At 43.7% G+C, this 232,572-nt stretch overlaps 1 protein-coding gene across 2 annotated transcripts; it reads right to left on the bottom strand.

Annotated features, from left to right (window-relative positions):
- Nucleotides 1-13,299: 13,299 nt before the first annotated feature.
- Nucleotides 13,300-212,343, bottom strand: qser1 (glutamine and serine rich 1). 2 transcript variants are annotated; one of them, XM_070899553.1, is made up of 14 exons: nucleotides 211,811-212,343; nucleotides 81,507-81,610; nucleotides 70,529-70,690; nucleotides 63,003-66,794; nucleotides 61,487-61,788; nucleotides 46,687-46,803; nucleotides 45,265-45,398; nucleotides 41,018-41,238; nucleotides 39,458-39,523; nucleotides 34,651-34,788; nucleotides 22,276-22,373; nucleotides 18,932-19,078; nucleotides 15,044-15,139; nucleotides 13,300-14,516 (listed from the first exon to the last, which is right to left on the bottom strand). In XM_070899553.1, exons 1-14 carry the CDS (start codon nucleotides 211,909-211,911, stop codon nucleotides 14,376-14,378), a joined length of 5,619 nt encoding a protein of 1,872 aa, XP_070755654.1. In that variant the 5' UTR covers nucleotides 211,912-212,343; the 3' UTR covers nucleotides 13,300-14,375. The 2 variants fall into 2 exon arrangements, with proteins under 2 accessions (XP_070755654.1, XP_070755655.1); XM_070899554.1 differs by lacking the exon at nucleotides 211,811-212,343 and adding an exon at nucleotides 163,701-163,767.
- Between the last annotated feature and the right edge of the window lie 20,229 nt (nucleotides 212,344-232,572).

Raw genomic sequence — 232,572 nt, 5'->3', positions numbered from 1 at the left:
ACATCAGGAACATTTTTTCCTGCACCTAACCTGTCCAAGCCCATCAGAATTGTATATGTTTCTATGAGATCCTCTCTCATTCTTCTAAATTCCACTGAATATAAGCCTAGTCGATCCAGTCTTTCTTATGTCATTCCTGCCATCTCAGGAATCAGTCTGGTGAACCTTCACTGCACTCCCTCAATAGCAAGAATGACCAAAACTGTACACAAGATTCAAGGTGTGGCCTCACAAAGGCCCTGTACAACTGCAACAAAACCTCCCTGGTCCTATACTCAAATCCTCTCGCTATGAAGGCCAACATGCCATTTGCCTTCTTCATTGCCTGCTGTACCTGCATGCCAACTTTCAATGACTGATGTACCAGGTCTCATTCCACCTCCCCTTTTCCTAATATGCCACCTTCCTGTTTTTGCCACCAAAGTGGATAACCTCACTTTATAAAGGGGAACAACAGCAACAATTTGTATTTATATAGCACCTTTAATGAAGCAAAACGCTCCAAGACGCTTCACAGACAAAAAATAACTAACACAGAGCCACTAAGGAGGAATTTGTGTAGGTGACTAAAAGCTTAGTCAAAGAGGTAGGTTTTAAGGAGCATCTTAAAAGGAGGAAAGAGAGAGAGGTATAGGCAGGGAATTCCAGAGCTTGGATATAGGCAACAGAAAGCACGGCCTTCAATGGTTGAGTGATTATAACCAGGGATACTCAAGGGGCAGAATTAAAGGAGCGCAGACATCTCAGGGGGTTGTGGGGCTGGATGAGATTACAAAGAAAGGGAGGAGCGAGGCCATGGAGGAATTTGAAAACAAAAATGAAAATTTGGAAATCGAGGCATTGGTTGTAACCTATCAAAATTCCCTGGATTCAGGGGAGGTCCCAGCGGATCGAAAAACCAACACGTAACACCCCTATTTAATAAAGGAAGCAGACAGAAAGCAGGAAACTATAGACTGGTTAGCCTAACATCTGTCGTTGGGAACATGCTGGAGTCCATTATTAAGGCAGCAGTAACAGAACATTTGGAAAAGCATATACCGTTTTGGATACAGTTGGGGGAGATGCCTTACCAGGGGAAGACACCAGCAGCCAGGTTCATGGCACCATGGGTGGCTCTGCTGCACAAAGGGGCAGGAAAAAGAGTGGGAGAGCTATAGTGATAGGGGACTCTATTGTAAGGGGAATAGATAGGAGTTTCTGCGACCGCAACCGAGACTCCAGAATGGTATGTTGCCTCCCTGGTGCAAGGGTCAAGGATGTCTCGGAGCCGCTGCAGAGCATTCTGGAGAGGGAGGGTGAACAGCCAGTTGTCATGGTACATATAGGTACCAACGATATAGGTAAGAAGCGGGAAGAGGTTCTGCAAGCTGAATTTAGGGAGCTAGGAGTTAAATTAAAAAGTAGGACCTCAAAAGGTAGTAATCTCTGGATTGCTACCAGTGCCACATGCTAATCAGAGTAGAGAGAGCAGGATAGTTAGAATAAATACGTGGCTTGAGCAGTGGTGCAAGAGGGAGGGATTCAAATTCCTGAGACATTGGAACCAGTTCTGGGGGAAGTGGGACCTGTACAAAACATAGAAAATAGGTGCAGGAGTAAGCCATTCGGCCCTTCAAGCCTGCACCGCCATTCAATGAGTTCATGGCTGAACATTAAACTTCAGTACCCCATTCGTGCTTTCTCGCTATACCCCTTGATCCCCCTAGTAGTAAGGACTACATTTAACTCCTTTTTGAATATATTTAGTGAAATGGCCTCAACAACTTTCAGTGGTCGAGAATTCCACAGGTTCACCACTCTCTGGGTGAAGAAGTTTCTCCTCATCTCGGTCCTAAATGGCTTACCCCTTATCCTTAGACTGTGACCCCTGGTTCTGGACTTCCCCAACATTGGGAACATTCTTCCTGCATCTAACCTGTCTAAACCCGTCAGAATTTTAAACGTTTCTATGAGATCCCCTCTCCTTCTTCTGAACTCCAGTGAATACAAGCCCAGTTGATCCAGTCTTTCTTGATATGTCAGTCCCGCCATCCCAGGAATCAGTCTGGTAAACCTTCACTGCACTTCCTCAATAGCAAGAATGTCCTTCCTCAAGTTAGGAGACCAAAACTGTACACAATACTCCAGGTGTGGCCTCACCAAGGCCCTGTACAACTATAGTAACACCTCCCTGCCCCTATACTCAAATCCCCTCTATGAAGGCCAACATATCATTTGCTTTCTTAACCGCCTGCTGTACCTGCATGCCAACCTTCAATGACTGATGTACCATGACACCCAGGTCTCGTTGCACCTCCCCTTTTCCTAATCTGTCACCATTCAGATAATAGTCTGTCTCTCTGTTTTTACCACCAAAGTGGATAACCTCACATTTATCCACATTATACTTCATCTGCCATGCATTTGTTCACTCACCTAGCCTATCCAAGTCACTCTGCAGCCTCATAGCATCCTCCTTGCAGCTCACACTGCCACCCAACTTAGTGTCATCCGCAAATTTGGAGATACGACATTTAATCCCCTCGTCTAAAAGGGACGGTCTGCACTTGTGCAGGACTGGAACTGATGTCCTAGGGGTAACATTTGCTAATGCAGTTTGGGAGTGTTTAAACTAATGTGGCAGGGGGATGGGAACTTATGCAATGAGACAGGGCAAAGTAATATGGAGTCAGAAACAGATGGTAGAAAGGTAAAAAGCAATAGTGGAAGGCCGAGTAAACAAAGGCAAGAAACAAAAAGGGCCACACTACATCATAATTCTAAAAGGACAAAGGGTGTTAAAAAAACAAGCCTGAAGGCTTTGTGTCTTAATGCAAGGAGTATCCGTAATAAGGTGGCTGAAATAGATGTTAACAGATATGATGTGATTGGGATTACAGAGACGTGGCTCCAGGATGATCAGGGCTGGGAACTCAACATCCAAGGGTATTCAACATTCAGGAAGGATAAACTAAAAGGAAAAAGAGGTGGGGTAGCATTGCTGGTTAAAGAGGAGATTAATGCAATAGTTAGGAAGGACATTAGCTTGGATGATGTGGAATTTATATGGGTAGAGCTGCAGAACACCAAAGGGCAAAAAACATTAGTGGGAGTTGTGTACAGACCTCCAAACAGTAGTAGTGATGTTGGGGAGGGCATCAAACAGGAAATTAGGGGTGCATGCAATAAAGATGCAGCAGTTATCATGGGTGATTTTAATATGCATATAGATTGGGCTAACCAAACTGGAAGCAATATGGTGGAGGATTTCCTGGAGCGCATAAGGGATGGTTTTCTAGACCAATACGTTGAGGAACCAACTAGGGAGGGAGGCCATCTTAGACTGGGTGTTGTGTAATGAGAGGGGATTAATTAGCAATCTTGTTGTGTGAGGCTCCTTGGGGAAGAGTGACCATAATATGGTGAAATTCTACATTAGGATGGAGAATGAAACAGTTAATTCAGAGACCATGGTCCAGAACTTAAAGAAGGGTAACTTTGAAGGTATGAGACATGAATTGGCTAGGATAGATTGGCGAATGATACTTAAGGGGTTGACAGTGGATGGGCAATGGCAGATATCTAGAGACCACATGGATGAACTACAACAATTGTACATCCCTGTCTGGCGTAAAAATAAAAAAGGGAAGGTGGCTCAACCGTGGCTATCAAGGGAAATCAGGGATAGTATTAAAGCCAAGGAAGTGGCATAAAAATTGGTCAGAAATAGCAGCGAACCCAGGGACTAGGAGAAATTTAGAACTCAGCAGAGGAGGACAAAGGGTTTGATTAGGGCAGGGAAAATGGAGTACGAGAGGAAGCTTACAGGGAACATTAAGACAGACTGCAAAAGCTTCTATAGATATGTAAAGAGAAAAAGGTTAGTAAAGACAAACATAGGTCCCCTGCAGTCAGACTCAGGGGAAGTCATAACAGGGAACAAAGAAATGGCAGACCAATTGAACAAGTACTTTGGTTCAGTATTGACTAAGGAGGACACAAACAACCTTCCGGTTATAAAAGGGGTCAGAGGGTCTAGTAAGGAGGAGGAACTGAGGGAAATTCTTATTAGTCGGGAAATTGTGTTGGGCACATTGATGGGACTGAAGGCCGATAAATCCCCAGGGCCTGATGGACTGCATCCCAGAGTACTTAAGGAGGTGGCCTTGGAAATAGCGGATGCATTGACAGTCATTTTCCAACATTCCATAGGCTCTGGATCAGTTCCTATGGAGTGGAGGGTAGCCAATGTAACCCCACTTTTTAAAAAAGGAGGGAAGAGAGAAAACAGAGAATTATAGACCGGTCAGCCTGACATCGGTAGTGGGTAAAATGATGGAATCAATAATTAAGGATGTCATAGCAGCGCATTTGAAAAGAGGTGACATGATAGGTCCAAGTCAGCATGGATTTGTGAAAGGGAAATCATGCTTGACAAATCTTCTGGAATTTTTTGAGGATGTTTCCAGTAGAGTGGACAAGGGAGAACCAGTTGATGTGGTGTATTTGGACTTTCAGAAGGCTTTCGACAAGGTCCCACACAAGAGATTAATGTGCAAAGTTAAAGCACATGGGATTGGGGGTAGTGTGCTGACGTGGATTGAGAACTGGTTGTCAGACAGGAAGCAAAGAGTAGGAGTAAATGGGTACTTTTCAGAATGGCAGGCAGTGACTAGTGGGGTACCGCAAGGTTCTGTGCTGGGGCCCCAGCTGTTTACATTGTACATTAATGATTTAGACGAGGGGATTAAATGTAGTATCTCCAAATTTGTGGATGACACTAAGTTGGGTGGCAGTGTGAGCTGCGAGGAGGATGCTATGAGTCTGCAGAGTGACTTGGATAGGTTAGGTGAGTGGGCAAATGCATGGCAGATGAAGTATAATGTGGATAAATGTGAGGTTATCCACTTTGGTGGTAAAAACAGAGAGACAGACTATTATCTGAATGGTGACAGATTAGGAAAAGGGGAGGTGCAACGAGACCTGGGTGTCATGGTACATCAGTCATTGAAGGTTGGCATGCAGGTACAGCAGGCGGTTAAGAAAGCAAATGGTACGTTGGCCTTCATAGCGAGGGGATTTGAGTACAGGGGCAGAAAGGTGTTACTACATATCAAGAAAGACTGGATCAACTGGGCTTGTATTCACTGGAGTTCAGAAGAATGAGAGGGGATCTCATAGAAACGTTTAAAATTCTGACGGATTTAGACAGGTTCGATGCAGGAAGAATGTTCCCAATGTTGAGGAAGTCCAGAACCAGGGGGTCACAGTCTAAGGATAAGCGGTAAGCCATTTAGGACCGAGATGAGGAGAAACTTCTTCACCCAGAGAGTGGTGAACCTGTGGAATTCTCTACCACAGAAAGTTGTTGAGGCGAAATCACTAAATATATTCAAAAAGGAGTTAGATGTAGTCCTTACTACTCGGGGGATCAAGGGGTATGGAGAGAAAGCAGGAATGGGGTACTGAAGTTGCATGTTCAGCCATGAACTCATTGAAGAAGGCTGACTCCTGCACCTATTTTCTATGTTTCTATAATTCAATCAAGCAGAGTCTGTATGGTTTTATGAAAGGAAAATCAAATTTGCAGCAGTTCTTTGAGGATGTAACGAGCATGGTGGATGAGGGAACCAGTGGATCTAGTGTATTTGGATTTTCAGAAGGCATTCGATAAGATACCACATAAAAGATTACTGCACAAAATTAAAGTTCATGGTGTTGGGGCTAATATATCATGGATTGAGGATTGGCTAACTAACAGAGTCGGGATAAATAAGTCATCTTCCGGTTGTTAGTAACAAGTGGGGTGCTGCAAGGATCGGTGTTGGGGTCTCAACTATTTACAATCTAGATCAATGACTTGGATGAAGGGACCGAGTGTAGTCAAGTTTGTTGCAAAGATGGGTGGGAAAGCAAATTGTGAGGACACAAAAAATCTGCAAAGGGATATTGACAGGCTAAGTGAGAAGGCAAAAATTTGGCAGATGGAATATAATGTAGGAGGTTATCCACTTTGGCTGAAAAAAAATTAGAAAAGATTAGAATTTAAATGGAGAAAAATTGCAAAGTGCTTCAGTACAGAGGGACCTAGGAGTCCTTGTGCATGAAACACAAAAAGTTAGTATCTGGGTACAGCAAATAATCAGGAAGGCAAATCGAATGTTGGCCTTTATTGCAAGGGGGAACAGTTTAAAGCAAAGAAGTCCTGCTACAATTGTACAGGGAGAGGCCACACCTGGAGTACTGCGTGTAGTTTTGCTCTCCGTATTTAAGGAAGGATATACTTGCATTGGAGGCTGTTCAGAGGTTTACTAGGTTGATTGCGGAGATGAGGGGGTTGACTTATGAAGATAGCTTGAGTAGGTTGGGCCTATACTCATTGGAGTTCAGAAGAATGAGGTGTTATCTTATCAAAACATCTAAGATAACGAGAGGGCTGGACAAGGATGCAGAGTATATTTCCACTCGGGAAACTAAAACTAGGTGGTATAGTCTCAGAATAAGGGGCTGCCCATTTAAAACCGAGATGAAGAGGAATTTCTTCTGAGGGTTGTAAATCTGTGGAATTCTCTGCCCCAGAGCTATGGAGGCTGGGTCATTGAGTTTTTCCCAGAGATAGATAGATTTTTGAACGATAAAGGAATAAAGGGTTATGGGGAGCAGGCAGGGAAGTGGAACTGAGTCCATGATCAGTTCAGCCATGATCTTATTAAATGGCAGAGCAGGCTCGAGAGATCAAATGGCCTACTACTGCTCCTATTTCTTGTAAGGCGTTGCTAAACCAGGAGCCAATGCAGGTCAGCGGGCACAGGGGTGATGGGTGAAATAAGGACTGTAACAACCAAAAATTAAAATGAAACTTAAATTAAAGTAAAATACTATTCCCCGAGGCGATGATAGACTCCAGTCCCTTTGATGCCCACCAGTCTTGGAAGGTCTCAAGTGTGCCGGAGGTCATCATTTGCTCCACCAGGGTCAGACAAGCCAATTTGCTCAGAGGAAGCTCCCACAAACTGCAATGCGATCATCAGATAATCTGGGGTTTTTTGAGTGATGTTGATTGAGGGATAAATATTGGTACCAGGACACCGGGGAGAGCTTCCCTACTCTTCCAAACAGTAGCAAAATTTAAAAAAGGAACAATTATAAATCGTGAAACCAATAGCACAGTTAAACTATTTCAGTCGTGGGGGAGAGAGAAACTGCTGTTATCACAGGATATTACCACATCACAAACCAAATTTTATTTTAACTTTGGTTGGTTTTAGAATGTGAATTACACTATAAATAGGGGTGTAGAATCAAGCACTTAGCACAAGCAAATATCTCGTGCTTTTCCCGTGGCAATAATCCAAGACTCATGTTGGTAACTCGGATCTATTTATCCTGAGAATGAGAGAAAACAAGGTATTTAATTTGTGTAATGGCAAATTGAGGGCAGCATTACAGATAATGCATTCTGTTTGAAAGTATTAACATTCGAGAAATGTAGGATAATACATTCTGCTTGAAAGTCTTAACAGGATTATCGATGATTGGAAGAACAGCTCAGGAGCGGGACATAGTTGCTAGATTGAGAACGATTTTGGAAAAACTTGTCAATCCGAATGTAACGATCAGCTTCCGCAAGCAAAATTAAAACCACAGGCTGTTAAAACCAGCCACTCCTGACAAACTTAGGTTACCGCTGTTTTAGATAGCAACCATCCATCTCAAAAGACGATGGTATAAATGCCAAAGCAGTTCAGTTAGTGCTATTCTACCATTTGGGAAAACTAAGCCAGTTGGATCTGATCTATATGATGAAATGAGGGTTTTAAAGACAGGAGACTGCAGGTGCTTATAATAAACTGAAAGGAAGTTTCAGAAAAAAATAACTGATAATCATATTGCATGATCACTTACATGAGAGAAACTTGGGTTCTGCATCCTTGAAATAATGTTAATAAGGAAATTTTTTTGAGAGATCGGTAACAACTTGCATTTATATAGTATCTTTAATGTACTAAAATGTCTCAAGGTTCCTCAGGAATGTAATCAGACAAAAATTGACACCATGCTAAAAGAGATATTTGGACAGGTGACCAAAAAATTGGCCAAAGAGGTAGGTTTTAAGGAGTGCCTTAGAAGGGAGGTAAAAGGATTTAGGGAGGAATTGGACAGCTTGGGGCCAGCTGTCAATGGTGGGTCTAAGGATGTTGGGGATTTACAACAGGTCAGAGTTGGAGGGAGGGATGTGGGGCTGGTGGCAGAGAGAGAAAGGAAGGGATAAGGCCATAGATGGATTTGAAAATGAGATGAGAATTTTAAAATTGAGGTGTTGCTGGATCAGGAACTCACATAGGTCAGCAAGCACATGGGTGAATGGGAATTGGTGAGAGTTGGGATAGAAGCAACAGCATTTTGGATGAACTCAAGTTTATGGAGGGTGGAAGATGGGAGACTGGCCAGGAAAGCATTGTAATAGTCAAGTCTGGTGATGACAAAAGAACAGATGAGGGTTTCAGCAGATGGGCTGAGGTACGGGCGGAGACAGACGATATTATGGAGATGGCAGTAGGCAACCTTTGTGATGGAGAGGCTATGGAGTCGGAAGCTCGGCTCGGGGTCAAATAGGACAGCAAGGGTGAAACCAGTTTGGTTCAGCCCAAGACAGTCACCAGGGGAAGGGTAGCTAGGGAAGTGTTTGTGCCGGGGGATGAAGACAATGTTTAATTGGGTCGTCCCAATGTTTAATCGGAGGCAATTTTGGCTGATCTAGGACTGGCTGTCAGACAAGCAATCTGACAAGACAGAAGCAGTGAGGTGAAGTCAGAGGAGATGATGGTGAAGTAGAGCTGGATGTCACCAACGTACACGTGGAACCAGACCTATTTTCGGATGATGCCGAAGGGCAGCATGTTGAGAAATAGGAGGGGCCATGGATAGGCCCTGGGGAGACTCCAGAAGTAATGTTGCAGGAACGGGAAGAGAAACCATTGCAGGAGATTGTCTGGCTAGGACTGAATAGGTTAGAGTGGAACCAGGCTAGTGCAGTCCCAATTATCTGAACAATGGAGAAGAGGCATTGTAGGAAGATAATGTGGTCAATCGTGTCAAAGGCTGCAAAAAAAAGTCAAGAAGGATGAGGAATGATAATGTCAGTCACATGGAATGGTATTTATGACTTTAAATAGGGCCATTTTAATGCCGTGACAGGGTCGAAATCTGATTGGGGAGGTTTAAACATTGGAGTTGTGGGAAAGATGAGCACGGATTTGGGAACCAACAGCACATTCAAGGACTTGAGAGGAAAGGGAGGTTGGAGATGGGGTGGTAGTTTGCAAGGACAGAGGGGTAAAGAGTGGTTTTTTTTGAGAAGATAGGCAACAATACAGAAAAGATAAACCCAAAACACAACTTCAATGGGAAAGGGAGCACAGAATCTCAGTGACATGTCAGTGTAGTACTGAAAGATGTTTGCCTTTCAATACCTCAGAGTGACCTGAAGCAGTTTACGGTCAATGAAGTACTTTTGAAGTGGAGTCACTATTGTAATGTAGGAATGTAATGTACTGAGAATGTGTTACCATGTCAGAAATGTATTCAAGTAAGGCATTGAACTAAGGTCCTGCTTTGTTTATATTATTCTTCAACCAACACCACCAAAAATTAATTGGCCAATAATCTAATTTGCAGGACTTTGCTTCATGTTTACCTACATAACAGTGATTGTGCTTCAAACTCCATTGTACATGAAGCAGTTTGGAAGTTTGAGAGGCATGGTAAGAAATGCAAGTTCTTTCTTTTAAATGGTGATAGTGGGATATGGTGTACAGGGTCAAACTGGTGAAAGGCAAAGTTGTGATTGATAAAGAAGTTCCTCATATTAAAAAGTGATCACAACATGGTTGTTTTCACAGTAGTGTAAGAATAAAAAGTTTGGGAATCATTTAATAGTTGGAGGGATTACTGTGTTTTCCCTCCCGGCTAATAAGCTGGAGTGGCTGAATAAATTCCTTGTCCATTTCAATCTTTCATGGTTACAATTTCTAGAGAGATCATCAATGATGTCAGTTTCTCTCAAAAATTCAGGCATTTATATATATTTTTATATCAAGTATCAAGGTCATTTTCTGCATTAAGCTTTGCACTGCCCAACTGGATATACATCTGCCAATTATCTATATGATCAACTAAATTATATATGACCTTAAAGTGTCAGTTACTAACACCACAATCAAAATGCGGTCCTATTACCATTAATGATGTTGCATTGACATCAGTAACACGACCCCAATTGATTGTGGTTTCAGTAGCTTGATACATTGAGGGGCAATGATTTGCTGCGTTTTAAAAACAAAGCACTCTTAGTCGGACCTTGAGTAATTTGGATGCTGCAATTCCTTACAACAGTGTCTACACTTCAAAAGGTACTTCATTGGCCGTGAAGCACTTTGGGAAATTATGAAAAGTGCTGGAAAAATGAAAAAAAATAGAAAATGTTTGAAATATTCAGTTCAGATCAGGCAGCATCTGTGGAGAGAGAAACAAAGTTGACGTTTCAAGTCGATGACCTTTCATCAGAATAAGTGAAAGTTCAGTTGTTTTATCTCTCTGCACACCACAGTCCCTCTACTCCATTTCAAATCTTATCACTTAAGGTGCATTTCTTTTCCCAAATGTATTACTTCACATTTTGACACTGAATTTGAAAATATCCTGTTTATACAAAAACATATATACCTCACTTAAGCAAAATGACACCCTTTGGCTTGTTGTCAATTTTTATCTGGTTACATACAAAAAAACACAAATTTGATTATTGTGCTACATGGATTATTTGCCACCAGACTGCTCACCTAGTGATAGCCTCTTGGGAGTTTTTCACGATCCCGGTACACCCAACCCCTCAATTTTAAATTCTCATCTTCGTATTCAAATCTCTCCATGGTCACGCCCCTTGACAGGGTAGATGAGGGAGGATGTATCCCCTGGCTGGGGAGACTAGAACCAGGGATGCAGTCTCAGAATAAGGACTCCATTTAGGACTGAGGTGAGGAGAAATTTCTTCACTCAGAGGGTGGTGAATCTTTTCAATTGTCTACTTCAAAAGGCTGTGGAGGCTCAGCCGTTGAGTATATTCAAGACAGAGATCGATAGATTTTTGGATATTAAGGGAATCAAGGGATATAGGGATAGTGCAGGCAAGTGGAAGATCAGCCATGATCTTACTGAATGGTGGAACAGACTAGAGGGGCCAAATTCCCTCCCTATACCTCTTTGCCTCTTTCTCTTCCTTTCTTACGCTCCTAAAAACCTATCTTTTAAATCACCTGTCCCAATATCTCAGTCTTTGGCTTGGTGTCAATTTTTGTCTGGTTACATTCTGGTGAAGAACCTTGGAACATTTTACCACGTTAACAGCATTATATAAATTCAAGTTGTTGTTGAAAAATAAAACGTGAAAAATTATGGAAGTAAAAAGTATATTCTGCTATCACCTAAATCTTTATTGCAAGGGGGTTGGAGTATAAAAGTAGGGAAGTTCTGCTACAACTGTACAGGGTTTTGGTGAGACCACATCTGGAGTACTCAATACAGTTTTGGTCTCCTTATTTTTAAGGAAGGATATACTTGCATTGGAGGCAGTTCAGAGAAGATTCACATGGTTGATTCCTGAGAAAAAGGGGTTGTCATATGAAGAAAGATTGATCAGGTTGAGCCTATACTCATTGGAGTTTAGAAGACAGAGCTGATCATATTGAAACGTGTAAGATTCTGAGGGGGCTCGACAAGATAGATGCAGAGAGGATGTTTCCCCTCGTGGGGGAATCTAGAACTAGAGGACATAGTTTCAGAATAAGGGGTCGCTCATTTAAAATGGAAATGAGGAAGAATTTCTTCTGAGGGTCGTGAATCTTTGGAATTCTTTACCCCAGAGAGCTGTGGAGGCTGGGTCAGTGAATATATTTAAGGTGGAGATTGACAGATTTTTGAAAGATAAGGGAATCAAGGGTTATGGGGAGAGGGCAGGAAAGTGGAGTTGAGGCCAAAATCAGATCAGCCATGAATGGCGGAGCAGGCTCGAGGGGCCAGATGGCCGACTCCTGCTCCTATTTCTTATGTTCAAATCCAAAGCTCATTCAGATGGCATTTCTGTCATATAAGTTTTTTCATCACTAGATGTCACTGTGGGATGTTGTAAACTTTAGTGCTAAAGGTCCATATGCCTCAGGAGGAAAGAGAGCCAAGTGACTGACATTGTATTAAACTAAAAAAAGAAAAACCAAGTCATGTCTAACACAAGAGTTCCAGTATCAACTGTCTCACCAATTATTTACAATAGTCTCTGTGCCCTAAGCAAAACTTTTAAAAAGATGGAGATCTCCAGTGATAATAAAAGAACAAAGATATTAAATACACTACTTACAACTTAAAAAACCTCAGTTACACTTGTTATACTGATGGGATTAATTGAAAACAGATTTTTAGACTGGGGTTCTTGGAAATACCATGCTTCAAACAGTGTATCAAGAATTCTACATTTTTGGGGCATATGTTGACTTAGTAGCACTTTACTGCTATTGCTATATATGCCAAAAATAAAAAAATTTCTACAAATAAAGCGCTAGTTTCCATTGAGTAACTGATTTTTGGGCAGTTCAAAATGAATTACATCTGCACACTATGATTCAAATATCCCCCACCCTCTAACTCCAGTTCACCTGACGACTACACTTAGTCTTGAATTCCTATATGCAAAGCCACAGATCAATTAGTATTAACAAAGTTTGGGAGCAAAATCTAGTGGTAGCAAATGATTGCACAGGTTATTAAAAATAAAAAAGCGGCAAAAACAAAATTGCAAAAGGATGACTTCCATTCAGGTAACTGGGTAGTTCCGGGGGAAAAAACATAATTTGCCTCTTAATGGCTGTTTTGTAGAAAAGTGTTCCATTCTCAGCATGGACTTAATAAAACGGCACTAAAATATTTTACAGGAAATAGTTTGGCAACATTGCTTCTGAAATTTACGGAATGTATAGCAGTAATGATTTACAACCACAACTGAAGAAATGAGCAATATGGGAAGAGGAATTTAAAAAAAAATCAGTTTAAGAGTTAGTTCGGTAGAGTAAAACATTTTCGTTCACAGAATGGAAAGCAACAACTAGAGCAGAAGATAAACTACCATGGTGACAGTATTCTAGAAAACATTATCCATAGTAACAGTCAAATTAGTGGAATTAAACTACTTTTACAAATGTACTGTATATATTGTTAAACATCTATCATGGTACAATATAAAGATGGATCTTTTTGGCATTAGGTTTAGTAGGAAATTTATTTTCATGTATCAGAAAATAATTGCAATGTGTAACACAGCTACACTTAAAAGGCAAAACTAGTCCAATATGCATATCTGGTAAACACTGAAGCAAACTTGTATTAACAGGAAAACAGAAATAGTAGTTTACCTCAGTATATAAAGTATACAATGTGTGATCAACATATAAAGGAAAAGAATTTACTGGAAACAATGCAAAGTGTATTACAAAGATACATGAACATAATTCAAACCACAATATTTTCTCTGAAAAATACAACTATTGATGATAAAATGTACATTTAAAAAAAAAGAAATATGGGTATAAAGGCAAAATAATTTTTCTTCAAAACAGGGAAAATAGATGTGTTCATCACATTTTCATTATCAGAATTGACACAAATAGCCATAGGATTGCACCAACTCCACGTCCAGTTTCCTGAACTTTTTTTTTAGTAAAAGGAGTCTGAAAAGCAACAAAAATTATATATTTTCTGATGGCAAATTTTCTGTAAAGAATGTCATGACACACCAACTTTCTTTACAATCTGTATGGAAATTTGGGAGGCAGACATTAGAAAGATACTGTTGGCCTCTGCCTTCCTCATCTTGTAGGTCAGTCGGAGGCATGTAAATCAAATGTAAAGCATTTCTTGTTGAACAAAACAAAACAGTTCCCTAAAGTGTTTAAACTACATTAATAAAGAAAATCATAATATACTTAGTGCATGCCTTGCCATTTTGATCGGTCACAAAAGGTTTAAAAAAAATGTTTTTTCTATTTTTTGGAAATAAATGTTACTCAATACCTCAAGTTCACAGAATACAAATAAATCAAAAACATTGGCCATCATAAAAATGTGGTTACAGACATAATTAATATACTCCCAACGCCAAAATGTGTTTTCTTGGCCACCACGACCACTTAGCTATGGGCCAAAATACAAGGTCCATCAGAGCCCATGAGTGCCACTATTACAAGCTTAGTCTAGCATCACTAGGGATGCTAAAGTTCATTTCAGTATGTCCCCATGATATTTTATTAGTGCCATAGACAAGACTGTTGAAAAATCTCATATGTACATTATAAACACTTCTGCTGTGCTTGTGTCAGAAGGTCACCAAATTTTTCAAAGAGGTCCTCCACCCATTTCTCATTTTCCATACATTGCTGGATTGTTTCAACTTGGCCTAGATCTTTATTCTGTTTTAGGATGGAAGCAGCCTGTCCAAAGAATAGTTGAAAAAAACATTGGAAGGTTTAAGGAATGTGTACAACAGATTGATTTTGCATCGATGAATACTTAAAAAAAAAAGTGCAAAAGTTTTGGTAAATCAACTTACTTCCATTCAATGTAACAATATCAAAATATTAGGTAGACAAAATATGGATGCACCCCGACGGTTACCATTTGTTGTTAGCAAATTATGTATACTAAATCTTTTTCAGATCAATTATATTTACAGCCACCACAAAAAAGGAGTCTCAGTGGGATTTCTACACTTTATTTAATTTACAGTACTAACTTGCAGCAAACATACATTATGAAAGAACTGTGCTGTGAAAGGATGGACCAAAATCTAAGAAAGAAAGGAAGAATACATCTTTGAACAAGTGCTGGATTGCACATGTGCTTCAAGTTTTAAATGCAGGATTTATAAAATTACCCCAGGATCTACTTTAGCTTGTTGCAATTTAATAAAATATGAATCCAACCAAGTACTAAATGTTGCAGAATGTAAAATACTCACCTCTTTCTTGCATATCAGGTAGATGTGATATTTATAGTGATGAAGAGTGTGATATAAAGTACAGCACTGCAATTTCTCTTGATCTACAGTAAACTCCTAAGTTTAAAATACAGAACAAATTTAAAAAAATCAGTAGAAAGTATTAAACTGATTTTCTAAAATTGGATCAGATAGTATCAGCATTGGGATGGCAAACATTAGATGAGCTTTTATTCTTTATGTTATTACCTGAACAACTTAAGTGGGAAGTAATTGAAACTATAATATGAAATAGTTCAGGCTTCTTTGCCACATTTTCTGTTTACCCCATCTTCAGCATTACATGATCGAATAAAGCACCACGGATTCCCAGCTTCACAATCAATTATTTAAATAAACTCAATAGTTATCTAGCTATTCGAAAAATATGTACCTTGGAAGGCATATCCCATTGACTATTTCCCATATTCTCATCTGAAATAAGGACAGATTTTGGAGAATTGCTTAAACAGGGAGGATTTTTGGACAGAGAATTTCTGAGTCAGCTATGGTGGGGGAGGGAGGGGTGAGGAGTCCAGCAAAAAGAAAATGAAGTCAGCATCCGATGGCCAGTTCTCTTCCTAAGTACATAACCTAAAAAAGCAGACATCCTTTTAATCGATGCTGCTTGTATCATTCGCTCCAAAAGAAAATACACATGCACCTCAGGTTATGGGATCCTGCCCTGAACAACCATCAAGAGTGGCTGCAGTACTGACTCAGGGTTTACAGAAGCTTCAAAAAGGAGGGATGCCAATTGATAATTACTTCTCTTTCAAATTTATATGAAACAATTAAATAAAAATCATAGTTCTAGGCATTCCAAATTATCACAATGGAAAAAATATTCCTACATAAACCCAATTGCTACACTCAGACCTCCATATAATTACAGTTCTACCATTAAAGCTATTGGTAACAGTCAACACACAGGTGAATTCAGCTTATTGAAATAAACAGCAGAGGACAGAATAATACAGAATGACTTATAATAAAAGCAAAATAGTGCCCATCCCAGACTTTGTTTCAACTGTCTGGCTCATGGTAATAGTTGTGTGGAACCTGGCTAAGACTTGGTCTTTTGGATGAGAACAAAAAAAAAAGTTATTTATGCACTTTCTTCTGTAAATAAGAATAATTTGTTTTTTGCATTATTATAGTAGGTATAGGATCAATTTTAATTTTGATGATGCAGAAAACAAAGGCAATTTCAGGGGAAGAACAGGAGCGAAGTGCACAGAGAAAATAGATATACTTTGGTGGTGCAGTCTCAAATGGTAAGACAGATACATGTCTCAGTTTGTACTGTCAAGTAGTATTATGGAACGGCTTTTCACTTTTTCTCAGAACTGAAAAAACAATTACATTCCAAATGCAGGCCCAATCTTTAGTCAGGCTCATATTCTCCGATTCAGATCTGGAGTTGTTTTGTAGAAACCTCATGTAAAAACAAATCTTCTTTACTGTGGTAACAAAAATCTCTGCACAAGCAAGCATGCCCAAATTTACACTTTCCTCATATTCCTTTCCCACCCCAGTTTTGTATCATCAATAAACTTGGGCAGGTTGGTTTCTGGCCCCACTTCCAAATTGTTCATGGACAACATCAGCAATAATGGCTCGAGCACGCACATCTGAGGCACTCTGCTAATAAACTTCCTCCACTCTGGTGAAGAAGGCAAATGGCATGTTGGCCTTCATAGCGAGAGGATTTGAGTATAGGAGCAGTAAGGTCTTACTGCAGTTGTATAGGGCCTTGGTGAGGCCACACTTTGAATATTGTGTACAGTTTTGGTCCCCTAATCTGAGGAAGGACATTCTTGCTATTGAGGGAGTGCAGCGAAAGTTCACCAGACTGATTCCCGGGATGGCAGGACTGACATATGAAAAAAGACTGGATCGACTAGGCTTATATTCACTGGAATTTAGAAGAATGAGGGGGAATCTCATCGAAACATAAAATTCTGATGGGATTAGACAGGTTAGATGCAGGAAGAATGGTCCTGATGTTGGGGAAGTCCAGAACCAGGGGTCACGGTCTAAAGGATAAGGGTAAGCCATTTAGGACAGAGATGAGGAGAAACTTCTTCACTCAGAGTTGTGAACCTGTGGAATTCTCTACCACAGAAAGTTGTTGAGGCCAGTTCATTAGATATACTCAAAAGGGAGTTAGATGTGGCCCTTACGGCTAAAGGAATCAAGGAGTATGGAGAGAAAGCAGGAATGGGGTACTGAAGTTACATGATCAGCCATGATCATATTGAATGGTGGTGTAGGCTCGAATGACCGAATGGCCTACTCCTGCACCTATTTTCTATGTTTCTATGAAGCTCCACATGTAACTATTGTGTCCTCTGATTGAGCCAATTTCTGATCCACTCTAGAAGTTTACCCTCTTCTTCCATCCCTCTGAATTAGCAGACTAATCTCCTGTGCAGCACTGTAATGAAAGCTTTGCTTAAATCTAAATATATATCCACCGAGACCCCTTAACCACTAAATCAGTTATCTCTTCAAATAAGTCTAATAGATTTGGTAGTCTGGATCTATTTTCCATAAAACTACGTTGACTCTCTATTAGTCCATATTTCGCTCAGTGCTTCACTATTCTCCCCTTCAGGACGCTCTCTACATGTGTCAGATTAGCCAGTCGCTCATAGGATTTTATTGTGCTTCTTTTTATAAATTATTTTATAAATGAGTATTTCATTTATCCTTCAATCAACAACTTGCATTTAGATAGTGCCTCTTAACGTAGTAAAATGTCCCGAGGCACTTCACAGGAGCGTTATCAAACACAATTTGACACTGAGCCACATCAGAAGATATTAGGGCAGACTTGGTCAAAGAAGTAGATTTAAAGAATGTCTTACAGGAGGAGAGAGAGGTGGACAGATTTAGGGAGGGAATTCCAGAGCATTGGGCCTTAGGAGTTGAAGACACGGCCACCAATTAAAATCAGGGATGCTCAAGAGACTAGAATTAGGAGTGCTGATAGTTCAGAGGTTTGTAGGACTGGACAAGATTACAGCGATAGGGAGGGAAGAGGCCATGGAGTCCTCTGAAAAGGATCAGAATTAAAAAAAAAAAATCAAGGCGTTGCTTAGCCGGGAACCAATGTAGGTCAGCGAGCACGGGGGCTGACGGGTTAATGGAACTTGGTGTGAGTTAGGGGCATGGGCAGCAGAGATTTGGATGATCTCAAATTTATGTAGGGTAGAACCTGGAGGCTGGCCAGGGGTGAATTGGAATAGTCAAGTCTAGAGGTAACAAAGGCATGGATGAGGTTTCGGCAGCAGATGAGCTGAGGCAGGGTTGGAGTTGGGCAGTGTTAGTGTTGGCGCAGAATGTGGTCGGAAGCTCATCTCGGGGTCAAACATGACACCAAGGTTGTGAACAGTCAAGTTCACCCTCAGACAATCATGCTGGTCTGAAAGAATAGAAACACGACACACAAGTATTTTGCTTATGCAACATATTTGAAAGTATTTCAAAGAGACATCTTTTAAACTTCAATTTGATTGTTTTGAACAGAGCCATTTAATATATAAGCACATAAGAAAAAAGAGGAGTAGGTCATTCGGTTCTTCGAGCCTGCTCTGCCATTCAATAAGATCATGGCTGATCTTCTACCTATAAGTGCTAGGAGATTGTTTTAGGAGGTTAAGTGATGGAGCAGAAGATGGTAGAAAGCGAGTCTGAGATTGACAAACTAATAGGCAAATACTAATCCCGACATCTGAATAATTATGACTGCATTGGTGGTGGAAATTTGTGAAATATTTCAACAGTTCCCAGACCACACATGGTACAATATATAGAGGAAAAAGTACATCCCCTTTACTAAAGATAGTTCACAGAAGACCTTACCTTTTGGCCCTTAGAATTTTGTTTTACTGACTGGAGCGTTTTTTTGTTGTAATTTTTACCACTCATTTTAATTTTGGACATATTGGGATTGCCATTCTTTGCTCCTGAGGCACATGTCGTCAGTTCAGGAAAATTCTCCAGTGCAGTCTACAGAACAAAAAAAAAATTATGGCACTGTAAATGTTTTATTTTGCAGGTAGGGTTGCCTACTCCTGATTTTGCAGTACCTGTATTCCAACGAAATAGATAAATCTCAATTATATTAAACAGAAATAAAAATAGAAAATGCTGGAAATACTCAGCATCTGTAGAGAGAGAAATAGAGTTAACGTTTCAGGTCGATGACCCTTCGTCAGATCTACCTTCAAGTAGAAAATAAAAGAAGAATTTCCTGTCCCCTTTAATGCAGTAAACAACAGTTTTACCAATAATACATTAGGAAGTTAATGTGGAAACACAAAGGCACTCCAATTGATTGTGCCTCAAAATGGAACATGGGTTTTCATGTTACTTCATAGACCTTGTTATCTTGTCATGAATTTGTCATCAAGAGAAGATGCTGAATTTGGACCGGGACAGAGAATAAGGAACAAAAGAGTTGAAACAATCTCACCACTCTTAACACACACACAGCTTAAGAGGTATAAGCAACCATCTGTTCTCAAGTGGAGAGCATCCTGTGAACTTAAAGACCATAGAACATACGCAGAAAAAACATTAGGAATAAGGATCACATGAGGGAATATGAGGCTGGCGGAGGTGCAGAGACTAAGCGTAATGAGGCCAGACTGCGTAACAGGAGCGGTGGCCCTGGGCAGCGTACCGCGGCAAGGTACAGCGTGAACTGGTGCAGGAGGGCGATGGCAGCGAAGAGTGACGTCATCAAGGTCCCGGTCGGTGATTGGAGCATGGGCAGATACAGCAGGAGCGGCGAGAGACTGCAGAGTGACGTGATCGGGGCCCGGGAGAGACGATAGTTACAGGACCCAGGGGCAGCACGGGCCCAGCCCACACTGTGCGATATGTGGGCGCACTGGGTCCGTGCAGCAGAGCTGGTCTCCACTCGTCCTGGTTAACCCTTGCCACTGGACCAAGACCTGGCTCTGTCAAGCCCGTGTGGTGGCTGGTGTGCAATTTGAAGACAAGGGCAAGGATTTTGCATTTAATGTGTTGGGAGAATGGAAACCAATGTAGACTAGCAAGGATTGAGGTCATGGGCATGAGGGACAGGCTATGGGCAACAGCATTTTAGATCTGTTGGAGTTTACGAAGTGAAGGATGGGAGGTCAGCAAAGACGATATTAGAGAAATCAAGTGTAGAGATAACAAAAGCTTGGGCTAGGATTTCAGCAATGGGGACTTAGGCAAGGATGGAGAGGAGTAATGCTATAAAAATGGAAACAAGCAGTCTTAATAATGAATACAATGGTGAGTTTTAAGCTCTTCTTGAGGTGAAACAGAATGCCAGGGTTTTGCACATGTGGTTAAATTTGAGCGAGTGGCTGAAGAGCAGCAAGGGGTCAGTGGCAAAGGAGGATATTTGCGGCAGGGCCAAAAAATATGGCTTCAGTCTTTAGCTGAGGGAAAGTATAACCGATCAAAGACTGGATATCAGACAAGCAGTTTGACAGCATGGAGATGGTTGTGGGGCTGAGAAGTGGTGGCGAGGTAGTACTGGGTGTCATCGGCGTACACGTGGAAGCTGACCCGTGGATGATGTACCCGAGAGGCAGCATCTAAATGAGCAAGAGAAGGGGGCCTAAAATAAATCCTTAGGAAACTCCAGAGGTTACTGTGTGGGGACAGATTAAAGATGATGTGCAGGTAGACTATATCAATTGAGTAGAAGAATCTACTTGCAACCTCTGGATGATTAGGCAGTCAACTGTAAGGAGTTTTTCCATCCACAAAGCACCAGGTCTTAACTACAATTCAAAACTAAACAAAGGCCATCAATAATCAGAAAACTAAAGTTCTCAAAATATATTCAAGTTATTAAATATATATGCTGGGCCAACAATGTGGGGCAGAACAAGACAGACAATTTTACAGACTCTTGGGGATAGACGAGGAAGGGAGTCTCACAAGTCATGGTATCTCTGCAGTTGATTCATATAGAATTCACATGAAAACTAAAATCATTGTCTCACATCTTAATTTAACTTCCATCACCTACATTTAAAAAATGTAGTACACATTTTCCTTGTACTTTCAATCTCCATTTACAAGTTAATTTACGATTTATTGTTGATGGTCTGTACAGCAGGTTCCAATTTTTTTAGTAATATAATTACACCAGTGCCACTGAAAAGTGGCCTCAAAGATACCGATGCCTTCTGACCAACCCTCGCAATTTCCAGATCAAAGCATTAAAATAAACAATTTATAAATTAATCTGAGAATATGGAGACACAGAAACTTGCTGCTACACACTCAGTAAAAAGGAGGAAGGAAGCCATTTTACTGTGCCATCCAAGAGATTGCGCATCAGTGCACACAATTAAGAGGCACCAAAAATTGAAGACTGGTAATTGGCCGATCTTTTTATTTCCCGAGAAATCAGGAAAGTTTGATTTTCCATTAGAACAAGAGTAATCTTTTTTTTTTAATATGAACAAGTAAATGATGACCACTGGGACCAGATTCTCAGACTATAAAATAGTCCCAGGAGATATTCTTTAATAAACTGTTCAAACGTTGTTCTCATGGTTTGTCATCACATGAATTCCTGCAAAACACATTACAGCTTTGTATCTCCCTCCAAGTTTTCATTATTTTGTATCAACCTCCCCAAGAAAAAACTCAATTTATTTTTCTGTCCCAATTTCCCAAACTATACTATTTGTGCGTCAGTCTATTCAGCTCCATCTCTTCTGCAATAAACTGTGCAATGCGCAATATTTTGTGGTGTACAATTAAAACAGTGGTGATAATAAATTTCTCTCAAATATCTATGGTTACTTCTGCAGATTACTTACAACTGTGGAGATCATTTTGAATTATACAATTTATTATGCTTGATCTGCAACTTGAAAGCTTAAATATTTCAAACTGGACTTCAGTTATTGACAATCACAGAATGTCAAATTAATGTTGCATGATCACCTCAATGTAATGTGCAGAAACAAATCCTAAACAGATTTTCTTCCCCAGATTCCAATACACAAACCGTAGGACTATCAGTAACCACACTAGTGTTCTGTCTCTAAATACTGTCCGACCAGAAGTCACTAACTTACTTCTTTAAAGTCCTAGAAACCTACCCTTGTGTGAATGCAACAGCTATATTGCTGAAAGACATTATTTTCAGAGAATGGTAAATATGATTTTAAAAAGGTTCTCACCTTGAGCGCTGGCTCCAGTGGGAACTTGGAAATCATTCGCTTCTTGTTCTCATTCAGCATACTATCAATCTTCCTCATATGTGGCAAATACATCTCATCTGCAAGAGATTAAATTAAGCTTGTATTAAAGTGTTACTCAAATTCAAAGGCTACTTGCACCAACATTGAAGTGCTACAATGACACATCCTAAAATTATCGAATATAAACGGGAAGATCAGCAATGTTCTCTATAGTGAAGTGATCTGATAGCCATCCTTAGAGAGGCTACTCAACTCCTTATTTCATGTCCAATCTACACAACAATATATTCTAGCAGATGGCTTTGGGTGTAGTTTTAGTTTAAAAAAAAATCTAGATTAAAAGCGGGCATCAGTAAAAGTGGCCATGAAGCTGTCTAATTGTTGTAAAAATGCAAATGGTTCACTAATGTCCTTTAGGGAAGGAAACCCAACATCCTTACCCAGCCTGGCCTACTTGTGACTCCAATACCACACCAGCATGGTTGAATTTTAACTGCCCTCTGAAGTGGCCATGCAAGCAACTCAATTGCATCAAACAGAAGGAGGTCCATCACCACCTTCTCAGGGAAACATTGGATTGACGATAAATGCCAGCCTCATCCAGAGAATTAATAAAAAAATAAGAAAAATTACTGTGTTTAACACTACACAATTATTTTGCTTTGACAATAAATGGAGGATAATGTGAACCAAAATAAATGATACAAGGGTATCTGATTTTGTTGCAACAGGGTAACAAATGGTATTCAGTGTCTCCTTGTGGACCATTTACACTCATCATTGCGCCCACGGGCTGCCTATAAAGAACTATGTACTATGTACACCATGACTAATCCTGAATATTGACATTTGGAACCTGCTCAGGATGACCCAGGACCTTATCCTTTCACATTCATACAAAACTTGGGCACATTCCTCCCCTCTCCACTTTCCCCAAAACAAGATCAAGTAGTCCACCTGTTCAATGTAGCACTCTTCTTGCTCTTCTTCCATACTTAGGGCCCAAGTTACCACACGAAAAAAAACAGGCGCCCCTCTGAGCTGGGTGCCCGTTTTTCGCGCCTAAAACGGCGCCGGAAAAAAAACTCGCGATTCTGGAGAGCCCTGCAGCTCCTTGTCTGTTTGGCGCGGCGCCCAGGGGGGTGGAGCCTACACTCGCACCGATTTTGTAAGTGGGAGGGGGCGGGTACTATTTAAATTAGTTTTTTCCTGCCAGCAACGCTGCGCGTGCGCATTGAAGCATTCGCACACACGCAGTGTGAAGGAAACATTGGTACTTGGCAATTTTTGTAGTTCTTTGTAGCTGTTTAGTTTTTGAACATTTTTTAATAAAAGCACATTGCCATCAGCACAGAGAAGGCTGCAGGAAGCCTCAGAAAGTTGAGGCAGCCGTTTCCCGACGAACTCCCCCTTTTGCCGTCGGGAAATGGCTCCTCAATTTCTGAGGCTTCCTGCAGCCTTCTGTCTCCTTCCCTCCCTCCCGCCGTCTGGAACGGCTTCCTCGCCCCCCCCCGCGTTCGGTCGGTTGGGTCCCTCCCTGCCGTATGGAATGGCTTCCCTGCGTTTGGTCGGTCGGTTCCCTCCCGCCCGCTGTCTGGAACGGCTTCCTTCCCCCTTCCCCCTCCCCCCCCCCCCCCGCTGTCTGGAACGGCTTCCTTCCCCCTTCCCCTTCCCCCTCCTCCCCCCCCCCCCCCCCCCGCTGCGTTCGGTCGCTCACCCGCCGTCTGGAACGGCTTCCTTCCCCCTTCCCCCCCCCCCCCCCCGCTGTCTGGAACGGCTTCCTTCCCCCTTCCCCTTCCCCCTCCCCCCCCCCCCCCCCCGCTGCGTTCGGTCGCTCACCCGCCGTCTGGAACGGCTTCCTTCCCCCCCCCCCCTGCGTTCGGTCGGTTGGGTCCCTCCCCGCCGTCTGGAACGGCTTCCCTGCGTTCGGTCGGTCGGTTCCCTCCCTCCCGCCCGCCGTCTGGAACGGCTTCCTTCCGCCCCCTGCCCCCCCGGTAGCACTCTTTGCCCCTCTGCAACCCGAGCTGATGTCTACTCAACATTGTGGCTGGTATCTGCTTCCTGCTGGTTGTATTGCAAATAACTGAATGTCTCTCTGCACACAATGGGCAGGAATTCTTGATAGCTTGAGAATTTCTGTCCATAGTCTAGCTGTAATCAATCACTTAGAGGAGGTAGTCGGAACTGGCAGTGGCACTGAGGGGAGGAGTTTAGAGCCACACTGAGGGAACGGGGCAGAGTCAACAGCAGCGCCTTATGAATGAGGGCCAGAATGGTAAAGTTTGTGCCTGGATCCAGAACCCCTGAACACCACGCGGCATAGTATAATGCCTCTCTATAATCTCCGCACACATTTACATACATTTGAAAGTCTGCAGAATATGTCATGCACTGATGGCTATTAAGTGACATTTTTAATTTTAGTGTTGTTCTGAATTACATTTTCTTCCTTTTCAATGGAATCTTAACTCAGTGAGGTTGTGAAGACAATGCCATTACTTACCAGGCAATGTGTGATTATACTCATAAGAGACAAAATATTTAAAACAATTTGCAGTTACATAGTGTAGTAGAAACATAGCGTAGTCCAAAGGTGCTTTAAGGAAAAGAACACCAAGCCAAAGGAGATATGAGGAGTGACTGAAAGCATAGTTGAAGAGGCAGATTTTAAGGACCGTCTTAAAAGGAGAAGAGGAACATAGAGAGGCAGAGGAGTTTAGGAGGGAATTCCAGAACATGTGGCATAGGCAGCTGAAGGCACAGCCTTCAATAATGGAATGAAGGCCTGGGACAGAAGCGGCCGGCCGAAGGGACCCTGAGCCGGCCGCTTCTGTCCCAGGCCGAAGTGACTCCGTGCCGGCCGCTTCTGTCCCAGGCCGAAGCGACTCCGTGCCAGCCGCTTCTGTCCCAGGCCGAAGTGATTCCGTGCCAGCCGCTTCTGTCCCAGGCCGAAGTGACTCCGTGCCGGCCGCTTCTGTCCCAGGCCGAAGTGACTCCGTGCCAGCCGCTTCTGTCCCAGGCCGAAGTGACTCCGTGCCGGCCGCTTCTGTCCCAGGCCGAAGTGACTCCGTGCCGGCCGCTTCTGTCCCAGGCCGAAGTGATTCCGTGCCGGCCGCTTCTGTCCCAGGCCGAAGTGACTCCGTGCCGGCCGCTTCTGTCCCAGGCCGAAGTGACTCCGTGCCAGCCGCTTCTGTCCCAGGCCGAAGTGACTCCGTGCCGGCCGCTTCTGTCCCAGGCCGAAGTGACTCCGTGCCGGCCGCTTCTGTCCCAGGCCGAAGTGACTCCGTGCCGGCCGCTTCTGTCGTGGGCTGAAGGGACCCCGTGCCGGCCCGCTTCTATCCTGGACCGAAAGGACTCCACACCTGCCCATGCGTGTCACTGTGGTCGCACACCAGCTGTTCATTGTGCTGACAGATTGGGTGGGGGAGGGGGGGGGGAATGTCGAATCTGCCAAAGGACTCCGGGGGACCGAACCAGCCGAAGGGACTCCGAGGCCGGCGCTGAACTGGCCGAAGGGACCGAGGTGGTGGCGTTCAACCCAACGTCTTAAACTCCTAACCAACTTTTAATTAATTTTTAAACTTTTAAATTTTTTAAACAATTTGGGAGAACTTTTAAAACTTACATTTTAGACTCTTAATCGAAATACTTTTAAACATCTATTATCTACATCTTTGACTTTTTAACAACCTTTAGAAACTTTTTAAATTGGGGAAACTTTTATAACCTCTTATTGATTTGCATCTTAGACTTTTTAACAACTCTTAGAAACTTTTTAAACAAATTGGGAATTTTTTTTAATCAACTTTTAACTTTTAAAATAACTTTGGAAGTCACCTTCTTAATGCTTGCCGCCCAACCAAGCCACGGGCCATCTACCATCAATGGTGCTACGCGGCGCCGAGCTTCCAGCCAACACTTCTCTGTAGGCAATTAGGTGTATAGAGCTGTGCCTGGTCTCCAGTTGTCTTGGACCCCCTTGCCACTGGACCAAGACCTTGTTCAGCTAAGCCCGTGTGGTTGCCGGTGTGCAATGGCCACCCCACGTTAAAAGAACTCACGCACAGGCATCTTCCACTTCGTCAGTATGAAGTTCGGGACCTAGAATGGCAGGACCTTCATGGACAATCCCAACAGTAACAGGCCGGAATGCGCACCGCCATAGTTGCCCGGGAACTCAGACGTTTTGACATTGCCGCCCTAGGCAAGACCCGGCGGGCAGGGGAAGGCCAGTTGAAGGAACATGGTGAAGGTTACACCTTCTTCTGGAAAAGGAAACCAGAGGCAGAACGCCACCTTCGTGGAGTCGGCTTTGCCGTTAAGTATGAACTGGTCGACCGCCTCAAAGACTTCCCCTGTGGGGTTTACGAACGCCTCATGACTCTTCGTATTACCCTATCCCGGAACCAATGCGCCACAGTCATCAGTGCGTACGCCCCTACACTTGATGCAACGGATGAGGCCAGAGGGTTTTTATTCCAATCTCAAGACATCCTTGTCCCACGTCCCCAAGGGTGACAAATTGATCCTCCTGGGTGATTTTAATGCCAGGGTCAGCAAAGATACAGCCCTCTGAGGAGGTGTGATTGGCAGAGAGGGGGTAGGGAAAGCCAACTCCAGTGGTACCCTACTCCTGACAAAATGTCTAGAACATGAACTCCTCATTACCGCCAGAGGGACAAATACAAGGCATCGTGGCAACACCCTCGCTCCAAACACTGGCACCTGCTTGACTGTCATCGTCCGAGCCAGGGATCGCAAGGATGTGCGCATCACCCGCGCCATGACAGGAGCTGATGACTGCTGGATGGACCACCACCTAATCCGATCCATCATCAACATTAACATTGTCCCAAAGCAGAGGGAACAGCAGAAGCAGTTCTGCAAAAAAGTTAATGCCGGGGCACTTAGGAGAGACCCAGCTAAGAGAGCCCTACACAGCCAGCGCCTCACAGCCAATCCTATGTGCCTTGATGACCCTAAGATGCTGAATGCCCATAGCACTTGGTCTTCCCTCCAGGCCTCTATAAGCAGTGCCTGTGAAGAGACACTTGGTCACTCAACCAGAAAATATCAGGACTGGTTTGATGAAAATGATCAGGAGATCGAAGAACTAATAGATCGCAAGCGCAAAGCATTTCTGAGCCTCAAGCAACAACCCAACGCGGGAGCTGCAAAACAACATTACAGATGGCTCAAGGCTCAGATCAAACAAAAATTCCGGGACCTAAAGAACAGGTGGTGGATGGTGAAAGCACAGGAGATACAACAACTGGCCGACAGCCACGATATATGAGGATTCTTCACTGCAGTCAAGGCCACATACGGTCCAAACTCCCAAGGCCCCACCTCACTCCTGGCCAAGAATGGGGAAACACTCATCAAGGACACCGAGGCTGTCAGGGCTCAATGAAAGGAGCACTTTGAAGATCTCCTCAATCGAGACTCTGCCTTTGACTCGAGTGTTCTCGACTCCATCCCGCAGCATGCGACCCGCCACCAACTCAGTGAAACTCGAACATTACACGAGGTAGGCAAAGCCATAAAACAGCTGAAGAATAACAAGGCTACAGGTGCGGATGGAATCCCTGCCGAGGCACTAAAGTATGGCGGAGAGGTGCTGTTGGCATGGATACATGACCTCATCTCTCTCATCTCGATGGAGGAGAGCATGCCGGGAGATCGCAGAGATGCAGTGATTGTGACCATTTTTTAAAAAAGGGGACAAGTCCGACTGCAGCAACTACAGGGGAATCTCCCTGCTATCAGCCACTGGGAAAATTGTTGTTAGAGATCTCCTCAATCGTCTTCTCCCTGTGGCCGAGGAGCTCCTCCCGGAATCACAGTGCGTATTTCGTCCCCTACGGGGCACAACAGACATGATCTTTGCAGTGCGACAGTTGCAGGAAAAATGCAGGGAGCAGCGCCAGCCCTTATACATGGCCTTTTTCGATCTTACAAAGGCCTTTGACACTGTCAACTGTGAGGGACTATGGAGCGTCCTCCTCCGTTTCGGATGCCCCCAAAGGTTTGTCAACATCCTTCGTCTGCTTCACGATGACATGCAGGCCGTGATCCTTACCAACGGATCCATTACAGACCCAATTCACGTCCGGACTGGGGTCAAACAGGGCTGCGTCATCGCTCCAACCCTCTTCTCAATCTTCCTTGCCACCATGCTCCATCTCACAATCAACAAGCTCCCCTCTGGAGTGGACCTAAACTACAGAACCAGTGGGAAGCTGCTTAACCTATGCCGCCTCCAGGCCAGGTCCAAGATCACCCCAACCTCTGTCGTTAAGCTGCAGTATGCAGATGGCGTCTGCGCACATTCAGAGGCTGAACTCCTAGGATACAGTCAATGTATTCACTGAGGCATATGAAAGCATGCGCCATATGCTTAATATCCGTAAGACAACGGTCCTCCACCAGCCGGTCACTGCCGCACAGCACTGCCCTCCAATCATCAAGATTCATGGCGCGGCCCTCGACAAATTGGACCATTTCCCATATCTCAGGAGCCTCTTATCGACAAAGGCAGACAAGATTCAACATCGCCTCCGGTGCGTCAGTGCAGCCTTTGGCCGTCTGAGGAAAAGAGTGTTTGAAGACCAGGCCCTCAAATCTACCACCAAGCTCATGGTCTACAGAGCTGTAGTAATACCCGCCCTCCTGTATGGATCTGAGGCATGGACAATGTATAGAAGGCACCTCAAGTCGCTGGAGATATATCACCAATGATGTCTCCGCAAGATCCTGCAAATCCCCTGGAAGGACAGGCACACCAACATCAGTGTCCTCGACCAGGCTAACATCCCCAGTATTGAAGCACTGACCAGACCCGATCAGCTTCGCTGGGCAGGCCACATACAAGACTCCCGAAGCAAATGCTTTATACGGAGCTCCTTCATGGTAAACGAGCCAAAGGTGGGCAGCGGAAACGTTACAAGGACACTCTTAAAGCCTCCCTGGTAAAGTGCGACATCACCACTGACACCTGGGAGATCCTGGCCGAAGACCGCCCGAGGTGGAGAAAGTGCATCTGTTCAGCTCTTTGAGTCTCAACGCAAAGAGCGTGAAGAGGCCAAGCGCAGGCAGCAGAAAGAGCGCATGGCAATCCAGCCCCACCCACCCCTTCCCTCGACAAATGTCTCTACCACCTGTAACAGGGTCTGTGGCTCTCGTATCGGACTGTTCAGCCATTAAAGAACTCACTTTGGGAGTGGAAGCAAGTCTTCCTCGATTCCGAAGGACTGCCTATGATGATGATGATGGTGGAGTGAAAGAAAGAGGCATGCACAAGGAGCAAATAGTCCGAGGAATGGAGAGTTCTGGTGGAAACAGTAAGTCTGAATGAGATTATAGAGATAGAGAGGGGGCAAGACAATTAAGGGATTTAAACACAAGGACGGCAATTTGAAATTTGAGGACTGGGGACCAATGTAGATGAGCAAGATCGGGGTGACAGTAAATTGGTGTGAGATAGGACAAGCGCAGCAAAGTTTTGGATGAGATGAAGTTCATGGAGGGTGGAGGATGGTTGGCTGGTCACGAGAATATTGCAATAATCAAGGCTGGAGGTGACAAGACAGGGATGAAGATACCAGCAGCAGATGGGCTGAGGCATGGATGGAGGCAGGCAATATTACGGAGGTGGAAGTAGGTGTCTGTGTGATGGTGAAGGTATGGGGTCAGGAACACAGCTAGAATAGGACGTCTAGGTTGTGAACAGTCTGGTTCAGCCTTGAGAGGGGGACGGAATTGGTGGCAAGGGCACAAAGTTTCAAGTGGGGTCCGGAAATGATGGCTTGTGCCTTCCCAATGTTTAGCTGGAGGAAATTACTGCTCAATCAAGCCTGGATGTCAGACAAGCAGTCTGACCAGTGATGTTGATTGAGGGATAAATACTGACCAGGACACCGGGTCAACTCACCATCTCTTCTTTGAATAGTGCCATTGTATCTTGTACATCCAGCTGACAAGGCTAACGGGAACTTGGTTTAACGTCTCATCTGAAAAACGGTATCTCTAATAGTGCAGCACTCCAATACTGCACTGCAGATCAGTCTAGATTATGAGTGCATGACTCTGAAGTGGGGTTTGAATCCACAGCCTATGACTGATGGTACAACCACTGAACCAAGGCTGAAGCACAGTGTAGTAATGATCTTTTTCAAGGGGATTCAACCCAGGAGAGTAGAAAAGTAGAGCAGTAATGATGGACTGGGTTAGGGATTGGGGGAACCAAGTACCCAAAGAAGGGAAAAATGAAAGGTCGCATGACTGGGCGAGAGAAAGGGGACGAGACAGGTGAAAGTCCCAAATGGGGTCAAAAGAATTTTAAAAAAGAGATAGGATTAATGAGCTTGGGTTCAGAATGCCAACTGAAATGTGAATGGATACGGAAGGAAGTAAGGTTACATTGCCATGACAAGAGATTTAGAAAGAGACATGTCCTGGTTACAATCAAAGGTCTCCATACTCTGCTTTCTATCAGATGGATCAAAAATTGTTACATTTAGTACCTTCATGTCATAATAAAATATTACAATATCTAATTAACTAAATATTAAAACAAATGGAAAACTGTATTTCCAGTGAAATTGAAAGATGGAGATGGAAACAAAAAAAAAGATGCTTCATTTACTTATAGCATTTGCAGCCTGACTCAAGCAGACAGATTTATGTAATTACTGTCCATCACAAAGAATGGTTGAAGCCAAGATCAAGTCCTATAAGCCGCAGTTCACAATCTAATTCTGGTTCATCCCATTTTGTCATTCTATGTAATTTCTGTTTTATTAAATTTCAGTTCATGATCATTTTTTTTTTTTGCATGATTCGGTTCAATAATTTTTTTTATTTTGCCCCTCAATATTTTAGCTTCTTCCCTTGGCTTTCTTTCCTTTCTGTACTGTTTATTTAAAACTTATGTTTTCCATAGGGGTCATGTTAAGGCACATCAGGAAAATTAGTGGTAAAAAGGGATGTGCTATGCATGGACTGAAAGCCGATAAACTCCAATTAAGCTTGCGAAGCACAGGCAAGGAAAAAGATTATTGGCAATGGCAGTTTTATTTGCAAACTCCATTTTTAGTGTAAACACCATAATTATTTTTTTTCCAATGTCCTCACAACACACCAACAGAGCAAGCAGCTCACAGAAGGAGGCTATTCAACCCAACAAGCCTGTAACAGCTCTTTGTAAGAGCTATCCAATTTGTCCCACTCCTCTGCTTTTCCCCCCCATAGCTCTGCAAATTTTTCCTATCCAAGTATATATCCAATTCACTTTTGAAAGTTACTACTGAATCTACTTCCTACACCTTCCGAGCAGTGCATTCCAGATCATAACTCACTGCATAACAAAATGTCTCAACTGCCCCAATATCTTAACATGGTACATCAGTCATTGAAAGTTGGCATGCAGGTACAGCAGGCGGTGAAAGCGGCAAATGGTATGTTGGCCTTCATAGCTAGGGGATTTGAGTATAGGAGCAGGGAAGTCTTACTACAGTTGTACAGGGCCTTGGCGAGGCCTCCCCTGGAATATTGTGTTCAGTTTTGATTTCCTAATCTGAGGAAGGACGTTCTTGCTATTGAGGGAGTGCAGCGAAGGTTCACCAGACTGATTCCCGGGATGGCAGGACTGACATATGAGGAGAGACTGGATCAACTGGGCCTGTATTCACTGGAGTTTAGAAGAATGAGAGGGGATCTCATAGAAACATAAAATTCTGATGGGATTGGACAGATTAGAGGCAGGAAGAATAAGGTTAAGGGGTAAGCCATTTAGGACCGAGATGAGGAGAAACTTCTTCACTCAGAGAGTTGTTAACCTGTGGAATTCTCTATCGCAGAAAGTTGTTGAGGCTAGTTCGTTAGATATATTCAAGAGGGAGTTAGATATGGCCCTTATGGCTAAAGGGATCAAGGGGTATGGAGAGAAAGCAGGAAAGTGATACTGAGGTGACTGATCAACCATTATCTTATTGAATGGTGGTGAAGGCTCGAAGGGCCGAATGGCCTACTCCTGCACCTATTTTCTATGTTTCTATGTAACCTGGTTACTGACCCTCCTGCTAGTGGAAACAGTTTCTACATAGTTACTCTATTAAAACCCATCATCATTTTGAATACTTTTATATCTCCCCATAACCTACAGGGGTCTAAGGAAAACAATCCCAGCTTTTCTCGACTCTCCACATAACTAAAGTCCCTCATACTTGGCATCACTCCAGCAAATCTTCTCTGTACCCTCATCAAGGCCTTGACATCATTCCTAAAGTGTGGTGACCAGAAATGGTCACAATAGTTTAGCTGAGGCCTAACCATTATACACTATTGCTCTGTTAATAAAACCAAGGATCCTGTATGCTTTAAAAAAAAAGTTGGCCTGCCTCAAGGCCTCTGGCAACACTTGTCTGAACCAGCTACTAGAAAATCTATAGGATTGCCCCGGGGCATCTTTCCAACAGTTCCCCTTCTTTCCTGTGCAGTTTCCAACCTTTACCCTAAAAAATATGTCAATGATTAAGAACTGCTCTGGGATGGAATATATGAGAGAGATAATAAATTATTATTCTCACTGCTAGTGTGACACCACTACTAGATACTGCAACACGATAGCAGCAGAACATAAGAAATAAGAGCAGGAGTAGGCCATTCGGTCCTTCGAGCCTGATCCTCAACTCCACTTTCCTGCCTGATCCCCATATCCCTTGATTCCCTTAAGAGTCTAAAAGCAAGAATATCCTTCCTTAGGTACGGAGACCAAAACCGTACTCCAGGTTTGGTCTCACCAAAGCCCTGTACAATTGCAGCAAGACTTCCTTACTCTTTGCAATAAAGGCCAACATACCATTTGCTTTCTTAATGGCTTGCCATACCTGCATGTTAACTTTGTGTTTTGTGTACAAGGACACCCAAATACCTCTAAACACCAATATTTAATAGTTTCTCACCATTTAAAAATATTCTGCTTTTCTATTCTTCCTACCAAAGTGAATAACCTCACATTTCCCCACATTATATTCCGTCTGCTATCTTCTTACTCAATCACTTAACCTGTCTATATCCTTTGCAGACTTTGTCCTCCTCACAGCTTACTTTCCCACCTAGTTTTATATAGTCAACAAACATGGATACATTTACACTCGGTCCCTTCATCTAAGTCATTAATATAGATTGTAAATAGTGGCGGCCTCAGCACTGATCCGTGTGGCACTCCACTATTAACAGCCTGCCAACCTGAGAGCATTCCTACTGTTTTCTGTCTTTTAACCGATCCTCTATCCATGCTAATATCACCCCAACCCCACGAGTTCTTATCTTGTCGAACAATCTTTCGTGTGGCACCTTATTGAATGCCTTTTGAAAACCCAATTATACTACATCCACTGGTTTACTTTTATCTACCCTGCTAGTTTCATCCTCAAAAAAAGTAAATGCCTAATCAGATGATGATTTTAAAAGTGCCCTGTTACCATTTCCTTAATAAAGATGGATTCCAGCATTTCCCCGCCGACTGATGTCATGCTAACTGGCCTGTAGTTCCCCATTTTCTCTCCCTCCTTTCTTCAATAGCGGTGATCCATTTTCTACCTTCCAAGCCGCCAGGATCATTCCTGAATCTAAGGAACTTTGGAAGATCATAACCAATGCATCCACCATCTCTGCAACCAATTATTTTAGAATCCAATTATGCAGAGGAGAGATGCAGAAACCAGGAATATTCTTATGCTTGTGTATCTAACAGATTGCTTTCATACTGACATCACAAAATAGAAAACTGCTTTTGTCATTACAATAGAGCATCGTAGGCATTCAAAACCTAGCTGACTGAAATTGGACAATTTCATATTTGCAAAGTTCTTCATTGGAACACAAAATACTATAGAAGTATCACTTCTTTACTAACACGGTGCACTTGTTCACAAATGCACTACAACTCAGCACTAGCACTGGGAGATTCTTATGGTGAATTCCAAACCTTGGGTGTGAAATTGGGGTGGGCCAGCGTGCATGAGTTAAGTTCCCTTGAAATAAATCTAAATGAGAATCAACCCAGGCCACTCTCAAATATTGCCTAATATCTGGCTACAGATCAGATTTGGGAGTAACCTAGTCGTCCACCAAGAGCTGAAGACTAATAGAAAGTGCACCTGCAAGGGTGAGAGGCAGGCAAAGGAAATGTAGGCAGGAGAATAAAGCTACAAAAATGTCAGGAATTATTTGCTATGACTATTAAATGACCAAGACTAATTTCTCCTTATTCTATGCATTACAGTAGAGCATCTGTTGATGCTATGAAATAACTGAACACCACAATCACTTTTGAGCTTCAATATTTACCATTACTTTGTTCTGATGCCTCAATCATGTCAGGATCCAAGGCTGTACTCACAAGCAGCTCCACATAGTTCTTAAATGTTTCCTTCATTGTTCTGGTATTCAGGAAGCGAGCTACATATGGAGTTGTTACAGGCCGTTCTAAAATACACAATAAATATCGATAATGTATTAAATGACTACATTTTTAGACATGTATTTAAATACTCATTACTAAATTGGTGTTTGTTCAAATGTATTAGCATGGCATATAGAACATGGTATGCAAAACCATTGCATGTAAATCATTTTATATAAATGGACCAAAATCAAATTGTGCTTATTTAATGCACAAATATATGAAGGAACTATATGCCATAATGGAACCTGCCTTAAATCATGAAAATATTTCCTGAGCATTTTTCAGCAACCTACTGATTATTTTCCAATTTAAAAATGGTAACCCTTAATGAAAACAAATTTAGTATGTGATAATCTTGGTATCCTGATTATTATAAAATAATGAGGATGGTAATTTTAGGAAAACAGGTCAATGAAAATGATCGCTTTATAAAAGAACCACTAAATAAGTAAAACATTTTCTTTAACAACGTATATTAATAGCTCTACACCTCAAACCAGTACATTTTTATATTTACATATTTTGGTTACTTCTGAGTTTGAAGTGAGGGCTAAAGAATGGACTACTTTTTGGATGTCAGGTACTCTCTGGAAGGGTACAACATTACCAGATGCAGGAAATACTTCCTTTACTTGTTTCAACAAAGTGCCTTAACTCCAACTCGAATTTGACACCCCTGCTGCACGAAGATGAATTTTTCACTTCCACAGTAGATGGGCCATAATTTGCGACCCCGACGGGTGCCTATGTGCCCATAGGGGCCGTGCAAGTTCTAGATTTTCACGCGCAAAGCACATGCATGAAAACCCGGAACTTGCGATCTGTTAATAATCTTCTTGACAGATCCAACGCATCCCCGGGAAAAGGGCATCCGCGGGCAGAGAGTTGGGATATTTGCCCAACTTCTGCCCAGTGAATGCCCGTGAAATTCTTACGTCTGGTAAAAGCAGGCAAGTTTATTTTTAGTCCCGTTAAAACATGTAAATTTATTTTTCAAAAAATTAAATATGCGTTTTAAATATTTAATTAAATACCATTTTAAATGTGTAATGTTTTTTAAAATGTATTTGAATTGTAGATGTATATTTGAATTGTAGATGTATGTTTTTTAAAATGTATTTGAATTGTAGATGTATTTTTGGGGGTATCCCCATTCATACTTATGGGGTTTCCGGAATCCCCGGGGATTGCCTTCTTTTATTGGTTGGGCCGGCCCACGTGTGCCCGTGGGCCTCTATCCGCGGGTACCCAGAGGCGCCCAAGACCGCGAGTCTCCGTACCTCCCGGAACACCAGATTAGCGGGCATTTTATATATGGATTGGAGACATTTCCCCACGGGAAGCCTTTGACCGCAAATTCAGGGCCGATATGCTTACAGCCCGAGTGAAACTGCCAATTTGTTCAGTTATGCAGTCAACTCACATTAACCTTCAGATTTGAAATCATATCTTATCTGGGATCTATTAAATAGATTCCAGAGGTGGAAAGCCAGGCCCCTAATTAAATATTAGTCAGTGATAAAAATATTGTAGGAGTGAAGGCAAAAATGTGAAAATAGTTATAATGGAACCTAACAAAATTTGGATCTTGTGAACTGTTCAGACTGATATCCCAGAGGCTCAATATGCTTGATTAACGAAATAGAATCTAACAACCCCATTCTTATTACAATGAAAACCAATGCCTTCAAAGCAGAAAGCACTAAAGGAACAACTTTAATGTATAATTATGTAATCCAATTGATTTATAATAATTAAAAATGCAGATTTAAAAAAACAAATATTCCCATTTATTAGTTTCTTCCCTGGAACCCTGTGCACTGTCATTTCAGCTTTTAAATAATGGAGCAGGTAAACATATGCCGAAGAGATCCTTTTGCGAATCCATCCATTCATGAGAGCATGATCGTTAAAAGATTGATCACAGATACGGCTCAGGATCTGGTTCTTACAAATAATAAGCATGGTTTTCAGAATATGGTAGTACTAGGACCTCTGGGGAAAGGTGACCGCGTAATTACTAAATTTAAGATTATGGGGCAAACAGCACAGTAAGGATCAGGACAGAATACAACTAAATATAAAACAATGACGGTAAGCTAAAATAAATGAGATGCACTGCTAAGATATTTTGGTTGATAATTTTCTTTTTTAAATACACAAGACAAATACATAATCAAGAAAATAAATATACATTAAACTAATCCCCAAAAATGACTAAGTCCAGTAATTGAAACAGGATCAAAAATAATCCATTCAAAACCTACAAGGAGAAAGGAGGAAGCAACTACTTAAAAGGAAATCTATATTCTCTCAAAAAAAAATCAAGTTTCCTGACAGCATGGGGAATCCAGAATAAGGTGTGCCTCTTGGGTAGTGCCAATTAGGTCAATTATGGGAAGCTGCCAATGCAATTCGTAGCAGCTCCATTATAAACTGACCAAGAACAGCCCTAAAGCCACCTAAAATGTTAGGAAGTCTGCAATTTGCTGGGATCAGCTGGCCCTTGAAGTCCCTCCCCTCCATCACTGGTTGCAATCTAGGCAATCCAAGATAATCTATAACATCGCCTAAGTGGCCTACCAGGGAAGGAGACATTCATCAAGGCTCTCCATGTTGGAAACAAAACACATTTTCAAAAAAGTTTAATCGGTTTCCTTTATAAAAACCAATAATGCTAAGAAAGAAGTTAAAATGTTTCACATAAAATAAATTAATTTGAAGTGTCGGCAGATATGGCAGCTACTTTTGCATAGCAAGATCCGACAAACGAGTGGAATGACCAATTTATGTTTTTCTATATTAGCTCAGAGAAAAACACCAAAACTCCAAGAGAACTCAACTGTGCTCATCTTTGAACAGTACCATGCATTCTATGTCCTCCTAATCCACCAGAAATGGGCCTTGGTTGAATGTAATATTCAACATTGCAGTCCTTGGTACAGTGCTAGAATGTAATATGGGACTTCTTGGATGGTCATTCTCAATCTTCTGACACAAAAGCAAGATGTTACTAGCTGAGCCAAGTTGACACTCGCCAAGAGGACAAACGTACTCCCCATAAACTTTCCTTCTCTTTAAATAATTGTTTCTTAGAATTATTCACCAAGAAGGATGTGCTAGCCAACAGTTGGAGCACAATCAATATACTAGAGATTTTGAAATCGGTGTGGCAAGGTACTTAGTAGACTAAAGGAACTGAAGACTAACAAATCCGCTGGGCCAGATGGGGCATATCCGAGGGAGCTTGTTGAAAATTCAGATCTACCATAGATGTCTTCTCAGGTTCAGTGATGTCAGTTACTTCCATAAGCTGTCTCACACTGCCCAATTGCTATTTGCACAATATTACAAGCTAGACATATATTAGCAACTCCTTGCAATCCAAGCCAGATATTAGTGTGATTTGCTTGAATGCTTCTTCAATTTCTCCATAGGTGGATTGTGAAAACACTGGTAAGTTAAGTCCTGGTACATAATAAGCTATTTTATTTTACAGTTAAGGTGAATCATACAGAACGGTCGTAACGACCAGATTCACTTGGGTCAAACATAATAATAAAAAATAAAGAGCGTACCACATCTCCCCACATGGTCATAATTGACTGAAACACGATGGCTTCTAATTATCCTCCAGCATTTCTCACCTCTTCAATCTCAGCTATGGCTCTCAGTTTTCCCTTACCAAACCTGATTGGTCACAGCCGACAAGTTTCAAAAAGAGTCCATCTACTTATTTCCCTGTGCCTCTCTCTTTATCTCATGTCTGTACAGACAGGGATCAAACGGTTTTCCAGCACAATGTTTGTGAGGTGCTTTGATTAACCAGACAAGCTAATGAATTGTTTAGTCTCTGGGGAAACAACTTCCATCTGTCACAGAAAGCATCTTACACCCGTCGACAACAGACTTTTTTCCAAATTTCCTTTTCAGAGCCAAGTACAATAAATGTAGAAAATTAGCTGCAGCGGCCTCCACCAATAATAATGTGCAAAAGCCATTACTGGTTCGGCCACAAAACCAAAAAAGTCTAGCAGGAGAAACAAACAAAGTTGGGCATCAAACAAATTTTATTGAACTCCGTTAAGAAGAACATGCAATTTATATAGCACCTGTCATAACTTCAGGGCATCCCAAAGCTCTTTATAGCAACTTCAAAACCCACAAACAGAAATTTTAGTGATGTTGGGCAAGAGATAAAATATTGGCCAGGACACTGCAGAGAACTAACTCCCTGCTGCACTTCAAATGATGCTAGGTGATCTTTTACGTTCAACTGAGAGCAGATGGGGTCTCCATTTAACTTCTCATGCGGAAGACGGCACCTCAGACGATGCAGCACTGCACTAAAGTGTCAATTTAGATTATCTGCTCAAGTCTCTGAAGTGGGACTTGAACCCACAACCTTCGGACTCTGAGGCGAGAGTGCTATCACTGAGGCACATAATTGAGCCATAAGATCAGAAGTTCCTAGATTTAATTGCTGATCTTTACTGAGTTAGGATGGGGAAAAATTGGCTGATGTTCCCACTACTGACTGCTGTCAAATTACCCTGCTGGAAACTGCAGGGAAGTTTCTTCATTAAATTGGATTAGTATGTATATATTTTATTGGAATAAAATTATAAAAAGATAGTCCAGAGCAACAATACAACAATTCTGGAGCAAAAATGTACTTAATTCGCAAACCTGATTTTTGCTGAGGATTTTTGACCGTCCTTCCCTGTGTATTCACTTTCGAAGGGAATCCATTGTCTGAAGAAGAAGGCATGTGTGAAGTCTTGTTCAAGAACCATTTAATATTTTTATTTCCACCCCTCGCCCCCCACACCTCGCCTCCCCTTCCGTTCTGTCAGTTTCTTTCCTCCCTTCCTGAAGACATTGGCATTTTGCTGGAGTACAGTTCCATGAGCACTAGGCACCTCTTTTTTCAATTGAGTGACAAGAGGGATCTTGCTGAATAATTTTTAAGTTAAGGTGGCGTGTTAAGTCTTTATGGATAGTCTGTTTTAAACAAAATTTTAACCTTTAATTTCCAACACAGAGTTCCTGATCTCAATGTGGAGAAGCACACCCCTACCCCTACAAAGAGAATGAAGATTAAAAAAAAAAAGCAAATATCTGTACTAGTCTTGCACAAATCTTAATGGATTGAGAGATTGGAAAATGCTGCCTTTTTGAGAGTGCAGGATTTTCAAGGGCTGAAAATTTGATTACCAGCATATGAACAAGTACCTTTATAATTTGAAAAGTTCTCAGTTATGTCAAAATGTTGGCAGCCTTGGAAACTGGGTTTCAGTATTGGAAACTGCTCCGTTATCTCCAGGACCTGGGTTTAATTCCATTCCAGACTGTTTAGATGAAAGTGTGCCAGCTATACAGAGCTGAGAAGAGTTTGGTTCTCACGCTATATCTTAGTGGGCATGTAGAACTAATTGGCAATACTAGGGAAGGATCCCGGACATGAGAAATGGAAACATTTGTACTGGTACAGTAGTGCTTTTCTGAGCTTGGCAATAAGGAACTCTGTTGGAGCTTTATTCTGCAGCTGTCTGTGCTATAGTTGGCAGGGCTTAATACAGACACTGATTGGGGAAAGTTTTTCCACTCCCAACTCTGGCATCCTTCACCTCAAGTGAAAAAAGTCAATTTTTAAAAAATAAAATGTATTATCTTATTACTTATATTCAGTTATGAAAAAGGCAAATGAGAAATCAAAATTTATATAATAGTTCCCCTATGTTTCAGGAGTCAAACAAGACCTGAAATCAGCCAATTGCAATGTATATTCAATTATGCATGCTGGATTGGTGCTGTTTTGAACTTGTTTGAACATGTGCAGGCTATCTGCCAGTTCTTCATTTTGTCAAATGACAGCATAACCTGATGCAGATTTCTGATTGAATGGCCTCTCCCCATCCCCCTTTCCATTCTGAACCCATATATAGCACACTTCAATGTAACAAAAGACTGCATGGAATTAAGACTCCTTTGTGATTTCTACCTAGTAGTTCCTTGCAAAATACTAATTTAAGCATGGTTTTGAAGATAAAATTACGTTATAACAGCTATGGGGAAAGTTTTAGCAAATTAAACATTTTAATATAATAACCTAAATGATTAATACTGAAAAACGCAGAACCAATCTTGGTTCCTTTTCAGAGATGACACCATTTAGAAATGGACTACACTCACAGTAAAACCCATTAAAGAATCAAATAAAAATAAAGAATTGTAATAAGACCATACCATCTTCATCATCACTCTGAATTTCAAGAGAAGAGTCCGAGTGGGATGAATAGTCCTCCTTCAGCCATTTCTTCCGTTTTTTAGGTGGTGGTTCAGCCTTTACCTTTACTTGTTTAACTTGTTTAACTGGCCTAGCTTTGGATTTTGTTGATGAACCTTTAGGCGCTGCAGAGTTACTGACAGAGACTTTATGACTAGAACCCGTCCTTGATTGGCTATGCCTGAAGACAAAGATACAAGAACATAAGAAATAGGAGCAAGAGTAGGCCACACGGCCTCTCGAGCCTGCTCCGCCATTTAATACGACCATGGCTGATCCGATCATGAACTCAGGTCCACTTCCCTGCCCGCTCTCCATAACCCCTTATCGTTTAAGAAACTGTCTATTTCTGTCTTAAATTTATTCAATGTACTGGCTTCCACAGCTCTCTGAGGCAGTAAATTCCACAGATTTACAACCCTTTAAGAAGAAATTTCTCCTCATCTCAATTTTAAATGGGCGGCCCCTTATTCTAAGATTATGCCCTCTAGTTCCAGCCTTCCCCATCAGTGGAAACATCCTCTCTGCATCCACTTCGTCAAGCCCCCTCATAATCTTATATGTTTCGATAAGATCACCTCTCATTCTTCTGAATTCCAATGAGTAAGGGCACAACCTACTCAACCTTTCCTCATAAAAGTCAACCCACTCATCTCCGAAATCAACCTAGTGAACCTTCTCTGAAATGCCTCCAAAGCAAGTATATCCTTTCGTAAATATGAAAACCAAAACTGCACGCAGTATTCCAGCTGTGGCCTTACCAATAACCGATATAGCTGTAGCAAGACTTCCCTGCTTTTATACTGCATCCTCTTTGCAATAAAGGCCAAGATTCCATTGGCCTTCCTGATCACTTGCTGTACCTGCATACTATCCTTTTGTGTTTCATGCACAAGTACTCCCAGGACCTGCTGTACTGCAGCACTTTACAATCTTTCTTCATTTAAATAATAACTTTATCTTTGATTTTTTTTCCTACCAAAGTGCATGACCTCACACTTGCCAAATTTTTGCCCACTCACTTAGCCTGTCTATGTCCTTCTGCAGATTTTTTTTGTGTCCTCCTCACACATTGCTTTTCCTCCCATCTTTGTATCGTCAGCAAACTTGGCTATGTTACACTCAATCCCTTCTTCCAAGTCGTTAATATAGATTGTAAATAGTTGGGGTCCCAGCACTGATCCCTGCAGCACCCCACTAGTTACTGATTGCCAACCAGAGAATGAACCATTTATCCCAATTCTCTGTTTTCTGTTAGTTAGCCAGTCCTCTATCCATGCTAATATATTACCCCCAACCCCATGAACTTTTATCTTTGCAGTAACCTTTTATGTGGCACCTTGTCAAATGCCTTCTGGAAGTCCAAATACACATCCACTGGTTCCCCTTTATCCACCCTGTTCGTTACATCCTCAAAGAATTCCAGCAAATTTGTCAAACATGACTTCCCCTTCATAAATCCATGCTGACTCTGCCTGACCGAATTTTGCTTTTCCAAATGTCCTGCTACTGCTTCTTTAATAACGGACTCCTACATTTTCCCAACCACAGATGTCACACTAACTGGTCTATAGTTTCTTGCTTTTTGTCTGCCTCCTTTTTTAAATAGGGGCTTTACATTTGCAGTTTTCTAATCTGCTGGGACCTCCTCAGAATCCAGGGAATTTTGGTTAATTACAACCAATGCATCCACAATCCCTGCCGTTACTTCTCTTAAGACCCTAGGATGCAGGCCATCAGATCCAGGGGATTTATCTGCCTTCAGTCCCATTATCTTACGGAGTACCACCTCCTTAGTGATTGTGATTGTGTTAAGTTCCTCCCCCCGCTATAAGCCCCATGACTATCCACTGTTGGAATATTATTAATGTCCTCTACCGTAAAGACTGATACAAAATATTTGTTCAGAGTTTCTGCCATCTCCCATGTTCCCCATTACTAATTCTCCGGTCTCGTCCTCTAAGGGACGAACATTTACTTTAGCCACTCTTTTCCTTTTTATATAACTATAGAAACTCTTGCTATCTGTTTTTATTTTTCATGCTTGTTTACTTTCATAGTCTATCTTCCCTTTCTTGATCATTTTTTTAGTCTTCTTTGCTGGCTTTTAAAAGCTTCCCAATCTTCTATCCTCCCACTAGTTTTGACCACTTTGTATGCCCTTGTTTTTAATTGGATACCGTCCTTTATTTCTTTAGTTAGCCACGGATGGCTATCTTTTCTCTTACATCCTTTCCTCCTCACTGGAATATATTTTTCTTGAAAGTTGTGAAATATCTCCTTAAATGTACATCACTGTTCATCAACCATCCTACACTTTAATCTATTTTCCCAGTCCACTTTACCCAACTCTGCCCTCATACCTTCATAGTCTCCTTTATTTAAGATTAGTACGCTGGTTAGAGATCCAACTTTCTCACCCTCCATCTGAATTTGAAATTCAATCATGTTATGATCACTCATTCCAAGGGGATCCTTTACTAGGAGATTGTTTATTAATCCTGTCCTGTACACAGGACCAGATCTAAGATAGCCTGCCCCCTGGTTGGTTCCATTACATACTGCTCTCTATGAACTCTTCCTCAAGGCTACCCTGACCAATTTTATTTGTCCAACCAATATGGAAGTTAAAATCACCCATAATTATTGCTGTTCCCTTTTTACAAGCCCCCACTATTGCCTGGTTTATGTTCCGACCAACAGAGTACTGGTTGGAGAGTGAGATGGGCTCAGGGGACTCCTGTACTACCTGCCTAGTCCTCTTCTTCTGACCCTATCTGCCTGCACACTCTTAAGCTGTGCGGTGACCGCCTCTAGAAATGTGCTATCCACGTAGCTCTCAGTCTCGCAGATGCACTGCAGTGACTCCAGCCGCCGTTCAAGCTCCGAAATGCAGAGCTCGAGTTGGTGCAGCTGGAGACCCCTCCTGCACAGTGGTCGTTCCGGCTGCAAAGCATCCAGGATTTCCCACATGCCACAGGATGTGTAATCCATGGGACTGAGCTGCCCTGCCACCCCTCTAGTTACACTCGCAACTATCAAGTAGAACTAAACTCTAAACCTTAGCAAAACACACCCAGCCGCTATTCAGCAATGATGTGCAGTTCTAAATTCATTTTAAGTTCAACAAATATACAGCACTAATTGTTCAACTTATACAATGATGACATACAGACTTTCAATTGAACCTCAAAGTGCCAGGTAAAACTTTAGCCATTTAAAATTCTTCTTCCAGAATAATCACTTATCTTCAACAATTACCATTCCACAGCTGAACACACATTATTAACATAGTAAGTCAATAAGTCCGGTGACAGACACTTTAAAGGACAAGTATAAAAATAGTTGGATGTAGTTTGAAATATTTCAACATGGCACCATATTATAATCTATACCCGAGTTTTCTTTCAAAAGAACCTTGGATGACCTTCTAGATATGATCAGATAAAGACCCCACCGCCCCTTAGAATAAACCTATACCCTTAAATCAAGCAGTACTATTAGGAATCCAAAAATCCAACTGAAAGTTTGGATTTATTTTGGAGAAGGTCAGCTTAATCTATTTAGAGTAACAACTTGCATTTATTAAGTGCTTTTTAACAAAGAAAACATCCCACATTTCATACAGGAGAAATGAATGGCAAGCAGTAATAGTTTGTTACCTGAACCCCCAACTGGTTTGGAGAGATAATAGGTTATAATATATAGTGGATACAGAATCTTTGACATAGAATAAATGTTATTTTTTTTGATGGTAGAAAATTTATTAGACAGATATTGTTGTCTTTTCTATTGAAGATAAAGGTACTGCCACATGATACAGCACCGCAAAGATTTGTCAGCTTATTTTGTGTTTTGAATTGCAGAACAATTTACTACCGTGTTTATATTACAAGATATTCTATTTTGTACAGATCGAAAAAGTAAGGTTGGTGGGCACCATATATTCCTGATAGATTTAGTTGCCAATTAAGAACAGTCAGTGTAGTAAAATACCACATGTATTTTTCCTCACCATTGCTGCAGGAAAGTGCATTCAGCCAGTCTTGCAAGGTTAATGCTAATATTCAATTTGTACGAAAAGCTTACTGTCCCCGAAATAATTCCATGTGCTACCAATAAAACACTCAGAAATTATGTCTATTCAAGCCAGCTGAAAAGCAACACTCCAACATCGAAATGGACAAAATCAAAACCTTTTCCATACCTTAAAGTTTGCAACGGTCTGTTTCTTGGCTTTTTGGAACAAACTCGAACGTAATCCTTCTTGTTTACATTTTCAATAAACTTCACATACACCCGTTTGTATTTGGTTTTTGCATCTCCAAAGTATCCAAGATACTATAGATTAAGAAATTTGAAAAATATTTTTTAAAAGATCAGTGGTTCAGAGCAACTTCTTTATGTACATGAATCTGTCAGCCACTTACTTATCCAAAGTATTTTTAATAACTTGTCATTCCGTTACCTACGCAAGAACGACAATATTATTTCTATTCTTTACCATTTTCCTTCGCTCAATACTTTACAGAACAGTCTTCACACCTAGACAAATACAGGATATTGCTCTGTGTTTAATAACACATATGTCCTATAATTAACAAGCTCCTCAGGCACCCCATTATCTTCTGAAACTTAAACCCAGTAACTTGATATCAATAATAAGAAATGTTGCGAGCATCAGCGACTGAAGAGGAAAAGGTGAGGAATATTTGTAAAACTTTGATGTACAAAGTAAATTGGTGTCAGGAACCCACTGACCCTTGTCTGCTGCCCTATTATTTGCAGCTTGGTCTTGAGGAGTCACTGAAATGCTTGGCATGGTAATGGTGGTAAATTAAATCTTTCAAATGTATAACAAATTCTGTTCCTTTTATATTCATTGATGTAGAATATCTGAAAACAATGATATCCAAGGAATTTAATAATAGTGCCAGCACATACGATCAGCAGAGTTTTACTCTAATTCTCCAGCTGACATCGCACAATGCTGCTTTTAAGTGGGTCACATGTATAAATCAAAGCAGCAGAGGTATGCAATGTGGGAAATCATGAAGGCTGAGTTTGGTACAAAGATTTCAGTTGTAAGTAAACAAGTTACAAGCACAACCAAACACTTCCCTTTTTAAAAATTTCACAAAATGTTATGTGCAGACAAGGAAATGGACCTCTCCGTTGTATTACCCATTGCCAGCATCAAGCATTCCCAGAACAAGTAAATTACAATTTGGGAGACAGTTTACTCTGTCCCAGTAACAAGTCTAAAATGCATTAAAGAATAACCTGTATTTTAAGATAACCAACAAATCTTAAGTTTCATCAGACCATGTTTCAAAACAATAAACAAAAGATTAGAAAATGTACTAAGTACTGATCCGATCATGAACTCAGGTCCACTTCCCTGCCCGCTCTCCATAACCCCTTATCGTTTAAGAAACTGTCTATTTCTGTCTTAAATTTATTCAATGTCCCAGCTTCCACAGCTCTAAGGCAGCGAATTCCACAGATTTACAACCCAATAAAATGTGAGCAATTAAAAAAAATTCTAAGCAATAAACTGTTTATAATATTCCCCCATATCAAGGCATTGCACACACTTCTATATTGACAATGAAGAGATTTCACTCACGCTGTTCGTTGCAGAGAATTGTCTCCGTCCATCTTTTACTTCAGGCATAAATTTTTGTAACAAAGCTTTTTGTACCTTCCATATAGCAGGAGGTTCTCTACCTGTGTTTAAGGCCACCTACAAACAAGCAACTTAGCATTAGATAGGAAAAGTAATGCAGTTTCCTTTTCAGTCATTGATCTATACCAATGCTGCGCCGGTCTGGATAAGTTCAGAGATAGTTTGAGAATCAAACTGTGCACATTTAAAATATTCAAACTGCAACTAAATCAACTTGGATGGTATTGTACTGTAGATTCAGATTTTTGAATGCAGGAACTCAAAATCGAAGCTGATTGGGGGGTGCGGGAGCGTTGGGGGGGGGGGGGCGGACCTGCAACTTGAGAATCCAAAAGTCTAGCTAAAATTTAGATAGGGACTTGCATATAACTTGCCTCCAAATATTAATACATTTACAACTAATATTCAAGGGATATGCTGATTTTATATAAATGCTATTAACAATTAAGATTCTCTTAATTTTTCTCAGATGCTATTTCAGAGGCACTCAATAGCCCTGAGCATTATCTAAAATTAATCAAATTAATCGATCAATGCTCAGTATCTATTAACAAATTAAAGGCTTGCCGATCTAAATAATTTGCATTTATATTACGCCTTTAATATAAAACTATATCCAAGGTGCTTCAGCGAAGCGTAATCAGACAAAAATCAGCACAGAGCTGAAAAAGCAACTATTAAGAGGGGTGACTAAGAGCTTGATAAAAGATTTTGGTTTTAATGTTTTAAAGTAGGAAAGCTTTAACAAAAGTTACGATAAATTTAAGGTTACCTAGCACAGCAGCATTTGAGTGTACAGTCATTTTTGTAATAACAATTTAGGAGCTCTAGTGGTCAGACCTAATTTAAAAATTCCAGTAATTTAAAAAGTAATGGAAATTTATGGTCAACAGGCTCCATTACCAAACTGCTCCTGTAGAGTTTGACTTGGAAGGTGACCAAACATACTAAATAGCACAACGCACTTAAGTGAAAAAAGACACGGCTGCTACAGCTTACTCATCATTCTTAAACTCCTAAAATAACTTTCCAATGTAAAAAAAATCAAGTACGGCCAATCTCAATTTGGAATCCATTTTGTATCAGAATTATTTCCACTTTTAGGGCTGGATTTTCCACTGCATCTCCGCCCGGTATTGGGCGGAAAACCACCCGGTGGAAATTTCCAGAAAGAGTTCCGCTGACGGTTTCGAAATACCGCTGGGGAGCGGACTGTTGGCGTGCACCGTCCAAAAACCACTACCGTCCAAGTTTGGGCTCAGCGGTGACCCGTAGTAGAGTAGAAAAAAAATGCCCACGAAAAGCAGCCAAAGCTGGACAGTAGGTAAGTAGCTCAGCAAAAAAAGGTAAGTTAGAGTTTTTTATTATTTTTTAATTCTTTTACAGCGATTAAGTTGAAAAGGGTCCCAAGAATGTTCTCTGATTTTTTATTTTATGTTTTTTGGAAAAAATATTTTTTGCATTTTCCCCCCTCCTAGGCCCAACCCGCAGCCTCGGTCTAAATTTTAGTAATTGCTACATAGATGTGCCTTAGCTATCAATTCTGCCTCTCCCACCCTTTCAGACAGTGAATTCCAGACCTCTGGGTGAAATAAATTCTCAACTCTCCTCTAATCCTTCTACCAATTACTTTAAATCTATGCCCCGTAATTATTGACCTTTCTACTAAGTGAAATAAGTGCTTCCTATATAATCTATCTAGGCCCCTCATAATTTTATACACCTCAATTAAGTCGCCCCTCAGCCTCTTCTGTTCCAAAGAAAACAACCCCAGCCTATCCAATCTGTCCTCAAAGCTAAATTTCTCCAGTCCTGGCAACATCCTCATAAATCTCCTCTGTACCCTCGAGTGCAATCACATCTTTCGTGTAATATCGTGACCAGAACTGTACGCAGTATTCTAGCTGTGACCTAACCAGTGTTTTGCACAGTTCAAGCATAACCACCCTGCTCTTATATTCTATGCCTCGGCTAATAAAGGAAAGTATCCCGTATGTCTTCTTAACCACCTTATCTACCTGTCCTACTACCTTCAGGGATCTGTGGACATGCGTGGCTCAGTTGGTAGCACCCTCGTCTCAGAATCAATTTGAAGAAGATTGGGGTTCAAATCCCACTCCAAAGACTTATAAACAAAGAAACTTACAGCGCAGAAGGAGGCCATTTCGGCCCACCGTGTCTGCGCCGGCCAACAAAGAGCCGCACAGTCTTCGGTGTGAAGCCTTGAAGGTTACATATAAACCTATGAACACTGAACAATGATGGAAAGGCAAAGAGCACCCAGCCTAACCAGTCAGCCCCACACAACTGCGACAACTCTTACATTGAAACATTCTACACTCCACCCCAACTGGAGCCATATGATCGCCTGGGAGAGGTAAAAATCAGATAAAAACCCAGGCTAATTTAGGGAGAAGAAAATCTGGGAAAATTCTTCTCCGACCCATCCAGGCAATCAAAACTAGTCCAGATCACCCTGGTCGTATTCGATTCCCTGCAGTACTTACCATTATATCTGTGCCGGCCAACAAGAGGTTATCCAGTCTAATACCAATTACCAGCTCTAGGTCCGTAACCCTGCAGGTTACGGTACTAAGTGCCCATCCAACCATCTCTTAAAAAGTGGTGAGGGTTTCTGCATCCACCACTCTTCCAGGCAGAGAGTTCCAGATCCCCACAACCCTCTGCGTGAAGACGCCCCCCCCCCACCCCCGTCCCTCAAATCCCCTCTAAACCTTCCACTTACCACCTTAAAACTATGTCCCCTCGTAATAGACCCCTCCATCAATGGAAATAGGCCCTTACTATCCACTATGTCCAGGCCACTCAAAAATTTTGTACACCTCAATGAGGTCTCCTCTCAACCTCCTCTGTTCCAATGAGAACAAACCCAGCCTATCCAATCTGTCATCAAAGCTAAGATTCTCCATTCCAGGCAGCATCTAGTAAATCTTCTCAGTACCCTCTCTCGTGCAATCACATCCTTCCTATAACATGGCGACCAGAACTGCACGCAGTACTCCAGCTGTGGCCTAATCAAAGTATTATACAATTTAAGCATAACCTCCCTGCTCTTGTATTCTATGCCTCGGCCAATAAAGGCAAGCATTCTGTATACCTTCTTAACCACCTGGCCTGCTACTTTCATGGATCTGTGGACAAGCACTCCAAGGTCCCTTTGTTCATCTACACTATTAAGAGGCCTACCGCTTAATGTGTATACCCTTTCCTTATTAGCCCTCCCAAAGTGTATTACCTCACACTTCTGAATTAAATTCCATTTGCCACTGCTCTGCCCACCTGACCAGTAGATTGCTGTCCTCTTGCAGCCCATGACTTTCCTTTTCATTATCAACTACACAGCCAATTTTAGTGTCGTCTGCAACGTCTTAATCATACTCCTATATTCAAATGTCTCCACAAGATCCTACAAATCCCCTGGGAGGTCAGATGCACCAACATTAGCGTCCTCAATCAGGCCAATATCCCTAGCATTGAAGCACTGACCACACTTGATCAGCTCCGCTGGGCAGGCCACATAGTTTGCATGCCAGACACGAGACTCCCAAAGCAAGCGCTCGACTCGGAACTCCTTCACGGCAAACGAGCCAAGGGTGGGCAGCGGAAACTTTACAAGGACACCTTCAAAGCCTCCCTGATAAAGTGCAATGTCCCCACTGACACCTGGGAAGCCCTGGCCAAAGACCGCCCTAAGTGGAGGAAATGCATCCGGGAGGACGCTGAGCTCGAGTCACGTCGCTCAGAGCATGCAGAAATCAAGCGCAGGCAGCAGAAAGAGTGTGCGGCAAACCAGTCCCACCCACCCCTTCCTTCAGCGACTATTTGTTCCACCTGTGACAGAGACTGTGCTTCTTGTATTGGACTGAACAGCCACCTAAGAACTCATGTTAAGAGTGGGAGCAAGACTTCCTCAATTCCGAGGGACTGCCTATGATGACTCCCTATATTCAAATCTAAATCATTGATATATACCACAAAAAGCAAGGGACCCAGTACTGAGCCCTGCGGAACCCCACTGCAAACATCCTTCTAGTCACAAAAACATCAACCATTACCCTTTGCTTCCTACCTCCAAGCCAATTTTGGATCCAACATGCCACTTTGCCCTGGATCCCATGGGCTTTAACTTTTGTGACCAGTCTACTATGTGGGACCTTATCAAAAGCTTTGCGAAGTCCATATATACTACATTGTACACACTACGCTCATCGACCATCTTGGTTACCTCCTCAAAAAAAAAATCAGATTACTCAAACACGATCTTCCCTTAACAAATCCGTGCTGACTGACTTGTGTACAAAAATCTAGGCTGACAATCCAGCGCAGTACTGAGGGAGCACTGCACTGTTGGAGAGGCCATCTTTCAAATACAATGTTAAACTGAGGCCCTGTCTGCTCACTGAGGTGGACGTAAAAGACCCTATCGCACTATTTCGAAGAAGAGCAGGAGAGTTATCCCACGTGCCCTAGCCAATATTTATCCCTCAATCAACATCATTAAAATAAATTATCTGGTCATTATCACACTGCTGATTGAGGGAGTTTGCTGTGCGCAAATTGGCTACCGCATTTCCTACATTACAACAGTGACAACACTTCAAAAGTACCTCATTGAATGCAAAGCACTTTAGGACATCCGGTGGTCATGAAAGGTGTTATATAAATGCAAGTCTTTCTTTTCTGTCTTTTTCTTTTCCTGCACTCTAAAGTCACACCATTCCTTTATGCTTCTCAGTATCCTGTTAGCCCTCCTCAAATGCATGACCACACACTTCTCTGGATTGAATTCCATTTGCCACTTTTTTGCCCACCTGACCAGTCTACAGCTTTCTTCCTGACCATATGGCCGTTTTTGTATCATCTGCAAAACTCTTAATCATGCCCCTGCCACTGAATTCATTCAAAAGCCTCCACTTCTCTTAAAATGCTTTTAAAACTTCCACCATATTAATTATGCTACAAAAACAGATATTTGAGTTACCAGAGCCCTTGTCTTAACACAAAATTATGAGCTTCATTTTTTTTCCTCATTCTTCTAAACATTCCTTTAGACACAACCACTTTCTTAAAGCTTATACATACGTGGCTATATCATTTTGGCAATATTAACTTCATTACAAAGCTATGCCTTTCAGAAATCTTGAAGTTAAAAAGAATCTGAAATATATTTTTGATGTTAAATCATAATTTTTTGCGACAAGGTAAAATATTAGCCTTTTAATTTTAGTAAAACAGAACCTTACTTCACATAATTCTTACCATGATTTCATGAAAAATAAAAACGCTATGAAGGAAGAGAAACAGATTTGTAGAACACAAATTGGAGCAGCTGTGTTGTGGGAGAAATGAGAAAAAGGCAAACAGGCTACAAATTAACGTCTGTACATAATGTGATCAAGTGATTTGCATCATCTCATTAAGGAATACACTAGTACCAGCAATAACTTGCATTTATATAGCACCTTTAACATAGCAAAACGATCCAAAGTGCTTCACGTGAGCGTTAATCAAAATTTGACACTGAGCTACAGAAGGAGAGATCAGGAAAGATGATCAAAAAGCTTGGTCAAACATGTAGGTTGTAAGGAGCATCTTAAAAGGGGGAAGAGGTGTAGAGAGGGGGAGAAGTTTAAGGATGAAATTCCAGAGATTAGGGCCATGGCAGCAGAAAGCACAGCCGCCAATGGCGGAGAGACTAAAATCAGGGATGCACTTGGTGCCAGAATTGGAGAAGCATAGAGATCTCGAAGGCTTGCAGGGCTGGAGGAGATTAGAGAGACAGGACGAGGCCATGGAGGGAGTTAAAAACAAGGATGAGAATTTTTAAATTGAGGTGTTGCTGGACCAGGAGCCAAAGTAAGCAGCAAGCACAGGGGTGATGGGTTCACCTGGACTTAAAATATGGCAGCAGAGTTTTGGATAAGCTCAAGTTTACGTAGGGCATAAGATGGGAGGCTGGCCAGGGGAGCATTGGAATAGTCAATTCTGGAGATAACAAAGGCATGGATATGACCTCATTTCTCTCATCTGGAGGGAGGAGAGCATGCTGGGAGATCTTAGAAATGCAGTGATTGTGACCATCTTTAAAAAAGGGGACAAGTCCGACTGCGGCAACAACAGAGGAATCGCCCTGCTATCAACCACTGGGAAAGACATCGCTAGAGTCCTCCTCAATCGTCATCTCCCCGTGGCCGAGGAGCTCCTCCCGGAGTCGTAGTGCGGATTTCGTCCCCTCCGGGGCACAACGGACATGATTTTTGCAGCGCGACAACTGCAGGAAAAATGCCAGCCCTTGTACATGGCCTTCTTCGACCGTACAAAGGCCTTTGACACTGTCAACCGCGAGGGTCTATGGAGCGTCGTCCTCAGTTTCAGATGCCCCCAAAAGTATGTCACCATACTCGCCTGCTCCACGACGACATGCAAGCCGTGATCCTTACCAACGGATCCATCACAGACCCAATTCATGTCTGGACCGGGGTCAAGCAGGGCTGAGTCATCGCCCCAATCCTCTTCTCAATCTTCCTCGCTGCCATGCTTCACCTCACAGTTGATAAGCTGGAGTGGAGCTAAACTACAGAACCAGTGGGAAGCTGTTCAACCTTCGCCATCTCCAGGCCAGATCCAAGACCACTCCAACCTCTGTTGTACGCAGACGACGCCTGCGTCTGTGCACACACAGAAGCTGAACTCCAGGACATAGTCGACGTATTCACCAGCATGTCCTCACCGCACAGCACTGCCCCCCCCAAACATCATGATCCATGGCGTGGCCCTGGACAACGTGGACCACTTCCCCTATCTCGGGAGCCTCCTATCAACAAGGGCAGGCATTGATGATGAGATCCAACACCGCCTCCAGTGCGCCAGTGCAGCCTTCGGCCGCCTGAGGAAAAGAGTGTTTGAAGATCAGTCCCTCAAAACGGTCACCAAGCTCATGGTCTACAGGCCCTGAGTAATACCCACCCTCCTGTATGGCTCAGAGACGTGGACCATGTACAGTACACACCTTAAGTCACTGGAGAAATACCACCAGCGATGTCTCCGCAAGAATCCTGCAAATCCCCTGGGAGGACAGACGCACAAACATTAGCGTTCTCGTCCAGGCCAACATCCCCAGCATTGAAGCACTGACCACACTTCATCAGCTCCGCTGGGCAGGCCACATAGTTCGCATGCCAGACACGAGACTCCCAAAGCAAGCGCTCTACTCGGAACTCGTCCACGGCAAACAAGCCAAAGACGGGCAGAGGACACCCTCAAAGCCTCCCTGATAAAGTGCGACACCCCACCTGACACCTGGGCGACCTTGGCCATAGACCGCCCTAAGTGGAGGAAGTGCATTCAGGTGGGCGCTGAGCACCTCGAGTATCGTCGTCGAGAGCATGCAGAAATCAAGCGCAGGCAGTGGAAGGAGCGTGCGGCAAGCCAGGCTCCCTGCCCACCCTTTCCCTCCACGACTATCTGTCCCACCTGTGACAGAAACTGCGGTTCTCGTATTGGATTGTACAGCCACCTAAGAACTCATGCTAAGAGTGGAAGCAAGTCTCCCTCGATCCCAAGGGACTGCCTATGATGATGATGATGGATATGGGTTTCAGCAGCAGATGAAGTGAGGCGGGGTGGAGTGGTCGATGTTACAGAGGTGGAAGTAGTCAGTCTTGGTGATGGAGCGGATGTGTGGTTGGAAAGCCATCTTGGGGTCAAACGCAACACCAAGGTTGCGAACAGTCTGGTGCAGCTTCAGACAATTGCCAGGGAGAGGGGTGGAATTGGTGGCTGGGAAATGGAGTTTGTGGTGGGAAGCCAATGGCTTCAGCCTTGCCAATATTTAGTTGGAGGAAATTTCTGCTCATCTAATACTGGATGTCGGATAGCAGTGTGACAAATCAGAGACACTGGAGGGGTCAGGAAAGGTGGTAGTAAGATAGAGCCGAGTATGATCAGCAGACACGTGAAACCTGACATGCTATCCAATGATGTCACTGAGGGGCAGCATGTAGATCAGAAAAAGGGGGCCAAGAATAGATCCTTGGGGGACTCCAGAGGCAACAGTGTGAGAGTGGAAGAGAAGCCATTGAAGGTGGTTCTCTGGCTACGATTTGATAGACAAGAATGGAACCAGGCAAGGGCAGTCCCTCCCAGCTGGACGCGGAGCAAAGAGGATGGTGTGGTTAACCGTGTCAAAGGCGCTGCGGACACATCGTGAAGGATGAGGAGGGTCAATTTACCAGAGTCACAGACTGTCATTTGTGACTTTGATGAGGGCTGTTTCAGTACTGTGGCAGGGGCGGAAATCTGACTGGAGGGAATCAAACATGGAATTGGCGGAAAGAAGGGCTCGGATTTGGAAGGCGACAACGCGTTCATGGACTTGAGAGGAAAGAGGTTGGAGATGGGACGGTGTTTGCAAGGACAGAAGGGCCAAAGGAGGGAATTTTCTGGGGGGAGGGGTGATGACGGCAGATTTGAGGGGAGAGTGGGGGGGGGAAAACAGTACCTGAGGAGAGGGAGCCGTTGGCCCATTTCTACTTTAATTTAGACAGCCCAGCCGAGAACAGAAACTCGTACGTGGGAAATAACAGAGTAGAACTCACTATCTAATATTTGCTCTGGACTGGCCAACACATTTTTTTTTTTTAAAAAGAGGCAGTGTAGATATCTGGAATCTGAAAACCATTTATAAAGAAAATATTATATTTAATTTATAGGGAAAAAAATTGTAATCTGCTTTGCAGGGACTGGCAACATTAAAATATATTACCAGAAAAAATATAATCATTTTATTTTTTGGCCAGGGACTCTCATGCTGAAGTATTCTTGGTAGTTATGAATTCAAGTCGCAGTGCTTGGAGATGTTCAACAGAAGCTTGCAGTAAACTGACAAGAACTTGGAAAACAACGGCAAATTTCATAAATACGAAGAACTTATATTTATACAACATCGCATTACATCTCTCAGAAATGTCACAAAGATTATGTATAATGAATTAATTCAAAATGCAGCTACTTTTATAAGCAAATCTAAACCATTTTGCATACAAGATTCCACAGCAGCAATGAAATGAATGCTTTTTTTGGTGATAATGGCTGTGGAAAGAATATTGGCTTGGACTTAATTATCCTTTTCAAATAGTACAGTGGAACCTTTAATGCCCACCTGAATTAAAGATAGATAGATGGGTCTTGGTCTAACATTTCTCAACACCACACTGAAGGATCAGCCTGGAATATGTACTCAAATCCCAAGTGGTGGTTGAGACCAAAGTTTTTGGACTCAGAAGAGTTCTACCAAAAGAGCCAGGCTGGCACTACAGTGTCTGACAAATGGGCAGCAATACTAATGCAAGAAACGACAAGTATATATGTAGCGCATTTAACGTAGTAAAACCTCCCAAGGTGTTTCACAGCACAGGACACAAGACAAAAAATGACACCGAGGCACATAAGGAGAAATTAGGATAGATGACCAAAAACTGAAACATTCTACAATCAAAGAGGTAGGTTTTAAGGAGCATTTTAAAGGGGAAAGAGAGGTAGAGAGGCGGAGGAGTATAGCAAGGGAATTCCTGAGCTTAGGGCCGAGGCAACAGAAGACACGGCCACAAATGGTTGAGCGATTATAATCAGGGATGCTCAAGAATTAGAGGAGCACAGATATCTCAGGAGTTGTGGGGCTGGAGGATATTACAGAGATAGGGAAGGGCGAGGCCATGGAGGGATTGGAAAACAGGATGATAATTCTGAAAATGAGGATGAAAATTTTGAAATCGAGGCATTGCTTAACCAGGAGCCAATGTAGGTCAGCAAGCATAGGGGTGATGGGTGAATGGGACTTGGCGTGAGTTTTGGATGACCTCAAGTTTACATAGGGTAGTATGTGGGAGGCCAGCCAGGAGTGTATTGGAATAGTCAAGTCTAGAGGCAACAAAGGCATGGATGAGGGTTTCAGGAGTAGATGAGCCGAGGCAAGGGTAGAGACAGGCGGTGTTATGGAGGTGGAAATAGGCAGTCTTAGTTATGATGTGGATATGTGGTCGGAAGCTCATTTCAGGGGCAAATATGACACCAAGGTTGCGAAGTGAGATTCAGCCTCAGACAGATGTTAGGGAGAGGGATGGAGTCCGTGGCTGTGGAACAGAGTTTGTGGCAGGAACTGAAATCAACGGCTTCGGGCTTCCCAATGCTTAATTGGAGAAAATTTCTGCTTATCCAGAACTAGCTGTCAGGCAAGCAGTCTGACAATTTAGAGACCGTGGAGGGGTCGAGCGAAGTGGTAGCAAGACTGAGCTGGGTGTCGTCAGCGTACATGTAGAAACTGATGCTGTGTTTTCGGATAATGCCGCCAGCAGCAGCAGATGAGAAATATAAGAGGGCCAAAGATAGATCCTTGTGGGACAGCAGAGGTAACAGTGTGCGAGTGGAAAGAGAAGACATTGCCAGTGAGTCTCTGGCTATGATTAGATAGATAAGAATGGAACCAGGTGAGTGCAGTCCCACTCAGCTGGATGATGGTGGAGGCGTCGGAGATGGATAGAGTGGTCAACCGTATCAAAGGCTGCAGACAAGTCAAGGAGGATGAGACCTTTGTCACAGTCATAATAGGGTGCCCATTTGTGACTTTGATGAGAGCTGTTTTGGTACTGTGGCAGGTACGGAAATCTGATTGGAGGGTTTCAAACATGGAGTTGCGGGAAAGAAGGGCACAGATTTGGGACAACACGCTCAAGGACTCTGGAGAGGAGAGTGAGGTTGGAGATGGGGTGGTAGTTTGCAAGGATGGGGGGTTGGGGGTCAAGCAATGTTTTTTTGAGAGGAGGGGTGACGACTGAGGATTTAAGGGAGAGGGGGACAGGGTAACAATGTTAGCTAACATGGGAGCCAGAAAAGGAAGTTGGGTGGTCAACAGTTTGGTGGGAATAGGGTCGAGGGAGCAGGAAGTGGGTCTCATGGACAAAATGAGGACAGAGAGGTCATGAGGGCGATTGGAGAGGAACTGGGGAAAGATGCAAGTTTAGGGCAGATGGGGGGGGGGGAAGCTTTGAGGAGGTTTGGCCCTGTGGGCTAGGGGAATGAAGTAGCAGAGGCAGCTGACCGGATGGTCTCAATCCTAGAGACAAAAAAGTCCATGAGTTCTTCACACTTGTTTTCAGAGGTGAGGGCGGAGGGGAGAGGGGTTTAAAACAGTTAGCAACAGAGAAAAGTTGGGGTTTATCTTTGCATTTCAGAATGATTGTGGAATAGCGAGCAATTTTGGCAGAAGAGAGCAGGACCCGATAATGCTTTATGTGGTCCAGCCAGATCTGGTGGTGAATGGCTAAACCAGTTGTCCGCCATATCCGTTCAAGTCAAGTTGGTCTCAAGGGAGTGAAGATGAGGGCTGTACCAATGGGAACAGCCAGGGTGAGAGCGCGCAATTGTTTTAATAGTGTTGAGGGCATCAAAAGTGGTGGTGAGAGTGTGGTTGAGCAGATCGGTAGCTACAGAATGAAGGGCCAAAGGCTGGACAGTTGGGATTTCATAAGTGCAGCTTTAAGAGAGTTAGGAGTGTTATTTCCTGGGGCAGACACAGAAGGAAGTAGGGTTTTTTGGGGGGTGGGGGAAGAATGTGGGTGGAGAGCGATACGAGGAAGTGGTCAGAGATGGACTTATCTGCAATTGACAATAAAATATATTGGTTTTTAGTCTTGGACAAAATGATGAATGAATGAAAAACACAAAAAAAAATCAAAACTAGCACAAAGAATAAAAATACAACTAAACTATTTAAAATACAGAAATCAAAAGTAAAGGAAGGAGACGAAATAGGTTTTCTTCAAAAGTATTGACACACATTTGCACTTTTCAAACATCATAAACCGCAGTTTAAATCAGTGTTAACTTTCTAGGTTTTCAGCACTTCAGCTACACGAGGATTTGAAACCAACAGGCAATATAGTAGTACTGACGGTCAGTAAAGTTTGATCAATGCTCAGTGCTTACAATAGATTAATACAACAGACACCAGCAATATTTGGGGAAAAAAAACTTTTCTCCTCTCAAACGGAGGCTTCATTCTTGAAATGGAATTTAGCATTTTATTACAAGATATCATAAAAACCACTTTGTTTGTAACCATGCAATTTTATATTGCAAGTGAAACAAGAGGCCATATTTCACACATTAACACAGCATAATCTTCATGACATTTCTAATAACCAATGTTGTTAAAAAAAAACATATTTGCAAAATGTTCTTACTGACTTAATTTTAAGATAAACTTCCTTCATGTTAACTTTTTGCATTGGTTCCCAGGTCTGCCTATCTGTTCAACTTATTTAGAGTGGGAAAAGGCATTCAGGAACATCAAGCAAGCAGGGAAATACCTACACAGATTTGAATTATCCCTGTTAAATTGCAGCTCCTGTTAACCAGTCATGGAGTGACACTCTAGGGTAGCCTTTACACCAGGCTGTTTATTTGAGGGATGGAGGAGAAAGAGAAATAAAGTACTATGATGGTGATCAGTGGTATAGTTAAGGAGATATCAGGGTTTCAAATACGGGAAATTTGCTTGCTGTTAGCAAAATGCAAGTAATGTTCTAAAATGTATGGCATAGTTAGATCTTTTAGGAATGGATGCCCTCATTAGTTGTGAACTCTACAACATGCACTTTTATATTGTAATCATCAAAAAAAAAAGAAATGCATATATGGACTTTTCTTTAAAAAATGAGTTACATACAGAACATCTGCCATTCATAGAAATGCAACTCAAATGATAAAAATGAACCTGGCACTCTGCCACTTAACAGATCTGAAACTGAATCTCAAAACACATTTTATATAGTTCTGCAGCTCTGTATATATTTTATATGGGTAAGATATAAATGTGAATAACTCCTACTGCCACCAGAAAACATTTTAACAATATGCACTAATAGCAAAGAAAGATGGAATATGACAAAACTTTCCTTTTATTATTTTAAAATTGCACAAACATAACTGGCCTCCCTCAGTATATATTACAAATAAACACACTGCTAGAAAACATTGTAAATGGTTCCCTCTATTTAGGTACTGTTCCCTCCCTTTCAAAACTGCTGTTACCACCCCCGCCTCATAAAACCTACCCTCCACACCTCTGACTTCACAAACTACTGCCCATTTCCAACCTCCCTTTCTTCTCCATAGTTCTTGAACATGTTGTGGCATTCCAAATCAGTGCTCATGTTTAATGCAATGCCATGTTTGATTCTCTCCAATTTTAACGCCTGCCACAAAGAGATGGCCCCAATCAGTCACATCGACTGTGACCATGGTGCACACTCATATTCTTTTTGACATGGTTGACCACATCATCGTCCCAACAGTTCTTTTTCCATGTCCAGCTGAGTGGGACTTCCTCGCTTGGTTCTATTCTTATCAATCTAATCGCAGCAAGAGCATATCTAGCAATGATTTCTCTTCCCATCTCCATACCGTTACCACTGGAGTCCTGCAAGGATCTATCCTTGACCACCTTGGGTTAAGTCAATGGACAGAGAGATAGCGTAAACAATTCAAAACAAATAAGTGGAATTGTGATGAGGGTGGTTATTAGCGAGAATGTGGTGTACATTAAATAACATTCTTGAGGAAATAAAGTAGGAAAGCGATTGGGGGTTTTGGTGGATAGGTCATTAAATTTGTCAGTTCAATATTCACAAGTGGTCTAGAAAGCAAATAAGATGCTAGAGTATATATGTGACTTAAAATAAGTTGATGTTCAAGTTGTATTTGGCTTTGTTTTTCTTTCCATTTACAGAAAAGATATAGAATTATTGGAGGGAGCTCAGAAGAGGGATATGAAACTGATTTCTGAGAGCGGAGTTATCAGGAAACAATCTACAACGGAACTTTACTCTCTAGAGAAGAGGATAATGGGAAACCCAACAGAGGTCCAGAAGATTTTCAGAGATATGAAGAATTTGGATCCAGGATAGCTCTTCTGTTGGTACAGGATTTGAGGACAAGACGGCCAAATTTAAAACTTAAGGGTGTCAAAGGAAAAATACATTTCTTAACATATATTTTTACTAACGGCGATAGAACTGTGGAACAGACTTGATTGATCTCAGTCATAGTGCTGTTACTGCCACTCTAACTACCCTCAATGGCCCTGGGTTAGGGAAGATAATATTGTTCAGGGTTCATACTCTTGATCACAGTCCAGCAACTGCTGCTGTAAGCAGATGTATTTGGACATCAGGTGAAGACAGATACAGCTCAGCTGTGATGAACCTCAAATAATTATCCTGCCAACAACTTGGTCAAGGCTCAGAAATGATCACCACTTTGGTGAGGTAATGAAAAAGTGATTGGTGCTCATGTATCCTAGAAGTCATGTATCCTGGGTAGAGGCAGGAGAGAGAAGTGAGAAAATTAGCAAAAGGAAAAAGCTGCCACATTATACAGAGACAGTACCTCAATGGTTACATGAATACATTTTCAGGAAAGATGCAATGTGTGTTAACAGGTGCTGTTAGACCAGGATATGCACTTTACTTCAGCGACTAGTGGTCTTATTTAGTGAGTGAGGCATCCAGATCACTGTATAGAATGGTCACTTCCCAGGTAAATTTGACGTTTAAACCACCACTATTTAATACACAGAATGTGATCGACCTTAGCATTAAAAGTTTAACCTCTTCCATTCAAACCAAGTTGAAAATGTTGTGTTAAAAACATGTCACATTACCTTAAGAGCTTTAATGTCCTCTATCTTTACAACAAATTCATCTCGTTCCCTGTACATGCCCTCCCCTCCACTTTCTATATCCTCTTCATCTGTTGAACCTTCCAGAGCAAGTAATTCTTGCTTTGCAGCTCGCTCTGCAGGATTCAGGTCATCTTGTTCATTTTGTTCGGGAGGTTCTGGAGCTTCAGTTGGCTCCTGTACTTCCTCTTGTAAAGGAGGAGGAGAAGGATTTGCAACTTTTTCCTGCTGTATAACAGCAGAAACAGAAGAGTTGGAATCCTTTTCTCCATTAGTAGAGGACTCTAGTAAAGAAAAATACATACTGAATGCAGATAACAAATGTCAAACTGTAAATACATATACCTCATACATATCTACTAATTTCATGTAAACATTAATATTTTGATATTCTTCAAATTTAGTCATATAAATCTGAATAGAACAAATAAATATGGTGCTTTAATTTGGCATTTATACAGTGAATTTAAAACACATTCTTTAGATTTACCAGCAAGTTATCTTAGCAGGGTGAATGTAATTAGAGGATATTTATTATACAATATAGCAATTAAAATAGGTTTGGATTGGAAAATAAAACTTTTGCCATGACAGCATTACTATACAGCCTTATTTTTACTCCTGCCCTGTTAAAAAAAATACATGATCACTAACTTTTTGAAACTTTTAACTGACACTGATGAGTGCAAGTTGATGGGAAACTGGCAAAAAAAAAGCTCCTATTGTTTTCTCTTAAAAACAATAGGTTTTTAAAAGAGAAAGCTCTGTCTCATTGAATACTTTTGGTACTGTACTGAATCAATAATATATTCCGTTAGTATTAAATGGTATGGGGAAAGCAAAGTGAACCTGGACTAAAAGTTTAGAGAGCCAGTGCAGGTACTTGATGGACCAACTGTTCTTCCTCTGTGGTGTAAAATTCTATGATTCTACTCCAGTAGAGTAGAACAAAATTATCAAAGATGCATTAAATTGGCATTTGTAACACATTGGCACAGTGTGCTTTTAAATTCCTGACATGATGCACATCCCTGTTCCTGTGTCCTCTGGAAATATGGAACTAGATTTTAGGTCACAGCAACTAAGAGAATTAATGTCATCTTCATGTTCAAGTGCTGGTAGCATCTATTCATTAATAAAAAGGAATCTTGTCATATACAGCCCTTCAAAGTTTTGCTACAAATAGTCAAATATATTGCATCAGTCTGTCCAATATTTAGTAAACATAAAAATCTTTGTTTTAAAGGCATAAATAACTCAGAACATGCAACTTTCTACTGCTTTCCTCCATTTCTACAACTTCCTTTAGTGAGACAAAACATATATTCTATTCTGAAGGAACAGCAAGACTACCTACATGACCATGAAATAACTATGAATCACAATACCAAATTTTACATTTGACAGTGAGTAGATTCTTTCCTACAGCCATATGTTCACAAATATACATGGGGCCTATTATTTATTTTAAGTATGGCCATAATGTAATCGTCCTTACCCGTTCTGATCAATTTTTCTTTTTTATTAGAAGGATCATCCAAAACAGAAAGTGCTGAGGAAATACTCTTCTGAAGATCCTGGTTCTTCCCAACAGAATCTTCCTCGTCAGAGGAAAATGCAGGCAATGTTTCCAGGTTTTTCTTCAGGTCATCATCTAAATTTTTGCAAGGACTGGTAGATCCACTTTCAGTAGATATTAAGGCAGTTGGCACTGACTGATGTGTTGGAACTGGTGGAAGCAAAGGAGGATGAATGGTATTGGTAGATGGACGCCTATTGCGATGTGCCATGCGCACAGAAGGTGCTGGAAACTGCTGCTTAGGTCCTGATTTAAGAAAGTCTAAAAAGGATGCAATGAAACCACTTTTAACTTCTGGTTGCTTTTCCTCAACTTCTCTAATTTTTTGATTTATCCTTTCTTGCTGGTGGTAACTCTCATAGTAACTGTCATTGGATGTATGAGGTGGGTTTGCATCTTTGGAATTCGGGCGCTTACTCTGCCCACTTCGTTTTGCTTGTTTCTGGCTACAAATGTCATCCTCTGAAGTTTCTTTAGGTCGTACTTTTGTTCTTCGTTTCTTTTGATTGCCATCGAGCGACAGGTCTAAATTAACTTCTTCAGGCAAACCGTGAGACCACCCATCTGCCTGCACTCCCAGTTTTAATTTCGGCTTTACTGGTCTCTTTAATTTCCTTTTGTTACCAGATCCTGGTGTAATTTCATCACCCAGGCTGTAATCAATGTCAGACACAGCACTCTCATCAGTGTTACTTCTACCACTAGGAATGAAGTCTGGATCCTTTGCATTATTTATGGCACCATCATCAGGAATGTCATCATTATCCTCTTCTTCAGATTCTGGATTAGCACTTAACTGTTTAAGACCTTCAATACGTTGATCACTGGCATCTTGGATGGAGTTCAAATTTGGTGCGGTTAGCCCAGGCTGTATGTGCTGGTCTGACGTTCCAAGGGTTTGCTGATCAAGGCTTGAAGTTTTAGACTGAGCTGAATTATCTAATGGTACTGCCTCTAGATCCAAATTAATTTGACTATTGCTTAATGTCAGATTATGCATATTCTGTTGATCTGGTGGGACAGCTTGTGAGGTGTGAAAATTTGGTGAAACATGTCTTACAGCCACAGTTTGAAATGTGGATTTCGAACCATCTGTACATTCGACTGATTGAATGCTGGATTCGTTACAAGCAGATTTGGCAAACTCTTGTGGAGTAACTCCACACTCCTCATTGGCAGAAAACACATCTTCAACACCAGAGAAGAGATTTCTCTCAACACCAAGCAACATGGAGTCGGGAAAACAGACAGAACTAAGGCTAACAAACTGAGACTTTGAATCTTGCCTGTCTGATGGATCAAAATGATCTTTTGTTAACTGTAGTGGTTTTGAAGATTCAGTACCATCCAACTTCATTGCCCCAGAGTTTTGCTGCAGAAGCTGTTGTTGAGATTGTGCTGCAGTAGCTTGGGCGATGCGCCTCTCAAGTTGAAGAAAGTGTGACTGATGATGTGATGCCTGAGACTGAGCTTGTATTTGCTGCGACTGTGCTGATGTTTGGGATTGACCTAGGCCTGACTGTAGTAACTGGGTCTGCTGTGCTACTGACTGCTGTATTAAAGACAATGGCATTTCACGGGATGAATCCAGGAGTACCTGTGCACTAGGCAGCTGTAACCGTGGAGTCTGGCGTACACAGTGAGTCTGTAACTGTTGTGGCGTATTAATTACATGTGCCTGATGAGCTTGTGGTCTCGTCTCCTGTGTCTTATGTAAAAGAGAATGAGGCTGCTTCAATTCTTCAGCACCCATAATTATATGTGATGATTGTGATGGATTAACTACCTTTTTTATGTCATGTGTGTTCATATTGTTGTTACTGCCAACTGGCTGACCATGATGAGTCACCATTGCTTCTATGGACCGTGTCACATTAAATTGCTTTACATGTTCATGTTTTCTTTCATCTGTTTTCGATCCCTGAAGAGTAAGACCTACAACCTGGTCTTCTAGGCGAGAATTACTCCTGATAACACTCTGAGATAGATACCGGTCATCTGCTTTTGAGACAGTATAAACAGCACTTTCTTCCCCGATTCCACTTTCTGTTAAACCTGGAGTGGAATCGAGAGAAGACTGCTGCTGTAACAATTCTTGAATAGGAAAACCCTCGTTATCTTCCTTAGATGGAACAAACAAATCTGAATCAGACTTCCTTTTAATATAAGACTGCTTTCTGTCTGTGGACGATTGAGTGTTCTGCATGGTCTGTGAATGAGGTGGTGAAGTGAAAGTAGGTGAATGTACGCCTGACAAGAACTTCTGAGACTGGGGTGAAGGAACACTTTGTGACTGACTAGTTGGTGAAGAATGCATAGACATAAAATTCTGAGTAGGACTTGATGTAGACAAATTATGTGCACGAGTAGATGAAGAATATGGTAATGATTGGGTATGCGATGTCAAAGTGAGGGATTGTCCGGAAGCATAACTTTGTGAAAGACTAACAGTTGACAAGCCCTGTGTCTGTGCAGAATAGCTGTTTTGCGACTGACTCACAGCAGGCAAACCCTGAGAATGGCCAGAAGAATAGCTTTGTGTCTGGCTAATAGAGGACAGATTCTGTGGTTGACCAGAATAGTTATCAGTGTGACTAACTGAAGGCAATACTTGTGACTGGTCAGAAGAGTAACTGAGTGTTTGACTAACAGGCGTTAGGTTTTGTGACTGGCCAGTAAAAGCAGCTGGTGACTTGCTTAAAGTAGTGAGCTTCTCAGGCTGACTGGAAGAATACACCTCTGAGTGACTGACAGTTGACATGTTTTGAGACTGTGTTGAAACATAGTTCTGGGACTGACTAATTGACATTATTAGATTTGATGCCTGTCCCGAAGAGTACACTTGTGACTGGCTTGCTATTACTGAACATTGCTTTTGTGTAGGTGTGGAGTAACTCTGCGTTTGCACAGTAGCTGTTGCACTTTGGGATTTGGCAGTTTTTGTAGAACGCTGAGCTGATCTTGATGAACAATTCTTAGCTTTTGAAGAATAATCAGGAGACTGAACTGTGGATGAATAACTCTGTGACTGCTCAACTGTTACTGCAGAGTTCTTCTGTTGCGTTCCGCCATTGCTCACCTGAGACTGGTCTCCAAGTGGACTACATGACAAACCTGCATGCCTTGAGGTTTCCTGAAAATCGACTCCACTCCCACTGCTAAGATAGCCTTGCAAGGAATGGTGAGAACTTGGTAATTGCGTCTGCACTGAATGGGAGCTGGAAGGCCGCTGGTGATGCTTAATAACACTACATTCTCTTTGAAGTGCCCTTTCAATGGAGGCAGTTGAACTAGAAAAAACTGATGTGCCATATGCTTGAGAGGCTTGTTGAGCTGACCCAATTGATGAAGGCAACAAACTAAATTGTGGTTGCAAGTGATGAGGAGCAGATTCTTGAGCAGAACGATATGTTGAAGACTGGGGTATGCTTGTACTTAAAACAGTACTACCAATCCTGTCAAAAGTCAATGGAGAAGGAACAGCTGTTTGAGAAGACTTGATTTGAAGCAAAGGATCATGTGGAGAAAGAAGCCCATTTGTTGTCGCACTGAAAGCTGCATCCTGTAGCGTCAAAGACTGTGTACCAGTAAAACTACGACTACCAAAGGAAGAAGGATGCTGGTATGCTGCAAGAGCTGATGGCGGGAATGTTCCTGAAGCTTGCAGTGCTCCAGTGACAAACAGCTCTGTAGGTGTTGAAGAGTGCATACCTAGACAATTAAAAAACAATGATAAAGCATAGTTCAAACACACTATCAAATAGGCATCTGCTGACTTGCATAAACCACCCACAATTCTATTCACATAAAACACTGGCAACTTACATAAAAGTTAATTTTAGCTTGATTTTCAGCACACGTGCTGGTTCATATAATATTCCAAAATTTGAGCCTCAACCCCACTAACACTTTCACGCAAGTTTTTAGATTACAGATAGATCCTGAGAAATAATCATCTTTCAGAACTGTCTGGTTTTTAAGTGTCCAATTATTGTGAAATGAAATCAAACACCAAATAAAAGCTAATTAGATGTCAGCAATATACATCTTTATTATGGTATAAAGTTTTTTTCCTAACAAATTTAATTAAATCCATATCTTATTTCTCTTTTTTTTTTTTAAAGTGCATACTTTTAAACTTCAATTGCTTTTTCCTCACTTCAATGTTTTATTTCAGATGCAAAGAGGCTTTTCTTTATAAACTGGCTGGAAAAAAAGCAACTCCAAAGACTATGTTTTTCTTTGATTTTATGGAAGTCAGAGGATGCAACCATATTGTTCCATATCAAAACAAGATGGGCTGTTGAATGAGCACATCCAAAGCATGCTACGGGTTCATTCAAGGTTAAGACTCCAAGAGATTATGCATTTCACGGTAGGCAGAGGAAATAGAGGGGTAAAAATATTAAGAGGGTACTTGCAGATTATTAAAAGTCTACCTTGTGCAGAGTAAGAGTGATTCATTTAATATTTCATTAAATTATGCACTGGCTCTCGTGGTCTGAAAGTTTTCACAAGTCTTCCACTTCCCAATGGAAATGACAGCGAACTATGCCATACTTTACAAAAAGTACTTCCCATCCTACTTTTAGAATTGTCATGCAAACAAACTGAAAGTAACAGATACTGAAATGGTGTCAGTCCACAGAAAGATAATTCTGTAACCTGTTTTCTATTCCAATGACCAAATCAACTGGATAAAGATTAAACACATAATCACATATACTGCCAAAATTACTGAGGTTTGTATTTGCAGCCATTTTATAAAAACTAGATTCCCCAGCATATGGCTTTTGTACCTGTATGCATAGCAACAGCTCATCATCATCATAGGCAGTCCCTCGAAATCGAGGAAGACTTGTTTCCACTCTAAAAATGAGTTCTTAGGTGACTGAACAGTTCAATACAGGAATTACAGTCTCTGTCACAGGTGGGCCAGACAGCCGTTGAAGGAAAGGGTGGGTGGGACTGGTTTGCCGCATGCTCTTTCCGCTGCCTGTGCTTCATTTCTGCATGCTCTCGGCAATGAGACTCGAGGTGCTCAGCGCCCTCCCGGATGCACTTCCTCCACTTAGGGCGGTCTTTGGCCAGGGACTCCCAGGTGTCGGTGGGGATGTTTCATTTTATCAAGGAGGCTTTGAGGGTGTCCTTGAAACGTTTCTTCCGCCCACCTTGGGCTCACCTGCCATGTAGGAGTTCCGAGTAGAGCACTTGTTTTGGGAATCTATAATAAAACCTACCATTTACCCACATTAGTCATTCAAGTTGGAACTGTATGTGGAGAGGTAGTGTACATGACTAGTGGGCAACCACATCCTCTGAATGGTTATTGGAAAGAATCCTCACATTGCACCCGGTTATTGTTCTGTTGGCTCCAAGTAGCTGTTTGTGCACAAATTTCACACTCCAGTAGACCATTTCGGACAAAAGGTCATCGACCTGAACCATTAACTCTGTTTCGCTCTCCATAGATGCTGCCTGACCTGTTGAGTGTTTCTAGCATTTTGTTTTTACTACACCATCTTGATTAATAAGCTAAACCAAGTAGTTGTAACTGATGCCTGTAAGGGGACATAACCCACCCAATGGTTGGTACACAAAGATATCACTGATAGATCTAACTGAGAAAGTGGCCTCAACAAGCCCAACAGCAGTAGTGGCAATGGTGCATGGTGTTGTAGTGCACCAAACAGTGAACAGTTGTATCACCTGGGCAGTTGAAGCTTTACTCAACCAAGCAAAATGTGCTTTCTTGACAGCCATGGATAGCATATCAAATTCTGGCAGCCACTTTGACTGGTTGCTGGATTCAGGACGAGAGCATAAGTATGATTTGGCACAAATTACACTCACTGTAATCGTTGTTGTGCACAAGCTGGAAACAAGTCAGTAACAATAGCTCTATAACAATGGGGCAGTACAAAGCAATAGGCAAAATGCAGACCGCCGCAGCGACAGACTTCTACATAGAGGATCCAAAGCTTTGTCAAAGAGGTAGGTTTTAAGGAGCGTCTTAAAGGACAAGAACGAGGTAGAGGGGCGATGATGATTAGGGAGAGAATTTCAGCACTTAGGGCCGAGGCAGCTGAAGACACGGCAGTAATGGTGGAGCAATGTAGAGCTGGAGAAAGCTACAGACATAGGGAAGGGCAAGGCGATGGAGGGATTTGAAAAACAATGAGAATTTAAAAAAATCAAAGCGTTTCCGAACCGGAAGCCAACGTGCGTCAACGACCACAATGTTAATGGGTGAACAGGACTTGGTGCAAGTTAGGATATGGGCGGCAAAATTTTGGATGAGCTCAAATTTTGAAGGTTCAAAGTGGGCATTGAAATAGTCGAGTTTAGAGGTAACAGAGGCATGGATGATGGTTTCAAGGCAAAGTTTTCTTTTGAAAACACTATTTTCACAATGTTCTCACCACAATAAGTTTTGTTGCTCATGGAATGGCTTTGCTATGGTTTATGACTAGAACATTTAGCTTTACAGAAAATTACTAGGAGCCAAAGTATCAAGACATTTTTCATCTTTTACCGACATTTTACAAATAAGCATAATACTTTAGATAACAGGCAATATAGATTAATTCGGTATAGATAATGGCTTCATTGTATCAGGCTCGCTGAGTACCTCTTGGTACGAAAGTTTGAAAAAACAATTCTTAGAGATCATAAAGAGAGAATAAAGTGTAGAATTCTACTTTTCTCAATATTAATTTAGTTGTCAGTGAGACTCTCTAACGGAGAGCAACTTAAATCACATGGCTATGCACTCAAATAAGTGTTAACCCTTTGAGTTGTGAAAGCAGAACAGCTAGGACTCTATTCAATTACCCTCATAAAAACCAGTTCAAATTCTATAACTAAAAAATGGATAGCCTAATCACCATTGAACGAAGCAATAGTAATTTCTCCCGGCTTCCTTAATTCCCCTAGAGTGCTGGCTCATGCCACTTTCAGCTCAGAAATGGTGCATGCTTTGGGGAGAGGGGAGGGGAAGGAGAGGAAGAGGTGATAAAATAGCAGATTGGCTGATGGGTTTCTTCTAATACATGCAATAATCCATCAATGTACAGAACTGCAAGTTACTTTGTAAGCATGCTTTTTATTTTAGGTTTTGTTAAAAGGATTTTTTTTTTTACTATACTCCTCAATAAAAATATTGGAACAAAAAACAGATTTTCTTTTTTGGGAGGGAGCAGGGGGAGGTGAACAGAGAAAAATAGTTCTTTTGCATTTTCTTCTTATACTTCCACACATTTTAGGCTTCCACTAGTTTCACACTGTAAATAGTTGTTAGGAAGTGTGCCAGATTAGTCTACTGTCACTCATCCTCAAATTTCCTTCTACTCTGTGCTTGCCACACTCAAGATTGGAAAGTCCCCACGTGCAATACAAGTTCACAAAAGCAGTACAAGTCTCCCAGCTTCATACTATAGTCTTACCTGTCTGCCATGAAGGAGCTCTGAACTGGGGTAGCAGGGAGGCTGCAGCAGGTCCAGCTTGAGGGGTACGTGATTCAATAGCTGAAAGGAAGTTCATAACTGAGCTCTCAGATGCACCACTGCCAGAATGTTGCATGGTTGCATCAAACAAACTGGATAGCCCTGCACAAGCAGATAAAACAATTAATGTAGACAGGCTAGTCTTATGCAATGTCAAAGTACAATGCAATCGGTCATGTATAATCAGCCACTTTCATTATGATTTCACATTTAGTTGAAGGTCAGCCATAATTATCAACTGACATCTACTAGCCAAAACAGCAAGTAAGCCAGCGTCTCAATGCAGCAACACTATGAATGACTACTTGTGCCAGAACTGTTTGAAATCCTAAGCTCTGTAGAAACGCATCATATGAAGTTACACCTTTTCAGGAGGTACTTCAGACCAATAATCTGGTATGTGCTTGCCTTACTGCATTGTGAGGAAAGCCTATTCTAGCAACCAAAGGTGCCAAAATCCTAAACTGTATCTCTGCAAGCCCTTTTCAAACCTCACGTCAGTTTTGACACCTAATAGTTTAATTAAAGTAACATAAATTAATACAGGTTGAACCTCCCTTGTCCAGAACCTCCCCTCATCCAGAACCATTCCTGTCCACCGGGTGGCGCATGCACAGAACTCCGACATAAACAAATTGAAGTCCTTCCTTGCTGCTGACTCCCGCAATCCACCGCATCTACCCCACCACCTCCTCCCCCATGATCTTTCTGCCGCACTCCCAGCCCCAAGCCAGCCAGTCCTGATATCCCCTTGCTCAATGCCTGTACCATCCAATTTAACGTGACCACCTTTCATCCGGAAAAATCCCACATCCAGAACAGGCCAGGTCCCGAGGGTTCCGGATAAGGGAGATTCAACCTGTATTTTAATAAGGTTGTGTAGATGGCTTGGGAAAACTTGGATAGACGATCACAATAAATACAAGAAAATTCAGAGTGAGAAAAAGCCATTTGGCCTGTAAAGCCATTCCACCTAGAGTCCATTTGCTCTCCAGTTTAGGGAACACTAATTTCCACCACATGCCTTCTCTGCAAAATATTCAAGCAATGTATAACCATCAGACCCCTTTTTCAACAGATATTATCCAGCCACTTTTTAAGGTGGTGATTCACCTACCTTCTCTGGGAGCTTGTTCCACATATCCACTCATCATCAGCATAGACAGTCCCTCGAAGCGAGGATGACTTGCTTCCATGCCAAAAAAGGATAAGTTCACAGGTGTTTCAATGAAGGACCTACTATTCCAGATCTTGAACTACATGTCGAAGGGTGGAAGACGCCTGTGCATGGATTTTTTTAATGTGTGGTGGCTGGTGTGCAACGGCCACCACACGGGCTTGACAGAGCTAGGTCTTGATCCAATGGCAAGGGTTAACCAAGACAACTGGAGACCAGCTCTGCTGCACGGACCTAGTGCGAACACATATCGCAGTGCGGGCTGGCCTGTGCTGCCCCCGGGTCTTCGTCTCTCCTGGGCCCTGGGATTAATAGGGTAGTGGACTATGTTGATAGAGTGTAATGGTGAATATTTGTTTTTCAGACTGAAGGGAAGTATACAGTGGTGTCCCCCAGGTCCACAGCTCTTTTTGATATACATTAATGACCTGGACTAGGGTATACAGGGCATCATTTCAAAGTTTGCAGATGGCACAAAAAAAGATGGCACATATCCACTATCCTGTGATGAAATCGACTCACAATTGTAACAAAAGTTAACACTCAAATTGGTTGAAGTAAAAAGAAATGGTAATTTACATAGTGCCTTTCACGACCTCCAGACGTCCAAAGGACAGCCAATGAGGTACTTTTGAAGTACAGTCACTGTTGTAATGTAGAGAAACATGGCAGCCAATTTGCAAACAGACAACAATGAACAGGTAATCTGTTTTACTGATATTGGTTGAAGTATAAATATTGGCCAGGACCCCAGGAGAACACCGCTTCGAATAGTGCCATGGTATCTTTTACATCCACCTGAGGGGGCAGACAGGGCCTCAGTATAACGTCTCATCTGATACCACCAACAGTGCCCCACTGAAGTATCAGCCTAGAATTTGCACTCAAGTTTCTGGAGTAGGGCTTGAATGCACAAACATCTGACTCAAAGACAAGAGTACCACCTGAGTTAAGGCTGACACTACCCTTAATTTAGTCTATTCGTACAATGGGCCGAAATGGCCTCCTTCCGTTCATGCAAATTTCTATGGGCTAGAATTTCCAATGGCTTACCATCCGGTTTCTGGGCAGTATTGGCCATTGTGGGTGATAATCAGATGAGCGAAAAATTCCCTACCTGAAGTACCGCTGGGGAGCAGACCGCCGGCCGGCGTGCACCGTTCTACGATCGCCCTTGTTATATATGCAGACTATAGATATACTCTGTGTAGTCACTGTATAGTTGCATAAGATGGAGACTTGTTTACCTGATGTACTATCAATAAGGTTTACACTGTGTATATACTATGCTGACACCACTAGAGGGTGCAATTGGTGGAGACCGGGGTTTCCTGCCCTGGTGGCAGGGGCTGTATAAAAGGGTAGCCATGTGGCTACCTCACTCTGGAGTTACGGATAAAGGACCTAGGTCATTACAGTTTGAGTACAACACCTTGCCTCATGGAGTCATTTGTAAGTACATTACAGACATAACAACTAGCAACAAGAATACAGACTTTCTCGCGATTATGGCTACCTTTGGCATATTAAAAGACTTGGCAGAGGGTGATGATTGGGATGCCTTCACGGAAAGGCTCAAGCTATATTTCGTGGCAAACGACCTGGCAGGGTAGACGGACGCATCGGCGGAGAAGCGCAAGGGTATACTGCTGACCAGTTGTGGTCCTGAAGTCTACTGCTTCGTCAGGGACTTGCTGGCACCCACGAAGGCCAAGGATAAGACATACGATGAGCTGACTGAACTAATTCGCGACCAACTAAAACCAAAACAGAGCATCCTCACAGCCAGGCACAGATTCGACACTCACTGCAGACCCGAGGGCCAGGAGATTGCAAAATGTGCTGTCGACCTCAGAAGACTTGCGGCACTGTGTGATTTTGGCACGCACCTCAACGAAGCATTGAGAGACATCTCAATGGAATTGGCTACTAGGGCCTCCTTAGACATAGACATAGAAAATAGATGCAGGAGTAGGCCATTCGGCCCTTCGAGCCTGCAGCGCCATTCAATGAGTTCATGACTGAACATGCAACTTCAGTACCTCATTCCTGCTTTCTCGCCATACCCCTTGATCCCCCTAGTGGTAAGGACTACATCTAACTCCTTTTTGAATATATTTAGTGAATTGGCCTCAACAACTTTGTGGTAGAGAATTCCATAGGTTCACCACTCTCTGGGTGAAGAAGTTTCTCCTCATCTCGGTCCTAAATGGCTTACCCCTTATCCTTCGACTGTGACCCCTGGTTCTGGGCTTCCCCAACATTGGGAACATTCTTCCTGCATCTAACCTATCTAAACCCGTCAGAATTTTAAACGTTTCTATGAGATCCCCTCTCATTCTTCTGAACTCCAGTGAATACAAGCCCAGTTGATCCAGTCTTTCTTGATATGTCAGTCCCGCCATCCCAGGAATCAGTCTGGTGAACCTTCGTTGCACTCCCTCAATAGGAAGAATGTCCTTCCTCAAGTTAGGAGACCAAAACTGTACACAATACTCCAGGTGTGGCCTCACCAAGGCCCTGTACAAATGTAGTAACACCTCCCTGCCTCTGTACTCAAATTCTCTCGCTATGAAGGCCAACATACCATTTGCTTTCTTAACCGCCTGCTGTACCTGCATGCCAACCTTCAATGACTGACGTACCATGACACCCAGGTCTCGTTGCACCTCCTCTTTTCCTAATCTGTCACCAGCTATTATCTGCCGACACCACAGTCAACCTGCAGAAGGCTATCAGCATCAGTCAGGCGTTCATGACCTTGACCTGCAACACCAAGCAAATTATTCATCCTGTGGACTCAAGCCCGGCAAATACTCTACACAGAATGGTGCCTTTCACAGGCAAGACAGGTAGAATGTGGTCTGCCCAGGGCAGAGAGCACAGACCTCAGAGTCCACCAAGGGGTGCTAATCGAGTAGCACCATGCTGGCGTTGCGGAGGAAACCATAGGGCTCACCAGTGTCGGTTTGCTGAGTACGTATGCAAAGCCTGTAACAAGAAGGGCCATCTCCAGCGTATGTGTAAAAGAAATAAGGGTCACCGTCTAGCAGAGGAGTCGGCAGATGACTTTGAATCCAGCGAGGAGTATGATGATTTGGCCAGAGATGCAGCTCAGCACCAAGAAGAAGTGTATGGAGTGTATAACTGCACCACCGATTATCTCGACTTCCAACTTCACTGGAGTACAAACGGTGTTCCAATCTTCATGGAAGTGGACACGGGAGCGAGCCAGTCAGTGATGAGCCAGGATGCCTTTGAGAGGCCATGGAATGAAAAACGACCCGAGCTGGTTCCAGTACAGGAAAAATTGCGCACCTACACCAAGGAGCTGATCCAAGTCCTTGGTAGTGCGGAAGCAAGTGTAATCTATAATGGCATGGCATACAAGTTATCTCCGTGGATTGTTGCAGGTGATGGTCCAATGCTACTTGGAAGGAGGTGGATGGGGAAGATCCAGTGGAAATGGGAAGACCTCTTCACTCCAGCAATCGATGTCCCCCATGCTCAGAGGCAGAGCAAAACCTCACCTTCGCTTGGGCCAGACACCAGAGAACAAACCAGCGTGGCACCTGAGGCACAGACCATCCATCACGACCGCGTGGCAATGATCCGACCAGAACGACCTAAAAGTACCTTCCCAGCTCCAATGGCAGAATCCTGGGGAGGAAGATCGAATTCACAGGCATTCTTCCAGCTTTTGTGGCAGAATCGGGGGAGAGAAGGATCAAGGCAGTCGAACTCAAGGACAGAGGCAAGATGGCGTCCCTGCTGCAGCGAGGTGCAGCGTGGTTGAAAAAAAGATGGCCACAGCCAGACCACGAGGTGCAACGTTGAGGGACCAACACGTAGTGACTAACAAAGGATTTGATTGGGGTAAAGCCAGCAGGGTTCTCTTAAAGGAGACCTGCAACCAACTGAACTTAGGGACATTGTATGCATGGCAATCAATATAACGAACTGATTAAGATTGTGAACCAAATGTTGCTGCGAGATGTTGGTACCATTCCTAATGTGAAGAAGAAAATGTTGTTGCGAGATGCCGGGAATAGTGTGTCCCCAAAAGTAGCAAGCGAGCGAATTCTGGAGGGTAAAGGCGCTGCTCCTAATACCCTGCCCCAGGTCTATCCCACCCGATGGCACTATTCGCCACAGACCTGGAACGAAAACTGCGCCACCGTTGCCCACCACCCGGGTGGAGACAGCACAGCCCCCAGACCCAGTCGCTACCTTGGCCATGTCCGGGAGCGAAAGGTCAGAACCAATGAGACCCCCAAACGGGACCTGGAGCAGCCAGGTTCCCAACACAGTTAGAAAGCAGGCGGAAGATTCTGCAGCCCTCAAAGGAGGATAGGGAGGCCACATACATCTGTGGCTCTGCCCACCACTAGGCAACGGCAAAGGCCCGAGTCCTGACAAGGTGAGCGAACCAAGCCCATCCCGCTAGCAGGGGGCGCAGTGCCGCCATCAGATGACTAGGACCCCGTCCGGTTGCTCTGGAACCAGCGTCCTCGCATACCATACTGCTACCTCAGTACTGACCATGACTGAACCATGAATGCAATCTACCCAATCCTGGCGCACGATCGTAAAATGTAACGAATGTAAGTCACTGAACCAAGGTGTCATGATACAAACCATTTTTCCCCCCCCTTTCTTTGTACTTGCACAGTGTCTGATCCTGTATGTTAATGTAATGGCCCAGCTGCATGATCTCACTGTGTGGAGGGGGGGGGGGGGGGGGGTAATGGATGTCTGTAGCCATGGACACACACATGGATCATACTGGAACACTGGAACCTCCATTGCATCATCGAACCATCCAAACTGGTAACCACTACCCAACGCTGTGGCAAAAGGACTTGGGGGTTAACAGGGAGAGAGCCAAGCCAAAGCACAGTCAAGGTGCAAGGGCTATTGGCACTTAAGTCTGGGGAGAGCTAAGCCAGAGCAAAGGTAATTGGCACAAAGGGCTTGAGGGAGAGTGATGTTATATATGCAGACTATAAATATACTCTCTGTGTAGTTGCATAAGATGGAGACTTGTTTACCTGATGTACTGTCAATAAGGTTTACACTGTGTATATACTATGCTGGCATCACTAGAGGGTGCAACTGGTGGAGACTGGGGTTTCCTGCCCTGGTGGCAGGGGCTGTATAAAAGGGTAGCCACCATGCGGCTGCCTCACTCTGGAATTACGAATAAAGGACCACGGTCACTATAGTTTGAGTACAACACATTGCCTCGTGGAGTCATTCATAAGTACATTACAAACATAACAGCCCTGGCGCGATATTTGGCTCAGCAGTGACCGGTAGGCGAGTATGAAAAAAAACACCCACAAGGATCAGAGGAGCTGGTCGGTAGGTGAGTAGCTCTTCAAGAAAAGGGTTAGTAATTGTTTTTTTACTCATTATTTTAAAATTCTGTTGTGGTGATTTAGTTAAAAGGGTCTTGAGAATGTTTTTTTGATTTTTTGTGTGATGTTTTTTGAAAAATTATTTTGTGTTTTTCTGCTGTTAGGCCCAACTCGCAGCCTGGAGGTAAATTTTGTGTGATTTTTTTAATTTATCGCTAATTTTCTTTAGGATCTGCCCAATCGACCCTAAATTCCACTTTTTCGCCCAGATTGGGGATGCAACGCCCATGTTTTTCACCCGGCGGATTTTTTTATTTTTTGGGGGTGAAGTTTTCGCCGCCGATAATCTTGAGAATCTTAGCGATCTTTTGGGTGGCAATTGGTGCTGGCGGGCTATTAGGAAATTCCAGCCCTATGATTCTATGGAAATTGCAGGACTCCAGGCAAACTACTCCAAGTGCACATAGGCTTGGTAAATCTAAAGGTTATTTTCTGTAGAGAAACCTGTGAAAGGCCAAATGCAGACCCCACCACAGAGATTGAAAAAGCATTGGAGACAATTATCTGCAGTGGCTAGTGCAGCAGACTTTTTGTAGATTGCAGGAAGAAAAAAAAGAGCAAGACAAAGTGCGTTATAACTTTTCCACCCACCACTTTTATCCTGTTTACTGCCAGACTTCAGTTTCCATAAGCAGATGGCTCCTCTTAAATGAACAGCAAGCTGCATCTTTATTCTCTACCATACATGGATCTTGCTGTGTGGAGGGACTAATGTAGCTCGATTTAACAATTAACCCAGAATCAAGGTATGTAAATCTGTTATGTAAAGCCATTTATTTTCAAATAGATAAGCAGCCAAGAAGCTAATGCTTATTCCAACCTAGCAATCAAGATAAAAGGCTTACTAGAGAATACATGGAATGCCTGCCATATTTTTCCATTACTTCAGGAGGCAGAAAAATACTACACTGTTAGTCCACTGGATACAGGCAAACATGATTTGTCCAGATTAACGCATCAAAATATACATAAGCAGAAAGAATTGAACCAGTCCACAATAAGTTAATATGCCCTTCTTTTAGCAGCTACTACTTGTAGTCTCTGGCAAGCAACAGTTCCGTTATGGGATTGTCGCACTTAGCAAACTCAAGTTGCACATGCTCAAAAGGGGCCGGAAGGTTTTTTCTGGAACTAAAACCTAGCAATCAGAAGTGATTTTATCAATGGAACTTCTATTATGTAAAGCCATTTATTTTCAAACATTCAAGCGGCCAAGAAGCTAATGCTCATTCCAACCTGGCAATCAAAATGATGATAGCTTGTAATTGCTGGCTTCCTTTTCTTATTTTCCCCAGATTGAACTTCACACCAAATCATGGCGAGAAATGATAACTCAAGTTTGTCAAACTGTATACATTAACATTAAATTGCATGCATTAATATTTCAAATAAGCCACCCCAGCTATTAAAGTAACTTCATCTTCCAAATGCAAGGCTCGGTGTCACTACTAGCACACAGATCATCTCCTGCTCTTCCCATTCTGAAACCTGAGTGAAGAGAAAGCAGCTTGCTATTTTCAGAAGCCGTATGAAATAAAGACAGAAATTCCTGTGTTCAACACTGTTTTTAGGTTCCGATAAAGAATTAGAGTAGGTGGTGGTACAATGAGCCTTAATTTCAACATAGAGATGCTGGGGGAAGGTAAAGTGCATAGGACGGCCAATTTTTGATTTTAGAAGACGACAGGATAGTTCACAAGAGTACATGACTACAGCAGTGGTGAGAGAATGAGGAGAAAAGAGCTCACATACCCAGGTACAAGACTGATTGGAAGCTAAAGCAGAGAGAGATGGAAACCTATCCTATCAGGAGAGGTGACCGAAGAGCCTCTCTGATATGGGAACAGTAATTAAACCTTTGACAGACTTGGATTTTATATAAAGTTGAGAGTTGTTGAGGAGAAAAAGTGTTTGGCGCAAGAAGTTTAGCTTGCAGGAGGCAGCTTTGATAAGGAAGTGAATAGTTTATACGATACATAAGTTAGTTACTTGCACTCTTACCAAGACTCTTCCTCAAAATGTTTATTCTACATATTAAAGTGAATTTGAAGTTGGAATCATTTTTGGTTAAAATATCTCATGCTGAAGTTAGAAGCAACTTATTAATATCGAAACAGATGTCGTGCATTTCATGAGACAAATTTCAATGAACAAAGTTTTAAAGTTTTGGTTTAAACTAAAACACAAGATTGACCTTCACTACATACAATGCCACTAAAACGTGGTCAGTGGAATATCTGAAGCTATCTCAGCTACAATAAAACTATCAATTTCATTTAAAAAGAATATAAAGGATAAGCAATAAACAGCCAAAGCTAACTCACAAGTCTGATTACTGGTCAACAACAAAGTTACAAGGAAATTCTAACAAGGTCCACAAAAAAGATGCACATTATACCTACAGCTCCATATCATGCAATCAATTTGCATTGCACATTAGGCAAGCACTTGATATTAAATTAAAAAATGAATAATACTGGTGCATGGATTGCAGACTGGTTCTGGCAACGCAATGTGTGAATTTATTATCTGTTCTCCCATCATTTTCATTAGATACGAAAAATAGTTTGTGGACTTTACATCACCGCATCTGGAACAAATTACATCAGGAATCAACTTCACATGGATCATATCTGATCGTTTTAGACTGGACTGGGCTAAGACCTCATTGTGAACTATACTTCAAAAAAATACAAAAATTGAATCTTCAATAAGTACACCACTAAAACTCAATCTTCAAATGACGCAAAAACTTTGTAATTCTGTGGTATTGGGGACAAAACTTTTAATTCCTCCTTCCATTACCTTTAAAAAAAAAAGTTAGCCTTTGTTCTGCATTTACTCGAGCTTATCTAGTCAATTCATTTTTTTTTCTAAATCTTTTCCTGGTTTTATTTGTTCCTTTATCATCAAATCAATCTCTGGTCCTTCTAATGCTTGCTTACTGCCTTCTTTGTTCCTCGTTCCCATTTGATTTTTCTACTGTCTCCTCATCTGCTCTTCCCTACTTGCATTTTCATTGATCATTTAATGCATGGTGAGCACGGACATATGTACTAGAAAACGGGACCAGTCAGCAGAGAGAATAGAAACAGAGTGGAAGAAAGATTGCTGAACGGAGAACTTTTCAGGTTGCTAGGGTTTACAAAATTGACAATACCCTTGGACATAGCACCTGTTCAAGTTCAACAGTAAAGAGGTGGCAATGGAGAAGGAATATGTATAAATATACACATTTAGATAGAATACAGGGATCCACGGAGATCTCTGGGGTCTGTCAGGTCAGATTTCTATTCGGTAAGGCCAGCCATGGGCTAAAAAGTCTTGCATTTCATGACTTCAGGATGTCCCAAAGCACTTTACAGCTAATGAAGTACTTTTGAAGTGCAATCACTATTGTAATGTAGGAAACGTAGCAGCCAATTTGCACACAGCAAGGTTCCACAAACAGCAATGTGATAATGACTAGATAATCTTTTTTTTTTAAGTGGTATTGGTTGAAGGATAAATATTGGCCAGGACACCAGTAAGAACTTCCGCGCTCCTCTTCAAAGTAGTGCCATGGGATCTTTTAGGTCCACCCGAGGGGGCAGATGGGGCCTTGGTTTATCGTCTCATCCAAAAGATGCCACCTCCGACAGTGCAGCACTCCCTTAGTACTTCACTGGAGTGTCAGCCTAGATTGTGCACTCAAATCTTTGGTGTGGAATTTAAACCCACAACCTTCTGACTGAGACCACAAGAGTGCTACCAACTGAGCCACAACGGACTACTAGAACATGTGTAGTGTTCTGACATAGACTATTGCTCTGTATATATGTCTACAATACAACTATGAATAATGTAGACATGTATACTTTGAGGAAGAAAACTTTTTTTTTTTAAATAGTTGCCAGGTTAGTTGAGAGGAGAGAAGTACTTTTTGTTCAAGGTACTTCTCTAATGGGTTCATGGAAAGTATTCAAAGTTGAACTTAAAAAAAAAAAATTCCTACCAAAAAAAAATGAGTCCCGTCCTGTTGGCTCTTCTCTCTAGGAGAATGTGGTGAGATCATTGATGTGGAGGTGCTGCCTGCATTCTGAAGTGATGCAATTTATTTTAAAACAAGCCATAACTTTGGACTGGCTAGGGGAACCAATCCAGAGCCACCTGACTGGAAAACTCTTGTTGCCAGCAAAGTAACTTCCATTTTTATTTGTTGGTTAAAAATTATAAACTGATCCCAAAAATTGCTGCATGAAAATAGTTTTCAAAGAAATTTTCAAACAAAGCTCAAGGGGAACAATAGTTACTCAAAACCACAATAGAAATTATGTTGTACCTGTGGGATGATGTGCAGTGGTATAGCCAGGCAGCTGGTGAGATGCTGCATATGCCTGTCTATGAAGGAGGTCAGTTTCTGGATGTGATGCTCCATAGCTCAAACTGAAAAAAACAAGATTACAGATTTAGTCATTCAGATGCAACAAAAGTAGTTATTTTTAAAAAAAGGGGGGTGGTGGCGGGTGGGAGAAGAGCAAAGACAAAACTAAAATTTATAGATTAAAGATACATCCAAATTCAGTTGCAGAGATGTGTAACACTTAATTCTTAAAAAGTTAAATCAAAAGCATTTCTTGTAATTTTCAAAGTTTTAAAAGATAAATGAAATGAAGAGAGTCAAATACAAAAAGGGAGCAAAGACCAAGATGAAAATATCAACACATAGGAAGGGAAAACCATTGTAACCATAATCTTTTATAAAACTGGTACGCCTGGTTTACACCTGTACAATTATATATTTGATATGACAGCAATCTAAATAATGATGTTGTCATTAATCTTAGTCGTTGCAAACTCCTTCACTCGAGACTGCATATCTCAACTATTTGAATAAGGCACCCAGTTGTGGGCTGCAGCAACATTTTTGACATGGCCTTCAGGAACAAAGCTATAATCTTCCATTTACAAAATATATTATCTGCACAAATATTTTCCCATTCAGTAAAATGCAGCCAATGAATAATGGTCAACCACCACAAAAAGAACCAATCAACCCCGACACCCCCTCCCCCCCACCTCTTAAAGTTCTTTGAGCAGTCAAGTTGGGTCCCAGAATCTGGCTGCATTGTAAGGAGGTAGGGCGACATTCCCATCCCAATCAATTCCAGACCAGTTTACTCTGCTCCAGTCAATTTTCTGTGATTACATTTGGCAAATATAGTATATAGCACATAGTGAAAGCGAGCTTGGTGGTGGGCCAAACTGATAGCAGTTTCGGCATGAGTCCAATTGGCCAAGGATGGTTTGGGGCAGGTGAGCCTAATAGGCCAAGAATGGATCTGGGTGTGGATAAGCTAGAACTGGCATGGCAGTTTGGGGGGGGGTTGGGTCAGCTCAGGCTGAAAGGGACAATTTTTAAAGAAAATAACAAACATCCCACAAGAGTGCTCAGGATTATGCCAGCTGGCCAGAAAACACTAAACAAATTGTGACCTCAAAACCAAATTCACTGCCCCCCAAGGCTATGATCAAGGTTAGGCCTCAGAAGAAAAGCTCAATACATACATTTCCAACAGAAATGAAGTAGCTTTAAGATGGAGTTTAAATTTTCTTTCTTTTTTAAAAAAAAACTTACGTTATAATTTTTTTAAAATCTGTGAGTCGTCAGTTGGCTGAAGAAGAAAAACTATTTGGAGCAAGTTGATTAGCTCATCCCTTTCACTTATTGGCAGCTGGTGTCCCATTTAATTTGTAGTTATTTGAAACTTCAGGATTGCTGGTTCCTGCTTACTGATTGTCATGCTTGCATGGTACCCAACTGTTTGTCGCTATTCTATAAATATGAAATTTAAACAATTATCTGCCAGAAATTTGCATAGTGACTAAAGGTGCACTAATCTACAATTTTAATATATTCTATAGACACCTGCAGTTTCCCATGAGCAAAACCTTGGGTAGTGATGTTTAGCTACAAGCCTGGCCTGTTCGAGAGTCAAATCCAAGTAATTCCAGTCATTTATAACCGCAAACAACAGGGCAGCTGTAACTATTTGTAAATTTCAGGCTATAGGTCAATGCTTCTTTCTCTTAAGGTACAAGAAACTCTCGTTTATCTGGATCGCTTAGGGATTCGGCAATTCTGGGAAAACGAATTTTCCGTTAGGGCAAGTTTACATTTTAAAGTTAAAATTTTAATGAATAAGCTACAAACAGTAACAAGGCAGTTAAGTATACAAAAGATGGACATTATCCGCATGCATGTACTTCTGTCCGACTGTAATCGCAGAGGGACGAATGCTACACTGGGAGTGGCTGCAGGTGACCTTGAGGAGGAGATTGTCTAGCGCCGGAGTTCCGGAGCGCACTCTCCGAGCTGTGTTCTGTGCCTAGAACCCAGTGCTGGCACTGCCCCCATTTCCAACATTAGCGGCAGCCGCGAGAGACAGCGGCTGCAGCAGCGCACACACACACACACCAGCAAAGCAAGGGCAGAGGAGCGGTTTTGCCAGAGAAGGATTTACAACAGGTGATTTGCTCTTCCAGGTTACCGTTCAGGTGGCAAAGTAGAAAATTAAGCCTATTCATTGGCTAACACAAACTCCATGCTAATCAAAACAGCCGGTTGGAAGTGGCGACGCAATATTTTAAATTCTGTTACAGCAGGTTTTCCGTTAGATCCGTGTCCGGATAAACGAGAGTTACCTGTATTGTTTTGCACCTATAACAAGTGTGATACCTGGTGTGTGAATTCAGAAGGGCGACGGACATATACTAGAACACACACCACAGTAAACAGTCCTATTGAAGAAGTATTTATAAACATAAAATGACTTTTTACCCAGACTGCGCATATTCTAAATATGCAATTAAAATGCAGTCATGGAATAAAACATTCTTTTGCAGTCCTTCTCATTGAATTATTGTCTGATATTATGGCAAAGTTCATCTTTATTGGCAGTTAAATATAGACAAAATAGGTGAACAAAATGCCCTAATAATTGTATTCACACAAATTGTGTGCTGTAGATTTTTCCAATCCACTGGGCAAGATGGCACAAGGCCCATCACAAAAATTTGGCTGCAAAGCAATGGTTTGCATTGCAAACTACTTCATTGTGGTATGTTCTCAAATTTTCTGTTTCAACATGCTGTCTTTCTCTACAGACTCGTTTACACAGCAATCTCCAAAATCTCAACAGGATTTGATGCAGTAGCAAAAATAAAAATACACACAAGGCCCACTGTAAGGGAAGAGCTTTTCTTTAATAGTTACAGTACTCTTAGCTGAACATAAAACCAAAAAGACCTATGTGGAAAAACTATAAGAGTTCTTTGCAAAGTAAAAGGAGTTCAGTTACCAACTACAGCCATGATCAATGACAAAATTCCTCCCTCCCTTCCACTGACACACATACAATTGTTTGCATGCAAAAAGCAGTTTAAAATCTTGTAACAGGAAGCTACTAACACCTGCAAACAAACACCCCGGTTTAATTTTTTGTAACCTTTTCTTTGCCCTTTCTTTTATTGCTTGTGCACCATTTTTATTGGTCTTTCTAAACTAGCGATAAATGTTTGGGCATTTTATGATAGTGTGCAAATTTAGCACCTCGCACAAGCAGACTGTTTCCAACAGTTTATTTGAGGGAAAAAAGCAATTGCAGTACCTGATGAAAGTAAGTCATTAATAAATTTGGTTAATATCTAAAATGAAGTTACATAGGGGTGAAGTTTCGGGTTGCGCCTAGAACGGCGCAGCCCCGACCTGGACGCCCGTTTTTTGCGTCAGAAAAATACCTCCGGATTCTCTGGCTCCCTGGGAGCTCGACGCGGCGCGCACACAGCAGCGGGGGGCGGAGCCACAGAGTCGCGCCGATTCTACAAGTGGTGGGGGGTGGGGCTAATTTAAATGCGACAATGTCGTGCCGGCAGCCTTGCGCGTGCGCGCATGCGCAGTAGCCCATAAACACTGGCACTCAGCCATTTTTAAAGAGACTTAAAGAAAAGTGTTCATTTGTCTGTTGAACCCATGGAAAGGCTTGGGATTGAATTTTGGTGATTTTCTTTCGTGTCTGAAGGAGTGCTTTTAGCAGCACTGTTGAAGAAATCACCTGCTGAAATCAGTGAGTGCTGCTTTTCGCCTCTATCCCGTGGCCGAATGGCCTCAGCTTCCCTCACAGCTCGAAGGCTGCTTGCTTGCTGTGTCTTTGGCTGCCGTCGAGCGACTGACGCCGTCCCTGTCTCCTACATGGAAGGAAGGCCTGCCTGAAGCACCACAGTTCGAAGACTGCCTGCTGCCGTTGTTGGGCTGCCGTCGAGTCACTGACGCCGCCCGTCTCCTACATGGAAAGCCTGCCTGAAGCACCGCAGTTCGAAGGCTGCTGCTGCTTCACACAGATAGGAATATTCAATATTTTGTCTTTGCTTTGTTTATAATTTTTTTATTCAGGATGGCTCTTTATTTGTATAAGTAAGACTGTTGAATGCTTGTAGAATTTAATTACTTCCCTTTGCCCACCCGCCCCACCTCCCTCCCCCCCTCGTTCCCTATGCCTGATTTGTAACCTACGCCTGATTTGTAAAGTGTAGGCAAGGTTTTTCTGAGCGTACAAAAATCTGCACTTACTCCATTCTAAGTTAGTTTGAAGTAAGTTTTTACTGCCTAAACTTTCAAAACATACATAAGTGGCCGGACACGCCCCCTTTTGAAAAAGAAAATCTGTTCAAAACTGAAACTGTTCTAACTGACTAGAACTGGAGCAAACTAAATGCCAAGAATTGCAATTTCTAAGATATTCCATTCTAAACCAGTTGCTCCAAAAAAATAGGAGCAACTCAGGCCAAAACTTGGCCCCTTAGTCTTTATGGGAAATGAAATACATTATATGAATACTTATTAGTGAGCATTATGGTCACATACTGAATAGCCAAGAAATTGGAGAGAGATATATTTATAACAACATGGGAAATGCAAAATATAAAGCATTGCTGAAGTCTGACCAAATGATGAAAACAGTTAAATTGAACACTAACTTCATCAGCTCACACAATCATTTGGCTATTGGAGTCTTGGTCTTATACCATGTTAATCTTTGATCTCACAGAACAGTCGGAATTTTGGAGTCTCTATTTCATGCACGTTATGAAAAGTCACATAGGTTATTTTGCATGTGTATGCAGCTCCAGCGCTTTAATATGGATGGTTTCACTGAATAACTAAAACTCCTGTTCTAGTTTGATCTAATGTGGTAATAGTGGCTAGTGCCAGTCTAGTGGGCTGATTATTGCCTGGTTTTGTGGGATTAAAACTGGAGAATTCTTGTTTTCCTCGATAACCCCAGCCTATACGATGTAATTCTTTTTTAGAATTCAGTTCACCTTAATGAGGTATGAACTTAAGACGCTATAAGCGGCAACTTTGAAACTGATGTTAATGCAAAATGGTAATTGTTATTGATTTTTGACCCTTATAAGCGACTGCCTGGTTCAGAGATGAGACTTCTACCAACAACTTGCAGTTACAGTGCCTCTTGCATATTAAAAAATGTCTCAAGGCACTTTACAGATGTGTAATCAGACACAAATTGTCACTGAGGCAAAGGAGGAGGAACTAGGATGGGTGACAAAAAGCTTGGTCAGAATTAGGTTTCAAGCAGCATCTTAAAAAGATGACTGTGTAAAATGTTTCCGATCAAAGGTCTGATGCGAATATCCCTCGTCAAATTTTGGGTTTTTAAGACTAGTTACTTTTTGATGATAAAATAATGGCTTTTAAAGATTGGAGAGAAAATCTCCCTCCCCCCTCTAATCAAGACTATTTCCCCTGTGCCCAGCTCACAGTTTTTCATTTACCTGTACTATTTTGTGTTTCAACATTGGGTCTGTGCCACTATCATTGAATGAATTGTGCATTAACCAACTCTGTTATTGCTAGGATATTGATCTGCAATATATGCATTTTTATTAAGCCTATGGCTAGATGAGTGTATAAGAGAATGAGTAAGAGGTCAGAACAGAAGTACTTTCCAATTATTGCTAGACAGGTACTTTCCAATTATTGTTATTTCCCTTTGTCACCACTTTAAAAGATGCAAAACCCAGGAAGCGGGGAAGTGAATAGCTTCCCAGAGATAGAATGAAAGAACGTGTACTTATATAGCATCTTTCACAATCTAAGGATGTCTCGAAACATTTTACAGCCAATGAAGTACGTTCAAAGTGTAGTCATTGTTGTAACGTAGGGAAACATGGTAGACAATTTACACACAGCAAGGTTCCACAAACGGCAATGAGATAATGAGCAGATAATTTTGTTTTAGTGCTGTTGGTTGATGTTTAAGTATTGGTCAGGACACCAGGGAGAATAAATCTGCTGCTCTTTAGTGCCATGGAATCTTTTATATCTACCTAGGAAGGCAGACGAGACCTCAATTTAACGTCTCAACCAAAAGACGTTACATCCGACAGTGTAGCACTCCCTCAGTACCGTACTGAAGTGTCAGCCTCTATGTGCTCTAGTCTCTGGACATGAACCCACAACCTTCTGATTCAGAGCTGAGACTTGCAGTTATAGTGCCTTTAGCATAGTAAAATGTCTCAAGGCACTTTACAGGTGTGTAATAGGACAAAAATTGTCACTGAGGTAAAGGAGGAGGAACTAGGATGGGTGACTAAAAGCTTGGTCAAAGAGTTCGATTTTAAGCAGCATCTTAAAGATGAGGTGGAGATGTTTAGGGAGAGAATCTCTCCGCTTCGGGCCTAGATGGCTAAAGACACTGCCACAAATGGTGGGGTGAGGAAGTAGATGCACAAGAGGCCAGTGTTGGCTGAACGCAGAGTTTTCAGAGTGTTGTATGGTTGCGTTAGGTTAGAGAGATAGGTAGGTGCGATATTTCTTTTTAAAAAAAAAACACAAGGCATTAGGGGACTGGGAGCCAATGTAGGTCAGCGAGCACAGGGGTGATGAGTGAACTGGACTTGGTATGAGTCAGCGTACATGTGAAACGACGTCATGTCTTAGGACAATTTAACCAAGGGGCAGCATATAGATGAGAAATGGGAGGGGGGCAAGGATAGATCCTTGGGGGAACTCCAGAGGCAATGTTGCAGGGGCGGGAGGAGAAGCGATTGTATTAGGGCCATTTCAGTGCTGTGGCAGGGGCAGCAATCTGATTGGAGGTGTTCAAACATGGAGTTGGAGGAAAGATCGGCTTGGATTTGGGAGGTGACATGTTTAAGGACTTTTCAGATAAAAGGGAAGTTGGAGATGGACAGAATGGTCAAGGACAGATATTTTGGAGGAGGGAGAGGGTGATGAGGGCATATGAAAGGGAGGGGGACAGTACCCAAGAAAAGGGAATCACTTACAATATCAGCTAGCAAGGGGGCTAGGAATGGAAGATAGGTGGTCAGCAGTTCAGTGGAAATAGGGTTGAGAGAGCATGAGGTGGGTCTCATGGACAGGATGAGCTTGAAAGGAGAGAGAATCTAATGAAAAATGCATGTTCAGGGCTAGGGCAAGGGGGGGGAATCTTGGCTTGGTGAGGAAGGGAAAGGGAGGGATATGGCAGAGACAGCTGAATAAATAGTCTCAATCTTAGTGACAAAGAAATCCATGAGCTCTTTGAACTTGTTAGAGGTGTGGGTGGAGAGGGCAGGGGAGATAAAGGGTTATCTTTGCTTCCCAGGATGAAGCTGTAGTGATGATCAGTTTTGGCAAAGGGAAGCGGGGCCCAAATGGTGCTTGAGGTGGTCTAGCCAGATTTGGCAATGAAGAGATAAACCAGTTGTCTGCCATAAACATTGAAATCTGCTTCCCTGGGACTTAAGGGAGCAAAGATTAGGGCCATACCAGTGTGGAAAAGAGCAACAATTTTAGTGGGGACAATAGCATCAAAGGTGGAAGTATGGGTGTGATTGAGCTGCAGAAGAAGAATCGTGACGAATGAAGGGATAAAGGCTAGGCAGTTGGGAGTTTGAAAGTGCTGTTGTAAGTGACTTGAGGATTTTTTTTCCAGGGCCCGATGCAGAAAGAAAGGAAGTGGGGTTGGAAGGGGGGTGTGAGTGTTGAGAAACACAAGTAAGTGATTGGAGATGACCTCGTCTATAATTGAGTTGGAGAGGTCATGTTAGATGACAAGGTTGAGGGGTGGCCATGAATATGTGTAGCAGAGTTTATACACGAGTATAGAATAGAAATAGCAGAATTAGGCCATTTGGACCCTCGAGCCTGCTCCGCCATTCAATAAAATCATAGCTGATCTACCACAACTCCACTTTCCTGCACTATCCCCATATCACTAGATTCCCTTAATATCCCAAAATCTATCAATCTCTGTCTTGAATATACTCAACGACACAGCTCTCTGGGGTAAAGAATTCCAAAGATTCACCAACATCGGAGTGAATAAATTTTTCCTCATCTCAGTCTTAAATGGCTGATCCCTTATTCTGAGACTGTGACCCCTGGTTCTAGACACACCAGCCAGGGGGAACATCCTCCCTGCATCTACCTGGTCAAGTCCAAAAAGAATTTTGTATGTTTCAATGAGATCACCTCTCATTCATCTAAACTCTAGAGAATATAGGCCTAGCCTACTCAATCTCTCTTCTTAGGACAATCCCCCACTGCCTCCCCATATCCCATAAATCAGTCTGGTGAACTTTCGTTGCACTCCTATGGCAAGTATATCCTTCCTCAGGTAATGAGACCAAAACTGTACACAATACTGCAGGTGTGTTCTCACCAGAGCCGTATATAATTGCAGTAAGATGTCTACTCTTATACTCAAATCCTCCTGAAATAAAGGCCAATATACCATCTGCTTTCAGTTCACAAGTGAAAGGAGATTATAGAAAGAAATGCAGAGACGGGCAATGATTTGTTGATCTACTGGCAGTGTCCAAGGGGTCAGCTGTGGGAGTGGTGAATGGAACAGGAATAGGGTTGGCACGATTAGCCTCCAGTGAGCACACTGGATGGAAAGGTCATCGATAGAATAGGATGGGGTAATTGCGGTTGCTGCTTGTAAGGAGACAGCAACGGGTGCTTTGCTAGATCCTTTGAAAAATGCAAAGAGGGGCACAGAGGGAAGTGGTGGGCTTATCCAAGAGGGAGTCAAACCTGGGACGGCAGCGGGGGAGTAGGAACATAGAGGAATAATGAAGGGCAGAGTATCTGGGAAAATTGCTAGTGGTATTTCTGTGGAAAATGGAGAGCAAAGAAGGTGTGGCGAATTCATCATGAGCCAGCATAGGTTTATTCAAGAGTCCAGTGGAGGTCAGTAATGGCCTCAGTGATTAATATTGTACACCAAAAGATCTAGTATTCAGTAGAGAGTTGAATGGAGTCAGCAACAAGGGGAAGCAGGTGGGAAACGACAGAGCAAAGGTAATTTGGCAGCAATGGTACAGAATCCAGAGCAGGATAGGAACCAGGAGAAACAGATCAGAGCTAGCTCAGCGTAGTGAAAAAAACCCCAGCAGAGGAGCAGAAAACTGAGAAATAGACGACACATTAAGGGGGCAGATAAAAATGTTCAGCTTCATACGGGACTTGTGTACAATCCTTTTTTAGCAAAGGCCCAAGAAGCTCAGGAGCAAACTCAAGACTGGATGCCATTGATTCATGGTTTGGAGGTCATCAAGCATACCATCAGCCCTGAGAGGCAATTAACACCAGAAGGGCTGAACTCTTCTAATACACGTCACTCAAATTGGTCAGTAGATAAAGGATGTTTCTTTGGAAAGTAAGGATATAAAAATGCTTTTGACACCAGCCAGATACAGACAGACGTGCATCACTTCAATGTACACATTTCTGTGAGATCAAGGAAGGTGAGATTTAAGATAGCTGGTCCAGATGCAACCAATGCAGGTGGTGAATTTACCCAGCAGCAGAGGATAGCACCTCCACAGATGGTGGTTTATCATACCATCCTCTCGGCGCACTAGCTCTTAAGGACAAGGTTGCATAAGTTCTTAAAATACAAGCCTTAATTATAGACCTTGATCTATTCATTGGCTATCTACTATTGTTACCGTGTCAGCTATCCAAATTAATCTCACCAATCTCAGACATTGATCTCAACTGTAAATTTATCAAGCACTTACTGCTGAATTACTGTGACATAGCTCAACTGCTTTTGTAATCTGATACCTATTTTGTCAATTACCCCAACTAATTATTTGCATATATAAGCAAGTGCTGTTAACTATGATTCTACGGTCAATGAACAATTGTTACTTCATGATTTTGTAGTTTAACTTCTTTGATAATTGGCAAGGGATTAATTAATTCACTTCAGCAGCTTGTGCAGATCCTGAAGGGAGGTTGGTAGCATAAATGCTAATGTAATCCAAACTGGTTGATGGAAGACAGTTCAACGAGCCACATTTAGGGAGCATTAACTCCTAGGCATAAACTGGGTGGTAGATCACAGACAATTACTTGATGAGTTAAAGCGTTATGGATTCATCCAATATCCTGAAATGAATATTGTCAGGGTATTAATCCCAGTGTTCATATAAAATAGAAGTTAGCGCTTGCGTCAAAGATTCCATGTTATTTGCATGGCTGATTAATCCTACTCACGACTGCACAATATAAACTGGATCAGCAGCTACTCAAATCAACTAGATAATAACGTGTGAATGCAGATCTACATTTAGAGACTTTTCACTGTCTATGGTTCAGATAGATTTGGATAGGGAAAACTTAACATACTGAACTGAAAATCGCAGCAAAGCTCAAGTACAGGTATTATCACATTAATTTAGCAACTTAAGCAAAGATAAAAGTGAAACAGGTTTTACAGTAGCACTCAAATAAACATTACTATATTATGGGCTCAATTTTCCCCAATGGCGTTTTTTGCCATATTTGAAAAGTTAGGCCCATTTTTTGGGGGGCTCGATTACGCCAAAAAAAAACTGTAAAGTTTCCCCGTTCTAATTTTTCAAAATTGTGCCATGCAGCCTATCCTTTAGCTTTGGGGGGCGGAACCTAAGGTCTGCGCCGAAAAAGGTAGGCCCCACCCCCATCTTCTGTGTATGCGCAGGAAAAAATATGAAGTTTTCTACGTGACTGATATGGGCACGCATGCCCAGTACACCTCCCAGTCTGCATTCAGCCATTTTTAAAGAGCCAGTTGTGTGTGAGAATTTTTACTCTGAGTGGAAAAAAAAATCGAAGCTGCAATATGCAACGTGGCTCAAGGACCACGAATATCTCACAGGATGAAGTGGAGGCCCTGGTTACTGTAATTGAGGCCAGATGGCACAAGGTGGACACCATCAGAGGTCACATAAAATTTTCAGCAAAAGAAATGAAGAAATGCTGGAACCAACCACCCCAAGGTCCGGAGGCCAGTGCAAAAAGTGGCAGGACCTTGGTCAAGCAATTGGTGTAAGTAATATTTTCATTTATTCACTGGAATTGCAATTGTAAATGTGATCATCTGTATGTCCCACCCAGCAGAAAGACATCCTCTCTAAAAAGTTATATTTACATCTTTGCAGAGGAAGGTGGCACACAAGAGAGAACTCGAACAGGAGGAAGCCCGGCAAATCTGCACCCACTGACACTCTTGGAAGAGAAGGTCACTGCTTTGATGGGTCCTGCCTGGAGAAAAGCAACCGCCACTGCACAAGCTGGACCCACACTCGAGGGAGAGGGTAAGTCCTGCAAATTCTACAGTCTGGCTTTGCTAAACGTTAAGTACTGCATGGACTAGCCATGCTTAGGTTCATGGGGATGTCTCCTTCATCTACACTTCGGTTGATGCAATGTGCTATCATTCATCATGGTCCTTCAAATGAGCCTGCTGCCTGCGCTGTGAGAGTCTACTCATGCCACCCTGCCCCCTCCTCTGCTGCTAACCATTTGTCTACTGTTATATTTTTCAGGACTTGAGGCCAACCCTGACGAGGCTGAAGCCAAAGCAGAAGACTATTCAGATGCGGACGAGCCTGAATAGGAGAACATCTTCCAATCAGATCAAGAGCATAGGGGTGAGGGCGAGGGGGAGGATGAAGCTCCCACTCTTGTACTCACTCTGGAGGAGGTGCTGGTGCCGTACATTGAGGTACCAGCCCCCTTCCCGAGTGGTGAGAGTGTTGGGACATTTCCTGGTTTGATGTCGTCAGAGGTTGCGGTTTCCAGTGGGGCGCACCGAGCCACACCCAGGGCCCCACCGTCCGAGGCTGCAGGTCCTAGTGGGGCGCAGTGAACCACACCCAGGGCCACACCATCTGAGGCTGCAGGTCTTAGTGGGATGCAGCGAGCCACACCCAGGGTGAGAGAAGGAGAGTTCGACAGTGCTCTCCTGAGATGCAGGATGTGACAGATGTGGTTCAGATGATGGCAATAAGTGGGGAGAGCACTGACCTTACGCGATCGCCCCTGGACACTAATCGGTGGGGTGGGTGATGAGGTATCAGGACTTTCGGGAGAAGTAACAACAATCTCACGAGAAATGGGAACACTGTCCAGGCACATTAGGGATGCAATGGCACAGGTAGTGGAGACGCTGGCGGGGCACGAGGGAGGGAATGTCGGAGGTAGCTGCTGCAATAAGGGAACTCGCTCAGAACCCGCGGCCATTTTGACGGAATCGACTGCCACCCCCACTCCAATCCCCAGACCAACCTCTGAAGAGGCCCAAGCCGGGCCTTCCACATTTCCGCCTGCCCACACCCCACCACTTGTGCAGGCATTACCCAAGATGCTCGAAAGAATGAGCTTGGTACCAACCTGAGAAACGCTGCGCCACTGCCAGCGGGCATGGCTGGAGTCACCTAGACCAAGCGCAGCGAGCGGCCTTAGAATAAGGTGGAAGAGAGGTGGGTTCAGCCTTTCTTTGCTGATATTATTGTTACTGTTATAACTGTTCTCAAATTAAAAGTTTTTGTAAGTGATGTAAATTTACAAGTTTAAAAGTTTGTACGTGATCTTAATTATATAGTTTAAAGTTTGATACAAGAATATTTTTATTAAAGTTAAGATAAGTACAAAATATAAAAATTTTGAATAAAATATATTTTAAATTATAACTGAATCATTTTCATTATTTGTTCTATTAACAACACAACTTTTTGAACTAAAGAATAATCATTTACATTATTTGTTCCATTATTAACACCACACAACATCACAGAACAGGCCCAAACAGTAAACATGGCCCATTTTGAATAGTTGCCGTTGAGCCTTCAGGCAGCACAGCCCACCCTCTTCCGCCGTCGTGTTCCGCAGGTAGTTGCATGGTTCCTCATCCTCCTCATCATCATCAGCATCTTCCTCCTCATGATCAGCCACTCTCACCTCATGACGACTAAGTTGTGCAGCATGCAGCACACAACAGTGAACTGACTGACAATCTGAGCAGAGTATTGTAAGTGGTCTCCGGTGCAGGCATCGGAAACACTGCTTCAAGATTACAATGATCATTTCTATTATGCTGTGCGTCGCAATGGGAGACATGTTATATTCCCACTCGGCTTCCATCCAGGTTACGCGTAGGGGCGTCATGAGCCAGGTGGCGAGGCTGTATGCTTTGTCCCCGAGCAGCCAGCTCTGCCCTTCTGGCTGCTGCTGAAACATGGCAGGTATAGCGCTCTCGCGTAGGATGACAGCATCATAGGTACTCCCAGGGTATCTCGCATCAACTGCCATGATGCGATGCATGCAGTCACAGACAAGCTGCACGTTCATCGAGTGGAAGCCTTTTCTGTTCCTGTACATCTCAGAATCCTCCAAAGGTGCTCGCAAGGCGATGTGGATACAATCAATGTAGCCCTATACCTTGCGGAAGCCAGCAATCCTGGAGAAGCCCACAGCCCTGTCACGCGTTGCCTAGGCGGTCAAGGGGAACTTTATGTAGTCATTCCTCCGGGCATATAGTGCAGTGTGGGGGCGCAAGCCTGCATTTCTGAACTCTTTGCTTCTGGAGACCAAAAGGGTTAAAAGTTGGAAGATTGAAGTTTGGATTAAAAAACAGGAAGATCGAAAGAGGCTGCTAGCCGATCAGAGCCACCTAGCCATTCAAATGTGACGTTCTGATCACCTGTATGTTTACAGTACTTCATGGTGGGAGTTGATTTATGGCAGTGAGACTTGACCTTGGGATAATGAGTAGCTTGGTCATTGTCTTTATGTGAAGTATGAATGCAACTTGTTACTATGCAAATAATAATAGTAATTCATGTCTGTATGACTCTTCCGAGTCTCAACGCAAAGAGCAAGAAGAGATCAGGCGCAGGCAGCGGAAGGAGCACGCGGCAAACCAGCTCCACCAACCCCTTCCCTTGACGAATGTCTGTCCCACCTCTAACAGGGTCTATGGCTCTCGTATCGGACTGTTCGGCCATCAAATAACTCACTTTGGGAGTGGAAGCAAGTCCTCCTCGATTCTGAGGGACTGCCAATGATTTGAGTGTAACTTGTTACTAATGAGAATAATAGTAATTCATGACATTGTCTATATGAGTATACCTTGTTACTATTTGACGACATCATCTGCATGTTAAACGATTCAGAAAGTAGTTAGCCATGATTGTCTAAATGCAAAGAAATAAGAGTTCAAAGGCTTTTTAGGTATAAAGGATGGAACTGGCTTTTGTCGCACACACAGACGGACACCAGTGTCACTGAATCTCGAAAGGTGTGCCACTGCTTGGAGAGCTGCCTTTGCAAGCAGAGAGTTTGTTTAGTATGAATATCTAAATAAAAGACCCGATCCTGTCTTGACTACAACTGAGTGAGTGCGTAATTGGACGTTTAAAGCAACGAAGCGAAAAGAGCAAGACAGCCGGACACATGGGCTCGGCTCAACACCCCTCCCCAGGCTTCTTTTGAAGCCGAGCCCTGAGCCAGTGTCTGGGCAACAGAGCGATTCTGCCAGCCGATGCTCCAACCCTCAAGCTCGGTGAGGAGAGGTTCGGTGATGGGGTGGTACTTTGAAAAAAATCAAAAATTCAAGAATTGTATTACACTTCCAATTTCTCCTTTTTATGCATATTCTCTGCCTTCTTCACTCCCTCCAAAACTTCGGCTAAAAACAATGGCATCTTTTTGCATCGATTTTGTAATGTGCGCTGATTTTTGTTAAGTGCCCAGAAGGTTTTTTTGGAGTGGTCACATACGTTATCGTAGAAAAAATGTAAGTTGGTCATACTTGTTTAAATGTGAAAAATTGGCGCAGACATCAGGTTATGCCACTTATGACGCAAAAAAAATCGTAGCCTAAAAAAAAATCATACCCAAGTGAAATACACTGGCGCAGAAACTTTGGGGAAGCTGGAGATTTTAAATTTACTCCAAAAATACAATGCACGCCAAAAAAACAGCACATATAATTGGGGAAAATTGAGCCCAAAATACTGTGACAAATGTAGGTTTCTTTGGTTTTTGTTTACGATTTTAAAATAACTAGGATTAAAAAGGCCACTTTGGTTTGAGCTAGATACAAAATGGAAAACAAAGATACTCAGTCTGAGATACAGATATCTGGCAAAAAGATTTATTCTGCTGGTTGGACCAGCAGGTTTAAAAGTGTTAATGTATAAAGAGATATCTAACTTCTGTGTTGTTCCAATGACAGAACTACGGGATGTAACTGGTTCTGTATTCCATTACTGCTAACCTAATATAAATCAAGCGTAAAGTTTGTTTTTGAAATGGTATCATGGTTACAGGATAAAACACTGACTTGACACCATTTTGAAACCACATTTATGGTACCTAGTGCAATCAAACATGACAATTGATATAATCTTCAAGGAATGTACTTATTAACCTGTATGCAATTGTCTGGCAGTGCAGTATTTTCCATCTTGAGGTGACAGGAATTTGGTGGCTCCAAGAACTTGCCACTAAATGATTCAGTGCAATTTGGGAATAACTCAGACCTGGGCTATGCTAAGTCACACATGGCAGAGTACAAAGGTGCTGGTTTCAGTTCTTAAAAAGAGATTTGATCTGCTTATAGAAACTATCGTCAAGTCATAAACATGGGAATAGGTGGGAGGAAAAAGCCCAAACTAAATTGTATTAGTTAATTTTTCTAGAATTAATTATCAATATAATTTCATAATCAGATATGTTGCATCATAACACAGATATTTTTCAGTCATAGATCATGAAGCAGCTCGGGTATGTGAAAATATAACAAACTCCCAATAGATATGCACTGGACCCAATACCCCTTCTCAGTGAAAAAGCAGTAGTTACCCATCAAGGTCTGCTTGAGCTAAACCATCTGAGCAATCAGTTGTTTGACTCAAAGAGTTTCAGAAGTTGTTTGAACCTCCTTGATTGGATTACAGTAGTATTCAAATGACTTTGTAGTGAACTAAAACCACTGTGTAGTCATTAAACAGGAACTAAGCCACTGTGGTGGTCATTTATTTAATGATAGTTCTCATTTTCTGTTCCATTCTTAATGAGAGTGTAGGTCTTGTATTAAGTGAAGACCATAAAAACAATTATCTCTTGGTTCTTAGTGGGAACATGGAGAAATGGCTAAGAACTGGCTGTAACCACGAAGAGTATATAATGCCCCAAGAAACAGATACACACCTCAACATGCAGCCTCTGTCCCAAAAAGCCTGATACCCACCAGAAAAAATGCAGGCCATCGCCCTTGGTGGTTCCTTGCACTGTTCAAAAGGACAGAAGATCAATAGAGGGAGACACACACACACACAAATGACAAGAGACAAGGAGGGGAGGGGGAAGAAAGGGAAAAGGGCAGGAAGGTAGAGAAACATAAAAAAGTGAAGCGGGGGGGGGTAGAAGAGAGAAGGATCAACATGAAAACAAAAGAAGGCAAGATGGTGCATCCTAATCATTGTAAGCAACATCATAGATGATCCACTGGTACATAAAAGCTTAAGTAAGCTTGTATTTTATGTCTATCACATTTCAAATAACCGTCACACTTCAAACGCAAGGCACTGTCTATTGTAAATGTTTACATTACATTTACCAAATTTGGTCCACCTCAATTTAGATTTTTTTCAATTCAATTGACTGGTGCACAAACTTATTAATTTTGGGCCAAATGTATCAATTGTAATTTAGTTCCATGCAAATGTCTTATCAAGCACGGGCAAATAAATAAAATTACTCAAAACATCCAAGAAGATGTCCACCATTCCATCCAAGCCAAACTAAAGGCTTATAGTAGTTAAAAATTATAAAGAACCCAATAAATGCAACTGTAAAATGTGCATTTGGAGTACATAAATTAATGTTTTTACTTGATAGTCTCAGCATTTCTCAAAATCCTGGGCTTTGGATTGGGTATTTATCTCCTCCCAAATTCCAAACCATGACTTGGTCAGCTGAAGAGAGATATTGCAGTCTCAGTATGTACAGCATGCATCAATAGGATTTAGTCAACCTAACTGGAATGATGCTTCTCTTCAGCCTCAAACAATATGTATTCAGTTTGTTTTATTTGAAAAACCAGAGGATGAATTTCAAATGCTTTATTCAGGTAGAGCTAAGTTTTTTTCCTGAAATAACACACACAGAAAGAAGAAACTGGTGACACAAAAAGAAACCATTTGAAACTGTACTGACTGTACAGCAGAGTATGAATTTAATAAGATTTAAAGCTTAAGTTTCATATAAAAGCGGTTAACATTTTCTTCATTTGAAAGTGAGTCAAGCCGAGTAAAACAAAAGAAACACACATTGAGCACTTGTTCCATCTATTGTTTATAATTACTAACAGAATTTCGCTGATGGTTGAAAGCAAATAAGTGTCTATTAAAACTTTCATGCACTTATTTATTATTTGCAGAGGCAAAAGGGAAGGGAGAAGAGAGCGACACACCTAGTGGAATCTTTATATTTATTTATTCAGCTGTGGTATTTAAAGGAAAACCATATTTATTTATTTCTTTACTAATCAAAAAGCAACAAATTGAATGTCTCTGGATAAATCTTACAAATCAGTGCTGCCTGATCCCATGCCCTCCAAACCCTACTCCAGTGTTGATATGCCCCAAGAATCCCTCAGTAAACTAAGCCGGTATCTCACCTAACCCCTCATATTGCTGCCTTACCACCTAACACCTCATATTGCAAAACCTCAGAACACCTAGTCCAGTTTTAGGACTCCCACCAACTCCACAACCCTCCCTTTCCCCAACGTGCCATTGACCAATCTAGTACATCTTGCCTGCTATCTCACTGCGTATCCTGGGCATTAAAAAAGGTTCAGATATAAAAAAAATTTAAAAATAAAAGGAACAAAATCAAGGTTGCTTATTTGCAATTTTCAAAGTAAACTGGTCAGTCGTGGAATTTGATCCCCAAACCACTGTCAAAAATCCCAGAATACCACGAAACAAAAAATAAAGTTGACTTAAGTCACTGTAAATTGGTGGCCTCGATATATGATGTATTACGGTAACAATTCAGAACTACAGAAAGAATATTTTAAAAGGGTCAAAAAGGTTAAAGCCAGTAATTTCCCGATTAGAAATACACTGTAATGGGCGATTGGAAGATGGTCTTTTCATCTGTGGAACCTAAACTCTTAATCTAGTTCTGATCTGAAATCATCTTATAGCCACAGACAAATCTGTGAAGCGAAAATATTCCTAAGTTTTCCTTTGTTCTTTGAGTGATATGCACACACCAATGATATATAGTACAGCATGGGGGAAGAAGACTATGTATTTCACATGAAAATGTCACAGATGATCCTGCATATGGTGGTCTTCAATTTAATATCAATACTATGGGCCCAAGTTTTGCACCTGGACACCGGTTTTTCGCACCCAAAAGGGCGCCTAAAAAATAACTGCAGATCCTTTGCAGCTCGGCGCCACGCAGCACAAGCTGTGGGGGCGGAGCCAGGTCCCTGCGCTGAAATCAGTGCCGGGACCTCTGCACAGGCGGGCTACAGTGGGCGCGCATGTGCAGTAAGATCCAGGCGGCCTGAAACTGTATGGGAGGGGCCCCTAGCCCTGGCTGAATGGCCTCACTGGGGCTGCGAGAATCAGGCCGCTCCTCCCTGGTCCAGTTCCTGCTCTGGCTGCAGATGGCTCTCTCAACCCCCCCACCCTAGCTCCCGCTCCGCCCCCTCCCCCCCAGCTCCCACTCCGCTCCGCCTCCCCCCCAGCTCCCGCTCCGCCCCCTCCCCCCCAGCTCCCACTCCGCCCCCCCCACAGCTCCCATTCTCTCTCCTCCCTCCCCTCCGCCCCCATTCTCTCTCCTCCCTCCCCCCCCACCCCCATTCTCTCTCCTCCCTCCCCCCCGCCCCCATTCTCTCTCTCCTCCCTCCACCATTCTCTCTCGCCTCCCTCCACCCCCCCCCATTCTCTCTCTCCTCCCTCCACCCCCCCCATTCTCTCTCTCCTCCCTCCAACCCCCCCATTCTATCTCTCCTCCCTCCCCCCCCGCCCCCATTCTCTCTCTTTCCCCCCCCCCCCCCCCCCATTCTCTCTCTCCTCTCCGCTACCGCTCCGGCTTCCCCCTACCACCTACCTTTAACTCCTTCGGCGGGGCCTGCCCGCCCATCAGCCGGGCCCGTTCAGCCTCCATCCTCTCCCTCTCCTCTCTGTCAGAAACACATAAGACACTGACAGAGAGAGAGAGAGAGACACTGACACTGTCAGACAGGGAGTGAGAGAGAGACACACACAGACAGACAGAGAGTGAGAGAGAGACACACAGAGAGAGAGAGAGAGACAGAGAGAGAGAGAGAGAGAGACACAGAGAGAGAGAGACACAGAGAGAGAGAGAGAGACACAGAGAGAGAGAGAGAGAGAGAGAGAGAGAGAGAGAGAGAGAGAGAGACACACACAAACACACACACTGGGGAGGGGGGGCGTCCCAGCACGCTGTTGGAAGGCTCACGGTGCTGCAGTCAGTGAGTAGAAATTTTTTTATTTATTGATTTTTTAATTTTATTAATTTTTTTTGATTGATTTATTGATTGATTTATTGATGTATTTATCATTTATTATTGATGATAGCTTTTTATTTGTAAAACTGGTGTTTAATGTTTGTAAACTTCCCTTTAAACTTCCAGATAGCTACAATTTTAAGGGGTTGGGGCAGGCCTAGTAGCTCAAATCGGTAAAATCAGCATGTAATTGAGCACACAGAACAACATTTGTTGGCCAACTGATAATGAGTTAGCTGATCTAGGATGTGGTTACAGATGTGTTACAAATGTTTTCGCATCTTTCCTCACCTGGAAGAGGAAAATTAGTCAGTGCTCGTGTTCTCCTCTGGAAAGAGCACATGCAGACAGAAAGTAACTTGTATAGTTATGAGGTGACGACTGAAGTTACTGAAACAAGTTCTACGGGAACGAGGCCAAGAAAAATGTTCATTGTGTTTTTTTTAATTATGAAGGGAACGATGGGATAAATAGAAAAATACTATTTTCTCTGGTTGGGGAGTTGGCAACAAGGGGTGATCAATTAAAAATTGACATAATATGCAGAGACATTAGAAGAAATTATTTTAAGAGTGTTGTTGAAGCATGGAATCCACAGGGAGTGATTGAGGGAGAGCCCATTGACTATTTAAAGGAAGAGTAATCACCGAAGCAAAGGAGCTATGGGGAAAGAGCAGGGCAGGAAGTGAGTAGAGAACAGGGATTAGTTTTGCATTGCTTAGCAGAGATTCCTGTTAGGTGAATAGACTAGAGAAGCTGGAGGTTGCTCTCCTTAGTGCAGTGAAGGCCAAGAGGCGATTTGGTAGAGGTGGAGTGGAGCTAAACTACAGAACCAGTGGGAAGCTGTTCAACCTTCGCCGTCTCCAGGCCAGGTCCAAGACCATTCCAACCTCTGTCGTCAAGCTACAGTACGCGGACGATGCCTGCGTTTGTGCACGCACAGAGGCTGAACTCCAGGACATAGTCAACGTATTTACCGAGGCGTATGAAAGCACGGGCCTTACGCTAAACATTAGTAAGACAAAGGTCCTCCACCAGCCTGTCCTCGCCGCACAGCACTGCCCCCCCAAACATCAAGATCCACGGCGTGGCCCTGGACAACGTAGACCACTTCCCCTATCTCGGGAGCCTCCTATCAAGAGCAGGCATTGATGAGGTCCAACACTGCCTCCAGTGCGCCAGTGCAGCCTTTGGCCGCCTGAGGAAAAGTGTGTTTGAAGATCAGTTCCTCAAAACTGTCACCAAGCTCATGATCTACAAGGCCATAGTAATACCCGCCCTCCTGTATGGCTCAGAGACGTGGACCATGTACAGTACACCTCAAGTTGCTGGAGAAATACCACCAGCGATGTCTCCGCAAAATCCTGCAAATCCCGAGAGGACAGACGCACAAACATTAGCGTCATCGTCCAGGCCAACATCCCCAGCATTGAAGCATTGTCACCACACTTGATCAGCTCTGCTGGGCAGGCCACATGGAACTCCCAAAGCAAGCGCTCTACTCGGAACTCATCCATGACAATGAGTCAAAGGCGGGCAGAGGAAACATTACAAGGACACCCTCAAAGCCTCCCTGATAAAGTGCGACATCCCCACTGACACCTGGGAGTCCTTGGCCATAGACCGCCCTAAGTAGAGGAAGTGCATTCGGGAGGGCGCTGAGCTCCTCGAGTATCGTCGCCGAGAGCATGCAGAGATCAAGCGCAGGCAGCGGAAGGAGCATGCGGCAAACCAGGCTTCCTGCCCACCCTTTCCCTCCACGACTATCTGTCCCACCTGTGACAAAAACTGTGGTTCTTGTATTGGACTGTACAGCCATCTAAGAACTCATGCGAAGAGTGGAAGCAAATCTTCCTCGATTCCGAGGGACTGCCTATGATGATGATGATGATGATGTATGATGATGATTAAAATTATGAATGGTTTAGATAGAGTAAATAAAGAGAAACTGTTTCCAATGGCTGAAGGATCGATAACCAGAGGGCACAGATTTAATGTGATTGGCAAAAGAACCAGAGAACGAGGAAAAACGTTTTACACAACGAGTAGTTAGGATTTAGAATGCATCGCCCGATAGGGTGGTGGAAACAGATTCAATAGTAGCCTTCGAAAAACAAATTGGATAAATACTTGAAGAAAAAAACTGCAGTGTTATGGGGAAAAGAGCAGGGGAGTGGTACTAACTGGATTGCTCTTTGAAAGATGGGCTGACTGGCTGCCTCCTGTGCTGTACTATTCTGATTCTATAAATAGCTGGCACAGACATGATAGGCTGTATGGCATCTTTCTGTGCTGTAACCTTGAACATCAAGCAAGAACAGGAACAAACTAGGACACTCCCCACACACACGAGCAAATAACTCACCGACTGTCTAGACCTACACAAATAGCATTTCAGTATAATACTGAAGGGTATTCAACACTCGTAGAATTGTTCACTAGCAATAGATAACACTCTCAGATAGGAATAATGGAACAAACGGGAAATATTTGGCAAAATTAAATTAAAATGTAATTTTAAACTGGACCAACTATAATATGTAAAACAAGGAAAAGAAGCTTGTCTATAATAAAGTTTTTGAATGTTAATTTTTTTAAGTTTCCCTAGCACCATGTACATTCTTCCGTCGGGCTAGTAGCTACTCGTTGCCCACTATCAATCATAGATGTTTTATGTTGCCTAGCTGCTTCCCTCCTATTGAAAGGACAGTGCATCACCGTCACGTTGTGGAGCTCCGCTGCAAAATGTAGAGACTCAGTTGCTTTACTAGAGGAAATGCAGGGTTACTAGTTCCATGTTTTGACTGCGAAAAGTCTCCTTAATCAATGGCACAATTGTTGGCCCATATATTTCTACAGTGCTATTAGTTCCCTGAACATGGGGGTCTTTATACTATCGACTGCAGCCAGAAGATGATGATCTATGCACTTCATGTCAGCTGCATTCCTATCACATAAAAATGCCTAAAGCTATTTGACTGCCAGAACTTGCACAGGGGTAACCTAGGGTAACTGGGTCTCCAACAAACCACCTGGCCTCCACTTAACACGTAACAAAAACACAACAGTGGAGATCAAGAACTCAATTATGGAACGGTCGACACAATTCCATCTACATATTGTGTAGCTCTTCCAATCTACTGCAATTGTTACAGGTATAATCTAGATACAATAAAAGAACTAAGACTGTGGGGCTTAGACTTTGGCAGGCAATAAAATTAAAATAGTCCTTCTCCAATGGCTTAATTAGTTATGGCAATGAATAGCTGAGTCATAAAGACCAGGGGGTCCCGAAGTTCAATATCTGGTCGGTGCTAAATTAGCTGATCTTAATTGAGCTTGTGGTGTGGGTGTTGCATTTGACTTCAGCGTCCTGGGTTAGCAAAAAGGAGGAAAAAGTGAAAGAAATGTAAAGAACAGTCAGGATTCCTGCCCCTGATCATTATTCCTCCACTGAAAATCTGTGCATGCGTATGTATGGATGTCATGAGGAGGACAGTATCAGGTTTGGATATGATGCCCCCTGTGGTGAAATAGGTTGTCTACATTCTGTCTAGGATTACACAAGCACAACCACTTGGGCAGGCGATGGAAAAAGAGAAAGCAACCAATGCCCATGGAACTGTACCCCAGCAAAGAGTGAACCCCTCAGGAGAGCAGAGTAAATTGGCAGTAAAGGAGAAAGACAAAAATTGAAATAATTTCAGACTTGAGCAATAAATTCATTCAAATACGCAAAACTTAGATTGGCCAAGTCCAAGCAACAAGTTGAAACCTGCCCTGGGCTAAGTTAGTTTGATATTAATCCTGGACTCTTTAGGAAATATCTGCCACTGCTAACTTCCTTTCACCAACAAAACATATCAATTTAAATTGAAGCCACAAGAGTTTCAAAACACTTTAAAGAACAAAGCAAAGTTTAGGAAGGTGATGTAGAACACATTCTATAAGCTAATACTCTCAGAACAAGCATATTTAATAGTTTGCTTGTGAACATAAACAGGACCATTATGATCACTATACATAGTAGACCATAGTTCCCGTACATTAAGAAGAATCTAACCATTTTAACTTTAAGGCGTTTCAAATGGTAACAGTGCTGTAATGGCATCCAGTTCTCAAGTGTGACACAATTATTAGTTTTATTCACGCTGGGTTCTGTGGGTGACAACACAAAATAAATGTAATCTGTAATTACAGAATGCAGAGTTTGGATATATGAAATTGATCATGTGATATTAGCTCAATATGTTTCTGTGACAATAGGTTTTCTATTTTTAAAATGTTAAATGTTTTTAAAAAAAATTTGTTCCTGGGATGTGGGCGCTGCTTGCAAGGTCAGCATTTATTGCCCATCCCCAATTGCCCTCGAGAAGGTGGTGGTGAGCCGCCTTCTTGAACAGCTGCAGTCCTTGTGGCAAAGGTACTCTCAACTGTGCTGTTATGGAGGGAGTTCCAGGATTTTGACCCAATGACGATGAAGGCTCGGCGATATACTTCTAAGTCAGGATGGTGTGTGACTCGGAGGGGAACTGGAGGTGGTGGCGTGCCTGCTGCCCTTGTCCTTCTAGGTGGTAGAGGTCGCGGGTTTGGGAAGCGCTGCCTAAGAAGCCTTGATGAGTTGCTGCAGTGCATCTTGTAGATTGTACACACTACAGCTATGGAATGTCAGTGGAAGAGGAGGGAGTGAATGTTTAAAGTGATGGATGCCAATCAAGCGGGCTGCTTTGTCCTGGATGGTGTTGAGTTTTTTGAGTGTTGTTGGACCTGCATTCATCCAGGTAAGTGGAGAGTATTCCATCACACTCCTGACTTGTGCTTTGTAGATGGTGGAAAGGCTTTGGGGAGTCAGGAGGTGAGACACTCGCCACAGAATACCCAACCTCTGACCTGCTCTTGTTGCCACAGTATTTGTGTGGCTGGTCCAATTAAGTTCCTGGTCAATAGTGACCCCCAAGATGTTGATGTGCCGTTACGGCATTTTATTCATCACTAATTGCACAAGATTTTCCACAATTGTATGCAATATGTGAAATAATGAATAGTTCTGTAACATGCAGATGTATTTTGATTAAGAATACAAATATTTAATTTAATACATGAACAATGGTCAGGCTGAATAAATATTTAATAGGAAATTGGATTAGAATGTTCAACTAACCTGAAGACATTAAAATGTTAACAATCTTGCCCAAATATGGAATACATAGTGAGTGACTCCATGCTTAAAAGCATGCAAAACAAAAAGGGAACAAAGTTTGAAGTTTCAGTTAGATTCTTTTTAATGTAAGAGAACTGTGGTCTATGTTTAGTGCTATTAATGGTCCAATTTTTTAAAATAAGCATGCTATTAACTATGCTTGTTTCACTTCTAACCTCGCCTGCCTCTGCCCTATCTCCGTCTTCATTCATGTCTGTGTCACCTCCAGACTCAATTAGTCCAGTTCTCTCCTGGCCGGCCTCCCATCCTCCACCCTCTAAACCACGGCTCATCCAAAACTCTTTTGCTCATACCCTTTTCCAAACCATGTCTCATATCGCCCCTGTTCTTACGGGCCTACACTGCCACTTGATCCCTCAAATTTAAAATTCTCAATCTTGTGATCTCACCAAAGCCTGTAACTTCCTCCAGCCTAAATCTCTCCATTCCTCTGACTCCAGCCACTTGTACATCCTCTCAAACTTTCACCCCATCACTGGCAACCATGCCATCAACTGTCAAGGTCCCACGATATGTAATGCTCTCCTTAAATCCCTCAACTTCATTCTTAAGCCATTGGTCACCTAATATTTATTCTTCGGCTCGACATCCATTTATCCTTCTGTCTCTTTGAAGCAGAGATATAGGGCCCAAGTTTTGGCTTTCCCGCAGAACGGCGCACCTCCGAGAAGCACACCTATTTCCTAGAACATAAATTGAGCCTATTACCAACCTCCGTATTCTCCGATATTTTTCGGGCCCTTTCCAGATCGGCGCGGCGCAGCAGGAGCTGCTGGGGGTGGGGCCAAGGCGTTGCGCCGAAGAACTGCTGGCAGGGGGGGCGGGGCTAGGTCCCAGCATAATTTTTAGGGCCGGCAGCCTTGCACATGCACGCTGGAGCATGCACGCATGCGCAGTGGCACACAAACATTGGCACTCGGCCAATTTTAAAGGTACATGAACAGTGATTTTTGCTTTTGTGGAACTGTGCAAAGGCTTCTGAGTAATTTTTTGTGCCTGAAGGAGTGCTTTTAGCAGTACTGTGGAAGAAATCACCTGCGAAATCAGTGAGTGCTGTTTGTTGTTGCTAAACTTCCAGAACAAGTGCTGTATAGGTGCATGCAAAATAAAGACTGTTTTGAAAAATCGTGTCAATTCAATACAGCAATGGAACAACGTCCACCAAGAACAAAGAGTTTCTTGCATGAGGAAGTGGAGACATTAGTTAATGTCATTGAGCAGAGATGGCAGGAGCTGGATACCAGCAACAGAGATTGCACAAAAGTGCCCAAAGAAGAAACGCTGGAACCAAGTTGCAGAAGATTACTGCGCAGTGGTGCATACCAGGGGATCTGGAAGCCAGTGTAAAAAGAAATGGCATGACCTTGGTCAAGTAGTTAGTGTAAGTAATATTTTCATTTTTCAATGGAATCTTAATTGTAAATGTGACCAGCTGTATATGTCCCATCCTGCAGAAAGACGCACTCTAAAAAGTTATATTTTAATCTTTGCAGAAGAAATTGGCCCACAACAAAAGGGAAAGAACTCGAACAGGAGGAGGCGTGCCAAATCTGCATCCACTGACACCCTTGGAACAGAGGATCGCTGCTTTGATGAGCCGTACATGGAGAAAAGCAATCAGAACAGCACAAGCTGGGCCCACACGCGAAGGAGAGGGCAAGTGCTGAAAATGCATCGTGGCCCTTCAAATCAACCTGCTGCCTGGCCTGCTATGTGTGAGAGTACTCATGCCACCCATCCTGCTCCCTCCTGTGCTGCTAAACATTTGACTGTTCTGATATATTTTGCAGAAGATGATGCCAATCCTGAAGATCCAGAAGAAGAACCAGATGCGGACAATCCAGACCAAGGGTGGCTGCAGGCGTTGACTGAAATGTCTTCAGGGCAGACCCTAGAACTTAATATTTATGAGCCCACATCAACCCTTGCATAGGTTCTGGTTTCATATTCTATGGTTTCACAGATTCCGACGTTGCGGGTCCTAGTGGTGTTGCTGATGTAATGCAGCAGTTTACACCCAGGGCCCCACCATCCCAGCCCACAGCTCCCACTGGAGTGGTGCCGGATGCAAGACCCAGGGCCCCACCATCCCAGCCTACGCCTCCCGCTGGAGTAGTGCCGTGAGGCAGACCCAGGCAGAGGAGGAGATGGAGATTCGAAACATGCAGCGTGCAACAGATGTGGCTCAGGTTGTGGCACTGGATGTGGAGAGCAATGACCTTACCCAATCACTCATAGGCAGCGTCAGTGCAATGGGTTGGCAGCGTCAGTGCAGTGGGTGAAGAGGTAACGGTACTGACGGGAGAAATAGCAGTAATGACACGGGAAATGAGGGAGGGAATGTCAGAGGGAGTGCAAGTGACAGCACAGGCCATCAGGGAGGGCATGCAAGTGACGGCACATGCCAGCAGAGAGAGCCTGGGTGAGGTAGCTGCTGCAATAAGGGCACACAGCCCAGCCAATCAAATGACACCGCCATAAAGAAGTGAACATTCACCGAGATGTGGATGAGAGATGGTAACAGCCTTTCTTTGCTGCTTTTGTTCTTGTTCTTGTGATGTAACTGTAGTAACTTTTTTCAAAGTGAAATTGTTTTGTAAGTTTTGTAACTTTACAAGTTTAAAAGCGATCTTAAAGTTTTTAAGTGATCTTAAAGAGTCTTATTAAAAAGTAAAGTTTGATACAACAAATATTTTATTACACGAACATGAGCTTTTCAATAAAATATTTTTTCATGAAAACTGAATCATGTTCCATTAACAAAACACAACATAGGAACAACTCCAAAAAATAAACATGTCCATGCGCAACAGTTGTCATAGCCCTCAGACATCAGTAATTGAAGCGTTCACGGATGAGCTGTTGGCGCAGGGCTTGAGCAATCGTTAAAGGAGCACGATGGACCGCCCTCCTCCAACATCGTGCTCCGGCATCAGGCACTTGCATGCTTTCCTGATCGTCGTCATCATCTTCATCCTGCTCTTCCAAATTACTATCAGGCACTCTCCCCTCATGTGGATCTTCTGGTTCCACTACCAGCTCCTGCTGCCTCATGATGGCTAAGTTATGCAGCATGCAGCACACAACAGTGAACTGACCGACAATCTTAGGAGAGTATTGCAAGTGGCCTCCGGAATGGTCCAGGCATCGGAAACGCTGTTTCAAGATGCCAATGGTCCTCTCTATGATGCTGTGCATCGCAATGTGCGACATGTTGTATTGACGGTCAGCTTCCGTCCGTGTTACGAGTAGGGGTGTCGTGAGCCAGGTGGTGAGGCCGTACCCCATATCTCCCAGTAGCCAGCTCTGCCCTTCTGGCTGCTGCTAAAATATGTCAGATATAACGCTGGCGCTTAGGATGAACACATCATGGGTACTGCCAGGGTATCTTGCATCGACTGACATGATGCGCTGCTTGTCGTCACACACGAGCTGCACATTAATGGAGTGGAAACCTTTTCTATTCCTGTATTGCTCGGAATCCTCTACAGGTGCTAGCAAGGTGATGTGGGTACAATCAATGCAGCCCTGTACCTTTGGGAACCCAGCAATCCTGGAGAAGCCCACAGCCCTGTCATGCATTGCTTGGCTGGTCATTGGGAGCTTGATGAAGTCATTCCTCCACGTATACAGTGCAGCCGTGACCTGGTAAACGCAGGCATGTATGGCACATTGAGAGATGGCGCACACAACTCCAGTTGCTTGAAACGATCCCGAGGCATAGAAGGAAAGTGCAGCTGTAATCTTTACTTCAACAGACAAGGCAGTCGGCGTTCTGCTTCTCGGCTGTAAATCTGCTCTCAGCATATCACAGATCTCAACGACAACTTCTCTGCGGAAACGCAGCCTTTTGATGCAATCAGCCTCGCTCATGTCCAGGTGCAAACGCCTGGCTCGATATTGCCAACGTGGGTAAGGCCTCCTGCCCATCAGCCTACGGGCTATGACATTCCTGGTGCAGTGAGCTCTAATCAATTCTCTCTTATGCAGTGAAGTGATTGGCTGAGATGGATTGGCGAATGATACTTAAGGGGTTGACTGTGGATGGGCAATGGCAGACATTTAGAGACCGCATGGATGAACTACAACAATTGTACATTCCTGTCTGGCATAGAAATAAAAAAGGGAAGGTGGCTCAACCGTGGCTATCAAGGGAAATCAGGGATAGTATTAAAGCCAAGGAAGTGGCATACAAATTGGCCAGAAATAGCAGCGAACCTGGGGACTGGGAGAAATTTAGAACTCAGCAGAGGAGGACAAAGGGTTTGATTAGGGCAGGGAAAATGGAGTATGAGAAGAAGCTTGCAGGGAACATTAAGACGGATTGCAAAAGTTTCTATAGATATGTAAAGAGAAAAAGGTTAGTAAAGACAAATGTAGGTCCCCTGCAGTCAGAATCAGGGGAAGTCATAACGGGGAACAAAGAAATGGCAGACCAATTGAACAAGTACTTTGGTTCGGTATTCACGAAGGAGGACACGAACAACCTTCCGGTTATAAAAGGGGTCGGGGGGTCTAGTAAGGAGGAGGAACTGAGGGAAATCCTTATTAGCCGGGAAATTGTGTTGGGGAAATTGATGGGATTGAAGGCCGATAAATCCCCAGGGCCTGATGGACTGCATCCCAGAGTACTTAAGGAGGTGGCCTTGGAAATAGTGGATGCGTTGACAGTCATTTTCCAACATTCCATTGACTCTGGATCAGTTCCTATGGAGTGGAGGGTAGCCAATGTAACCCCACTTTTTAAAAAAGGAGGGAGAGAGAAAACAGGGAATTATAGACCGGTCAGCCTGACATCGGTAGTGGGTAAAATGATGGAATCAATTATTAAGGATGTCATAGCAGTGCATTTGGAAAGAGGTGACATGATAGGTCCAAGTCAGCATGGATTTGTGAAAGGGAAATCATGCTTGACAAATCTTCTGGAATTTTTTGAGGATGTTTCCAGTAGAGTGGATAAGGGAGAACCAGTTGATGTGGTATATTTGGACTTTCAGAAGGCGTTCGACAAGGTCCCACACAAGAGATTGATGTGCAAAGTTAGAGCACATGGGATTGGGGGTAGTGTACTGATATGGATTGAGAACTGGTTGTCAGACAGGAAGCAAAGAGTAGGAGTAAATGGGTACTTTTCAGAATGGCAGGCAGTGACTAGTGGGGTACCGCAAGGTTCTGTGCTGGGGCCCCAGCTGTTTACACTGTACATTAATGATTTAGATGAGGGGATTAAATGTAGTATCTCCAAATTTGCGGATGACACTAAGTTGGGTGGCAGTGTGAGCTGCGAGGAGGATGCTGTGAGGCTGCAGAGCGACTTGGATAGGTTAGGTGAGTGGGCAAATGCATGGCAGATGAAGTATAATGTGGATAAATGTGAGGTTATCCACTTTGGTGGTAAAAACAGAGAGACAGACTATTATCTGAATGGTGACAGATTAGGAAAAGGGGAGGTGCAAAGAGACCTGGGTGTCATGGTACATCAGTCATTGAAGGTTGGCATGCAGGTGCAGCAGGCGGTTAAGAAAGCAAATGGCATGTTGGCCTTCATAGCAAGGGGATTTGAGTACAGGGGCAGGGAGGTGTTGCTACAGTTGTACAGGGCATTGGTGAGGCCACACCTGGAGTATTGTGTACAGTTTTGGTCTCCTAACCTGAGGAAGGACATTCTTGCTATTGAGGGAGTGCAGCGAAGGTTCACCAGACTGATTCCCGGGATGGCGGGACTGACCTATCAAGAAAGACTGGATCAACTGGGCTTGTATTCACTGGAGTTCAGAAGAATGAGAGGGGACCTCATAGAAACATATAAAATTCTGACGGGGTTAGACAGGTTAGATGCAGGAAGAATGTTCCCAATGTTGGGGAAGTCCAGAACCAGGGGTCACAGTCTAAGGATAAGGGGTAAGCCATTTAGGACCGAGATGCGGAGGAACATCTTCACCCAGAGAGTGGTGAACCTGTGGAATTCTCTACCACAGAAAGTTGTTGAGGCCAATTCACTAAATATATTCAAAAAGGAGTTAGATGAGGTCCTTACTGCTAGGGGGATCAAGGGGTATGGCGAGAAAGCAGGAATGGGGTACTGAAGTTGAATGTTCAGCCATGAACTCATTGAATGGCGGTGCAGGCTAGAAGGGCCGAATGGCCTACTCCTGCACCTATTTTCTATGTTTCTATGTTTCTAAGAACCATTGCATAATCTGTGATGTTGATAACGTAGCACCCATACTTGAAGTACAAATTAAACGTCTAAACTTTCAAACTTGCTGGCTGGCTGGCTGTCTCTCGCTCCCTCCCGGTGCTTTGCATGCCTCCCCGATCCCCTGGCTGAACGGTCGAACTTCTCTCAGCAGCTCGGTGCCTGCTGCTACCGAGCTCTGCTAATGTCACTCTCGTCTCAAGCCGACCCTATCCCCTGGCCAAACTTCTCTCCGCAGCTCAGTGCCTGCTGCTGCCGGGCTCTGTTGGCGTCGCTCTCGCCTCACGCCGACCCTATCCCCTGACCAAACAGCCGAACTTCTCTCCGCAGCTCGGTGCCTGCTGCTGCCGGGCTCTGTGGAAGTCACTCTCCCTTGCCTCACGTCGCCCCTATCCCCTGGCCGAACGGTCGACATCTCACAGCTCGGTGCCTGCTGCTGCTTCAGGAAAATTTAATTTATTTTTTATTTGATTTATTTATCATTTATTATTGATGGTGGCTCTTTATTGGTAAAAGTGAAGTGTTTAATGCTTGTAAAATCCCCTAACTTCCCTCTAACTCTTCCCCCCCCCTCCCCTCCCCCCACCCCACCCCAGCTATCTCTCACTCCCTGTGCCTAATTTATAAAGTGTTGGCAAGGTTTTTCTGAGCGTACAAAAATCTACACTTACTCCATTCTAAGTTAGTTTGGAGTAAGTTTTCACTGCCTAAACTTGCAAAACAGGCGTAAGTGGCTGGACACGCCCCCTTTTGAAAAAAAACTGTTCTAAAACAAAGCTATTCTAACTCACTAGAATTGGAGCAAACTAAATGCCGAGAATTGCAATTTCTAAGATACTCCAAAAAAAATAGGAGCAACTCGAGCCAAAACTTGAAGTCTTTAAGGGCACTACATAAATGCCAGTTGTTTTGAGCTACATTCCTGGACTGGAGTACACAATCTAGGCTGATACATCAGTAGGATATGAAGGGAGTGCTGCATTCTCAGTGGTGCCATAATTCAGAAGAGATATTAAACCAAGATTCAGTCCACCTGTTATAATTATGCAGATGGATGTTAAAACTCCCACAGCATGATTTGAAGAGCAGGGATTTCTTCGTGTCTTGGAGCATTCCTTTCTGAACCATCAGAAACAGATCGACAGTATTTAACAGAAGAAATAATCTACTTTTGTAATTAACCATCTGTACAACAAAATTAGCCCCATTTATTTCATAGGTAAGGCAAGTTAATATCGGATATGTATTTGCATATGTACTAGGATCTGGTTTTCAGAGTAACATTCTATTGTAGTGTTACAAATATCCATTCCAATATCCCCCAACAGTTCTGCACAAATGCAATACATACAAGATTACGGAGTTTCAAAAACTTTATACGGGTTTGGTGCACAATTCCTATTCTTGGCTTGTTATAAAATAAAACAAAAAACACAAGCGAAAAATTGTTACAATAGACCACAAAGTTATAACTGAATTATTAAGGACAAATCAATTGTTCTTTTTACATTTGATATAAGCACAGGAAGCTGCTGCTCTGCTTCCAACAAGATCAGCAAATCTATGTGCATGGAAAAAGGAATTATTTAAAATATGATGTTAATATCAAGATTCTTTTGGAACCACAATTATCCTGATTAATGTACACACTTGGATACAAAATAATGTGTCCCGTCATACTAATATAGGTCATGAACATATATTGTCATGTTCACTATTATCTGTGTGCGCACTAAGCCTGTGCAGCAGAGCAGTCATCTTGGTTAATCCTTGCCACTGGACCAAGACTTAGCTCTGTCAAGCCCGTGTGATGGCTGGTGTGCAACGGCCACCGCACGTTAAAAAAAATCCACGCACGGGCATCTTCCACCCTTCAATATGTAGTTCAGGACCTAGAATATTAGGTCCTTCATTGAAACACCTGTGAACTCATCCCTTTTTGGCGTGGAAGCAAGTCATCCTTGTTTCAAGGGACTGCCTATGATGATGATCATCATCTGACAAACACAAAATATGCCTAGTTATAGTTTTGAAGCTGTTCTTTGATTTTGTGCTATTATAGTTTTCTATTATAGTAGAACCACTTGACTGCTAGTTCCATTAATGGAGGAGCAATTAATTTTACAGTTAGCAAAACCCCCATCTTCAAGTCTCACCCTTCTGCTCATCCATTTTGTTCATGTGCAACAGCATCAGCATATGGAACAGTCAGCATACAAGTTGTATTCAAATTTCCTGATGTCAATGAATGGGAAATTTGATATTAATCAACATACTGATTGTTCCACTACCATCATTGCATAGCATCAGAATCACAGATAGGACACTGGCAGCCCATGGCATAACGGGCAATGTTTCAGAGGTGATTTTGCTATCCTGACAATGGACTAGATGTGGAGTTTGAAATTCAAATCAGTATTACGTGGGATATCAAGGCTAAATGCACAAAATTTCATTAACCACTTTCAATAAAAGTTGGTGTGTGAGAATCCATGCATATTCCTAGCAAAAATGTGCTCACAAAAATAATTTAACATTGCTTGTAGTCATGTTTCAGCATTTTTTGTTTTTATAATGATGCAGTTTTTAAAAAAAAAATAAAGTTAAATGCAATTAAGCAAAATGCTTTCATACAGTTTAATATGTTTTTATCCATTGGAGAAGGCTGGTCTTTTTAAAATCACAAACTATAGGACTTTTGTAAAGCATAACATTTACTGCAAGCACAATCTGCCTTTTATTTGGAAGAAAATCAAGGATAATGGCCGATTATAATAAATTGTAATATATAGAAAATAAAGTACAGATAGCATTGAGAGTTCACGGAGAACCTCAATAATGGAAAGGCATTGCAGTAAGAAAAGCTGAAATATTTATATCAATTTTTTTTTTAAACTTAAATGCAGATTTTCTAGGCTTGATAAGTTATTCTCTTGCCCAAGGGCAGCTTCAGCCATTACTCAATAAAATAGCAGTCACTTAACACTTGGTTGTCTTTCACCTCCTACTCTCTTAATTAACAGGTTCTCTAAAAGATGGTTTTATATTGATAGGATGTCATTAATGACAGATACACATGCCAACAACACCACTAACATGAATAATTCTACTTCCAGTAACCCAAGAGATTTAAAGACCAACATTTTCATGAGTCTTGCAAGCTGCCACTGGATCGTCAGTTAAAACTAGCTGTACCTATGGGAATTACTGACATCTACCGTCAAGTTGGAATAGCAGCATTTGGAAGTATGGCACGAGGAGGTCAGGAGTCTGAGCACTACTCCTCTGGGACTATTTTACGTCATATTAGAAGTGCTGTACCTTCAAAATTTTCGATGCGATTAGAATTGTATAAGAAATAGGAGCAAGAGCAGGCCATATGGCCTCTTGAGTCTGCTCCGCCATTTAATAAGATCACGACTGATCCGATCACGGACTCGGGTCCATTTCCCTGCCCGCTCTCCATAACCACTTATTCCCTTATCGTTTGAATAAATTTAAGACAGAAATAGACATTTTCTTAATGTCCCAACTTCCACAGCTCTCTGAGGCAGCGAATTCCACAGGTCCACAACCCGCTGAGAGAAGAAATTTCTCCTCATCTCAGTTTTAAATGGGCGGCCCCTTATTCTAAGATTATGCCCTCTAGTTCTAGTCTCCCCCATCAGTGGAAACATCCTCTCTGCATCCACCTTGTCAAGCCCCCTCATAATCTTACACGTTTCGATAAGATCACCTCTCATTCTTCTGAATTCCAATGAGTAGAGGCCCAATCTACTCAACCTTTCCTTATAAGTCAACCCCCTCATCTCCAGAATCAACCTTGTGAACCTTCTTTGAACTGTCTCCAAAGCAAGTATATCCTTTCGGAAATATGGAAACCAAAACTGCACGCAGTATTCCAGGTGTGGCCTCACCAATACCCTGTACAACTGTAACAAGACTTCCCTGCTTTTATATTCCATCCCCTTTGCAATAAAGGCCAAGATTCCATTGGCCTTCCTGATCACTTGCTGTACCTGCATACTAACCTTTTGTGTTTCATGCACAAGTACCCCCAGGTCCCGCTGTACTCCTTTAGGCTGAAACGGCCACAAAGATAGGAAAGTATACCAAACAAGTGAAGGGGCACTTTTATCATGAGTGTCATTGGCAACAAAACCACTGCACACCCACCATTGGCAGCATTCATAAATATGTGACCAATTCCCATTCCTATCACAATACAGACCCATATTTTCACAGGTTGAGCAATCTGCAATTAGATTTTGTGCGGCATTAATTAAACATGCTTAGCCAGGTCTGAGAGTCTGGGTGATGGACATTGAAAATAACAAAACTGCACTCCAAAGAGTTGGAGGATGTGATTTAAAACTTTGCATTGAACTCTTTTGGGCTGTTTTACTTCAATGATATCTTTCAACGGGTCTGTTGAGAACAGCATGATGTGCAATTGCTTAATCACATGAAGATTCCCAGCAGCACTCCTGTCCTGAAATTAAGTGGCTTGAAACAGCACATCCTGACATCCATACAAGACGACTTGTTTATTGGAATGAGTCTCTGTATATTTCAGAAGTCTCCAAATGGTTCTAGACAGTAGCCCCAGGTGAATGAATACAAAATGAGGAACAGTGGCATATGGAATTAGTACCTTTAAATTACCTAGAATCAGGCAATTCTTATGCTGTCTCACCTTTTAGGAACAGAATGATGATGCTGAATGTACAATAATCAGCTGATTTAATATCCAATGTGCTTTAATTTTAAGTTCAAAATGTTTTACTAAAACCAAGCCAACCTCTTAACTTTGCGTTGAACACCAATAAATTTCACTGAACTGAATATTTAAAATGCCGATGGTGGGGAGAGGAGTACACACAGAGCTTTAATATCAACAATGTACAATTCACTCATTTATGTTACATCACTGCCTCTGATGTATTAGAAATGTAGCATATTTTAAAGTTGACCTTGATTCTGCTGAAAACATTCTGCAATAAAAATCTGATGTTTTCTACTCCTGTTCCTATTTCTTATGTTCATATGTGTAACTGACAGCCAGCACTGGAAAACTGCTTCAGCAACAGGCAATTTGCACATAGGTTGAACCTCTCAAACCTGGCAACCTCCCTGGTCCAGCATCATTCCTGGCGAGGGGCTGCGACCCGTGCTGTGTACTGCGGCCGGCCCTCGGCCCCAGTGACATCATTGCTGCCCCCTCCGATCACCACCCGCCCCGAGCTGCTGCTCACCTTTTTGATGTTGGACTTGGAAACTGAATGGAAATCGGATGGAAATCCTTTTTATATAAGAAATTGGTGAATGATCTCCCCATGTCGACGGGAACTGCTTCACAGCCGTCACGCCTGAAAATGGGGTCAGGATCAGGAGGAGCCGCAGGTTCCCACAGGGACGAAACAAGGCACGACAGAGCGGGCGGGTCAGAGAGGTGAGGGCTCAACCGGGTGTCACGTGAGGGGATTTAAACCGGGTATTTAAAACGAGCCAGCTGGGAGAAACCGCCGGATTCCTACATAACCCTGATTGTGATGGCTATCCAGAGCTCTCCCACCAAGCAGCTGACTCTCAGTGAGATCGACCAGTTCCTCCAGAGTCGCTTCCCCTTTTTCCAAGGCTCCTACCAAGGCTGGAAGACATTTTCCCAGCAACGTTGATGGGATGGGTTTACCAGAACATTCTGTCTTTCACCTTTCGGCAACAATGGTCACTATATGGGAAGCTGTACAGGATCTTTGGTCGGAGACTGCCCTAACCACGCCGACAGCTCACTGCCCGGCTCTCCCTTGCTGACCGGCGGTGGAGTGATGGAGTCGCACTCCATGTACACTACCTCGGCTTCAGCATGGGCTCCTTCGGCCTCTGCGCTGAACAACGGGGCTCCTTACATCAAACAGCAGCCCCCTCACTATGCAACCAATTGGTGAATCTCACGTCGAACCTGCAAGCACACTCCCTAGATCAGTCCTATTTACATCAAAATGGTGGTCAATATACAAGGTACGGAACCCATGGTACTACAGTTACAGATTAGCAAAAACAGCTTATGTAGGAATCAATTCTAAAACTTTGCTGACAGTAGAATTTTTTTTGTCTGGGGTCGGCGTGACAAAATTCTGTCTGGCACAGACCAGGTCCCGAGGGTGCTGAACTAAAGTAGTTCAACCTGTACCAACAAGTTCCTTCACAAATGGCAGTTAATCTGGTCTTGATAGTACTGGTTGAAGAATGTTGGACAGGACACCAGGAGAATTCCGTGATCTTCACATACTGCCGCGGGATTTTTAATGTCTCCCAGAACCACAGCAGGACTATGTGACTTTGGTGTAGGAACCAACGGCATAGGTAGAACTAGGAATGAGGTTCTGCTCAGAGTTTGAGGAGTTGGGGTCCAAATTAAAAAGCAGTTCAAAGTTAATGACTCCGGTGATAATCCCGAGATTATGTGCCAATTGGTATAGGGATAAGAAGATTAGAAAGTTAAATGTGTGGCTCATTGGGCCCAAGTTTCGGCCTCAGTTGCTCCTCATTTTTTGGAGCAACTGGTGTAGAACGAAGTATCTTAGAAATTCAAATTCTCGGCATTTAGTTTGCTCCAGTTCTAGTCAGTTAGAACAGTTTCACTTTGGAACAGAATTTTTTTTTCAAAAGGGGGCGTGTCCAGCCACTTACGCCTGTTTTCAAAGTTTCGTCAGTGAAAACTTACTCCAAACTAACTTAGAATGGAGTAAGTGAAGATTTTTGTACGCTCGAAAAAACCTTGTCTATGTGAATGTTTAAAAGGTGGCACTAGAAGCGTAGAGGTAGCAAAAAAAAAAAAGCACAGGGATTGTCAAAAATTAAAAGATGCATCACTTCTGTCAAGTTGGCAAATAAATGCTATTAAATTGGGACTCTCATTGACAGAGGGAACACGTTAAAACTGTAGACGTCTTTAAAAAAAAGAATGTGCGCACGAGAAACTTACTAAGAGATCCTCTGGGACCTCTGAGAAAGGTATTGACCGACTACGTAGTCAAATGGCTGGCTTTGTGTTAACCGAGGCTGATGATTAAATTGATGAGTGGTCACTGACTCAGCGCCCAACGGCGCCTCCCGCACCGCCTGGCCCCTTGCTCCAATCCTCTTCCCAACACCCCCCACCTTACACTCCGGCGAGAGGAGTTAAAAATAACCCCATACCACCAAAGCAACAAACCCAAACTGACTCCTCATCCTCTGATAGCGATTCGGATCCCCAGTTCACAAGCAATATAGCCGAAAGGACCAGATCTCACACTCGAAAGGGCAGAACTATATCTCGATATCACAGACAGTCCCGTAAATCTTCTCGTCAATCTACCAGTCCAAGTTGTGAAAGACATAGCAAACACCCCCGCCGATCGAGACGCAGAACTGTCAAGCAGTCAGACAGCTCCGAAACATCCTCCGACCTAGGAATGATTTCCAAGATCCCAAAATCCTGACACCAATTCCCTGTCAGACCAATGCCAAACCCTGATGCACAACAAGCTGCAGACCACCCCACTATAGATGTCTATGTGATCTTCGAACAACTATTTGATTGCTCACGCTATCCGGACAAATTGAAAGGGCAGTTAGATATTATTGGCAGGAAAAGAAAGGGGAGGGGGGAGGTGCGCCCCCAACCCGGGTCAAGACTGAATGTGACTAGAAAGGGAGAGCCATCTCGGGAGGAAGGATCAATAGAACCGCAGTGTTGCATACAGGATTGGATGGATAAGCAAGGATACGGTTATACTAAACAACCAAACAGCCCGAGCCCTGCTAATAAGCCTCCCTATTGTCCCCGGCATGGTATGGGAAGAGGCCGGGACTGGGTAAGAGGAATTGACTGTTTTAATTGTGGGCAGGAAGGACATTGGAATAAAAATTGCCCCTACCGTCAGCATGGAAAAGGAAGAGGAGGAAGAGGAGGGGGGCAAGGGGGGAGAGGAGGATCTTACACTAACTTCTCCCAGAACATCCCCTTTGGTCAATTGACCCCCGATTGACTACGCAGCTTGATTGTGCAGGGATCCTCCCCGGACGACGAACCAATGATATTGTTAAAAATTCTGAATGAGTGGCAACCCTTTTTGATAGATATGGGAGCCTTCATGTCTTCTGTACAATCAAAGCTTAAACTCCCTGCCTCTACTGAAACACAGGAACTTTCAGGATTCCTGGGACAAATCTCGACATTCCCGGTGTCAGAACCGGTTAAAATGGGTTACCAGGAAGAATCGGTGGAACATCGATTTGTTATCACAACCAATCTGGACTGTAACTTGATGGCTAGAGACCTCCTCTGCAAATTCCAGTTGCATTTGGAGTGCGGAGATGATGGGATTATTGTAAAACAGGGAACCCTTAAGCGGCAGTATTATACCACTAGAACCCCTCAGTGGTGGTCTCTGGACCTGCCGCAGGCACCCTATCACGTGACCCTAGCATACGATCCCAGTGGAAAGAATCAGGACCTGCAGAACTTTTATCAGGATCACGAAGGGGAAATGAAGGAAATTCTATTAAGGGCTAGAGTGACTGGACCGGAAGGGAAGGCAGATTTTGTGGAAATGGACAGCCCCCAACGGTGGCACCACATATTACTCGTGAAGTATTACCTCCCCACCACGCTAAAGATTTGGGAGTTATGGTGCGCCAGGCTATAGACGAGGCTGACCCTACCAGCCGGGATGTGCAAATTGTAAAACATGGCCGAACAGTCCAATTCCACGGGGACCCCGAGAATGTCTTAACGACTCTGCAGCATCATACTGGCTCTGACATACCTGACTATGTGGATCCTCATGTGTGGGCAGAGGACCCCTCCCAAGTGGGTTATCACAGGCAATACCGAGTATCCACCGAGCATTGGAGGCTAGCCGAGTCGAACCAATTTGCCAGTTTCCAGTCCCTAGCACGGCTAAACAAATGCGACAGTGTTTGGGGATGATCAATTACTGCAGATCCTGGATCCCTAATGTTGCCCTGATGACTAAGCACCTCACCCCGTATACAAATAAGTAAGGCAGCTTTGAAATAGAAACCGTAGACGTCCAAGCCTTTAAGGAACTAAAGACAGCCCTGCTGCAAGCTCCGGCTTTGGGCCGGCCCCTCTATGACCGGCCCTTTCAACTGTATTGTACAATTCTGAAAGACTGTGCTACCGTTGTCTTAAGACATCTCACTCCGTAGCTGCCCTCCTGGGCCAACTGCAGACTCAACACCTTACCATGGCCAGGCAAAGCAGTTATGAGATCTACTTACTAAACAATCCTAAGCTGACCATTCGGCACTGTACTGCAATTAATCCGGCCTGTTTTCTTACTGAGCCACCCCAAGATGAGGAAGAACCCAGTCATGATTGTTTATCTTTAATTTAAGAGGCCACATCAGTCAGGGAAGATTTTGTTGATATACCAATTGAAGATCCAGACTGTATTATGTACGCTGACGGAATTAATCCAGAAGGTACACGAATCTCAGGATACGCCATAGTAAACCAGGAGAATCAGGTCTTGGAATCTGCCGCTTTTGAAACTGCCAATTCTGCCCAACAAGCTGAACTATTCGCCCTCACCCGAGCCTGTATCTTGGCCAAAGATCTCAAGTCAATATCTATACCGACTCTAGGTATGCCTTTGGGGTGGCCCATGATTTCGGACAATTATGGAAAAATAGGGGATTCCTAACCTCACAGGGGAATGAGATATCCCATAAACAGCTAGTATCTGATTTGTTGCAAGCCCTCATGTTCCCCAAATGCATTGCCATTGTCAAATGTACTGCCCACACTACCGGAAATTCTCTGGCCGATATAGGGAATCGTTGTGCTGACCAAGAGGCCAAACAAGCCTCTCGTGACCAACAGATGGTAGTGCCCAAAATTATGAGTCAGACTAAAAATCCTGCGAAGGATATGTTAGCCTCGGAAAAACCAATGCCAACCATCCAAGATGTTATAAAAGCACAGGAGGACGCTCCTGAAAAAGATAAACTGTTGTGGAAATATTATGCATGTACTTATGACAATGTTTCTAAACTCTGGACCACTCCCGCGGAACAGACTTGCATGTCTGACGAGTTGGCTCTCTGTGGGTTATTGATTGTATGCATTTTGCTACTCATTGTGGAGCAAGAACCACGAGTGATATACTTTTGGCTACTTGGTGGCACCCAAGACTCCAGGCACTCGCCCAGAACATCAGTTGTCGTTGCCTGGTTTGCCAGCAACATAATCCAGGGAAGGGAGTCCCCTATGATTGGGGTAAAACGCCCCTACCCGAAGGTCCCTTTGAGACATTTCAGTTGGACTACATTGAGTTGCAAAAAGTTCAGTGTTACAAATATGTGTTAGTAATAGTAGATGTGTTTAGCAGATGGATTGAAGCCTACCCTACCCTGGACAATAAGGCTCAAACTGTTGTTAAGGTGTTAATGAGGGAAATTGATCCTAGATATGGTATCTCAGCTCGATTGATGACCACCTATGTTCTTTCTCTGACTCAGGCTCTGCGACTAGCTCACAACCAGGTTCAAGATGCTCACCTCGACCTCCCAGTTTTACCCGAATTGTCCCTCTTGGCACCAGGGAAGTATGGATTCGGAAGGGATTAGAGCCACAATGGGAGGGGCCTTTTCAGGTGTTACTCACTACCCCCACTGCAGCCAAGGTTGAGGGGAAAAGTGCCTGGGTTCACCTGCACCACTGCAAGCTCACCACCCTCTAACGAACCTATTTTACTGGTTATTCTAACTCCTGTTTCTGTTCCAGACTTCCTCTTCTCCATAGCTGAACAAAGCCGTTGGCATCCTAATTGGAACGTGGACCCGTTTGAACTTTTACCCGTAGTGATAGACAGCCAGCTACACCGACGGTGACCTGAGGAGAGAGACGGGAAAACTGAACTCTTTTAATCAGCAAAATAATTGGACTATTTATCTGAATCCTGAGCCATAAGATGAAACTGTCTGTATGCCACCGTCTGTATAATAGTGTTGATATATGACAGTTTCGGCGCATGGGAGGGGAGACAGAGACGAGAGCTACATGTCTTATGTTTATGCGCAAAATGGGAACTTTTCTAGATGTTGGGTGTGTTCACATTCCCTATACATTCCAAAGGGGGAGTTCCACTAACCCTAACTGAGACTGTCAGATGGATTCAGAGCCAAACTATCACGAGAGGAGGGGGGCCAATACAATACTGCTGAAGCCCTGGAGGGCATCACAGCTGAAATGGTAGCAATAAGGACCGTAGCATTACAAAACCGAATGGCCCTCAATTACCTGTTATCTGAGAAAGGGGGAACGTGTGCCCTGATAGGATCTGAATGTTGCACTTACATTCCTGATAGTTCAGAAAACATAACCAATCTCGCTGATCACATAAGAAGGAAGGTGAAGAAGTTATCCACACCAGCAGAAGGATCTAGCTGGTTTGATTGGCTTTCAGATGGATCTTGGAGATCCTATCTAATTGTTGGTTGCCTTAACCTTTGTTGTAAAGTAATGATGGCAAGGTTAGCAAACCCTCTTGTGGTCAAGGGCTCCCGAGTTATGATCCAACGGACTAAAGAACTACTCGACACTAACAACAATATGATTCAGGAAATAGAGTGTGAACGGATGAATGCGATACTCCTAGAATGATCCTAAGTGTTATCATGGAATGATAAAAGGGGGGAATGTGAATGTTTAAAAATGTATAAGAGACATTGAAGTTGAGAACGTGGGAATTGTATAGGGACAGTATAAGCTAACAAACAATTCATGGAGGAATAGCCATAACATCTCAGACTCAAGACTGCGAAATGTTACAACACTAACACATATTGAAACAAAACCCACAGCTTGCAGAAAAACCTCACGGTCTTTGTTTAAAATCGGACCATGCTTGGGTCGGCTTATGAGTGGACAAAGGGAAGGAGGGATCAAAAGAGATGGGCTGAGCTGGGATGTCACTCTGGCCCTATCTTGTTATCTTTTGCCGAAAATGTATAACCATCGTCCCTTTACAATGTAACGTCACTTATCCGTAGGGAGTGTGTACGCTCTATCGAGAGAGTATATCTTCTGTCTGATAAGTCTTGCCGGCCGGTAAAATAAAGAAGACTGCTTTGTTTAAAGCACAATAGGTATTCGACTCAGTAATTTTACTGAACCAGATTGAGAGAAAAGAATCTAAATCAACATCTACAATTTAGAAAATCAGGCGTAGGGAATGGGGGGGGGGGGGGTTTAAAGGGAAGTTTACAAACATTAAACATTTCAGTTTTACAAATAAAGAGCCATCATCAATAATAAATGATAAAAACATCAATAAATCAACCAATAAATCAATCAAAAAAATTAATAAGAAATATTTTTTTTTAAATCAATAAATAAACATTTTCTACTGACCAATTGCAGCACCGGGAGCCCTCCAACAGCGTGCTGGGATGCCCCCCCCTCCCAGTGTGTCTCTATCTCACTCTCTGTCTGTCTCTCAGTGGCTGTGTTTCTGACAGCGAGGGGAGGGGGAGGAGGGGGATAGAGGGAGAGAGGGGGGGGCAGGGAGGGAGGCAGAGGGGGACGGAAGGGGGAGAAGGGGAAGGGGGGGGGGAGGAGGAGAAGGGGAAGGGGGGGAGGAGGAGAAGGGGAAGGGGGGGGGAGGAGGAGAAGGGGAAGGGGGGGAGGAGGAGAAGGGGAAGGGGGGGAGGAGGAGGAGAAGGCGGGGGGGGCAGGAAAGGAGATGGGGGAGGGGGAAAGGAGAAGGGCGGGGGGAGGGGGAAAGGAGAAGGGCGGGGGGAGGGGGAAAGGAGAAGGGCGGGGGGAGGGGGAAAGGAGAAGGGCGGGGGGAGGGGGAAAGGAAGGAGAAGGGGGAGGGAGGCTGAACGGGCCGGGCCCAAGACTTCGGGCCCGTCCCCAGCACCAGATTTACAGGTAGGTGGTTTTGGGTCGGGTCCGGGGTGGGAGCGCGGGTCGGGTCGGGGGGGGGGGGGGGGGGGAGGGGCAGAGGGAGGTCGGGTCGGGTCGGTTCGTGACGGGGGAGGGAGGTCAGGTCCGGGGGGGGGGTTCGGGGATGCGGGTCGGGAGGGGAGATGGGAGGGAGGGCGGTTCGGTTCAGTTCGGGGGGTGGTCAGGTCGGGTGGGGGGAGCGCGGGTCGGGTCCGGTCCGGTCCGGGAGCGGGGCGGGGGGGAAGCGGGAGTCGAGTCGGGTCGGGAGGAAGCAGGAGCTGGGCGTGGGAGGCAGCCTTATGCACGTAGCCCCAGTGAGGCCATTCGGCCAGGGCTAAGGGCTGCGTGCTTCGGGCCCCTCCCATACAGTTTTGGGCGCCTGGAGCGACTGCACATGCGCGCCCACTGTAGCGCGCATGTGCAGAGGTCCCGGCACTGTTTTCAGTGCAGGGACCTGGCTCCGCCCCCTACAGCTCGTGCTGCGCCGCGCCCGGCTCCAGAGGACCAGCAGGGAGCCGGAGAATCTGTAAGTTTTTTTTAGGCGCACTTTGTGGTGCGAAAAACGGGCGCCCAGGTCAGGGCTGCGCCGTTCTAGGCGCGGCCCGAAAGTTGCGCCCAAAGAGTGGTGTGGGAGGCAGGGGATTTGCTTCACGGGGTACTGGCACCAGTACTGGGGAAAGAGGGAGCTGTTCCTTTGGGACGGGTTCCAGTTGAACCGGGCTGGAACCAGTGTCCTGGCGAATCGAATAACTGGGGCAGTAGACAGGGCTTTAAACCACAGGTGGGAGGATTCAAGAAAGAGTAAATTTAAAAGCTGCAAGAGAAATGTCAAGGCTCGAGAACAGAGCAGAATTTTGGTAAAACTAAGCAAAGTGGGTCAAGAAGGGACAGAGAGATTAACAATGGTAATAGGGCATCAGTGACTAAGGTGACATCAGAGAAAAATAGAAAAAAGTCAAAGTTAAAGGCACTATGTCTGAATGTGCGAAGTATCCGCAACAAAATAGATGAATTAACAGCGCAGATAGAAATTTATAGGTTTGATTCAATAGCCATTACGGAGTCGTGGTTGTAAAGTGACCGAGGTTGGGAACTAAATATTCCAGGATACTTAACTTTTAGAAGAGATAGGCAAAATGGAAAAGGAGGGAGGGGTAACCCTGATAATAAAGGATGGGATAAAGACCGTCGAGAAATAGGATCTTAGCTTGGAAAATCAAGACGAAGAATCAAGTTTGGGTGGAGCTAAGAAACAGCAAGGGGAAGAAAACATGATGCGAGTTGTTTATAGATCCCCAAACAGTACTGGTAATGTAGGGCACAATATAAATCAGGAAATTAGAGGTACATGTAACAAGGGTAATACAGTAATCATGGGGGATTTTCATCTACATATAGACTGGGCAAACAAAATTTGCTGTAATAGTGTGGAGGAGGAATGTATACAAGATGGTTTTCTAGATCAGCATGCTGAGGAACCAAAAATAGAACAGGCTATTTTAGATCTAGTATTGTGCAATAAGAAAGGGTTAATTAATAACCATGTAGTAAAGGGGCCTTTAGGGACGAGTGACCATAATATGATAGAATTTTATATTGAGTTTGAAAGTGATTTATTTAAATCAGCAACTAGGGTCTTAAATCTAAACAAAGCAAACTACCTAGGTATGAGGGGCAAGTTGGCCAAGGTAGATTCGGAAACTACATTAAAAGGAGCAATGGCTAGCATTTACATAATTTACAACAAACATAGATTCCTCTAAGGCACAAAAACCCCACAGGAAAAGTGGTCCAACCGTGGCTAACAAGATAGTATTAGATCAAAGGAAGAGGCTTATAATGTTGCCAAAAAGAGCAGTAAGCCTGAATATTGGGAGGATTTTAGAGTAGAACAAAGGAGGACCAAGAAATTGATAAAGAAAATAGAATGAGAGTAAACTAGTGAACAGACTGTAAAAGCTTTTATAGATATGTAAAAAGGAAAAGATTAGCGGAAATAAATGTGAGTCCCCTTACAGGCTGAGAGGGGAGAAATTATAAAGAGGAATAAGGAAATGGCAGCCAAATTAAACAATTTTGTGTGTCTGTCTTTACTTGTAAGGGGGTAGAGTATTGTAAGGGGATAAAGATGTCATCAAAAGTGGAAGTAGACAGATAGATGGTCACTAAAGTGCATAATGAAGGTAGTGAATTGATCTGACACAGAGTGGTCCAGGTTAAGGGGCTTATCAGTATTGGGAGGTTGTGAGGAGTCAGAAGTGTGGTATATCACCTACTGTATGGTTGTATGGGTTTTAGAGAGAAGAAAGGCTAAGAAGCAAAGCTTGATGTGTTGAACTTTGGTACAGAATGATAGAAAATGGCATGGAATCAGATTAAAGGGAATAGCTTTGCTTGTGTGTTTATCTTTAAAACCTGCAGACCAAGCTGGAAACGCCGGAACAAGGTTAAGACTGTGGAACAACACATTCCAACTAGGGCGGAGATGGAGAGGTTGCGAAACCACTCAGCAGCCAATCCTATAAGGGTTAACAAATCAATATAGCTTCATAAATCAGTTGTAGGTTTTGCAGGAGAGTCGCACACCTCGGAAACTGTATAACTGTGGGTGAAACCATTATTCTTTGAAGGGTTCATCGGAATTCTTCCCCTGCATATGCTTGAATAAAGATCAGTTGAACCGAGGTTTCGTCTGAGTGATTCCGTGGTTGCTATACGGTTGTGGGTGTCAATCCCTTATTTCAGGGGATCCACCTTGAAGTAGTAGTCTTCTTTTTACCCCAACAACTGAACACACAAAAAACCTCCTGGGAATAGTGAAGAACCAAGGGTCTAGCAAGAATGAGGAACTGAAAGAAATTAGTATTAGTAAAAAAAAAAATAGTACTGTAAAAATTAGTGGGACTGAAAGCCAATAAATCCCCTGGACCCGATGGCCTACATCTAGAGTTTGAGGTGGCTATAGAGATAGTGGATGCATTGGTTGTCATCTTCCAAAATTCCATAGATTCTAGAACAGTTCCCGCAGATTGGAAGATAGCTAATGTAACCCCGCTATTTAAGAAAGGAGAGAGAAAACGGGGAACTACAGACCAGTTTGCTAGACATCAGTAGTAGAGAAAATGCTAGAATCTATTATTAAGGATGTGGGAACAGGGCATTTAGAAAATAATAATAGGATTGGGCAGAGTCAATACAGATTTATGAAAGGGAAATCATGTTTAACACATCTGTGAGTTTTTTGAAGTTGTAACTAGCAGGATATGGGGCGGCGTGGGTAAGGAGGGAACCAGTGGATGTGGTGTATTTGGATTTTCAACAGGCTTTCGATAAGGTGCCACACAAGAGGTTATTGAACAAAATTAGGGCTCATGGGATTGGGGGTAATAAACTAGCATGTTTTGAGGATTGGTTAACGGACAGAAAACAGAGTAGATAAACGGGTCATTTTTGGGTTGGCTGGCTGTAACAAGTGGGTGCCACAAGGATCGGTGCTATTCACAATTTATATCAATGATTTGGATGAGGGGACCAAATGTAATATATCCCAAGTTTGCTGATGATACAAAGCTGGGTGGGAATGCAAGTTGTGAGGAGGATGCAAAGAGGCTTCAAGGAGATATATAGATATATATAAGACAGGCTAAGTGAGTGGGAAAGATAATGGCAAATGAAATACAACGTGGAGAAATGTGCAGTTGTCCACTTTGGTAGGAAAAATAGAAAAGCAGAGTATTTTTTAAATGGGGAGAGATTGGGAAATGTTGTTGTTCAGAGGTACCTCAGTGTCCTTGTACACGAATCACTGAAAGTTAACATGCAGGTACAGCAAGCAATTAAGAAAGCAAATGGTATGTTGAACTTTATTACGAGGATTTGAGTATAAGAGTAAAGACAACTTACTGCAATTATATAGGGCCCTGGTGAAACCGCACCTGGAGAATGGTGCACAGTTTTGGTCTCCTTACCCAAGGAAGAATATACTTGCCATAGAGGGAGTGCAACGAAGGATCACTAGACAGATTGCTGGGATTGGGGGGAGGGGGGGGGGGGGCAGGGAGGGGAGCGGGGATGGGAATTGTCCTGTGAGGAGAGATTGAGTGGACTAGGCCTATATTCTCGAGTTTAGAATGAGAGGTGATCTCATTGAAACATACAAAATTCTTACAGGGCTTGATAGGGTAGAGGCAGTGAGGATGTTTCCCCTGGCTGGAGTCTAGAACCAGGGGTCAGAGTCTCAGAATAAGGGGTTGGCCATTTAGGACTAAGATAAGGAGAAATGTCTTCACTCAGAGGCTGGTGAATCTTTGGAATTCTCTACCCCAGAGGGCTGAGGAGGCTCAGTCTTTTAGTATATTCAACAACAAATATTTATACAGCACCTTTAATGTAGGGAAACATCCCAAGACGCTTCACAGGAGTATTATGAGATTAAACAATATTCAAGACAGTGATCAATAGATTTTTGGATATTAAGGGAATCAAGGGATATGGGGATAGTGCAGGAAAGTGGACTTGAGGTAGAAGATCAGCCATGATCTTAATGAATGGCAAAGCTGGCTCGAGGGGCCGAATGGCCTACTCCTGCTCCTAATTCTTATGTTCGTAAATATTGCATACAACGGTTAGCAGGTCCAATATTGGCACTCCTTCAGTAGTTCACTGGTGTATCAACGTAGAATATGTGCTCTAGCCTCAACAAGAACATGCATTTATGTAGCGTCCTTAATGTAGTTAAACATCCTAAGGCACTTCACAGGAGCAATTATCAAACAAAATTTGACATGGAGCCACATAAGGATATTAGGACAGGTGACCAAAAGCTTGGTCAAAGAGGTAAGTTTTAAGGAGCATAAAGGAGAAAGTAGTACAGAGTATTGGGGAAGGAATTCCAGAGCTTAGGGTCTAGGCAGCTGAAGGCACGACTGCCATTGACTTGCTAACTCAGCAAGGAATAATAGCAACTGAACCAAGCTGACATCTCAGTGGTCTCTGTGTTTTATTAACACGAACGACATTTTCAGTCACATTAGCAACTGTTATGAAAATAGCATTTTAAAAGATTAAGGATACCACTTAGTCTTTAAAATTACTTTTACCATAACAAACTGCCAGTTCATTAACTAGATTCAATATGAAAATCCTGCACTAGTGATTAAATCAATTCTAGATCAGAATAGGATTATTATTATTAATGTATGCACAATCCTTTTTACTCTCTGTATCACTGACTATTTTGTACTTTTATTAAATTTAAAGTAAATTATTTCACAACTGTTTTTACTGGGAAAAGTTATACTGCCACGGTATTTTAGTGTGTGTTTATATACATTAAGAATGTAAGTTCTTCATAAGATTTAATTAGGTTCCTGGTCATATTCGTACCAAGTTCTACAAATAGTTTGGAATCTATTTAAACCAGTAATAATACAATGGGTAAATTTACATTTTTAAACTTGGATGCCTTTCCTCTCCCCCCACACCCTAAAGGATTGGTTATTAATTTGGGGGGATATTCCCCGTTCAATGTGTTTTTACTATGACAAAATTGTTGAAGCACTATTAGCTGCCTTTGTCTGTTAACTCAGCTTCATCATGCCACTGAGGTAGATGCACAACTCCTTTTAGAAAATTATTTCAGCACCATCATTTGATACTCTAAATGTTTTAATCTCTCCAATCAGGTTTTCACCCCACCCTTGAGATGGCACTGAAAAAGCCCTAATTAAAGTCACAAATTATATCCTCTGCAACCATGACTGTAGAGCACTATCCCTCCTCAACATTCTCTACCTCTCTGCAGCTGTTGACATGCCGACCGCACCATCTTTCTCCAATGCATCTCCTCCATTGTCCAGCTGCTTGGGACTGGCCTTGCTTGGTTCAACTTACTGATGCAGCCGTAACCAGAGCAACTCCAGCAATGGCTTCTCTTTCCACCCTCTCACCATTACCTCTGGTGTCCTCCAGGTATAATTCCTTGGCTCCCTCCTCTACATGCTGCCCCATGGCAATATCATCTGAAGACAATGAGATCAGGTTTCATATGCATGCTAACGATACTCATCTTACTTCTCCACCCCACTGCCTGTGTTGTTGGACTGCTTCTCCAACATCCAGTACGAATGAGCCACAATTTCCTCCAGTTAAACATTGGGAAAACTGAAGCAATCATCTTCAGCCCCTGCCACAAGCTCCATACCCTTACCACTGATTTCAGCTCCCACCCTGGCCACCATCTCAGGTTGAATCGGATTGTTCACAATCTCAGCGTCCTATTTTACACTGAGCTGAGTATCCAACCCACCACGAACACAAAGACTGGCTACTTCCACCGACTTAACATAACCCATCTCCACCCCTGTCTCAGCACATCAGGGGACATGCATATAAAGTTAATTAAGCATAGATCTAGGGGAGAGGTCACTAGATTTTTCTTTTTGCGGGGGGGGGGGGGGGGGGGGGGGTTATTGATGTTTGGAACAAATTGCTAGCTTGTGCTGAGTGCAGATGCTCCAAGATTTCAAAAGGAAGCCAAATGAGTTCCTGGCTGTGGCCAGTACACTACAAAAGTTAGATGCGCTAGTGGATGATGTTGCCTCCTGTGCTCTCTGTGCTCATTTTGATTACCTTCAAGGGTCAGAGGAATTTCCCACATTTCATGTCCCTCTGAATTGGCCGAAGGTATCTTCTCGCAGGAGATTAAGTGACTGCTGGTGAGTGAGGAACATTGAGGATCATGGTGTCCACTTGCACCATGACCGTATGGGACAGGCTTGATGAATCAGTCAGCCTTTTCTCTGTCATTTTCATACGTTTGTATCACATAATCATTTATATTTTTAAATGGCAATATGCTGATGAAAGGCTCCACTCGTTTTCCCCCTCCTCCCAGGAGAACAGGTGACCCGGTGGACTAATTTTGGCGGCATTTCACAAAAGTCTGCAGTTTTTGGAAAATAAAAGTTTTATCTTAGAATATGTAGCTGTACTTCAGTCAAGAAGCTTTAAAATATTTATCCCTTCTTCTCCAAAGAAAATGTAGGCGATTTGACACAAAACTACTTGATAAAGGCACACGAGAACCACAATGCACTGCACCATGGAATCGTAGGACACCAGGTTAGTATCTGTGACTGCTCATGTGTGTTGAGTTTCCATTCTCACTGAAACTGTGATGGCTGCACACAGTCCAAAACAAACTAAAAACTTTGTAGGTTCAAGATCATTTGGAGAAACCAAAAAAAAATGTACTACCTCACCCCAGCCCACCTCTGCTGCCTTCTCCAGCTTTGTAGCCTCCCATATCCTCTAGTCCTTTGACTCTGACCTTTTATGCATCCTGCCTCACTTTGTCCCACCATCTGTGCCAAAGCCTTCAACTGCCTCCCTAGTTTTTTCCCTTCTCGCTGAACTTTCTCAAAACTCTTAAAATAAAAACAGAGGTTTCAGTAACTGCTCCTACTTTCCCACCATAGCTTGTCATCCTTTCCTTTATCCCCTTTAGCTAGTTTGTGTATTTTTTCCCCTTTTCTCCCACTTCCCATCAAGTGCCTTGGAACATTTTCTGTTAAAAGCTCTATAGATAAATGCAAGTTGATATTACGTAGGAGTGTAATTTCCAGAAGCACCAATTTCTTAAGCCTGTTATTTTAGATCTCAGCCAGCATGGAAACTCTATAGCTGTACTTTTTTTTAAAACCGCTGCAATGTTACTGCCAGTTCCCACAATGCTACATCATCAGTCCCGCTCAAAAGGATCACTATCCTCTTCGAAAATGCAACATGCCAATGGAAGAAGCCAAACTAGGGGTATTTTAAAACCCTTCAAACCATAAATTGTATTTTATTTCCCACCAAAAAATAGTGCTGCTGCTTGCACTTGGGGAATGAAGCAGTCAGATGGAAAATGGAGCAGAATAGTCAAAGTGGGAAAAGCAACACGGAGCCAGAAAATATGGCAGTTGGGAAAAGCGGTGCAGAGAAGTGTGATCTGTTTTCTGTTATCTGGCAACTAGGAATGGAGTGGCAAAATGCAAGGGCTTCTGGCAGTCAAGGCCAGAAAGGAGGCTGGTGAGAGCGGCAAGGAAAGTTTTACGTAACAGTTAGCATGTCGTCATTATTAGATGTAGGCCATTTATCAGAACTATGTTTTCCTGCTATGCATTTCCAGCATTTTCTGTTTTTATTTCCACTTTTAGCATTTTGTTTTTAAGCCCTAGTGTGACAGTTACATAGAATTACATGAATTTTACAGCACAGAAACAGGCCATTTAGCCCAACTGGCTTCTATCAGTATTTATACTACACCCAAGCCTCCTCCCACCCTACTTCATTTCATCCCATCAGCATATCCTTCTATTTACTTCTCCCTCGTGTACATATCTAGCTTCCCCTTAAATGCATCTATGCTATTCACCTCAACTACTCGTGATAGAGAGTGCCACATTCTCACCACACTCTGGGTAAAGAAGTTTCTCCTTATTGGATTTATTAGTGACGATCTTATATTTATGGCCCCTAGTTTAGATCTCCCCACAAGTGAAAACGTTTTTTCTACTCCAACCCTATCAAACTCCTTCATAACTTTAAAGATCTCTATCAGGTCACCCCTTAGCCTTCCCTTTTCTAGAGAAAAGACACCCAACCTGTTCAGTCTTTTCTGATAGGTATAACATTTCAGTTCTTACTGTCCTTGTAAACCTTTTTTGCACCTTCTCCAGTGCCTCTATATCCTTTGTAATATGGAGACCAGAATTGTGCACAGTACTCCAAGTTAGGTGTCACCCTGTGATATTTGCCATAAATAAAGATCATGTGCTCTTGCAAATTGCAGACATCCTGCTCTTATAACTAATCTGGGTAAACCTCTCTTCTATTGCTCTTGAAAACTGAATTCCCAGTTAACACCAAAGTATCCCTAAACATGCAAAATTTATGGGGAAAAAATCACTTCCTGTTCCAAGTAAGTACAGAACATTTCATTGAAATCCAGAACCTAAAGACTTGCATTTATGTAAGGCCTTTCATGACCTGAGGACGTCCCAAACTGCTTAGTCAATGAAGTACCCCCAATGTGTAGTTACTGTTGTAATGTAGGGAACACGGTAGCCAAAATGAGCACAGCAAGCTCCCACAAACAGCACTGATAACGACCAGATCATCTGCAGAATCATGAAAGGCTGGGAGCAAACAGGTAACGCACAGTTTGAAAGATCCTGAAAACAGTCTTGCACTCAGTGTCTAGGAATTAAAAAATGACTAGATCTCCTGTGGTGTTGCGCACTGTTAATTATATGATGTAATAGTCTTGCCATTGGAAAAATGTGCATCACACAAAACACAATGTATAATTTGATCTCCTGTGGCATTGCTCACCTCACCGACAAAAAGATTATATGGAGCAGGGCTGGGAGATGTTTGCCAGAAAAAATGGGCAAGCAGCAGAGTAAAACTGGACAGGCATCTTGTACACCCATTAAACATCCAAGGCTCACCAGACTCAATTTTCAGGTGGGACTTTTTAAAAACTGTCATCCAGCACTTCCGCCCCCAAATAGGTAGGAGACTCTTTAAATATGCAAATTAGGGTCCAATGCAATTGATAGATACAAATGGGCAGAGTATACTGTACATGCTCGGCCCAGATGCACCAGGCATTAAGCGGCGTAACCAATGGTATTTAAAGACACCGCTGGAGACTTCTTAGGAAAAGGGAATTTTTGTGAGGGGGAGAAAAGAATGTTAAATATATGTGAGGCCAGGAAGAGCATTTCCCACAAAAATTCACTGCCTCCTCTACCTCCCCAGATCACCTTTTCCCCACCGCCGCCATCACCATCCCCCAGCACCGCCCCCCCCCCCCGCCACTACAAATAGGCCCTATCTGCCTCATGCCTCCATGCTGAAGCCGGATGATCATTTCAAAACCCGTGAGATACCAGTTTGCCGCACATAGCTCGAAGGCCAAATTCAAATGGGGCCCGAACCTGAAAATAGTCCGGGGCCTCCCAACCATTGTTTTGGGCAGTCGCCCATCACACTTTGCACCCATTTGGTTACATAAAAACAATAAAATATGAATTTATCTCTCCGGGAAAAACATTTGTTCCCTTATTCACTGCTACCAACATCCAAATGAAGTTCTAGTGCTGTCAGATCTTTTCCAGTTGGGACCTTTTGGGGAGGGGGGGGGGGGGGGGAAAGAGAAAGAGGGGGGGGTTACAGTAAGTTATACAGCTACGGTTACACAGCATTACAATGTGAATTTGTGAATGACCAGTCCTGCTGTCAGTCCAGAACACAGCAGCACGCCCCATGCATGGTGTGAATTTATGAATGACCAGAAAAAAATCCTGGTGTGTTATGTGCCCTGTGCCTCTGCTTTAAAATGTGGTGTTCATTAGTTTCACAAGGGAGCTAGTCTTAAACTATATGCTGGGAATTTTAGTACAGTTTGCTTTCATATAATTTAATTAGTCCTTTGAGAGTGGTAGTCAGCTACTTGGTTGAACCTTTTCGTTCAGCTGACAGCAGGATAGCTCTCGGAAGTTCCACGTAGACAAGGTTCTCAAAGACAGAAGCCTGCTGCAGAAAATATTCCCAATATCTCAAAACATAAAAAAGCAACTGTTCGGCTAAACTTTGTAATGTTATGTCTAGGTTAGAAACCTTATTTCCCGTATTAAATCTTCCACTTAGTGAGAGCTGAAGTTTTTCAAAATAAATTTTGAGATTTAATTGCCTTCAGTTCTCATTATTTCATTGATTGATTACATGTTGACTTTGGTGGTTTTCATAAGCCACGAGCAATGCTCAATAGTTTTTGATTCCTGTTTTGTTGCTTTCTGAAAATAAAACATGAAGCAATACTTTTTGAGGTGCAGCATTTGAAAAATACAATAGGCCTATCCTAGTCGCAATGTTTACTTAAGGCGAGCCATAGAGATTACCTCATTATAAAGAGCTGGGGTGTAGAAGTGGCAGAGAAGGGTACATCTCCAGTGAAATGATTTCCAATTGCTTGCTGGAGAAACATAGGGGATAATTTTAACCTAACCCATTTTACATCCTGCCCGATTTTATTTTCCATGGACTTCAAACAGAGTGTGAAACAGGGCAAGATACAAAATGAGAGGACAACCTTGGCCCGCCCAACAGGTTTGGTTAAAATGACCCCCACAGTATTTTCTTTATTCACTGCATCACATACCATACAATAAGTAAATAAATCTCAATGTATTGAGATATTCAGATGAAAGTTCATCAACCCGAAACGTTAACTCAGTTTCTCTTTCCACAGATGCTGCCTGACCTGCTGAGCATCAAGCATTTTCTGTTTTTATTTCAATGTACTGTGGGTGAGCAACCCTGCTTTTACTATTCATCTGTTTTGGGTGTGGGTTTTTAAAGCCAAGATTAAGAAGAAAGAAAAGATTCTTCAGCAAATAACTCTGCAAGTTTTACCATAATGTTCCACTTCAACAAATGTAGAACTTAATAATACAGCCATCCAGAACTTACTATTGCTTATACAATCAGTGGTTGAGTTCTCAATATAAATAAATGCAGCCAATGTAACCATTTAGAATACATTACAAAATCTAAAAATTGACAAGTAATTACCACCCAAGTCCTTCCCCACATCAGTTTTCTCCTCAGCTATAGCTGTGTTCAGGTTTCCCACTGTACTGTTCAACTGTAGTCATGGAGATTAGTTAGTAAGAAGTATACATGTTTTTGTTTTCGAAATTAAGCGTGAGTGTGAGGGGGTGTGAGCAGCATAAAAAAATCATATGCTGATCAATGGAAGGTCCAACTTAATCTGCCATTAGAAATTGCAGAACAGCAACCCGAGTTGATTACACTGAAACCTATAAATTAGACACCTTAGGGACTGACATCAGCTGCCTTTTTTTTTTGCAGGTGTCCTTACTTTCAAATTGTCATTGCATATACTGTAAAAAAAAATTCCAATAAGCTTGATGAACCAGCTGAGATTATCAGCTCCGCAATGCTAAGAAACCCTCTCCCATGCAACTACGTTCAGCTCATCTAATTTGTCAAGTTGTTTACCAACTGAAAAAAACTGAAAATATAGTGTAAAAAACTTGATACAATCCATATGGTATGTCCCACCCAATACAGAATGAAATGCAGTAACCTACCCATACTTGAGTTTTTGTGTTTTACACTCTCTTCGCCATAGTTTATTATGCAAACATAGAAATTTACAGCGCAGGAGGGCATTTCAGCCCATCGTGTCCGCGCTGGCCGACAAAGAGCCGCGCGGCCCTCGGTCAGTAGCACTGAAGGTTACATATAAACCCATGAACAATGAATAATGGCGGAAAGACAAAGAGCATCCGGCCCAACCAGTCCGCCCCACTCAGCTGCGACACCTCTTACACTGAAACATTCCATATTCTACCCCAACCGGAACCATGTGATCTCCTGGGAGGCGCAAAAAAATATATAAACCCAGGCCAATTGGGGAAAAAATATCTGGGAAAATTCCTCTCCGACCCATCCAGGCGATCGAAACTAGTCCAGGAGATTACCATGCCTGTATTCAATTCCCTGCAGTACTTACCATCGTATCTGCGCCGGCCAACAAGAGGTTATCCAGTCTAATCCAATTACCAGCTTTAGGTCTGCAACCCAGCAGGTTACGGCACTTCAAGTGCCCATCCAAGCACCTTCTAAATGTGGTGAGCATTTCTGCCTCCACCACCCTTCCAGGCAGTGAGTTCCAGACCCCACAATCCTCTGCGTGAAGAAGCCCCCCTTCAAATCCCCTCTGAACCTTCCATCAACCACCTTAAAACGATGCCCCCCTCATAATTGACCCCTCCATCAATGGAAATAGGTCCTTGCTATCCACTCTATCCAGGCCCCTCAAAATTTTGTACACCTCTCAACCTCCTCTGTTCCAATGAGAACAAACTCAGCCTATCCAATTTGTCCTCATAGCTAAGATTCTCGATTCCAGGCAGCATCCGGGTAAATCTCCTCTGCACCCTCTCTAGTGCATGCAATCACGTCCTTCCTATAATACAGCAACCAGAACTGCACACAGTACTCCAGCTGTGGCCTAATCAGAATATACAATTTAAGCATAACTTCCCTGCTCTTGTATTCTATGCTTAGGCCAATAAAGGCAAGCATTCCGTATCCACCTGGCCTGCTACTTTCAGGGATCTGTGAACAAGCACTCCACGGTTCAGCTACACTATTAAGTGGCCTACCACTTAATCTGTATACCCTTTCCTTATTAGCCCTCCCAAAATGCATTACCTCACACTTTTCCAAATTAAATTCCATTTGCCATTGCTCTGCCCACCTAACCAGTAGTTATCCTCCTGCAGTCCATAACTTACCTCTTCATCGTCAATCACACAGCCAATTTTAGTGTCATCTGCAAACTTCTTAATTATACTCCCTATATTCGAATCTAAATCATTGATATATACCACAAAAACGGACCCAGTACTGAGCACTGCAGAATCCCACTGGAAACATCCTTCCACTCACAAAAACATCCATCAACCATTAACCTTTGCTTCCTACCTCCAAGCCAATTTTGGATCCAATTAGCTTATAAAAGAATCTTTCAAGGCAACATTTTCAGAAGGGTTACCATACAATGGAAATAAGCATCCCACATACAAGTACAAGAGAGCATTCATAGAAATACAAACCCTTTCCACTTCTTGAGCTTCAGCTTGGAGACAGAGCTGGGAGAACACAAATGGATCACAAACAGAGTGGAAGAATTTGGTGAGAGCACAAATCGGAGGAGGAAGGTGGTTGAGACATCTAACTGAAAAGGAGAAATCTAACTGAAAAGGAGAAGCGGAGCCACAGGACCCAAGGACTCTAAGTTAATAGACCAAGTGCAGGCTCATGAGAGTGAGAGGAGTGGTCGCAGATAAAGATAGGCTTGAGAGCCCAGAGCTCAAGCATCAGGAAGCGAAGTAAAAAAACCACGTCAGCACAAGGGAAGGAGCTGATTGGTGAGTAGCTGGTGATTTGTTTTCAGTCGAGTTTATTTCTGTTAAGTTAGTTAATAGTCTACTAGGTAGAGGCATGTCAGGACACCTCAGTCCCATATCTTGTGCCATGAGCAAACTCCAGGATGCTTCCCATGTCCTGGTCAACCACATGTGCAGGGGCTATAGGGAGGGAGGAACTTAATACAATCACTATCACTAAAGAAATAGTACTCGGTAAAATAATGGGACTAAAGGCAGACAAGTCCCCTGGACCTGATGGTTTGCTTCCTAGGGTCCTAAAAGAAGTGGCTGCAGAGATAGTGGATGTATTGGTTGTAATCTACCAAAATTCCCTGGATTCTGGGGAGGTCCCAGCGGATTGCAAAACCGCAAATGTAATGCCCCTATTTAAAAAAGGAGGCAGACAGAAAGCAGGAAACTATAGACCGGTTAGCCTAACATCTGTTGTTGGTAAAATGCTGGAGTCCATTAGTAAAGAAGCAGTAGCAGGACATTTGGAAAAGCATAATTCAATCAAGCAGAGTCAGCATGGTTTTAAAAAAAGGGAATTCGTGTTTGACAAATTTGGAGGAGGTCTTTGAGGATGTAACAAGCAGGGTGGATAAGGGGGAACCAGTGAATATGGTGTATTTGCATTTCCAGTAGACATTCGATAAGGTGCCACATAAAGGACCCAAGTTTCCACACGATAAAAAACGGGCGCCCCTCCGAGCTGGGCGCCTGTTTTTCGCGCCTAAAACGGCACCTTAAAAAACAAATCGCGATTCTGGAGCGTTCTGCAACTCCTTGTCGGCCTGGCGCGGCGCCCGGGGGGGCGGAGCCTACACTCGCGCCGATTTTGTAAGTGGGAGGGGGCGGGTACTATTTAAATTAGTTTTTCTTCCTGCCAGCAACGCTGCGCGTGCGCGTTGGAGCGTTCGCGCACGCGCAGTGTGAAAAAAAACATTGGCACTCGGCCATTTTAGAAAGTGCTGCAGAAAACGTGAAGATTTGTTCTTGGACCCCTGCAAAGGCTTGTATTTTAATTTTATTGATATTTCTGTGTGTGAGGGAGTGCTTTTAGCAGCACTGCTGAAGAAATCACCTGCTGAAATCAGTGAGTTCAGCTTTTCACTGCTAAACTTGCAGTACCTGTGCCTGCAAATTAAGGACTGTGTTTGGAGAAAAAAAAGTGCCAATTCAACTTTGCAATGGATCAACGTCTACCAAGAAAAAAGAATTTCTCACATGAGGAAGTTGAGATATTAGTGAATATAATTGAGCAGAGATGGCAGGAGCTAGATACCAGCAACAGAGGTCGCATAAAAGTGCCACCAAAAGAAAAGAAGAAACGCTGGAACCAAGTTGCAGAAGATTACTGCGCAGTGGTGCATACCAGGAGATCTGGAAGTCAGTGTAAAAAGAAATGGCACAACCTTGGTCAAGTAGTTAGTGTAAGTAGTAGTTCCCATTTTTAATTTAATCGTAATTGTAACCTGGCTATCTGTATGACTCACCTTGCAGACTGACACACTCTGTAAAAAGTTATATTTTACTCTTTGCAGAAGAAATTGGTCCACAACAAAAGGGAAGCAACTCGAACAGGAGGAGGCACGCCCAATCTGCATCCACTGACACCCTTGGAATAGAGGGTAACTGCTATGATGAGTCGTACATGGAGAAAAGCAATCGGTACAACACAAGCTGGGCCCGCACGCGAGGAAGAGGGTAAGTCCTGAAAATGCATCGTGGCCCTTTAAATCAACCTGCTACCTGGCCTGCTATGTGTGAGTGTACTCATGCCACCCACCCGGCCCCCTCCCTTGCTGTTAAGCATTTGACTGTTCTGATGTATTTTGAAGAACATGATGATGATGATGAGGACGATGCTGCTGCTGCTGCCAACCCTGAGGGTACAGAACAAGAACCAGTACAACCATCTGCGGACGATCCAGACTGGATGATGGCAGCGATGACTGCAATGTCTGCAGGGGAGAGCTTCCAATTTAATGTTTATGAGCCCCCATTAAGGGGCATGAGAGTTTCAACCCCTAGCATAGGTCTTGGTCCCACCATCATGGTTTCGCTTCCGATGTTGTGGGTCCCAGTGGTGCTGCTGGTATAATGCAGCTTTCTACAGTCACTGCACTACCGTCCCAGCCTACGCCTCGCTCTCGCATAGGTTCTGGTTCCACCTACTATGGTTTCGATTCCGACGCTTCAGGTCCCAGTGTTGCTGCTGATATCATCGAGCAGTTTACACCCACTCGTCCAACATCCCAGCCCATGGCTCGCACTCGAGTGCTGCCGTCTGCAACACAGAGCATCCCACCATTCCAGCCCGAGCCTCTCCCTCCAGTTCAGCTGTCTGAAACACAGAGAGCGTCCCACAGTCGCAGCCTGCGCCTCCCTGTGCAGTGGTGCCGCTTGCAACACCGAGCATTCCACCATCGGTGCCCGCGCCTCCCAGTGTAGTGGTGCCACGAGGCAGACCCAGGCAGAGGAGATTGGAGACATGCTCTCCTGAGATGCAGCGTGCAACAGATGCGGCTCAGGTTGTGGCATTGGCTATGGAGACCAATGAGCTTACCCGATCACTCATCGGTGGCGTTAATGCAGTAGGTGAAGAGTTGACAGGCCTGACGGGAGAAATAGCAGTAATGACACGGGAACTTAGGGAGGGAATGTCCGAGGGAGTGCAATCGACGGCACAGGCCATCAGGGAGGGCATGCAAATTACGGCACAGGCCATCAGGGAGGGCATGCAAGTGTCGGCACAGGCCGTCAGGGAGGGCCTGGTTGAGGTAGCTGCTGCAATAAGGGCACACAGCCCAGCCAATCAAATGACACCCCCATGAGGAAGTGAACGTTCACTGAGATGTGGATGAGACATGGTTGCAGCCTTTCTTTGCTGCTTTTGTTCTTGTTCTTGATGTAGCTGTAGTAGCGTTTTTCAAATTGAAATTGTTTTGTAAGTTTTGTTACGTTACAACTTATAAGGGATCTTATGGTTTTTAAGTGATCTTATAGTGTAAATGCTCACATTTTTTTGAATCTTATTTAATTTTGCACCTAAAAAGTGATCCTGAAGTTTAAAAGTGTTCTTCAGAGTGTAAGATTTTTCAAATTGAAATTGTTTTGTAAGTTTTGTAACTTTACAACTTATAAGTGATCTCAGGGTTTTCAAGTGATCTTATAGTGTAAATGCTCACACATTCTGTAAATTATTTAATTTTGCATCTAAAAAGTGATCTTGAAGTTTAAGTGATCTTAGAGTGTAAAATTTTTACTTTACAAGTTTTTAAGTGATCTTCAAGAGTCATATTAAAAAGTATAGTTTGATACAACAAATATTTTATTAGAGTGACGTTAACTTTTCAATAAAATATTTTTTCATTAAAACTGTTTCATGTTCCATTAACACAACTCAGTGACAACTTCTCTGCGAAAACGCAGCCTTTTCACACAATCAGCCTTGCTCATGTCCAGGTACGAGCACCTGGTCCGATATTGTCGACGTGGGTAAGGTCTCCTGCCCATCAACCTATGGGCTACGACGTTCCTGTTGCGGTGAGCTCTAATCAATTCTCTCCTATGCAGTGAATTGATGGCGAACCATTGCATAATGTGGTGTTGACAATGCAGCACCCATTCTGCAAATGTAAATATAAAACTGTCGATGTGGCTGCCTCTCCCTGTCCAAATGGCCTCAGTCCCCCTCACAGCTCGAAGCCTGCTGCTGCATCTTTGGCTGCCTGCCTGCCCCTCCCTCCCATTCGCGAGAACATCGCTGAGCTGACTAAGGCTTCCACCTCAAGTGGAAGGCTGCTTGCTGCCTCGTTACTGCCTGCCTGCCTGCCTTCCCCTCCCTCCCGTTCGCGGGAACATCGCTGAGCTGACTGAAGCACTTTCACACAGGTAGGAAGATGGTTCATTTAATCTTTTCTTTGCTTATAAATGTTTATTCAGGTTGGATTTATTTGCATAATATTTGTATAAGTATAAATAAGGATTTATTGTCGAATTTAATGACTTCCCTCCCCCCCCCCCCCCTTCCCCCCACCTCGTTCTGGACGCCTATTTCAGTTCTACAAAAATCTTCACTTGCTCCATTCTAAGTTAGTTTGGAGTACGTTTTCACTGTGGAAACTTTCAAATCAGGCGTCAGTGGCCGGACACGTCCCCTTTTGAAGAAAAAATTCTGTTCTAAAGTAGAACTGTTCTACCTGACTAGAACTGCAGAAAAAAAGTGGAGAATTGCGATTTCTAAGATAGTCCGTTCTCCACCAGTTGCTCCTAAAAATCAGGCGCAAATCATGTGGAAACTTGGGCCCAAAAGGTTACTGCATAAGATAAAAATTCACGGGGTTGGGGATAATATATTAGCATGGAGAGAGCATTGGCTAACTAACAGAAAATAGAGTGTCAAGATAAATGAATCATTTTCCAGTTGGCAAACAGTAACTAGTGCGGTGCTGCAGGGATCAATGCTGGGACCTCAACTATTTACAATCTATAATAATGACTTGGATGAAGGGACCTAGTGTAATGTAGCCAAGTTGCTGATACAAAAATGGGTGGGAAAGCAAATTGTGAGGAGGACACAAAAAATCTGCAAAGGGATATAGTTAGGCTAAGTGAGTGGGCAAAAATTTGGCAGATGGAGTACAATGTGGGAAAATGTGAGCTTATCCACTTTGACAGAAAAAATAGAAAAGCAAATTATAATTTAAATGGAGAAAAATTGCTAAGTGCTACAGTACAGAGGAGAGGGATCCAGGGGTTCTTGTACATGAAGCACAAATAGTTAGTATGCAGGTACAGCAAGTAATCAGGAAGGCAAATGGAATGTTGGCCTTTATTGAAAGGGGGATAGAAACATAGAAAATAGGTGCAGGAGTAGGTCATTCAGCCCTTCTAGCCTGCACCGCCATTCAATGAGTTCATGGCTGAACATGAAACTTCAGTACCCCCTTCCTGCTTTCTCGCCATACCCCTTGATCCCCCGAGTAGTAAGGACTTCATCTAACTCCCTTTTGAATATATTTAGTGAATTGGCCTCAACTACTTTCTGTGGTAGAGAATTCCACAGGTTCACCACTCTCTGGGTGAAGAAGTATCTCCTCATCTCGGTCCTAAATGGCTTACCCCTTATCCTTAGACTGTGACCCCTGGTTCTGGACTTCCCCAACATTGGGAACATTCTTCCTGCATCCAACCTGTCCAAACCCGTCAGAATTTTAAACGTTTCTATGAGGTCCCCTCTCACTCTTCTGAACTCCAGTGAATACAAGCCCAGTTGATCCAGTCTTTCTTGATAGGTCAGTCCCACCATCCCGGGAATCAGTCTGGTGAATCTTCGCTGCCCTCCCTCAATAGCAAGAATGTCCTTCCTCAAGTTAGGAGACCAAAACTGTACACAATACTCCAGATGTGGCCTCACCAAGGCCCTATACAACTGTAGCAACACCTCCCTGCCCCTGTACTCAAATCCCCTCGCTATGAAGGCCAACATGCCATTTGCTTTCTTAACCGCCTGCTGTACCTGCATGCCAATCTTCAGTGACTGATGTACCATGACACCCAGGTCTCGTTGCACCTCCCCTTTTCCTAATCTGTCACCATTCAGATAATAGTCTGTCTCTCTGTTTTTACCACCAAAGTGGATAACCTCACATTTATCCGCATTATACTTCATCTGCCACACATTTGCCCACTCACCTAACCTATCCAAGTCACTCTGCAACATCATAGCATCCTCCTCGCAGCTCACACTGCCACCCAACTTAGTGTCATCCGCAAATTTGGAGATACTACATTTAATCCCCTCGTCTAAATCATTAATGTACAATGGAGTATAAATGCAGAGAAGTCCTGCTACAACTGTACAGGGTATTGGTGAGGCCACACCTAGAGTACTGCGTACAGTTTTGGTCTTTGTATACTTGCATTGGAGGCTGTTCAGAGATGGTTCACTAGGTTGATTTTGGAGATGAGGGGGTTGACTGAAGATAGGTTGAGCCTATCTATACTCATTGGAGTTCAGAAGAATATGAGGTGATCTTATCGAAACATACAAGATAATGAGGGGGCTCGACAAGGTGGATGTAGAGAGGATATTTCCACTCATAGGGGAAACTAAAACTAGGGAGCATAGTCTCAGAATAAGGGGCCGCACATTAAAAACAGAGATAAGGAGAAATTTCTTCCCTCAGAGGGTCGTGAATCTCTGGAATTCTCTGCCACAGAGAGCTGTGGAGACTGGGTCATTGAATATATTTTAAGGCGGAGATAGAGAGATTTTTGAGCGATCAGGGAATAAAGGGTTATGGGGAGCGGGCAGGGAAGTGGAGCTGAGTCCATGATCAGATCAGCCACGATCTTATTAAATGGCGGAGCAGGCTCGAGGGGTCAAATGGCCTATTCCTGCTCCTATTTCTTATGGTCTTATGAATGTCATCAGCTGGAGTAAATCAAGCTTGAGCAGCAGCTGGCGTCATTGTGGTGTATCAGTGAGGTTGAGAGCTACGTGAATAGCACATTACAGGAGGCGGTCACCCTGCGGTGCCGGAGTGTGGAGGCAGAGGGGGAATGGGTGACTATCAAACAGTCAAGGAGGACCAGGCAGCAGGCAGGTAGTGCAGGAGTGCATCTCATTTTCTGACCAGTATTGTATTTAGTACAGAATACTGGTGAGGGCAATTGTTCCTCTGCAGAGTGCAGCCACAGCCAAGCTCACTCCACCACAAGTGGCTCAGCTGTACCGGCAAGGAAATTCAATGGTTAAGGGAACAGAAAGTCTTTTCAGCGGCTACAGATGTGATTTCAGGATGGTCAGTTGCCTCCCTGGTACCAGGGTCAAGGATGTCACTGAGTGGCTGCAGAACATTCTGAAGGGGGAGGGTGAACAGCCAGAAATCGTGATCCATATTAGTATCAACGACATAGGCTGAAAGGCGGATGAGGTCCTGCAAGCAGACCTTAGGGAGCTAGGAAAGAGAATAAAAAGCAGGACCTCAAAAAGGTAGTAATCTCCAGATTACTCCTGGTGCCATAAGCTAGTGAGTATAGAAATAGGAGGATAGAGCAAATGAATGCGTGACTGGAAACTGGCGACATTGGGACTGGTTCTGGGGAGGTGGAATCTGCACAGGTCGGACGGGTTGCAACTCAACAGACCTGGGACCATTGTCCTTGCGGGCAGTGGGGGGGGGGGGGGGAAAGTGGTGTTGCCACTGCCGATGGGGAGGGATTAAATTAATTTGGTAGGTGAATGGGCATTAGAATGGAGAAATAAGGTGCACAAAGGATTGGGAGAAACAGATTGCACTAGAGTAAGAAATAATACAGTCTTAGGTGGAATCAGACTAAGAATCCAAGATGGTCTAAGATAGGTTTACAGTACATGTGTGTAAATGCACGAAGTGGAGTAAATACGGTTGGTGAGCTTCAGGCGCAAATCGCCAAATGGGAATATCATCATCGTCAAAGGCAGTCTCTCAGAGTTGAGGATGACTTGCTTCCACACTAAAAATTAGTTCTCAGGTGCATGCCTGACACGAGACTCCCAAAACAAGCGCTCTACTCGGAGCTCCGACACGGCAAGCGAGCCCCAGGTGGGCAGCGGAAACGCTTCAAGGACACCCGCAAAGCCTCCCTGAAAAAATTTAACATCCCCACCGACACCTGGGAATCCCTGGCCCAAGACCGCCCAAAGTGAAGGAAAAGCATCTGGGAAGGCGCTGAAAACAGAGTCTCTTCGCCAAGAGCAAGCTGAAGCCAAGCGACGACAGCTGAAAGAGCGTCCGGCAACCCAGGCACCCCACCCACCCCGTTGCTTCAACCACAGTCTGCCCCACCTGTGACAGAAACTGTATGTCCTATATGGAACTCCTCAGACACCCGAGAACTAATTTTTAGTGTGGAAGTATGTCGCGGCGATAACGGAGACCTGGTTCAAAAAAGGACAGGATTTGGGACTAAATATTCTTGGATAAGAGATGTTCAGGAAAGAAAGAAAGATGTGGAGAATATTGCAGTGCTAGAGAGAGAGGATATCCTAGAGGGATCAAGGACAGAATCTATTTTGGTTAGAGATAAGAAACAATAGTGGTGTCATTACACAGATAGGTATATTCTACAGGCCATCAATTCGTTGGAAGGATATAAGGGAGCAAATTTGCAGGTAATTACAGAGAGGTGCAAGAATTATAAAGTAGTCATAATGGGGGGGGGGGGGCGGGGGCCTTCAACTATCCTAATATAGACTTGGATATTAATAGTGTAAAGGGCAGAGAGGGGGAAGAAATGTCAGGAGAACTTTCTTGATAAGTATGTTTCCAGCCCAACGAGAAAGGAGGCATTGCTGGATCTGGTTCTGGGAAATGAGGTGGGTCAAGTGGAGCAAGTGTCAGTAGGGGAACATTTAGGGAACAGTGATCATAGTGTCATAGATTAGCTATGGAAAAGGACATGGAGCAATCTAGAGTAAAAATATTTAATTGGAGGAAGGCCAATTTCAGTGGGGGAATGGATCTGGCCCAGGTAAATTGGAATCAAAGATTGGCAGGTAAAACTGTAATCGAACAATGCGCTGCCTTTAAAGAGAAGATGGTTCGGGTACAGTCGAGGGACATTCCCACGAAGGGAAACGGTAGGGTAACCAAAGTCAGAGCTCCATGGATGACGAAAGAGATAGAAAGATGAAGCAGAAAAGGGGGCGTATGACAGATGTCAGATTGAGAATACAAATGTGAACCAGGCTTAATATAGATGGGGAAGTGAAAAAGGAATTAAGAGGGGCAGAGATAGTATGAGGATAGGACTGAGATGAGGAGAAATTTCTTTAGTCAGAGGGTGGTGGATCTTTGAAATTCTCTACCCCAGAGGGCTGTAGATGCTCAATTTTTGAGTATATTCACGACAGAGATTGGTAGACTTTTGAATATTAAGGGAATTAAGGAATATGGGAATAGTGCAGGAAAGTGGAGTTCAGGTAGAAGATCAGCCATGATCTTACTGAATGGTGGAGCAGGCTCGAGGGGCCGAATGGCCTACTCCTGCTCCCAATTCTTATGTTCTTATTCTGGGCTTTATAAATAGAGGCAGAGAATACAAAAGCAAGGAAGTAATGAACCACCTTTACAAATCACTAGTTCGGCCTCAACCAAAGCATTTTGTCCAATTTTGGGCACCACACTTTAGGAAGGATGTGAAGTCCTTAAGAGTGGGTGCTTAAAAGATTTACAAAAATGTTTCCAGAGATGAGGGACCTCCATTATGTGGATAGACTGGAGAAGCTGGGGTTGTTTTCCTTAGAGAAGAGAAGGTTGAGAGGTGATCTGGTCGAGGTGTTCAAAATCATAAGGAATCTAGATAGAGTAGATAGAAAGAAACGGTTCCCATTGATGGAACGGTCGAGAACCAGAGGACACAGATTTAAGGTGACTGGCAGAAGAACCAAAAGCAACGTGATGAAAAACTTTGCAGTGAGTGGTTAGGATCTGGAATGCACTGCCTGAAAGGGTGGTGGAGGCAGAATCAATCATGGCTTTCAAAAGAAAATTGGAGAAGTACAGGTTCGAGCTCCAAAATCCAGAGTTCCAGAATCCAGAATATTCCGGAATCCGGGCCGATCCGTGGTAGGCTCGTCCGGAAACCGGAAAATATTCCAATATCCGGACACGCCCCGCCTCGGCAATCAGACTTCGACCCAGCCCTCCTCTTTCCGCTTTACCTCGGCTGCCCAACCCCACCTACCTCGGGCCAGACAAGGGACCCCTCCTCGGCGGCGGGGCCCCACACTAACATCTGCTCGGTGGGGCCCCGCGCGAAGAACTCCACGGTGGCGAGGCCCCACCTGAACACTTCCACGGCGGCGAGGCCCCACCTGAACACTTCCCACCCGGCGACCCGAACAGCTCATCGACGAGCGTACCCCTACCCGCTTTCTGATGTTCTGAAATCCGGAAATACCCGAACCTGGGCTCGGGTGTTTCTGGATTCGTGACGTCAGAAAGACGTTGCAAAATCCGGCAAAACGCAAAATCCGAACAGTCTCGGTCCCGAGGGTTCCAGATTCGGGGCGCTGTACCTGTACCTGAAGGAAAAACATTTGCAGGGCTACAGGGAAAAGCAGGGAAGTGGGACTAGCCGAAGTGCTCTTGCAGTGAGCCGGCAAGTGTTAGATGGGCCAAATGGCCTCCTTCTGTGCTGTAACCATTCTATGATTCATTCTATGACTAGAATTGAAATAAGCTTTCAAATATATGCACTTTTCCTACTATTTTTTTCTTCTGCTGTGACGGTATTGCCTCTTTGCTGGGATATGATTTCATGGGCACCGTCGGTACTTCACCCAAGAGCCTAGAAAGTTAAGTGTACCACAGAGGGAATGGGAACATCTCCATTGAACTCAATCCTTTACTTACCAGACATCCACACATATGCATTTTCTGGCCATGGCTGATTCTGCCTACAATTTTTGAAGTCAGCATCAAAGTGCATCATTAAAAAATCCCCTTCTGGCCCATGTGCAGATATCAGTTCCCTTTTGCAGCAGAGTTACTTCATTTTTTTTGGTCTAATGGCATAAAAATGTTGAAAAAAATTACATTTTGGGTTTGATTGACTTTTTTGCCAATTACAGCTCAGTTGTCTGTATCAGTAATAAGCCCAGTTAAAATTTTCAAAAGCCACAGGGCAAAGAAGGAAAGAACAAATTCTTGCAGGCATTTTTAACATTAAAAAAACTTAATGGGCAAGTTTAGTTATACCTTCAAAATTGTGTAATGACTTGATTGCTTGTTAGGTGGTATGTAGTGTTATTTCTAGCCTTACATACAAGTGATGGAGGAAAATGGCAGCCAAAATCAAACTATGATAGGTTGGTTTAGTAGTGTTTGAATGCTATTTTTTTTTCTTTGAAATTGAGGGATTTAAATGCTCAATGTACTGATGACATATTCCTCAATTATTTTTCATTACTTCACAAATAGCTAACTGAATATTTGATTGTAATAATACAACAGATAAGTTATTTGAGCAAATCATGTATTATTTTGCCGATAGATGTATGATGCTTTATAGGTGTACCACTTTCGAAATGCAACACTTTTAAGGTGCATCGCCTCAAACCATAATTTCAGCTGCGTGCCTTTGAAATGTAATGTGATGGTTGTGCTGAGCACAACTTTTTTTTAAAAACTCTGCCATTGAATACTTGCAACGTAATTGCATTACTTATTACTCTCTGGGACAGTACACGTCCGAGTGTGCTCACAGGCTGAGAAACTAGGAGTATGGAATAGCAGCTGAAAAGTAAGTAGGTTTGCACAAAGTTACATGTTTGTGAACACTACAGTTGTTTTTGGTGGCCAGTTTTAATAAACAAGTTAAAAAAGTGTTGCTGTTATACACCCAGTTCTAACAAATTAGTGATTAGTTACCATGCAGAACTCCCTCAAAAGTGGGACCCATGTTAACACACTAGACACTCCTTGGCAGTAGACACTTTAGAAATAAGGTTGCGATAACTGAAAATCTATTGTAGCAGTGGAGAGAAAGATTTTTGCCAGCAGTAACATTTTTCCAGACATGAATATGGCAGTATTCCAATTGTCACAGGCTGCAAAGTGAAATGGAGCATTGGCAAGAAGGCTTAAGCACTGCTAGCGCTGGGAACCTGGTAGAGCTCCAGCTCCAGAGAAAGTTGTTGCAGGGATTTTGAAGATAAAATGGGTAGGGTAATTGCCAAGTTTGGTGATCTGTCTTTTTGGGGTGTGTATTCATGATGTAGCTTTTTTTTTAAAAACATAAATCGACAGCTGGTATATAGTCCGGGCTCAAAAAGCAACATTACATAGAAAATAGGAGCGGTGTAGGTCATTCGGCCTTTCAAGTCTGCACCGCCATTCAATATCACGGCTGATCCTCTATCTCAACACCATATTCCCACTTTTTCACCATACCCTTTGATGCCCTTTGTTTCTAAAATATCTATCTATCTCCCTCTTAAATATATTCAATGACTTGGCCTCCATAGCCTTCTGTGGTAGAGAATTCCACAGGTTCACCACCCTCAGTGAAAAAATTTCTTCTCATCTCAGTCCTAAATTCCCTACCCCATATCCTAAGACTGTGACCCTTTGTTCTGGATTCCCCAGCCAGGGGAACATCCTCCCCACATCCAGTCTATCCAACCCAGTCAGAATTTTATACGTTTCAATGAGATCCCCTCTCATTCTTCTAAACTCTAGTGAATACAGGCCTAGTCGACCCAATCTCTCCTCATAAGACAGTCCTGCCATCCCAAGAATCAGTCTGGTGAACCTTCACTGCACTCCCTCTATGGCAAGTATATCCTCTCTTCGGTAAGGAAACCAAAACTGCACACAATACTCCCAGGTGCGGTCTCACCAAGGCCCTGTATAACTGTAGTAAGACAATCTTGCTCCTGTACGCAAATGCTCTTGCAACGAAGGCCAACATACCATTTGCCTTCCTAACTGTTTGCTGCACCTGCATGTTTACTTTCAATGACTGGTGTACAAGGGCACTCAGGTCCCTCTGTACATCGACATTTCCCAAGCCATCACAATTTAAATACTACTTTGTCCTTATTTTGTTCCTACCAAAGTGGATAACTTCACATTTATCCACATTATACTGCATCTGCTATGTGTTTGCCCACTCACTCAACCTATCTAAATTAAATCGCCTTGCAGCGTCTTTGCATTCTCCTCACAACTCACAATCCCACTAGTTTTGTGTCATCAGTAAACTTGGAAATATTACATTTGGTTCACTCATCGAAATTTATATATATTGTGAATAGCTGGGGCCCAAGCACTGATCCCTGTGGTACCCCACTAGTCACTGCCTGCCACCCCGAAAAAGACCTGTTTATTCCTACTCTGTTTTCTGTCAGTTAACCAATTTTCAATCCATGCCAACACATTATCCCCAATCCTATGTGCTTTAATTTTGCGCACTAATCTCTTATGTGGGACTTTATCAAAGGCCTTCTGAAAATCCAAATGCACTTCATCCACTGGTTCTCCCTTATCTATTCTATCAGTTACATCCTCAAAAAACTCCAGTAGGTTTGTCAAACATGATTTTTCTTTCATAAATCCATGTAGACTTTGTTTAATCTCGTTGATATTATCCAAGTGTGCCGTTATCACATCCTTTATAATAGACTCCAGCATTTTCCCTACTACTGATGTCAGGCTAACCGGTCTGTAGTTTCCCGTTTTCTCTCTCCCTCCTTTTTTAAATAGTGGGGTTACATTTGCCACCCTCCAATCTGCAGGAACAACCAATGCATCTACTATTTCCATGGCTACCTCCTCTTTTAGTACTCTGGGATGCAGATCATTAGGCCCTGGGGATTTATCTGCCTTCAGTCCCGTTAGTTTCTCCAGCACTATTTTCTTACTAATAATCATTTCCTTTAATTCCTCTTGCTCACATAGACCCTTGGTTTCCTAGCATTTCTGGGACGTTATTTGTGTCCTTTTCCGTGAAGACAGAACCAAAGTATTTATTTAATTGTTCTGCCATTTCCTTGTTCCCCATTACAAATTCTCCCATTTCTGTCTGTAAAGGATCTACATTTGTCTTCACTAATCATTTTCTTTTTAAGTACTTGTAGAAACTTTTGCAGTCAGTTTTTATGTTCCTTGCAAGTTTACTCTCATACTCTATTTTTCCCCTCTTAATCAATCTACAATTAATTACTACTAAAAGAAATTTGGAACTAAATCTTGGGAGTGATTTGATTAGTTGGTTCTGTGGTGCATGTTGGTTTGCAAATGGGAGCTTCGTAACAGAACCGAGTAATTTGAGGGGTCAGTTTTGCAGAGATTGCTGATTGCTATATGCTCATAAGTGCCTTTGTTCTCTCCAGTCTCGATTACTCCAAAACGCTCCTGACCGGCTTTCCATCTTCCATAAACGTTACCTCACCCAAAACACAGCGGCCAATATACTATCCCCCACCAAGTCCCACTCATCCATCACCTGCATTCTCACTAACCTACATTGACTCTCAGTACTTTTGCACCTTAAAATTCCCAACCACATGTTCAAATCACTCAATAGGTTCACCTGTCCCGATATCTCCAACCTCCTCTAGCCAAACTCTTCATTCCTCTGGCTCAAACCTAGTGTATTCCTTTATTATTTTCTTCTAAACCCTGCAATATTGTGCATCTTTTTTGACTATATACACAAGATTAGAACTAGAGTGAAATCTGTCCTTCTGCCAGCAATTGAGACAACCCAAACCGGCTGTTCCTCACCGATGGCAACTATATTCAAGATCCTCAAGGTCATTGGCTGCCAGGTTTCCTACATTACAACAGTGACCACGTTTCAAAAGTACTTCACTGGCTATAAAGCCCTTTGGGATGTCCATAAGTGCGATACATGTGCAATTCATTCTTTCTTTTCTTTTTCATTGGTTAGTTTCAGAAAACAAAAAGGTGGGCAAATGGATTCTTCACATGCACTTGTATTCAAAGTTCAGTGTGACTGCAAATTATTTTGCAGCATAACTCAGTAGTTACCGAGCCCGACTCCAGAGTGAAGCAATACGACAATCCCTGGAGACAGCCGTTTCACACTGCTTTTGTTTACCGCTTCATGGATCAGTAATTGGTTTACAAAGTGTTCATGAGTACATTAAACCCCTTGAGCACTTTTTAAACCTTCCAGATTTAATTTTAAGGTTAAAGAACAAAGATTCTTCCCAACATCCTCTCTAAACAGTTAAAAGTGTTGAGAAAGGAGCATTGGAAACGATTCTAACAACACCTGTTCAGAGCCCTCTCCTAGATAGGACAATTGGAGTTCCAGATAGGAGTTAGGCAATGTGAACAGGGTATAGTTGCTGGTAGGAGGCCAGCATCTGCAATATAAATGCAGCTTTTCACTCAAACCATTCCTACCCAATTGTGGACACACCCAATTAAATCTGAACTACCTCTCCAACCTCAGACTTCTGCCAGTTTGTGGACTGCTGCCAATTTCTACCCAATTCTGGCCCTCTTCCTGCATGAGTGTCTCACCCTGCAACTCCGACTCTCATCCAATTGTGACCAACTGCGACAGACTCTCCAGCTCCAAATTTCTCCTGTGATCTGCCTCCTCGGCCTCTATCTCTCGCCCAATCATTCCAACCCTATGCAGCTGCAATTGCACAGGTGTAATTCAGTAGCCAGAGTACAATGCTGACCACTCCATACAGCACTGATTTGCATTAGCCTTTTTTTTTAATTCGTAGCCAATCGTTCCAATTCTTTGTCAAATCACAAACGCCAGAGGTCACCTTGCACACATCAAGGATCACTCTGCGCCAATGCTCTTAGCCAAAAGGCCTAGAGCCACTGCACCGTTCCTGGAAGTACTGCAATACCAGGTTCGTGCCATGGAGGTGGATGTAGTCAGGATTGCAAAGGCAGCTGTAAATACAGATTGGAATGTACATAGAATGATTGGAAAATAACATCGATACTGTTACATTTTAAAACTTCCTACAATCATTTCCATGGTAAGCTTGACTCACTAACTAAGTCATACGGGGCAAAATTGATCAGCACCCCGTTTGGGAGGGATGGGCCGTTGCAAACTGTGCAGCCATTTTCCTGGCGCCCACTGGGCCACCAGGGAGGGTTTTGGCAGGGCCAGTGGCACCCAAGAGAGGGTGCGGGGCTACCTGTTGCTGGCCCTGCCCAACCAGCGACTGCCACTGTCGTACCAACTGCCCTTTAAGGGTGGATGGGGCGCCCCAAACACCAGAGCTTTTCGACCCACAAAGCTGTTTGTGGCATCGTCCCGCGCCAACCTCACTCCGAAGTGACAATTTCCCCCACGGCGTAAAGGGGTCGGCACGCACGCGATGGTGTCATCACCATGTGCACCACAAAGCCGTTTTCGGCGCCGCCGCCATCCCGGGGGCAATTCCGAGCGGGTTGCTTCCACCGCCTGCCCTGTTTGCGCCACTAAGCCTTTCGGAGAGGGGCAATTTCGGCACCAGGAGGCCATTCGACCCATCGAATCCATGCCGGCCCACTGTAGAGCAATTGAGTCGGTCCCATTCCCTCGCTCTATCTCCATAGCCCTGCAAGTTTATTTCCCTCAAGTGCCTATCCAATTTCCTTTTGAAATCATTCAATGTCTCCACTTCCACCACTCTCGTAGGCAGCGAGTTCCACTCGCTGCATAAAATAAGTTCCTCCTCACATCCCCTCTGTATCTCTTGTCCAAAACCTTAAATCTGTGTCCACTCGTCCTTGTACCATCAGCTAATAGGAACAGCTTTTCTTTGTCTACCTTATCTAAACCTATCAATCTTGTGCACCTCTATCAAATCTCCCCTCAACCTCCTTTGCTCCAAGGAGAACAACCCCAGCTTCTCCAACCTAATCTTGTAGCTAAAATCCCTGAAACCATTGTGGTAAATCTTCCCTGCACACACTCAAGGACCCTTCACATCCTTTCTCAAGTGTGGTGACTAGAACGCAATACTCCAGTTGAGGCGTAACGAGAGCTTTATAAAGGTTCAGCATAACTTCCCTGCTTTTGTACTCAATACCTCGATTTATGAAGCCCAAGATCTCACTACACTTTCATTATGTCCTGCCATCTTCAAAGATCGATGCACATGAATCTCCAGGTCCCTCTGTTCCAGCACACTCTTTAGAATTGTGCCATTAAGTCTAAATTGCCTCTTCCTATCCCTTCTGCCAAAATGCATCATCTCAATTCCATCTGCCACTTGTCTGCCCCTTCTGCCAGCTTATCTATGTCCTGTTGCAGTTGATTGGTATCATCCTCACTGCTTGCCACACCTCCAGGTTTGGTATCAGGATATCCAAGTCATATATTATATATATATATATATATAAAAAATATATAATAAATACAATATATATATATAGTCTGAAAAACAACCATTCACCACAACTCGCCATTTTCGATTAAGCCAATTTCTTATCTAAGCCGACACTGACCCTTCTATTCCATGAGCCTTAATTTTGTTAACCAGCCTTTTATGTGGCACTTTGTCAAATGCCTTCCTAAAATCCATATAGACAACACTTTTACATTAGTCAGAAGTTACAGGTTCAAGCACCACTCCAGAACTTGAGCACATAATATAGAATGATAAATCAGTGCAGAAATGAGGGAGTGCAGCATTGTAGGAGGTGCCGTCTTTTGGATGAGACTAAGCTAAAACCCTGTCTCCCTGTTTTGGTGGACATAAAAAATCCCATGATACTATTCTAGGTCTCCTAGTGTCCGAGCCAATATTTACCGCTCAACAACCACGAGATTAACTGGTTATTTATCTCCTTGTTTTTTGTAAGACCTTTGTGTTGTGCTTGCCTACATAATATTAGCTACACTTAAAAGTAATTTTATTGGCTGTTAAGTATTTTGGGATCTCCTAATAGGCACTATATAAATACAAGTTCAATCTTTCTTTTTTTTTCTCTTCTTCTCTTATCACTTTTGAAGCTCATTGTATTTTCCTGTGTCACCTATCCTTGACTCCTTTTTCTTCTTGCTGCTATTTCTCAATCTCTCACTGCTATCGTCATGGCGGGTTCACATTTTCGAAGTAACTTGCATATGGGCTTGCCAAAATTGTTTCTGTGAGCCTGCATTGCAATTTACAGATATGCCAACTGCCAGTTACACTGTAAGCCAATAAATTTTTATAGTGCCATAAGGCAATCTCTTGAAAGTTGTCTGGCTTGTATTCAAATCTACATATTCAGGCCAACAACTATTGTGAATGAGTAAGTTTATTGGCTGGAAGTGGAACATTTTTGGGAACTTTTTTAAAAAACTAATTGAGGGGTGTGAAACCACACCCCAAAATATAGTATAGATTTTTAATTATCTCCTCTCATTCCATATTCACCATGCCAACACATTCAAGTTCCACATGAACTAGCTCATGCATTGAAATACAGTAGTCTGATGTGCAGTGTCATCGTGACCATAATGTTTACACAGCCACGCTCTACTGGAAATGATTCTGTGCTAAGTTAAGTTTCCAACATCTTGTACATGTCGTCTATAAATGTTGAAAAAATAAATGTACTTTAAGACAAGTATACAATTAGGCTGGCAGGATGTTTTTACAGTTTTACATTCTACAGTTTCTGGTTTCGGACCAGTCGTGTTGACTCATTTTATATGGTACGTCACATCCATACGGCATTAAAATCTTGTCTGTACAGTTCCTGCTGGCAAATTTTGCAATTATAATTTTATATGTCCACAATCATAATGGAATGATGTAAACTTGCCACACTATTTCAAATCTCCTGCCAATGATGGTGTTGTAGCATCTTAGTTTTGCATCACCTAGCTCCTCCGCTTGTACCGCAGGGATCCTCAACACCTCAAATTTCAGTTTTGATATTTAACTAAAACTATTAATCTTATAAATTCAAAATATTACACAAAATAAGGACAGAATTGGGACCAATTTGTATCTGTTTGCCAAATTATACATCACCTGAAGTCTACACTTGGTCTTGACTCTCTTGTGCAATGCCATGGGATATCAAATAGAAGAATCAATAATTTCACACAGCCTTCAGGCTTTGTTGAAATGCTAGTGGCATTATTAAACCAGATTATGGCCTATGGCCATTTTTCATGATAGCAACTAGCCACTCATCCTTCTATTTTAGAATTTCAGTAACCTTTCACTACCAATTTAAAGACAAAACCAGATCAACACATCACATGGGGAGGGGTGGAATGAGAAACATGCAGAACTGAACCTTACTTGATGTTCTCCTGGTCATTAAATTGGTTTTGCTGAGCTAGTTATTAGGAAGCCAATCTCATATCCTATTAAGTTCTTTGAGTGCCCAAAGTTTCAGCTTCACAGGAATATGTAGCCCTAAACTGTGCAACCACAATATTTTGTGGCCCAAATACTTTAAAACACTTTCCGGCTCAGAGCATCACTGACTTTGATGACAGGATTACAAAATAAACAAGGCAATACCGCTGCTTCCAAAGCACCAAGACCCAACTAAAGAAGCTAGTTCCCGTTGAGAACTCTAGAGCCAGAGGCGATCCAGCAGCAAATATAAGTATTGTTGCCATTGGAAGAGGTGGTCGTCTTTTCTGGTAGCAGCCAAGCTGCAGCATGCCCAGACAGTGAAATTGTTTTCTAATTACTGGCCTGTATGCACATTCCACAGCCATTATTTTTACTTAGTGGTGGTATAAAAATGTATGAATTTGCAGTTTACTGTGCACATCAAAAATATGTTTTGATTTTTATGAATGTCTATTTCATTTTTATGTCAGAGCTGCCTAAAAAAATCAGCCAAACTGCCATCATCCTGGAGTCTTTTAGTAGAATGAATAAATATAGATCAGTAAATGTTGAGCAACAGATACCCTTGGTCAACTCCAGACACTCCACAAAATCACTGACCAACTACAGCAACACCATTTTAGCCATATGCACAAATTTTAGTAGGAAACGCATTACACACAATGCAGGTAAATGTACTTCACGTGCATAATTACTTGAGCATCTACTACTCTATGACTTTGCAGTCTTTCCCTTTCACCAAAGCTTGGAATTCTAGAATGAATTTATCAGGTATAGCACATCTTCGTGCAGCTTCCTAAGTTTTTGTCCAGTAGTTGAGTCATACTTTGACTTCAGTGATTGCTGAGAATGTTTTCTCACCGTCATATGCCAGACCTGCTCTCTATCCGGAATGTGGTTAGATGCAGTTTGCCCTTTGCCATGGTGTGCCCAGTTTGAGCTGCTCGTTATTGGTTGGGCTTTCTTCTGCTGGCCTGGAATGGTTATTTCAATTGGTCGAGCTAACCTCAATGACAGTTCCCCTCTCCATAAAATGATGCTGGCGTTTCCATGGTAATGACTCGCATTACACACCACATTAGCAGATGAACAAAAAGCAATAACCAAAGAAGTAAAGCCCACACAATGGGCTCAAGTTTCGAACCCCCGCTAGAACGGCCCGCCTAATTTGTAGAACAAAAATTGCGCCGAATACTTACTTCACGATTCTCCGATAGCTGTAGGCCCGTTTCCACTTCGGCGCGGCGCAGCAGGAGCTGCTGGGGGCGGAGCTACAGCCTTGCGCCAAAAACAGTGCCGGCATCTGCTCGTGTGCGCAGTGGAGGCTGCGCGCATGCGGAGTAGCTCCTGGCCTTCCCAGCGAGTCCTGTCTCCGGGCGACGACCCTATCCCTGGCCGAAGGGACGTCGCCCCTATCCCCGGCTGAGTGGCCTTACCTCATCATCGGCGGGGCCCACCCGGCATCTCGCTGGGGGTGGGCCCTGCCCGAAGAGTCGGCGGCAGACCGGCATCGGTTGCCTGCAGGCCCTGCCCAAAGTCCTCGGCAGGGCCCGTTCAGCTTCTTCTCCCCCACACCCCCGCCCCCCTCAATTCAGCTTCTCCCCCCCCCATCCCATTCATCATCTCTTCCCCCCACCCCCATTCATCTTCTCTTCTCTCTCACGCCCGATCATCTCTTCCCCAACCCCCCCTCTTCTTCTTCTTCCCCACCCCGCCCCCACCTCGCTGTCAGAAACACAAAGAGATACTGACTGAGACACAGAGAGAGAGAGAGAGAGAGAGAGAGAGAGAGAGAGAGAGAGACAGACACAGACATACTGGGGGGGCCCCCGTCCCCGCACGCTGTTGGAGGGCTCTCGGTGCTGCAGTAGGTGAGTAGAAACAATTTTTTATTTATTGGTTGATTTTTTTAATTTTTAAATTTTTTTTGATTGATTTATTGGTTGATTTATTTATCATTTATTATTGATGATGGCTCTTTATTTGTAAAAGTGAAGTGTTTAATGTTTGTAAACTTCCCAACTCCCCCCCCCCCCCCCCCCCATCTCTCGTTCCCAACGCCTGATTTATAAGTGTAGGCAAGGTTTTTCTGAGCGTACAAAAATCTACACTTACTCCATTCTAAGTTAGTTTGGAGTAAGTGTTCGCTGCCTAAACTTGCAAAACAGGCGCAAGTGGCTGAACACGCCCCTTTTTGGAAATAAAATCTGTTCTAAATGAAACTAGTCTAACTCACTAGAACTGGAGCAAACTAAATGCCGAGAATTGCAATTTCTAAGATGCTCCATTCTAAACTAGTTGCTCCAAAAAAAGAAGAGCAACTTGGGCCGAAAATTGAGCCGAAAGATCAAAAAACACCTGTACAAACTGCTTTTCGTCTTACCATTTTACTAACAAACGTACCAAAAGGTTAAAGTACACATGCCTATGCCATGTGAATAAGTAATGAGATCACATTCCAATGACTGTCTGTTGCTCATTTTTTATTCACTGATTTGATTCCCAACTAACCACGTGTGGCCAGTAGCTATCGTATTGAACAACACTGCCCTTTAGACAAGCACTAAATCAATTTGTTCCCATTACGGTGTCTTTGGGACAAAATAGAATTGTTTAGGAGTTAACAGCTTCTAAGATTGGTACTAAAATGATACTTCTCAAAGCACCAAGAAAGCAACTGAACAAAAAATATTAAGGGCCCAAGTTTCCACATGATTTGCGCCTGATTTTTAGGAGCAACTGGTGGAGAACGGACTATCTTAGAAATCTCAATTCTCCACATTTTTGTTTTCTGCAGTTCTAGTCAGGTAGAACAGTTCTACTTTGGAACAGAATTTTTTCTTCAAAAGGGGGCGTGTCCGGCCACTGACGCCTGATTTGAAAGTTTCCACAGTGAAAACGTACTCCAAACTAAAGTAGAATGGAGCAAGTGAAGATTTTTGCAGAACTGAAAAAACCTGTTCTACACATTAAAAAATCAGGCGCAGGTTACAAATTAGGCGTCCAGAACGAGGTTGGGGGGGGGGGGGGGGGGGGGAAGGGAAGTCATTAAATTCTATAATAAATCCTTATTTATACTTACACAAATAAATCCAACCTGAATAAACATTTATAAGCAAAGAAAAGATTAAATAAACCATCTTCCTACCTGTGTGAAAGTGCTTCAGGCAGGCCTTTCGGGACCGAAGGCTGCCGGCCCGTCCCCAGCACCAGATTTACAGGTAGGTGGCGTTGGGTTGGGTCTGGTCGGGTCGGGTCGGGGGGGGGGGAAAGAGAGAGAGGGGGGGGAAGAGAGAGAGAGAGAGAGAGAGAGAGAGAGAGAGAGAGAGAGAGAGAGAGAGAGAGAGAGAGAGAGAGAGAGAGAGAGAGAGAGAGGGGTCAGGTCGGATCCAGTCCGGGAGCGGGAGTCACAGGAGCACGGGTCGGGGGGGGGGGGGGGGGTCGCGGGTGTTGGGTCTGGTCCGGAGGCAGGGGGGAGTGGGTGTCGGGTCTGGTCCGGAGGCAGGGCGGGGACAGGGAGCGAGTGTCGGGTCTGGTCGGGGGGGGGGGAGCAGGAGCTGGCCGTGGGAGGAGCCTTATTCACGCAGCCCCAGTGAGGCCATTCAGCCAGGGCTAGGGGCTGCGTGCTTCGGGCCCCTCCCACGCAGTTCGGCGCCTGGAGCTACTGCACTTGCGTGCCCATTGCAGCGCGCATGTGCAGAGGTCCCGGCACTGTTTTCAGCGCAGGGACCTGGCTCCGCCCCCCCACAGCTCGTGCTGGCTGCGCCGAGGGCCAGAGGACCTGCAAGTAGGTGGAGAATACCGAGGATTTTTTTAGGCGCACTTTGTGGCGCGAAAAACGGGCGTCCAGGTCGGGACTGCGCCGTTCTAAGCGTGTATGGAAACTTGGGCCCTAAGTGTGCACAAATTGTTTCAGTTCACATTCAAAAATGTTTCAACTGGTCCAGAAAATTCATATTTTAAGCAGCAGTAATGGGCTTTTCAGTTTTAAAACACAACTTTTAAAATAATGCAATTATCTGTTTTCTATCTTTGTTTAATACCCTGGCGTTCATATCTCTGTATATATCTCCAATATCTATCAATATTACCTTGGGTTGTTTACGCTAAATATTACACATTCCACGAAGAATTTTTGCCTTCCAGCATGAGAATAAAGTTAGCTATGCTTACTAAATCAGTTTAGAGAGAAAATCAAGTGAGGCAAAGGAACTATAACGTAATGAGGTCCGTGTTTAATTTTTTTTATTTAAGCTTTTCAAAGAAATTATATTTAAGTACCACCTTCAGGTACCTTTCTTCTTGCTGCTGAAGAATTACAATCTATATCAGTTATGTTTTAGTCAAGATTAGAAATGTATTAGTTTTCCACTGCAGAATGTTCTTTCCAATGGATAGATTAGATACTTGGCTTTGCATCATGTGCGAGAGTTTTGCTTTGAGTGCTGAGCTTCAGGAAAAGAAACTGAAATGACAAGTTATTTTTCAATACTGTTTAACAAACGTAATCCCATTCTAATCAATTCAGATTTGGAAACCAAGCAAACATTTTAGAGTATGACTTTTAAAGGGTCAAATACAATGAAAGACAAACTGTTTGAAAAAGTAGGATTTGGTCAGAGTTTAAAAAAAAATCAGTGTGTTCAAATTACTGATGCAATTAGAAATCTGTGCTTAATTAAAACTGTATTCTGATGATAATCCAAGAAAAGATTAGGATGAAACATCTGTGCATGTCTTCCTGTGGATAAAGTAGAAGGAACATTACACAAGAGCCATCAGAACAAGGGGCTACACTTAACATTTTGCATTCCAGTGGTTCCGAGTAGAAATTTAAAACTGCTTCACTGAACCAGCAAAGCAGCACTTTCACTTTTACCAATTACATTTGGAGAGCTTAAATAATGCAGTAGCTAAGAAAACATATCTGATCAATGGAAAAGTATGTGTGTATTACTCAATTTGCTACTTTTTTGGACACCCACTTTTAATCAGCTTCATTCCTGGTTTTCTTAGGATACACTCACATTATGACGGCGGCCGGTGAAAAGCAGTTTCACTTCAGACCAAAGCTGCACTTACATAGAAACATAGAAAATAGGTGCAGGAGTAGGCCATTCAGCCCTTCGAGCCTGCACCACGATTCAATAAGATCATGGTTGATCATTCACCTCAGTACCCCTTTCCTGCTTTCTCTCCATATCCCTTGATCCCCCCTAGCCGTAAGGGCCATACCTAACTCCCTCTTGTATATATCCAATGAACTGGCATCATCAACTCTGCGGTAGGGAATTCCACAGGTTCACAACTCTGAGTGAAGAAGTTTCTCCTCATCTCAGTCCTAAATGGCCTACCCAGTCGGCGAGGAGGTGCGTCGGAGAGGCAGTCGGGAGTCCGTTGGAGAGGCCTATAAAAGGCACAGCAGGGAGTCCGGGGCCCAGCGTCGGCGAGGAGGTGCGTCAGAAAGGCAGTCGGGAGTCCGTTGGAGAGGCCTATAAAAGGCACAGCAGGGAGTCCGGGGCCCAGCGTCGGCGAGGAGGTGTGTCAGAGAGGCAGTCAGGAGTCCGTTGGAGAGGCCTATAAAAGGCACAGCAGGGAGTCCGCGGCCCAGCGTCGGCGAGGCAGTCGGGAGTCCGTTGGAGGCGAGCTTGTGCAGCTACAGGGAGAAGACAAAAAAGAAGTAGAAAGAAACAGAAAGGTGATGTCACAGCCAAGGGGGTAAGTGATTGGCTGGTGATTGGTGAGTAGTTTTTCTTTTTTCTCTTCTATATCAGTGAGTAAACTTTAGCATTGTTGTTGCCAATTTAAGTGTATCTAAGGGTTAAGTCATGGCAGAAGAGCTCAGTCACGTGATATGCTCCTCCTGTACCATGTGGGAACTCGGACACTTCCGGTGTCCCTGACGACTACGTGTGCGGGAAGTGTGTCCGCCTCCAGCTCCTGACGGTCCGCGTTGCGGAATTGGAGCTGAGGGTGGATTCACTCTGGAGCATCCATGATGCTGAGAATGACGTGAGTAGCACATGTAGCGAGCAGGTCTTACCACAGGTGAAGGGTCCACAGCCAGCTAGGGAATGGAAGACCAGCAGGAAGAGCAGTGCAAGGAAGGTAGTGCAGGGGTCCCCTGCGGTCATCCCCCTGCAAAACAGATACACCGTTTTGGGTACTGTTGAGGGGGATGACTCATCAGGGGAGGGCAGCAGCAGCCAAGTTCATGGCACCGTGGCTGGCTCTGCTGCACAGGAGGGCAGGAAAAAGAGTGGGAGAGCGATAGTGATAGGGGATTCAATTGTAAGGGGAATATATAGGTGTTTCTGCGGCCTCAACCGAGACTCCAGGATGGTATGTTGCCTCCCTGGTGCCAAGGTCAAGGATGTCTCGGAGCGGGTGCAAGACATTCTGAAAAGGGAGGGTGAACAGCCAGTTGTCGTGGTGCACATTGGTACCAACGATATTGGTTTAAAAAAAAGGGATGAGGTCCTACAAGACGAATTTAAGGAGCTAGGAGCTAAATTAAAACGTAGGACCTCAAAAGTAGTAATCTCAGGATTGCTACCAGTGCCACGTGCTAGTCACGAGTAGGAATCGCAGGATAGCTCAGATGAATACGTGGCTTGAGCAGTGGTGCAGCAGGGAGGGATTCAAATTCCTGGGGCATTGGAACCGGTTCTAGGGGAGGTGAGACCAGTACAAACCGGACGGTCTGCACCTGGGCAGGACCGAAACCAATGTCCTAGGGGGAGTGTTTGATAGTGCTGTTGGGGAGGAGTTAAACTAATATGGCAGGGGGATGGGAACCAATGCAGGGAGACAGAGGGAAACAAAAAGGAGACAAAAGCAAAAGGCAGAAAGGAGATGGGTAAAAGTGGAGGGCAGAGAAACCCAAGCCAAAAAATAAAAAGGGCCACTGAATATAAAGGGGCTGCAGGAGGGGTCAAAACTAAAAATCATGGTTTAAAAACTAGTATTAAAACACTACCTAAATGCACGCAACATTCGAAATAAAGTAAATGAGTTGACGGCACAAATCATTACAAATGGGTATGATTTGGTGGCCATTACAGAAACGTGGTTGCAGGGTGGCCAAGACTGGGAATTAAACATACAGGGGTATCTGACGATTCGGAAAGATAGACAAGAAGGGAAAGGAGGTGGGGTAGCTCTGTTAATAAAGGATGATATCAGGGCAGTTGTGAGAGATGATATTGGCTCTAATGAACAAAATGTTGAATCATTGTGGGTGGAGATTAGAGATTGTAAGGGGAAAAAGTCACTGGTGGGTGTAGTTTATAGGCCCCCAAATAATAACTTCACGGTGGGGAGGGCAATAATCAAGGGAATAATGGAGGCATGTGAAAAAGGAACGGCAGTAATCATGGGGGATTTTAACCTACATATCGATTGGTCAAATCAAATCGCACGGGGTAGCCTGGAGGAGGAATTCATAGAATGCATACGGGATTGCTTCTTAGAACAGTATGTTACAGAACCTACAAGGGAGCAAGCTATCTTAGATCTGGTCGTGTATAATGAGACAGGAATAATAAACGATCTCCTAGTAAAAGATCCTCTCGGAATGAGTGATCACAGTATGGTTGAATTTGTAATACAGATTGAGGGTGAGGAAGTAGTGTCTCAAACGAGCGTACTATGCTTAAACAAAGGGGGCTACAGTGGGATGAGAGCAGAGTTGGCTAAAGTAGACTAGGAACACAGACTAAACGGTGGCACAATTGAGGAACAGTGGAGGACTTTTAAGGAGTTCTTTCATAGTGCTCAACAAAAATATATTCCAGTGAAAAAGAAGGGCGGTAAGAGAAGGGATAACCAGCCGTGGATAACCAAGGAAATAAAGGAGAGTATCAAATTAAAAACCAATGCGTATAAGGTGGCCAAGGTTAGTGGGAAAATAGAAGATTGGGAAAATTTTAAACGACAGCAAAGAATGACTAAGAAAGCAATAAAAAAAGGAAAGATAGATTACGACGGTAAACTTGCGCAAAACATAAAAACAGATAGTAAAAGCTTTTACAGATATATAAAACGGAAAAGAGTGACCAAAGTAAATGTTGGTCCCTTAGAAGATGAGAAGGGGGATTTAATAATGGGAAATGTGGAAATGGCTGAGACCTTAAAACAATTATTTTGCTTCGGTCTTCACAGTGGAAGACACAAAAACCATGCCAAAAATTGCTGGTCACAGGAATGTGGGAAAGGAGGACCTTGAGACAATCACTATCACTAGGGAGGTAGTGCTGGACAGGCTAATGGGACTCACGGTAGACAAGTCTCCTGGTCCTGATGAAATGCATCCCAGGGTATTAAAAGAGACGGCGGAAGTTATAGCAGATGCATTCGTTATAATCTACCAAAAGTCTCTGGACTCTGGGCAGGTACCAGCGGATTGGAAAGCAGCTACTGTAACGCCTCTGTTTAAAAAAGGATGCAGACAAAAGGCAGGTAACTATAGGCCAGTTAGTTTAACAGCTGTAGTGGGGAAAATGCTTGAAGCTATCATTAAGGAAGAAATAGCGGGACATCTAGATAGGAATAGTGCAATCAAGCAGAAGCAACATGGATTCATGAAGGGGAAATCATTAACTAATTTACTGGAATTCTTTGAGGATATAACGAGCATGGTGGATAGAGGTGTACCGATGGATGTGGTGTATTTTGATTTTCAAAAGGCATTTGATAAGGTGCCACACAAAAGGTTACTGCAGAACATAAGGGTACGCAGAGTCAGAGGAAATGTATTAGCATGGATAGAGAATTGGCTGGCAACAGAAAGTCGGGATAAATGGGTCCTTTTCGGGTTGGAAATCGGTAGTTAGTGGTGTGCCACAGGGATCGGTGCTGGGACCACAACTGTTTACAATATACATAGATGACCTGGAAGAGGGGACAGAGTGTAGTGTAACAAAATTTGCAGATGACACAAAGATTAGTGGGAAAGCGGGTTGTGTAGAGGACAGAGAGAGGCTGCAAAGAGATTTAGATAGGTTAAGAGAATGGGCTAAGGTTTGGCAGATGGAATACAATGTCGGAAAGTGTGAGGTCATCCACCTTGGGGGAAAAAAAAAACAGTAAAAGGGAATATTATTTGAATGGGGAGAAATTACAACATGCTGCGGTGCAGAGGGACCTGGGGGTGCTTGTACATGAATCCCAAAAAGTTAGTTTGCAGGTGCAGCAGGTAATCAGGAAGGCGAATGGAATTTTAGCCTTCATTGCGAGAGGGATGGAGTACAAAAGCAGGGAGGTCCTTCTGCAACTGTATAGGGTATTGGTGAGGCCGCACTTGGAGTACTGCGTGCAGTTTTGGTCACCTTACTTAAGGAAGGATATACTGGCTCTGGAGGGGGTACAGAGACGATTCACTAGGCTGATTCCAGAGATGAGGGGGTTACCTTATGATGATAGATTGAGTAGATTGGGTCTTTACTCGGAGTTCAGAAGGATGAGGGGTGATCTTATAAAAACATTTAAAATCATGAAAGGGATAGACAAGATAGAGGCAGAGAGGTTGTTTCCACTGGTCGGGGAGACTAGAACTCGGGGGCACAACCTCAAAATACGGGGGAGCCAATTTAAAACCGAGTTGAGAAGGAATTTCTTCTCCCAGAGGGTTGTGAATCTGTGGAATTCTCTGCCCAAGGAAGCAGTTGAGGCTAGCTCATTGAATGTATTCAAGTCACAGATAGATAGATTTTTAACCAATAAGGGAATTAAGGGTTACGGGGAGCGGGTAAGTGGAGCTGAGTCCACAGCCAGATCAGCCATGATCTTGTTGAATGGCGGTCAGGATCGAGGGGCTAGATGCCCTACTCCTGTTCCTAATTCTTATGTTCTTATGTTCTACCCCTTATCGTTAAACTGTGTCCCCTGGTTCTGGACTTCCCCAACATCGGGAACATTCTTCCTGCATCTAACCTGTCCAGTCCCATCAGAATTTTATATGTTTCTATGAGATCCCCTCTCATCCTTCTAAACTCCAGTGAATAAAGGCCTAGTTGATCCAGTCTCTCCTCATATGTCATTCCAGCCATCCCGGGAAGCAGTCTGGTGAACCTTCGCTGCACTCCCTCAATAGCAAGAACGTCTCTGCTCAGATTAGGAGACCAAAACTGAACACAATATTCCAGGTGAGGCCTCATCAAGGCCATGTACAACTGCAGTAAGACCTCCCTGCTCCTATACTCAAATCCCCTAGCTATGAAGGCTAACATACCATTTGCCGCCTTCACCGCCTGCTGTACCTGCATGCCAACTTTCAATGACTGATGTACCATGACACCCAGGTCTCGTTGCACCTTCCCTTTTCCTAACCTGCCGCCATTCAGATAATATTCTGCCTTCGTGTTTTTGCCCCCAAAGTGGATAACCTCACATTTATCCACATTATATTGCATCTGCCAAGCATTTGCCCACTCACCTAACCTGTCCCAAGTCACCCTTCAGCCTCTTAGCGTCCTCCTCACAGCTCACACTGCCACCCAGTTTAGTGTCATCTGAAAATTTGGAGATATTACACTCAATTCCTTCATCCAAATCATTAATGTATATTGTAAATTGCTGGGGAGCAGCACCGAGCCCTGCGGCACCCCACTAGTCACTGCCTGCCATTCTGAAAAGGACCAGTTTATCCCGACTCTGCTTCCTGTCTGCCAACCAGTTCTCTATTTATGTCAGTACATTACCCCCAATACCATGTGCCTTCATTTTGCACACCAATCTCATGTGGGACCTTGTCAAAAGCCTTTTGAAAGTCCAAATACACCACATCCACTGGTTCTCCCTTGTCCACTCTAATAGTTACATCTTCAAAAAATTCCAGAAGATTTGCCAAGCATGATTTCCCTTTCATAAATCTATGTTGACTTGGACCGATCCTGTCACTGCTTTCCAAATGCGCTGTTATTTCATCTTTAATAATTGATTCCAACATTTTCCCCACTACTGATGTCAGGCTAACTGGTCTATAATTACTCGTTTTCTCTCTCCCTCCATTTTTAAAAAGTGGTGTTACATTAGCTATCCTCCAGTACATAGGAACTGGTCCAGTCGATAGACTGTTGGAAAATGATCACCAATGCATCCATTATTTCTAGGGCCACTTCCTTAAGTACTCTGGGATGCAGACTATCAGGCCCTAGGGATTTATCGGCCTTCAATCCCATCAATTTCCCTAACACAATTTCCCGCCTAATAAGGATATCCTTCAGTTCCTCCTCCTCACTGGACCCTCGGTCCCCTAGTACTTCCGGAAGGTTATTTGTGTCTTCATTCGTGAAGACAGAACCAAAGTATTTGTTCAACTGGTCTGCCATTTCTTTGTTCCCCATTATAAATTCACCTGATTCTGACTGCAAGGGACCTACGTTTGTCTTCACTAATCTTTTCCTCTTCACATATTTATAGAAGCTTTTGCAGTCAGTTTTTATGTTCCCGGCAAGCTTCCTCTCATACTCTATCTTCCCCCTTTTAATTAAACCCTTTATCCTCCTCTGTTGAATTCTAAATTTCTCCCAGTCCTCAGGTTTGCTGCTTTTTCATGGCCAATTTATATGCGTCTTCCTTGGATTTAACACTATCCTCAATTTTCCTTGTTAGGACAATTCAGCCTGAATCCAAAATAAGGGTCTGAGAAAGAAAGAAGCCTTAAGTAGGGAACTGGAAAAGCATATCAATTGCAATTCAAACCCATCTCCAAATTTTTAATAAAGATGCAAAAGGAGCTACCCCAATTATACCTTCTATTTCAGCTTCAGGCAGAATCAAGTGTTGTGCATTAAAAAAATGATGGCAAGGTACCTGAAACATATATGGGCTGATAAACAGACTTTTTATATTACATTCAAGATGTAGGTATCGAGGGGAAACTGAATCATTCCATTTGAAATGGTTTTACATTATACAAATATATCCACAAATCAACATCTACAAAAAAAGTGCTAAAAGTGAGCATGCAGCTATGGCACATCTCACAACAATCCAATACATCAGCTAATCTGTACCAACAGCAAGCAGATGATATCACAATGGTATAATATCAACATTCCACAACATCAAACTCAAAATATGAGACACGTTTGTGGATGACACAAACAAAATTAAGTGAATTCACAATTATTGCGCACAACTCAAGACATGTTGGAACCGAAGAATTGACATTTTTGGGCATTCACTGCCACCACCAAGGATTCCCAACAACCTGCATTTACATAGCGCCTGTAACGTAGTAAAAAAAAAATCCCAAGGCACTTCACAGGAGCGTTATCAAAAAAAATTTAACATCGAGCCACACAAGAAGATATTAGGACAGGTAGGTTTTAAAGAGTGTCTTAAAGGATGAGAGAAGTTTAGGGAGGGAATTCCAGAGCTTAAGGCCTAGAGAGCTGAAAGCACGGCCACCAATGGTGGAGATGAATATCAGGGATTTGCAAGATGCCAGAATTGGAGGAGTGCAGGGATCGCAGAGGGTTGTCGGGCTGGAGGAGGTTAGAGAGTGGCAAGGCCATGGAGGGATGTGAAAACAAGGATGAGAATGAGGCAATTCCAGACGGGTAGCCAATATAGGTAAACGAGCACTAGGATAATGGACGGGATTTGGTGCACGTCAGGTATGGGCAGCAGAGCTTTGGATGAGGTCAAGTTTACGGAAGGTGCAAGGTGAGAGGTTGGCCAGGAGAGCATTGGCGTAGATGAGTCTAGACATAACAAAGGCATGGATGAAGGTTACAACAGCAGATGAAGTACTGGATGGGTTAGGTAAATAGCAATGGTCAATCTGTTCTGTACCAACAATGTGCCTTATTCCAAACTTTACAAGAGTGTCCTTGCCACTTGTGCAGAAATTTCCACTTCAACAGCACCCACCCTTTAAGTGAAACTACTAATAATGCCAATTTGTGGGCTGAGAATCTGTGCCCACTAGAAACTAGGTTAAGACGGTTTCATCAGACTGATTTGATGTAGGACCTTAAAAGCCAAGGCGGGGTGGATTCCAGTCAGTGCTCTCCCCACAACTTCCTAATTACAGGACTTCTGATTTTAAGTTATTTAGTTGCTTACAGAAGTAGATTTAATATATGAAATAGATGACAAAGTTACTACTCCTGGAGTTATTTTATTTTTATTCATTCATGGGATGTGGGCATCGCTGGCAAGGCCAGCATTTATTGCACATCCCAATTGCCTTCGCGAAGCTACCTTCTTCAACCGCTACAGTCCGTGTGGAGAAGATACTCCCACAGTGCTGTTCGGGTTTGAGTTCCAGGATTTTGACCCAGTGACACTGAAGAACGAAGATATATTTCCAAGTCAGGATGGTGTGTGACTTGGAGGAGAACTTTGAGGTGGTGGTGTTCCTATACGCCTGCTGCCCTTATCCTTCTAGGTGGTAGGGGTCGCTGGTTTGGGAGGTGCTGTCGAAGCAGCCTTGGCGAGTTGCTGCAGTGCATCTTGTAAATGGTACACACTGCAGCCACGGTGTGCTGATGGTGGAGGGAGTGAATGTTGAAGGTGGTGGAATGGTGCCAATCAAGCAGGGTGCTTTGTCCTGGATGGTGTCTTCTTGAATGTTGTTGGGAGCTGCACTCATCCAGGCAAGTGGAGAGTATTGCATTACACTCCTGACTTGTGCACTGTAGATCGTGGAAAGGCTTTGGGGAGTCAGGAGGCGAGACACTTGCCACAGAATATCCAGCTTCTGACCTGCTCTTGTCACCACAGTATTGATGTGGCTGGTCCAGTTAAGTTTCTGGTCAATGGTGCCCTGCCCGCCCCCAGGATGTTGATGGTCAGGGATTCAACAATAGTAATGCCAAGACTCACTTTTGTTGGAGATAGTCACTGTCTGGCACTTGTGACGCAAATGTTACTTGCCACTTATCAGCCCAAGCCTGGATGTTGTCCAGGACTGGCTGCATGCAGGCACAGACTGCTTCATTATCTGAGAAGTTGCGAATGAAATTGAACACTGCATAATCAATGAACATCCCCTCTTCTGACCTTATGGAGGGATGGTAATTGATGAAGCAGCTAAAGATGGTTGGGCCTCGGACACTGTCACTGGGCTGAGATAATTGGCCTCCAACAACCACAACCATCTTCCTTTGTGCTAGGTATAACTCCAGCCAGTGGAGAAATCCCCCCCCCCTCCCCCCCCACTCCCGATTCCACTATCTTCAGTTTTACTCGGGCTCCTTGATGCCACACTCTGTCAAATGTTACCTTGATGTCAAGGGCAGTCACTCTTACCTCTGGAACTCAGCTCTTTTGTCCATGTTTGGACCAAGGCTGTGATGAGGTCTGGAGCAGAGTGGTCCTGGCGGAACCCAAACTGAACATCATGAGCAGGTTATTGGGGAGTAAGTGCTGCTTGATTGCACTGTCAACGACCCCTTCCATCGCTTTGCTGATGATTTCAATTAGACTGATGGGGCAGTAATTGGCCAGATTGGATTGGTCCTGCTTTTTGTGGACAGGACAACGGGTAGATGCAAGGGCTGTAGCTGTAATGGAATAGCTTAGCTAGAGGCATGGCTAGTTCTGGAGCACAAGTCTTCAGCACTGCTGTTGGGATGTTGTCGAGGCCCATAGCCTTTGCTGTATCCATTGCACTCAGCCCTTGATATTACGTGGAGTGAATCGAATTGGCTGAAGACTGGCTTCTGTTATGGTAGGGACCTCAGGAGGAGGCCAAGGTGGATCATCCACTTGGCACTTCTAGCTGAAGATGGTCGCAAACACTTCAGCCTTGTCTTTTGCACTTGCATGCTGGGCTCTGCCATCATTGAGGATGGGGTATTCATGGAGCCTCCTCCTGTTAGTTGTTTTAATAGTCCACCACTATTCACGATTAGACATGGCAGGTCTCCAGAGCTTCTGACCGCTGGTTGTGGGATCACGCAGCTCTGTCCATAGCATGTTGCTTCTGCTGTTTAGCATGCATGTAGTCCTGTGTTGTAATTTCACCAAGTTGGCGCTTCATTTTTAGGTATGCCTGGTGCTGCTCCTGGCATGCTCCTCATTGAACCAGGGTTGGTCCCCATCATTGATGGTAATGGTAGAGTGAAGGATATGCTGGGCCAGGAGGTTACAGATTGTGGTGGAATACAATTCTGCTGCTGCTGATGGCCCACAGTGCTTCATGGATGCCCAGTTTTGAGCTGCTAGATCTGTTCTGAATCTATGCCATTTAGCTCAGTGGTAGCGCCACACAACGCAATGGAGGGTATAGACAGGTCTTCGTTTATACAAGAACTGTGTGGTGATTACTCCTACCAATACGGTTATGGACAAATGCATCTGTGACAGATAGATTGGCGAGAACAAGGTTAAGTAAAGGTTTCCTTTGTGTGGTTTTCTCACCACCTGCCGCAAGCTCAGTCTGGTAGTTATGTCCTTCAGGACTCGGTCAGTAGTCCCAACAGGCAAGGTGATAATTTTACTGGTTACAACTGTCAACAACCAAATACATCAAATAAATACACATCATCATAGGCAGTCCCTCGAATCGAGGATGACTTGCTTCCATGTCAAGAAGTTCACAGGTGTTTCAATGAAGGACCTAAAATTCCAGGTCCTGAACTAAATCTTGAAGGGTGGAAGATGCTGGTGCATGGATTTTTTTTAACGTGCAGTGGTTGTTGCACACCAGCCATCACACGGGCTTGACAGAGCTAGGTCTTAATCCAGTAGCAAGGATTACCCAAGATGACTGGAGACCAGCTCTGCTGCATGGACCTAGTGCGCACGCATACAGCAGTGTGGGCTGGCCCGTGCTGCCCCTGGGCCCTTGTCTTTCCTGGGCCCTGAACTCATGCCTCTCCTGGGCCCCGATCACGGAATAATACACAATAAATTTGTCCCCGATAAATACACAATTCTAACCTGAACAGCATGAAAACATTCACTGCACAAGCTTAAACAAATCATTGAATTACATTTCACAGAACCTGGCAGTTAAGTAATGAGGAATACTTTCAATGCAAAAAAAGGCTGTTTTAATTTTATGTACTCTATTTTGTCAGCATCAACAAAGCTTACAAAACCATAAAGAACATGGAATAACTTATGAAATAACTTACATAACAATTAACAGACCTGAAAACAAACTCCCAAGTAGGTTCCTTAATTGCCTGTGAATTCAAGTACGCAGAAGTTCCACAAAAGAATACATTAATGTAGAGTTAGAATCAAGGGAGTAAGAAGAACATATTGCATTTATACAATGTGTTTCACATCCAGGACATCCCAAAGTGCTTCACAGCCAAGTATTACTTTTTGAAGTGCTGCTGTTAATTAGGCGAGAATGCACAACATTACTATGGAACACAAATAAAAGTTCACGAGTTGAAAATGACAAATAAAATTAAATGTTCTACAGAAGAATATCCAACAAGTTCCACTGAGAACCAGTCACCAGGATAACTCACTACTATTCTAAAGAGATGTAAAACCTAATGAATGGCGTACCATTTATGAAACTATACATTGATCTCAGCCAGAAGATCAACACCACACAATTTAGCCCCACTAAGAATCAGCATCAATTTAAAAAAAAAACATGTACAAAAAAAACTCTTTACCAAATTTACTACCAGTTGGACATATTGGGCCCAAGTTTCCACAGGATAAAAAACGGGCGCCCTTCCGAGCTGGGCGCCCGTTTTTCACGCCTAAAACGGTGTCAGAAAAAAAACGCGCTATTCTCGAGCGCTTTGCAGCGCCTTGTCTGTTTAGCGCGGCGCCCAGGGGGGCGGAGCCTACACTCGCGCCAATTTTGTAAGTGGGAGGGGCGGGTACTATTTAAATTAGTTTTTTTCCTGCCGGCAACGCTGCGCGTGCGCGTTGCAGCGTTCGCGCAGTGTGAAGGAAACATTGGCACTCGGCCATTTTTGTAATTCTTTGTAGCTGTTTAATTTTTGAACATTTTTAAATAAAAGCACATTGCCATCAGCATTGAGGCTACCCTTCTCACTGTCTCCTTCCCCTCCCCACCCTCCACGGCAACAAACGGCGGTTTCCTTCCCCTCCCTCCCCTCCACGGCAACAAACCACTGTCTCCTTCCCCTCCCTCCCCTCCACGGCAACAAACGGCGGTTTCCTTCCCCACCCCCGCGGGAACGAACGATGGCTGAAGCACTTTCACACAGGTAGGAAGATGGTTTATTTAATCTTTTCTTTGCTTATAAATGTTTATTCAGGTTGGATTTATTTGTATAATATTTGTATAAGTATAAATAAGGATTGATTGTAGAATTTAATGACTTCCCTTCCCCCCCCCCCCCCATCTCGTTCTGGACGCCTAATTTGTAACCTGCGCCTGATTTTTTAATGTGTAGAACAGGTTTTTTCAGTTCTACAAAAATCTTCACTTGCTCCACTCTACTTTAGTTTGGAGTACGTTTTCACTGTGGAAACTTTGAAATCAGGCATCAGTGGCCGGACACGCCCCCTTTTGAAGAAAAAATCTGTTCCAAAGTAGAACTGTTCTACCTCACTAGAACGGCAGAAAAAAAAATGTGGAGAATTGCGATTTCTAAGATAGTCCGTTCTCCACCAGTTGCTCCTAAAAATCAGGCGCAAATCATGTGGAAACTTGGGCCCATTGTGTGTGTGTATATATACATATTATAATTGAAACCCAATGTTGAAAGAATGCATCAGAAATTAACTTCTCCACTTGGGAATGAGAGAGAGAGAGAGAGAGAGAGAGAGAGAGAGAGAGAGAGAGAGAGAGAGAGAGAGAGAGAGAGAGAGACAGGAACTCGGTGGCGGGGGTGGGGGTAAAAGAGCAGAGAGTAAAGTGGGGATGGGGGAAGAACGTGATCCAGGTCTAAAGGAGGGATGGATTGAGAGCGAGAATGTGATCCAGATGGCAAGATAGATCACATATTCCAGCCTCACCCCCTTTACTCTCCTCCCCCATTTCTCGGTGCATGTGTGGCAAGTAACATCATTGGGCTGGACGAAATCTGGATGTCACGACACTGTCACCATTCACTTCATGCTCAATAAATCTGAACAATTCGTGACCCACATACAATTCCCCATCTGTGAATGGGGGGGGGGAGGAATTCTGGAACTTGGTGTGGGGCAGGGGGGGGGGGGGGGCGGGTGGTTGAGAAGGTCAGGAACACAGGCAGGGGAGAAAGGAACTCAGGTGGGAGGAGGGTAAGAATGTCAGAAACTTGAGCTGTGGGAAAGAACTTGTTTGGTGGAGGGGGAGGGGGAGGGGGAGGGGGGGTGGGGGCGGTGGGAGGTCTTAAACCATAAGATTGAGCCCTAACTGTTCCAAGTGAGCACTCTTCTGTATAGAGTCAGCAGTCAGAATGGCTCGAATTACACTTTGCAAAGTCACGGATTACGTAGGCAGGGCAGTTCTAATTACACATTCCAGAGAAACTGTTGGCTGTGTCTTATCCTCCAAGGGGACCAATTAGCAATCAGGTCTAGTGATCAAGGAGACCCAATCAGAGCTTTAGGTGTTACAAATAAACTCGTCCTAAATAAAATCTTGAGGTATATACCAAAAACAAAATAGTGGCAGCAAGAGGGAGAGACAGGCAGTACTGCAGAGGCAAAAGAAAAGTTTTCAGTGATAGATAAGATGTGGTAGAGAAAGCGGAGCTTGCAGTTAAGGAGTACGCCAAGGGTCTGCATCTCTTAAAGCCTAGGTGATGCTGGGTAGCTTGACGGAAGTTGAGGCTACAATTATGTAGCTACCACAAAAGATTGCTTCAGTTTCGATAAGATTACACTGCAAGACGTTATGGCTCACTTAGTTCAGATTTTATAGGCCTTCAACACTTGAAAATTTGCCTTAACCCCCACCGCTCGGCCACCCTCACCCCATCATCAAAAGCCTCCTCAAAACCTACCTCTTTGGGCTATCTCGTTAGTCACTGCCCCTTATTCTCCTTCTACCGATCAATGTCTGTTTTGACCTCTGAAGCACCTTGGGACAGTTTTTTTTTTAAAAAGTGCATGCATTTATATAATGCTTTCTCTTCCCAGGATATCCCAACCGTTTCACATTCAGTGAATTACTTTTTAAGTGCAGTCACTGTTATTACGTAGCCAAATGCAGCAGCCAATTTTTGTACAACAAGCTCCCACAAACTGCAAATGAAATGAATGACCAGTTATTGTGTTTTATGTGGTATTGGTTGAGAAAGCAATATTGACCAGGATACTGCGCAAACTCTATTCTCTTCAAATAGTGTCATGGGATCTTTAACATTCCCCTGAAGCACCAAAACATTTCAACTCAGGGCTTAACATCTCATCTAAAATCGCACAACCAACAATGCAGCACTTCCTCAGTACTGCACTCATGTCAAGCTAGATTACATGCACAAGCTCTGAAATGTGGCTTGAACCCAAAACCTTCTGACTAAGGTGAGATTGCTACCAGCTGAGCCAAACTGACACTTATGACATTAAAGTTGCTATACAAATTCAACCTTTTGAAATTAGAATTATTTTTCCTACAGGGTAGTCGATACGTTGATTAGACTCACATCAAAAGCAGTTACTCCTATGTTGATTACTTTTTTTTTAAATAAGGATTGGAACAATTGTCTGACCAAGAATAGAATTGAAAATTAGGGCACAACAATTTATCTTAATTCCCCTAATTAGCTAAGTGAACACTCATTTAAGGCAGGTTGTGTACAGTGTGGATATTAGGCAAGGGCAGGATCAGGCTTAGTGACGATTACTTCTGTAATCAAATAGCTCACTGAAGGAGAGGGCAACATACACCAATGGACCTGTAACTCAACCATGGAGTCAATACTTTAGAAGAGGTTGAGAGAAAAATGGGGGAGAAAAGAATAATAAGTGTTTTGTTTACCCATTGCTTCTGTATAATTCTCAAACAATAGAATGAGGGACTGAAAAAAGAAATTCCAACTTCTGATATCTCACCACCTCCTGCCTGAGCTGATGCTATCCCACACCTGTTTCCTATTCATCACCATATACTATCCACCACGAAGACTGCTCACTTCCACTTCCGCAACATTACCACACTAAAGCCCTTATCCACACTTTCCTTACTTCCAGGCGTCACTTCTTCAGTGCCCTCTTTGTTAGTGTCCTAAGTTCCATACTACACGAACACCACTGCCTGCATCCTGCCCTGTAAAAGTGCACTTCTCCATTAACCCCGTCCTTGCCAAACTGACGGAAGGATCACAAATTAGATTTATGTATGAAAAAATATACAAGACGAGGACTTTTTTTTAAATGGTGAATGCGAGCGCATCTGAAAGCGTGCTGAGAGAGAGCACGGGAGAGAGGAGACAGACATCGCGCGTTCATTGAGAAACAGTACGCGAGAGCAAACGTGCATGCACGCAAACACATGCACAAGAGACACAGAGACAAACCTATCTGAAGTCATGGGCAACACCTGGGGGGGGGGGGGGAGGGGGCTCACATAAATTCAGGAAGTTACTACAGTAATATGGTTTTCAATGAAATATTACATGACCAGGTACTTTGCTTATAAAGTCGGAAATCCAGTTCATACTTAAATTTCTTGTGAAAGCTTAGAAACTAACAGGCACTTTGGTACAATTGCAGCTTCATGTTTAATGCCAGGTAATTCTGCAGCAAAACACTTGCACCAGTATGCAACTTTGCAAGTTTACAGATCCTGTAATGTGAACTCAGAATTGGAACATTGTTGCATTGGCGATAGCTGATTGGCAACTATGGTAGCAATCTTTATAGACATAAACGGATATCCTGTGCCATCGCTCAAGTAATTGGAAGTCTGAGGCATGGCTGTTATTTTTCAGCTGATGAGAGCTGTATACTTTTAAGTGCTCTTAAGACCACTGCTCTGTACTCCCATGTGAGAAAATGATCTAAATAAAGAAAGAGAGAGATCACGAGAGGCTAATTTCTGGGGGAAGTTTGTATATATTGGCAGCTGCTTGAAAATACCCAGCTCCTGCTTTTAGGGACAGGCCAGGTTATCTGGATAGAAAAATCTAATACAGGTAGTAAATTACTGATTTTCATTCTCTTAGTATATATATCATAAAATTGCTTAGTGGCCATTAACAAAATAGATTCACGCTAGATGCAAGCATATTTCTGAGATATAGATAAAATGATGTTCTTATCCATTATTTACTACGCTGCATGAAGAGGATCAACAGACAAACAAATAACTCATGGTAATAACCAAGATAAAATAGGAAAGTAAAAGTGTCCAATCTTCTTGAAGGTCATTAAATCTCTGAATTACCTTAAAAATGAGATATTTTTACCATTATATGAGACACGAAATTTTTGCTGTCCTGCCCTCCCTCACCCCTCTCTCCCCAAAGAGTTAGCATCGCGTACTGATGGAGAAGTTGTTCCCAAAGAAAGACTTGGATTTATATATTGCCTTTCAATACCACCGGATGCTCAAAGCGCTTTACAGACAATGAAGTACTTTGAGTGCAGTCAGTGTTGTAATGTAGGAAACGCAGCAGCCAATTTGCACACAAGCAAGCTCCCACAAACAGCAATGTGATAATGACCGGATAGTATGTTTTTTTTTAATGTTATGTTGATTGAGGAACAATCTTTAGGAATAAATATTGGCCAGGACACCGGGGATAACTCCCCTGCTCTTTTTTGAAATAGTGCCATGGGATCTTTTAAGTCCACTCGGAGTTCAGACGGGACCTCGCTTTCACATCTCATCCAAAAGACGGCACCCTCAGACATTGCAGCACTCCCCTGCAGTGTCAGCCTAGCTTTTTTGTATTTGAAGTTCCTGCAACCTTAGAGGCGAGTATGCTACCCACTGAGCCACAGCTGACACTGAGGGAAGTAAGGATGGAAAATCTGGACACAATATTCCAAGCCTCCTTAGATATGGGGGTAGTGCCAGAAGACTGGAGGATTGCAAATGTTACATCCCTGTTTAAAAAAGGGAAAAGGAGCAAACCCGGCAAATACAGGCCAGTCAGCCCAACATCAGGCGTGGGGAAACTTTGAGACACAATAATCTGGGAAAAAATGAACTGGCATCTAGAAATGTATGGGCCAATAAATGAAAGTCAGCACAGCTTTGTTAAAGACAAATCGTGTTTGACTAACTTGGTAAGTTCTTTGAAGAAGTAACTGAAAGGGTTGATGAGGGTAGTGCAGTTGATGTGTGTATGGATTTTCAAAAGGCATTTGACAAATTACCACACAAGATACTGGTTAGCAAAATTAAAGTGCATGGGATTAAAGGGGCAGTGACAGTAGGATGAACTGAATGTCTCTCAATTGTATTACGTACTGAAAGTGTATAACCGTTGCGCCCCTACATTGTAACGGGACTTGTCCGAGGGAAGTGGGCGCAGTCTGAGGGAGAGCGTTCCTTCGTTCTGATAAGTCCCGGCCGGTGAAACAATTAATAAAGACTGCTTTGTTATAAGCTTCTTTGGTGTTCGCCTCAGTGTATTTGCTGAAACAGATTGAGGAAAAAAGAATCCAGTATCAACATTTGGTGTCAGAAGTGAGATCTCAACAGACGACTGCCGAAAACTTGCGAATTAAGAGCCAGACTAGCCTTGGACGAGACGGGAGGAAAGTGGCCACTGGAGTGAGTATACTTTAAAATACCACTTCAGTTTCCTTCAGTTCCAAAAGTCTGAGGAAAGTTTGGCCACTCGCTGGTTCTCAGGTAGTGTCTGAACAAGATCCAGGTCAATCTGGCGAATACCTTCTAAACTTAGGAAATAAGTGTCCAAGTCAGGTGTGACGTCGACCTTGTATATCACTTGGCCCGTCTAGGCACTGATTGGATTTAAATAGGGAAATCTGGAACCTAGAACAAAGTAAGTAAGGCTTATCGCGCGGCGACACGAAGGTTAGGGAATTACATAAAATTAAGCCACGGGGCGACGTGGGACTGTGTAAATTTAAAATTGTACTTATTCCAGGTACGGCATCGATCTTGTATATCACTTGGTCCGCCTAGGCTCTGGATAAGATAACTTATTCCACCGCGGTGCGACGTGGGGACAATCGGGACTAATTAGGACCCTGATCCTACGCGGGGCGACGCGAGGATGGGTAATTTAGATAAAACTAGGAATTCCCTGAAAGATCATGGATCCAAAAATAGAGCCGGACAAAACAATTAATAGGAAAGAAGATAGACTTTTGTGAACGTCTGTTTTAAATGAGAAGTGCTTGTGTGATTTTGACTGCAGAATGAAAGCCTGTTTGGGAAACCGGGGAGTTGTGGTTTGTTTTAGCTCCACCCACTTTTTCAAACAGAGTGAAAGTTTTTTTAACCCTTCGTAGTGTTGTCCTGTATGTGGGAAGTTTAAGAGTGTGAACCTTATTGAATTACATTTAAAGTTAGGAACGCAGATGTGGATATATTCGGATGATAAGTTACGGAGCTAGGAAATGCTCAAAGGATAGGTTTGTTGAGTAAAAGATAAAAAATACATGGTCCCGGTGGTTTAAAAAAAAAAATAATTTATTTGACACGCTCACTTACTTGTCGAAAGAAAACATGCAATGATTGATTACATTGGGTTGAAAGACATAAATTTAGTCTCGGAATGAGATAAAGAATGCCTTTTAAAAAAGCTTCTAAGCTCAAAAAAAAAAGTTTTAAATAAAGATTGAAATTACAAAGTTTGAATTGGGATTTTGAGATATTCAGAGAAGGCACAGCAAAATACTGAGGTGGATTCAAAAAAATTTAAAATTAAATTATATTAAATCTGATCTCTAAAAGAAAAGAGGAGATATAAAACTAAAAGGTTTGGAAACAATCTAGAAATACCTTCAGGGATCAGGTCAAACTCCTGGGCGAGTGGCGAGCTATCTGCGAAGGTGTAAAAGGGACTTTTGAAAAATGTTAAAAACAGCAAGCTTTAGCAGTTTCGAAGAGACATGGTAACGACCTTGAAACTGGAACAATTGAGATAACGAAAAGCAGCCCTCTCAGCCTACGTGCCAGACTTCCCTCTAGTTATGGAGAAGACGAAAAAAGACGCAACCTTGAAAGAAAACAAATTGAACGAATTGAAAGAAAAAGTGTCTTCGATTGTCTGATGATTTTAAATTAACAAATTTACCGAGACACGAGAGCCCTCTGTGTAAAATACAAAACCTAATTTGAAGAAAGGAGATCTTAAAAAAAAACTTAACGTACTAAATAGGTACTGAAAGAGAAAAAAAGTGTTCTGAGATGGAAGAGGACATAACTTACTAAATACTAGCTGATATTTGCTGTGAAAAAGATATTGGCTTAATTGAAAAATTTTGGAAGAGGTAAAAGACACTCTCCATTGACAATGATTTTAAATTATGAGAAAGTTCCACTGCAGTTTGAAAAGATGCATCACTTCTGTCAAGTTGGCAGGAGAACGCCACTAAATTAGGACTCTCATTGACAGAAGGAGGACATGTTAAAACCGTAGACGTCTTAAAATAAAAGAGTGCGCGCACGAAAAACGTAGTCAAATGGTTGGCCTTGCATGGACCGAGGCTGATGACGAAATTGAATTTCAGTAAACAAATAGCAATTAAAAATGTGTGGTCTTGTTTTAAATCAATTTTTAAAAAAATCTTTGGTAAGTCCTTGAATTAGAAGTTAAAAAAATTGGAGTTTAATCTAAAATGTTGCCTTTCCTGATGAGAAGACCTTTATTATGATGGCTTTACTAATGATTTCTGCTGTTTAACAGATTCCTAATTTCTAAGCAAATTTTGAAGGCACAAAGACTTTTTTTTCAGATGATTACGTGAAGTCACGTAATGACATCAGCTCTTCTTACAAACCTGTAAAGGAGTTAACCCTTTCCATTGACAGCCGTTTTATACTGAACATTATTAATTTGGATTTCTTAATAGAATAAAGACTCACCTGACAGATAAAGGAAATGGTGGGATAGTCAGAATAAAATAGAACTAGTTTATGTAATAATACTTGCCTGATACAATAAAGAAATAGATACTCAAACAAAACAAATTCAAGAGTTAAAAGGCTAAGATAAATAAGCTGAAAGAGATTTAAAAAAACGGGACCAGACAGAGAGAGATAGTACAGTGCACAGCCTTAGCACCATCACCTGTGGCAAAAGAGCCAATGTACCCCATGGTGGGGAATTCACAAACCCAACCTAACCCTGACCTCCGATTTCACGAAGTGACCTCGACAGGCATGGATAAAAGATGAGTCAGACTAAAACCTTGCAAAGGATAAGTTAGCCTCGGGAAAACCAATGCCAACCATCCAAGATGTCATTAAAGCACAGGAGGACGCTCCTGAAAAAGATAATCTTTCCACAACAGTTTATGTATATACTTACGACAATGTCTCTAAACTCTGGACCACTCCCGTGGAACAGACTTGCATGTCTGACGAGTTGTCCCTATGGTTTATTGAATGTATGCACTTTGTTACTCATTGTGGAGCAAGGACAAGTGACACGCTTTTGGCCACTTGGTGGCACCCTAGACTCCAGGCGCTGGCCCAGAACATCAGTAGTCGCTGCCTTGTTTGCCAAAAGCATAATCCAGGGAAGGGAGTCCCCTGTGATTGGGGTAAGACGCCCCTACCAGAAGGTCCCTTTGAGACCTTGCAGTTGGACTACATTGAGTTGCAAAGAGTTCAGTGTTACAAATATGTGTTAGTAATAGTGGATGTGTTTAGTAAATGGATCGAAGCTTACCTTACCCTGGACAATAAGGCTCAAACTGTTGTTAAAGTGTTAATGAGGGAAATTGTTCCTAGATATGGTATCCCAGCTCGACTGAGTTACGATAATGGCCCTCACTTTATTAGCCAAGTTAACAAAGAATTCTGTTCCCAGATGCGCATTAACCAGCAGCTGCATTGTGCCTACCGACCCCAAGCTGCGGGATTGGTTGAACGTGCTAATCAAACTCTTAAAACCAAGCTTGCAAAACTGGTAGCATCAACCCGACTCAATTGGCTCAAACTCCTTCCCATAGCCCTATTCCAGATCCGAACTATTCCCACTGGTAAGGATAGACTGACCCCCGCGGAGGTCATTTATGGTAGGCCCCTTAGGACCCCATGGAATCAGAATGTCCCCTCCACTGTCCAATTCCACCACATGACTGAGGAAATGACCACCTATGTTCTTTCCCTGACTCAGGCTCTGCGAATAGCCCACAACCAGGTTCGAGATGCTCACCTCGACCTCCCAGTCTTACCTGAATCGTCTCTCGTGGCACCAGGAAAGTATGTCCTGATTAAGAAATGGATTCGGAAGGGATTAGAGCCACGATGGGAGGGGCTTTTTCAGGTGTTGCTTACCACCCCCACCGCCGCCAAGGTTAAGGGGAGGAGCACCTGGGTTCACCTGCACCACTGCAAGCTCATCACCCTCTAACGAACCTATTTTACTGGTTGTCCTAACCCCTGTTTCTGTTCCAGACTGCCTCTTCTCGATAGCTGAATAAGGTCATTCCTAGGAGCGTCCCGACTAACCGAGTGGGTCCCGAGGAGAACAGTTTGAACCCCTGCCCGTAGTGATCGACAACCAGCTACACCGACGGTGACCTGAGAAGAGAGGCGAGAAAACCGAACTCTTTGAATCAGCAAAATATTCGGACTATTTATCCTTGTCCATAGAGACGCTACAAGAAACATTTTGTTCTCGAGTAATTGTTAACCTAGAGCGATAAGATGAAACTGTGTCTGTGTGCCACAGTCTGTATAGTAGCGTTGGTGTACGTCAAGTGCGGCGCGTGGGAAGCGAGACTGAAGCGAGAGCTCCATGTAAACACCTTTTTATATATGTCTTATGTTTACGTGCGAAACGGGAACTTTTCTAGTTACTGGGTGTATTCACATATCCCTATACATTCCAAAGGGGGAATTCCTTTGCGCCCTGTTCCACTGACCCTAACTGAGACTGTCAAGTGGCTTCTGAGCCAGACTAGCATGAGCGGAGGGGGGGCCAATGCAAATACGAAAGATGAAAGGCGGGTCAAGAGAGGGATCACGGAGGCCAGGAGGGGCATCATACCGTTACAGCGTGGACAACCATGGGGACGTCACCGAGTGGGAGAGTGCTGGCTACCCCATTAGTCAAACGTTCCAGGGATGGTACCAACCACCTTATGACCATAAAAAGGAACCCCCATTCTTGGTCCTGACCAATACCTCGGGAATCGGGAGGCCAACCAGGACCATATGTTTAACCCGAAATAGGGTACAGCGATTGCCCACACAACCTCAACATCACAACAGATGCACGAGTCACTATCCTCTCTCACCTTCCGAATAAAACAGGTGGAGGTCTGTGGGCCCAGTCTTGGGACCCCAACACAATATATAAAGGCAGCGTATAACGGCATGTATTTTGTGTGCGGGCATAGGGCATACCCCTGGTTACCTCGGCGATGGACAGGGTCCTGCTATTTGGGATATGTGGTGTCATTTGTGCGGCAAACACGTTCCCTGGCGGAAGTACATGCCTCCAGCCGACACAGGCGAGCCCTCACCCCCGTCGAGAGGTTCTTTGGGGTCATGATGTTCCCATTCTGGATAGGACGCACCATGGATGAAGTACAGAACCTAGAGAGGGTATTGGAACAGATAGCTAACTATACTGCTGAAGCTCTGGAGGGCATCACGGCCGAAATGATAGCAATATGGACCGTGGCATTACAAAACCGAATGGCCCTCGATTATCTGTTAGCTGAGAAAGGGGGAACATGTGCCCTGATAGGATCTGAATGTTGCACTTACATCCCCGATAATTCAGAAAACATAACCAATCTCGCTGATCACATAAGAAGGGAGGTAAAGAAGTTATCCACCCCTGCAGGAGTAGGCTGGTTTGATTGGCTGTTAGGTGGATCCTGGGGATCGTATCTAATGCATGGAGCGATTATTCTCATCGTAGTAATAATTACTTGTTGCTTGATTATTGGTTGCTTTAACCTTTGTTGTAAAGTCATGATGGCAAGATTAGCAAACCCTCTTGTGGCCAGGGGCTCCCGGGTTATGATCCAGCAAACTAAAGACCTACTCAACAAGGAGGATCAGGAAAGAGAGTGCGAACGGCTGAATGCGATACTCCTGGAATAGTCACCAGGGTTATCATGGAATGATAAAAGGGGGGAATGTGAATGCGTGAAAATGTATAAGCAATAGAGACAGTGAAGTGAACAAAGGAATAATGGAAAAATAACTAAAAGAATGTCAGACTGCAAATATTACAACATCAGCACAAATAACAGACTTGCTCAAGGTCTTAGCTACTAGTCACGCCAGTAAAATTGTAACATTTACAAGCAATGTGTGAGAAAGCTCTTTGTGAAAAACAGTTGCTGTAACCACTTGCCCGTATTTAATTGGGCAAGGAAGGCCAGGTATCGGCTAATGAGTGGACAAAGGGAAGGAGGGATCACAAAGGATAAGGTGAACTGAATGTCTCTCAATTGTATTACGTACTGAAAGTGTATAACCGTTGCGCCCCTACATTGTAACGGGACTTGTCCAAGGGAAGTGGGCGCACTCTGAGGGAGAGCGTTCCTTCGTTCTGATAAGTCCCGGCCGGTGAAACAATTAATAAAGACTGCTTTGTTATAAGCTTCTTTGGTGTTCGCCTCAGTGTATTCGCTGAAACAGATTGAGGGAAAAAAAATCCAGTATCAACATTAAGATCACCTCTCATTCTTCTGAACTCCAATGAGTATAGTCCCAACCTACCTTCATAAGTCAACCCCCTCATCTCCGGAATCAACCGAGTGAACCTTCTCTGAACAGCCTCCAATGCAAGTATATCCTTCCTTAAAGACGAAGACCAAAGCTGCACGCAGTACTCCAGCTGTGACCTCTCCAATACCCTGTACAGTTGTAGCAAGACTTCTCTGCTTTTATACTCCACCCCCTTCCAATAAAGGCCAACATTCCATTTGCCTTCCTGATTACTTGCTGTACCTGCATACTAACTTTTTGTGTTTCATGCACAAGGACCCCCAGGTCCCTCTGTCCTGCAGCACTTGCAATTTTTCTCCATTTAAATGATCATTTGATTTTCTGTTTTTTCTGCCAAAGTGGATAACCTCACATTTTCCTAAATTATACTCCATCTGCCAAATTTTTGCCCACTCACTTAGCCTGTCTATATCCCTTTGCAGATTTTGTGTGTCCTCCTTGCAATTTGCTTTCCCCCCCATCTTTGTATCATCAGCAAACTTGGCTACATTACACTCGGTCCCTTCATCCAAGTCATTGATATAGATTGTAAATAGTTGAGGTCCTAGCACTGATCCCTGTGGCACCACACTAGTTACTGTTTGCCAACCGGAAAATGACCCGTTTATCCCGACTCTCTGTTAGTTAGCCAATCCTCAACCGATATATTACCCCCAATCCCGTGAACTTTTATCTTGTGCATAACCTTTTATGTGGCACCTTGTGAAATGCCTTCTGGAAAGCCAAATATACCACATCCACTGGTTTCCCCTTATTCACCCTGCTCGTTACATCCTCAAAGAACTCCAGTAAATTTGCCAAACATGATTTCCCCTTCATAAAACCATGCTGACTGTGCTTGACTATTATGATTTTCCAAATGCCCTCGACCTTATTAATGGACTCCAGCATTTTCCCGACGACAGATGAATAGCTTGATGGGAAGTAATCTGACAAACTTCATAATTGTGAGGAGGATGCTAAGAGGCTGCAGGGTGACTTGGACAGGTTAGGTGAGTGGGCAAATACACGGCAGATGCAGTATAATGTAGATAAATGTGAGGTTATCCACTTTGTTGGCAAAAACAGGAAGGCAGAATATTATCTGAATGGTGACAGATTAGGAAAAGGGGAGGTGCAATGAGACCTGGGAGTCATGGTACATCAGTCACTGAAAGTTGGCATGCAGGTACAGCAGGTGGTGAAGGCGGCAAATGGCATGTTGGCCTTCATAGCAAGAGGATTTGAGTATAGGAGCAAGGAGGTCTTACTGTAGTTGTACAGGCCCTTGAATATTGTGTACAGTTTTGGTCTCCTAATCTGAGAAAGGACATTCTTGCTATTGAGGGAGTGCAGTGAAGGTTCACCAGACTGATTCCCAGGGTGGCAGGATCGACTAGGCTTATATTCACTGGAATTTAGAAGAATGAGAGAGGATCTCAGAGAAACATAAAATTCTGACGGGATTGGACAGGTTAGATGCAGGAAGAATGTCCCCGATGTTGGGGAAGTCCAGAACCAGGGGGCACAGTCTAAGGATAAGGGGCAAGCCATTTAGGACCGAGATGAGGCGAAACTTCTTCACTCAGAGAATTGTGAACCTGTGGAATTCTCTACCATAGAAAGTTGTTGAGGCTAGTTCGTTAGATATATTCAAAAGGGAGTTAGATGTGGCCCTTACGGTTAAAGGGTTCAAGGGGTATGAAGAGAAAGCAAGAATGGGGTACTGAAGTTGCATGATCAGCCATGATTATATTGAATGGTGGTGCAGGCTCGAAGGGCCGAATGGACTACTCCAGCACCCATTTTTTATGTTTCTAAAATTTGTTTTTCTGGAATAAATAACTTTGAAAGAAACTCCATCTCTGAAGGAAACTTGATGAAATTGATGAAGAACTGTAAAAAGAAGTCATTTTGACACAGCAATACTAGACACACCAAAAGAATTCCACTTCCCATGCAGAAGAGTAACAGAGCACATAACTTTTCTGTTACCACTTGCACCAACGATACTCACAGCTGGACAAATGCTGCAATACCTCACTCTGCAAAGCTGCTGACTAAACTAGAACTACTGATAAAAGATCTCCCAGATTATAGGTACACTTGAAAATAACTGTTGCACTAAAGAGACTGAACAGTACATAGGGCCCAAATTTCCCCAACCCCTATTTCCGGCGCACTCACACGAAATGTGCTGACTTTGTGCGCTCAAAACGGCGCCAAAAAACGTACTCACGATCTGGATGCTCCGTTGCGTGTCCCGGGTCCTGGCGCGGTGTATATAGTGGAGTGGGAGGCAGAGCTACAGCCCTGCGCCAAAAACAGTGCCGGCAGCTGTCCGCATGCGCAGTGGAGTCCACATGCACAGTAGCTCCTCATCCTCCCAGCGCGTCCTGCAGGCTGCTCGCCGCCCCTATCCCTGGCTGAAGGGGCAACCTGATGTTCGCTGCCCCTATCTCTGGACAAATGGTCTCCCGCACCGGCCCGTGAGCTATTGAGTAGATGGGAACCTGATGTGCTAACTTGTTTCTGGCAAAAATATGGGGAAGTTGTTTCTATTTTACACATCTTTTGGGAGTATATCTCAGCATATAGCCTTTGGAGCCAATTACTTAGAGAATGGAAACATCGCTCGGTTTAATTTGTTTTCGGGAGATCCCGGTACAGGTAAAAAAATGATTGTGAAGGAGACCTGTAAAAATGTGCAAAGTAATGAGTGACATGAAAAAAAGCCTTGTACATGCAAGTCGCTGCTTGTGTTGTTTAAACTGCTGTGATTGTGTTTGCAGAGTTCCTTTATTTTCTTTTAATCTTTCCTTAAAACTTTAAGTTTTGATGATTTAGGTGCAGGTCTTGTCCGCTTTCCTTCTATTTTTTATTTGTTATTGAATGCTTTTTGTGCTTTATTTAGTGCTTTGTAAGTCTTGGTGCTTTAGAATGTACTAACCTGCGCTGATTGCTGGTAACGGCACCTTTTGAAAAAAAAACGAAACTAAAAAGAAATCCTAACTAACTCACTTACACTGGCGCAAATTAAATGTGCAGAATGGGGAAAAATCAAGTTGCTCCAAAAAAAAAACAGGAGCAACTCCTGGGCAAATTTGGGCCCATAGAATCTGAATCCAGTGACTCAAACCCTTACTTACAGGATAGGATTCTTCTAGCGGACACTTAACCAAAACAGCTGTTAAACACATTTTGCATATTTCGACTCGTTAAAAAAACAATACATTGTTGCATCATGTTGCTGGTCATGAAAGTCTAGATAGAATTCCCAATGCATTATATATAATTTTAAAACCGTAACATTTTCTCTGTCCAACTATACAAAACATTTAAAGTTTGCCATTTCGAAAAAGTTCATTAAAACTGTATGATTGTTACAAACTAAATGTACCTTATAATAAAAGGAATATTTTAATTTAGTGGCTTCATTTTAAGCACTTTTACTTCATAATTGGCAAGTGATGAATGACATCATGCTTTGCAATGAAATTTATCAATGATTTCCCAATCACATTTAACATTTCATTTGTTTCATCTACATAAGTTTTCTTTCCTAAATTTCACACAATAACTCAAAATCCAGGTATAAAAGAATAGACAACCATTTCATTCTTTTGCAATGTTTAAAATGTTATGCATTAATACATGCAGTTTTCCATATATGTTAATCAGTTGTCATGCAATAATATTTTAAATCTGCATTACTTTAAAAGGGAACAATTTGGATTTAGTGTTAGATTTTCCACCAAGCATAAATAATTACTTTCCTTACAGAAGTATTACCCTGTTGACATTTTCTCAGTATATTTTGGTCAAGATGTTCAATCAATAAAATTGTTAAGTAAAAAAACAATAGCAAAATACTGCAGAAGCTGGAAATCTGAAATAAAAACAGAAATTGCTGGAAATACTCAGCAGGTCAGGCAGCATCTGTGGAGAGAAACAGAGTTAATGTTTCAGGTCGATGATCCTTCATCAGAACTGGAAAAAGTTAGAGATGCAACAGATTTTTTTTTTAAGTGTAAGCGCAGGAAATGGGGGGAGGGGAGGAAAGAACAAAAGGGAGGGTCTGTGATAGGGTGGAAGGCAGAAGAGATTAAGAGACAAACGGGATGATGGTGCAGGGCAAAAGGAGATGGTAATGGGGCAAGTTAAGAAACAAAAGGGGAGTCTAGATGAGGTGCAAATGGGAATGGCAGAATCAACAGCTGTTATGTGAAAAAAAATAGGTCTGAAATTGTTGAACTTGATGTAGAGTCCAGAAGGCTGTAAAGTGCCTTCCTCGAGCTTACGTTGAGCTTTGTTGGAACAGTGCAAGAGGCAGAGGACAGAGAGATCAGAGTGGGAGTGGAGCAGTGAATTAAAGTGACAGGCGACCGGAACCCTGGGGACATACTCACGGACTGGACGGATGTGTTTCGCGTTTGATCTCCCCAATGTAGAATTTGATCTTTCCAATGTAGAGACGACCGCATAGTGAGCAGCGAATGCAGCATACTAAATTACAAGTACAAGTAAATCTCTATTTCACCTGGAAGAAGTGTTTGGGGCCCTGGACAGTGGGAGGGGAGGAGGTAAAGGGCAGGTGTGGCAACTCCAGCACTTGCACGGGGAGGTGATTGAGGAGTGGGCCAGGGTGTTGCAGGGGAAGCGGTCCCTTCGGAATGCAGAAAGGGGAGGAGAGGGGAAGATGTGTTTTGTGGTGGGATCGTGTTGGAGAAGGTGGAAATGGCAGAGGATGATCCGTTGAACGTGGAAGCTGGTGTGGTGAAAGGTGAGGACAAGGGGATCCTATTGTGGTTCTAGGAAGGAAGGGGAAGGGTCGAGAGCAGGAGTTCGGGAAATAGAACTGACACGGTCACGGGGCAGGTCAACCACCGTAGAGGGGAACCCTCGATTGAGGAAAAAGGAAGACATATTAAAGATGATGTGATGGAGATGGAGAAACTGGGAGAATGGAATGGAGTCCTTCAACGGTGGGGAAGTGTAGTACAGGGAGCTATGGAAGTCAGTGGACTTATAGTGAATGTTTGTCAATAAGCCTATCCCCAGAATTGGAGACAGGGAGGTTGAGGAAGTGAAGAGTCAAGAGATGGACCATGTAAAGGTGTGGGAAGGATGGAAATTGGATAAAATTTTCTAGTTCAGGGTGAGAGCAGGAAACAGCACCGATACAATCATCAATGTACCAGAAAAAGAGGTGAAGGGGACCAGAGTAGGACTGGAACAAGGAGCATTGTTAAATAATACTTGTTAAATAAAATCCATCAAGCTGTACATCTCATTTCTGATCCTCAGCAGGTTTGGCCAGTCTTGTTCCAAATCCCAACCTTGACATGCACAAAACTGTCCTACAATTAAGTAGGAAATTGGAAGTGCAATACAGCAAGAATGTGGGAATTAGAAATATCCAATTGGTACTTTGCACCCTTTTTAGACAATGGAACAGAAACTATAGTTTTCATGTGAACTTCAGCATCAAGCACTACTCATTCTGGCAGGTGGTCAGTGACTACAGTCGACCTATAAAATTGATTTAAAGAACTCCCTTAACAAAATTGTTTGTCGAACAGATTTTACGAGGCAGATCAAAACAAAAACATTGGTAAATTTGAACATATTAGCGCAAGAAATAGGAGCAGGAATAGGTCATTTGGCCCTTCGAGCCTGCTCCGCCATTCAATGAGATCATGGCTGATTTCTACCTCAACTCCACCTTCCTGCACTGTTTCCCATATCCCTCAATTCCCTTAGTATCCAAAAATCTAGCACTCGGTCTTGAATATTTGATAGATAGTATAAAAGCAGTGCAAAATGTTGCATTTAGTCAAAAAGAAAATCCCAACAGATCATATGGCTCAGTAGACTTATTATGAAACGTATCCAGAAATCAGTTTTATTGCTGCTAATAGAATCAAAGCAGACTAAAAATTCACTCAATTACCTTTCCAAACTGTAAACCGTAGAATATCATAACCATGGACAATAGAAATCCTCAACTATAGTCGTTATTGCGTTTCATTCTCCTACACAATGCCAAAATAGACTATATAAACTTAAGTTACCACTTGCCTGAAATAATCTAAAAATATCGTAGAGTAATTTACGCTAAAACTCCAGCATCCTTCACCCAAGTCACAATCAACCAAAAGAAGCACAACTAGCAGTCCAATAGGTTTAGCCAAGCAGAACATAAAGTATGGAAAAATTTGGTCATCAAATAATCAGCTGGTTCCTGTAAGTTGTTATGATGCATTTTAATTCTGAATTGTGATTAAGTTGACATTTAGATGCAGAGCAGGCATTTGCCAGCATGCCAATTTTAAAAAGCAACCCAGTCTGTTCACAGGCTAATACTGTACTTGTAAATTTTGATGAAAAGCCAGTTGAGATCACAAATCACTGTTTATGCATAGTTGGATGGACAAGGAGTTTCTCGTGTGCCCATTTTCAATTTAAAATAATATGTGATGGTCAGTTTTCAAGTTTGGTGAAAGTCCAATATTTTAAGATATTCTGCACATCATCATCATAGGCAGTCCCTCGAATCGAGGATGGCTTGCTTCCACGTCAAGAAGCTCACAGGTGTTTCAATGAAGGATCTAAAATTCCAGGTTCCAAACTACATGTTGATGGGTGGAAGATGCCAGATTTTTTTAAAAAACATGTGGTCACCATTGCACACCAGCCACCACACGGGCTTGACAGAGCTAGGTCTTGGTCCAGTAGCAAGGATTAACCAAGACAACTGGAGACCAGCTCTGCTGCACAGACCTAGTGCGCACACATATCGCAGTGTGGGCTGGCCCGTGCTGCCCCTGGGCCCTCGCATCTTCTGGGCCCCAAACTCACACCTCTCCTGGGCCCCGATCACGTCCCTCTACAATCTCTTGCCGCTTCTTCGCCCTGACTTTGCCGCTCCTGCTGAATCTGCCCGTACTCCAATCAGCAACCTGGGTCTTGGTGACGTCCCTCTTCACTGCAGTTGCTCTCCTGCTCCAGCACGTGCTGCTCCCTGGAGTGGTATGCCACCATGCTGCTCCTTCCGCTCCCCGGCTTGCTCAGATGGTGCTCGCAGGCCGGGGGCCGCTCAGCCTGCTGGGCTAGGCCGCCACGCTGCCACGCTGCTCCTTCCGCTCCCCGGTCTGCTGATCAGATATTCTGCACATAGCATTTAGGTATATCAATAGTTCCCAATGAGCTGATTTTAGTTTGAAACACAAGCTGAGAAATACGCATCAACTTTAACACAAAAAAATCCAAATCATGCATAAGGTTCTCTCTCTTCTAGATCCTTAATGTTGTACGTAGCATCGACATTTCATACTTTAGAAGTGATCTAGGCTACAACTTCTCCATAGCCAGATGCAATTACGTAGAATCTAATGCAACAGGCTATTCGGCCCAAATGTATATGGTTTAGGCACATGATCCTTCTCCCACCCTGTCTCCGAATCCCTTATTCTCTTCTCCCTCATGTATGCATCAAGCATCCCTTAAATGTATCACTGCTATCTGCTCCAATGTGTTCCACATTCTCACCAACGTTATGAAAATCTTACTGCACAAATATCTAGCATTTCAATGTCACCCGATAACCCACGAACGGAAGCTACACTTCAGCTGCTTGGGACTGGTCCAAGCAATTGAAATTGTCTCTCAATTCTCAAATCTAACCAAAGAACAGCCAAATTTTTGTTTTTAAATCACAAAGCACAGTTTCAGTATCAAAAAACAATGTATGCTCTCTATCAGTATAATCCTTTAACACTACATTCCATACCATGTCCACAGTAGATTTTTAAAATTCAAATTTGACATTATCTGCATTGGCAATACATGTATTTTCTTGAATTCAATTTTAAAATTCTGGAAACAAAAAGCTGGTTATCAGTAAAAGTGGCCGTAAAGCTGCCGGAATGCATAAAAACCCAACTAGTTCACTAATTTCCTTTAGGGAAGGAAACCTTTCATCCTTACCCAGTCTGGCTTATAACGTGATTCCAGTCTCACACCAACGTGGGTGACTCTTCCCTCTGAAGTGCTTTAACAAGCCACTCAGTTGTATCAACATAAGAAATAGGAGCAGGAGTAGGCCATTTGGCCCTTGGAGCCTGCTCCGTTATTCAATATCATGGCTGATCTTTGACCTCAACTCCACTTTCCTGCACAATCCCCATATCCCTCGATTCCCTCAATATCTAAAAAATTATTGATCTCTGTCTTGAACATTCTCAATGACTGAGCCTCCACAGCCCTTTGAGGTAGAGAATTCCAAAGATTCACCACCCTCCGAGTGAAGAAATTTCTCCTCATCTCAGTCCTAAATGGCTGCCCCCTTATTCTGAGACTGTGTCCCCTGGTTCTAGACTCCCTAGCCAGAGGAAACATCCTCCCTGCATCTACCCTGTCAAACCTTGTAAGAATTTTGTATGTTTCAATGAGATCACCTCTCATTCTGCTAGACTAAGAATATAGGCTTAGTCTACTCAATCTCTCCTCGTAGGACAATCCCCTCATCCCAGGAATCACTCAGGGGAATATTTGTTGTACTCCCTCCATGGCAAGTATATCCTTCCTTAGGGGTCTCATCAGGGCCTATATAATTGCTGTAAGACGTCTTTACTCATACTCAAATCCTCAACATACCATTTGCTCTCTCAATTGCTTGCTGTACCTGCATGTTAACTTTCAGTGATTCGTGTACAAGATCACCAAGGTCCCTCTGAACACCAACATTTCCCAATCTTTCACCATTTAAAAAGTACTTGTTTTTCTATTTTTCCTACCAAAGTAGATAACTTCACAACTCTCGACATTATATTCCATTTGCCACGTTCTTGCCCACTCACTTAGCCTGTCTATATCCCCTTGAAGCCTCTTTGCATGCTCCTCACAACTTACATTCCCACCTAACTTTGCATCATCAGTAATTTTGGATATACAGTATTACATTTTGTGCCCTCGCAAACATTTGGTCCCCTTCCCAATTCAAATCACTGTATGCAGTTCAAGGCGACCCACCGCCAGCTTCTCAGGGCAACTAGGGATGGCAATGTCAACCTTGCCAGCGTCATCCACATTCCAAGCATGAATTTTTAAAAATTAAAATTGGTTATGGAGATAAATGGACAGCACTGGAACAGCATAAATCTTCTTTTGCCAGCACAGAAAAATAAACGTGGTTTCCCAACACTAACATCCCCCCTTAATTCCGTGTAACCATGGAAAATAAAACCCCAATTCAGACCCAGGCTTTTTTCCCCAAAGGGCCCTATTACACATTGATTTCCCAACTGAACAGTAATAAATTCGGAGTTTGTTTTTTACAGTCCAAGATTACCAACTTGACAAATCTGGTATAGAAACTTTGAGAAAGCAGTAAAATAAAATATACCATATTTATCCTATATTCCCCACTCCTGATAAAAGGTAATATACTACTGCATACAACAATTAAATTTTATCCCATCACAAACCATGCAACTAAGATGTTGTCAGATGTGCAAGGCAACGTTACAGTAGGGAAAACTGATGCCTTAAATTATAATCAAATTAATGTTATATTTATGATAGTTATCTGTATTAAGTACTTTGGTATTCAGCTTAGGTTAGATTGATACTAAATTCATCTAAAAAATGTTTACAATTCAGTTCCCCAATGGGCTTATACAATTTTGCAGATGCTTTGCATCTAATAATTTAGGTGAGTGAACTTTTTTGCTTGAGATCTGACCCGTGGGGTTGGGGGGGGGGGGGGGGCGGAGGGCGGAGGGGAGAAAGGTGAAATGAAAGGACCGTAACTCTTTCATGAGCTTACCCCCATGCCAACTAACTATATTTGAAAACACAGCAAATGTTTGTATGTCCCTGCAAATCACGACTTAGATAAGATTCTAGTCAATCATCCTAGTCTGGTGTAATAATACCATCACCTTAGGTTAAAAATAGTATGCATCGTAAGGAAAGGTAGCTTGTGCTGTTCTGGAATGCAGCTTTGAATAATAAACTGATCAACTATGTGTCAAAAATTTTCATTAAAAATCAGTTTTCAAAATAATCAGTATTTGGCAAAAACATAACCAGCATTCAATCTTTAAAAAAAAACTCTTTCAAACTTAGTGCAGCTAAGATAAACAAATGTTTGAAAGGGGATTAAAAAAATGTTTCTTATGTGCTGGAGGCAATGGAATAGGCATACTTGGCAATACTTACAATCAGATTTTAATAAAGTGTAATGAGGGGGGTGGGGGGGGCGTAAATGGGTGAAATTTTCACAGCCACACCGTTGATGAAACAGCAATAGAATTGAGTAAAACATAATTGTGAATGTATGAAATTTTCAAATGTTGCAAGAGACCCAGTAGTGCAGATTATAGATGCTGTCTTTCCAAACTTGGGTTATAAGAACATAAGAATTAGGAACAGGAGTAGGCCATCTAGCCCCTCGAGCCTGCTCCGCCATTCAACAAGATCATGGCTGATCTGGCCGTGGACTCAGCTCCACTTACCCGCCCGCTCCCTATAACCCTTAATTCCCTTGGCTAGAGTGCTTTATTTTTATTGAGAAACTATGAACAAGGCTCATACTACACGACATGACCAAGTTTCAGAGTAAAAGATGAGGTAAATGACAAAGTGATAATAAGGTGACAAAAGACTTGCATTTTAAAAGTCTGAATCTCGTAGCCGGAAAGAACTGCAAAGTTTTGAACTCCTAGGAAAGAATGAGTTAAGAGTAGGAGGATGTACCACATCTCAATCTCATCAAAGTAGGGATGTTGGGAAGAGGAAGAGTAACTAGACCAGCATATTTGGAGCTCTGAAGGAATTCGAGGAAAGCTTAAAGAACTATTGACATAACGTAATAAAAACATAACAATTAGATGTAGGAGTAGGCCATATGGCCCCTCGAGCCTGTTCCGCCATTCAATAAGATCATGGTGATCGATGGGAGCAGGTCGGGGAGTGGAAGAAGCAGCGTGGCGGCCTGGCCCAGCAGGCTTAGCGGCCCCCGGGCATCATCGGAGCAGGCCGGGAAGCAGAAGGAACAGCGTGGCAACATACTACTCCAGGGAGCAGCATGTGCTGCAGCAGGAGAGCAACGGCAGTGAAGAGGGACGTCACCAAGATCCAGGTCGCTGATTGATGCGTGGGCAGGTAATGCAGGAGTGGCGAGGTTGGAGCGAACGAGCGGTGAGAGATTGTAGAGGGATGTGATTGGGGCCCAGAAGAGGAGAGGGCCCAGGGGCAGCACGGGCCAGCCCACACTGCGATATGTGTGCCCACTAGGTCCCGTGCAGCTCCGTGGTCTCCAGTCGTCTTGGTTAATCCTGGCCACTGGACTAAGAGCTAGCTCTGGCAAGCCCCTGTGGTGGCTGGTGTGCAATGGCTACCACACGTTAAAAAAATCCACACACGGGCATCTTCCACTCTTCAAGATTTAGTTCGGGACCTGGAATTTTAGGTCCTTCATTGAAACACCTGTGAACTTTTTGACGTGGAAACAAGTCATCCTAGATTCGAGGGACTGCCTATGATGATGATGGTGATCTGCAATCTCAACTCCACTTTCCCACCCGATTCCCATAATCCTTAGATTCCCTTAGATTTCAAAAATCTAGCGCTCTCAACCTTCAATATATTCAGCGACTCAGCATTCACGGTCCTCTGGGGTAGAGCATTCCAAAGATTCACAACCTTCTGAGTGAAGAAATTTCTCATCTCAGTCCTAAATGGCTAACCCCTTATCCAGAGACTGTGACCTCTAGTTCTAGACTCTCCAGCCAGAGGGAACATCCTCTCAGCGTCTACCCGGTGATGCCCTCAGAATCTTGTGTGTTTCAATGGGATAGAGACTATTGGCCCATTCTACTCCACCTTTCCTCATCCCAGGAAGCAATCTAGTGAACCTTTGTCCCTCTAAGGCAAGTACATCCTTCCTCAGACAAATTTGCTACAATTCTTTGAGGATGCAATGAACAGGGTGGATAAAGGGGAACCAGAGGATGTAGGGTATTTAGACTTCCAGAAGGCATTTGGCAAGATGCCACATAAAAGGTTATTGCACAAAATAAAAAATCACGGGGTTGGGGGTAATATATTAGCATGGATAGAGAATTAGTTAACAAACAGAAAACAGAGAGTAGGGTTAAATGGTTCATTCTCGGGTTGGCAATCAGTAACCAGTGCGGTGCCGCAGGGATCAGTGCCGGGACCCCAAATATTTACAATCTATATTAACGACTCGGAGGATTCCCAGATGTGGTAGGATTATTCAAGTTATCAACAGAAGTGGCCTTCGTACAGAGTTAAGAATTTATGAGGAAAAGAGGAGCTTTCTTGAAAACAACTTTGGCAAAGGCGATGTATCGCACAAGAGTAAACTGTTGGTGGTAGCAATTCAATGCAAGAATTAAAATCATGCAAGCAGAAAATGGATACCAATATTTAAATAACCCGTGACAACATCTCATTCATGCCAGAATGTATGCAGAGGTTTTGCAGGCCAGTTGAACTCCAACACTACTCTAAGGTTCCTGATTTTAATTCAAATTCCAGGAGACTGGCATCCATGAGCTAACTGTCAAGATTTACACAACTAAATCCGGATCCTTTATCCTGGCGACAGACTCAGACACGAAAAAAATGGGTCTATAAGGCAGCGATCAGGATAACAGAAATGTGTACAGCAATGTAAAAACTAGAACACAGTTCATTCTAGCTGATCTGGAAAACTAAATCAATATAAAAAAGCTTTTAATCATAATCTAGTGGATTTGCATTATTTGTGATCCTCTAGTTTATTCGTTTCATTCCCAACTTGCTGTCTTCTTTCATTCGGGAGTAAATGGAAGGTTAGATTATAAACTTCGCCACAACCACGATCAATGTCACTGCATCACTTGACAGGTGTGCTTCGAAGGACATGGCAGATTTCACCCAACAGTTTTTCCTCCATGAGACAGAATGCAGTGATGTATAGTAAAGTGTTTGTCCCTCTTGTGATCTGGATACGAGGCAGCTAAACTTGAGAGCGAGCTTAGCGAATTCTGAACTGGTCTCCAGAATTGAGGTATAAGATTCTGCAGTTAGAATTAATGTGCTGCCAACATATCTTCTACTTTGAAACTTGCAGGTAAAGGAAAAACAGGATTTATTTTTACGAGTTCCCAATATCCCAACTTGAGGAATTTAGTGAATATCCGAGACACTTAAACAAATGTACAACTTGTGGGTCAGGCGTGGCTCAGTCTCACCCGAGTCAGAAGGCTGTGGATTCAAGTCCCACTCCAGAGACCCGAGCATAAAATCTAGAATGACCATCCAGTGCGACACTGTTGATGGATGAGACATTAAACTGAGGTCCTGTCTGCCCAGTCTGGTAGGTGCAAAGAATCCCGTTGTACTATTTCTAAGAAGAACGGGGGAGTTCTCCTGGCTAATATTTAGCCATCAACCAACATCATTAGAATAGATTATCTGGTCATTATCACGTTGCTGTTTGTGGGATTTTGTTGTGCACAAATTGGCTGCCACGTTTTCTTCATTACAACCAGTCTGGTGTTTCCTGGTTGAGTGACCAAGCGTCTCTTCGCTGGCACTGGTTATGGTGGCCTAGAGGGCAGACCAAGCGCTGTGCGCACTCTGCGTCAAGGGTCGCCAGGTTAGCAGTGAAGCACTGGCTGTATAGGGCTCTCTTAGCTTTGTCTTTGAGTGCCCCGGCATTGATTTTTTTAGCGGCACTGTTTCTGTTGCCGTCGTCGCTTTGGGGCTCATCATCATCATCATCAGAGGTGATTCCTCAGAATCGCTTCCATCGAGTCCTTAGGTGGCTGAACAGTCCAATACGAGAACCACAGAGCCTGCCACAGTTGGGACAGACAGTTGTTAAGGGCAAGGGAGGGTAGGACATGTTTTTTCCGCTGCCTGCGCTTGTTTTGTGCATGCACTCGGCGAGGAGATTCGAGGTGCTCAGCGCCCTCCCAGATGCGCTTCCTCCATTTAGGGCGGTCTTTGGTCAGGGACTCCCAGGTGTCGGTGGGAATGTTGCACTTTATCAGGGAGGCTTCGAGGGCAGCCGTGTAACATTTCCTCTGTCCACCTTTGGCTCGTTGCCATGAAGGAGTTCTGAGTAGAGCGCTTGCTTTGGAAGTCTAGTGTCTGGTATGCAGAAAATGTGGCCTGCCCAGCAGAGCTAATCAAGTGTGGTCAGTGCTTCAATGCTGGGGATGTTGGCGCATCTGTCCTCCCAGGGAATTTGTAGGATTTTACGGAGGCATCGTTGGTGGCATTTCTCCAGCGACTTGGTGTCTACTGTACATGGTCCATGTCTCTGAGCCATACAGGAGGATGGGTATTACTACAGCCCTGTAGACCATGAGCTTGGTGGTAGATTTGAGGGCCTGGTCTTCGAACACACTTTTCCTCAGGCAGCCGAAGGCTGTGCTGGCGCACTGAAGGCGGTGTTGATTCTCCTGTTCCGGAGATATGGGAAATGGTCCACGTTGTCTAGGGCCGCGCCGTGGATCTTGATGACTGGGGGGGGGGGGCAGTACTTTACAGCGAGGACAGGCTGGTGGAGGACCTTTGACTTATGGATGTTTAGCGTAAGGCCCATGATTTCGAATGCCTCAGTAAATACGTTGACTATGTCCTGGAGATTTGCCTCTGAATGTACGCAGAAGCAGGCGTCGTCCACATTCAGTAGCTCGACGACGGAGGTTGGGGTGGTCTTGGATCTGGCCTGGAGACGGCGAAGGTTGAACAGCTTCCCACTGGTTCTGTGGTTTAGTTCCACTCCAGCGGGGAGCTTGTTGGCTGTGAGGTGGAGCATGGCAGTGAGGAAGATTGAGAAGAGGGTTGGGGTGATGACGCAGCCCTGTTTGACCCCGGTCTGGACGTGGATTGGGTCTGCAATGGAACCGTTGGTAAGGATCACGGCCTGCATGTCATTGTGGAGCAGGCGCGGGATGTTGACGAACTTTTGGGGACATCCGAACCACGGAGGAGGGCACTCCATAGACCCTCGCGGTTTACATATTGATGTTGATGACGGAACGGATTAGACAGTGGTCTGTCCAGCAGTTGTCAGCTCCTGTCATGGCGCGGGTGATGAGCACATCCTTGCGATCCCTTGCTCGAACGATGACGTAGTCAAGCAGGTGCCAATACTTGGAGCAAGAGTGTTGCCACAATGCCTGGCAGAACAAGGTGTTGGAGATGACAAGGTCGTGTTCTAGACATTTTGTCTGGAGCAGGGTACCACTGGAGTTGCTTTTCCCTACCTCCTCTCTGCCAATCATGCCTCTCCAGAGGTCTGTGTCCTTACCGATTCTGGCGTTGAAGTCGCTGAGGAAGATCAGTTTGTCATCCGAGGGGACATAGAAAATAGGTGCAGGAGAAGGTCATTCGGCCCTTCGAGCCTGCACCACCATTCAATATGATCATGGCTGCTCATGCAACTTCAGTACCCCATTCCTGCTTTCACTCCATATCCCTTGATCCCTTTAGCCCTAAGGGCCACATCCAACTCCCTTTTGAATATATCTAACAAACTGGCCTCAACAGCTTTCTGTGGTAGAGAATTCCACAGGTTCACAACTCTGAGTGAAGAAGTTTCTCCTCATCTCGGCCCTAAGTGGCTTGCCCCTTATCCTTAGACTGTGACCCCTGGTTCTAGACTTCCCCAACATCGGGAACATTCTTCCTGCGTCTAACCTATCCAATCCCATCAGAATTTTATATGTTTCTATGAGATCCCGTCTCATTCTTCTAAATTCCAGTGAATATAAGCCCAGTCTTTCTTCATATGTCAATCCTGCCATCCCAGGAATCAGTCTGGTGAACCTTCGCTGCACTCCTTCAATAGCAAGAATGTCCTTCCTCAGATTAGGAGGCCAAAACTGTACACAATATTCAAGGTGTGGCCTCAGCAAGGGCCTGTACAACTGCAGTCCTATACTCAAGTCCTCTCACTATGAAGGCCAACATGCCATTTGCCTTCTTCACCGCCTGCTGTACCTGCATGCCAACTTTCAATGACTGATGTACTATGACACCCAGGTCTCGTTGCACCTCCCCTTTTCCTAATCAGTCACCATTCAGATAATAGTCTGCCTTCCTGTTTTTGCCCCCGAAGTGGATAACCTCATATTTATCTACATTATACTGCATCTGCCATGCATTTGCCCACTCACCTAACCTGTCTAAGTCACTCTGCAGCCTCTTAGCATCCTCCTCACAACTCACACTGCCACCCAGCTTAGTGTCATCTGCAAACTTAGAAATATTACATTCAAATCCTTTGTCTAAATCATGAATGTATATTGTAAATAGCTGTGGTCCCAGCACTGAACCTTGCGGTACCTCACTAGTCACTGCCTGCCATTCTGAAAAGGACCCGTTTATCCCGACTCTCTGCTTCCTGTCTGCCAACCAGTTCTCTATCCACATCAATACATTACCCCCAATACCATTTGCTTTAATTTTGCACACTAATCTCGTGTGTGGGACCTTGTCAAAAGCCTTTTGAAAGCCCAAATACACTTCGTTCTCTCTTGTCGACTCTACTACTTACATCCTCAAAAAATTCTAGAAGATTTGTCAAGCATGATTTCCCTTTCATAAATCCATGCTGACTTGGACCGATCCTGTCATTGCTTTCCAAATGCGCTGCTATTACATCTCTAATAATTGATTCCAACATTTTCCCCACTACCGGTGTCAGGCTAACCGGTCCATAATTGCCTGTTTTCTCCCTCCCTGCTTTTTAAAAAAATAACCCCATACCACCAAAGCAACAAACCCAAACTGACTCCTCATCCTCTGATAGCGATTCGGATCCCCAGTTCACAAGCAATATAGCCGAAAGGACCAGATCTCACACTCGAAAGGGCAGAACTATATCTCGATATCACAGACAGTCCCGTAAATCTTCTCGTCAATCTACCAGTCCAAGTTGTGAAAGACATAGCAAACACCCCCGCCGATCGAGACGCAGAACTGTCAAGCAGTCAGACAGCTCCGAAACATCCTCCGACCTAGGAATGATTTCCAAGATCCCAAAGTCCCGACACCAATTCCCTGTCAGATCAATGCCAAACCCTGATGCACAACAAGCTGCAGACCACCCACTATAGACAAATGGAAAGGGCAGTTAGATATTATTGGCAGGAAAAGAAAGGGGAGGGGGGAGGTGCGCCCCCAACCCGGGTCAAGACTGAATACGTGACTAGAAAGGAAGAGCCATCTCGGGAGGAAGGATCAATAGAACCGCAGTGTTGCATACAGGATTGGATGGATGGGCAAGGATACGGTTATACTAAACAACCAAACGGCCCGAGCCCTAATAAACCTCCCTATTGTCCCCGGCATGGTATGGGAAGAGGCCGGGACTGGGTAAGAGGAATTGACTGTTTTAATTGTGGGCAGGAAGGACATTGGAATAAAAATTGCCCCTACCGTCAGCATGGAAAAGGAAGAGGAGGAAGGCAAGGGGGAAGAGGAGGATCTTACACTAACTTCTCCCAGAACATCCCCTTTGGTCAATTGACCCCCGATTGACTACGCAGCTTGATTGTGCAGGGATCCTCCTCGGACGACGAACCAATGATATTGTTAAAAATTCTGAATGAGTGGCAACCCTTTTTGATAGATACGGGAGCCTTCATGTCTTCTGTACAATCAAAGCTTAAACTCCTGCCTCTACTGAAACACAGGAACTTTCAGGATTCCTGGGACAAATCTCGACATTCCCAGTGTCAGAACCGGTTAAAATGGGTTACCAGGAAGAATCGGTGGAACATCGAGTTGTTATCACAACCAATCTGGACTGTAACTTGATGGCTAGAGACCTCCTCTGCAAATTCCAGTTGCATTTGGAGTGTGGAGATGATGGGATTATTGTAAAACAGGGAACCCTTAAGCGGCAGTATTATACCACTAGAACCCCTCAGTGGTGGTCTCTGGACCTGCCGCAGGCACCCTATCACGTGACCCTAGCATACGATCCCAGTGGAAAGAATCAGAACCTGCAGAACTTTTATCAGGATCACGAAGGGGAAGTGAAGGAAATTCTATTAAGGGCTAGAGTGACTGGACCGGAAGGGAAGGCAGATTTTGTGGAAATGGACAGCCCCCAACGGTGGCACCACATATTACTCGTGAAATATTACCTCCCCACCACGCTAAAGATTTGGGAGTTATGATGCACCAGGCTATTCCACGGGGACCCCGAGAAGGTCTTAACGACTCTGCAGCATCATACTGGCTCTGACATACCTGACTATGTGGATCCTCATGTGTGGGCAGAGGACCCCTCCCAAGTGGGTTATCACAGGCAATACCGAGTATCCACAGAGCTTTGGAGGTTAGCCGAGTCGAACCAATTTGCCAGTTTCCAGTCCCTAGCACGGCTAAACAAATGCAACAGCGTTTGGGGATGATCAATTACTGCAGATCCTGGATCCCTAATGTTGCCCTGATGACTAAGCACCTCACCCCGTATACAAATAGAAACCGTAGACGTCCAAGCCTTTAAGGAACTAAAGACAGCCCTGCTGCAAGCTCCGGCTTTGGGCCGGCCCTTTCAACTGTATTGTACAATTCTGAAAGGCTGTGCTACCGTTGTCTTAACACATCTCACGCCATAGCTGCCCTCCTGGGCCAACTGCAGACTCAACACCTTACCATGGCCAGGCAAAGCAGATATGAGATCTACTTACTAAACAATCCTAAGCTGACCTTTCGGCACTGTACTGCAATTAATCCGGCCTGTTTTCTTACTGAGCCACCCCAAGATTAGGAAGAACCCAGTCATGATTGTTTATCTTTAATTTAAGAGGCCACATCAGTCAGGGAAGATTTTGTTGATGTACCAATTGAAGATCCAGACTGTATTATGTATGTTGATGGAATTAATCCAGAAGGTACAAGAATCTCAGGATACGCCATAGTAAACCAGGAGAATCAGGTCTTGGAATCTGCCGCTTTTGAAACTGCCTATTCTGCTCAACAAGCTGAACTATTCGTCCTCACCCGAGCCTGTATCTTGGCCAAAGATCTCAAGTCAATATCTATACCGACTCTAGGTATGCCTTTGGGGTGGCCCATGATTTCGGACAATTATGGAAAAATAGGGGATTCCTAACCTCACAGGGGAATGAGATATCCCATAAACAGCTAGTATCTGATTTGTTGCAAGCCCTCATGTTCCCCAAACGCATTGCCATTGTCAAATGTACTGCCCACACTACCGGAAATTCTCTGGCCGATATAGGGAATCGTTGTGCTGACCAAGAGGCCAAACAAGCCTCTCGTGACCAACAGATGGTAGTGCCCAAAATTATGAGTCAGACTAAAAATCCTGCGAAGGATAAGTTAGCCTCGGAAAAACCAATGCCAACCATCCAAGGTGTTATAAAAGCACAGGAGGACGCTCCTGAAAAAGATAAACTGTTGTGGAAATATTATGCATGTACTTATGACAATGTTTCTAAACTCTGGACCACTCCCGCGGAACAGACTTGCATGTCTGACAAGTTGGCTCTATGGGTTATTGAATGTATGCATTTTGCTACTCATTGTGGAGCAAGGACCGCGAGTGACACACTTTTGGCTACTTGGTGGCACCCTAGACTCCAGGCGCTCACCCAGAACATCAGTCGTCGTTGCCTGGTTTGCCAGCAACATAATCCAGGGAAGGGAGTCCCCTGTGATTGGGGTAAAACGCCCCTACCCGAAGGTCCCTTTGAGACATTTCAGTTGGACTACATTGAGTTGCAAAAAGTTCAGTGTTACAAATATGTGTTAGTAATAGTAGATGTGTTTAGCAGATGGATTGAAGCCTACCCTACCCTGGACAATAAGGCTCAAACTGTTGTTAAGGTGTTAATGAGGGAAATTGTTCCTAGATCTCAGCTCGACTGATGACCACCTATGTTCTTTCTCTGACTCAGGCTCTGCGACTAGCTCACAACCAGGTTCAAGATGCTCACCTCGACCTCCCAGTTTTACCCGAATTGTCCCTCGTGGCACCAGGGAAGTATGGATTCGGAAGGGATTAGAGCCACAATGGGAGGGGCCTTTTCAGGTGTTACTCACTACCCCCACTGCAGCCAAGGTTGAGGGGGAACGTGCCTGGGTTCACCTGCACCACTGCAAGCTCACCACCCCCTAACGAACCTATTTTGCTGGTTATTCTAATTCCTGTTTCTGTTCCAGACTTCCTCTTCTCCATAGCTGAACAAGGCCGTTGGCATCCTAATTGGAACGTGGACCAGTTTGAACTTTTACCACTAGTGATAGACAGCCAGCTACAACGACGGTGACCTGAGAAGAGAGACGGGAAAACTGAACTCTTTTAATCAGCAAAATAATTGGACTATTTATCTGAATCCTGAGCCATAAGATGAAACTGTCTGTATGCCACAGTCTGTATAATAGTGTTGATATATGACAGTTTCGGCGCATGGGAGGGAAGACAGAGACGAGAGCTACATGTCTTATGTTTATGCGCAAAATGGGAACTTTTCTAGATGTTGGGTGTGTTCACATTCCCTATACATTTTACTCCTAGAATGATCCTAAGTGTTATCATGGAATGATAAAAGGGGGGAATGTGAATGTTTAAAAAATGTATAGAGACATTGAAGTTGAGAACGTGGGAATTGTATAGGGACAGTATAAGCTAACAAACAATTCATGGAGGAATAGCCATAACATCTCAGACTCAAGACTGCGAAATGTTACAACACTAACACATATTGAAACAAAACCCACAGCTTGCAGAAAAACCTCAAGGTCTTTGTTTAAAATCGGACCATGCTTGGGTCGGCTTATGAGTGGACAAAGGGAAGGAGGGATCAAAAGAGATGGGCTGAGCTGGGATGTCACTCTAGCCCTATCTTGTTATCTTTTGCCGAAAATGTATAACCATCGTGCCTTGACAATGTAAGGTCACTTATCCGTAGGGAGTGTGTACGCTCTATCGAGAGAGTATATCTTCTGTCTGATAGGTCTTGCCGGCCGGTAAAATAAAGACTGCTTTGTTCAAAGCACAAGAGGTATTCGACTCAGTAATTTTACTGAACCAGATTGAGAGAAAAGAATCTACATTAGCTACCCTTCAATCCATAAGAACTGATCCAGAGTCGATAGAATGTTTGAAAATGACCAATGCATCCACTATTTCTAGGGTCACTTCCTTAAGTACTCTGGGATGTAGACTATCAGGCCCTGGGGATTTATCGCCCTGGAGATTTATCAGGACGAGGGACAGGGATTGTTCGAGGCTTCATCTGTTGCGTCGAGTGTTGGGGCGCTCGCACTGATAACTGTGGCGCACTGGTTCCAGGATAGGGTGAGCCGGAGAGTCATGAGATGTTCGTTAATCCCGCAGGGAGAAACTCTGAGGCGGTCGACCAGCTCGTTCTTGATGGCGAAACCAACTCCATGGAGGCGGCGTTCTTCCTCTGGTTTGCTTTTTCAGAAGGTGGTGTAACCTCCAGCTTGTTCTTTGAGCTGGCCTTCCTCTGCCCGCCAGGTCTCACTTAGGGCGGCGATGTCGACATCGAAGCTTCTAAGTTCTTCGGCAACGATGGCGATGTGGCGTTCCAGTCTGTCGCTGTTGGAGTTGTCCATGAGGGTTCTGACATTCCAGGTCCCGAATTTTATTTTGAAGGGTGGAAGATGCCTGTGCACAAGTTCTTTTAACGTGGGGTGGCCGTTGCACACCGGCTTAGCAGAGCAAGGTCTTGGTCCAGTGGCATGGAGGTCCAAGACAACTGGAGACCAGGCATTGCTGTATGAGCCTAGTTGCCTACAGCGGGATGCGAACTGCAAGCTTGGCGCTGAGCAGCGCCCTTCAGTGAGGTGGTGAGAAAACCAAGCACTAGTTGAGAGCAGGCATTGGGATGTGAGAGGTCCACTTTGTGGAAGGAGATGTTCAACAGGTCAGAGTGACCACAGCCATGGTACACACCACGTGCTCCACGACGACATGCAAGTAATGATCCTGACCAACGGATCCACCACAGACCCAATCCACATCTGGGCCGGGGTCAAGCAGGGCTGCGTTATCGCGCCAACCTTCTTCTCGATCATCCTCGCTGCAATGATCCACCTCACGCTCAACAAACTCCCCACTGGAGTGGAACTAAATTATAGAACCAGTGGGAACCTGTTCAACCTTCATCGCCTCCAGGCTAGATCCATGACCATCCAATCCTCTGTCGTTAAAACTACAGTACGCGGATGACGCTTGCGTCTGCGCACATTCAGAGGCTGAATTCCAAGCCGCCGTCAACATCTTCACTGGGCGTACGAAAGCACGGGCCTTACACTAAACATCCGTAAGAAAAAGGCCCTCCACCAACCTGACCCCGCCACACAGCACTGCCCCCCAGTCATCAAAATCCACGACTGGCCTTGGACAACGTGGACCACTTTCCATATCTCGGGAGCCTATTATCAGCGAGGGCAGACATAGCCGAGGAGGTTCAAAACCGCCTCCAGTGCGCCAGCGCAGTCATTGGAGGAGTGTGTTCAAAGATCAGGCCCTCAAAACTGGCACCAAGCTTATGGTCTACAGGGCTGTAGTAACACCCACCCTCCTGTATGGCTCAGAGACATGGACCATATACAGTAGACACCTCAAATCGCTGGAGAAATACCACCAATGATGTCTCCGCAAGATCCTGCAAATCCTCTGGGAGGATAGACGCATCAACGTCAGTGTTTTCGATCAGGCCATTTCCAGCATCGAAGCACTGACCACACTCGACCAGCTCCATTGGGCGGGCCACATTGATCGCATGCCCAAAGCAAATGTTCTACTCAGAACTCCTGCACGGCAAGCGAGCCTCAGGTGGGCAGAGGAAACGTTTTAAGGACACCCTCAAAAGCCTCCTTGATAAAGTGCAACATCCCCACCCACACCCGGGAGTCCCTGGCCAAAGACTGCCCTAAGTGGAGGAAGAGCATCCGGGAGGACGCTGAGCACCTCGAATTCGTCGCCGAGAGCATGCAGAAAACAATCGTAGGCAGCGGAAGAAGCATGCGGCAAACCAGACTCCCCACCCACCCTTTCCTCCAACGACTGTCTATCCCACCTGTGACAGAAACTAATTTGGACTGTTCAGTCACCCGAGAACTCACTTTTAGAGTGGAAGCAACTCTTCCTCGATTTTGAGGCACTACCTATGATGACAACAATGACTGAACTTCAAAAATACTTCACCGGCTGTAAAACACTTTGGGACATCCGAGGTTGTGAAAAGCGCAAAATAAATGCACGTCTCTTCTTTTTTTTAAACTACAAAGCTCCTTGTTTACATTGAAAACTTGGCATCCAGTTAATTTGCTGATACCACAGTAATCCCTCAGATTTTTGGTTTATTTCACAAAAATGACCAAATAGTTTAAGCAACTAAAATATGGATGAAGCAGCCTTAAAAATAACTAAGTAGCAGAATGCAATCAATTAAAGCCATATACCTTGGAAATTAGCACTGTGGCAATCCGACATAAATTTACCATGGTAACCTGTCAATTTAATATAAACTAGTGTGATGTCAGACAATGTGTGTGCTTTAGATTCAGAGAATAGTAAGTACAGCACAGAAGGATGCCATCAAGTCTGTACCAGGCAACTCTTTCGAAGAGCAATCCAGTTAGTCCTACTCTTTCTCCATGTTTATTTTCTCCTTCAAGTATTTATCTAATGAAAGCTACTATTGACTCTGTGTCCACCACCCTATCAAACAGTGCAATCTAAATCCTAACCACTCGTTGCATAAAAAGGTTTTTTCCCCCATGCCGCCTCTGGTTCTTTTGCAAATCACCGTAAATCTGTGCCCTCTGGTTACCGACCGTTCAGCCATTGGAAACTGTTTTTCTTTATTTATTCTATCTAGACTTTAAACTTAAAAGTTAAACGTGCTGCATTACAGTGCATTTTTTTTGTTGTTGCGTTTTAATAAAGAAAGTTTGAAGCGCTTGACGGGAACTCTTACAAGTCCCGGCAAAAAGAACTCGTGTGGTTGTTGCAGACCACGCCTCCTCTTGTAAACTCTTGAAATGTTCTCCAGAGACAATTTAATCAGATACCGAACCCTGAATCCGCATTAAATCACGAACACGCTCTTAGAAACAGTTTGGCTTTGCTTTTATTGAGTTTAAAAAAGGGGGAGGGAGGGCAAAAGATAGTGTGAAGGGGCTGGGGAAGAGAGAGAAAAAAAGAAACTATTTTCCAAAAGGCTGGTCGACAGGGCCTAAAATCTGAGCCCAACGCAAGAGGCGCTTTGCAACTCACCCAGCCCCCTTTTCCCAACCCTTCTGCACAGGTTTAGTAAACTCCATCAGAAGGGAAAATAATACATTTTTAAAAAATTCTCCCGGGGGAAAAGAAGAAATTACGGGACTTTAAAAATGTAATCCAGGGACAAGCGGATTTGAGGGATGCAGCGGCCGCGAGCCTCGGACTTGCTCATCGAGGCGGCCTTCCCCTCTCTCTGGACACCGACAGGTTGGAGGATCTTCTCCTCCTGTGCGGTCTTGCAGCAGGCCTCGAAGCCCCCCGCCCCGCTTGATCTATCTTTACACACACCGTTACAATGAGAAGGGTGGGGGTGGGCCTCAGATTCATCCACGGTCTCTCGGCAAAGCCAACCCTCCCCCCTTAAAACCACATATACACACACAGCCAACAACAATCCCACACACAGCACAGCCCGCACTTCTTACCTGGACTTGCCACCGCCGCCCGCCCGCTCGTACGGCCACGCTTGCCCGGCGGGCACCAGCGGGTCGGTGAAGTTGGGCGCCGGGGGGTAATTCCTGTCCATGATCCGAGTGCTGGCTGGCTGGACTGGTTGAGGAGGGCCCAGTCCGTCACATGCCTGGCGCGAGCGGACGGACGGCCGTTCAAAGAAGCCGCGGCCCTGGGCGCGAGCGAGCTGTGGCCGTTGGAAGAAAGCTGCAGCCCCCTGGGCGCAAGCGTCGTCCGTTGAAGAGAAGAGCTGCGGCTCGCTAGAGAGAGGCGGATGTGTTCGAAATCCAAACGGCCTCACATTTTCTGATTTTTTTTTCTCTCTGCCCCTACAACGTTGGTTGTTTTTTTTTTCTCTCTTCTGCTCCCAGGATGCACCTTCCTTCCTTCCTTCTTCCTTCCTTCTGCTCAAGACCCGCAGCAAGAGTTGGCGTCAGGGAAAAGCCGTGAGCGTGAGGAATTGGGGAGGGGACAAGTCCTCTGGATGACTGGTTGGGTATTGCTTGCATTGTCCAGGCCCCTAGTACTGGGGCTAGTTTGCTAATGCTTTTGATTGCTCAGTCTTACAATACTAGAGCTTGCTCATGCTTGATTCCCGAGTACCATAATACCAGGGCTTGCTAATGCTTGCTTTCCTCGTACCACAGTGCAGGACTGGCTAATGCTTGATTGCTCAGAACCACAATACTTGTGCTTGCTCATGCTTGATTTCCTAGTCCGACAATACAGGGCTTGCTCATGCTTGATTTCCTAATACCACAGTACTAGATCTTGCTAATGTTTGATTTCTTAGTACCACAGTACCAGATCTCCTAATTCTACGGTACCAGAACTTGCTAATGCTTGACTACCAAATCGACCTGAAACGTTAACTATTTATATCTCCACAGATGCTGCCTGACATGCTGAGTATTTCCAGCATTTTCTATTTGTATTTCACAATATAGGGCTTGTTAATGCTTGATGGGCTCGTCCCAAAATTATCATCATCTTATTAGGCAGTCCCTCGGAGTCGAGGATGATTTACATCCACACTAAAAATGAGTTCTCATGTGACTGATGAGTCCGATGCAGGACCTACAGTCTTTGTCACAAGTGGGGCAGACGATGGTTGAAGGAACGGGTGAGTGAGGTGCCGGCGTTGCCGTGCGCTCCTTCCGCTGTTTACCCTGGCTTCAGCTTGCTCTCGGCGTAGAGACTGTTTGGGGCCTTCCCGGATGCTTTTTCTCCACTTTGTGCAGTCTTGGGCCAGGAATTCCCAGGTGTCGGTGGGGATGTTGCACTTTTTCAAGGAGGCTTTGAGAGTGTCCTTGAAGCGCTTCCTCTGCCCACCTGGGGCTCACTTGCTGTGTCGGAGCTCCGAGTAGAGTGCCTGTTTTGGGAGTCTTGTATCGGGCATGCGGACGACGGAGCTGATCGAGCGTGGTCAGTGCTTCAATGCTGGGATGTTGGCCTGAGCGAGAACGCTGACGTTGATGCGCCTATCCTGCCAATGGATTTGCAGAATCTTGCGGAGGCAGCGTTCCATAATACCAGGGCTTACTAATGCTTGATTTCCTAGTCCCACCGTACGAGGGCTTGCTCATGCTTGATTGCTCAGAGCACAATACTGGGGTTTCTAATGCTTGATTGTAGCAGAATAGAATTTTGAGTTATATAAAAGGAACGCAAAAATATTTTATAAATATATAAATAGTAGAAGGATGGGCTAATTCAGGACCAAAAAGGAGATCTTCTCGTGGAGGCAAAGGGCATGGCTGAGGTACCAAATGAGTACTTTGCATCTGTCTTCACTAAAGAAGAATATGCAGCCAATGTCATAGTAAAGAAAGAGGCAGTAGAGAAATTGGATAGGATAAAAATAGATAAAGAGGAGGTACTTAAAAGGTTGGCTGTCCTCAAAGTCCAGATGAGATGCATCCTAGGTTGCTGAAGGAAGTAAAGGTCGAAATTGTAGAGGCTCTGGCCACAATCTTCCAATTCTCCTTAGATATGGGGTTGGTACCAGAGGACTGGACGATTGCAAATGTTACACCCCTGTTAAAAAAAAAAAGGGGCGAGGGATAATCCCGGCAACTAAGGCCAATTAGCCTAACATCGGTGATTGGGAAACTTTTAGAGACAATAATGCAGGACAAAATTAATTGGCAACTGGAAAAATATGGGCTAATAAATGAAAGTCAGCACAGCTTTGTTAAAGGCAAATCGTGTTTGACGAACTTGATTGAGTTCCTTGATGAAATAACTGAGAGGTTGATGAGAGTAGTGCAGTTGATGATGTGCATATGAATTTTCAAAAGGCATTTGATATAGTACCACACAAGAGACTTGTTAACAAAATTGAAGCCCATGGGATTAAAGGAGCAGTGTGGATACGAAATTGGCTAAAGGACAGAAAGCAGAAAGTAGTAGCGAACGATTGTTTTTCAGTCTGGAGGGAAGTGTACAGTGCTGTCCCTCAGGAGTCAGTATTAGGACCACTGCTCTTTTTAATATATATTAATGACCTGGATGTGGGTATACAAGACATCACTTTAAAGTTTGCAGATGATGCAAAACTTGGAAATTAGCAAACAATGAGGAGGATAGTGACAGACTTCAAGAGGACATAGACAGACTGGAAAATGGGAAAGACACATGGCAGATAAAATTTAATGCAGAGAAGTGTGAAGTGATACGTTTTGGTAGGAAAAATGAAGAGAGGCAATAAAAAGTAAATCGTATAATTTTAAAGGGGGTGCAGGACCAAGGAGATCTGGGGGTGTATGTACACAAGGTTTTGAAGGTGGCAATTGAAAAGGCTGTTAAAAAGGCCTATGGAATCCTTGGCTTTAGAAATAGAGTCAGAATACAAAAGCAAAGAAGTCATGCTAAACCTTCATAAAACACTGGTTAGACCCCAGCCAATTGTGGCCAATTCTGGGCAACAAAATTTAGGAAGGATGTTAAGATGTTAGAGAGGGTGCCGAGTAGATTTACTAGAATGGTACTAGGGATGAAATACTTCAGTTACGTGGAGAGACTAGAGAAACTGGTGTTGTTCTCCTTAGAAGATTAAGGGGAGAATTGATAGAGGTGTTCAAAACCATAAAGGGTTTTGATCAAGTAAATAAGGAGAAGCTGTTTCCAGTGGCAGAAGGGTCGGTAACCAGAGGGCACAGATTTAAGGTAATTGGCAAAAGAACCAGAGGTGACGTGATGAAAAAAGATTTGATGCAGCGAGTTCTTAAGATCTGAATGCACTGCCTGAAAGGGTAGAGTAAGCAGATTCAATACAACTTTCAAAAGAGAATTGGATAAGCACTTGAAGGAGAATATTTTACAGTGCTATGTGGAAAGAGCAGGGGAGTGGGAGTAATTGGATATCTATTTCAAAGAGTCAGCACAGGCACGATGGGCCAAATGGGCTCCTTCTGTACTGTATCAGTCTATGACTCTGTGATTGCTCACAACTAATGCTGGATTGCCTGGGCCAACAATACCAGGGTTTCTAATCCTTGATTGCTTGGAACCACAATACCACGCCTTGCTAATCATTGATTTTCAGAACCACAGACCAGGTTTGCTAATGCTTGATTTCTTAGTCCCACAATATCGGGGTTTGCTAATCCTTGATTGTTCAGAACCACAATACCGGGCTTGCTAACGTGTGATTGCCTTGTCACGTAAAACTAGGACTAGCTTACAGATGAATGCTTTGATTGCTCTGTCCCACGATACCAGGGATGGATTTGATTGCTTACTGATAGTTGATAGCCAAGTCCCACAATGACAGTGCTAGCTTTGGTTGCTTCCTAATGCTTCATTGTCTAATCCAAATGAAACTGGGATATTTTGTTAATCCTTGATTGCATAGTACCACGGTTTGCTTTGGTTAATCGCTTAGTCACACCATAAGGGATAACACTGACCATGTGTCTGCAAGTAAAGTCTCCATGGAACAGCATGTAAATGAGGAAACAATTTTCACTTTGCAGATCATAGGCTATTTAAATTATTTAACGAGTTTGCAACTCATTCAACAACAACTTGCATTTTATAGTACATTCCAAGCAAAAGAATAATTAAGAGAGTTGATGAAATGAACGTAAAAATTGGGAGCAGGAGTATGCCATTCGGCCCCTCGAGCCTGCTCCTCCATTCAATAAGATCATGGCTGACCTTCTACCTCAACTCCACTTTCCTGCACTATCCCCATATCCCTTGATTCCCTTAGTACTCAAAAATCTAACGATCACTGTCTTGAATATACGCAACAACTGAGCATCCACAGCCCTCCGGGGTAGAGAATTCCAAAGATTCACTATCCTCTGAATGAAGAAATTTCTCCTCATCTCAGTCCTAAAGAAGAACAATTCAAAAGATAGGTTTTAAAAGGCTTTTAAAGGCAAAGAGAGAAGTAGCAAGGAAACGAGGTTTACAGACAAATCTCGATCAAGGCAGCTAAAGCTCAGCCATCAAGTGAGAAACACCAGGAGGAGGGATACACTGGAGGCCAAAGATGGAGGACTGAAAGGCTGAAATGTAGGGTTGGAGGTTGTACAAACATAGGGTGGGATGAGGCCATGGGGAATTGGTAAATGAGGACAAGGATTTTGAAATAAGAGTGAAGAAAGCCAGTGGAAATTAGTGAGGAGGGGAGTGATGGATGAGTAGGACTTATTTATGGACAAGTTGGAATTTGTATGAACAGTGGCGTACATTTAAGGAGATATTTCACAACTCTCAAGAAAAAATATATTCCAGTGAGGAGGAAAGGGTGTAAGAGAAAAGATATCCATCTGTGGCTAACTAAAGAAATGAAGGTTGGTATCCAATTAAAAACAAGGGCATACAAAGTGGCCAAAACTACTGGAAGGACAGAAGACAGGGAAGCTTTTAAAAGCCAGCAAAGAATGACAAAAAAATGATTAAGAAAGGGAAGATAAACTATGAAAGTAAACTAGCACAAAATATAAAAACATAGCAAGAGTTTCTATAAGTATATAAAAAGGAAAAGGGTGGCTAAAATAAATGTTGGTCCCTTAGAGGATGAGACCGGGGAACTAGTAATGGGGAACATGGAGATGGCAGAAACTCTGAACAAATATTTTATATCAGTCTTTACGGTAGAGGACATTAACAATATTCCAACAGAGAATAGTCAAGGGGCTATAGGGGGGAAGGAACTTAACACAATCACAATCACTAAGGAGGTGGTACTCAGTAAGATAATGGGACTGAAGGCAGATAAATCCCCTGGACCTGATGGCTTGCATCCTAGGGTCTTAAGAGAAGTAACGGCAGGGATTGTGGATGAATTGGTTGTAATTTACCAAAATTCTCTGGATTCTGGGGAGGTCCCAGCAGATTTGAAAACTGCAAATGTAATGCCCCTATTTTAAAAAGGAGGCAGACAAAAAGCAGGAAACAATAAACCAGTTAGCCTAACATCTGTGGTTGGAAAAATGTTGGAGTCCATTATTAAAGAAGCAGTAGCAGGACACTTGGATAAGCAAAATTCAGTCAGGCAGAGTCAGCATGGATTTATGAAGGGGAAGTCATGTTTGACAAATTTGCTGGAGTTCTTTGAGGATGTAACGAACAGGGTGGATAAAGGGGAACCAGTGGATGTGGTGTATTGGACTTCCAGAAGGCATTTGACAAGTTGACACATAAAAGGTTACTGCACAAGATAAAAGTTCACGGGGTTGGGGGTAATATATTAGCATGGATAGAGGATTGGCTAACAAACAGAAAACAGAGAATTGGGATAAATGGTTCATTCTCTGATTGGCAACCAGTAACTAGTGGGGTGCCGCAGGGATCAGTGCAGGGACCTCAACTATTTACAATCTATATTAACGACTTGGAAGAAGGGACTGAGTGTAACGTAGCCAAGTTTGCTGACAATACAAAGTTGGGAGGAAAAGCAATGTGTGAGGAGGACACAAAAAATCTGCAAAAGGACATAGACAGGCTAAGTGAGTGGGAAAACATTTGGCAGATGGAGTATAATGTTGGAAAGTGTGAGGTCATGCACTTTGGCAGAAAAAAAATCACACAGCAAGTTATTATTTAAATGGAGAAAGATTGCAAAGTGCCGCAATACAGCGGGACCTGGTGGGACTTGTGCATGAAACACAAAAGGATAGTATGCAGGTACAGCAAGTAATTAGGAAGGCCAATTGTATCTTGGCCTTTATTGCAAAGGGGATGGAGTATAAAAGCAGGAAAGTCTTGCTCCAGCTATACAAGGTATTGGTGAGGCCACACCTGGACTACTGCGTGCAGTTTTGGTTTCCATATTTACGGAAGGATATACTTGCTTTGGAGGCAGTTCAGAGAAGGTTCATTAGGTTGATTCTGGGGATGAGTGGGTTGACTTATGAGGAAAGGTTGAGTAGGTTGGGCCTCTACTCATTGGAGTTCAGAAGAATGAAAGGTGATCTTATTGAAACGTATAAGATTATGAGGGGGCTTGACAAGGTGGATGCAGAGAGGATATTTCCACTGATGGGGGAGACAAGAACTAGAGGGCATGATCTTAGAATAAGAGGCCGCCCATTTAAAACTGAGATGAGGAGGAATTCCTTCTCTCAGAAGGTTGTAAATCTGTGGAACTTGCTGCCTCGGAGAACTATGGAAGCTGGAACATTGAATAAATTTAAGACAGAAATAGACAATTTCTTGAGCAATAAGGGGTTATGGGGAGCGGGCGGGGAAATGGAGCTGAGTTCATGATCAGATCAGCCATGATCTTACTGAATGGCGGAGCAGGCTCGAGGGGCTGTATAGCCTACTCCTGTTCCTATTTCTTATGTTCTTATGGGAAGCCAATGAGGAGGAAGTTTGAGAAATTGAGTCTTTGAATAATAAAAGTTTCAGCAGTGGAGGGAGTTAGGCATGGGCGAATGCGGGCAATGTTTCAGTAACAGAAGTATGCAATATTAGTGATCGATATGGAGTTTGAAGTTCAGCTCTGAGTTGAATATGACACCAAGGTTGCACATCCTCTGGTTCAACCAGAGTGAGCAACCAGGGAGGATGATGGAGTCATGAGTAAGGACATGGGCTGGATTTTCGGCTTTAGTGATTTTGGGGGCGGTAATAGCGGCAGGGCGGTCCTGATAGCGACTGAAAAAAGTTTGCACCTTTGTCTTCAAAATTCGACAAAAAATGAGGTTCCATGATCGGGGCGCAAAATCAGGCGTAATACAAGGAAGTTTTTGTGCCAGCCGAAAATCGCGCCGTTATAAAAGATTTTGTGGATTTAAGGAACTTCATTGTTGTTCAGTGCCCTGCAACATTACATTGTATATTTTATGTTTTTATTTTGGTGGGGGCAATTTTTGTTACTTTGTTGCAGTAAAATTTATGATTCATCCTTTGCCATTGGTGCCTTGAGTTTCATGCCAACTTTCACTGGAGATGTACCTTTATGGGGGCACATAGCGTGTCCTGTATTAGGTTCATGCCTCAGTTTCCTCCATTTCGGAGAACCAGCCCATCATGAGCTCGTGACGTGTGATTCTTGGTCTGGCAATGTTAATACGGATTCTTTTTCCCTCAATCTGTTTCAGCGAATACACTGACACGCGAACACCTCTTTGCCTTTTCTGTAAAAGACCTTTATTGAAGATTCTCCGGCCGGGACTTGTCAAGACAAAGGGACACTCTCAATCAGAGCCTGTTTACCTTCCCCTGGACAAGCCCTTTTCAGCGCGAAAAGCACAGTAGATATACATTTTCAAAACAGAACACATTTGATTAGCACTTGGTCTATCCAATCCCTTTCTGCCTCCCCCCCCGAGTACGTCCAATGGCAGGCAAGAAAGTCTCCCAATTAGGGCTGGTGTCAGGTCAGGTTAGTTATAGCTTTGCTACACTGTCTTCCCTTATCAGTAAAGAACCCAATTAGTTTCCCTTCCTCCTTATCAGTAGAAGCTTCCTATCTAGGATTGCTTTCTTTCTTTGTGCTGCCTTGCGGCTTTCTCATGACCCGTGTCTAACCTCAACTTCAACTCTTGGTAACCCCCTTTTTTTTCTGTTGATTCTGCAGTTGTCTGCATCTTGACATTTCTTTAGCTATTTTCCCATGATTCCCTATCTGCATCTTTTTGCCACATTCTCTATCCATCTACCACATTCGCAACCCTTCTTTACACATTCTCAGCAGCATCTCCACGCAGCCTCCCCCATGGATGGTGTGGCTATCCAATGGGGGCCTCGCCAGGCTCCTCTTCGTCGCCTCCTCCTCTTGAGGTAGGAATGCAATCCACACCGGCAATGCCTGGCCCCTCATGATGGCCAAGTTGTGCAACATGCAGCACACCACAATTAATTCGGATACCTATTGAGGGGAGTATTGAAGGCTGCCTCCAGAGCGGTCCAGGCATCGGTCTGCCTGTAGGAGATGGCATATTTCTGTCATCACTTCCTTTCGGAAGCACAGCCTTCTCACACACTGCTCATCAGAAAGTTGGTGGTGCCTGTAAACCCGTGGGTGGGGGGGGGGGCGCAGTAAGCCCTCCTCCCCAGACATCTTCGGCCTCTCACCGTGGGCCGACAGTCCTACTAGCTTGATGCCGCCTGGCAATAGCAATCAGCATGATACGCTGGCAAACTAGTAATTGTCATGTATGTAACCTCTATATAACACCACTGCAATACTGTATATACTTAAGCAATGCACACCTTGACCACAGGGGGTGAACTAGTGGGAGACACTCCTTACCTGGTCATCCAAGTATATAAAGGGAGGTCCCACGCAGGGTCATGACTTCTTGGTCCTGTGAATAAAGGTGCAGGTCATAGAGTGACCTTGTCCATAGAATGTGCCTCGTGTGGGTTTTGTGCCATTGCGTAAGGACATTACATTGGCGACGAGAAACGGGAATCAACGACCCACGAGAATGGCCATCGGTAGCACAGAGGAACGGTACTGTGTTGGTGAGGACTGGGACGATTTCATTGAGAGGCTCCAGCAAAGCTTTGTCACAAAAGAATGGCTGTGAGATGCAGCGGCCGACAAGCGAAGGGCCCATCTGCTGACCAGCTGCAGACCTAAGACTTACACGCTCATGAAGGACCTACTAGCACCCAAAAAGCCGGCAGACAAAACCTTTGAAGAGCTCAGCAAACTAATCGGTGAGCACCTCAAACCGGCGAGCAGTATACACATTGCCCGACACAGATTCTATACCCACCAAGCTCGTGAAGGACAGAGCATACCGGACTTCGTTGCGGACCTCCGGCGTTTGGCCAGCCTCTGTAAGTTCACAGATGCCTGCAGGGGGGAGATGTTAAGGAACTTCTTTATTGAGGGCATCGGTCATGCGTGGATTTTCCGAAAGTTAATTGAGACCAAGGACTTGACTTTGGTAGCGGCGGCGTTGATGGCTCAGACTTTCATGGCGGGGGAAGAGGAAACCAAAATAATATGTGCGCGCAATTCTGCCTCCAATGCGGCGGGGATCAGGGAGTCAATATCATAAACGCGACTCAGAGTCCCGCAGGCAGGCAAGGGCAGTTCGACACACCCCAGGCAACAATAGACCCCAGAGTAGGTTTTCAACAGAGACAATGGCAGGCTGAATGGACATTTATGTCATCACAGTGCACAATGCGGTCCGGGATGGGGCCATTGACACTCACTAACAGGGTACTCAAGGGCAGACAAAGGGACAATCAGCGAGGAATGCCGGGTCATAGCTCGTTTGTTCACAACAAAGGGAATCTCAGCTCATGCTGGAGATGTGGGGGCAAACACTCTGCCAGGACTTGCAGGTTTCAATAATTTGTCTGCAGAAATTGCAACCTCCGTGGCCATTTAGCTCGAATGAACAGGAAGCCTGTAACCAGGCTAATTTATGAGGCGGATGGACCAGAAGAGGGGTCTGTGAGGCAGGATGACTCTTGGGGCAAATCAATGGACGCTGAAGTTCAGCGGGTTCATGTGGCAAACATTCACTCATATACCAAAACGCCACCAATGATGATGAAGATTTTATTAAATGGCATCCCTGTACGCTTGGAGCTGGACACGGGGGCCAGCCAGTCACTCATGAATGTTCAACAATTCGAAAAGCTATGGCAAAGCCAGTAGACCCAAACTAGAACGCATTGAGACACAACTACGGACGTATACCAAAGAAATCATTCCAGTGCTAGGCAGTGCAATGTTGGCGGTCACACACAATGGATCAGTGAACCAGCTGCCGCTCTGGATTGTCCTGGGCAATGGTCCCGCACTGTTGGGGAGGAGCTGGTTAGCTGAGATGAACTGGAAATGGGAGGATGTGCACGCAATGTCATCTGTGGAGCGAATTTCGTGCTCAAAAGTGCTACAACAATTTGAGTCACTATTCCAACCTGGCGTCGGGACGTTCAAAGGTACCAAAGTAGTGATACGCGTCACCCCAGATGCCAGACCAGTGCACCACAAAGCCAGAGCGGTGCCGTATGTGATGCGGGTGAAAATTGAGAGCGAATTGGACCGTTTGTTGAGAGAGGGCATCATCTCGCCCATTGAATTCAATGACTGGGCAAGCCCCATCATTCCCGTCCTAAAAGCGGATGGTTCTGTCAGGATCTGTGGCAACTACAAGGCCACTATCAATCGGGTGTCCCTACAAGACCAATACCCACTCCCAAGAGCAACGGATCTTTTCGCCACGCTGGCAGGCGGCAAGGTGTTTACCAAGTTGGATCTCACTTCAGCCTACATGACCCAAGAACTGGCCGACGAATCTAAACGACTGACCACCATCACTACGCACAAGGGACTATTCGTTTACAACAGATGCCCGTTTGGCATTCGATCAGCGGCCACGATTTTTCAAAGAAACATGGAAAGCCTGCTCAAATCCATTCCTGGAACAATCGTATTTCAGGATGCCATCCTCATCACGGGTCGTGACACCGAGGAACACCTCCACAACCTGGAGGAGGTGCTATGCCGACTGGATCGGGTAGGCCTACGACTCAAGAAGTCTAAATGTGTGTTTTTGGCTCCTGAGGTTGAGTTCCTGGGCAGGAGGATTGCTGCAGATGGGATTCGGCCCACCGAATACAAAACACAGGCTATTTGAAGAGCGCCTAGGCCCGGCAACACATCGGGGTTGCGTTCATCTCTGGGACTCTTGAACTATTTCGGGAACTTTCTGCTGAACTTAAGCACGTTGTTGGAGCCGCTTCTCGTGCTCCTGCATAAGGGTTGTGATTGGTTTTGGGGGGACTGTCAAGAACGGGCTTTCAATCGGGCGCGGAACCTACTTTGTTCAAACAAGTTATTGGCCCTGTACGACCCCTGTAAGAAGTTGGTTCTGACATGTGATGCATCGTCCTATGGGTACGTGTTGCAGCAGAGTAATGCTGAGGGCCAGCTACAACCTGTGGCTTATGCTTCCAGGTTGCGCTCTCAAGCAGAACGGGGATATGGGATGGTTGAGAAGGAGGCAATCGCATGTGTCTATGGTGTAAAAAAAATGCATCAGTACCTTTTTGGCAGGAGGTTCGAATTAGAAACGGACCACAAGCTGTTAACATCCCTGTTGTCAGACAGAAAAGCTGTCAATGCCATACAGCGATGGGCTCTCACGCTGGCTGCTTATGACTACTCCATCCGGCACCGGCCTAGCACCGAAAGTTGCTCTGACGTGCTCAGCAGGCTTCCACTGGCCACCACCGAGGGGGTAGCGGAACAAAACGCTGAGATGGTCATGGCCATTGATGTCTTTGACAGCGCAGGCTCACCCATCACAGCCCGCCAGATCAAAATCTGGACAAACAGAGATCCCTTCCTATCTCTGATTAAGAAATCTGTCCTGACTGGGGTTTGGGCGCCCCACACGGAGCATGCACTGAGGAGGTCAGACCATTTCACAGGCGGATGGATGAGCTCTCCATCCAAGCTGACTGCCTACAATGGGGCAGCCGGCTAGTCATGCCCCAGAGGGGCAGGGAGGCATTCATCAGGGAACTCCACAGCGAGCATCCAGGCATTGTGCTGATGAAGGCCATTGCCCGGTCACATGTTTGGTGGCCGGGAATTGATTCAGACCTGGAACACTGTGTTCACAGGTGCACAACGAGTGCCCAGCTGGGTAATGTCACCAGGGAGGCCCTGCTCAGCCCGTGGCCCTGGCCCACCAGGCCATGGTCACGTGTTCATGTAGACTACACGGGCCCGTTCATGGGAAAAATGTTTCTCATTGTGGTAGATGCGTACTAGAAATGATCGCGTGCATCATTTTGAATTCGTGCACGACATCCACCACTGTGGAGAGTCTACGTGCGGTCTTTGCACCCCACGCCTTGCCCGACATCCGATAATGGCCCATGTTTCACGAGCTACGAATTCCGGGAGTTCATGTCGGGCAATGGCATCAACCATGTCAGGACAGCACCGTTCTGTTGATACTGGATTCTTTTCCCTTCAATCTGTTTCAGCGAATTCACTGACACACGAACACTTTTAGTCTTAGCAACATAAGACCTTTATTCTGTAGATTCTCCAGCCGGGACCTGTTAAGATAAAGGGAACACTCTCGATTCGAGCCTGTCCACCTCTCTCCTGACAAGTCTCGTAACAGTACAAAAGCTCAATATTTATACATTGTTACAGCAGAACACATTTGAGTGACACTCAGTTTATACAATCATTGGTCGATTTCCCCCATAGCATACCCAATTGCAGGCTAACAACTCTTTGACATAGGGCGGGCCCTATGGATGTGTTTACAGTTTCGGTCTTACAAGCATTTCCCTATTTTACGGCTGGTTATAGCAGCCCCTCGTCTGACTCATGTCTGACTTTTGCTTTTTCGCGTAACTCGTGTTTGACCACAACTCTGAGTAACCCCGTTTTGTGCTGACATTGTAGTTATCACAGCTTGACATCTTTGGTCAGCCATTTACCCATGATTCTTTCTAAAAGCCATTCTACACAAACTATTCTTCATAAACTATTCTCCTATTGCCTCTTCTCCTTCGATACACGTTCGCTGCCTTGCTATATACATTCTCATTCCCCCCTTTTATCATTCCATGATAACCCTGGTGATTATTCCAGGAGTATCGCATTCAGCCGTTCTCATTCTTGTTTCTCATACTCTTCTTGATTCTCGAGTAAACCTTTAGTCTGTTGAACCAGATTCTGGGAGCCCGTGACTGTAAGAATTTGCTCCAATTTTGCCATCATTACCTTACAACAGACATTAAAGCAACCAATAATCAGACAATAGGTAACTATTATCATAACAAGAATAACTGCTCCATGCATTAAATAAGATCCCCAGGATCCTCCAAATAACCAATCCAACTAACTATTTCCTTTCTCTGGGTATACCCCCTTTTGGGGCATGGGACAGTGAGTGGTCCAATAGTTCCTACTGCAAAGAGGACCAGGAGGGTCGGTGTTGCAGTCTTGAAGGTGCCGTTGAGGAGGAACACGAATCCTTCCTTAGCTCTATAACACTTTACGTCGGTGTTGCGAACACTCGTGAACTGCTTATACCACCAATTGCTAGGTTCCCTTGAATTTGAGCCCGATCCTACCAATTGGTAAGCATCAAACGGGTATGCCCATGTTTCTGAGCTGACATGAGTTCCGTTACACTGACCGCAGATAACTTGCCTTCCTGCGGTCACGTTCAGGCATCTTTGCTCGTTACAGGTACAGGTAAATTGGCCCTTACGCACTTGATAGTGCTGACGGGCACACTGCGTCTGCACACAGGTGGCGTTCCCGGGGACCAGGGCATATACACAACCCCACCCTTGTCCTGAGAAGCAAAGCAGGTAGCTTACAATGTCCGAGCATACCGCTCCGTTCTTTCCCTGGGATCCTCTGCACTCAGGATTCATGGAGTCTATTAATAACACACATCTTCCCGGTATACCCCTTCTATATTCGCCCGTTTGTCCCTCACAGGGTGCGTCCGAGGTATCCGCCGTATATAAGTCACGGGGAGTCCACCCAGGGGTAGCCACGAACAGGGCCTCTACTGATTAGGCTAGTGGGTAACACACAGTTCGATTGCCATGCAATCGGGTATGGGTCTGATAAAATAAGTTATCCTGTAGCCCTTCTAGTTCTGCTAGGATAGCACAAGATAGCACAATTATACCTGCTAGCTTACACATGTTTAAATAATTTTAGACGATACTATACATTAGTTAACAATAAGATAAGGACAAATCAGAAACAGCTAAGTCTGTTTGTTCCTTTCTTTTCCCGTGTTCTTGGCGTTTTTCTTCCTGCCCCAAGGATGTGGTTTATGGAGGAGAGGAAGTCTGGAACAGAAACAAGGGTTAGGACGACCAGTGATAGGCTCATTATGAAGTAATAAGTTTAGAGTGGTGCAGGTGAACCCAGGCACTTCTCCCTTCAACCTTAGCTGCGGTGGGGGTAGTGAGTAACACCTGAAAGGGCCCCTCCCATCGTGGCTCTAGTCCCTTTCGAATCCATTTCTTAATCAGGACATACTTCCCTGGTGCCACGAGGGACGATTCGGGTAAAACTGGGAGGTCGAGGTGAGCCTCTCGAACCTGGTTGTGAGCTAGTTGCAGAGCCTGAGTCAGAGAAAGAACATAGGTGGTCATCAGTTGAGCTGGGATACCATATCTAGGAACAATTTCCCTCATTAACACCTTAACAACAGTTTGAGCCTTATTATCCAGAGTAGGGTAGGCTTCAATCCATCTGCTAAACACATCTACTATTACTAACACATATTTGTAACACTGAACTCTTTGCAACTCAATGTAGTCCAACTGCAAGGTCTCAAAGGGACCTTCTGGTAAGGGCGTCTTACCCTGATCACAGGGGACTCCCTTCCCTGGATTATGCTGTTGGCAAACAAGGCAACGACTACTGATGTTCTGGGCTAGCATCTGGAGTCTAGGGTGCCAACAAGTGGCCAAAAGCGTGTCACTTGTTGTCCTTGCTCCACAATGAGTAGCAAAATGCATACATTCAATAACCCATAGAACCAACTCGTCAGACATGCAAGTCTGTTCCGCGGGAGTGGTCCAGAGTTTAGAAACATTGTCATAAGTACATCCATAATCTTTCCACAACAGTTTATCTTTTTCAGGAGCGTCCTCCTGTGCTTTAATGACATCTTGGATGGTTGGCATTGGTTTTTCCGAGGCTAACTTATCCTTGGCAGGATTTTTAGTTTGACTCATCATTCTAGGCACCACCATTTGTTGTCTGCAAGAGGCCTGTTTAGCCTCTCTGTCAGCACAGCAGTTTCCTATGTCAACTGGAGAGTTTCCGGTAGTGTGGGCAGTGCACTTGACAATAGCAATACGTTTAGGGAGCATGAGGGCTTGCAACAAATCAGATACTAGTTGCTTATGGGATATCTCATTCCCCTGTGAGGTCAGGAAACCCCTATTTTTCCATAATTGTCCGAAATCATGGGCTACCCCAAAGGCATACCTAGAGTCGGTATAGATATTGACTTTGAGGTCTTTGGCCAAGATACAGGCTCGGGTGAGGGCGAATAGTTCAGCTTGTTGGGCAGAATAGGCGGTCTCAAAGGCAGCAGATTCCAAGACCTGATTCTCCTGATTTACTATGGCGTATCCTGAGATTCGTGCACCTTCTGGATTAATAGAAGAACTTCCGTCAACATACATAATACAGTCTGGGTCTTCCATTGGTACGTCAACTAAATCTTCCCTGACCGATGAGGCCTCCTGAATTAAAGATAAACAATCATGACTGGGTTCTTCCTCATCTTGGGGTGGCTCAGTAAGAAAACAGGCCGGATTAATGGTAGTACAGTGCCGAAAGGTCAGCTTAGGATTATTCAGTAGGTAGATCTCATATCTGCTTTGCCTGGCCATTGTAAGGTGTTGAGTCTGCAGTTGGCCCAGGAGGGCGGCTATGGAGTGGGAGGTGTTAAAATAACGTTAGCACAGTCTTTCAGGATTGTACAAAACAGTTGAAAGGGCCGCTCATAGAGGGGCCGGCCCAAAGCCGGAGCTTGCAGCAGGGCTGTCTTTAGTTCCTTAAAGGCTTGGACGTCTGCAGTTTTTATTTCAAAGCTGCCTTCCTTATTTGTATACGGGGTGAGGTGCTTAGTCATCAGGCCAACATTAGGGATCCAGGATCTGCAGTAATTGATCATCCCCCACCACTGTCTCATTTGTTTAGCCGTGCTAGGGACTGGAAACTGGCAAATTGGTTCGTCATCCGGGGAGGTTCTCTGTACAATCAAGCTACGTAATCGGGGTACGGTTGGCCAAAGGGGTTGTTCTGGGAGAAGTTAGTGTAAGATCCCCGTCCTCTCCCCCCTTGGCCCCCTCCTCTTCCTCCTCTTCCTCTTTCGTGCCGACGGGAGGGACACTCTCTACTCCAATGTCCTCCTTGCCCACAATTAAAGCATCCATCTCGTCTTTCCCAGCCCCAACCTCTTCCCATACCAGGCCGGGGACAGTAGGGCGGTCCGTAATTAGCGGGGCCTGGGCCATTTGAGTGTTGGGTATATCCGTATCCTTGGTTATCCACCCATCCCTTTACACAGTACTGTGGTTCCATCTGGTATCCCCACGGGTCGGACCAGGGTCCTCTCCGTGGGGGTTCTTCCTTTCTAGTCACATATTCGGTTTTGACCAGGGTCAGGGGTGCGCCTCCACCTTCCCCTCCTTTCTTCTCCTGCCAATAATATTTTACCGCTCTTTCCATTTGGGCTCTACTGTTATCTACCCAATTCATATTATTTGTCCGGATAGCGTGAGCAATCGAATAGGGCAGGCACTGAAGTACGATAGCGCAGAATTGAGGTGAATTATCCCCTGCCCTGAAGGCATTATCTCCTGATTGACCTCCGTATATTTCAATAAATCTTTCCATGAATTCATCGGCAGTTTCTTCTCGTTTGGGTTTAGTTTCTAATACTGCTGCCATACTGATGGGCTTCTGAAGTGTCTTGCTGAGAGCATTAAAGATAGCATCTAGGCGATCCTGGGCATTATTAGGGTGAGCAGTCACTAATTCATCATGGGTGGCTCGCCTCAAATTTTCTAAGAACCGGACGTGTTCAATCATGCTCAGGGTCTGCTGCACTAAGGACCACAAGTCTCTTGATTCTGCATTATAAACTCCAATGGTGAGTCGGAGGCAATCTATAAACTTGACAGGTTCCTTCTTTCGATCTGGTATTGTAGCCAGGATAGCCATAATCTCATTCGGCTTCCAGGGTACATATACATCTATGGTGGGGTGATCCGCAGCCTGTGCTGCATCCGGATTAGGCATGGGTCGAACTGGGAACTGCCTAGTTCCTACCCTAGTTTTCTGGACGGAAGTATTTCCTGAGGCCGTTTCTCTATCCGGAGAGCACTCCGAGCCTGTAGAACTAATGCTGGAGCTTCGGCTATGACAAGTGGGTCGTTGCTGATGGCCCCGGGGTTCAGACTGAGAGCGGGGCTGATGAGAGTGCCCGCGTCTCCTCCCTGGACTAGGGGTAGCTGTTTTCCGAATGGTCAGGCTACGTCTTCTAGTTTTAGATCTGGTCCGAGCGGCTACAGGGTCTATGAACTGAGGACTTGAGTCATGGTAGGAGTCACTATCTGAAGAGGAAGAGTCTGTCTGGGCTTGTTGGTTCATTGGTGTGGGGTTACGGCTATCGTCACCTCCTATCGCCGGAGTGTAGGGTGGAGGTTGGCGAGAAGGGGACTGCAAAGAGGGACTCGGGGCTGCAGGAGGCACCGTTGGGGTTGGGCGCCGAATCAGTGGCCATTGATCAAATTCATCGTCAGCCTCGGTCAACGCAAAACCAACCATTCGACTACGTAGTCTATCGGTACCCTTCTCAGAGGTCCCAGGGAACTCTTAGTACGTTTCTCGTGCGCGCACTCTTTCTTTAAGACGTCTACAGTTTTAACATGTCCTCCTTCTGTCAAGGAAAGTCCTAGTTTAGTGGCGTTCTCCTGCCAGCTTGACAGAAGGGACTCATCTTTCAGCTTTTGACAGTACTGTCTCCATTTGGCTATTAAATCCTTTTTTAACCACCGGGACCATATATATATTTTTTTACTCAACAAACCTATCCTTTGTGCATTTCCTGGCTCCGTAACTTATCATCCGAATATACATAATTCAATAAGGTTCACACTCTTAAACTTCCCACATACAGGACAACACTACGAAGGGTTAAAAAAAACTTTCACTGTTTGAAAACGTGGGTGGAGCTAAAACAAACCACAACTCCCCGGTCTCCCCACACAAGCTTCCTTCTCCACAGTAAAAAAGCATACAAGCATTTAAAACAGACGTTCACAAGAGTCTCTTTTTTTTTTGGATCCATGACCTTTCAGGGAATTCGTAGTTTTATCTAAATTACCCATCCTTGTGTCGCCGCACGTTGGAGCAGGGTCCTAATTGTCCTAATTGTCTCCATGTCGCCCCGTGGTGGTTTCAGTTATCTTACCCAGAGCCTAGGCGGACCAAGTGATATACAAGATCGATACCGCACCTGGCGTAAGTACAATTTAAAATTTACACAGTCCCGCAGCTTAATTTTATGTAATTCCCTAACCTTCGCGTTTCCCTACGCGGCTCGCGCGATTTTTCTCTTCGTGTCGCTACACGGCCACGCGATTTTTGTCTTCGTGTCGCTACACGGCTACCCAATTAAATCCAATCAGTGCCTAGACGGGCCAAGTGATATACAAGGTCGACGTCACACCTGACTTGGACACTTATTTCCTAAGTTTAGAAAGTGTTCGCCAGATCGACTTGGATCTCGTTCAGACACCACCTGAGAACCAGCGAGTGGCTAAACTTTCCTCAGACTTTTGAAACCGGAGGAAACTGGAGCAGAATTGAAATTATACTTACTCCAGTGGCCATTTTCCTCTCGTCTCGTCCAAGGCTAGTCTAGCTCTTAATTTGCAAGTTTTCGGCAGTCGTCCGTTGAGATCCCACTTCTGACACCAAATGTTGATACTGGATTCTTTTCCCTTCAATCTGTTTCAGCGAATTCACTGACACACAAACACTTTTAGTCTTAGCAACATAAGACCTTTATTCTGTAGATTCTCCGGCCGGGACCTGTTAAGATAAAGGGAACACTCTCGATTCGAGCCTGTCCACCTCTCTCCTGACAAGTCTCGTAACAGTACAAAAGCTCAATATTTATACATTGTTACAGCAGAACACATTTGAGTGACACTCAATTTATACAATCATTGGTCGATTTCCCCCATAGCATACCCAATTGCAGGCTAACAACTCTTTGACATAGGGCGGGCCCTATGGATGTGTTTACAGTTTCAGTCTTACAAGCATTTCCCTATTTTACGGCTGGTTATAGCAGCCCCTCGTCTGACTCATGTCTGACTTTTGCTTTTCGCGTAACTCGTGTTTGACCACAACTCTGAGTAACCCCTTTTTGTGCTGACATTGTAGTTATCACAGCTTGACATCTTTGGTCAGCCATTTACCCATGATTCTTTCTAAAAGCCATTCTACACAAACTATTCTTCATAAACTATTCTCCTATTGCCTCTTCTCCTTCGATACACGTTCGCTGCCTTGCTATATACATTCTCAGTTCAAGCCGGCCTCCAATGGCTAGGTGGAACGTGCAGTCCAAATCATTAAACAAGGCATGCTCAGGATTCAAGGACCCTCCCTTCAATGCCACCTATCGCGCCTCCTGCTGGCCTATATAGAAACATAGAAACATAGAAAATAGGTGCAGGAGCAGGCCATTCAGCCCTTCTAGCCTGCACCGCCATTCAATGAGTTCATGGCTGAACATGAAACTTCAGTACCCCCTTCCTGCTTTCTCGCCATAACCCTTGATCCCCCGAGTAGTAAGGACTTCATCTAACTCCCTTTTGAATATATTTAGTGAATTGGCCTCAACTACTTTCTGTGGTAGAGAATTCCACAGGTTCACCACTCTCTGGGTGAAGAAGTTTCTCCTCATCTCGGTCCTAAATGGCTTACCCCTTATCCTCAGACTGTGACCCCTGGTTCTGGACTTCCCCAACATTGGGAACATTCTTTCTGCATCTAACCTGTCTAAACCCGTCAGAATTTTAAACGTTTCTATGAGGTCCCCTCTCATTCTTCTGAACTCCAGTGAATACAATCCCAATTGATCCAATCTTTCTTGATAGGTCAGTCCCGCCATCCCGGGAATCAGTCTGGTGAACCTTCGCTGCACTCCCTCAATAGCAAGAATGTCCTTCCTCAAGTTAGGAGACCAAAACTGTACACAATACTCCAGGTGTGGCCTCACCAAGGCCCTGTACAACTGTAGCAACACCTCCCTGCCCCTGTATTCAAATCCCCTCGCTATGAAGGCCAACATGCCATTTGCTTTCTTAACCGCCTGCTGTACCTGCATGCCAACCTTCAATGACTGATGTACCATGACACCCAGGTCTCGTTGCACCTTCCCTTTTCCTAATCTGTCACCATTCAGATAATAGTCTGTCTCTCTGTTTTTACCACCAACATGCATTCATGAAGTACCCCTTAATTGAGGTTTACGTAATATGCATAACAGTTGAATATTAAGCTGTATGTAAGCAGTTAATCGTGTTACATTTCTGTCAGCGGTTAAAAAATAGCTAGCCTACTAATCTTCATACCATAAGCCATTTAAAATTCAAGGAAATGCAAATGTAAAACTGGTTTGATGACTTTCAGGTGCCACTGTCTGAATATTTTGTGTGCTGATCATTAAAAATCGATAATTAGGCAAGATTTTGTGTTTAGATCAAG

The sequence above is a fragment of the Pristiophorus japonicus genome, chromosome 14, assembly GCF_044704955.1.
Source record: "Pristiophorus japonicus isolate sPriJap1 chromosome 14, sPriJap1.hap1, whole genome shotgun sequence".
NCBI classification, from domain to species: domain Eukaryota; kingdom Metazoa; phylum Chordata; class Chondrichthyes; family Pristiophoridae; genus Pristiophorus; species Pristiophorus japonicus.
This window is presented reverse-complemented; position numbering and strand designations above follow the sequence as displayed.

Coding starts and splice junctions, on each gene's coding strand:
- qser1 (XM_070899553.1), bottom strand. CDS start 211,911: ATGGACAGGAATTACCCCCCGGCGCCCAACTTCACCGACCCGCTGGTG. Junction 61,789..63,002: donor AGAAAAATTGATCAGAACGG/GTAAGGACGATT, acceptor TTTCTTTACTAG/AGTCCTCTACTAATGGAGAA. Junction 15,140..18,931: donor AAAATTCTAAGGGCCAAAAG/GTAAGGTCTTCT, acceptor TTTTAAACTTAG/GAGTTTACTGTAGATCAAGA.